The sequence below is a fragment of the Oncorhynchus kisutch genome, linkage group LG29, assembly GCF_002021735.2.
Source record: "Oncorhynchus kisutch isolate 150728-3 linkage group LG29, Okis_V2, whole genome shotgun sequence".
In the NCBI taxonomy this organism is placed as follows: Eukaryota; Metazoa; Chordata; class Actinopteri; order Salmoniformes; family Salmonidae; genus Oncorhynchus; species Oncorhynchus kisutch.
The window spans coordinates 27174714-27463071 of record NC_034202.2 but is presented as its reverse complement, the minus strand read 5'-3'; the positions used below and the strand labels follow the sequence as shown (position 1 = coordinate 27463071).

At 43.5% G+C, this 288358-nt stretch overlaps 10 protein-coding genes across 22 annotated transcripts; 6 read left to right on the top strand and 4 right to left on the bottom strand.

The window, feature by feature from the left end:
• Nucleotides 1-37099: 37099 nt before the first annotated feature.
• Nucleotides 37100-59781, bottom strand: LOC109873746 (serine/threonine-protein kinase 26). The gene is made up of 11 exons (XM_020465441.2): nt 59281-59781; nt 56744-56974; nt 42169-42225; nt 41978-42086; nt 40279-40436; nt 39752-39937; nt 39492-39640; nt 39249-39345; nt 39105-39167; nt 38884-39017; nt 37100-38743 (listed from the first exon to the last, which is right to left on the bottom strand). The coding sequence occupies exons 1-11, from the start codon at nt 59329-59331 to the stop codon at nt 38728-38730; spliced, it is 1251 nt and encodes a 416-aa protein (XP_020321030.1). The 5' UTR covers nt 59332-59781; the 3' UTR covers nt 37100-38727.
• Nucleotides 59782-59911: 130 nt separating this feature from the next.
• Nucleotides 59912-90242, bottom strand: LOC109874164 (mitogen-activated protein kinase kinase kinase kinase 2). Of its 2 annotated transcripts, XM_020465972.2 has the most exons (32): nt 89951-90239; nt 88257-88314; nt 87635-87725; nt 86950-87014; nt 86626-86681; nt 85368-85415; nt 85116-85158; nt 84907-84979; nt 84686-84817; nt 84453-84515; nt 84254-84335; nt 83989-84099; nt 83761-83839; nt 81657-81715; nt 81498-81544; nt 81363-81407; nt 80384-80417; nt 80079-80292; nt 79793-79899; nt 79653-79694; nt 67898-67982; nt 67725-67804; nt 67571-67631; nt 67368-67488; nt 66696-66754; nt 66474-66577; nt 61969-62143; nt 61756-61824; nt 61508-61594; nt 61202-61272; nt 61043-61098; nt 59912-60927 (listed from the first exon to the last, which is right to left on the bottom strand). In XM_020465972.2, the coding sequence occupies exons 1-32, from the start codon at nt 90041-90043 to the stop codon at nt 60840-60842; spliced, it is 2598 nt and encodes an 865-aa protein (XP_020321561.1). In that variant the 5' UTR covers nt 90044-90239; the 3' UTR covers nt 59912-60839. The 2 variants fall into 2 exon arrangements, 1 of the variants encoding a protein (XP_020321561.1); XR_004206103.1 differs by having other exon boundaries at nt 61202-61594; nt 81363-81401; nt 89951-90242.
• Nucleotides 90243-90464: 222 nt separating this feature from the next.
• LOC109874112 (reticulon-3) lies at nt 90465-99896 on the top strand. 2 transcript variants are annotated; one of them, XM_031809314.1, is made up of 8 exons: nt 90465-90767; nt 90871-90963; nt 96082-96289; nt 96436-96574; nt 97238-97307; nt 98375-98421; nt 98504-98562; nt 98759-99896. In XM_031809314.1, the coding sequence occupies exons 2-8, from the start codon at nt 90885-90887 to the stop codon at nt 98805-98807; spliced, it is 651 nt and encodes a 216-aa protein (XP_031665174.1). In that variant the 5' UTR covers nt 90465-90767; nt 90871-90884; the 3' UTR covers nt 98808-99896. The 2 variants fall into 2 exon arrangements, with proteins under 2 accessions (XP_031665174.1, XP_020321482.2); XM_020465893.2 differs by having other exon boundaries at nt 90476-90963.
• A 1793-nt stretch (nt 99897-101689) lies between these two features.
• oatx (organic anion transporter X) lies at nt 101690-107988 on the top strand. Its single transcript, XM_020466013.2, has 10 exons — nt 101690-102336; nt 102727-102830; nt 103508-103662; nt 104154-104322; nt 104478-104601; nt 104814-104929; nt 105035-105249; nt 105387-105495; nt 106951-107157; nt 107234-107988. Exons 1-10 carry the CDS (start codon nt 101917-101919, stop codon nt 107349-107351), a joined length of 1737 nt encoding a protein of 578 aa, XP_020321602.1. The 5' UTR covers nt 101690-101916; the 3' UTR covers nt 107352-107988.
• Nucleotides 107989-108055: 67 nt separating this feature from the next.
• On the top strand, nt 108056-130553 carry LOC109874203 (arf-GAP with Rho-GAP domain, ANK repeat and PH domain-containing protein 1). Of its 2 annotated transcripts, none has more exons than XM_031808757.1 (24): nt 108056-108419; nt 112089-112215; nt 112314-112357; nt 112835-113582; nt 113763-113864; nt 114550-114681; nt 114835-114895; nt 115036-115156; nt 115256-115416; nt 115534-115640; nt 115867-116066; nt 116144-116229; nt 117743-117925; nt 118773-118947; nt 119219-119287; nt 119382-119505; nt 119629-119728; nt 119905-120100; nt 120219-120264; nt 120402-120577; nt 120708-120917; nt 126668-126773; nt 126869-127016; nt 127125-130553. In XM_031808757.1, the coding sequence occupies exons 2-24, from the start codon at nt 112112-112114 to the stop codon at nt 127176-127178; spliced, it is 3453 nt and encodes a 1150-aa protein (XP_031664617.1). In that variant the 5' UTR covers nt 108056-108419; nt 112089-112111; the 3' UTR covers nt 127179-130553. The 2 variants fall into 2 exon arrangements, with proteins under 2 accessions (XP_031664617.1, XP_020321608.2); XM_020466019.2 differs by having other exon boundaries at nt 112112-112215; nt 127125-127340.
• Nucleotides 130554-138788, bottom strand: ik (IK cytokine). The gene is made up of 19 exons (XM_020465823.1): nt 138614-138788; nt 137997-138063; nt 137669-137767; nt 137471-137530; nt 137168-137335; nt 136955-137069; nt 136241-136311; nt 136067-136113; nt 135809-135972; nt 135611-135722; nt 135440-135488; nt 135112-135329; nt 134917-134992; nt 134653-134736; nt 134469-134526; nt 134232-134320; nt 133961-134069; nt 131186-131220; nt 130554-130825 (listed from the first exon to the last, which is right to left on the bottom strand). Exons 1-19 carry the CDS (start codon nt 138642-138644, stop codon nt 130798-130800), a joined length of 1680 nt encoding a protein of 559 aa, XP_020321412.1. The 5' UTR covers nt 138645-138788; the 3' UTR covers nt 130554-130797.
• Nucleotides 138789-138904: 116 nt separating this feature from the next.
• On the top strand, nt 138905-140097 carry LOC109874081 (NADH dehydrogenase [ubiquinone] 1 alpha subcomplex subunit 2-like). The gene is made up of 3 exons (XM_020465838.2): nt 138905-139037; nt 139381-139487; nt 139604-140097. Exons 1-3 carry the CDS (start codon nt 138934-138936, stop codon nt 139687-139689), a joined length of 297 nt encoding a protein of 98 aa, XP_020321427.1. The 5' UTR covers nt 138905-138933; the 3' UTR covers nt 139690-140097.
• LOC109874082 (nucleolar protein dao-5) lies at nt 140090-156169 on the bottom strand. 3 transcript variants are annotated; one of them, XM_031808755.1, is made up of 26 exons: nt 155759-156167; nt 155177-155232; nt 154718-154836; nt 154168-154241; nt 153611-153739; nt 153387-153497; nt 153180-153305; nt 152845-153030; nt 152210-152344; nt 151932-152123; nt 151627-151818; nt 150505-150696; nt 150199-150390; nt 149898-150086; nt 149305-149478; nt 149013-149204; nt 148661-148906; nt 148469-148561; nt 144745-144841; nt 144423-144617; nt 144001-144086; nt 142496-142742; nt 141362-141862; nt 141171-141271; nt 140994-141039; nt 140090-140910 (listed from the first exon to the last, which is right to left on the bottom strand). In XM_031808755.1, exons 1-25 carry the CDS (start codon nt 155873-155875, stop codon nt 141013-141015), a joined length of 3969 nt encoding a protein of 1322 aa, XP_031664615.1. In that variant the 5' UTR covers nt 155876-156167; the 3' UTR covers nt 140090-140910; nt 140994-141012. The 3 variants fall into 3 exon arrangements, with proteins under 3 accessions (XP_031664615.1, XP_031664616.1, XP_031664614.1); XM_031808756.1 differs by lacking the exon at nt 140994-141039 and having other exon boundaries at nt 144745-144838; nt 155759-156169; XM_031808754.1 differs by lacking the exon at nt 140994-141039 and having other exon boundaries at nt 155759-156168.
• A 3962-nt stretch (nt 156170-160131) lies between these two features.
• arsib (arylsulfatase family, member Ib) lies at nt 160132-169713 on the top strand. Its single transcript, XM_020466237.2, has 2 exons — nt 160132-160787; nt 165663-169713. Exons 1-2 carry the CDS (start codon nt 160480-160482, stop codon nt 167074-167076), a joined length of 1722 nt encoding a protein of 573 aa, XP_020321826.1. The 5' UTR covers nt 160132-160479; the 3' UTR covers nt 167077-169713.
• An 8406-nt stretch (nt 169714-178119) lies between these two features.
• camk2a (calcium/calmodulin-dependent protein kinase II alpha) lies at nt 178120-275015 on the top strand. 8 transcript variants are annotated; one of them, XM_031809320.1, is made up of 19 exons: nt 178120-178335; nt 184716-184810; nt 214119-214178; nt 227654-227708; nt 231615-231680; nt 234424-234496; nt 236430-236532; nt 244586-244669; nt 251356-251450; nt 252912-253034; nt 253163-253246; nt 258523-258565; nt 261853-261890; nt 264885-264917; nt 265405-265453; nt 268278-268353; nt 270397-270491; nt 271588-271816; nt 272806-275015. In XM_031809320.1, exons 1-19 carry the CDS (start codon nt 178274-178276, stop codon nt 272807-272809), a joined length of 1467 nt encoding a protein of 488 aa, XP_031665180.1. In that variant the 5' UTR covers nt 178120-178273; the 3' UTR covers nt 272810-275015. The 8 variants fall into 8 exon arrangements, with proteins under 8 accessions (XP_031665180.1, XP_031665175.1, XP_031665177.1 ...); XM_031809315.1 differs by having other exon boundaries at nt 272771-275015; XM_031809317.1 differs by having other exon boundaries at nt 271588-271829.
• The last annotated feature ends 13343 nt before the right edge of the window (nt 275016-288358 follow it).

Below are 288358 nucleotides of genomic sequence, written 5' to 3'. Positions count from 1 at the left end.
GCTCATCCCCTGTTCTGTCCCATACGGCTCATCCCCTGTTCCTCTCCATACGGCTCATCCCCTGTATCTCTCCATACGGCTCATCCCCTGTTCCTCTCCATATGGCTCATCCCCTGTTCCTCTCCATACGGCTCATCCCCTGTTCCTCTCCATACGGCTCATCCCCTGTTCCTCTCCATATGGCTCATCCCCTGTTCTGTACCATATGGCTCATCCCCTGTTCTGTACCATACGGCTCATCCCCTGTTCTGTCCCATACGGCTCATCCCCTGTTCCTCTCCATACGGCTCATCCCCTGTTCCTCTCCATACGGCTCATCCCCTGTTCTGTACCACACGGCTCATCCCCTGTTCTGTCCCATGCGGCTCATCCCCTGTTCCTCTCCATACGGATCATCCCCTGTTCTGTCCCATACCGCTCATCCCCTGTTCATCTCCACACGGCTCATCCCCTGTTCCTCTCCATATGGCTCATCCCCTGTTCCTTTCCATACGGCTCATCCCCTGTTCTGTCCCATACGGCTCATCCCCTGTTCCTCTCCATACGGCTCATCCCCTGTACCTCTCCACACGGCTCATCCCCTGTTCCTCTCCATACGGCTCATCCCCTGTTCCTCTCCATATGGCTCATCCCCTGTTCCTCTCCATACGGCTCATCCCCTGTTCCTCTCCATACGGCTCATCCCCTGTTCCTCTCCATACGGCTCATCCCCTGTTCCTCTCCATACGGCTCATCCCCTGTTCCTCTCCATATGGCTCATCCCCTGTTCTGTACCATATGGCTCATCCCCTGTTCTGTACCATACGGCTCATCCCCTGTTCCTCTCCATACGGCTCATCCCCTGTTCCTCTCCATACGGCTCATCCCCTGTTCATCTCCACACGGCTCATCCCCTGTTCCTCTCCATATGGCTCATCCCCTGTTCTGTACCATATGGCTCATCCCCTGTTCTGTACCATACGGCTCATCCCCTGTTCTGTCCCATATGGCTCATCCCCTGTTCCTCTACATACGGCTCATCCCCTGTTCTGTACCATACGGCTCATCCCCTGTTCTGTCCCATACGGCTCATCCCCTGTTCCTCTCCATACGGATCATCCCCTGTTCTGTCCCATACCGCTCATCCCCTGTTCATCTCCACACGGCTCATCCCCTGTTCCTCTCCATATGGCTCATCCCCTGTTCCTTTCCATACGGCTCATCCCCTGTTCTGTCCCATACGGCTCATCCCCTGTTCCTCTCCATACGGCTCATCCCCTGTACCTCTCCATACGGCTCATCCCCTGTTCCTCTCCATATGGCTCATCCCCTGTTCCTCTCCATACGGCTCATCCCCTGTTCCTCTCCATACGGCTCATCCCCTGTTCCTCTCCATACGGCTCATCCCCTGTTCCTCTCCATACGGCTCATCCCCTGTTCCTCTCCATACGGCTCATCCCCTGTTCCTCTCCATACGGCTCATCCCCTGTTCCTCTCCATACGGCTCATCCCCTGTTCCTCTCCATATGGCTCATCCCCTGTTCCTCTCCATACGGCTCATCCCCTGTTCTGTCCCATACCGCTCATCCCCTGTTCATCTCCACACGGCTCATCCCCTGTTCCTCTCCATATGGCTCATCCCCTGTTCCTCTCCATATGGCTCATCCCCTGTTCTGTACCATACGGCTCATCCCCTGTTCCGTCCCATACGGCTCATCCCCTGTTCCTCTCCATATGGCTCATCCCCTGTTCCTCTCCATACGGATCATCCCCTGTTCTGTCCCATACCGCTCATCCCCTGTTCATCTCCACACGGCTCATCCCCTGTTCCTCTCCATATGGCTCATCCCCTGTTCCTTTCCATACGGCTCATCCCCTGTTCTGTCCCATACGGCTCATCCCCTGTTCCTCTCCATACGGCTCATCCCCTGTTCCTTTCCATACGGCTCATCCCCTGTTCCTCTTGATACTGCACATCCCCTGTTCCTCTCCATACGGCTCATCCCCTGTTCCTCTCCATATGGCTCATCCCCTGTTCCTCTCCATACGGCTCATCCCCTGTTCCTCTCCATATGGCTCATCCCCTGTTCCTCTCCATACGGCTCATCCCCTGTTCCTCTCCATACGGCTCATCCCCTGTTCCTCTCCATATGGCTCATCCCCTGTCCTCTCCATACAGTCAAAGGGCACACACATACATTTCAATTCAGATATCCAGTGTGGCTTAGCGCTATTCCTGCCATGTCTGCACTTTAGCTCCTTGTGTTGTTTTGCATTACATTCTATTTTATGCTCTATCACATTTGTATAGATTTTTGGTCTGCGTCCAAGAACAACAAAACATCAGAGCTGATTTGAGAGATCATTACAGTAGTCCTGACATGCAGCTGTCTACCATGAAGACTTCAAATCCATTGTGAAAAAACTAACCAGTTCAATGAAAGCTCCCTAATGCTGTTTGTTGTGACTGGTTTGGAATTTGATTAAATAATCCTACCGGCTGGAGAATGGGAATTGACATGCTAGCATTAGGTACGCTAATTTGAGTGCCAGTCTTCAATATGAATATGAAAAACATGGAATAATGGTTTAGAACACGCTGAAAGAAATCTGATCAATCCAATTCCCTAAAGTGTCTGCATAAAGAGCATATATCCATAGAATTTTCATCCCTCTTCGTGACACAAGTTTGGTTTTCCAGCTGAAATCCATCTTTGAATATCACTCAGAAAGAAGACAGGGAAAACCGTGTGTAATTTCTGCTCATTAGTTAGTAGGGAGAAGATTAAATTAATTTCTGTGTCTTGACACAGTGTGGAAATGGAATATTACATGACTGTGTGACAAAACGGAATTAAATATTCACTCTCTTTTTAATTAGCTGTTGGATGGTCCTGTGGAATGACAGTGTGGACCCAGGCAGATACAAAGGGAGATTGGCCCTGCTCTCCCTCTATCCCCTGCTCTCTTCCAACATGGGATACACTGACTTTGCTTCCTTAAATTTGTCCACTTGATTAAAAAGGAGTGATCTCACTTCGGCCTCAGCCAGAAGGACATTATAATAACATCCAGGGGATTCATATAAAAGGATTACAGGGATCCATTACTTAGATCTGAAGTTTGGTAATAGGCTTTAGGATTGTCTGGCAGACTTCATCAGGTCTACGTGTGTAGGTGCTGTACTTCTCTCTGTCTGCCTGTCTGACTGTGACAAACTACCTGTCTATCAAACTACCTGTCTGTCTGACTGTCTGTCAGATGACCTGTCTGTCTGTCTGTCTGCCTGTCTGTCAAACTACCCGTCTGTCTGTCTGTCTGTCTGTCTGTCTGTCTGTCTGTCTGTCTCTGTCTGTCTGTCTGTCTAACTAATTGTCTGACTGTCTGTCTAACTAGCTGTCTGTCTAACTACCTGTTTGTCTGACTCTCTGTCTGACTGTATGTCTAACTACCTGTCTAACTACCTGTCTGTCAAGCTACCTGTCTGTCGAACTACCTGTCTATCTGTCAGTCTTTCTAACTACCTGTCTGTCTGTCAAACTACCTGTCTGTCTGTCAAACTACCTGTCTGTCTGAGTCTCTGTCTAACTAATTGTCTGACTGTTTGTCTAAGTACCTGTCTGTCAAACTACCCATCTGTCTGACTGTCTGTCAAACGACCTGTCTGTCTGACTGCCTGTCTAACTACCGGTCTGTCTGTCTGACTGCCTGTCTGTCTGTCAAACTACCTGTCTGTCTGACTGTCTGTATAACTACCTGTCTGTCAAGCTACCTGTCTAACTACCTATCTGTCTAACTACCTGTCTGTCGACCTACCTGTCTGTCGACCTACCTGTCTATCTGTCTGTCAGTCTTTCTAACTACCTGTCTGTCTGTCAAACTACATGGCTGTCTGACTGTCTGTCAAACTACCTGTCTGTCTGACTGTCTGTCTAACTACCTGTCTGTCAAGCTACCTGTCTAACTACCTGTCTGTCTAACTACTGAAGTTTATTTAGTGCTTTATCCAGGTAGCCGGAGAGTAGAGCATTGCAGTAGTCTAACCTAGAAGTAACAAAAGCATGGATTAATTTTTCTGCATCATTTTTGGACAGAAAGTTTCAGATTTTTGCAATGTTATGTAGATGGAAAAAAAAGCGGTCCTTGAAACAGTCTTGACATGGTCGTCAAAAGAGAGATCAGGGTCCAGAGTAACGCCGCGGTCCTTCACAGTTTTATTTGAGACGACTGTACAACCATCAAGATTAATTGTCAGATTCAACAGAATATCTTTGTTTCTTGGGACCTAGAACAAGCATCTCTGTTTTGTCTGAGTTTAAAAGTAAAAATATTGTAGCCATCCACTTCCTTATGTCTGAAACACAGTCTTCTAGCGAGGGCAATTTTGGGGCTTCACCATGTTTAATTGAAATGTACAGCTGTGTGTCATCCGCATAGCAGTGAAAGTTAACATTATGTTTTCGAATGACATCCCCAAGAGGTAAAATATATAGTGAAAACAATAGTGGTCCTAAAACGGAACCTTGAGGAACACCGAAATTTACAGTTGATTTGTCAGAGGACAAACCATTCACAGAGACAAACTGATATCTTTCCGACAGATAAGATCTAAACCAGGCCAGAATTGTCCGTGTAGACCAATTTGGGTTTCCAATCTCTCCAAAAGAATGTGGTGATCGATGGTATCAAAAGCAACACTAAGGTCTAGGAGCATGAGGACAGATGCAGAGCCTCGGTCTGAGGCCATTAAAAGGCAATTTACCACCTTCACAAGTGCAGTCTCAGTGCTATGATGGGGTCTAAAACCAGACTGAAGCATTTCGTATACATTGTTTGTCTTCAGGAAGGCAGTGAGTTGCTGCACAACAGCTTTTTCTAACATTTTTGAGAGGAATGGAAGATCCGATACTTTATTATATTTTCTGGTTCAAGGTTTGGCTTTTTGAAGAGAGGCTGTATTACTGCCACTTTTAGTGAGTTTGGTACACATCCGGTGGATAGAGAGCCGTTTATTATGTTCAACATAGGAGGGCCAAGCACAGGAAGCAGCTCTTTCAGAAGTGTAGTCGGAATAGGGTCCAGTATGTAGCTTGAAGGTTTAGAGGCCATGATTATTTTCATCATTTTGTCAAGAGATATAGTACTAAAACACTTGAGTGTCTCTCTTGATCCTAGGTCCTGGCAGAGTTGTGCAGACTCAGGACAACTGAGCTTTGGAGGAATACGCAGATTTAATTTTCCGTAATTTTCTTTCTAATAATCATGATCTTTTCCTCAAAGAAGTTCATGAATTTATTACTGCTGAAGTGAAAGCCATCCTCTCTTGGGGAATGATGCTTTTTAGTTAGCTTTGCGACAGTATCAAAAATACATTTCGGATTGTTCTTATTTTCCTCAATTAAGTTGGAAAAATAGGATGATCGAGCAGCAGTAAGGGCTCTTCGATACTGCACGGTACTGTCTTTCCAAGCTAGTCGGAAGACATCCAGTCTGGTGTGGCGCCATTTCCGTTCCAATTTTCTTGAAGCTTGCTTCAGAGCTCGGGTATTTTCTGTATACCAGGGAGCTAGTTTCTTATGACAAATGTTTATAGTTTTTAGGGGTGCAACTGCATCTAGGGTATTGCGCAAGGTTAAATTGAGTTCCTCGGTTAGGTGGTTAACTGATTTTTGTCCTCTGACGTCCTTGGGTAGGCAGAGGGAGTCTGGAAGGGCATCAAGGAATCTTTGTGTTGTCTGAGAATGTATAGCACGACTTTTGATGCTCCTTGGTTGGGGTCTGAGCAGATTATTTGTTGCGATTGCAAACGTAATAAAATGGTTGTCCGATAGTCCAGGATTATGAGGAAAAACATTAAGATCCACAACATTTATTCCATGGGACAAAACTAGGTCCAGAGTATGACTGTGACAGTGAGTAGGTCCAGAGACATGTTGGACAAAACCCACTGAGTCGATGATGGCTCCGAAAGCATTTTGGAGTGGTTCTGTGGACTTTTCCATGTGAATATTAAAGTCACCAAAAATGTGAATATTATCTGCTATGACTACAAGGTCCGATAGGAATTCAGGGAACTCAGTGAGGAACGCTGTATATGGCCCAGGAGGCCTGTAAACAGTAGCTATAAAAAGTGATTGAGTAGGCTGCATATATTTCATGACTAGAAGCTCAAAAGACGAAAACGTCGGGTTTTTTGTTGTAAATTGACATTTGCTATCGTAAATGTTAGCAACACCTCCGCCTTTGCGGGATGCATGGGGGATATGGTCACTAGTGTAACCAGGAGGTGAGGCCTCATTTAACACAGTAAATTCATCAGGCTTAAGCCATGTTTCAGTCAGGCCAATCACATCAAGATTATGATCAGTGATTAGTTCATTGACTATAATTAAGGCTAACAGCCTGCTGCCTGGCCTGCACCCTATCTACCTGTGGAGCTAGAGGAGTTAGAGCCACGTCTATGTTTGGTGGATAAGATGAGAGCACCCCTCCAGCTAGGATGGAGTCCGTCACTCCTCAGCAGGCCAGGCTTGGTCCTGTTTATGGGTGAGTCCCAGAAAGAGGGCCAATTATCTACAAATTCTATCTTTTGGGAGGGGCAGAAAACAGTTTTCAACCAGCGATTGAGTTGTGAGACTCTGCTGTAGCGCTCATCACTCCCCCTAACTGGGAGGGAGCCAGAGACAAATATTCGATGCCGACAAATCTTTTTAGCTGCTTTACACGCTGAAGCTATGTTGCGCTTGGTGACCTCTGACTGTTTCATACTAACATCATTGGTGCTGACGTGGATAACAATATCTCTTTACTCTCTACACTCGCTAGTTTTAGCTTTAGCCAGCACCATCTTCAGATTAGCCTTAACGTCGGTAGTCCTGCCCCCTGGTAAACAGTGTATGATCGCTGGATGATTCGTTTTAAGTCTAATACTGCGGGTAATGGAGTCGCCAATGACTAGGGTTTTCAATTTGTCAGAGCTAATGGTGGGAATCTTCGGCGTAGAGACCAGAGAAGCCTCAGACTCCGACTTGCTGCTTAATGGGGAAAACTGGTTGAAGTTTCTGTCGGCTGAATGAGCGACTCCGGTTGAGCATTCCTACAGCATTTCCCTCCAGAATCCATGAGAAAGTTGTCCAGCTGCGGGGACTGTGCGAGGGGATTTATACTAACTTACTATCTGTACTTACTGGTGGCACAGACGCTGTTTCATCCTTACTACTGAAATTACCCTTGCCTAGCGATTGCGTCTGAAGCTGGGCTTGCAGCACAGCTATCCTCGCCATAAGGCGATCATTCTCCTGTATATTATGAGTACAGTGACTGCAATTAGAAGGCATCATGTTAATGTTACTACTTGGCTTCGGCTGTTGGAGGTCTTGACGAACCACGTCCAGATAAAGCGTCCGGAGTAAAAAGTTTAATGAAAGTTGAGTGAAGGAAAAACTAAAAATATAAACGGTAATTAAAAAGTAAAAGCCGTAAAGTTGTCAGGTAGCAAAGTAAGGTTTTCCTGTCTGTCAAACTACCTGTCTGTCTGTCTGACTGTCTGTCAAACTACCGGTCTGTCTGACTGTCTGTCTAACTACCGACCTGCCTGCCTGCCTGCCTGTCTGTCTGACTACCTGGTCTGTCTGTCTGCCTGCCTGTGTGATTGTATGTCTCTGTCTGACTACCTGGTCTGTCTGACTGTCTGTCAAACTACCTGTCTGTCTGACTGTCTGTCTAACTACCGGTCTGTCTGACTGTCTGTCTACCTGTCTGTCTGTCTGACTGTCTGTCAAACTACCGGTCTGTCTGACTGTCTGTCTAACTACCGGCCTGCCTGCCTGCCTGTCTGTCTGACTACCTGGTCTGTCTGTCTGCCTGCCTGTATGTCTCTGTCTGTCTGTCTAACTACCAGGTCTGTCTGTCTGTCTGTCTGCCTGCCTGCCTGTCTGTCTGTCTGTCTGTCTGTCTGTCTGTCTGTCTGTCTGTCTGTCTGTCTGTCTGTCTGTCTGTCTGTCTGTCTGTCTGTCTGTCTGTCTGTCTGTCTGTCTGTCTGTCTGTCTGTCTGTCTGTCTGTCTGTCTGTCTAACTACCTGGTCTGTCTGACTGTCTGTCTATCTACCTGTCTCTCTAACTACCTGTCTGTCTGTCTGTCTAACTGCCTGCCTGCCTGTCTAACTGCCTGCCTGCCTGTCTATCTGTCTGCCTGACTGTCTAAATACCTGTCTGTCAGTCTGTCTAACTAGCTGTCTGTCTGCAGAACTACTTGTCTTGTCTGTCGAACTACTGTACCTGTCTGTCTGTCTCTGTCTCTCTCTGTCTCTGTCTGTCTGTGTACTATAGATCTCCCTGGTCACTGTGCCTCCCATGGAGCCTGGCGGTCCAGTGGTGCGCCTCAGAGCTCTGCTCTTCCACCATGACCTGTATGCCAGGCACCTGTGAGTCCAGCTGCACCTCGCCACCCACCGCCCAGGACAGTGGATAAGACGGAGAGTGGGGGTGAGGGGGTGGGATTGGTATTAGACAGAGCCATTTACATAGAGGACCGTTGTTTTAGAAATGTAATTCCATGATGCTTAGACGAGGCAGTGTTTCTGGCAGACCAGGTGACATCAGGGTTGTAAGGCAGACTAGAATTAATGGAAAAAATAAGACAGAAAACCAAGATTGAGGGAAGTAGGTCGTGTGAGTGAATGATAGTGTTCCTGAACCTTCCATCTCCTGTGTGTGTGTGTAGGGTTTTGGGTCAAACAATATATCCCCATTTTCCATTTGAATTGTGGCGACAGTGGCGACAGTGATGATGATGATTATATCGCTAACTGTATAGTTATTTATGAGTGTTATTGTTTTTAGCAATCCTGGTATTATTTCCCAGTCAGTCATCATACTTAGATAGATGAGCAATGGTGACGTTTGTCCATTGGCCATCTCCATGGGGTTGGGGGGAGGGGACTCCTCAGAACTCCTCCACTCCCTCACTCTGAGGAATTTGTGCGTGTGGTGTGTGTGTGTGTGTGTGTGTGATGGATAGCTGGAGCGTCCCTTAAGTAATGTAGTTCTACCTGAGTGGATCAGTTGCAATCATGAGATGATGATGAGCTTGACAGGCGTGCAATACACACACACACACACACACCCAAAAGTAGAGGGACATATTTTATATAACTAATCTGCATTGAACAATGCTTGCAGAGTTTACAGTTTATAGATTATCCATTTATACTGATGAATATATACCAGACCAATTTCATCTCCAAGATGACGTAGCAGTGCAGATGTGTTTTTGTTCGTCCTCTTGTGTACTTTTGTATTTTTCATAATTTTTTGTATATATTTCAAGTTTATTTTCAATCTCTTTTCCATTTTAAATGAAATATACCTTCCGGTAACTTGCCTCACCCAACGTGTTACGGAACCGCTATTTTTTTTAGACCTTGTAGCCAGAACTCCATCGGAAGCTAGCCATCAGGAGCTAACCAGCTAATTAGCTACTAGCTATTTATTAATTGTTAGCCACTGCTAGTGGCCTTTTCCTTCTGCACAGACACCAACCCTTTTTTTAGCCTGGATAATACTTGCCGGCCTTCCACTATCGGACTGTTTCTCCACTACAACGCTGTATTCCTGCCGTAAACCCTGGACCATTACACCTGATCTTCACAGCTAGCTAGCTGCCACTGAGTGACCCAGCCCTGCAGCTAGCCCTGAGCCAGGCCCACCTCCCGGCCTACTCAGTGTTCACCCGGACTCCACCCAAACACGGATAGAATACACTACTCCACCAGTTCCTTGCCGTAAGCTCTGGACACTGGCACCTCCTCATGCCTTACCTCCTCATGCCATTTGCACACACTGTATATAGACTTTCTTTTTTATATTGTGTTATTGAATGTACGCTTGTTTATTCCATGTGTAACTCTGTGTTGTTGTTTGTGTAGCACTGCTTTGCTTTATCTTGGCCAGGTCGCAGTTGTAAATGAGAACTTGTTCTCAACTAGCCTACCTGGCTAAATAAAGGTGAAATATATACTGTATATTTAAAAAAAGAAATCTGAGTGTCTTCCTCAATGGCACCTTGGCTTCCTAGGATTTGAACTAGCAACCCTATGAGAACAATGGTGTTGTGCCATTTCAAATAGAACAGGTAGCTATAGCTACCTACAGCAATAGCTGTCTTAACAGTAAAGAGTTCTCTCCCTGAGTACTTTAAAACGTAAAAGCCTGTAGACAACACATATGCACCAGATACTCCATCTCCTTCGGTCATTTTCCACAGAATAAGCATCAAGTGTCTCAGTCGACAGCCCTGTACAACAGAGTAGTGTATGTCCTCCCGACAGAGTAGTGTCTGTCCTCCCGACAGAGTAGTGTCTGTCCTCCCGACAGAGCAGTGTCTGTCCTCCCGACAGAGCAGTGTCTGTCCTCCCGACAGAGTAGTGTCTGTCCTCCCGACAGAGTAGTGTCTGTCCTTCTGATAGAATAGTGTCTGTCCTCCCAATAGAGTAGTGTCTGTCCCCCCAACAGAGTAGTGTCTGTTCTCTAGACAGAGTAGTGTCTGTCCTCCCGACAGAGTAGTGTCTGTCCTCCAGACAGAGTAGTGTCTATCCTCCAGACAGAGTAGTGTCTGTCCTCTTGATAGAGTAGAGTCTGTCCTCTTGATAGAGTAGAGTCTGTCCTCCCGATAGAGTAGTGTCTGTCTTCCCGATAGAGTAGTGTCTGTCTTCCAGACAGAGTAGTGTCTGTCCTCCCAATAGAGTGGTGTCTGTCCTCCAGACAGAGTAGTGTCTGTCCTCCCGATAGGGTAGTGTCTGTCCTCTAGACAGAGCAGTGTCTGTCCTCCCGATAGAGTAGTTAGTGTCTGTCCTCCCGACAGAGTTGTCTGTCCTCCTAATAAAGTAGTGTCTGTCCTCTAGACAGAGTAGTATCTGTCCTCTAGACAGAGTAGTGTCTGTCCTCATAATAGAGTAGTTTCTGTCCTCCTAATAGAGTAGTGTCTGTCCTCTAGACAGAGCAATGTCTGTCCTCCCGATAGAGTAGTTAGTGTCTGTCCTCCCGATAGAGTAGTTAGTGTCTGTCCTCCCGACAGAGTTGTCTGTCCTCCTAATAAAGTAGTGTCTGTCCTCCAGACAGAGTAGTGTCTGTCCTCCAGACAGAGTAGTGTCTGTCCTCCAGACAGAGTAGTGTCTGTCCTCCTAATAGAGTAGTGTCTGTCCTCCTAATAGAGTAGTGTCTGTCCTCCAGACAGAGTAGTGTCTGTCCTCCTAATAGAGTAGTTTCTGTCCTCCTAATAGAGTAGTTTCTGTCTTCCAGACAGAGTAGTGTCTTTTCCTCCAGACATAGTAGTGTCTGTCCTCTAGACAGAGTAGTGTCTGTCCTCCTAATAGAGTAGTTTCTGTCCTCCTAATAGAGTAGTGTCTGTCCTCCAGACAGAGTAGTGTCTGTCCTCCCGACAGAGTAGTGTCCCAGTGTGAGGAGAGTGTGACACGTCCTCTGAGCTGCATCTTGGAGCACTGACGTTCCCTATGTCCATGGACACTATGGCAATGACACACCGCGTATCCCACTGGGGAGGACCTGTATCTGCCACGCCCCCCCTCCCAGGCCAGCACGGGACAGTTAGGAGCTATCGGGTTCCCTTTCAATCTTCAAACCTGCCACCATTAACATGGTGTTCAGAGTACTGCCCTCCAGGAGGAGAGCTGAACCCCCTCTGAGGTCCAACATGCATCCAGAGCCCAGCTCCGTCCAACCCACCCTCTCTGGCCACCTTGTATGGAATAGTCCCTGCCATGCTGCAGAGGAGAAACTGAATCCCTACATCGGCAGTGTGTTATGGAACAGGTTGTTAGGAAACTGACTACGGAGGGTAATTACACAATGTTCCATATCTTTAGGGAAGGTTCATCTCACTCTCTACAAGACAGATGGAAAATGGGCTGATGTCGTCATGGAGAACATTTGCTAATGAGGAGACGATGGTATTCTGCTTGGCTAATAATACAGGGTGGTATGTGTGTGTACCTGACGTGTTCCTCCTGCTCTGCCTCTGCCCAAGAAGAGTGTGTCCTGTGGTATCCAGGCTGTTCTACACACCAGCTAGTCCTGGAGAGGAACCCACGGAAGATACACTAGGAAACTCTCATCTGACACCCCTTTTCACTGTCAAATATCTAACCTTACCTCTCTCTTGATTGATTTCCATATCCTCACCTTCACTGTCAATACTTGATACAAAATAATGTGCGTTTCTAAGTACCTCATAATATAATTTCTTAAAGAAGAGAGATCTGGCTGGTTTGTAGTTGGGTGAGGCGGCACTGACATTTATCAGGGTTGCATGGAGACATTATCAGTAATAACAATGATTGATATTGATGGCTGCGTGCCAGACTGGCATCAGGCTGTTGTCCCATTGATTCCCATTACCTTCTGTCAGGCTCTGCTTGGTTCCTTGATAGTAAGTTAGCACATGACCTCAGATGAAACCTCCTTATTACAAGAAATGATGGAAATACTGTTTCAACATGTCTCTGTGGAGATGTTTTTATAGACCTAACTATATCCTTCGGGGTTCATTCCTTGTTGTGAAGATGCATTGTTTTGGTCAACGTTGTCATTTTGTCCCCCTAGGTTTTGGAGCAGTTTAATTTCACCTACAGAACAGAGCAGAGCAGAAGGGTGAAGGTCCACATGTCACATCCATACAAGGAATTTGGTTCCAATGAGACACAATATTTCCTTAGCAAGAAATTCTATGGAAATCCATAACGTTTGATTAGCTCCAGGTCCTCAATTAGCCTGCACTCAAAATGTATGTTTCCATCACCTCATGGGGAACACATTTGCTTCTAGAAACCATAACTTTTGCCATATTGAATGTGTTTTGCTATTTTGGATATTCAACTTTTAATGTCTACATGCAGCTATATCTAATATATTGGAGTAGTCAGTTGTTTTACTGAGGCAGGGATCTGTTTGTCAGGTTAAGGCTTTTCTCAAGCCAGAGGCAGCTCCATTCTGACCCAAACCAACACAGAGGTCCACAATCGCCTGTTGAAGCAGTTTTACTACTGTTCCTTTCCAGCTGTGAGACGTCATCATGAAAGTGACAGACGTGATTGAGATCCCTTTCATTTTCTCCTCTTTCTCTTTACCCCACCACATCTCTTTTCCTGTCTTGTCTCTCTCCATCTTTATCTGACATATCTCTCTCTTTCACCCCGTGTGTGTGTGTGTGTGTGTGTGTGTGTGTGTGTGTGTGTGTGTGTGTGTGTGTGTGTGTGTGTGTGTGTGTGTGTGTGTGTGTGTGTGTGTGTGTGTGTTGGTAGACAAGGTGGTCAGGTAGTAGGCCAGTGTAGTGTGGGGCCGTGCTCTGTGACGCCACCCTTTTCATCACAGGAAGGAGGTAGTAGTATTTTAATTAAAATGTCAGGACAAATACTGTGAGAGTTATTGAGGATGAATCACTAGATAAGGAGAGCAGTGGGCCAGAACAGGTCAAAGAGACAAAGTCACCTGGCTGACTGGCTGAAGGCTCTTCATTCATCCACTGGGTAGGAGATGTGGTGGGGGATTGGAAAGGGACGGGGGGTGGGGCTCAGCAGAGGCTCTGGGGGGGTTGAGGGTGCTGGGCGTTAGGGGCTGGAGCAGTCAGTAAAAGGTCCACATATACACTACCGGTCAAAAGTTTTAGAACACCTACTCAAGGGTTTTTCTTGATTTTTACTATTTTCTATATTGAAGAATAATAGTGAAGTCATTGAAACAATGGAAAAACACATATGGAATCATGTTGTAACCAAAAAAGTGTTAAACAAATCAAAATATATTTTATATTTGAGATTCTTCAAATAGCCACCCTTTGCCTTGATGACATCTTTGCACACTTTTGGCATTCTCTCAACCGGATTCCCAAACCATCTCAACTGGGTTGAAGTCAGGGATTGTGGAGACAAGGTCATCTGATGCAGCACTCCATCACTCTCCTTCTTGGTCAAATAGCCCTTACACAGCCTGGAGGTGTGTTGGGTCATTGTCCTGTTGAAAAATAAATGATAGTCCCACTAAGCCCAAACCAGATGTGATGGTGTATCGCTGCAGAATGCTGTGGTAGCCATGGTGGTTAAGTGTGCCTTGAATTCTAAATAAATCACTGACAGTGTCACCAGCAAAGCACCCCCACACCATCACACCTCCTCCTCCATGCTTCATGGTGGGAAATACACATGCTGAGATCATCCGTTCACCTACTCTGCCTCTCACAAAGGCATGGCGGTTGGAACCAAAAATCTCAAATTTGGACTCCAGACCATCGGTCTAATGTCCATTGCTTGTGTTTCTTGGCCTAAGCAAGTCTTGTATTATTATTAGTGTCCTTTAGTAGTGGTTTCTTTGCAGAAATTCGACCATATAGGCCTGATTCACACTGTCTCCTCTTAACAGTTGATGTTGAGATGTGTCTGTTACTTTGTGAACTCTGAAGCATTTATTTGGGCTGCAGTTTCTGAGGCTGGTAACTCTAATGAACTTATCTTCTGCAGCAGAGGGAACTCTGGGTCTTCCATTCCTGTGGCGGTCCTCATGAGAGCCAGTTTCATCATAGTGCTTGATGGTTTTTGCGACTGCACTTGAAGAAACCTTAAAAGTTCTTGAACTGTTCCGTATTGACTGACCTTCATGTCTTCATGTCATTTCTCTTTGCTTATTTGAGCTGTTCTTGGCATAATATGGACTATTACCAAATAGGGCTATCCTCTTTATACCACCCCTACCTTGTCACAACACAACTGATCAAATCAAATCAAATCAAATTTATTTATATAGCCCTTCGTACATCAGCTGATATCTCAAAGTGCTGTACAGAAACCCAGCCTAAAACCCCAAACAGCAAGCAATGCAGGTGGAGAAGCACGGTGGCTAGGAAAAACTCCCTAGAAAGGCCAATACCTAGGAAGAAACCTAGAGAGGAACCAGGCTATGTGGGGTGGCCAGTCCTCTTCTGGCTGTGCCGGGTGGAGATTATAACAGAACATGGTCAAGATGTTCAATGTTCATAAATGACCAGCATGGTCGAATAATAATAAGGCAGAACAGTTGAAACTAGAGCAGCAGCACAGTCAGGTGGAAGTTGAAACTGGAGCAGCAGCATGGCCAGGTAGACTGGGGACAGCAAGGAGTCATCATGTCAGGTAGTCCTGGGGCATGGTCCTAGGGCTCAGGTCAGTTGAAACTGGAACAGCAGCATGATTGGCTCAAACGCATTAAGAAGGAAAGAAATTCCACAAATTAACTTTTAATAAGGCACACCTGTTACTTGAAAGGCATTCCAGGTGACTACCTCATAAAGCTGGTTGAGAGAATGCCAAGAGTGAGTGCGATTTGTTACTGTTTCAACTCCTGATTGCCACTTTAAGAATGATTGCCAGAAGAGAGTGTTGGTGTGTAGATGTGTGTTGTGGTGTAGGGTGGCAGGCCGCACAGGCAGAGAGCTGGCTGATATTTGGAGATGTGGAGCAAGAAGAAACAGATCAATGCTAATCTGATTTTTCTCACATCTGTGATGGGGCTGCGCATGTGTGTGTGAGTGAAAAACTAGACAATGATGTCTAACAAGGTGTGTATTTGGTGTCAGGTGTGTGTATCTGGTCTGGAGTGTGTCAGTGTGTATCTGGTCAGGAGTATGTTAGTGTCTATCTGGTCAGATGTGTGTGGGTGTGTATTTGGTCAGGTGTGTGTTGGTGTGTATCTGGTCAGGAGTGTGTATCTGGTCAGGAGTGTGTATCTGGTCAGGTGTGTGTTGGTGTGTATCTGGTCAGGAGTGTGTATCTGGTCAGGTGTGTATCTGGTCAGGTGTGTGTATCTGGTCAGGTGTGTGTATCTGGTCAGGTGTGTGTATCTGGTCAGGTGTGTGTATTTGGTCAGGTGTGTGTTGGTGTGTATCTGGTCAGGTGTGTGTTGGTGTGTATCTGGTCAGGTGTGTGTATCTGGTCAGGTGTGTGTTGGTGTGTATCTGGTCAGGTGTGTGTGGGTGTGTTTCTGGTCAGGTGTGTGTGGGTGTGTATCTGGTCAGGTGTGTGTTGGTGTGTCTCTGGTCAGGTGTGTGTTGGTGTGTCTCTGGTCAGGTGTGTGTATCTGGTCAGGTGTGTGTTGGTGTGTATATGGTCAGGTGTGTGTTGGTGTATCTCTGGTCAGGTGTGTGTTGGTGTGTATCTGGTCAGGTGTGTGTTGGTGTGTATCTGGTCAGGTGTGTGTTGGTGTGTATCTGGTCAGGTGTGTGTTGGTGTATCTCTGGTCAGGTGTGTGTTGGTGTGTCTCTGGTCAGGTGTGTGTTGGTGTGTCTCTGGTCAGGTGTGTGTTGGTGTATCTCTGGACAGGTGTGTGTTGGTGTGTATCTGGTCAGGTGTGTGTTGGTGTGTCTCTGGACAGGTGTGTGTTGGTGTGTCTCTGGTCAGGTGTGTGTTGGTGTGTCTCTGGTCAGGTGTGTGTTGGTGTATCTCTGGTCAGGTGTGTGTTGGTGTATCTCTGGTCAGGTGTGTGTTGGTGTGTCTCTGGACAGGTGTGTGTTGGTGTGTCTCTGGTCAGGTGTGTGTTGGTGTGTCTGGTCAGGTGTGTGTTGGTGTGTCTCTGGTCAGGTGTGTGTTGGTGTGTATCTGGTCAGGTGTGTGTTGGTGTGTCTCTGGTCAGGTGTGTGGTGGTGTGTCTCTGGTCAGGTGTGTGTTGGTGTGTCTCTGGTCAGGTGTGTGTTGGTGTATCTCTGGTCAGGTGTGTGTTGGTGTGTCTCTGGTCAGGTGTGTGTTGGTGTGTCTCTGGTCAGGTGTGTGTTGGTGTGTCTCTGGTCAGGTGTGTGTTGGTGTGTCTCTGGTCAGGTGTGTGTTGGTGTGTCTCTGGTCAGGTGTGTGTTGGTGTGTCTCTGGTCAGGTGTGTGTTGGTGTGTCTCTGGTCAGGTGTGTGTTGCTGTATCTCTGGACAGGTGTGTGTTGGTGTGTATCTGGTCAGGTGTGTGTTGGTGTGTATCTGGTCAGGTGTGTGTTGGTGTGTCTCTGGTCAGGTGTGTGTTGGTGTGTCTCTGGTCAGGTGTGTGTTGGTGTGTCTCTGGTCAGGTGTGTGTTGGTGTGTATCTGGTCAGGTGTGTGTTGGTGTGTATCTGGTCAGGTGTGTGTATCTGGTCAGGTGTGTGTTGGTGTGTCTCTGGTCAGGTGTGTGTTGGTGTGTCTCTGGTCAGGTGTGTGTTGGTGTGTCTCTGGTCAGGTGTGTGTTGGTGTATCTCTGGTCAGGTGTGTGTTGGTGTATCTCTGGTCAGGTGTGTGTTGGTGTGTATCTGGTCAGGTGTGTGTTGGTGTGTCTCTGGTCAGGTGTGTGTTGGTGTGTCTCTGGTCAGGTGTGTGTTGGTGTGTCTCTGGTCAGGTGTGTGTTGGTGTGTATCTGGTCAGGTGTGTGTTGGTGTGTATCTGGTCAGGTGTGTGTTGGTGTGTATCTGGTCAGGTGTGTGTATCTGGTCAGGTGTGTGTTGGTGTGTCTCTGGACAGGTGTGTGTTGGTGTGTCTCTGGTCAGGTGTGTGTTGGTGTGTCTCTGGTCAGGTGTGTGTTGGTGTGTCTCTGGTCAGGTGTGTGTTGGTGTGTCTCTGGTCAGGTGTGTGTTGGTGTATCTCTGGACAGGTGTGTGTTGGTGTGTATCTGGTCAGGTGTGTGTTGGTGTGTATCTGGTCAGGTGTGTGTTGGTGTGTCTCTGGTCAGGTGTGTGTTGGTGTGTCTCTGGTCAGGTGTGTGTTGGTGTGTCTCTGGTCAGGTGTGTGTTGGTGTGTCTCTGGTCAGGTGTGTGTTGGTGTGTCTCTGGTCAGGTGTGTGTTGGTGTGTATCTGGTCAGGTGTGTGTTGGTGTGTCTCTGGTCAGGTGTGTGTTGGTGTGTCTCTGGTCAGGTGTGTGTTGGTGTGTCTCTGGTCAGGTGTGTGTTGGTGTGTATCTGGTCAGGTGTGTGTTGGTGTGTCTCTGGTCAGGTGTGTGTTGGTGTGTCTCTGGTCAGGAGTGTGTTAGTGTCTATCTGGTCAGATGTGTGTGGGTGTGTATTTGGTCAGGTGTGTGTTGGTGTGTATCTGGTCAGGAGTGTGTATCTGGTCAGGAGTGTGTATCTGGTCAGGTGTGTGTTGGTGTGTATCTGGTCAGGAGTGTGTATCTGGTCAGGAGTGTGTATCTGGTCAGGTGTGTATCTGGTCAGGTGTGTGTATCTGGTCAGGTGTGTGTATCTGGTCAGGTGTGTGTATTTGGTCAGGTGTGTGTTGGTGTGTATCTGGTCAGGTGTGTGTTGGTGTGTATCTGGTCAGGTGTGTGTATCTGGTCAGGTGTGTGTTGGTGTGTATCTGGTCAGGTGTGTGTGGGTGTGTTTCTGGTCAGGTGTGTGTGGGTGTGTATCTGGTCAGGTGTGTGTTGGTGTGTCTCTGGTCAGGTGTGTGTTGGTGTGTCTCTGGTCAGGTGTGTGTATCTGGTCAGGTGTGTGTTGGTGTGTATATGGTCAGGTGTGTGTTGGTGTATCTCTGGTCAGGTGTGTGTTGGTGTGTATCTGGTCAGGTGTGTGTTGGTGTGTATCTGGTCAGGTGTGTGTTGGTGTGTATCTGGTCAGGTGTGTGTTGGTGTATCTCTGGTCAGGTGTGTGTTGGTGTGTCTCTGGTCAGGTGTGTGTTGGTGTGTCTCTGGTCAGGTGTGTGTTGGTGTATCTCTGGACAGGTGTGTGTTGGTGTGTCTCTGGACAGGTGTGTGTTGGTGTGTCTCTGGACAGGTGTGTGTTGGTGTGTCTCTGGTCAGGTGTGTGTTGGTGTGTCTCTGGTCAGGTGTGTGTTGGTGTGTCTCTGGTCAGGTGTGTGTTGGTGTATCTCTGGTCAGGTGTGTGTTGGTGTATCTCTGGTCAGGTGTGTGTTGGTGTGTCTCTGGACAGGTGTGTGTTGGTGTGTCTCTGGTCAGGTGTGTGTTGGTGTGTCTGGTCAGGTGTGTGTTGGTGTGTCTCTGGTCAGGTGTGTGTTGGTGTGTATCTGGTCAGGTGTGTGTTGGTGTGTCTCTGGTCAGGTGTGTGGTGGTGTGTCTCTGGTCAGGTGTGTGTTGGTGTGTCTCTGGTCAGGTGTGTGTTGGTGTATCTCTGGTCAGGTGTGTGTTGGTGTGTCTCTGGTCAGGTGTGTGTTGGTGTGTCTCTGGTCAGGTGTGTGTTGGTGTGTCTCTGGTCAGGTGTGTGTTGGTGTGTCTCTGGTCAGGTGTGTGTTGGTGTGTCTCTGGTCAGGTGTGTGTTGGTGTGTCTCTGGTCAGGTGTGTGTTGGTGTGTCTCTGGTCAGGTGTGTGTTGCTGTATCTCTGGACAGGTGTGTGTTGGTGTGTGTTGGTGTGTATCTGGTCAGGTGTGTGTTGGTGTGTCTCTGGTCAGGTGTGTGTTGGTGTGTCTCTGGTCAGGTGTGTGTTGGTGTGTCTCTGGTCAGGTGTGTGTTGGTGTGTATCTGGTCAGGTGTGTGTTGGTGTGTATCTGGTCAGGTGTGTGTATCTGGTCAGGTGTGTGTTGGTGTGTCTCTGGTCAGGTGAGTGTTGGTGTGTCTCTGGTCAGGTGTGTGTTGGTGTGTCTCTGGTCAGGTGTGTGTTGGTGTATCTCTGGTCAGGTGTGTGTTGGTGTATCTCTGGTCAGGTGTGTGTTGGTGTGTATCTGGTCAGGTGTGTGTTGGTGTGTCTCTGGTCAGGTGTGTGTTGGTGTGTCTCTGGTCAGGTGTGTGTTGGTGTGTCTCTGGTCAGGTGTGTGTTGGTGTGTATCTGGTCAGGTGTGTGTTGGTGTGTATCTGGTCAGGTGTGTGTTGGTGTGTATCTGGTCAGGTGTGTGTATCTGGTCAGGTGTGTGTTGGTGTGTCTCTGGACAGGTGTGTGTTGGTGTGTCTCTGGTCAGGTGTGTGTTGGTGTGTCTCTGGTCAGGTGTGTGTTGGTGTGTCTCTGGTCAGGTGTGTGTTGGTGTGTCTCTGGTCAGGTGTGTGTTGGTGTATCTCTGGACAGGTGTGTGTTGGTGTGTATCTGGTCAGGTGTGTGTTGGTGTGTATCTGGTCAGGTGTGTGTTGGTGTGTCTCTGGTCAGGTGTGTGTTGGTGTGTCTCTGGTCAGGTGTGTGTTGGTGTGTCTCTGGTCAGGTGTGTGTTGGTGTGTCTCTGGTCAGGTGTGTGTTGGTGTGTCTCTGGTCAGGTGTGTGTTGGTGTGTATCTGGTCAGGTGTGTGTTGGTGTGTCTCTGGTCAGGTGTGTGTTGGTGTGTCTCTGGTCAGGTGTGTGTTGGTGTGTCTCTGGTCAGGTGTGTGTTGGTGTGTCTCTGGTCAGGTGTGTGTTGGTGTATCTCTGATCAGGTGTGTGTTGGTGTATCTCTGGTCAGGTGTGTGTTGGTGTGTATCTGGTCAGGTGTGTGTTGGTGTGTCTCTGGTCAGGTGTGTGTTGGTGTGTCTCTGGTCAGGTGTGTGTTGGTGTGTCTCTGGTCAGGTGTGTGTTGGTGTGTCTCTGGTCAGGTGTGTGTTGGTGTGTATCTGGTCAGGTGTGTGTTGGTGTGTATCTGGTCAGGTGTGTGTTGGTGTGTATCTGGTCAGGTGTGTGTATCTGGTCAGGTGTGTGTTGGTGTGTATCTGGTCAGGTGTGTGTTGGTGTGTCTCTGGTCAGGTGTGTGTTGGTGTGTCTCTGGTCAGGTGTGTGTTGGTGTGTCTCTGGTCAGGTGTGTGTTGGTGTGTCTCTGGTCAGGTGTGTATCTGGTCAGGTGTGTGTTGGTGTGTATCTGGTCAGGTGTGTGTTGGTGTGTATCTGGTCAGGTGTGTGTTGGTGTGTATCTGGTCAGGTGTGTGTTGGTGTGTATCTGGTCAGGTGTGTGTATCTGGTCAGGTGTGTGTTGGTGTGTCTCTGGTCAGGTGTGTGTTGGTGTGTCTCTGGTCAGGTGTGTGTTGGTGTGTCTCTGGTCAGGTGTGTGTTGGTGTGTCTCTGGTCAGGTGTGTGTTGGTGTGTCTCTGGTCAGGTGTGTGTTGGTGTGTCTCTGGTCAGGTGTGTGTTGGTGTGTATCTGGTCAGGTGTGTGTTGGTGTGTCTCTGGTCAGGTGTTTGTTGGTGTGTCTCTGGTCAGGTGTGTGCATGTGTATGCGTGGACAGACAGAGGGGTGTAGAGGACAGTGTATTTTGAGGTTGGGAGATCTTTTGAAGCGACATCACGTTGATGGTATAACACCTCTGCTACTCTCCCATTGAACTAAATCACTCCGCTACCCACGACAGGAAAAGAACACCTATTATAATTGTTTGACATTTTGGTAATGACCAAACTGACATTTCAGACTGACACCTGTTTCTCTCTCTTTCTTTGGGTACCTTTTTTTGATCCCGAGCTTTTTAAAGGGTAATGATATAGACAGCTCCAAATCATCCTCTCTTGTTTTGTTTGACCGTTTTAAGTCTCACTCACGGACCGATCAAAGAGTGTCAAGAAACACTTTCCGTGTGCCATGGTCGGCAAACCAAAAGTCACCCCATTTACAGAAATCATAGTTCCTTGTGTTGAAAGGAGTCTGTGAAGTTCCTTTTCTCTCCTCCCACACTGACTAAAATATACTTACAAAACTAAATTGACACAATTATGGTATTTTTACATGAAATATGAATTGCATTAATGATTAAATTGTTTTATTTTTTAAATAAATTTGCAAAAGATTCTAAAAATCTGTTGTAGCTTTGTCATTTTAGGGTATTGTGTGTAGATTGCTGAGGATTTGTATTTATTCAATCCATTTTAGAATAAGTCTGTGATGTAACAAAATGTTGAAAAATTCAAGGGGTCTGAATACTTTCCGAAGGAACTTTAAATATACATCCAGTGTCTGTGTTCTTTTTCCCATCTTAATCTTTTCTTTTTATTGGCCAGTCTGAGATATGGCTTTTTCTTTGCAACTCTGCCTAGAAGGCCAGCATCCCGGAGTCGCCTCTTCACTGTTGATGTTGAGACTGGTGTTGTGTGGGTACTATTTAATGAAGCTGCCATTTGAGGACTTGTGAGGCATCTGTTTCTCAAACTAGACATTCTATTGTACTTGTCCTCTTGCTCAGTTGTGCACCGGGGCCTCCCACTCCTCTTTCTATTCTGGTTAGAGACAGTTGGTGCTGTTCTGTGAAGGGAGTAGTACACAGCGTTGTACGAGATCTTCAGTTTCTTGCCAATTTCTTGAATGGCCTTCATTTCTCAGAACAAGAATAGACTGACGAGTTTCAGAAGAAAGTTATTTGTTTCTGGCCATTTTGAGAATGTAATCGAACCCACAAATACTGATGCTCCAGATCTCAACTATTCTAGAGAAGGACAGTTTTATTGCTTCTTTAATCAGAAAACAACAGTTTTCAGCTGTGTTAACATAATTGCTAAAGAGTTTTCTAATGATCAATTAGCCTTTTAAAATGATAAACTTGGATTAGCTAACACAACGTGCCATTGGAACACAGGAGTGATGGTTGCTGATAATGGGCCTCTGTACGCCTATGTAGATATTCCATTCAAAATCAGCCATTTCCAGCTACAATGGTCATTTACAACATTAACAATGTCTACACTGTATTTCTGATCAATTTGATGTTATTTTAATGGACATAAAATGTGATTTTCTTTCAAAAATGTCTAAGTGAGCCCAAACGTTTGAACGGTAGTGTATATGTGTGTGTATATATGTATAATATATATGTAGATAGATACATACATACTGTCTGTACATTGGCATGCACAGCATATGAATGGAGTCTGGGCAGTATATAGGTAGAAGACTACTCGCTGTGTTTCTCCTCTCACCTGAGGTTGGTGTAAAGGTTCCAATGAGTGGGGGGATGGGGTTTCAGCTCTGCTTTGGGGATATGATTGGTTTTAATAGGTTCCGCCCCCTTTTCTTGACGTGTCTTTTATTTATATTTGTCCCAGTTTTGCCATCTGCTACTCATGACATCTGTTGTAGCAGCCTGTTCTTTGTAAAAGTCATTGCATTATGATAAATGTGTGTATATATGCTGAAGTGACTGAAGAAATCAATTGCCTTTTATTTTATGCACTGTGGATGTTGGTTTAGTTTGAGTTTTGCTCAGCCAGAGTGTCTGATGCTGTTTTGTTTCTCTCGTGTATATTTCTGGAATGGTTTTGGGAGTGTTTAGGGATTACAGTAACTCTTACAGGAACCATGAGGCACCTCATCCTCGATTTGAACCCCTCCCAAAACACTGGGACAGGGAAAGCCTCGCAATTCAACCTGCATGTTTTTTTTTACAACCTCTACTGTGTCATCAAAAACCCATGTCTGTTTTTAATATGTTTTAGTATTCTACCTCTGTTCTCTCATATTCTGTGTCACTATCTTTTTAGTAAGGTTGACAACATTAATGTGCTACTGGAAAACCTCTGTTTTTATTTTTTCATTTTACAACTGTAATTCACATTGAAATTGGAGATCAGTTTCCAACCGAAGTGGAAGAGGAGAATTCACAGAACAGAAGCAACCGCAGCAGAGAGAAAGCTCCAATGACACGCTCTGTGGCGTCGACAGGTGTGAATCAATTTCCATTGGAAAAATCAGATACAACTGTCACAATGTGTGGTGACAGCAGCTGTCGGCAGGGCACAGCACAGTCTCACATTAGCAAGGTGTTCCTGCTTCCAGAACAAACAAAGCTCCCAGTTTACCTGGAAAGAAAGGGAGGTGAGAACCAAGGGTTTGATGACATTTGTTTTGCGGTGGTGGGACGGAACAGATGGCTCATTACGCCTGTGAATGCACAGTCTCTCCTCGCTCTGCTCACAGGGCTTTGTTTTGCCATAATTTGATCTCCGCTCTGTTGAGAGTATTTACAGATTGAAGGGGGATGAATTACTATAAAACACATGGCTGGGTCATTAAGAACTGGCAAGGATAGGAGAGAATAAAACTCAACCACTTCATGGAGGGGTATCAAGCTACATATATACAGTAGTGGTATTTTTCCCATGGTAGATGTTCTGTTAAGGTTAGTTTAGTGTTGCATACAGTGCCAGTCAAAGGTTTGGACACACCTACTCATTTTTACTACTTGCACACTCTTGGCATTCTCTCAACCAGCTTCACCTGGAATGCTATTCCAACAGTCTTGAAAGAGTTCCCACATATGCTGAGCACTTGTTGGCTACTTTTCCTTCACTCTGTGATCCAACTCATTCCAAAACATCTCAATTGGGTTGAGGTCGGATGGTTGTGGAGGCCAGGTCATCTGATGCAGCACTCCATCACTATCCTTCATGGTCAAATAGCCCTTACACAGTCTGGAGGTGTGTTGAGTCATTGTCATGTTGAAAATAAATGATAGTCTTCCTTTCCTGTGGTGGTCCTCATGAGAGCCAGTTTCATCATAGCTCTTGATTGTTTTTGCGACTCCACTTGAAGAAGCCTTCAAAGTTCTTGAAATGTTCCTGATTGACTGACCTTCATGTCTTAAAGTATGGACTGATGGACTGTCGTTTCTCTTTGCTTATTTGAGCTAACACATCTGATTGGCTCGAATACATTAAGAAGGAAAGAAATTCCACAATTAACTTTTAACAAGGCACACCTGTTAATTGTAATGCATTCCATTTGACTACCTCATGAAGCTGGTTGAGAGAATGCCAAGAGTGTGCAAAACTGTCATCAAGGCAAAGGGTGGCTACTTTGAAGAATCTCTAATATAAAATATTTGTTTAGCATTTCTGTGATTACTACGTGATTCCATGTGTTATTTCATAGTTTTGATGATTTCACTATTTTTCTACACTGTAGAAAAAAGTACAAATAAAGAAAAACCCTTGAATGAGTAGGTGTGTCCAAACTTTTGACTGGTACTGTATATCTGACTATTCCTGGAGACAATTCATGGCTGTTGTGCTGGATGTCTGGGCCTGAAGGCTCCACTGTCTCAGTAACAAGCATTCTGTACTGCCAGACCCTCATCAGTTCAGCCAGTCACAGACCTTTGAGAGCGTTAAATCAACCTGACATATGTTTCCACTTCAATATCGCCTGTATTTCTTGGATATTTTCTTTATTTAGTGTCACTCAACATTTAGTGTTTGTTGAATCATTGTTCTTGTTTTTTTTGTTTTTTTCTCCACTGTGACCCAGTTTATCAATGGTATCATTGGAAATCCATTTTCTGCATGGAGTCGTGACATTAAAATGCAAAAGGGTAAAGAGAGCTACAGGCTAGACACCTAGTGGGTGATTTGACTCACCTAGCGGGGCAGATTTGACTCACCTAGTGGGGCAGATTTGACTCACCTAACAGGGCAGATTTCACTCACCTAGCGGGGTAGATTTGACTCACCTAGCGGGGCAGATTTGACTCACCTAGCGGGGCAGATTTGACTCACCTAGCGGGGCAGATTTGACTCACCTAGCGGGGCAGATTTGACTCACCTAGCGGGGCAGATTTGACTCACCTAGCGGGGTAGATTTGACTCGCCTAGCGGGGCAGATTTGACTCACCTAGCGGGGCAGATTTGACTCACCTAGCGGGGCAGATTTGACTCACCTAGCAGGGAAGATTTGACTCACCTAGCGGGGCAGATTTCACTCACCTAGCGGGGTAGATTTGACTCACCTAGCGGGGCAGATTTGACTCACCTAGCGGGGCAGATTTGACTCACCTAGCGGGGCAGATTTGACTCACCTAGCGGGGCAGATTTGTCTCACCTAGCGGGGCAGATTTGACTCACCTAGCGGGGCAGATTTGACTCACCTAGCGGGGCAGATTTGACTCACCTAGCGGGGCAGATTTCACTCACATAGCGGGGCAGATTTGACTCACCTAGCGGGGCAGATTTGACTCACCTAGCGGGGCAGATTTGACTCACCTAGCGGGGCAGATTTGACTCACCTAGCGGGGCAGATTTGACTCACCTAGCGGGGCAGATTTGACTCACCTAGCGGGGCAGATTTCACACACTCTGTGGGGGTCAGATTCGCAGACTGCAGAGAATGAGCTCGTATATGCACAGTAGATGCTTGTTACAGTCCAGGTTTTTCTGTAGATTTCTCCAGAGATTATCTCATTTACTTCAGGCATCCTTTTCAGTTGACTTCAGTATAAGAGTTCCCTAGTAATTCAAACATTGTAAACTTGTTGCAAACATGGCCATTACTGAACACTGAAATCAGTGAAATTACTAGATACAAGCCCTGTACAGTAAGTAATGAATTATCTTTCAATGGCTTATTCTTAACTATCTTATTTATATTGACCGATATGGTTCGAACAAGTGAATGATCTCATTTGAAATATTAAAACATCCTTGGCCATTCTGCCAATGGAAAATACAACAGGTTATATGCTACTTTCCAATAAAACTTTGTATTGAAGAGATGATAGCCCTTTCCAGCTCACTAGCATAAGTGAAGCTGGCAGTCATGTTGCATGCACTTGATGACATCTAGTGGCAGTCCACAGTACTGTTTATTTATTTTTCAAAATAGATGCCCATGATTTTACCATAGTGACAGCCTGACCTTGCATGCCTCAGCAATCACACCGTGTGTGTGTGTGTGTTTGCACAAACACGTTTAACGTGTGCCACCCGTTTCAACAGAAGCACAACTCGCATGACTCTTTCCTTGGATCCCTTTAACCCTTGTAGCATTCTATTTGGAGCTATAGCTGGAGATGTTAGTGGGAAAGGCTGTCATCCAAGGATAGAAAGGACCCCTCTTCACAGTGGCTTTTACAAGATGTTACTTGGACTATAGTGAGGATGTATCATTGAGGAGATGATGAAATCCACAGAAGAGAAAAAGGTTGGTAACACATTTTGTTGAATAGCTTGAGGGGAGTCCAAAAGGTTTCCATGATTCCATCCAACTTACATTTAAGGTATTCAGTCATATTTTGACACAACACAAAGATACTTTTATAATCTCCTTGGCAAAGTGTTTGTAAAAGGGGCCGGACTTTGAACATTTGAGCAGTTCTGCTATTTTGTGTCAATGTGTGGACATGAGCTGAACTGAACTCCAGCCAGAATGATCATTGCTGTGGTAGCCATGATGGTTAAGTGTGCCTTGAATTCTAAATAAATCACTGACAGTGTCACCAGCAAAGCACCCCCATACATCACACCTCCACCATGCTTCACAGTGGGAACCACACATGCGGAGATCACCTAGTCTGCATCTCACAAAGACACGGTGGTTGGAACCAAAAATCTCACATTTGGACTGATCAGACCAAAGGACAAATTTCACTCGTCTAATGTCCATTGCTTGTGTTTCTTGGCCCAAGCAAGTCTCTTCTTATTATTGGTGTCCTGTAGTAGTGGTTCCTTTGCAGCAAAACGACCCTGAAGGCCTGATTCACGCAGTCTCCTATGAATAGTTGATGTTGAGATGTGTCTGTTATTTGAACTCTGTGAAGCATTTATTTAATCTCTGCAGCAGAGGTAACTCTGGGTCTTCCCTTCCTGTAGTGGTCCTCATGAGAGACAGTTTCATCATAGTGCTTGATGGTCTTTGTGACTGCACTTGAAGAAACTTTCAAAATTCTTGAAATGTTCCTGATTGACTGACCTTCATGTCTTAAAGTAATGATGGACTGTCATTTCTCTTTGCTTATTTGAGCTTTTTCTTACCATAATATGGACTTGGTCTTTTACCAAATAGGGCTATCGTCTTGTGGACTTGGTCTTTTACCAAATAGGGCTATCGTCTTGTGGACTTGGTCTTTTACCAAATAGGGCTATCGTCTTGTGGACTTGGTCTTTTACCAAATAGGGCTATCGTCTTGTGGACTTCAATGAACAACACATCAGCTGTATGTGACCAGGTGAAAAAGCCTTTCCAAGCAAAGCCATGTCATAACCGCTACACACAGCCTACATCGTTGTCCCCATATTAGCTACAGTAACATCATAGTCAGCATAGCTAATAGAACTAACGTGTTAGTAAACCCGCTACAATCATGCAGTAATGTTATAGTGTACAGTCAGTAAGCAGTTTACACTTACAGTGGCAATAAATTTGTAAAACCAAAAGCTTACCTTGACTTGGAAGAATTCCAGTGTTGTGTTGGATCGCCATAGCCAGCTAGCTAACATAGCATCCTTCTGTTTGAGCCGGGTGTTTGAGTAACTGAACTAGCTAGCTGCACTTGCTAGCTAACATAGCATCCCTCTGTTTGAGCCGGGTGTTTGAGTAACTGAACTAGCTAGCTGCACTTGCTAGCTAAGTAAGTGAAACTGAAGGAAAAAAAATTGGACAGAAGCTAGCTGTCCTCCGGCTACACCATGGTGTTACCCTACTGTGTGCTGTTGAGGCTACTGTAGACCATTAGAAAACAGGTTATTGTAATCAATTATTTGTAGACTTGAATATATTTAGTATAGTTTTATCTAAAAAGGATAACTTTTTTGAATGTTTTACAATAAAAAAATAAAAAAATGAAATTCACTGAGGAGTATGTTCCTCCCCTCCTCTGAGGAGTCTCCAATGATTTACACATACAGTTGACCAAAAGGCGGAAATTGAACTTTATGTATTTGTAAACCTAAATGCCTCAGCTTATTGTAAACACAAGTATATTCAATGTTATCATTTTTGTTACAATTAAATGGGTTAGTCTTACTCCCACTGTATTCTGTTGGAAATGAATCTGCTGCCTTTTTAAGTCCCCATTATCCTTGTTGACCACATGCAGTATTTCTCCTTTCAAGACATGGGGCATTTCGTGCATATATGTGACGAGTGAAGGGACAATAAGTGAATAAAAAAAAAGAGGATGAGGCCTATAGAGGGACGAGAAGTATAGAGGGACGAGAATGACTGCATGGCTGCTTAGAGGAGACAGGGGTTTGAAGTATAGAGGGACCAGAATGACTGCATGGCTGCTTAGAGGAGACAGGGGTTTGAAGTATAGAGGGACCAGAATGACTGCATGGCTGCTTAGAGGAGACAGGGGTTTGAAGTATAGAGGGACCAGAATGACTGCAGGTCTGCTTAGAGGAGACAGGGGTTTGAAGTATAGAGGGACCAGAATGACTGCATGGCTGCTTAGAGGAGACAGGGGTTTGAAGTATAGAGGGACCAGAATGACTGCAGGTCTGCTTAGAGGAGACAGGGGTTTGAAGTATAGAGGGACCAGAATGACTGCAGGTCTGCTTAGAGGAGACAGGGGTTTGAAGTATAGAGGGACCAGAATGACTGCAGGTCTGCTTAGAGGAGACAGGGGTTTGAAGTATAGAGGGACCAGAATGACTGCAGGTCTGCTTAGAGGAGACAGGGGTTTGAAGTATAGAGGGACCAGAATGACTGCAGGTCTGCTTAGAGGAGACAGGGGTTTGAAGTATAGAGGGACCAGAATGACTGCAGGTCTGCTTAGAGGAGACAGGGGTTTGAAGTATAGAGGGACCAGAATGACTGCAGGTCTGCTTAGAGGAGACAGGGGTTTGAAGTATAGAGGGACCAGAATGACTGCAGGTCTGCTTAGAGGAGACAGGGGTTTGAAGTATAGAGGGACCAGAATGACTGCAGGTCTGCTTAGAGGAGACAGGGGTTTGAAGTATAGAGGGACCAGAATGACTGCAGGTCTGCTTAGAGGAGACAGGGGTTTGAAGTATAGAGGGTAGTTACCATCCTTGTTAGGTGTTTGTTGGTTACATCTGGTTTTATTCTAACATGCTGCTTTATTTCCTCAGATAATACCTGTATTATATATCTCTCTCTGTGTGTGTGTGTGTGTGTGTGTGTGTGTGTGTGTGTGTGTGTGTGTGTGTGTGTGTGTGTGTGTGTGTGTGTGTGTGTGTGTGTGTGTGTGTGTGTGTGTGTGTGTGTGTGTGTGTGTGTGCCTTGATGGGTGGCCAGGGCTAGCTCTAGAAGAGCCATGCCTTCTTCCATCTCTCTGAGGAGCCCAAGTCCTGACACAAGACCCTCCTCTACAGTAAAGGCATTAGACACAGGTCAGCATTACATACATAGGTATGTGGGAATTCACTCAACCTCGAAGAACCTGCCTTTTGAAATGTGACAACACTTATTGGTGCGGTTTCCCCAAACACAGAGTAAGCCTAGTCCTGGACTGAAAGGCAAGCTGAATGGAGAATCTCCACTGAAAATGCTTTTTAGTCCAGAAAAACAATTCTTAATCAATTCTGAGACCTACTTTGAAATAAATCTTTACATTGCTTGAATATGGTTAAACAAAGCAATAACCAAACCCTTCTAAACATCTACGTTCCAGGAAGTTGTACACAGCCCACTATGACAACAGGCAGCGCAGGTTGTCGTCCTCACTGATGTCTCCAAACAGGTACCTTCTGTTAGGAACCATGCTCACAGCCAAACCTGTAGATGCACAAGTACAATAGGAGATTTCCTGTGAGCCAATTCCAATGGCTCACTTCTGCATTTTTTTGGGTCAGTTTGTTTTGATAACGCAAGTTTGTAGTATGAGGTAAGGTTGCAGTATGACCACATATCCTAAGGCATACAATATGGAGATGAACAATGTCTGCACAGCCAGGTGTCAGACAGTTCAGTTTCTCCGGTTTTAAACCCCTTTAAACAGTTTAAACACAGTGCCAGTCTGTGTTCAAAAAGCATTCCTTTGCCTCTTAGGGTACATTTAAATCAGTTAAATGGACTCCTGTTCTTGCTGAGGCTGGATGCCCTTTAAAGTCATTGTACTTCTCGCTACCTACATTCTCTTCTATTGGCCTGCATCATGCCTTGTACTCTATATGTAGCATCAAGCAAACAGCACTTTGACAGTGTACTACACTTCTGAATGTCATTATCCATCTTGCCAATACAATCTTCTTCTGACAAATCATTGTTGACACTGCATGCCAGACATACGGGAGCCTACAGTAACACTGTTTCCCAGGTGTATGAACAGACTTCTTTCCCCATGATGCGGATGGGCACACCTCCTCCTCTGGGGCCAAGCAAGGGCCCACAGTGCTACAGGGGCCCAAGTGGGTCAATCGAAAGTGTGGGTTCACAGCTCCAATCCAGATGTGTTGGTCATTACTGAGACATGGTTAAGACAGAATGTTTTGAATACTAATGTTAACCTTTCTGGTTATAACCTTTTTCGGCAAGACAGATCAAAGGTGGGGGAGTGGCAATCTTTACCAAGGATCACCTTCAGTGCTCGGTTGTCTCCACCAAGTCTGTCCCCAAACAATTTGATTTGCTGGTTTTAAGCATTACACTTTCAAATAGCTCTTTGTTGATTGTTGCTGGGTCTTATCGTCCTCCATCAGCACCGGTCTGTACCCTACCTGCCCTAAGCTCTCTCCTGGTCCCTTACACTAAGTCTGAATTTGTCCTGCTAGGTGACCTGAACTGGGACATGCTTAAACCACCTGACCAAGTCCTAAAGCAAATGGGACTCCCTAAATCTTCCTCAGATTACTAACAATCCCACAAGGTATGACTCCAAACACCCAAAACAGGCTACTCTCCTCGATGTTATCCTCACAAATAATCCTGATAGGTACCCATCTGGTGTTTTCTGTAATGACCTTAGTGATCACTGTTTTACAGCCTGTGTTCGTAATGGCTGCTCAGTGAAACAACCTGCCCTGATTTGTCATAGACACTTACTAAACACCTTTAATGAGCAAGCCTTCCGTCATGACCTGGCCTCTGTAAATTGGTAGACAATCAGCTTGATCCCCTCTGTCGAAGACGCTTGGACCTTCTTTTTTGATATTTTCAGTGATTTGTTAAAACACGCTCCCATGAAGAAAATGAGAATTAAAAACAGGTTCAGCCCCTTGTTCAACCGTGATCTTGCAGAGTTACTCCACCTCAAGAATAGCATTTGGCGAAAGGCTCGGCACACACATACTCAGGCTGATTGGCTTTCGTTCAGGCAAATAAGAAATAAGTGCACTCAGGCTATCCGGAAGGCCAAAGTTAGTTACTTTAAGGAGCAGTTCTCTCTCTGTGGGTCTAAACCCAAGAAGTTCTGGAAAACGGTTAAAGACCTGGAGAATAAACCCTCCTCCTCCCAGCTGCCCATGTCACTTAAAGTTGATAATGTGGTTGTTACTGACAAGAAGCACATGGCTGAGCTTTTTAATCACTACTTCATTAAGTCAGGATTCCTATTTGACTCAGCCATGCCAACTTGTCCGTCCAACATTTCCTCATCTCCCACCCCTTCTAATGTGACTAGCCCCAATGCTCCTCCCTCTTTTTCCCCTGCCCAGCTACAAAGTTTCTCCCTGCAGGCAGTCACTAAGTCCGAGGTGCTAAAGGAGCTCCTGAAACTTGACCCCCAAAAAACATCTGTGTCAGATGGTTTAGACCCTTTATCTTTTAAGGTTGCTGCCCAAATCATCGCCACGCCTATCTCCAACCTTTTTAACCTGTCTCTTCTATCTGGGGAGGTTCCCATTGCTTGGAAAGCAGCCACGGTTCGTCCTTTATTTAAGGGGGAGATCAAGCTGATCCTAACTGTTATAGGTGTATTTCTATTTTGCCCTGTTTATCCAAAGTGTTGGTAAAACTTGTAAATAATCAACTGACTGGCTTTCTTGATGTCTATAATATTCTCTCTGGTTTGCAATCTGGTTTTCGCTCAGGTTATGGATGTGTCACTGCAACCTTAAAGGTCTTCAATGATGTCACCATTGCCCTTGATCTAAGCAATGTTGTCCTGCTATTTTTATTGACTTGGCCAAAGCTTTTGATACGGTAGACCGTTCCATTCTTGTGGACCGGTATAAAGAGTATTTGTGTCTCTTAGGGGTCTTTGGCCTGGTTTGCTAACTACACCTCTCAAAGAGTGCAGTGTATAAAAGCAGAACATCTGCTGTCTCAGCCACTGCCTGTCACCAAGGGTGTACCCCAAGACTCGATCCTAGGCCCTACGCTCTTCTCAATTTTCATCAACATCATAGCTGTGGCAGTAGGAAGCTCTCTCAGATGAAAGCTCTCTTAGATGATACATCCTTATAGTCAGCTGGCCCCTCCCTGGATTTTGTGTTAAAGGCTCTACAACAAAGCTTTCTTAGTGTCCAACAAGCTTTCTCTGCCCTTAACCTTGTTCTGAACACCTCCAAAACAAAGGTCATGTGGTTTGGTAAGAAGACTGCCCCTCTCCAACAGCTGTGATTACTACCTCTGAGGGTTTAGAGCTTGAGGTAGTCACCTCATACAAGTACTTGGGAGTATGGCTAGATGGTACACTGTCCTTCTCTCAGCACATATCAAAGCTACAGGCTAAAGTTAAATCAAGACTTGGTTTCCTCTATCGTAATCGCTCCTCTTTCACCCCTGCTGCCAAACTAACCCTGATTCAGATGACCATCCTAACCATGCTAGATAACACAGACATAATTTATAGATCAACAGGTAAGGGTGCTCTCGAGCGGCTAGATCATCGTTACCATTCGGCCATCAGATTTGCCACTAATGCTCCTTATAGGACACATCACTGCATTCTATACTCTTCTGTAAACTGGTCATCTCTGTATACCCGTCGCAAGATCAATTAGTTGATGCTTATTTATAAAACCCTCTAAGGCCTCACTCCTCCCTATCTGAGATATCTACTGCAGCCCTCATCCTCCACATACAACACCCGTTCTGCCAGTCACATTCTGTTCAAGGTCCCCAAAGCACACACATCCCTAGGTCTCTTGTCTTTTCAGTTCGCTGCAGCTAGCGACTGGAACGAGCTGCAACAAACACTCAAACTGGACAGTTCTACCAATAATGTTTGTACCATGTTGTGTTGCTGCCATGCTGTTGTCGTAGGTCTCTCTTTATGTAGTGTTGTGTCTCCTGTCGTGATGTGTTTTGTCCTATATTTTTATTTTATTTATAATCCCAGCCCCCGTCCCCGCAGGAGGCCTTTTGCCTTTTGGTAGGCCGTCATTGTAAATAAGAATTTGTTCTTAACTGACATGCCTAGTTTAAAAAAATATATAACTCCGGCCCAGACAGAGCTTCATCCGCAGCAGCAATGTGGCTGAGGGGCCGACTTATAGCCAACACACAGCAGCGGGTTCTGCTTTACCCCTGCCTGGAGGTGCACCCCGTCAAGGCCCTCTGCCCAGGCCGACATGTCCGGCTGCTCCTCTTTCTCCTTGGACCACTCTCCAGCCCCACTCCCTCTGTCTTACTACGCCGCCCGGCCCGCTCTCCATGTCACCCTCCTGGACGACTTCATCCACTCTTCCAGTTTCTCCAGCCTGTCCTCATTGACTCACTGTCTGAGGCACCAGCGCCATTGCTACAACGGGCCTCTGCTGCTTCCAGGCCTGGCCATTGCTCCGGGGCTGTATGCAGCCACTCTGGCTGGTCAGAGGGAGTTTGACAGAGAAGAGACGGCAGCCCACTTCAGTGATGACTCTAGCAACGAGACAGGCTTGCCCAAGCGCCCCTGGAGCCAGTCTGATATGAAGGTCCTCCGGCCCTCAACCAGCAGAGTTCCACCCTTTAGGTCACTAACCCCACCTATCACGACGCGCGCCTGCACACACAACACACCTCCCTTTTCCCTGGTCCTCCATGGATGAGCAGCCCACCTCCTTATGTGCGCTGGGGGCAGTGAGCAGGACAGAGAGTGGAGAGTTCCGCCTCAGTAACTAACATTGTTTCCATACTACTGCCCAGGCCTGGGGAATCTGGTGCGCTCCGGCGCCTTGGCTCAGATGTGTATTTCATCTGCTAGTCTGCAGCTGGATGAGGAAGACTCCTTCAACTTAAGTGACCCTGAAGGCATTGCATCTACAAAGCGGCCATGAGCCAATCAGAGTATCAGTACTCTAACTTGAACAACCCCCTTGTTATCCCTAGCCAATTTGTTGTATCCCTATGGGCTACTGTACAGGTCTAACCTCACTGACAGTCTTTTAGGGAATTAAATTGTTGGAATAATTCCTGATGGAGTTTCTGCATAGACGTTGGTTCCAAAAACTGCAAGGATTGTGGAAGAAACAAGGAATTATTTTTGTGAATTACTTAGCTGCACAGGAAAAGTGTACTGACTACAGATACAAACGTGAATACTAGACTTGTCCGCCATAGCTGTTGAATGTCAAAGACGCTGATGCAACAGCATGGGATATTAGGGGAGGACATCTCCAATAAGAATCCCTATTGTAAACAGACATAGTACATGTACATCAATACAAATAATAAAACCCAATGATTTCTCACAACCCACGTCCAAATTACTGGCAAGCTTGCTTACCCGTTGGCGCAAGTTGGAGCTAAAAAAATAAACAAGCACCCCACCGTTGTGGTTATATTACTTGTAGATATTTCCTCAGCAAAGTAAAGCAGTTCCGTGCAGGTGTCCTCACAAGATCCACAGCTATCAAGGCAGACAGTTCTCCTTAGCAGCAAGAGATATCCAATGGAAACAAAGTCGTTTATCTTCCACAAGCAATTCTCTCCAAGTCTCGCACGATGCTAGGCTAACCTCGAGCTGTCAAATACCTCCACGATGTGAGACGGTAGCTTCAGTCTCTATTTATTTATTTCACCTTTAACCAGGTAGGCAAGTTGAGAACAAGTTCTCATTTACAACTGCGACCTGGCCAAGATAAAGCAAAGCAGTTTGTTTTACTCCATGTGTAACAATGTTGTGTCAAACATACAGTCAATAATACAGTAGAAAAATAAGTCTATATACAATGTGAGCAAATGAGGTGAGATAAGGGAGGTAAAGGCAAAATAAAGGCCATGGTGGCAAAGTAAATACAATATAGCAATTAAAACCCTGGAATGGTAGATTTGCAGTGGAAGAATGTGCGAAGTAGAAATAATGGGGTGCAAAGGAGCAAAATAAATAAATACGGTAGGGGAAGCAGTAGTTGTTTGGGCTAAATTAAAGATGGGCTACGTACAAGTGCAGTAATCTGTGAGCTGCTCTGATAGGTGGTGCTTAAAGCTAGTGAGGGAGGTAAGAGTTTCCAGTTTGAGGTTTTGTAGTTCGTTCCAGTCATTGGCAGCAGAGAACTGGAAGGAGAGGCGGCCAAAGAATTAGTTTTGGGGGTGACCAGAGAGATATACCTGCTGGAGCGCGTGCTACAGGTGGGTGATGCTATGGTGACCAGCAAGCTGAGATAAGGGGGGACTTTACCTAGCAGGGTCTTGTAGCTGACCTGGAGCCAGTGGGTTTAGCAATGGACATGAAGGGAGGGCCAGCCAACAAGAGCATAGAGGTCACAGTGGTGGGTAGTATATAGGGCTTAGGTGACAAAACGGATGGCACTGATAGACTGCATCCAATTTATTGAGTAGGGTATTGGAGACTATTTTGTAAATGACATCGCCGAAGTCGAGGATTGGTAGGATAGTCCGTTTTCCAAGGGTGTTTGGCAGCATGAGTGAAGGATGCTTTGTTGTTGCGAAATAGGAAGCCAATTCCAGATTTAACTTTGGATTGGAGATGTTTGATGTGAATCTGGAAGGAGAGTTTACAGTCTAACCAGACACCTAGGTATTTGTAGTTGTCCACATATTAAGTCAGAACCGTCCAGAGTAGTGATGGTGGACGGGCGGGCAGGTGCAGGTAGCGATCGGTTGAAGAGCATGCATTTGGTCTTACTTGTATTTAAGAGCAGTTGGAGGCCACGGAAGGAGAGTTGTATGGCATTGACTCGTCTGGAGGGTTGTTAACAGTGTCCAAAGAAGGGCCAGAAGTATACAGAATGGTGTCGTCTGCATAGAGGAGGATCAGAGAATCACCAGCAGCAAGAGAGACATCATTGATGTATACAGAAGAGAGTCGGAGAAGTCTTATAAAAATAATACTGTCCTATACGATAAAATCAGTATTTCCCTTCGAAACTCGGTAGATATGGGTTTTGTTCTATTTTCATAGTTTTTCACCAACATTGATCTCTCCATATTTCTTCAACTTCTCTTTCCCAGGCCTCCTGTTATGCTGGGGCCAATGGGAGAGTTGACCTGGTTAACAAACTACCTTATTGTTCAAAACTTAAACCAACCTATTCACATGTACATTAAGGAAATATTTATTCAAAAGAAATGCATTAACGACATTACAGTTCAGAAGCAATTCAATCACCTTTTAAATCTAAAACAAATTATAACAAATAAAATTAATACTTGGTTTTAACAAGGGTATTACATCAATAAAACACAGGAATTCATAATTTAAATATTTATTTTTCAAGACCAAACCAAAATGAATAACGATTGAAGCAAAGACTATCCAATATGTACATTTGACAGCTTCCTGTAAAGCGAAGTCAACACGGTTTCCATTATAAAGTTCAGATACAGAAATATATAAACAAAAAAACTAAATAATCGTAGTTTTGCCATCTGAATGTCATTTGAGGAAATATAAAAATATGCAATGATCAAATACCTTATTGCTTTTAAAAACTTGAAACACTCTGGCAAAATGTATTATTACCATTTAATGCATTTGATGATACATGACCACAATTAAATAGAGAATATCACTGCAATTCTTAAGTTTAAATAGAGAATATCACTGCAATTCTTAAGTTTTAGGCACTGTTGGATGTTAAGTTGGCATACTTCCTCCAAAAGGGGCAGTGTCATCACCACACCAAAGATGGCACCCTTTTGTATGCATTTGAGCTTGGCTGATAAAATTCCCAATAAAGTCTTTATTTGGGATTTGTTCAAAGATACACGACTCCCCAGTAGAGAGAGTACTCAAGGACTCATACCAATGTTTCAAACATTACACGTCCACAATACCGACATTGCCATTTCACTTGAGCACTCAAGTATTTTTTTGGTAGAGGGAGAGTATATTGTCTTTAAGACAGAAAAGTACCCCGTCTCCCTTGAGATCTAGTCTGAAACAGGGAAATAACTAGCAAGTATATTTAGAAAAAGCTCCACCCCCTTCAAAGTGTGTGCAGTGCATATTTCCTTCAGAAGCAGATCTCTGAAGGTTCCAATAGGATTGCCCCTTACAGAGCTAAGATCCCATAAGATAGATATGATTTGTATCTTTTGGAATGAGAGGGTGTGATACATTTTTGCGCAGCAAAGTCCTCCACCCATTTCCTATACAATCTTTCCCCAATGCCCAAACAAGTGACCCGTTTCCAAATGGTCACAAACAGAAGTTTAGTTTCTATGGACATTCACTGGTATGAGTCTTTCCTCAACCATGGCTTGCTCTCAGCAGAGAGGTACTGAACTCCTGTGGTTTGACTAGATATGCAGTTCTCCAAACAGCAGGTTTCTAAATGCTACAAGTGACATGAAGATGGTAAGCTAGACATCAGAAACAAGTGCAGTACACTGAACATCTAAAATATAGCTACTTAAACATTTTTAGTAGCAGTAAAAAAAAATGAAATATCTTTAAGTAGCTATGTCTTATACTCAGCAGAAGATTGATGTTGCAACCTTAGAGTTTTTTGTTGTTGTCTCAGACTGAAAATATTACAAAACTAAAATACTATTGACTACCATAACAGTAACAGGCTCTGCTTTGGGCACTAGCTTGAGCCTACTTTTAAAGGGATTAAATAAAATAGAATAACAAAACATATTTCAACAAATATACATTTAAAATATCCTTTTGGTTATAAGATCAGTGAGTGTGCACAGCAGGAGTCCTCCCTCTTTCCCTGCATCCATTGGTCCTGGGGGAGCTGATCAGAGGAGAGGCATGGGGGATGATGGGAAAAGGAATGGGGGATGATGGGAAAAGGCATAGAGGCTGATGATGCACTCTGGAGGCGTGGTCCTCATCAAGCGTCTAAACCTGCCCTCCACATGCCACTAACTGACAGACAATCTGATGGGAAAGTCCACAGGAAGAACACAGTTGAAGGCCAACTGCTCCAAGTTATAACATGTCATCTGCACAGCTTCCAACCACTCCTAGTCTATGGCACTATTCTACAATGGCCGCAACCCTCCCGCCCCCTAACTCACCTCTGGAACTTGTCGACGATGCGGTTGACCATCTTGTCTGTGACTCCGGGGCAGATGTCCTCAGCCAGGTGGATGCTTTTCTCCAAGTCCTCCATCACTCCCTTCATCTCTCCATCCCTGCGCTGCAGCTTCAGCTAGGAGGGGTGGAAACAGACAACAGAGGATTTACTCATCGTTACAACTTATAAAAGAGTGTGGATGTAGAGTTCACCCTTCCCTACCTCAGTGAATACTGGGGCAATCAGCGTGGTCAAGCTGGTAGATTTCTTCAGGAGGTCTTGGTCCTGTCATCAAATGGTGAGCAGAGGTAAACATTATAGACACACAACATTCTCCTCATACTCCTCCTACAGAGGCAAACTCACCGTTCCATTGGAAACCTTCTTAGGGTCTTTCTTCTTGCGAACTGTAGTAAAGGACCAGCCTGGCTGGGAGGAGTTGTTCTCCTTGTTACTGGACTCCCTGGAAACATACCGACAGACACACACAGACAGACAGCAGGAAGGATCATCTAAAGGTTGAATTTTACTCTAGTTCAGACAGGGTCTTCGATCACATTTCTACCAACTGTCAGTCAGTGATACATTGTTAGAGCCTTCTCTACTCACGAGTCAGAGTCATCAGAGCTGGAGTCTCCATCACTGTGTCCCTCGGCCTTCCAGCGTTTCAACCGGTCTATCAGCTCAGTGAGGTAGGACGTCCTCTTGGCATTCTTCACTATGAACTTGTGCTTCAGAAGCTCCTTAGCTGTTGGCCTCTATACAGAGGGACAATCAGCCCACAATTAAAGGCAGGCTTACCAAGAAGAACCAAATGTACTACCACTCAATAACTCAAAATGGGGTGGGAGCTGGGGCATTTTACTTACAAATGAAGGGTCTTTGTTGAGGCAGGAGTCTATAAAGTCTTTGAAGGTCTTGGAGAAATCTCCACTGAGTGTGGGTGGAGTGTTCTTTGGTATGAGGAAGAGGACCCGCATAGGGTGCATGTCTGAGTTGGGAGGCTCACCCTTGGCCAGCTCAATGGCAGTGATGCCCAGAGACCAGATATCAGCCTGGAGGAGGGAGTGTGTGTTAGGTAGTCATTATGTGGGAGTAAGATTGCAGTATTTGGGCAACATCATTATGTTGTAGAAAAGTAAAGAGTTCAACTTAAGTGTCTTCCACTAAACACAAGCCCATTCTTCTCTTGTCCCCTGGATAAGCAGTTCCAGCCCCTCACGATGACCCCAATCGATTTCCTCTAATAGTATAACCAATGGTTAGCTTAGTGCATTATCAGGCCTTTATGAGCTTACAGCTGCGTTATGTTTCCAAGTCAATGTCTGTATGAATCACTTATATCTGTAGGACACTATTTAGGAAGAAACTAAAGAGAGAACAGAAAGCTGGTAACCTTGTGGTCGTAGGCAGACTGTTGGATGACCTCGGGGGCCATCCAGAAGGGCGTTCCCACAAACGTCTCCCGCTTGATCTGGGTGTCTGTCAGCTGGCCCGCCACGCCAAAGTCTGCCAGTTTCACCTCGCCACACTCTGACAGAAGAACGTTGGCCGCTACCAAAGCACACAGTCATGATGTCAAAAGCAATTACTGACATTAATACACAACACACTACTGGCACAAAAGGTGAGAGAACCTGATATATTAAAGCTGAGATCCAGGATTAGGTGAAACTGCACCACTGGTCGCCACAGGTGCATCTTATGGGTTTTTAAACTGGGCAGTTCGATTCTGAATCGTGGTAAAAAAAATGCTAAAAACCAGATGCTAATATATGCATATTATTATTAGTATTGAATAGAAAACTGTTTGAATGATGTCTGAGTATAACAGATCTCATATGGCAGGTGAAAACCTGAGAAAAAAAATCCAACCAGGAAGTGGGAAATCTGAGGTTTGTAGTTTTTCAACTCAGCCCCCATTGAAGATAGAGGGTGATATTAGTTATGTTTCACTTCAAGGCTTCCACTGGTTTTCAACAGTATTTAGAACCTTTGAGGATTCTACTCTAAAGGAGGGATTCATAAGGGCTCTTTGAGTGAGTGGTCTGGCAGAGTGCCACAGCCTCGGTCTGGCGCGCTCACGTGAAAGGTAGCTACGTTCCACTTCATTTGTACAGACAAAAGAACATTAAAAAGTTATGTTAAAAACATCCTAAATATTTATTCCATACTTAGTTTGGCATGTTTCTACAGGCTGTAAAGGAACTTTTCGTTCGGCGTGACCTGAACGTGCTTTTGGATTTGTATACCAAACGCCCTAACAAAAGAAGATATTTGGACATAACTGATGGACATTATCGAAACATTTATGGTGGAACTGGGATTCCTGGGAGTGCATTCCGGCGGGTATCTTTTAGGCTGCTTTGTTGTCTAAAGGCTGCACTCAGATTATTGCATGGTTTGCTTTCTCCGTAAAGTTAAAAAAAAATCCTACACAGCGGTTGCATTAAGAAGTTTATCTGAAGTTCCATGTGTAATAGTCGTATCTTTCTCAATGTTTATTATGAGTATTTCTGTAAATTGATGTGGCTCTCTGCAATATCACCGCATGTTTTAGAACTACTGAACTTAACACGCCAATGTAAACTCAGATTGTTTTTGATATAAATATGAACTTTATCAACAAAACATACATGTATTGTGTAACATGAAGTCCTATGAGTGTCATCTGATGAAGATCAAAGGTTAGTGATGAATTTTCTCTATTTCTGCTTTTTGTGACTCCTCTCTTTGGCTGGAAAAAATGGCTGTTTTTCTGTGACTTGGTGGTGACCTAACAATCGTTTGTGGTGGTTTCGCTGTAAATCCTTTTTGAAATCAGACACTTTGGCTGGATTAACAAGAATTGTATCTTTAAAATGGTGTAAAATACTTGTATGCTTGAGGAATTTTAACTATGAGATTTTTGTTTTGAATTTGCCACCCTGCACTTTCGCTGGCTGTTGCGGGGGGTTCCACAAGCGACAGTCCTAGACAGGTTAAGTCATGTCTGATGTTTCAATATGGAAAACGGACATGGCAGCTTTAACCCTGTACTGCTGCAGCTCGCCTCTGCCCGAGATATCCTACATGCTGGACGTGGTGACACGCACCTTTGATATCTCTGTGGATCTTCCTCTCGGAGTGGAGGTAGTCCAGGCCCTTCAAGATCTCCTTCAGCATGGTGGCAATCTGGAACTCATCGAAGGGCCCTGCTCGCAGCTACACACAAAACACAGTGAACACACCCAGTAGACAAATCCACCAACAGACATTGTTCATGTTGACATATTGTATCTCTTACCAGGTCCAGAGCTGAGCCACCACCAAGGTACTCCATAATGATCCATAGTTTACTGCCCTGTACAGAGAGAGAGAGAGAGACTCATTAGACATTCTAATATCAACCTCTTCTAGGGGATACACATGGCTGTAAACATGTAAGACATTCTGCATGGAACAACGTGGCTTAGGATGGTGTAGAGGTCTAGGCAGCAGCCTCTGGTACACAATGTACCGCTGCAGCGTGGGTTTGAATCCAGCCATCTCTACCTCTCTATTCAATAAACATAAAATGACTTAAAGGGACAAACCACCCACAGAAATAAAAATCATGAAACTTCTGTCAATTTGGTGAAAGCCTATCAGTGGGTAAAATAAAAATGACCATGTTTTTTTTTTAACTTTACCTTTATTTAACTAGGCAAGTCAGTTAAGAAAACAAATTCTTATTTTTCAATGACGGCCTAGGAACAGTGGGTTATGTGCCGACAGATTTTTATCTTGTCAGCTCGGGGTATCGATTTTGCAACCTTTCGGTTACTAGTCCAACGCTCTAACCACTAGGCTACCTGTCGCTAAGTGATCAGTCTGAAAATCAGGAAATTGTATAGGAACGTGTCATAGCCATATGATTCTCATCACTGGGCATAGTGTTGTATCCAATATCACATTTCATAATGTTTAAAACAATTACCTTCACTTCAGACCACCCTATTAGCCAATAACTTAGATGGTATGGGCACTGTTTAGAACACATCCACCCGTTTACGACCTGACAAAATATATTTTGTTGAGATGTGCTCAATCCAAACATTGTACCCAATTATTCAACTCAGTTTCTCCTTCCAAGTACCATGTCTCAATGAGCCCCGTGTGTCTATGGGAAACGTGGGAAAAGGGATGTAGTTGCCATAGCAACATACTCTGCACTGGCTCTGGGCCAATGACTGTATATACACATGAAGCTCTGGGCAGACAAACTGAAAGTTGAACTCTGAGATGACTCCTAAATTACTAGTGCAGTTTGTCTAGGTAGCTACTTCACATGCTGATGTTAACCATGGTATTGAGTGTAGCTACGTTACCTAGCCAGTCAGCCCAGAGAAAGCATTGCGGGTTTCGGAGTCGACTTGAGCTGCAACAGATTTTCATGTTGCTACTAACTTTGCTATAACAAAATAGTTCACCAAACTAGAAGTCTTCCGACTAGCTTGGAACGATAGTACCGTGCAGTATCTAAGAGCCCTCACTGCTGCTCGATCATCCTATTTTTTCCAACTTAATTGAGGAAAATAAGAACAGTCCAAAATTTATTTTTGATACTGTCACAAAGCTAACTAAAAATCAGCATTCCCCAAGAGAGGATGGCTTTCACTTCAGCAGTGATAAATGAAAGTACTACTTTGACAAAAAGATCAGAAAGCAAATTACGGACTCCTCTTTAAATCTGCGTATTCCTCCAAAGCTCAGTTGTCCCGAGTCTGCACAACTCTGCCAGGACCTAGGATCAAGGGAGACACTCAACTGTTTTAGTACTCTCTCTTGACACAATGATGAAAATAATCATGGCCTCTAAACCTTCAAGCTACATACTGGACACTATTCCGACTAAACTACTGAAAGAGCTGCTTCCTGTGCTTGGCCCTCCTATGTTGAACACAAACAGCTCCCTATACACTAAAAGTGGCAGTAATAAAGCCTCTTGAAAAAGCCAAACCCTGACCCAGAAAATATAAAAACTGTTGGCCTACATCGAATCCCCCATTACTCTCAAAAATGTTCTGAAGACAATGTATACAAAACGCTTCAGTCTGGTTTTAGACCCCATCATAGCACTGAGACTGCACTTGTGAAGGTGGTAAATGACCTTTTAAATGGCGTCAGACCGAGGCTCTGCATCTGTCCTCATGCTCCTAGACCTTAGTGTTGCTTTTGATACCATCGATCACCACATTCTTTTGGAGAGATTGGAAACCCAAATTGGTCTACACGGACAATTCTGGCCTGGTTTAGATCTTATCTGTCGGAAAGATAGCAGTTTGTCTCTGTGAATGGTTTGTCCTCTGACAAATCAACGGTAAATTTCGGTGTTCCTCAAGGTTCCCGTTTTAGGACCACTATTGTTTTCATTATATATTTTACCTCGTGGGGATGTCATTCGAAAACATAATGTTAACTTTCACTGCTATGCGGATGACACAGCTGTATATTTCGATGAAACATGGTGAAGCTCCAAAATTTCCCTCCCTGGAAGCCTGTGTTTCAGACATAAGGAAGAGGAAGGCGGCAAATGTTCTACTTTTAAACTAAGACAAAACAGAGATGCTTGTTTTAGTTCCCAAGAAACAAGCATATCTGCTGAATCTGACAATGAATCTTGATGGTCGTCTCAAATAAAACTGAAGGACCTCGGCGTTACTCTGGACCCTGATCGCTCTTTTGACGAACAAATCAAGACTGTTTCAAGGACCACTTTTTTCCCCCCATCTACGTAACATAGCAAAAATCAGAAATGTCAAAATGCTGCAGAAAAATGCACCCATGCTTTCTTTTGTTATTTCTAGGTCAGACTACTGCAATGCTCTACTTTCCGGCTACCAGGATAAAGCACTAAATAATCTTCAGTTAGTACTAAACACAGCTGCTAGAATCTTGACTAGAACCCCAAAATTGGATCATATTACTCCAGTGCTAGCCTCTACACTGGCTTCCTGTTAAGGCAAGGGCTGATTAAGGTTTTACTGCTAACCTACAAAGCATTACATGGGCTTGCTCCTTCCCGATTTGGTCCTGCGGTACATACCTACAGCTACGCTCACAAGACGCAGGCCTCCTTACTGTCCCTAGAAATTGTAAGCAAACAGCTGGAGGCAAGGCTTTCTCCTATAGAGCTCAATGTTTATGGAATGGTCTGCCTATCCATGTGAGAGACGCAGAATCGGTCTCAACCTTTAACTTTTTATGGCTGCAGGGGCAGTATTGAGTAGCTTGGATGAAAAGGTGCCCATTGTAAACGGCCAGCTCCTCAGTCTCAGTTGCTAATATATGCATATTATTATTATTATTAGTATTGGATAGAAAACACTAAAGTTTCCAAAACTGTCCAAATATTGTCTGTGAGTATAACATAACTGATATTGCAGGTGAAACCCTGAGGAAAATCAAAACAGGAAGTGGCTTCTATTTTGAAAACTCCATGTTCCATAGCCTCCCTTTGCTGGATTTAAAGGGATATGAACCAGATTCCTTCTCCTATCGCTTCCTCAAGGTGTCAGTCTTCAGACAGTTTCAGGCTTTTATTTTGAAAAATTAGCCAGAAAGAACATCGCGTCAAGTGGTCACATGAGTTTTGCTCACGCAACAGAGTTTGGATAGGTATGGCTTTTCCCTCTCCTACTGTGAAAGACATTTGCGGTTGATATATTATCAATTATATATTTTAAAAACAACCTGAGGATTGACAAAAAAAAAAAGTTGGACATGTTTCTGTGGACATTATGGAAACTATTTGGAATTTGTCTGAGTTGTCATGACCGCTCTTTCATGTGGATTTCTGAACATAACGTGCCAAACAAACTGAGGTATTTTTGATATAAAAATAATCTTTATGGAACAAAAGGAACATTTGTTGTGTAACTGGGAGTCTCGTGAGTGAAAACATCCGAAGATCAAAAGGTAAACGATTAATTTGATTGCTTTTCGTGACCGAGCTACTTGATGCTAAGTGTACTTAATGTTTTGTCGAGCGATCGATAAACCTACACAAACGCTTGGATTGCTTTCGCTGTAAAGCATAATTTCAACGACAGGTTGATTAAGAAAAGGCTAAGCTGTGTTCTCCTATATTGCACTTGTGATTTCATGAATGTAAATATTTTTTGTAATATTTATTGAATGTAGCACTATGCTATTCAGCGGTTGTTGATGACACTTATCCCGTTAGTGGGATAGCAGCCATAACAATTTAAGTCTTTATTGAAGACTCATCTCTTCAGTAGGTCCTATGATTGAGTGTAGTCTGGCCCAGGGGTGTGAAGGTGAATGGAAAGAAACTGGAGCAACGAACCACCCTTGCTGACTCTGCCTGGCCGGTTCCCCTCTCTCCACTGAGATTCTCTGCCTCTAACCCTATTCCAAGGGCTGAGTCACTGGCTTATTGGTGCTCTTCCATGCCATCCCTAGGAGGGGTGCGTCACTTGTGGGTTGAGTCACTGACGTGATCTTCCTGTCCGGGTTGGCGCCCAACCTTGGGTTGTGCTGTGGGGGAGGAGATCTTCGTGGGCTATACTCAGCCATGTCTCAGGATAGTAAGTTGGTGGTTGAAGATATCCCTCAAGGGGCTGTACTTTGGCAAAGTGGGTGGAGTTATATACTGCCTGTTTGGCCCTGTCCGGGGGTACCGTCGAAGGGGGCCACAGTGTCTCCTGACCCCTCCTGTCTCAGCCTCAGTGTTTATGCTGCAGTAGTTTGTGTCGGGAGGCTAGGGTCAGTCGGTTATATCTGGAGTATTTCTCCTGTCTTTTCCAGTGTCCTGTGTGAATTTAAGTATGCTCTCTCGAATTCTCTCTCGGAGGACATGAACCCTAAGACCACACCTCAGGACTACCTGGCCTGATGACTAATTGCTGTCCCCAGTCCACCTGGTCATGCTGCTGCTCAGTTTCAAACTGTTCTGCCTGCGGCTATGGAACCCTGACCTGTTCACCACACCTGCTGTTTTCAACTCTCTAGAGACAGCAGGAGCGGTAGAGTGTCTCTGAATGATCGGCTATGAAAAGCCAACGGACATTTACTCTTGAGATGCTGACCGGTTGCACCCTCGACAACCACTATGATGATTATTATTATTTTACCCTGCTAGTCATCTATGAACATTTGAACATCTTGGCCATGTTCTGTTATAATCTCCACCCAGCACAGTCAGAAGAGGACTGGCCACCCCTCATAGCCTGGTTCCTCTAGGTTTCTTCCTAGGTTTTGGCCTTTCTAGGGAGTTTTTCCTAGCCACCGTGCTTCTACACCTGTATTGCTTGCTGTTTGGGGTTTTAGGCTGGGTTTCTTTACAGCACTTTTATATAGGCTGACGTAAGAAGGGCTTCATAAATAAATTTGGATTGATTCAGTGTTATTTAACATCATTAAATCGTAGGAATAAGTGGTTTGGGGATGTTATTATTTATTCAGATTAGTTTACGTGCAAATAGAAAAAACCTGTGGCAACCACACCAATGCCCTCTACAGAAGCTCAGATACACAGAGTCCCTGCCATGGAACTGATAAAACCCCCTCCCAAAAACTATAAAAAGTAAGTTTGTTCTGAAGTGTCTGTCCTAAATCTGAAAGATCGGGAAACATTTGTTTATTTTTCAACATACATTTAACCCCATATGTTTTGGACCAGTCTCCGTATAAACAGTACCAATCAAGTTTGGACTTCTATTTTATTACTATTTTCTACATTGTAGAATAATAGTGAAGATATCAAAACTATGAAATAACACATTTGGAATCATGTAGTAACCCCCCCCAAAAAAGTGTTAAATCAAAAAGTATTTTCTTAGAGATTCCACCCTTTGCCTTGACTGCTTTGCACACTCTGCATTCTCTCAACCAGCTTCACCTGGAATGCTTTTCCAACAGTCTTGAAGGAGTTCACACATATGCCAAGTACTTGTTGGCTGCTTCTCCTTCACTTTGCTTTTCCTTCACTCATCCCAAACCATCTCAATAAGGTTGAGGTCGGGTGATTGTAGAGGCCAAGTCATCTGATGCGGCACACCATCACTCTTTGGTCAAATAGCCCTTCCACAGCCTGAAAGTGTGTTTTGGGTCATTGTCCTGTTGGGGGAAAAAATGATAGCCCTGCTAAGCGCAAACCAGATGGGATGGCGTATCGCTGCAGAATGCTGTGGTACCCATGCTGGTTACGTGTGCCTTCTAAATAAATCACTGACAGGGTCACCAACAAAGCACGCCCACACCACCTCCATGCTGCAGTAGCAACCACACATGCAGAGATCATCCGTTCACCTACTCCGCATCTCAAAGACAGCGGTTGGAACCAAAAATGTCACATTTGGACTCAGACCAAAAGGACAGATTTCCACCAGTCCATTGCTCATGTTTCTTGGCCCAAGCAAGTCTTCTTATTGGTGTCCTTTAGTAGTGGTTTCTTTGCAGAAATTCGACCATGAATGCCTGATTCACGCAGTGTCCTCTGAACAGTTGATGTTGAGATGTGTCTGTTACTTGAACTCAAGCATTTATTTGGGCTGCAATTTCTGAGTCTAGCAACTGAATGAACGTATCCTCTGCAGCAGAGGTAACTCTGGGTCTGGTGGTCTTCATGAGAGCCAGTTTCATCATAAAACTTGTTTTTTTGCGACTGCACCTGAAGAAATGTTTAAAGTTCTTGAAATTTTCCAGGTTGACTGACCATGTCTTAAAGTACTGATGTACTTTCATTTCTCTTTACTTATTTGAGCTGTTCTTGCCATAATATGGACTTTGTCTTTTACCAAATAGGGCTATCTTCTGTATACCACCACTATCTTGTGACAACAACTGATTGGCTCAAACGCATTAAGGAAAGCGCAGCGTAGCCTAGTGGTTAGAGCGTTGGACTAATAACCGGAAGGTTGCGAGTTCAAACCCCCGAGCTGACAAGGTACAAATCTGTCGTTCTGCCCCTGAACAGGCAGTTAACCCACTGTTCCCAGGCCGTCATTGAAAATAAGAATATGTTCTTAACTGACTTGCCTGGTAAAAAAAAGAAGAAATGCAACAAATGAACTTTTACGTCACACCTGTTAATTAAAATGTATTCCAGGTGACTACCCCCTGAAGCTGGTTGAGAGAATGCCAAGAGTGCGCAAAGCTGTCAGGGCAAAGGGTGGCTACTTTGAAGAATCGCAAATATATTTCGATTTGTTTAACACTTTTGTGGTTACTACATGATTCCATGCGATATTTCATAGTATTGATGTTTTCACTATTATTCTACAATTTAGAAAATAGTTTTAAATTTTTTTTTTAAATGGAATGAGTAGGTGTTCATACTTTTGACTGGTACTGTACATTCTAAGTGATTTCAATTCTGATTGTTTTATACTGTTCAATTCAACCCCCCCCCCCCAAAAAAAAAAAATCTGCATTTCTTGCACTAATTTGAGAATTTCCACACAGGGTTGCATGATATGGGTAAGGCCTAAGCCTTATTTTTAACCAAACACTGCAATCACGATTTGACTAGCGATTTAGAGAAACACACTTTGGTGAACTGTTGGAATCATGGAAATAGAATGATAAGTCGAATTCTATAGTTAGAGAATATAATAGTGGGCACTTTGAATACATTGTTTGACATGACAATGAATGAAAATGCCAGGGAAGAGTGTTGACAAGTGTTTTCTAGTGGACCCTATAATCTTTGGCTACATTGAATGTTCTCTTAGCTACTTCATGTAGCTAAGATATTCATTCTTTGCGTATTCTTCAGATTTAGAAAATAGTGTTGCACAAACTGATTTGCTGATTTATGTCTACACCATCACTGGTATTATAGGCTGTATAGCTAATTACTTTTGCTCTGACTCAGTACCTTTATTAGGTAGATAGCCAGCTAACTAGCGATTAGCATTAGAAGCTAACAAGATTTAGGTCCAACTTGCTAAGAAATTTTAAAAAAGATAGCTGTTTGCAGATGTAAAAAACACAAACAAAGTGTAATTAGTGGATTTATATTAAGCAAAAACAGGATAGTTTTCACCAACATTGTTGCATGTGCAGCATTGAGCATGCAGACTGAACGCAAGCAGTTCATGGCCGAGGAACAACAAGAGCAGGTCTGTCTTGCCGAGATTAAGCTTGTGGTTGGCCTACATCCAAGCGGAGATATATGCCAGGCACGCAGCAATGCGTGTCAGTTAGGGGGGTGGGGTGGGAGTGGTTGACTGTCATCGGCACAACAATGATAGGAGAGACCATGTGAGGATATGATGGAACCGAGTAACTTGGTGTATAGAGAGAAGATGGCCAAGAACTGAGCCCTGGGGGAACACCAGTAGTGAGAGTACATGGTGCAGACACAGATCCTCTCCACATGGAAGCAGCCTGCCAGGTAGGATGCAATCCAAGAGTGTGTAGTGCCTGAGACAACCAGCCCTGAGAGGGTGGAGCCGAGGATCTGATGGTTCGCGGTGTCAAAGGAAGCGACTCCATCTAGGAGGATGAGAACAGAGGAGAGAGAGTCAGCTTTGGTGCGGAGAGCCTCTGACACAGAGAAGAGCTGTCTGTGTTGAATGACCCGTCTTGAAGCCTGACTGGTTAGGGTCAAGAAGCTCATTCTGAGAGAGATAACGAGAGAGTTAAATCAGGAAAGAAAATGATACAGGTCTATAGTTTTTGACGTCAGATGAGTCGAGTTGGTTTCCGGAAGGGAGCGAGGGGATGCAGCCAGTGGTCAGGGATGAGTTAATGAGGAATGGGAAAAGGTCTCCTGAGATGGTCTGGAGAAGGCAGGAGGGGATGGGGTCGAGCGGGCAGGTTGTCGGGCTGCAGATCTCACTAGACGCAATAATTCATCTGGAGAGCGAGGGGAGAAAGAGGTCAAGGTGTAGAGTAGTTCTGTGTGAGAGTGGGACCAGTGCAGATCTTGGTGGTAATAGAAAATATTCAAACTGGGTGAATGAGGACCGGATGTCATCAACTTTTTAAAAGTGGTTGACAAAGTCGCCCGCAGAGGGAGGGAGAAGGTGGAACAGAATTTCCTAGGGTTAGATGCAGAAGCTTGAAATTTAGATTGATAGAAAGTAGTTTCAGAAGCTGATACAGAGGAAGAAAAGGTAGAAAGGTGTGAAAGGATGATAGGCTTACAAAAAGTTGTGTTTCCCTCAGTTTTCACTCAGCTGCCTGCAGTCCTGTTCTTTAAGCTTGCAATGAGTCATTCTGCCACAGTCCCGAGCTGGCTGGGAGGAAAGGGGACAGTGCGAGTGATAGGATGTGGAAAAGGAGGAGAGTAGGGTTGAAGAGACAGAATGAGGAGACAGGAAGGAAATTAGGATTTAGCAGAAGGGAGAAATGATAGGACATAAGAGGAGAAAGTAGATTGCGACGGCAGATGACCATCTGGGTAGGGTTGAGTGGTTAGAGTTGGAGGAAAAGGAGACAGAAAATGAAACAAAGTAGGGATCTAATATGTGGAGGGGGGTTGCAGTGAGATTAGTAGGTGAACAACCTCTAGCGTATTGCCTGCCTTGTGATTTGGAGGGGATTGGGAAAGGGTGAGGTCAAAAATAAATTAGTCGAAGGCAGACGTCTGGAGGTTGAAGTCGCTAAGTACAAAAAGTGATGAACCGTTGTCAAGAAATTAGCTCATCAAGGTGTCAAGCTTACCTGGTAGGTGAGACGACAATGTTAAGCTTGAGTGGACAAGTTACAATGGCAGTATGGAATTCAAATGAGGAGATGGACAGGTGAGAGGGAGAAATGAGTAGCCATGTACCACCACCGCAACAACCAGATGCTCTCGGACTGTGAGATAAAACATAGTCAGATGAAGAGAGAGCAGCAGTGTTCTCTGGGGTGATCCATGTCTCCCATCAGGGCCAAAAAAGTCAATGGACCGAAGGGCAGCATAGGCCGAGATGAACTCTGCGTTCTTTAGCGCAGATCGGCAGTTCCAAACGCTGCCAGAGACCCTTTATTCCACATGGGTTGTGTGCGGAGTACACTAAATTAGAAGGTTTACAGTCAAGGGGTGGGGAGCGTCTGTAAAGCCTACAGGGAGAGGAGTGAACTGGTATAGAAAACACACAGGTGTCAAAGCTGCAAAAGAGCAAAATGAGATCAGAAAATAGCTAGCTAAGATAATCAAGTGAGAGAGTGGTGTAGCGCCTTCCTCGTGTTCCTTCCTCAAACTACTCGGCAGAACCATCTTAGCTTTGCAGATGAGACCACCACTGACACGACTGGCGCTTACAGCTGCCGCTGAGAAACCAGGGTAGACTGAAGTAGAGAAGAAACCACTCCCCCTCCAATACAGCCACTGATTACCAAAATAAGTCACAAATTGCCTTGCCCCTTGATCTTGATTCATTTGTCAACAATCTGCAATTCATGAGCAGTCAACAGTTCACACACAGAGTAGGCTACTGGGAAGACAGGCAGCACTTAAAGTAAATGGCCCTAGCTAGAAAAAAAAACACTACTGAACAACAGATACATATCACTCCTGGAGATATCAGGAGTCCTCTAGCTATAGAATGAAACACACAGGGGTGAGTCACATCTCTCTCTCCTAGAAATACAGGTATTGTAACATTTCAAGGCCCTGGTGTATTTAACCAGGGGTGAGTCACATCTCCCTCTTCTAGAAATACAGGTGTGGCGGTCGGTGTTGTTTAAGATAAGGGAGGACGATTTACTTTTTGATGAGCATGGCCTTCTACTACAGTATGTTGGATGACTGTCATTCATTTTCCATACACCCAGCTCAATATAACATTGATAAGTTTAGGGTACTACATGAGTATCGAATTTCCCAACATCACCGCAATTGCCCTCAAAAAAATATCAAAAAGTGGCCGTTATGCCCTGGGGCTGAATATAATAATTATAATTCTCTTCTCCCCGCTGCCAATCGCTGTGCTCCGAAGCACCACCTCACACGGCTCTCTTAGATATCTCACTTCTTATTAGCCAATGCCAGTCACGTGATTAAGTTCTTCTTCTCACAGGCATTGCAACTCAAAAGCAGGTGACAAGTGAAGCCAAAGCAGGCGACAAGTGGAGCCGAAGCAGGCGACAAGTGGAGCCGAAGCAGGCGACAAGTGGAGCCGAAGCAGGCGACAAGTGGAGCCGAAGCAGGCGACAAGTGGAGCCGAAGCAGGCGACAAGTGGAGCCGAAGCAGGCGACAAGTGAAGCCAGACAATAGAGATACAAAGGCACGTGTCCTTCTAGATTTCAGATACGCATATTGAAGATGTTAGAAAAACTGTCCCATTACTCAACTAACAAGATGAGTAAAGAACAGCAAAAAGCACTAGCCTGTGTCAATCTACTATCCCGCATATTACAAAAAAAGAAACAGGTTCTACGGATCAGCTTGGGACAGTTGTGGGATGTGATAGATCCCTAATTAATACAGCCACTGTACATTAAAAAAAATACAATAAAAAAAGGCTGATGCAGTTCAATCTTGGTTTCATCAGATCAGAGACTCTTGTTTCTCTCATGGTCTGAGAGTCTTTAGGTGCCTTTTGACAAACTCCAAGCAGGCTGTCATGTGCCTTTTACTGAGGAGTGGCTTCCGTCTGGCCACTACCATAAAGGCCTAATTGGTAGAGTGCTGCAGAGATGGTTGTCCTTCTGGAAGGCTCTCCCATCTCCACAGAGGACTCCGGAGATCTGTCAAGAGTGACCATCGTGTTCTTGGGCCTTGGTCAGGGAGGTGACCTACTCCCCAGATTGCTCAGTTTGGCCGGGCAGCCAGCTCTAGAAAAAGCCTTAGTAGTTTCAAACTTCTTCCTTTTAAGAATGATGGAGGCCACTGTGTTTTTGGGGACCTTCAATGCTGCAGACATTTTTTGGTACCCTTCCTCAGATCTGTGCCTTGACACAATCCTGTCTCTGAGCTCTACGGACAATTCCTTCAACCTTATGGCTTGGTTATTCCTCTGACATGCACGGTCAACGTTGGGACCTTATATAAACAGGCGCGTGCCTCTCCAATCAATTGAATTTACCACAGGCGGACTCCAATCAAGCTGTAGAAACATCTCAAGGAGGATCAATGGATAAAGGATGCACCGGAGCTCAATTTCAAGTCAAGTTTTTTTATTTTCTTCTCCACCTGCAATGTTTGCTGTTTGGGGTTTTAGGCTGGGTTTCTGTACAGCACTTGCAATCAGGGGCCAGTGGAAATTTCCAGACATCAGCCATGCGCCTGATCGCGAACGTGCCTCTTTTTTCTCTTTTTCTATTGACGAAGCTTTTGTCCGGTTGAAATATGATTATTTATAACAAAAAAAACGGAAAATTGATTCTAAACATCGTTTGGCATGTTTCTACTAACTTTTATTGTACTTAAAAAAATAAAAAATAAAAAATAAACTTTGTCTGGACTTAGTGCACGCGCCTTGAGCATTCGGATTACTGGACAAAACGTGCAAACAAAAAGGAGGTTTTTGGTCATAAAGAGGGACATTATCGAACAAAACAAACATTTGTCTAACATGGAGACCTGGGAGTGCCACCAGATGAAGATCAAAGCTAAGTGATTAATTTTCATGCTATTTCTGACTTGAGAGCCCTCTCCTTGGCTGGAAAATGGCTGTATGGGTTTCTGTGGCTAGGTGCTGACCTAACAATCGCAAAGTGTGCTTTCGCAGTAAAGCCTTTTTGAAATCTGAGCGGTTGCATTAAGGAGAAGTTTATTTATTCGTATGTTTAACACTTGAATCGTTTATCAATGTTTATGATGAGTATTTCTGAAATTTGATGTGGCTCTCTGCACTTTCACTGGATGTTTGTTTGACAATGCATTCCTGAACATAAAGCGCCAATGTAAACAGATTTTTGGATACAAATATGAACTTTATCGAACAAAACATACATGTATTGTGTAACATGAAGTCCTATGAGTGCCATCTGATGAAGATCAAAGGTTAGTGATTCATTTCATCGCTATTTCTGACTTGTGAGCCCTCTCCTTGGCTGGAAAATGGCTGTGACTAGGTGCTGACATAATCGCACGGTGTGCTTTCGCAGAAAAGCCTTTTTGAAATCGGACACTGTGGTTGGATTTACAAGAAGTTTATCTATAAAATGGTGTACAGTACTTGTATGTTTGAGGAATTTTAATTATGGTATCTGTTGTTTTGAATTTGGCGCCCTGCAATTTCACTGGCTGTTGTCGAGGTGGGACGCTAGCATCCCACTTGTACCAGAGAGGTTAATGGCCTTGGTGCCCTAGCAGATGGGCACCTCCAGAAGGCCAAATCCCCCCCCCCCCCCCAAAACAAACACAAAAAAACACAAAATGCCAGGCCTGCCTATACACATGAGGGTGCTACAACCTAGCCTACAAATTAATGTTTATAAAAATAGGCCTCGAGACACAAATTGGAGTAATCAAGGTGACAGACATTGACACATTCAATACCACCTTGCACACTCTTGCCTGCATTTAGCAGATCTAGGATGTAATCATTAGTCCAAACAAGTTTATTTTGGACAAATTCAGGTAAATCCATTCCAATTTCATTGCATTCAAGAAATGTTTTGCAACAGAATTGGTGGAATACACCCAAAGTTCACTTTCATAGCAGTTATACAAACAGCATTGTCACATCTACCTGCTCTTCTCTCACATTTTTCCTTTGCACAACAGCTGTCTGTGACCAGGCGAACAAACATCTATAAGCCAAACCTTCATACCATAACCGCTACACAGCCTACATCGTCACCGTCATAGTCAAAATAGCTACTACAACTAACAAGTTAGTAAAGGAAGGCCTCCTTTGGCGAGGTGTTCAAGGGCATCGACAACCGCATAAGCTCCAATCCATGTGTACAATCACGCCGTAGTGTACAACAAGCAGTTACATAGGCGGGCCCTGGTGGCAATACATTTATAAATCCGAAAGCTTACATGGACTTAAGGATTTGGAAAAGTTGGTGTTGGATAGCATCAGCCAGCTAGCTAACAAATATCATTCCTCTGAGTCAGGTTGTTGTATAGGCTAAATTAGCTGCATTAGCTAGCACAGTGTGAAAATGAAACTCCTGCTGCTCCTCAATTTAAGTAATTTGTTAACTGTTCAACTATTGTCCGGCTCTCTCAGAGTCTACTACTCACCACATGTTATGCACTGCAGTAGCTAGGTGGAGCTTATGCTTTCAGTACTAGATTCATTCTCTGATCCTTTGATTGGATGGACAACATGTCAGTTCATGCTGCAAGAGCTCTGATAGGTTGGAGGACATCCACCGGAAGTTGTCATAATTAATGTGTAAGTCTATGGAAGGGGATGAGAACCATGAGCCTCCTAGGTTTTATATTGAAGTCTATGTACCCAGAGGAGGACGTAAAATAGCTGTCGTCCAGATACACCATTGCGCTACCCTACAGAGTGCTGTTGAGGATACTGTAGACCATTGTACAACAGTGTTTTAAAAGTTATTTGGTGACAATATATTTAGAATAGTTTTATATAAAAAATATTTTTATGAAAGCCTCCACTGAGTTATTGTAACATTTCAAGGCCCTGGTGTATTTAACCAGGGGTAAGTCACATCTGCCTCTTCTAGAAATACACGTATTGTAAAATAGGGTTCTTCTGATAAGTGACACTGTATTTCTATGGTACAGACTGATCCATTATCATTTTGAAGGAACAGGCGTTAACATCTCCTGTTGAATTGTAGCTGATTTACACTCCCAGCTGTGAGTGTAATATTGCCCGAGGTCTCCAAGTATGAGGTAACATTCCACCAAGCAACAGCAAGCTGTATGCTAGAGTGTGGGGCCTACGCTTTGTTAGATGTTTGTGTTCAGGCATTTGTCAATCAATTCCTAGTAAGCAGTGTGTGTTACCTTGAGGTAGGAGCCGTAGTACTTGGTGACGTAGGGGCTGTCACACTGGCTGAGCACGGTGATCTCCTGCTGGATGTCCTCCATCTCATCCTCAGCTTCCTCCAGGTCTATGGTCTTGATGGCCACCACTTTCTGGGTGCGGTTGTCGATGCCCTTGAACACCTCGCCAAAGGAGCCCTTCCCAATACGCTCAAGCTTGGTGAACAGCTCCTCAGGGTCCGTCCGGCTGTTCTGAAGGTCGAGAGACGAAGACATACAAGTTATGTAGCTAGTTTATACTGTTGGATCAGGTAAAAAAATAAAATACATTTTATTGATAGGCCATTGCATAAAACTGATGATCAACTATTTGATCAAAAACACCCAATTAGGAAAATCCATATAAATCTGCACTGTTGCTGCAATGTAGCCCATCCCTAAATATCCACAAGCATGTTTGCAAAAGGAAGCTGGAGGATCCAAATAAATGAAACACTTTCTTCTCTGTTAAGCTTATTATAAAAACTTTCCTTGTTCAAAATGTGGGACATTTCAAATTCAGCAAAGTTGAGAGTGCTGCCTTGAGAACACTGGGAAGCAGACGTGTTTTGATATCATCATGACCCCTCTGCCTCACCTGACACAGGAAGAATGAGGTTCCAGTTCCAGAAGGCATAGAGAGTGGTGTATAGAGAGTGGAAGAAATCAGAGGCATCAGCCCTGATCTCGCCCTGCCCTGACTATTAATAGCACTGCATGGCACAGAGGCAGGGCTAGAGGACTTCCTTGTCTTTCAACACCTTTGGACGTGTGGTGCTCCAGCACTACCTAGAATGGCACCAGTGTCCGTGTCTGGGTGAGCAGAGTGCGGCTCATGGCGTCACAGAGGGCCAGAGCAGCGATAGGAGGCTGTATCCTGCCTGCCCCCTTGTCTCACGCATGAAACTTTTTTATATTCAAAACTAAAAGCTGAAGAGAATAGGCCCCTATGCACATTGTGGAGAGAATATGCAGCATACTAAACATTTAGCCTAACATACACACGTGCACAAACAGTCCTAACGGGCCATTTCAATATTCCTGCACTGTTGACAACTAGCCTAGCTCCACCTCAGGAGTTACCCACAGGAAGCCAGAGTGATGACAAGAGGGTAAGGAATACTTCATCTCAGGCCACACCCTCTACAAGCTTACAGAACAACACTTCAACATGACCAATGCTACTGGTCATAGTTGGCAGTATCATACCAGTTTCACAAGACATTAAGGCTTGCGGCCTGATTTAGCGTCAGACTTTGGACTCCAGGTAGGCCTAATGACCAGGCTACATAAGAAAACAACAGGAAATAATAAGGGAGAGGGGAGCTGCTGATCTCCCTGGAGAGACAGTTGGATAGGAATTAATTGGCTGGTGTGGGGGCTGTGCTTTGGCAAAGTTGGCAGGGTTATATCCTGCCTGGTTGGCCCTGTCCCCCCCGGACAGGGTCACAGTGTGCCCTGACCCCTGTCTCCGCCTCCAGTATCTATGCTGCAATAGTCTATGTGCAGGGGGACTAGGGTCAGTCTGTCCTATCTGGTGAATTTCTCCTGTCTTATCTGGGCTCCTGTGTGAATTTTAATATGCTCCCTCTAACTCTCCCATCTCTCTCCCCTCCCAGAAAACCTGAACCCTAGGGCCATGCCTCAGGACTACCTGGCCTTCCCTGTCCCACCTGGTCGTGTTGCTGCTCCAGTTTCAACTGTTTAGCCATTGGCTATGGAACCCTGATATGATACCTTGTCATGCTGCTGCTCCAGTTTCAACTTATAGCTCCACACACACGTTCACATGGAGCAATCTTCCCTCTGGTGTTCACATCAATGACAGACGGGCCCCAATAATATCGCTAACGTTATTGCACTTAAAGGTTCTCACCCATGTCAGATTACAGGCTGTAAATGGAAAGCAGCAGTTGTAGCTAGTGGCTTAGGCCTATTTCAAGTCACAAATCTAGGGAACGGTGACCTTATGGCCGCCTAAACAATGACATGTAAGGCTAAATTTGCCACGGCAATGGATTCAACAAAATATAATTTCAGGCGACCAGATGTGAACACCTGTGCCTTTATGAAACGTCACCTACCAATTAGCCAATTAACCTTTCCTTGATTGCTAAGATGACCAACGCCACCCTCAAAATATATAGCTAGATAGTAAACAAGGCAAGCAGATAGCTTAGCTCGCGTGGACTAACGTTAGGTCATTTAGCTCACCTGTTACACAATGTCAGACATTTGTCATTCCTTCCACTGAACTGTCGTTGAATACCTGCGGTCATGAGTGCTAATAAAAAGGTAGCAAGCCGACTTTGATTTGTTAGTATCATAATGCCCCTCAAAAACGATCTTGCAATCCAACCACTGAGACAGCTAGTTACAAAATGTAACGTTAGTTCTAAAGTTACACACCATCTAACTAGCAACGCCTTGAAAGTTAGCTAACGTTTGCTAACTAGCTTCACAGCTAGCAAGCTAGCTAAATGGTTTCGTTGTAGAAAAAGTTGGAGGCCTCCACTTACCTGCATCCCAGGCACTTGCACCGCACCCGGTGACTGGGCCATCTTCCGCATCCAAAGGAACAGAAAGCCAACCAATTAAATAATAGTTTTAGCTAGCTAGACTAGCTAGTTAACGTAGTTTGCTTTTTGTTATTCGCTAGTTAGACGTAGCAACCTTTTTTCCTTTGGAAAAACAACGTAACCTCAGATAGGAGCTAGTTACCAGTATCTTGACTTAGCTAGCGAGCTAGCTGCTATTAAGTCGTCGTAGCTAGCTACTTCAAAACAACAGGCGACTAGTTCGTTCCATAATAACAATCGATCTAGATGTTAAAAATATATAATTAATAGTTGTAAAGCAATGTCTTAGATGTTACGACAGGCTATTCATCTGTGGATTTAGCGAGTACAAACGCTCTCCCAAAGGCAGAGCAGTCGACGACTTGTCAGAGTCAGACCTGCGTTGATGTGGCTGGCTGAAGTTATCAGCAGTTGGGTGGAGCCGAATACTGAATGTACAGAGACACATGCGTCACTGTTTCTGTCACCTTTTTTGGGGTTGTCAAAATAACTCAACTTCTCTTTCTACTGGACAAAACAATTGACTATATTTAAACATATGGACATAAAAGAAGAAACATATGGATATGAATGATTTGCTTCTGCTTGACAGGGAATATCCATCTGGTCAGTTTTTATTTTGAGTCTAGCAGCCAGCTTCACAGCACAACAAATCTAATAGGCCTCTATAAATCACATATTGTTGACATTTGATCCCGCTAATTAGAACACTGAAAAAACAATTGCTGTCACTTATGTTTTCCATATTTATTCTCTATCAGCCACAGGTTGGTGGAACCTTAATCTGGGAAAACGGGCTTGTGGTAATGACTGGAGCTGAATCAGTAGAATGGTATCAAATACATCAAACACATGGTTTCCAGGTGTTTAATGCCCTTCATTTGCTCTGTTCCGGCTACTATTATGAGACATTCTTCACTCAGCAGCCTACTATGCATCAACCCATGGTGAATAAGTGTTTTTCACTGCATATAACTTCTTCAGGTAGCCTACACACAGAGCTGCTACTACATGATACCATTGCTTTCCACCTCACACCATGGACACTGTGACCTCTACTTTTCTTCCCTTCAGTACTGACACCACAGCCCTATGGGAAGTATTGTCCAGACTGGTACTGGGTTACTGCAGACTTAGACAGTCTTGAGATACAGTTGGGGGGGAGGGGACTCTCCCAGTCACAACCAGTCAGATGAATGCACACAAGTGTGGTTTTAAATCCTTGCCAAGATCTTTATGTAGCCTAGACCAATGGTAATGTTAAGAACCACTGATATTCACAGGTTCATTTGGCACATGGATGTGAAGAGAGCCTGAGGAGACCCACTCCAATCACAGCTCAGACAGTTCCTGCAGTGTCTCTTCTGCAAACAACTCGCCATTGTAAGCAGCTTTGCTCCTTGTTCCATCCTAATTGACTTGGCGCTTGTCCTTTTAGGAGTAGCAGGAGACTGCTGTGTACTTCCTCGAGACAGAAGGTCCTCCATTCTCTGATTTCTTCAGTAGCTACTCTCATGACCTGTCAGGATGTACAAGTTGCTTAAGGCTGATGGATTGTCCGTGGGAGTACTCTGCAAGATAATGTCCCTGAGGAATGAAAGCATATGTTAATGTGCAACACATTTTTTATTTTGCTTCAATGATTTGACAGAAATGTTTTGTTATCAAATTGCTATCAAACTCCTATAATTAAGAGACATGCCTTGAGGTTCCCAAGACTCTGAATATTCGACTTTCATCCGTGATCTCTTGTGTAACCTATGAAAAACATCACAGATGTCACAACAGCATTTTATTGTCAATAGGAGAGTCTGACAACACTGAAAAGCTGGCCTGGCATGAAAAACTTGTTCTGCCTTACCTCATCACTATGTAGGCTTCTACCTTTAAGCCCATGCTTCCAGAAAGCCAGAACACTGTCCTGCAAACATACTGCAAAGAACAATTTATTCACCTCCTATCCAGTTGAGGCTGCTGAGGGGAGGACGGCTCATAGTAATGGCTGGAAAGGAGTCAATGGAATGGTCTCAACCACGTTTGATACCTTTCCATTGACTCCATTCCAGACATTATGAGCCCCCCCCCCCCCCCCGCCCAGCAGCCTCCTCTGCTCCAATCCAGAGACCAAGCTAAATTATTAGAAATCCGAACGCATCTATTCCCTTACCAAGAGTCTCAATGGAAAAGTCAAAGGTCAACTTTGAGGTCATCCCTTTGCTTGGGCTGCCATCCAGGTTCACAATGTTCACAGTATCTGCAAAGGTACAATGGAAAAACGGTCACAAATCAATCATTGCTTTTTTTCTTTCATTCAAGAGTCTTTATCGCTCTGAATAGAACACTAACACATCCAATGTTCCTGACCAAATGATACTGAAAGAAGACGATTGAAAAAAAGAAGAAGAATGAACTCACTCTCCAGACCGATCAGGACTGTGTCTCTGTCCAGCTGGGTTACCTGCATCACCTTCATAGATCGACTATCTGTGAAAACATCACAAACAATAGCATCACAGCTTGTACACTCTGCTGGTGTTTGTCTAGATTAAAACTACATGAAAATATCAAATTAATGATGGAGGGTGATTATCATAATAATAATAATGACATCGATTCCATCTACAGTACCTGACTGGGCTCTTGGTGTGTCATTCAGGTGGATGATGTCAAAGTGGACCCGCTCACAGGTCTTGACAGGGGTCTGTAGCCTACTCACACCTACACACACCTGTGGCAGCTCATCAGTCTCCAGGACAAGCAGCTCAAAGATAGGGAGGGTTTCTGGGAGACTCACAGCTATGTACTGAGAGGGGAAGGAGAGAGCGGGAGGACATCGTCGGAATTCTTTGCAATGCTTTTCTATATACAGTAACAGTCAAGAGTTTGGACACCCCTACTCATTCAAGGGTTTTTCTTTCTTTTTTCTACATTATAGAATAATAATGAAGACATCAAAACTTTGAAAAAACAAATGGAATCATGTAGTAACCAAAAAAAAAGTGTTAGCCACCCTTTGCTTGGATGAAAGGTTTACACACGGTTATGACGTGGCCCTTTTTGGGTGTAGATCGTGGCTCCCCCTCCCTCCCTCCTAAACCAGGATTAGTACCTCAGGTCATAAATATGGGGTAGAAACTGCCATGCAGTAGAGAGGGAGAGAGCATGGAGAGAACAACGACTTCACTTGGCCAAACTCCTAAATCTCCAAAATGGGAGAATTAAAACAATATTTCTACTTTTGAGAATGGTCTGTGGACGGTTAAGGGACAGTTATGATGAGTGTGTTTCATTTGGTGATCTCATGAAGGACAGGAAACACACATAACGGTATCTCCTAAAGTATACATGTCCCAGCTGTCAGGTTTAGATCTAAATATTGTGAAACGTATGTGATTAAACATGAAACTATGTAATGTGATATTAACCTTGAAAATGAGCGAATTTTCTTCCATGTAAAGTTGAACTTGTCAATGGCCACGCCCCCGTTAGGCCAGCCATTACATCTGGCATCATGGAACCGCCCTTTTCTACTGAAATGTATAAAACCACCTGTGGCAAAATGTACATTTCATGTCAAAGAGACCCACGGTAAGCTGGACGTCTTGAATGGTTAAGACCAAAACATCCCGGGTGACGCTGGTGTGTGAAGTGGTTTAAACTACAACTCTACCAAAGGACAAGACTATATCACGTGGAGTATTGGCTACACGGCCGGAAATGGTTAAACTATGAGACTATCAATCCCCACAGACTAAGAGCAAATCTTAGATAAATATTTACTAGTCTGCAGCTAGAAATTACGGAAACCTAGAACAAGATTACCGACAACCGCTGAAGTATCTACTCTATGAGAACATTTCCGAATGGTACTCTGAAGTATCCATCCTAACCACCTACAAACACAAAAGACTGAGTTCAATGAAAGTTAACCAGAGACTCTACAGGATGACCGAGGATTCCAACAGAGAAGACAACAACGACATACGGGCGCAAATATATATACATTTGAAGTTGGAAGTTTACAGGATTGAGATCGGGGCTTTGTGATAGCCACTCCCATACCTTGACTTTGTTGTCCTTAAGCCATTTTGACAAATTTGGAAGTTTGCTTGGGGTCATTGTCCATTTGGGAGACCCATTTGCAACCAAGCTTTAACTTCCTGACTGATGTCTTGAGATGTTGCGTCAATATATCCACACATTTTCCTCCCTCTTGATGCCATCTATTTTGTGAAGTGCACCAGTCCCTCCTGCAGCAACGCACCCCCACAACATGATGCTAACACCCCCGTGCTTCATGGTTGAGATGGTGTTCATCGGCTTGCAAGCCTTCCCCTTTTTCCTCCAAACATAACGAGGGTTGTTATGGCCAATGAGTTCTATTTTTGTTTTATCAGACCAGAAGACATTTCTCCAAAAAGTACGATCTTTGTCCCCATGTGCAGTTGCAAACCGTAGTCTGGCTTTTTTATGGCAGTTTTGGAGCAGTGGCTTCTTCCTTGCTAAAGCGGGCTTTCAGGTTATGTCGATATAGGACTCGTTTTACTGTGGATGTAGATACTTGTGTACCTGTTTCCTCCAGCATCTTCACAAGGTCCTTTGCTGTTGTTCTGGGATTGATTTGCACTTTTCGCACCAAAGTACGTTCATCTCTAGGAGACAGAACGCGTCTCCATCCTGAGCGGTATGATGCCTGCATGGTCCCATGGTGTTTATACTTGCGTACTATTGTTTGTACAGATGAATGTGGTACCTTCAGGCATTTGGAAATTGCTCTCAAGGATGAACCAGATTTGTGGAGGTCTACAATTTGTTTTCTGAGGTCTTGGCTGATTTAAAAAAAATGTTCCCATGATGTCAAGCAAGGAGGCACTGAGTTTGAAGGTAGGCCTTGAAATACATCCACAGGTACACCTCCAATTGACTCAAATGATGTCAATTAGTCTAACAGAAGCTTCTATAGCCATGACATAATTTTTTTCCAAGCTGTTTAAAGGCACAGTCAACTTAGTGTATGTAAACCTCTGACCCACTGGAATTGTGATACCATGAATTATAAGTGGAATAATCTGACTGTAAATAATTGTTGGAAAAATGAATTGTGTCATGCACAAAGTAGATGTCCTAACAGACCTGTCAAAACTATAGTTTGTTAACAAGAAATTTGTGGAGTGGTTGAAAAACAGTTTTAATGACGCCAACCTAAGTGTATGTAAACTTCCGACTTCAACTGTATATTGCAATTATTCTCGAATGAGCGGCCGTTCATGTACAAAGGATTAGCATTTCAATGAATATAATTATAGTCTGTGTGTAGTGAATCCATTTGTCTTTTCTGCTCTCTCAGTCCAACCCCTTTCTTTTTGTCTACCAAGCTGTCCTATCAGCTTAGCCCACTAGGGACCTTTTCATTGTATCATGTAGCAACCCAATGTATGAACTAATTGTGTGTGTTTTCATGTATTTCTGTGATTTGATTAGTTAGTTAGTAAATAAATAATTAAGCAGATTTGTACATCGCTGATTCATAATTTAAGCTTGGGTTCGTGCAGAAAACCAAGAATTTTACGACGTTTGGAATGAGACTAATGGAAGGTAAAGACTAACAATCATTAATAGAAGACTGTACTCGATTAGATATTAAAATATATGAAGAGTCGATTCGGGAAATAGAGACTACAAACATTTTCCAGTGGTGCCCCGACTTCCTAGTTAATTCAAGTTTACATGATTAGTTTCATCACATAATAACAATAATTATTATTATTACACAGAGAATTAATTTGATAAAATAACAGTCTTTACATTTAATGATAGTAAAGACACGACAACACTCTTGGCGTTCCCTCAACCAGCTTCACCTGGATTGCTTTTCCAACAGGCTTCAAGGAGTTCCCACATATGCTGAGCACTTGTTGGCTGCTTTTCCTTCACTCTGCGGTCCAACTCATCCCAAACCATCACAATTGGGTTGAGGTTGGGTTATTGTGGAGGCCATGTCATCTGATGCAGCACTCCATCACTCTCCTTCTTGGTCAAATAGCTGTTACAAAACCTGGAGGTGTGTTGGGTTATTGTTGAAAAACAAATGAAACTCCCACTAAGCGCAAACCAGATGGGATGGCGTTTTGCTGCAGAATGCTGTGGTAGCCAAAGGACAGTTTCCCACTGGTCTAATATACATTGCTTGTGTTTCTTAGCCCAAGCAAGTCTCTTCTTTTTATTGGTTTCCTGTAGTAGTGGTTTCTTTGCAGCAATTCAACCGTGCTTCTACACCTGCATTGCTTGCTGTTTGGGGTTTTAGGCTGGGTTTCTGTACAGCACTTTGAGATATTAGCTGATGTACGAAGGGCTAAATAAATAAATTTGATTCGATTTGATGAAGGCCTGATTCACATATTCTCCTCTGAACAGTTGCCGTTGAGATGTGTTTCTGTTACTTGAACCCTGTGAAGCATTTATTTGGGCTGCAATTTCTAAGGCTGGTAACTCTAATGAACTTATCCTCTGCAGCAGATGTAACTCTGGGTCTTCCTTTCCTGTGGTGGTCCTCATGAGAGCCAGTTTCATCATAGTGCTTGATGGTTTTTGCGAATGCACTTGAAGAAACTTTTAAAGTTCTTGAAATGTTCCTGATTGACTGAGCTTCATGTCTTAAAGTAATGATGGACTGTCGTTTCTCTTTGCTTATTTGAGCTGTTCTGGCCATAATATGGACTTGGTATTTGACCAAATAGGGCTATCTTCTGTATGCCACTCCTACCTTGCCATAACAAAACTGATTTGCATTAAGGAAAGAAATTCCACAAATTAACTTTTAAAAAGGCACACCTGTTAATTGAAATTCCAGGTGACTACCTCATGAAGCTGGTTGAGAGAATGCCAACAGTGTGCAAAAGCTGTCATCAAGGCAAAGGGTGTCTACTTCGAAGAATTTCAAATATAAAAAATGTTTTGATTTGTTTAACACTTTTTTGGTTACTACATGATTCCATATGTGTTATAGAAAATAGTAAAAAAAAGAAAAACCGTGGAATGTGTAGGTGTGTCAACTTTTGACTGGTACTGTATATATATATATATTTAAAAAAAGCTATGCTAGAATTGTATATATGTGCATTGGGATCACACACCTTGAGTTGCATGAACTTCTGAAGAGGCTCATACCATAAAAGTAGGACAAGGCCAGTTGGTACAACAGCACACAAAAATGTGCTGTCAGTGTACGGGTTATGCACTGAGAAGCATTGATAAGGCAGAAGGGAGACAGAAAGAAAGGGAGAGAGAGATGTCATCTTAGTCATAGATACTGTGCAGTACACCTCCATTTTAAACTAAAATAACATGTTTCTTACCAACACTGCAGCGTCGACAGCCTTTGGTGTCTGATATCTTCCCAGACACAGAAAACTTTCTAAAACAGAGAACACATTAACATGACATTTTTTTTGGTACAATTTCCAGGATGATTTCCCTTCCTCTCATGTTAGTATCAGTGCTCTGGTATTTTCCAATGATATATAGAAACCTTGGATTGCTGATGCTATGTATTGGCCATTGAGAGGATTTGAAGCCCCCTGTTGGCTATATTGGCACTTCCCAGTAGGAGCAGTCCTCTATAGGAATGAATGAAATTCTACTGTATTCCAATTAAATGTTTCAAGGTCCAAATTCCATGCATTTAGTATGTTATTGTTGTAGTGGGGGCAGTTACATTAATACATTTTTAAAAACTACACGAAGGAAAATGTTTGTATATATTTTTCATTTTCTATTTGTATGTTTAGCTCACATAATATAATGTCAAAGTATGCATTAAAGTGTCTGTAATGGAATAAATGTGGCAAACACAAATGTAGACATTAGTAAATGTATTTCTATAGTGTCCAAAATATTTTTGTGACCATTGGGAGAATGCCAAGATGGAGTCAGTGGCTTCAACACAGCACTAGTTATCTAGTGTATATATATAAACCATTGGTATTTTCACTACAGCCTCCTTCTGACCAGTGGTGGGGTGTCCCTACCTTGAGTTGATCCTCTCAGTGAGGCGGTGGGCGTTGATGTACAGGTGGCCCTGCCTCTTCTGCAGATGTCTACGGTCAAACAGGGTAGTCAGCCTCTGGGAGCACAGCTGGGATGATTTCCCTACGGAGCACAAAGACAGTCAACACACACATCTAGATAGAACATAAGTATTAGGGTGTGGTGGAGACACGGAGGGCCCTACCTGAGATAGACATTAGCACGTTGTTCATTACATACAGCCAGCTGCACCTCTGGGGTAATAACTGAAAAAATATATACATAATAATACATTACAACAAACAAATGACAGGTAGAGCAACACTGCTTTTTGTGTTAAACCAATTGATGGTAGCTACCTTCTCCATGGTGTCCTCATGGAGCTCGTTGAGGTTCAGGGTGTAAATGCCCTCCTCCGTCCCCAGGATGAGGTGTTGATCTGAGGGAGGAAAGTCAGACATTATCCCTGAGATCTGACTGGTTTGACAGAAGCTTAATTTACCAATTGTTTGTCTTTATAACCTGTGTGTACCTTTAGTCTTTGGCAGGACCCATGTGACAGCACAGTGAATCTTCAATGGACAGCCATTAAACACCTTGGAAAAACAGGCCCCCATCTGGAAAAGATTGTGTGGGTCAATATACACTGTACATCATTTCAGTCCCGCTATGACCTCCGCAGAGTTATCAAACAAGAAAAAGGCAATATAGGAATAAGGTGGAATCATACTACACACGCCGAATGTGGTAGGGGATACAGTCTATTACGGAATACAAAGGAAGACCCAACCGTGATCTGCCCAACAATGACACTCTACCAGACGAACTCAATGCATTTTATGCACGCTTTGACAACAACAACATTGTGCTGGGTGTGAGGGCCATCACCAACCCAGAGGATTGGGTGATCTCGCTCTCCAATGTCGATGTGAGAAAGGTCTTTAATCAGCTCAACACCCGCGGGTCCATAGGTTATTCCAGGGCACGTTCTCAGAGCATGCGCAGAACAGCTGGCAGGCATATTCACGGTCATTTTCAACCTCTCCTTGTCCCAGTCTGTAATCACCACATGTTTTAAGATGACCACCATCATTCCTGTCCTCAAGAACTCTAAGACTTCCTGCCACAATGACCACCGCCCTGTGGCACTCACTTCTGTGGTCATGAAGTGCTTTGAGAAGTTGGTTATGGCACACATTAACTCCACCATCCCAGACACCCTAGATACACTCAATGTGCATACTGCCCCAACAGATCCATAGGCGATGCAATCTCAATTGCTCTCCACATTGCCCTCACCCACCTAAACAAGAGGAAAACCTATATGAGAATGCTGTTCATTGACTACAGCTCAGCGTTATAAAACCCCAGTCACCTCCAAGCTCGTCACCAAGCTTAGGACTTTGGGTCTGAACAACCTCCCTCTGCAACTGGATCATCGACTTCCTGATGGGCCGACCATATGTGGTGACGGTAGGCAACATCACCTCCGCCACGTTGACCCTCAACACAGGGGCCCCACAGGGGTGTGTGCTTAGTCCCCTCCTTTACTGCCTGTTCACCCACGACTGCGTGGCCACGCTCGATTCTAACACCATCATCAAGTTTGCTGACGACATGACGGTAGTAGGCCTGAACACCAGCGACAATAAATCAGCCTACAGGGAGGTCGTCAGTGACCTGTCAGTGTGGTGCCAGAACAACAACCTCTCCCTCAAAATCAGGAAGACCAAGGAGCTGATCGTGGGCTGGCGAGCAGGCCCCCATCCACATCGATGGAGCTGCAGTGGAGCAGGTCGAGAGCTTCTAGTTCCTCGGCGTTCAAATCTCAAAAGATTTTAAATGGTCCAAAACACGCACAGAGTCATGAAGAACACGCAACAGCGTACCATTGAGAGCATCTTGACTGGCTGCATCACCACGTGGTATGGGAATAGCACTGCCCTCGATTACATGGCGCTACAGTGAGTGGTGCAAACAGCACAGTGCATCCCCGGGGCCGAACAAATTGAAAATTGTTAAAGATTCCAACCACCTAAGCCATAGACTATTCTCTCTGCTTCCGCATGGCAGGCGGTACCAGTGCATCAAGTCTGACACCAACAGGCTCTTGAACAACTTCTATCCCCAAGCAATAAGACTGATAAATAGCTACACAGACGGTCTCTATGCACACTAACAGGGCCCTACACACTCACACACTGTCACTCCAACACACACACGAACACTCACTCACAGATAATAAGCACAGACATTTATACTGACTCTAAACACCCACCCAGACGCAAGCTGCTGCTACTCTGTTTATCTTATATCCTGTTACCTAGTCCCCTTACCCCATATATATATTATATACACTGCTCAAAAAAATAAAGGGAACACAAAAAATAACACATCCTAGATCTGAATGAATGAAATATTCTTATTAAATACTTTTTTCTTTACATAGTTGAATGTGCTGACAACAAAATCACACAAAAATGATCAATGGAAATCAAATGTATCAACCCATGGAGGTCTGGATTTGGAGTCACACTCAAAATGAAAGTGGAAAACCACACTACAGGCTGATCCAACTTTGATGTAATGTCCTTAAAACAAGTCAAAATGAGGCTCAGTAGTGTGTGTGGACTCCACGTGCCTGTATGACCTCCCTACAATGCCTGGCATGCTCCTGATGAGGAGACAGTCTGGGGTGCAACGTGGCGTTGGTGGATGGAGCGAGACATGATGTCCCAGATGTGCTCAATTGGATTCAGGTCTGGGGAACGGGCGGGCCAGTCCATAGCATCAATGCCTTCCTCTTGCAGGAACTGCTGACACAGTAACAGCCAGAAGAGGTCTAGCATTGTCTTGCATTAGGAGGAACCCAGGGCCAACCGCATCAGAATATGGTCTCACAAGGGGTCTGAGGATCTCATCTCGGTACCTAATGACAGTCAGGCTACCTCTGGCAAGCACATGGAGGGCTGTGCGGCTCCCCAAAGAAATGCCGCCCCACACCATGACTGACGCACAGCCAAACCGGTCATGCTGGAGGATGTTGCAGGCAGCAGAACGTTCTCCATGGCGTCTCCAGACTCTGTCACGTCTGTCACATGTGCTCAGTGTGAACCTGCTTTCATCTGTGAAGAGCACAGGGCGCCAGTGGTGAATTTGCCAATCTTGGTGTTCTCTGGCAAATGCCAAACGTCCTGCACGGTGTTGGGCTGTAAGCACAACCCCCACCTGTGGACGTCGGGCCCTCATACCACCCTCATGGAATCTGTTTCTGACGGTTTGAGCAGACACATGCACATTTTTGGCCTGCTGGAGGTCATTTTGCAGGGCTCCTCCTGCTCCTCCTTGCACAAAGGCGGAGGTAGCGGTCCTGCTGCTGGGTTGTTGCCCTCCTACGGCCTCCTCCACATCTCCTGATGTACTGGCCTGTCTCCTGGTAGCGCCTCCATGGTCTGGACACTACGCTGACAGACACAGCAAACCTTCTTGCCACTGCTCACATTGATGTGCCATCATGGATGAGCTGCACTACCTGAGCCACTTGTGTGGGTTGTAGACTCCGTCTCATGCTACCACTAGAGTGAAAGCACCGCCAGCATTCAAAAGTGACCAAAACATCAGCCAGGAAGCATAGGAACAGAGAAGTGGTCTGTGGTTATCACCTGCAGAACCACTCCTTTATTGGGGGTGTCTTGCTAATTGCCTATAATTTCCAACTGTTGTCTATTCCATTTGCACAACAGCATGTGAAATTGAAATGTATTGTCAATCAGTGTTGCTTCCTAACTGGACAGTTTGATTTCACAGAAGTGTGATTGACTTGGAGTTACATTGTGTTGTTTAAGTGTTCTCTTTATTTTTTTGAGCAGTGTATATATATATATATATATATATATATATATATATATGTATTTATTATGGATCCCCATTCAGCTACTCTTCCTGGGTTCCGGCAGAATTAAGGCAGTTATTCACAACACACTAAGTATGTGCCCTCACGCCCATACTCCACTACCACATATCTACAACACAAAATCTATGTATACGTGTGTGCATAGTGTGTATGTTATTGTGTGTGTGTGCATGTGTCTGTGCCTCTGTGTTACTTCACAGTCCCTGCTGTTCTATTAGCTGTATTTCTACATGCTTTTTAAATCTGATTCTACTGCGGTTACCTGATGTGGAGTGTTCCATGTAGTCATGGCTCTATGTAGTACTGTGCACCTCCCATAGTCTGTTCTGGACTTGGGGACTGTGAAGAGACCTCTGGTGAAATGTCTTGTGGGGTATGCATGGGTCTCTGAGCTGTGTGCTATTAGTTTAAACAGACAGCTCGGTACCTTCAGCTTGTCAACACCTCTTACGAAAACAAGTAATGATGATGCAATCTCTCTTCCACTTTGAGCCATGGGAGATTGACATGCATGTCATTAATGTAGGCTCTCCGTGTACTTTTAAGGGCCAGCCGTTCTGCCCTGTTCTGAATCAACTGGAATCCAAGTCCTTCTTTGTGGCACCTGACCACATGACTGAACAGTAGTCCAGGTGTTACACAACTAGGGCCTTTAGGTCCTGCCTTGTTGATAGTGTTGTTAAGAATGCAGAGCATCACTTTATTATAGATATACTTCTCCCCATCTTAGCTACTGTTGTATCAATATGTTTTGACCATGACAGTTTACAATCCAGGGTAACTCCAAGCAGTTAGTCACCTCAACTTCCTCAATTTCCACATTATTCATTACAAAATGTAGTTGAGGTTTAGCGAATGATTTGTCCCAAATACAATGATTTCAGTTTTGGAAATATTTAGGACTAACTTATTCCTTGCTACCCATTCTGAAACTAACTGCAGCTCTTTGTTAAGTGTTGCAGTCATTTCAGTCGCTGTAGTAGCTGACGTGTATAGTGTTGAGTCATCCGCATACATAGGCACACTGACCTTACTCAAAGCCAGTGGCATGTTGTTAGTAAAAAGCAAGGTTCCTACCCTGGGGAATTCCTGCTTCTACCTGGATTATGTTTGAGAGGCTTCCATTAAAGAACCCCCCCTGTGTTCTGTTAGACAAGTAACTCTTTATCCACATTATAGCAGGGGGTATAAAGCCATAACACACCAGATTTGTCCAGCAGCAGACTATGATCAATAATGTCAAAAGCTGCACTGAAGTCTAACAAGACAGCCCCCACAATCATTTTATCATAAATTTCTCTCAGCCAATCATCAGTAATTTGTGTAAGTGCTGTGCTTGTTCAGTGCCCTTTATATGAGTGCTGAAAATCTGTTGTCAATTTGTTTACTGTGAAATAGCATTGTATCTGGTCAAACACATTTTTCCAGAAGTTTACTAAGGGTTGGTAACAGGCTGATTGGTCAGTTACTTGAGCCAGTAAATGGGGGTTTTACTATTCAAGGGTACCAGAATGACTTTAGCTTCCCCAGGGCCTGATGGCAGACACTTTCTATCAGGCTTAAATTGAAGATGTGGCAAATAGGAGTGACAATATCGTCCACTATTATCCTCAGTAATTTTCCATCCAGATTGTCAGACCCCAGTGGCTTGTCAATGTTGATAGACAATTTCTTCACCTCTTCCACACTGACTTTAATTCAAAGTACAATTCTTGTCTTTCATAATTTGGTCAGATATACTTGGACGTGTAGTGTGAGGGCTTTTTGCTGGCATGTCATCCCTAATTATTTCTTATCTTGCCAATGAAAAGGTAATTAAAGTAGTTGACAATATCAGTGGTTCTTGTGATAAATTAGCCATTTGATTCAATGAATGATGGAGCCGAGTTGGCTTTTTCCCCCAAAATGTAATGTAAGGTGCTCCAAAGCTTTTTACTATCATTCTTTATATAATTTATCATTGTATAGATTATTTTTGTTTAGCTTAGTCACGTGATTTTTTAATTTGTTAGTTTGCCAATCAGTTGGGCTGCCAGACTTATTTGCCTCATCCCTCTTAACCATACAATTTTTCAATTCCTCATCAATCCCTGCTCAATATGTCTTAACCAACCGTGTTGTTCCACCTCCTACACATGCGATGACATCACCTAGTTTAAACATCTCTAGAGACTTGATCTCTCATCATTTTTTTTATTTTAATTTTTATTTTACCTTTATTTAACCAGGTAGGCAAGTTGAGAACAAGTTCTCATTTACAATTGCGACCTGGCCAAGATAAAGCAAAGCAGTTCGACAGATAAAACGACACAGAGTTACACATGGAGTAAAAACAAACATACAGTCAATAATGCAGTATAAACAAGTCTATATACAATGTGAGCAAATGAGGTGAGAAGGGAGGTAAAGGCAAAAAAGGCCATGATGGCAAAGTAAATACAATATAGCAAGTAAAATACTGGAATGGTAGTTTTGCAATGGAAGAATGTGCAAAGTAGAAATAAAAAATAATGGGGTGCAAAGGAGCAAAATAAATAAATAAATAAAAATTAAATACAGTTGGGAAAGAGGTAGTTGTTTGGGCTAAATTATAGGTGGGCTATGTACAGGTGCAGTAATCTGTGAGCTGCTCTGACAGTTGGTGCTTAAAGCTAGTGAGGGAGATAAGTGTTTCCAGTTTCAGAGATTTTTGTAGTTCGTTCCAGTCATTGGCAGCAGAGAACTGGAAGGAGAGGCGGCCAAAGAAAGAATTGGTTTTGGGGGTGACTAGAGAGATATACCTGCTGGAGCGTGTGCTACAGGTGGGAGATGCTATGGTGACCAGCGAGCTGAGATAAGGGGGACTTTACCTAGCAGGGTCTTGTAGATGACATGGAGCCAGTGGGTTTGGCGACGAGTATGAAGCGAGGGCCAGCCAACGAGAGCGTACAGGTCGCAATGGTGGGTAGTATATGGGGCTTTGGTGATAAAACGGATTGCACTGTGATAGACTGCATCCAATTTGTTGAGTAGGGTATTGGAGGCTATTTTGTAAATGACATCGCCAAAGTCGAGGATTGGTAGGATGGTCAGTTTTACAAGGGTATGTTTGGCAGCATGAGTGAAGGATGCTTTGTTGCGAAATAGGAAGCCAATTCTAGATTTAACTTTGGATTGGAGATGTTTGATATGGGTCTGGAAGGAGAGTTTACAGTCTAACCAGACACCTAAGTATTTGTAGTTGTCCACGTATTCTAAGTCAGAGCCGTCCAGAGTAGTGATGTTGGACAGGCGGGTAGGTGCAGGTAGCGATCGGTTGAAGAGCATGCATTTAGTTTTACTTGTATTTAAGAGCAATTGGAGGCCACGGAAGGAGAGTTGTATGGCATTGAAGCTTGCCTGGAGGGTTGTTAACACAGTGTCCAAAGAAGGGCCGGAAGTATACAGAATGGTGTCGTCTGCGTAGAGGTGGATCAGGGACTCACCAGCAGCAAGAGCGACCTCATTGATGTATACAGAGAAGAGAGTCGGTCCAAGAATTGAACCCTGTGGCACCCCCATAGAGACTGCCAGAGGTCCGGACAGCAGACCCTCCGATTTGACACACTGAACTCTATCAGAGAAGTAGTTGGTGAACCAGGCAAGGCAATCATTTGAGAAACCAAGGCTGTCGAGTCTGCCGATGAGGATATGGTGATTGACAGAGTCGAAAGCCTTGGCCAGATCAATGAATACGGCTGCACAGTAATGTTTCTTATCGATGGCGGTTAAGATATCGTTTAGGACCTTGAGCGTGGCTGAGGTGCACCCATGACCAGCTCTGAAACCGGATTGCATAGCAGAGAAGGTATGGTGAGATTCGAAATGGTCGGTAATCTGTTTGTTGACTTGGCTTTCGAAGACCTTAGAAAGGCACGGTAGGATAGATATAGGTCTGTAGCAGTTTGGGTCAAGAGTGTCCCCCCCTTTGAAGAGGGGGATGACCGCAGCTGCTTTCCAATCTTTGGGAATCTCAGACGACACGAAAGAGAGGTTGAACAGGCTAGTAATAGGGGTGGCAACAATTTCGGCAGATAATTTTAGAAAGAAAGGGTCCAGATTGTCTAGCCCGGCTGATTTGTAGGGGGTATTACTCAATGCCTAGGTTTACCTAGGTTTACCTCCAATGTACTCACATCCTACTTTACCTTTGTCTACACACTCTGCCTTGAATATATGCTATCGTGCCCAATAACCTGCTCCTTTTACTCTGTTCCGAACTTGCTAGACGGCCAGTTCGTATAGCCCTTAGCCATACCCTTATCCTACTTCTCCTCTGTTCCTCTGGTGATGTAGAGGTTAATCCGGGTCCTGCAGTGCCTAGCTCCACTCCCACTCCCCAGGTGCTCTCATTTGTTGACTTGTGTAACAGTAAAAGCCTTGGTTTCATGCATGTTAACATTAGTAACCTCCTCCCTAAGTTTGTTTTACTCACTCCTTTAGCACTCTGCCAACCCGGGTGTCTTAGCCGTGTCTGAATCCTGGCTTAGGAAAACCACCAAAAACCCTGAAATCTCCATCCCTAACTATAACATTTTCCTCCAAGATAGAACTGCCAAAGGGGGCGGTGTTGCAATCTACTGCAAAGATAGTCTGCGGAGTTCTATATTACTATCCAAGTCTGTACCCAAACAATTAGAGCTTCTACAAAAAATTCACCTTTTCAGAAACAAGTCTCTCACCGTGGCCGCTTGCTATAGACCACCCTCAGCCCCCAGCTGTGCCCTCGACACCATATGTGAATTGATTGCCCCCCCATCTACCTTCAGAGCTTGTGCTGTTAGGTGACCTAAACTGAGACATGCTTAACACCCCGGCCAACCTACAATCTAAACTTGATGGCCTCAATCTCACACAAATTATCAATGAACCTACCAGGTACAAACCCAAATCCGTAAACACGGGCACCCTCATAGATATCATCCTAACTAACTCACCCTCCTAATACACCTCTGCTGTTTTCAATCAAGATCTCAGTGATCACTGCCTCATTGCCTGCATCCGTAATGGGTCTGCGATCAAACGACCACCCCTCATTACTGTCCAACGCTCCCTAAAACACTTCAGCGAGCAGGCCTTTCTATTCGACCTGGCCCGGGTATCCTGGAATGACATTGACCTCATCCCGTCAATAGAGGATGCCTGGTTATTTCTTTAAAAAGTTCCTTCGTCACCATCTTAAATAAGCATGCTCCATTCAAAAAATGTAGACATAGGAATAGATATAGTCCTTGGTTCACTCCAGACCTGTCTGCCCTTGACGAGCACAAAAACATCCTGTGGTGTTCTGCATTAGCATCGAACAGCCCCCGTGATATGCAACTTTTCAGGGAAGTTAGGAACAAATATACACAGGCAGTTAGCTTTCCTAAGGCTAGCTTTTTCAAACAGAAATGTGCATCCTGTAGTACAAACTCAAAAAAGTTCTGGGCCACTGTAAAGTCCATGGAGAATAAGAGCACCTCCTCCCAGCTGCCCACTGCTCTGAGGCTAGGAAACACTGTTTCCACCGATAAATCGACTATAATTGACAATTTCAATAAGCATTTCTCTACGGTTGGCCATGCTTTCCACCTGGCTACCCCTAACCCGCCCAAGCCCGCACCATATCTCCTTCACCCAAATCCAGATAGCTGATGTTCTGAAAGAGCTGCAAAATCTGGACCCCTACAAATAAGCCGGGCTAGACAATCTAGACCCTCTTTTATAAAATTACCTGCCGATTGTTGCAACCCCTATACAACCTCTCTTTCGTACCGTCTGAGATTCCCAAAGATTGGAAAGCTGCCGAGGTCATCCCCCTCTTCAAAGGGGGTGACACTCTAGACCCAAACTGCTACAAACCTATATATATCCTACCCTGTCTTTAAGGTCTTCGAGAGCCAAGTTAACAAACATATTACCGACCATTTCGAATCCCACCGTACCTTCTCCGCTATGCAATCTGGTTTCAGAGCTGGTCATGGGTCCATGGCCATGCCATGCTCAAGGTCCAAAACGATATCATAATCGATGAGACATTACTGTGCAGCCGTATTCATTGATCTGGCCAAGGCTTTCGACTCTGTCAATCACCACATTCTTATTGGCAGCCTTGGTTTCTCAAATGATTGCCTCGCCTGGTTTACCAACTACTTCTCTGATAGAGTTCAGTGTGTCAAATCGGAGGGCCTGTTGTCCGGACCTCTGGCAGTCTCTCTGGTCGTGCCAAAGGGTTTAATTCTCAGGCCGACTCTTTTCTCTGTATGCATCAATGATGAAACTTCTCTTGCTGCTGGTGATTCTCTGATCCACCTCTACGCAGACGACACCATCTTGTAAACTTCTGGCCCCTCTTTGGACACTGTGTTAACTAACCTCCAGACGAGCTTCAATGCCATACAACTCTCCTTCCGTGGCCTCCAACTGCTCTTAAATGCAAGTAAAACTAAATGCATGCTATTCAACCGATCATTGCCCGCACCTGCACGCTCATCCAGCATCACTACTCTGGACGGCTCTGACTTAGAATACGTGGACAACTACAAATACCTAGGTGTCTGACTGTAAACTCTCCTTCCAGACTCACATTAAGCATCTCCAATCCAAAATTAAATCTAGAATCGGCTTCCTATATCGCAACAAAGCATCCTTCACTTATGCTGCCAAACATACCCTCGTAAAACTGACCATCCTACCGATCCTCGACTTCGGCGATGTCATCTATAAAATAGCTTCCAACACTTTACTCAACAAATTGGATGCAGTCTATCACAGTTCCATCCATTTTGTCACCAAAGCCCCATACACTACCCACCACTGCGACCTGTACGCTCTCGTTGGTTGACCCTCGCTTCATACTCGTTGCCAAACCCACTGGCTACAGGTCATCTACAAGTCTCTGCTAGGTAAAGCCCCGCCTCATCTCAGCTCACTGGTCACCATAGCAGCACCCACTCGTAGCACGCACTCCAGCAGGTATATCTCACTGTTCACCCCCAAAGCCAATTCCTCCTTTGGTCGCCTTTCTTTCCAGTTCTCTGCTGCCAATGACTGGAACGAACTGCAAAAATCACTGAAGCTGGAGACTCATATCTCCCTTACTAGCTTTAAGCACCAGCTGTCAGAGCAGCTCACAGATCACTGCACCTGTACATAGCCCATCTGTAAATAGCCCATCTGTAAATAGCCCATCTATCTACCTACCTCATCCCCATACTATATTTATTTATCTTGTTCCTTTGCACCCCAGTATCTCTACTTGCACATTCATCTTCTGCACATCTACTATTCCAGTGTTTATTGCTATATTGTAATTACTTCGCCACCATGGCCTATTTATTGCCTTAACTCCCTCATATTACCTAATTTGCACTCACTGTATATAGACTTTTTGTTTAATTTTTTCTACAGTATTATTGAATGGATGTTTTGTTAATTCCATGTGTAACTCTGTTGTTGTATGTGTCGAATTGCTGTGCTTTATCTTGGCCAGATCGCAGTTGCAAATGAGAACTTGTTCTCAACTAGCCTACCTGGTTAAATAAAAAATAAAAAAATAAAAAAGGAGATTTAACCATTTTTAGTTATTGTCTTAATGGATACGTGTTTATTAGTAACTGGAATAAGCAATTTTATAAATGTATCAAGTGCAACGTCTAGTTGCTCCTCATACCAGCAAATATTCTTTACATCATCAACATATGACTCACTACAAAAAACGTATTGTACACAATATTAGGTCCAGGATCCCTGCACATTTTAAAAATGGTATTGGAACTGACCCTGTATATAGTATGCTTACCCCTATACATATCTACCTCCTACTGACCCTGTATATAGTCACCGTACCCCTATACATATATACCTCCATCACTCCAGTATCCCTGCGCATTGTAAATATGGAACTGACCCTGTATATATTATGCTTACACCTATACATATCTACCTCCTACTGACCCTGTATATAGTCACCGTACCCCTATACATATCTACCTCCATCCCTCCAGTATTCCTGCACATTGTAAATATGGAACTGACCCTGTATATAGTATGCTTACCCCTATACATATCAACCTCCATCCCTCCACATTGTAAATATGGAACTGACCCTGTATATAGTATGCTTACCCCTATACATATCTACCTCCATCCCTCCACATTGTAAATATGGAACTGACCCTGTATATAATGTGCTTACTTACTTATTGTGTTCTTATGTCTCGTGTTTTTTCCTAGTATTAAATTGTTATTGATTATTGCATTTGGGGGTTTTGAGTTTGCAAGAAAGGCGTTTCACTGTACTTTTGCACATGACATTAAAACTAAACACGTATTTTATTTTTTGGTGGCTGTATATCCAGACATCTTGACTTACATGGACTTTGGGCGTGGGTGGAAGTCCATGACAATCACCTCTCTGAAGAAAAAACAAATTCCAAATAGATCATCTGTCATCATGTGTGCACAAAATATGAATTGAAAAGTGCTGTCAGTGACTTGTTGATGGTGTCTCACCGAGTCCTCAGTTCTCCTCCTCAGTGTGCTCCATTCTGGAGACAGTGGGGGCCCCAGGGCCATGTAGGATGTCTCTCCAGGCCAACGTCCCTTTGACTCACTGCCCTCTGCAGGAACACACAGACCCATAAGTGCGGCATAGCGGCTCAGGATTATGGGTTTGAGACTGTTCTTAAATTGGTCATGCAGATAGTATACATGAAAAGCAGTTGATTTCACTACTTGTTACGCGATGATGTCATAGATTGTTTTAGCGTTCCTGGGTGTGTCGTGTGCGGTGCTGTACCTTCAAACGAGCAGTTGGAGGAAAGTGAGAGGTCTGAGAAGATAGTGGAGTTGAAGAGAGAGGGTTCAGCCAGGGCGGAGTCTGCGACTGGAGGTGTGACAGTGGGAGGAGTCGAGTCAGTGGATGGGGAGATGCTATGCCTTAAGGCAGGGCTGAGGAGCCCACTCCGCTTCACGGTACCACTTTTATCCATGTCCTCATCTTCAGGAGAGTGCTGCAACAGATGAACACAGACACTGGTGTTGGTCCAAAGAAACATTGTTGAGTGTCTGAGAGGCTGATGATAGTCTGTAGTTCTCTCTCACCTCAGCAGAGGGCGCTCTCTTTATGGTTAACCTCCTGCAAGGAATATCAAACAGACACAAATATACTATGTTATGGGAATTAAAAATGTCTAGTGGTGTGAATGTGCAGTATTGTTTTACTTGGTATGTTTGTTTGTTTGTAATGGAAATTATATTTTGTTCTTTTTTTCCCTTCGGTGTGTTATTGCCTTCCAGAAACAATACAGTAGGTAGGTAAGGTTGTTTTACCTTCCAGACACAATACAGTAGGTAGGTAAGGTTGTTTTACCTTCCAGACACAATACAGTAGGTAGGTAAGGTTGTTTTATCTTCCAGACGCAATACAGTAGGTAGGTAAGGTTGTTTTACCTTCCAGACGCAATACAGTAGGTAGGTAAGGTTGTTTTACCTTCCAGACGCAATACAGTAGGTAGGTAAGGTTGTTTTACCTTCCAGACACAATACAGTAGGTAGGCAAGGTTGTTTTACCTTCCAGACGCAATACAGTAGGTAGGTAAGGTTGTTTTACCTTCCAGACACAATACAGTAGGTAGGTAAGGTTGTTTTACCTTCCAGACACAATACAGTAGATAGGTAAGGTTGTTTTACCTTCCAGACGCAATACAGTAGGTAGGTAAGGTTGTTTTACCTTCCAGACACAATACAGTAGGTAGGTAAGGTTGTTTTACCTTCCAGACACAATACAGTAGGTAGGTAAGGTTGTTTTACCTTCCAGACGCAATACAGTAGGTAGGTAAGGTTGTTTTACCTTCCAGACGCAATACAGTAGGTAGGTAAGGTTGTTTTACCTTCCAGACACAATACAGTAGGTAGGTAAGGTTGTTTTACCTTCCAGACACAATACAGTAGGTAGGTAAGGTTGTTTTACCTTCCAGACACAATACAGTAGGTAGGTAAGGTTGTTTTACCTTCCAGACACAATACAGTAGGTAGGTAAGTGCTATAAATGAGATGTATATGGAATGTCTTATAGCCTCACCTTTCAAGTAAAGCTTCCTCAACACACTCCAGTAGACTTCTGCACCTCAAATGTAGAGTAGATTCAGTTATTGTTGCTTTCATTACCGATTTATTACGGCTGACGTCACATAGGAAGTGAGAAATAATAGCTTACGGTGAGTTCTTCTCATCTCCTGTAATGCTCCATTCGTCATATGATCCCTGTTGGGGAAAATATGTTCATGCACTGACAATTTGACAAATAAATCTATTGTTTTTCTATGTTCAACATGCTGTTTGTGGAACATAGAGGTTAGACACAGATAATCCTCACCAGGTCAGGAGAGAGCTCAGTCTCCTTCCTCATGGGAGGCCCAAATTTCAGCAGATCAACTGGAAAACACACATATACAATTATGATCCAGAATAACACCTTTAAATAAACTCAGCAAAAAAAAAGAACAAAAAGAAACGTGCCTTTTTCCGGACCCTGTCTTTCAAACAGAATTCTGAAAAATCCAAATGACTTCACAGATCTTCATTGTAAAGGGTTCAAACACTGTTTCCCATGCTTGTTCAGTGAACCATAAACAATTAATGAACATGCACCTGTGGAACGGTCGTTAAGACACTAACAGCTTACAGACGGTAAAGTCACAGTTATGAAAATTTAGGACACTAAAGAGGCCTTTCTACTGACAATGAAACACACCAAAAGAAAGATGCCCAGGGTCCCTGCTCATCTGTGTGAATGTGCCTTAGGCATACTGCAAGGAAGCATGAGGACAGCAGATGTGGCCAGGGCAATAAACTGCAATGTCTGTACTGTGAGACGCATATAAGACAGCGCTACAGGGAGATGGACGATCAGCTGTCCGTCCTCGCAGTGGCAGACCATGTGTAACAACACCTGCACAAGATCGGTACACCCGAACATCACACCTGTGGGACAGGTACAGGATGGCAACAACAACTGCCCGAGTTACACCAGGAACACACAATCCCCCCATCAGTGCTCAGACTGTTCGCAATAGGCTGAGAGGCTGGACTGAGGGCTTGTAGGCCTGTTGTAAGGCAGGTCCTCACCAGACATCACCGGCAACAACGTCGCCTATGGGCACAAACCCACCGTTGCTGGACCAGACAGGATTGGCAAAAAAGTGCTCTTCACTGACGAGTCGCGGTTTTGTCTCACCAGGGTTGATGGTCAGATTCGCATTTATCTTCAAAGGAATGAGCGTTACACTGAGGCCTGTACTCTGGAGCGGGATCAATTTTGAGGTGGAGGATCCGTCATGGTCTGGGGCAGTGTGTCACAGCATCATCGGACTGAGCTTGTTGTCATTGCAGGCAATCTCAACGCTGTGCGTTACAGGGAAGACATCCCCCTCCCTCATGTGGTACCCTTCCTGCAGGCTCATCCTGACATGACAATGCCACCAACCATACTGCTCGTTCTGTGCGTGATTTACTGCAAGACAGGAAATTCAGTATTCTGCCATAGCCTGCCCGGATCTCAATCCCATTGACCAAGTCTGGGACCTGTTGGATCAGAGGGTGAGGGCTAGGGCCATTCCTCCCCAGAAATGACTGGGACCTTGCAGGTGCCTTGGTGGAACATCTCCCAGCAAGAACTGGCAAATCTGGTGCAGTCCATTAGGAGGAGATGCATTGCAGTACTTAATGCAGCTGGTGGCCACACCAGATACTGCCTGTTACTTTTGGTTTTGACCCCCCTTTGTTCAGGAACACATTATTCCATTTCTGTTAGTCACATGTCTGTGGAACTTGTTCAGTTTATGTCTCTGTTGTTGAATCTTGTTATGTTCATACAAATATTTACAAATGTTAAGTTTGCTGAAAATAAACAGTTGACAGTGAGAGGACGTTTCTATTTTTGCTGAGTTTATGAAATAAACTCTGTAGTTGATAATCATCATAATCATATATTTTTGTTATGACAATGAGATACCAGTAAACAAAAACACACTTGTTCTCACACTACTCTCTTTCATTTTCTGTGAATAGATACCAGTGACTATCCCCTCGTGTCCTACTGACCTTGGCTGCTTGCCCCTGGATGCTGTAATGTAATGCTACATTGGCCATAACAATGGCTCATCAGTAACAGAGTCCTTGAGGAGCTTTGCTTAGAGGGCAAGGATCTGAGAGGCTATACAGATGCCGTATCTTAATTTGAGGAGGTGAGTTTGCTACTTCAGGAAAAAAATCCTGCAGCAACAGGATGTTAGTTATTATGTGGAATATAATTAAATATACATGTTTGTAGAGGTTGATACATTTTTCATGAGGGAAAATCAATTCTAAAATTTCTAAGTGCAAATTACAAACTTCAGAAGCCTTTATGAACCTCAAATACACTCCATGTTTCTGGAACAGGGTGATCAAATTAAGATCCTACATCTGTAGTTACTCACACTGCTCCTCAGACTGAGTCCTTTGGACCGGCAGGTGTTTCGCTAAGGAATGGATCTGATCAGGGAATGCACTGCATGTCTGCAAACCCACACAACAACAACATACACAGCACATACAGATCATTAGTGACATATTCATCTTAGTTGTATAGTAATCCACATCATATATTGTTGAGCCCAAGCATACATTTCAGGAAAGAGTAGGATAGGATAGGGGGACAAGCTCACATCAAGATCACTCTCATCCATAGTGTGTGTGGTTTGCAGAACAGGGTTGCTGGCCATGTCCAGCAGTTCAATGGCCAGAGTCCTGGTCAGCAGTTGACTCACAAAGGGGTGCTGAAGAGAAAACGTAGATAATGTGGAGAGTGTCTGTCACCCGAAGGACTACAGAACAGTTTTTCCACTAGGGACATGAATTCACCAGTTTTTTTATTAACGTTGATGCTATTTTGTTGCGCTCCTCTAAAAGGATGGAACTCTGAGGTAGTACCTGTAACAGTTTCTCCGAACTGGGCCTCTTGCGAGGGTTCTTGGTGAGGGATATTTTCACAAAGCTGTGAAAGTCTGCAGACCTAAACAGATAGTTATTGGTCATTACCACATGGGCTCCTAGACACTCACAGTAACATACAGTATATACTTTCAGTTCTGGAGCTCATATGACTTTTTAACTATAAAGTAACTTAAACCATTTGGCCTTGTCCTTTAGTTTGGGTGGCTGGAAGCTGCTCTTTGACATCATCATCAAGGCCCTGGGAAAAAAAAGAACAAAAAAAATCATATGTACTTAACCTGTTGATGAAACATGACGCAGTGTTAATTATCAAAATCTGATCTGTTAATATGACTGGATAGATGAAACTAGATTTAATCTGTATACTGATAATAATGAGAGGTGACATCCCAGCAACGGAGCCCTCACCTCATGGGGTGCAGGTCAAACATGGGAGGCTGAAGCTCTGCCAGCTCGATAGCGGTGATGCCCACTGCCCAGATGTCACATAGCTGGTTGTAGCCACCTTTCTTCTCCACTGCTGCCACCTCGGGTGCCATCCTACAAGAGCACAGCTGCCCGTGGATAACTATGCTAAACCATGATCAATGGCCTTGTTTTGGTACCATGGACGAACTTAGATCACTCACCAGTAAGGCGTGCCTATGAATGACTTCCTCTTGGCAACGGAGGCGTTGATCTCAGCTGCAACGCCAAAATCCGCTGGGGAAAAAAAGATGTTGTGAGAGAGTTGGAGAAAAAGTATTTTAGTAGATCTGTTTTTGAGTGCGTCTATGGGAGAGGCAGAGAGGATGTGTGAGAGTGAGTGACAGTGTGAGGGTGGTTGACAGTCACTGACCCAGTTTGACATCTCCTCGCTCTGTCAGAAGAACGTTTGCTCCCTGTGAAAAACCCACAGTGACACAATGAGTGCACCGTCTCATGCTCTCTCATGAGGACCGCCCACAGCTCCAATTACTCACACACACACTTAAATATTAAATTTCAGTAAGTATGAAGGAGTAGTTCCAACACGCCAGACCAAAATGATTCAATTCAGATGAGGGGTAGAGTAAACTATTTACATGTTTTATATCCAACAATACATTACCTTTATGTCTCTATGCATTTTCCCAGTCTCATGTAAGTGATGCAGTCCCTATAAACACAGAAAACCCAATAACACCACACTGAAAAAAATTAATGTTCTTAAATGGGGATAAAAGGAGAATTCTTGCCTGATAAAGAACCATTGATTTAAAAGGGGGGGGGGGGTAGTACCACTCACTGGTGTAAAATACATTCAGTGTTGGTGTTAATAACCAGAGTTTAACCAAAACCACACCCATAATTAATCTATTTCCCAGCATGCTCTATTGCAGGTTGGGTTTTAGAATTGTTTGTTTCAATATCTATGTTTTTGCATGCACATTGATTGATTAATTGAATCTCATGCTACTCAAATATATAACATACATTTTTCTAAACTATTCCAATCTGTTACTTGGACTTATTGCATCAGTTAGTGTTCCAGTTAAGATGTTTAAGGTCATCTCATACCTTAATCTTCTCAACCCTGGTAGTCATTCTGAATGCAGGTTGCATGTGAATAAAAGTTCCAAATGTTGGATATCCCCACTCAGGCTGGATTCCAATCGGAATTACACATCACTTTGCAAGCCAGCTTAATGTAATTTAAGAGGCCCTTAAAATAAGTCCTTATGAAATATGTATTGTTTTGTCACTTTGTGAAGGCCACATGACTGTAAATGAATGAATGCAACAACCATGTCTCTCTAAGTAGCAAACACAGTCATGGGTGGTACTGGTAACTCAAATTCATTCAAAAGGCACTGAGAAATATGCAAATAAGGCTTAAAACACTACAGCAGGGCTATTCAATTCCAGTCCTGGAAGGCCAAACACATTTCTGGTTTGGATTTTTGAATGGTTCTTCAGAGACCCTAAAATGGTTACCCTATGGCCCTCAAACTCAACTCTGAACCTCAAAGACAGTTCCAATGCTTTTTTTTCACTGTTCCCCTCTAATCAGGGACTGATTTAGTCCTGGGACACCAGGTGGGTGCAATTCATTATCAAGTAAAAACAGAAAACCAGCAGGCTCCGGACCTCGTAGGGTCAAAGTTGAATACCCATATGCCCTATGGTATTGCACTCAAGAACCTTATTTGGTTCCAACTTGCACCTTTATTTTTTAGAGTGTGGCACTGTACCCCAGAGCAACAGTCAAGCATGATGTTTATGAATTTATAATGTGAATAATGTTACATCCAAATAGAAAGTTTCACAGTAGAAAATGGTTGAACGCCTCAGCCAATGAATAAAGCTGCATATAATTTCATGCTTACCTGTAGTGTTTCCCTGCACACATATGCAATCTGCCTCTCATTCAGGGGGCCAGTAACTATGGAAACATAAAAATGAAGTATGTCAGGGCCATCATAAAAAAAAAATGAATGATGTACACAGTAGTAACTGATATCATTTATTTGATCATTTTTTTAAGGGATAGATCAGCTTTAATATTGCAGATTGATTGTGGATTCCATCAATGTAATTGTCTGCATCATTTCCAATCCCCCATATTTTGGGGAGTAAATATATACATTATATATATTTACTTGAACACTGAATGATGCCATTCATATACACCAGAGCCATGTATTAACTACCATGATAAATGTCCTGCAGGGAACCTCCTCCGCAGTACTCCATGCAAATCCACAGCTTGTTATTTCTATCAAAGGAAGAGGCATGCCGTTAAAGGACAGTGGTGTAAAGTACTTAAGTAAAAATACTTTAAAGTACTACTTAAGTAGTTTTTTGGGGTATTTTGTTTTACAACAATTACTTCACTACATTCATTAAGATAATAATGTATGTTTTACTCCATTCATTTTCCCTGGCACCCAAAAGTACATGTTACATTTTGAATGCTTAGCAGGACATGAAAATGGTCAAATTCACACACTTATCAAGAGAACAACCCTGGTCATCCTTACTGCCTCTGATTTGGCAGACTCACTAAACACAAATGCTTTGTTTGTAAATTATGTCTGAGTGTTTGAGTGTGCCCCTGGCTATCGATAAATAAACCGCATAGTTTGATTAATATAAGGAATTTGAAATGATTTATACTTTTACTTTTGATACTTAAGTATATTTAAAACCAAATACTTTGACTTTTACTCAAGTAGTATTTTACTGGGTGACTTTCACTTTTAATTGAGTCATTTTCTATTAAGGTACAGTACCTTTAAGGTATGACAACTGGGTACTTTTCCCACCACTATTAAATGGAATACCTCATTGCATTTCATATCAAGTTTCAACGTAATGTTTGATTGCAGACCAAACCTGAGGTAGCTGCCGAAATAGGCCACAATGTTCTTGTGAGTGCATTCTTTAATCATGGTAATCTCCTGCTGGATAGATAAGATGTCATCACCTGAAGAGAGAGATGAGAAAAGACTGGAATATCACGACTTCACCACAATGTGATTAAAGGTCCAATGCAGATATTTTTATCTCAATATCATATCATATCTGGGTAACAATTAAGTACCTTACTGTGATTTTTGACTATTTTAATTGAAAAACAATAACCAAAAATAGCTTCTTAGCAAAGATAATTTTTTAAGCAAGAATTTAGCTAGGACTGTCTGGGAGTGGTCTGAGTGGGGAAGGGAAAACTGAAAACTAGCTGTTATTGGCAGATGGGTTTGGAGCCCTCTTTCTTGTTGGTGTATTAACTAACGTATCGCCTGGTGATGTCACCAGGCAGGCCAAAACTCAATCCCATCAAAACAAGCAGACATTTCAGGCAGTCCTTTCAAACAACTCTATAAAAGGGCATAATCATAATTTTCACAATTTCGCACTATTATTCCAAACTCATAGTGTGTAAATATATATTAAACACAGGAGAATCACTGGGCCTTTAAGATAAACACAATCACATTTGGGATAAATATCCTACCAGGATCTAGTTTTACAACTTTGATTGCAGAGATCACGGATGTCTTGATGTTTCGTGCCTATAGAGAAGACAACGTACAATTTTTTTACAATTTTTATTCTGATCATATGACATTGTGGTTTCACTTCTTGCTGTGAACGTTATAGGTAGTGACATGACCTTTGAAGTCATGAGTGTCACAGCATCTCAGTGGGAAAAGGAATAGAAGCCTCACGCATCACTAGTTAAAATATTTCCAGATATATTATCCTATTTGTAGGCCTTGTGCTCACACTTTCTTTTTCTGAGAAAACTTGGGTGATGAAGAACACCCTCCCTGTATGGCTACAGCACAGGAGGTTGGTGGCACTTTAATTGGGGAGGACGGGCTTGTGGTAATGGCTGGAGCAGAATATGTGGAATGGTATCAAACACATGGTTTCTATGTGTTTGATGCCATTTCATTCGCTCTGTTCCAGCCATTATTATACACTGTCCTCTCCTATGCAGCTTCCACGGGTCTACAGATCATGATGCCATTCTATTAGCTTCGTTCAGACATTATTATACGCCGTCCTCTCCTATGCAGCTTCCATTGGTCTACAGATCATACAGACACCATGCTTCTGTTACCAAGCAAAGCAGCAAACGGCCACCAGGGAACAATGAGGCTCGTGTCACCAATAGAAGAACTGCTACCTTTGAAAAAAAGACATCTGTTACGGAACGGTACTCACTTCCTGTTTTGTTTCTGTAGTAAAAGATTTCCGGAGATGTAAGGCATGTATCTTATTGCAGCAGAACCTTTACCTCGCCTATTATTGCAAATGTCTGATCAAGATCACTTACCAAACAGGACCTAGGCGACCAATCGTTCCCTAATTTCATAATGATCTACTCATTTTATTTTTTCAATTAGAAAAAGTACATTCATTACAGAACTCTCTCCAATACTTTACAAGGATGTCTGGGGTGTCATGTGCTGTGACAGTGAAGCTGCAGTGAAAATACTATATTTGCTGGCCATTCCAAATATTATGCTATCGGTCAGGGTACTGGCTTCATGTGTACAGTCAGTTTCTCACAGATGACACTTCTTCCTTTCTCAACTCATTGTTAGTTTCCTGTTACCAACTGCTCCCTTCTAGTCACCATCTCAGCTAACCATATTGTAAGATTTAACAGTGGAGTGCATTTCATAATTTAGTGTGCTGGACCTTTTTCAACAAATGACCGGGTAGACCAAGAGAAAGGGGTTTTTCAGCATTTCAATGAGCCTTGTTTTGACATCAGCCATTCTGATGTTAAACTCTGTGCACATGTCAACCAAACATTCAATACAGTTATGGAGAGAGACCATGCAGCCTGCCTCCATGCACAAATTGATGACAGAACGGATGGTGAAATACCACTTTTCTGGCAAACATTATATCAGGAAAAAAAAAAAACATCACAAAACAATGTATATCACTCTTGATTAATAAAACCATCACATTCTGTTTTTAAACCTTGACTGCAACCCGTCAACATGGAACCGACTAGGGATATGAATAACCATTTAATCAAACAGGTGGGTCTGCTCAGGTATACCAATAAAGCCATATCAAAACAATCTTATAAATCGGGGGGTGGATACAAATCCTGTTCGAAAGAGACATCATTTTCACTAAAGGACTGCAAAATATCAGAGCATGGTTTATTTCAAATAGGCCTACCTTAAATACGTCTCCGTATGTACCACTACCGATCCGGTGAATCATCTCGTAGTCCTCCAATGGGTTCGAGTAGGAAACACCAATTGCATCCATCGCAGCACTGTATGTCTCGACTAGTGCTTTCTAGTCACTAATTATATGATTCCTATCCAGATGTCTGCACTTCCTCTGCAACAAACCATCAGAAGCAAAAGCTGAAATAAAAATGGCAGCTATACAGCCTTGTGATGCTCAGAGAACGGCAGCCTACCAGTGCCATGACATTTTTGTAAATAATAAGGCATTGTTGTTGCCCCTGAATGGGAAAACAGAATCTACATTCTGAGTTTTTCAGTGACACAAAGCCTTGTCAAAAAATATGGGTCCCCATTTCGGTTATTGTTTAAATTATATTTTATATTTTCCTTCTATTTCAGTAAAAATATTTGTGATAATAATCCCCTCTCGCACTCGCACGCACGCACGCGCACACACACACGCACACACAAAGGGGTAGGTAGTAAACCCTGTGAATAAACTTGGGAGAGCCCCTGGGGTTCTTGAGATGATTGGTTGATTGACTGGGTGATTATTAAGGTTATTTTATGGATATAGGAAAAATGAACTCAGGATTTTTTAAACAATTATTTATAAAAGAGTAGCATAAGTAAGCCACTGTATAAATATGCGGTATAAGGTAATGATACTGACTAGACCACACCATATTGAGACCACACCTTTAAAGCCAAGCCCCCCCTTCGTGGTGAAGGCACGTCCATCGTTGTGCTCCGAAACATCATTTTCAAGGCGTCAAACGGGCTTGAAGAGTCAATTTAGCGTCAGTCATCTATTAAAAATTGAAAAGAATTTGGAACAGAACATATTAGCTAGCTACGCACTTCGATTTTACGTTTATTTTGATTGTCTCGTTGTCTGGGTAGAAATCATCACAAAAATGGCAGATCCGATGACACAGTCTGGCCAGATCTCGTCCTCTCTGAACGCTTCATCGACAAAAGAATCCACATATTCCGGTAGGAAATTATTATTTTTTGAATTGTTTTATTTTGAATGCAAACATTTTGACCGTAATAGCTCGAGCTCAGCTCAACCACACTCGTATGCGAATCATGTTCAAACAATTGATGGCGTGTGGGGGGGGGTTATGTGTGAGTGAATGTTAACGGGTCATTTGGTAATTTGGTAGCTAGCAAAGGCCGAAGACCAGAGAAAGCCTTTTGTATTTTTGAGTAGCTCCGTAGCCCACAATAGTTCGTTTGTTCACCCAGTTGATCTCTGACCAATGTTATGTAGCTACGGTATTGTCAGTTTAGGGACATACCAAGGATCCCGGGTAGCAACGACCGCGAGCACATGGCCCTATTTGAAGGCTTTTAAAATGGTTCTAATCACCCTGACAAGGATTGGACCAAGGAAGGCATGGTTACCATCCCTTTGCTTTCATTAATCAAACCAACCTTGTCAGCTCAGTGGTTTCATCAAGGAAATGTAAGTGGTGAGCCAATACTCCTCGTCATGAAGGTGGCCAATGTCCTGCTTTTATCTCAATGTAAAACCTGAGTTTATGACTGAAATAAGATAGAGGCCTCTATGCCTCTCCTCTGATCAGCTCGAGTGCACCTGAAATATGCAGCATGCAATGTGACTTGTCTTGATCGTATGTAGAGGTAACTCTTGACCGCTCAGCCATTTTATTGAAAGCCAACCAGTGTTACAGGGGAGAGGCTATATGGACAGGCCTGGTGCCCAAATGGATGGCGTATGTCATGCGGCGTAGTGTGGCGACGAATGGATTCGGTTCAGTCAGTTGTTCTGATCAGCCCTTCCAGCTAGAAATGCTGGCTACTGGCAGCAGCATGGTACTAGTTACTTGTAAAAGTAAGTGATGTTTATTTTGATGGGCTACGGAGAAATACCTTGTATTGGTCACAATCTCAAATTTGTTCCATCCCACTTGATTTTATTTTTAGTAAGATGGCAGCCTATACGAGAAATAACTTGTAATATTGGTAGTAACCATCTGGATGTCACTGATAGTCTACTGCTCAATGGGGAGAGTATGCGCTGCAACAGATGCGGCACAGTGTCCTTCGCTCCGCATTAAGGAGAGGGAAGTAGCTAAGATGGTGAGGCCGATATCAGGCCAGGATGACGGCTAAAGCGGTTTTTGTGGTACATTAGGTGAAAATAACAACTACGGGTTTAACGTCTAGTTTAAACTATTATTCCTGTACAAAATGAATGATTCTGTACAGTCCTAACTTCGGCAGACAAGTTTCAAATTCACTCTGAAGTTTCTAGGCAAAGGTATAACTAACTAGCTGTGAAGGGGTCATCAGGAGGACTGACTAAACTGAACAGAATTCATTCTCCTCCACGCCACTCTTGCTACAAACGTCATCATTCTGGGCACCAGGCATGTCCATATCGTCTCTCCCATGTTAGTTTGACTAGCCTAGCCAGCTATTGTAAAAGTCAATTTGGCTGCTTCAGAAGCTAAAAACAGCTTGGCAAAATGTGCACAATGTACCTTACAGTAAGAAGGCCAGCTTTTTGATTTCCACTAACTATGACTGAGTGTGGGGCATGTGTTCCATAATGTATGTTTCATGCGTATACATTTAAACAAAGATATCACATTTTAGTGTTTCACCACTTATGGAGTACGGAGACAAATGGTAAATGTGTTGCTCAGTATTTGAAGGATAGTGTAAATATAGGTAGGTTACACTAAATATAGTGTAACCTACCAATCAATGGAGAGAGTGCTGTGGGGGTAGAAGTCATAGTGTTGCAGTCCGGAAATAAACGCTAAGCCATCAACGCATGCTTCAGAATTCAGGATGTATCACATCCGGCCGTGACTGGGAGTCCCATAGGGCGGCGCACAATTGGCCCCGCGTCGTCCAGGTTTGGCCGGGGTAGGCTGTCCATTGTAAATAAGAATTTGTTCTTAACTGACTGGCCTAGTTAAAGGTTACACACACCACACTGACCAAAAAGTTATTTTGTTGTCATTTATGTATGTCCCCATTATCAGTAAAACATAGTCAAAACCTATTTCTTTCACTTACTTGCTGTGCTGTTTTGTTCATTTGTTCAGTCGTTTCATTCTCAACCACGATTTCTCATACTATGGAATGCCGTTTGGGTCTTTGCGTATCAAATAACACTATTTGGCCTATCAGGACCTGAATATGACTGCACGTCACACAATAATTTAACACATTCATTCATGTTTTGCGTTTTTATTCAATTATCACTCGTATGTCATATGTCACAAGTCATCAATACTGATGCTATGATGCTGGTAAAGTTGTCTTGTGAACCTACAGTACTGGTCATAAAAAAGCTAGCTAGCTCATGGATGCAAACGATGTCTTCCCCAAAAACATTGCAAAACGACATCGGTTTCAGTAGCTATAGCTAGGTGTCATAAAAAAAGAATCCTCATTTATAAGACAGTTTTTATTTGATTAATGGTGGTCGGACCCATCTATGTGAAGCTAGCCACAATAAGGATCAGCCACAATAGTGGACTTTGCAGTTAGCCTTCAAAATAAAAGTACTCCATTGTCAGTGATGCAAATGAATACAAATAGTAGAATTATGCCATAATTGAATAGGTCATGCTAAATGAGGTTGGAATGTTATGTAAAACCAGCAAAAGACAATGTTGTTAATTTGACAAATCTATTGCAACCACACTGGATGTATTATACTTTAGAATTGCATTGGACATACTTATTTCACTGTACAGCCTTACCTATGGATTGTGGATCAATGACACCCAGAGAAGATTAGCGTCGTAGCTCTTATTGCGGGACTTGGAAACAACTGAATTGAGCCACATTTATTGTCAACCTGTGTATTGAACACTATTCCCAAGGAAAAACAATACTGGCTGGATGTTTTGGAGTCTAACTCTGAGAGGATGTTGGGGGAAAAAACATACCCCATTTCATTGATCCCTAGTCCTTAGTTAAAGCTGTACAGTGCAATTTGAATGTCAATACACAAAATAGGCTTACTGGGGAGGTGATTTCACAGTCAGTCCCGCGATAAGAGCTACAACGCTAATATTTGTGTAAACTCTGAACAATTGTGTTGTGGGTGTCGCCGAGCAACCTTAATTTAACATTAGTCTAAATATGGCATGAGTCCACCGATTGTAACCTGTATCACTTTCAAAGAGATCCTTTTATTTTGAAGGCAAACGGCAAATTCCACTTGTGCCTAATCCTTATTGTGGCTAGCTTCACAACGCATAACCCTGTCCGGTTGAGCCTCACTAGCCAGATGAAGCTTCACAACGCATAACCCTGTCCGGTTGAGCCTCACTAGCCAGATGAAGCTAGCTGGCTGCCTATACTGTTAGCTTCATGAACTGGAGTTCAATTTCAATAGGTCAACAACAAGTGGCTACCTAGCTAATACTTACTCACAAGGATTCCTAAATCATTGCTAAGAATAATGAAGATTACTGCAGTTTCTACTGGTCATTGTTTTCAGGCTAGTTGTATTGGTGCTAGCTAGGTACCAAACTTAAGCTAGCTACCCTGTGTCTATAAAAAATAAAAAATAATGCTAACTGTCATGCCTGCATGTCAGTTGCAAAATAACATTAACTACAACAAGATTATAGATTTCAGGCATTCAAAGCTAATATTTTTGAATAGATTTTCTTATTCTACAGTTAAATGAACCTTGCATTGTTATACATAGATTGCATTTTTTTTAAATTTGACATTCCATGAATAGATAAATAGTTAAGCAGTTACATTAAACAACTCCTTTTGTAAGAATTTTTTTCAAATTAAATGTATGGAAACGAGTGAATTAACAGTCCTCGGCAAGCAGGCTCAAGCAAGCTAAAAGCCACATTGGAGCGAAAACTAACTAGCAGGAATTGTTAACACGTTAGAATTGATTAAAACAAACTTAGCTGTACGCTACTATTATTCTAGTTAACAAAAAATCATGTGAGTCATATAAAATATATTCCCCCCACCCAGTATTGTAATATCAACTTACCAGAAAGCATGTAGTCCTTGGCTCAGACAGTGTAGTAGTGTGGGCTCAATAGCATCTCATTAGTGTGCAAGATCTTGAGAATCAGCTGTACATGTGATGGAAGAATACACTGCATGCAGAGGGTTGCAATTCCATCGAATTGGGGATATTTTAACTAAAAATTAGGCCACAAGACCTAGAATTGCCTTGTGTATCCCACAAAAAAGCTTCACTGTTATACGCTAACTTGTTTGATGAATTTAAGCAAAAGTTCAGAAATTCCAGGGATTCATTTACCAGAGTTTCTGACCCTTTGCCACCCTAGTGGAAACACACCCATGGTGGGACAATGTGTTTATTTTGTTAATGTGAATTTTAGAATATTCACATGGAATCCTAGCTATTGATGTAGCCTAGTGCTTCCTGAACTGGCATCAAGTTAACAGATGAGGGGACATTTGTGTCGAAGCGCATGTTTTTGGCACCATTCTAAACTACAAAAACCCTGGCTGCAGGCTACAGCCCATTTGGGATAGTGAACAACTCCTGAATTAGGACAACTATGAATGAAATGTAGGTCCCCACTGAATTTCACTAGATGAGACTGGATTACCAATTTTTCAGGATAATGATAACCATTTGCCACCAGTTGCGCTCACCTGAGAACTGAGGGGAAATTATTTTCCAGTGTTGATTGTGGACTGATGCCCTGGTGCTGTGGAGAATTAGACTAACATGACGTGACCAAATAACGGCGCACTGTCAATTGTTCCAGTTCCTCAAGGAGAAAAGGTGTTGACCATGTGTTCCATTCCATTATTTTGAACCCTGAGAAAATGCCTTTTAGATTTGGCTCTGTCTGAGATCTGTGTGTTGTAACATGGATAATCCTCACAGCCACGACTCATTCAACTAGAATGAACTGCATGTTGGCAGTGGCGTTATGGTCATACCTGAGATCATATGAGGGAAATTGGGAACTTTATGCTCTCAGGTTTCTCATCAAAACCTTTCTTCAGTATTAGGATTTATAAAGGACATCTGTGATCATCTGACAGTCAGGTTTGGCTTGAGAATTAACTCTCTCCCCTGTTCCACCCTGTTCATTCCTCATCCAGTGATGGAGCTGGTGTACTGGCGGGACCCCAAGAAGTCTGCGGTGGCCTTTGGCATGTCCCTGCTGGTCCTTCTGTCCCTGGCCATCTTCAGCATCATCAGTGTGTTGTCCTACCTGCTGCTTGCCCTGCTCTGTGTGACAATCACCTTCCGCATCTACAAGTCTGTCATTCAGGCAGTGCAGAAGTCTGGAGAGGGCCACCCCTTCAAGTATGACTGCTCAACTTGGGATATGTTGGAAAATGGGGAAACAAGGATGTATTATTAGAACCGAGTCTACTTGTATTGAACTTGACCCCTTGGAGTCATTGTCTGATTTGATTGTTAGGTGATGACTGATGTGTTTTCTCCCACAGGGGTCTGATGGAGCAGGACCTAACTGTTCAGCCTGAGACTTTCCGTAAATATGTGGATGTGTTTCTGACCTATGTGAACCGAGCCGTTAAACAGATCAAACACTTGCTGCTGGTGGAGGACCTGGTGGACTCACTGAAGGTAATGTTCATTAGGCTATAAGCTACTGCCGTCTTGGAGATTTCCAATGCTATGGTCTTCAATTGGATCTAAATGATTCATTCTAGAAGTTCTTGATGTAGAGTCTTCTGTCAGGCATGTATAGCAAGGGGAGTAGTTTTGTGAGTCTCACCAGTTTCATCTACTAGGCTGAAGGGTACTGCTCTTGGGACAAAATTAGGGTTTATGTTGACTGGATGGAAAATTGACTTACGGTGCTTAGAATTGTACAATTAAAAAGTAGTATTTTGCACACCTTAAGAGCTGTTGGTCTATTAACTGTGGTCAGTTGTCTTTGGAGAGATTGATGTATTGTTATGTATTGTTACGCCTGACTAAGAAAGCCTGAGAAGTTGTCATGTGGTGGCAGAGAAAGAAATGCCTGGCAGATGTTCAAATGAGGGATTAAGAGTTTATCAGATGAAGGAAGGAGTGGATTACAGCTAGTGTGTTTTTCCAACAGTAAGTTACTATAGAGGCTAAACATTGTGGGACGCTCATATCAAACACAGTCAATGTTTGAATAAGAGGATCATAATTAAATTGATCGATAGTGGCCAAGGAAAATGTGGTCCTTATTCTTGTCATGACATTTATCCATAAGGTGTGGTAGGTTTCTGAAATGTTCTGGTCCCTCTGTTGCAGCTGGCTGGTTTTATGTGGCTGATGACATATGTGGGAGCTGTCTTCAATGGTATCACAATCCTCATACTGGGTAAGAATCACACACGCCAGTCTTCCATTTGTCTAATGCTCACAAATAAGTGTTCTGCACCCGGTCACGTAGACACTTGATGTTCTAATAATGCGCAGGTGATTTTCTTTTTCTTTTTACGATCCTCTGGGAACCTAGACTTCTCATTACATGTTTGTTAATAACTAATGGGGCTCTGTAGGTCGTCCTGTGTCAGGGATGGGCAACTGGCTGCCCTCAGATTAATCAACAAAAAATTCACTTACCGTTTTTATTATTTACTCCGTCGGGGTTTCAACCTACTGTTGCAAGTTAGAATAGTAGAATACACAAGGTGGAAATGTGCGTGTGCACCTGCGGTGTTAGTCACTCAATTAGCCCATTGTCAGCTAAATATTTTTTAGATTGGTAAATTATTCTAGCGGTCAGCTATCTAAACTTGTTATCATGGTCTAATTACTGTCTGGGGGGCCCCCCCCATTTGATTTTGTTCGTCAGTCTCAGGTATCATATTTAAAAACTGCGATCATTTGTCTCCGCCCCATGGCAAAATACGTAGACTTGCAGGAAACTTGCTTTAAAATGGCAACATTCTCTTCACCCCATGGCAGAATGTGTAGAATTGCACAAAGTTAACTCAAACATTTCTCTCTGCTGTCAAGAGGGGGGGTTCCTAAAATGTTTCACTCGCAATGTGGGGGTGTATCCACATGTGGGTACTCAGACCCCCGAACAACACTGGCCCCTCATGAGTTCAGATTTTTTTGGGGCACCCCATCCAAGTTGCCCATCCCTGGTCTATGTTCTTGTATTGTACAGATCAGTACTTCTGCCTACATAATTGCGGGGAGCAATCAGACTTATATTTACTCTAAAGATGGGAGGGGACAAGGTCTGAATTATGTACAGTAGACATGGTTTAAATAGCCTTGAGAGGTACAGTAATATATTGTTCTTTTAACAGGTCCATAGTATTCAATGAATACTGTAGCTTTATTGAAATGGCATGTTAGAGGTGTCCCATGCGATCTGGAAACCTCCAGCGATACAAATGTGCCTAACCAGAGTCCACTGTTTCTCATTGACAGCGGATGTCATCTTATTCAGCACGCCTCCGGTTTATGACAAAAATAAAGTAAGAATGAAAGTTTGTTTTTACATACAATTACTAATGTTTGTTATGAACCTGTGTTGATTAACAATTTGTTCTCTTTCAGACCCAGATTGATAAATACATTGAACTGATTCGCACCAGAGTTGAAGTCACACTTGCAAGGTAAGGGCACACCTTTTTCTAACCATCAATATGTAGATGAGGTGAAATCACAGAACACCATGTTCTGTTTTTTGGTAATAGAATTTCTACATGGCATGCAGGACCACACCGCATCAGTAGCTTCTTCTTGGTTAAACCCTCCTAAAGGATTTGTCTTCCCAGGTGCAGTGTATATACATGATTTTCCCCTTTTCAGGCTTCAAGATAAACTTCCAGGGGCACTGAAGCGTACCAAAGCAGAGTGATTGTCCATGACCCCTATTCAACAACTGCGCTCTCCCTAATTCTGCAACTTCAGTCCTACCCTTTCAAATGCATTCCCAGCGTCAAACCTGTGGCCAAGTCATCGCTCAATATTCAATGTACCGTAACTAACTTGCATAGGGTGCAATGCTTGTATTTGTTGTTGGAGTCAGACGCATTCTGAATAACTCAATCTGTAGTTGTTACATCCATTTTGTGACTTATAAATTAATGATATGTACCCATTTAATTATTGAAGAATATAATGTATAAAATGCCTCATGAGCTTAGTTCAATTGTCGTACCCCATCAGAACCTGAAATATAAACTTGTTTTACTCCAATGTTTGTAAACAAAGTAAATGGAAACTAACACTATAGCCTCAAAGCATTGGTAGAACTATAATTTTGATATCATGGATTGTTTGTACTTGTAACCACTGTCAAAGTCATAGACAGCGATATGGATGCATTTCTCCAACCCCATATCTCATCTTTTCAACGAAACGGTGGAAAGCGCTTGGTTTCAACTACTGATTTGGGGCTTTAACAGATGATTCCTGATTGAGCCAGGGGGGTTTAAATCAGAACTTTTAATTATTTCAAGGATACATAATGGTGTATAGCGTTATTTTATTTTTTAAAGTAGATGTTTGTACACTAATCTGTTTGTTTTTTTAGGGAAAAGTAATTTGTTGGTGTGGTTTGTGAATTGGCATAAAATAAAGATTTTTTAATTTTTTTTTAAATTTTATTTATGAAAGAACTCAAAGCTGGGATCCAGATTAGGTGAGACTGCACCACTGGTTGCCCCAGGTGTCTCTGTTATGGATTTTTAAACTGGGCAGAGGAGCATTCTGAGTCGTGATAATAAAGAAAGTGACCCTCTGCTGTTCTATCATGTGTGCAATGATGTCTGATGGGGGGGGGGGGGGGGGGGATTAATTGTATGACTTAATGTCTTTGTTTGGAGGGGGCACTCAACCTTTTCAGCATCATCTCAGTTCATCCTAAAGACACTTGTTTGCTATCCGCACTGAGTATTTTGCAAGCAAGTCCTCAAACTTGAAATAAAAATGAAAGAAACCGTCACAAGCTGTCACGGCTCATTTATCCTGTTTTGTCAGTTTGTGAGCTGGTAAAATCAACAGAATTAGCGTCTCGGTGTAAAGGATCACACATGATGCAATAGGAGGATTAGATAAAAGGTTGCTTGTATAAGTAGGCTACATATTTGCCTCTGATTATTGAATGAGAAATCCCAAAGCATTTTTCCATGACTCAACCCTGAGAATATGGGGTTTAAGGAGTATGACGATGGCACTACATTACTCTAAGTAACACGGAGGATATAGTGCCATCTGGCTTGCACATACTGTATCAAGATCTTTTCAGTTAAGTGTACATTAACGTAATGTTAGGAGCTAGGGGAAAGAAACTAGTATGGACTGTACCGTTCCTCTAAGCCAACAACGAGACATGACCACCTAATGTCAAAGGAATGTGCTCATGTCACAGAATGTAATGTGTGTTTCGTACTGACAGTGAGTAATATTTTAAACCATGACATCCATTTTGCGGCACACAAAGGCCATGTATAACCAGGGAGTGACTCATCAGCCAGGTCTATTTTTGTTGTAATGAAAGATCCGCTGGATATAATTCTACATTTTTCCTTATGGCTAAAACAATAATTACATTCTAAAGCAAATTTCATGACATTCTACATATTTTTCCATAGTTTATGCCAGGTTCTTTACATAACATCAGTGGGGGGCTCCTGGGCATGTGCCTGATGGGTAATCCGACCCTGGATGATGAAGGGGTCAATCAGTGATGGTGGAGATGATATAACTCATAATTGGCCAATAGACAATCGGAGGGAAGGATCCAGATGTAGCTATAGGCCACAGAGTGTCTTCTCATGCTGCCAATGATTCCTCAGCCCTGTGAGCTTTTAACAGTCACAGGACCCCTGTTGTCAATATTTGATTGGCTAGTTAATGCAACAAAAAGTTTAATTTGGTGGGTGCTTATTTGTACTACTTCACACACGTGCAAGTGTGTACTAATAAGCATGTGTGAATTGGAAATGTATTTTTTCCATATGCCAACTCTCCATGAGAAACACTTGGAGAGTGAGGTCATGGCCAGGGTCTGCCATTATAGCAGCGACCCCGGAGTAATTAGGGTTAAGTATCTTGCTCAAGGGCGTCCTTTGTTTATGTGCACTTGGGTGCCACTTTATAGCTGTCTATGTACACAAGCAGTGGGTCTGTAGCATGGGTTGGCCCCCTTGGATATCTCAAATGAAGATACAGTATATGATGCCTGTGTGTACATATTCTAAAACCTTTCTATGAACTCGATGCCTGAATCTGAGGAATCCGTCATCTTAATGTTACACCAAGATTACCAATACGCTCATTTGAGATGAACTAGGGCTGAATTGAACACGTAACATGCTAAAACAACGCCTTTGAGTGGCATAGCTGGATTATTATGTCAATGAGTTTCTCTCAGCCCTTGCTGTGAAATTCCATTAAAAAGGCTTTGCTTTTGTGTTTGTTTTTAGTTTTTTTGCTTTTCTGTAACCCGATTACGTGGCTTTCATTCGTTTTGAAGGAGAGTCTAGGTTAGAACGCCAATTTGGGGATAATAATATTATTCAACATCACCGTTATTATTCACGTCTATGTCACACTGTTTCTATAGACCTATAGGCTTTTTGGGACACATTCAAATTCACAGAATCTCATGCAGTCACGTTCCCTCAAGGAATACAACTGACCTCAATCTGCTGTCTAACAACCATTAACACCTCAGTTAAGAATTGTGATGCTCCCGTAGTGTTGTAAAACGTGTGCAGGAGTAGCAGGTGAAACTTCAGAGGTATAAAATTAACTACTGCGCTGAGCAGCGGATTTGGAGCCGGTGGCCACCACTTCAGAATCACTTGGCCCTTTGGAGTAACGGCACTCAATAATTTCCCAATAACTGTTCGAAAAACTTTTTTTTGTTTTTTTGAAACTTTTGCAAGCCTTGTTCTTAGACTTTGCTGCAGTTTAAAGACTACTAACACTTGCCTACTGTTCCTCTCAGACTCACCGATATGGGTTTTGCGGACCTCTTGAATGACGTTGGCGGGTTCGGACGTTTCCAATGGATCCATGTTACCTTGTTATCTATCCCTGGTCTACTGATGGCAAGCCAGAATCTGTTGAATAATTTCACAGCTGGTATGCCTGGACATCACTGTACCATACCCAATAGGACTTCTATTGCCAGTAGTCAAAACATCTCTCAATCAGAAGTGGATGACAGAGAGCTCCTTCGCGCCTTTATCCCGATGGATGCCAGCGGGACCAAATTGTCCAAGTGTACGAGGTATGTCGAGCCGCAGTGGCATCTTCTTGAAAGCAACGTAAGCGTCATTGGACATCAGGCTAACTTTTCAGAGCTTGAGACAGAGATATGTCTGGATGGCTGGACCTATGACAAATCAGAATTTCTGTCCACTGTTGTCTCAGAGGTAAGTGGAGCTGTCCATGTGCTTCTCCACCTGCATTGCTTGCTGTTTGGGGTTTTAGGCTGGGTTTCTGTACAGCACTTTGAGATATCAGCTGATGTACGAAGGGCTATATAAATAAATTTGATTTGATTTGATTTGATTTGATGTTTTAAGTACTGGGTTATAAATTAGTAGGTGTAATAATATAAAATAATAGAAGTACATGTGCTTCTCCCGCGACACACATCATGATGCATGATTTATGAATAAACGTGTATATTATTATTAGTATCATTCAATAGGTCTAATAATTCACTAACAGTGGCCCTTATGACGATGCTGAATGCCAAGGCAAAGAATGTGATATTACAATCCTGCCTATAAGAAAAGGTTTGTGATCTTGTTTTCCAGTGGGACTTGGTCTGTACCCTCCGTCCTATGAAACAGATGAGCCAGACTATTTATATGGGTGGGGTCCTGGCAGGGGCTGTCATATTTGGAGGGCTGTCAGACAGGTGAGCGGAGTCCTGTCACAGACACGGAATACCTTATAGCGTCATTGTGTTCAACATTTTCATCACGGCAAAGGAATTCAACAATACAATCATCATATTGCCCTATAGAACATCACGTTATTGTTGTAGAGGTTGTACAGAGGAACTGTATTTACCCGATGAAGGATTGTGGTCAATGTGATACGAATGGATACAGGTATACTTTATGAATAGGTAACCTAGAGCTAAATCAGTACTGTAAATAGATGTCTGACATTACTAATTAAGATGTAGCCTACTGTATCCATTGCTAGGACATCATTGACTCTTTAACAGAAAAAACAAATGTTGGCTTGAACCCTGATCTTCTTTGTGCTTGGACAGAATAGAGCCCAGCTGGTTGAAAGTACAAGATTAACATTCGCCACATATCAGACTTTTATCTTATTTATTTTTACACACTTAGAACTTTTAGTAATTTCACAGAAGCAACGTTTTCCCTGTGTGTGTGTGCGCGCATTTGTGCACACCTGTGTGTCCATGTAATTTACTTCACAGTAGGGAACATTCCCTCCTCAATGATTTGGTAGGGCTTGTATTTTTGGTGCTTAGTTACCACCACCAACAACAATGCATTATGTTCTTGTGACTTTTGAGCAAGTGTTGCTGTGGTTTCCCCTATTTGTTTTCCCCTCTAGATTTGGGCGAAAGGCCTTGTTGATCTGGTCCTATTTTCAGCTAGCCACGCTGGGCACCTGTACAGCCTTCTCACCTTCCTTCATGACCTACTGTATCTTCCGCTTCATGACAGGCATGGCAGTATCTGGGGTGATCCTCAACACAGTCTCTCTCAGTGAGTCTCCCTACAACCCCACCTATAGCCCATACATCTAGAGACTTACATTTGAGTAATGTAGCAGATGCTCTTATCCCGAGCGACTTACAGGAGTAATTATGGTTAAGTGACTTGCTCAAGGGCACATTGGCAGATTTTTCACCATTCAAACCAGCGACCTTTCGGTTACTGTCCCAATGCTCTTAACCGCTAGCCTACCTGCTACTTAGATGCTCTACTCTTTTTTTTGTGTGATGTGTGAAAGTTGGCACACTATCAGGTCTTGCAGCATAAGGACATTGTTACTCTTTTAAGCATAAGGAAATTGTTACTGTCTTTTAAGTCTTTCAAGGGGGAAATTGATTACCTTTTGCAAGAGGTGGGTCCGGGAATGAAAACCCTGGGGAAATCCAGTTCAGATGAATCAGATGATTTTACATTGGAGAATTCCCATTTCCACCCACTGCCTGTCGCAAGACAACAGAGTCATAACAGACTTCTGTCCACAGAGGTGGAGTGGATTCCCACCATGTCTCGCACTCTAGTGGGCACCCTCTCGTCCTTCTTCTTCACCTTCGGCCAGATGGTCCTGGCGGGCATCGCCCACAGCCTCAGGGACTGGCGCAAGCTGCAGATGGCTGTCTGCGCTCCCTTCTTCCTCTTCTTCCTCTATAGCTGGTGAGCGTACCATTTTACTGCACCACTATACAGGTACTTATCCATATCATGAATGAACAATTCAGGATGTCTTACCTTTTGATTGATGGGTGAATGGCAGTCTTTGAAAGGTTTCCAGAGACAATGTCTCTTGTGTTTTCCTAACTGGTCCTAAGGTGGTACTCAGAGTCTGCCCGCTGGCTAGTGCTAAATCGCAGGTCTGACGAGGCCCTGAAACACATCCACCGTGTGGCCAGGATCAACCGCAAACCTGAGATGGTAGAGAAGATCACCATGGAGGTGAGAGAGCTGGCTGGGGTACAACGAAGGATACAGGCATATTGAGAGGTTCCTGGAAGGGTGAGGTGATTTTGGAGATCAGAGAAGGATTATGACCTGCTTGTGTGTCTGTGTCTGTTTGGGCATGTGTGCATGTGGCTATGTGTGTGTGTGTGGCTATGTGTGTGTGCATGTGTGTGCGTGTTTGTGCATGTGCATGTGTGTAATTATAGGTTCTGGAATGTCACATGCACAAAGAGGTCCAGTCGAGTAAGACCACCCACACAGCATACGACTTGATACGCACCACAGTGATGAGAAGAATATCTCTCTGTCTTATGGTTGTTTGGTAAGGTTCATTGTTTGGTAAGGTTCATTTGTCATTCCAGTTACCTTTGTGCCTATTCTTGTCTACAAAACCTTCCAGTGATCCGATTGACCTCTCACCCTACAGGTTCTCTACCAGTTTTGCCTACTACGGCCTAGCAATGGACCTGCAGAAGTTTGGGGTGAACATCTACCTGATCCAGATCATCTTTGGGCTGGTGGACTTCCCCGCCAAGCTGGTGGCTCTGGGGAGTCTTACCTTTCTGGGTCGGAGGATCACTCAGGGAACATGTCTCCTCATGTCTGCCTTGATGATATTCACCAACATCTTCGTCCCCACAGGTTAGATGGTCACACAATTTTGTGTTGGCTACTGTGCTCGCGTCTAATTAAATGCCATTGGTCTTGTCTTTGATAATCTAATTGAGAACAGTTATTGACAAGGATTGGCAATGACAACCCCTTTGATCCCAACACAGACATGCAGTCTATTAGGACTACTCTGGCTTGTCTGGGGAAGGCCTTCACCTCTGCATCCTTCACCTGTATTTATCTGTTTACTGGAGAGCTTTACCCCACCGTCATCAGGTACCACTTCATAAGACAACACCGTCATCAGGTACCACTTCATTAGACAACACCGTCATCAGGTACCACTTCATTAGACAACACCGTCATCAGGTACCACTTCATTAGACAACACCGTCATCAGGTACCACTTCATTAGACAACACCGTCATCAGGTACCACTTCATTAGACAACACCGTCATCAGGTACCACTTCATTAGACAACATCTCCATCAGGTACCACTTCATTAGACAACACCGTCATCAGGTACCACTTCATTAGACAACACCATCATCAGGTACCACTTCATTAGACAACACCGCCATCAGGTACCACTTCATTAGACAACACCGCCATCAGGTACCACTTCATTAGATAACACCGCCATCAGGTACCACTTCATTAGACAACACCGCCATCAGGTACCACTTCATTAGACAACACCGTCATCAGGTAACACTTCATTAGACAACACCGTCATCAGGTACCACTTCATTAGACAACACCGTCATCAGGTACCACTTCATTAGACAACACCGTCATCAGGTACCACTTCATTAGACAACAACGTCATCAGGTACCACTTCATTAGACAACACCTTCATTAGGTACCACTTCATTAAGGGATATTCAAGGCAGACATGAAATATCCCTTTGAGCATGATGAAGTTATTAAATACACTTTGGATGGTGTATTAATATACCCAGTCACTACAAAGATACAGGCGTCCTTCCTAACTCTGCAGAGAGAAAGGAAATCGCTCAGGGATTTCACCATGAGGCCAATGGTGACTTTAAAACAGTTACAGAGTTGAATGGCTGTGATAGGAGAAGACTGAGGATGGATCAACAACATTGTAGTTACTCCACAATACTAACCTAATTGACAAAGTGAAAAGAAGGAAGCCTGAACAGAATAACAAATATTCCAAAACAATCATTCTGTTTGCAACACCAAAGTACAGGCAAAATCCTAGAGGAAAACATTGATCAGTCTGCTTTCCACTAGACACAAGGAGATGAATTCACCTTTCAGCGGGACAATAACCTAAAACACAAGGCCACATCTACACTGGAGTTGCTTACCATGAAGACAGTGAATGTTCCTGAGTGGTCAAGTTACAATTTTGACTTAAATAGACTTGAAAATCTATGGCAAGACCTGAAAATGGTTGTCTAGCAATCATCAACAACCAATTCGACAGAGCTTAAATCATTTCAAAAATAACAAAAAAATGGGCAAACGTTGCACAATCCAGGTATGCAAAGCTCTTAGAGACTTACCCAGAAAGACTCACAGCTGTAATCGCTGCCAAATGTGATTCTAACATGTATTAGTGTGAAAACTTAGGTAAATGATGTATTTCTGTGTTTAATTTGCAATTTCCCTACTTCTCCTCCTCCTTCTCCGCATCCTCCTCCCCCACTCTCCTCCTCTACCTCCTCCCCCTCTCTCCTCCTCCTCCCCCTACAGACAGACAGGAATGGGATTTACCTCCACCATGAGCAGGGTGGGCTCCATGGCAGCGCCTGCTGTGCTGATCATGGAAGAGATGCTGCCCGCTCTGCCCAGTATGATCTATGGAGGTGCTGCTGTGGTGGCTGGCATCATCGCCTTCTTCCTCCCTGAAACCCTCAACATCCCTCTTCCTGACACCATCGAGGATGTGGAGGAGAAATGGTAAGGTTGTGAGGCTGTGACTCTGCATATCATTTACCTCTGACATGTTTTGAAATATGATGAAAATGCTTTCCAGGGCTAAAAAGAATCTGGGTGCAGAGGAACGGGCTGAAAAGGAGGCAGTGGCTCTTCGGGAGATGAAGAAGGGATCAGTTGAGGGGGATGGGGAAATCACGGGACTCAATGCTCTGTGAGAAACAATCTGATCAGAATAATGTAGAAGAGGTGGTATAATTTTACTGTGTCGGCAAATGCTAGCGTTACTGTATACGCTGGGTAGCAAATTAAAGACAGATGCATACAACTGTTTAGAGAACAATATTATTTAATTGAAACCAAAATGGAAACAGATTAGAACCGAAAAGTTGATTGTGGTATGCAGGAGATACTGGTGTTTCTTTGCTAAGCCATCATTGTTCAATTTGTGTTTGTCTGATTGATGTATGGTTTCTTTGGCACAAGGTTGAAATGATCAACAGTGATCCTGTTGACAACTGCTGCCTATCTCATATCATTTTACAGTTTGTCTCAATTGTAACCAAAACACTTGGAAACCTTCACTTGTATATTCACTGTATGTGTTTTTTTTTTGTTACCTACATTTTTTATTCAAAATGTAGATAGATAATAAATTAGACACTTTTACATGACATTTTATGACTTCAACATGCAGTTTATGGTGATTGTTTTTATGACATTTGCAACATTGTGGAACTATTTTTGATTGGTCATTATTGAACAAGATTTAGAACTTGAAATGTGTTGGCTGTCTAGGGGCGGTATTGTAGCTTAATCAAAAATAAACAGTAGGCCTGTGTGGTTCAGCAGTTGTTTCCTTGACATTTTGTTTTGTGCACTTCTTAGAAGGTAGAAGCCAGTAGTCCCCAAAGGACAATATTCCATATTCAATTAATGTGTTCGTGTGTGTCTGTTTGCGTGCGCACTGAACATGCTAAATAAGTATGGTTAATTGAGATATTTATTGACTCATGAATAAGTTACAATGATTGAACTTTGATGTTATCTATGTGCTAATACTCGTTTAGTAGCCCTGCCCAGCAGCTGACCTAGCTCAGCCGCTGAACAGGTAATACAGGTGAGACCGCGCTGTACAGATTTGACCCGCATAGGCTACACACTGTCGTCGTCGACAGAAAGCTAAACAGCCACCACAAACCTCGTCAGTATCAGGAGGGTAACCTTTCCAGATCTCTTTTGAACGGAACATCGCATTTGAACAAGAACAGAAGAGTAACGATAAGGTAAGATTTTAATTACGCCTACCAAATCATTTATGTAACATTTAATATAGGATTTTCTAAACACGGTTGAGTTACACAGAAATCTAGCCTTCACCGTCAGTCCTAGTTATGTCACGTGCTCGAAACAAGTGCGGTAGCCTACGGTGTTTGTCACCTTTGAACAGAACAGCATGAATGTACCCGTAACTGATCAGAGCTTATAAGCTTTAAACGACTGTAGTTGAGAGCAACATTTCCAACACGAACTATTAACCCATATTCACACAGTTTTCCCCCATCAAATAATCATAACAATATTTTAATGTATTTACAAAACTGGAACGCAAAGTTTTTGTAGGCCATGTGAAATGTTAAAATAAACAGCAACTATAGCCTCCCTATAAGCTTTGAGTAGAAAAAGACAATAAAATGACCTCCAGAATCTGTCTCGGTAGGCCTAAACGTCAATCTAAGACATTATTAAAAGTAATAACGACGTGATAATAGTTGCTGTAACATTTAGGAAGCATGCACTTTCAAATGAGTGGATTCGGCTATTTCAGCCACACCCGTTGGTGAAAGGTGTATACAATCGAGCACACAGCCATGCAATCGCCATAGACAAACATTGGCAGTAGAATGGCCTTACTGAAGAGCTCTGTGTCTTTCAATGTGGCACAATCATAGGATGCCACCTTTCCAACAAGTCAGTTCATCAAACTTCTGCCTTGCTAAAGCTGACCTGGTCAACTGTAAGTGCTGTTATTGAGCAGTGGAAACATCTAGAAAGCAACAACTCAGCCTATAAGTGATAGGCCACACAAGCGCACAGAGCGGGACCGCTGAAGTGTGTGAAATCATCTGTCCTCAATACTCACTACCGAGTTCCAAACAGCCTCTGAAAGCAATGTCAACAAAATAACTGTTCCTCAGGAGCTTCATGAAATGGGTTTCCATGGCCGAGCAGCCGCACACAAGCCTAAGATCACCAATCGCAATGCCAAGTGTCTGCTGGAGTAGCAATGTTCCAACATTTAGTGGAAAGCAGAAGAGTGGAGGCTGTTATAGCAGCAAAGGGGGATCAACTCCATATTAATGTCCATGACTTTGGAATGACATGTTTGACGAGTAGGTGCCCATATACTTTTGGTCATGTAGTGTATATAAACGAATGAGGGTCATGTAGTGTATATAAACGAATGAGGGTCATGTAGTGTATATAAACGAATGAGGGTCATGTAGTGTATATAAACGAATGAGGGTCATGTATTGTATATAAACGAATGAGGGTCATGTAGTGTATATAAACGAATGAGGGTCATGTACAGTGCATTCGGAAAGTATTCAGACCCCTTTTACTTTTTTCACTTTTTAAGTTATTCTAAAATAGATTTTTTTTTAAATCCCTTGTCAATCTGCACACAATACTCCTTAATGAGAAAGCAAAAACAGGATTACAAAAAATAACTGATATCATATTTACATAAGTATTCGGACCCTTTACTCAGTACTTTGTTGAAGCACCTTTAGCAGCGATTACAGCCTCAAGTGTTCTTGGGTATGACACTAAAGCTTGGCACACTTGTATTTGGGGAGTTTCTCCCATTCTTCTCTGCAGATCCTCTAAAGCTCTGTCAGGTTATATGGGGAGCGTCGCTGCACAGCTATTTTCCGGTCTCTCCAAAGATGTTCGATCGGGTTCAAGTCTTGGCACTAGTTGGGCCACTCAAGGACATTCAGAGACTTGACCCGAAGCCACTCCTGCGTTGTTTTGGCTGTGTGCTAAGGGTCGTTGTACAGTTGGAAGGGAACCTTTGCCCCAGTCTGAGGTCCTGAGCACTCTGGAGCAGGTATTCATCAAGGATCTCTCTGTACTTTGCTCAGTTCATCTTTCCCTCGATCCTGACTCGTCTCTCAGTCCCTTCCACTGAAAAACATCCCCATAGCATGATTCTGCTTCACCGTAGGGTAGGTGTCAGGTTTCCTCCAGACGTTGGCATTATGGCCAAAGATTTCAATCTTAGTTTCATCAGACAAGATAATCTTGTTTCTGATGGTATGAGAGTCTTTAGGTGTCTTTTGGCAAACTGTAAGTGGGCTGTCATGTGCCTTTTACTGAGGAGTGGCTTCCGTCTGGCCACTCTACCATAAAGGCCTAATTGGTGGAGTGCTGCATACATGGTTATACTTCTGGAAGGTTCTCCAATCCCCACAGACGAACTCTGGAGCTCTGTCAGAGTGACCATCGGGTTCTTGGTCGCCTCCCTGACCAAGGCCCTTCTCCCCCGATTGCTCAGTTCGGCCGGGTGGCCAGTTCTAGGAAGAGTCTTGGTGGTTCCAAACTTATTCTATTTAATAATGATGAAGGCCACTGGGGACCTTCAATGCTGCAGAACATTTTTAGTACCCTTCCCCAGATCTGTGCCTCGACACACTCCTGTCTCGGAGCTCTACGGATAATTCCTTCGACCTCATGGCTTGGTTTTTGCTCTGACATGCAGTGTCAAATGTGGGACCTTATAGACAGGTGTGTGCCTTCCCAAATCATGTCCAATCAATTGAATTTACCACAGGTGGACTCCAATCAAGTTGTAGAAACATCTCAAGGATGATCAATGGAAACACGATGTTCCTGAGCTTAATTTGGAGTCCCATAGCAAAGAGTCTGAATACTTATGTAAATAAGGTATTTCCGTTTTTTATTTTAATACATTTGCAAAATTTTCTAAACCTGTTTTTTGCTTTGTCATGGGGTATCAGTGGTGTAAAGTACTTAAGTAAAAATAAGTTCTACTTAAGTCGTTTCTTGGAGTATCTGTACTTCACTCTTTATATGTTTGACAACTTTTACTTTTAATTCACTATGTTTCTAAATCAAATATTGCACTTTTTACTCCATACATTTTCCCTGACACCCAAAGTAGTCATTATATTTTGAATGCTTAGCAGGACAGGAACATTTTCAAAGTCACTCACTTATCAAGAGAACACGTGGTCATTCATACGGCCTCTGATCTGGCGAACTCACTGAACACAATGCATCTTTTATAAATAATATCTGAGTGTTTGTAACGGTTTTCTTTAGGTGAAGTAGAGGCGGACCAAAATGCAGCGTGGTTGTTCATGTTCTTTAATTTATAAAGACACTACACATGAGATAACTAACAAAAACAACAAACGTGAGAACCTAAAACAGTCCTATCTGGTGCAAAACACAGAGCAGGAACAATCACCCACAAACACACAGTGAAACCCAGGCTACCTAAGTATGATTCTCAATCAGAGACAACTAATGACACCTGCCTCTGATTGAGAACCATACTAGGCCGAAACATAGAAATACCCAAAACCTAGAAAAACAAACATAGACTGCCCACCCAACTCACGCCCTGACCATACTAAATAAATACAAAACAAATGAAATAAAGGTCAGAACGTGACAGTGTTGGAGTGTGCCTCTGGCTATCCGGACATCAGACATTTTTAGAACAAGGCAAATGGTGCCGTCTTCTTTGCTTAATATGTAATTTTAAATGATTTTTTACTTTTGATACTTAAGTATATTTAAAACCATATACTTTAACTCAAGTAGTATTTTACTGTCTGACTTTTACTTTTAGTTGAGTAACTATCAAATCTACATGTCTGGGGGGAAAAAAGTAATTTCAGACATGTGTTTGTGACCTACAGTAAAATATCCTACTGTGAAATAGATGTCTGCCCCCCTCGGTCCAGACATGCCTGTGCCAGTACCTAAACCAAGGACTCGCTACAAGCGGGCTGGAGGGAGCCCACAGATCCAACTCTCTTGTGATCGGTGAGTGATCCTCGTGATGTCCACTTGTTTTACCAAACACCTGATATACGTTCTTGGGGATTGTTTTCTAATTCTTTGTTTTTACAATTGTCTTCAAGGGATTTGATACACGATACACCTGACACAGGAATTCATAGCAGAGGTAGGCCCTTGTGCTCATCATGATAAGTTACATATTTTATAATAATAAAGATAAGGATCAGATGAGTTTTGTTAGAACTATGACTGTACTTGTGTAATGACAGGCCATATTTGATTGGCTCAGACACAGTGTGCCAGTGAAACAGCTTACCTTTCAACATCTCACCAATTAACAATATTTTATCATGCTAAACAAGATTTGTTCCGTGCCATTCATTAAAGAGTTACTCAAGGTCAATGAGGTCAAGGAAGTGCATTCTATGTGATACTGAGCTTTAGTCCTAAATTCCAGTAAAGCACCCCTACAGCCAAACATAGCTGCAGTGTACTGTCACAATAGCAACACAAGAAAAAATGTTTTTTACTCCTAAACACAAACGCTTGTGATTCAGTGACAGACTTCTGAAATACTTCCTGCTTTCATTTGTCACCAAACACAGCATATTTTACTGTTCACCATTTTATCTTGGGTTCACAGGTATTCCACCCGCAAATGATTTGCTGGCAGAAAAGGAAGACAACCCTGCCATTATCCTAAATAAGCCTGCCATTACCAGCCCAGCGGAACAGAATCCAAGCCAGTGTAACTTCCTTCTCTTCAGATCTGATTCTGGAGTGACTCCAGTACTGGACAGTAATGGACTCTGTCCATCTGTCTGGTTGTCCTTCTCTCCACACAGTCCGGCTGCGGATACTGACCCCTACGTCAGTCTGGCTAAGGATACTGACCCCTACTTCAGTCCGGCTGTGGATACTGACCCCTACGTCAGTCCGGCTGCGGATCCTGACCGCTACGTTAGTCCGGCTGTGGATACTGACCCCTACGTCAGTCCGGCTGCGGATACTGACCCCTACGTCAGTCCGGCTGCGGATACTGATCCCTACGTCAGTCCAGCTGCGGATACTGACCCCTACGTCAGTCCGGCTGCGGATACTGACCCCTACGTCAGTCCAGCTGCGGATACTGACCCCTACGTCAGTCCGGCTGCGGATACTGACCCCTACGTCAGTCCGGCTGCGGATACTGACCCCTACGTCAGTCCGGCTGCGGATACTGACCCCTACGTCAGTCCGGCTGCGGATACTGACCCCTACGTCAGTCCGGCTGCGGATACTGACCCCTACGTCACTGACGTAGCTGACTGGGAAAAATGCCCTGGATCTGAATCGTCCAATGATGACGATGCCGTTACTGAAGAAATAAAGAACCCATCCCACATGAACAAGTGAGTATGAAATAAGAGGTGCAAAAGCATAGGCCACAAAACAGTATAGGCCATGGCTAAAGGCAGGGAAGAAAATGTATATCAATGTGTGTAACTACATGTAACAAGCTATAGGTCACACGAAACAAATTGGTGGTAGAAATGTTGAATGGCTTTGTCATTCTTCTATGCCTCTTCCAGTGTGGCGTCAGGGCATGTTTGTATTGGTGTTGTCCCCAGCGGGAAACCTCCTGTGGAAAAAGAGTCTATGCAGACCAGACCTCTCAAACAGAAGATCCCACGGTACGTCACAGCACCCCGTCACAGCAGACAGACAGGAAGTTAACAGATGGCCTTCATGGGGAGTTCAATTAGAGTAAAATGATACCTAATCAACTGAGATTTTAACATAGCCACTTACCAATATTGATACAATTTCAATGGGTTTTCAATATTATTACATGGTTTTAAGGGTGTGATAGAATTTAAAACCAGGTGGTCATTTCGGGTGTGGCTCACTTGCAACGCCAGGGTTGTGTGTTTGATTCCCACAGTGGGACCAGTATGTAAATGTATGCTCTCACTTACTGTAAGTCTCTCTGGATAAGAGCGTCTGCTAAATGACTGTAATGTAAATGTAAAAATGTGTTGCCGGATCAAACATGAAACAGTAGCTATTTGATTTTGAGGTTGATATACTTGTTTGTCTAATCACCTGTGAACTCTACAAGCCCCTTTGTTTACCTATTCAGATCACTGTATTACACATGCCTATACTTCCTGCTTCCTCCCCACTAAGAATGTTTTCACCTGTGTAGCAGTGCTCTGTGCAAGACATGTTATGCAATAGGTGTCTTGTAATTTACCCATGAGCTACTGTACAAGCAGTGGGTCTGTATTAATTGTATAGCATATTTGTTCAAGATAGCTGCCAGTTAATTAAATATTTGTCATGTTTCTTTGAGATAACTTCTCTCTTTGTCCACAGTGCGGCCACCATCCGTGTCAGCAGGAGAAAACAGGCAGCAGCGAGCGGTGGTGCTACCCAGGCAGCAGAGTCCTCTCGTAGGGAGAATGTGGTGTCCCGATCCAGCTGGCTAGATGTATGGAAGGGCCGCAGGTAATGTGGGCCACTGTGGGATATATGTACTGTTGCTATTCAACAACATCTTACTGAAATCACATTCTCTGATATGACATTTCAGATTATTTTCCAAATGTCATTGCCTAATTTCTATGTATTTGAAAATTGAGATACTTTTGGTTCCTGAAGGCACAATGTTCTGTGGGCCACGCTGGATGGACCGTTGGTATCATTTTGGAAGAAACGCACAGTGAGTGAACCACTAGCACCACCATGGTCCAATGGAGTCTTTCTTTTGACTAGAACTAAGGCATAACGTTGTTGTATCATTATTGTCTCTCCCAGGCTATGCCAGTATCTTACACTATCCCCTCTTTTTCTGGGCCGCAGGACAAGTTCACAGACCTAGTGTTCCATGTGTCAAGCATCACCAACGTCTGCAAGCAGGACAAAGGACGCTTCTCCCTTTACTTCTGCAAGAAACACTTTGAGTTCATGGCGCACAACAAAGGTGAGCTGCTGATGGATTTGAACTCCTCTTTCTGGTTCCTACTGTTTTTGTGCTTTGCCCTGTGCCTGAGCATCTCTCCACCCCTCTCCCCGGTCCCAGCGGTGCAGGAGGGCTGGGTGACGTCCCTCCTGGCCTCTCGTGGATGGGACCCCCCAGCCCCTCCGGAGCAGCATGGAGCCCTGACCATGAAGGACCCTCGCAGCAACAGAGTGTACGCGGCCATCTGTGGACACAACCTATGGATCTACAACAACAAAGAGGTGAGGAAGGGAACAGGGCTCTGCTGAGCTCCATCACTATATGATTGTTATGACAGTTCGGGAGGACATCTTGAGTGTATTTTGTGTCATTCAGTTCATGTTATTTGTGCCGTGCAGGACTTCCAGTTGGGGGTTGGGCTGACCTATGTGTCCATGAACGTGGCGTCAGTGAAGCAGACTGGCCGTCATAACTTCAGCCTCATCACACCGTACAAAACCTTCAAGTGAGTGTCCGTCTCTTTCTCTCTCACTGTCTCTGTCTGATCAGCCCCAGCCCACAGTGCTGCTCTCAACCAGCAGAGGACAGTGTAGTTCATCTGTTTTTTGTTAGGATCCCTTCCTAACTTGTGTTATTACACAATTGCTCTTCTATCAGATTATCCCAGTATCTGGCCCGTGTATTTGAGCGCCTTGCTTTACTACTGAGAAACACAGTCTTTGTATTTCTAGTTTCTCCACAGACTCATCGAGGGAGCTGGCGGTGTGGCTGGGGAGTCTGAACCAGGTCATTGTCAGTGCCCTGTCATGCAGTGAGGTGGCCCACCGACTCTGGGCCAGCCCATGGAACAAAGTGTGTGCCGACTGTGGCAGTGCCAACCCCGAGTGGGCCTCAGTTAACCTGCTGGTGGTCGTCTGTGAGGCCTGTGCAGGTGAGCTGGGACTGTGGTGATACTCAGGATGTGTACACACTGCTCTATATGACCTATGTCCCTATTGTTTCTCTAAGGTCAGCATCGCTCTTTGGGCATCCATGTCTCCAAAGTGAGAAGCCTGAAGTTGGACAGTAAAGTGTGGACTGAACCTTTGATTCTGGTGAGATGACATTCCCTGTAACAGTTCTGCAGAAACTATTCAGACCCCTTGAGTTTTCCACATTTTGTTACATTGCAGCCTTATTCTTCATAAATCTACACACAATACCCCATAATGACAAAGCAAAACATTTTGTTTTTTTAACATTTCTGCAAGTATCACATTTACATAAGAATTCAGACCTTTTACTCAGTACTTTGTTGAAGCACCTTTGGCAGCAATTACAGCCTCGTCTTCCAGAGATGTTTGATTGGGTTTAAGTCCGGGCTCTGGCTGGGCCACTCAAGGGCATTCAGAGACTTGTCCCAAAGCCACTCCTGTGTTGTCTTGGCTGTGTGCTTAGGGTCGTTGTCCTGTTGGAAGGTGAACCTTCTCCCCAGTTTGAGGTCCTGAGCACTCTGGAGCAGGTTTTCAGCAAGGATCTCTCTGTACTTTGCTCCGTTCATCTTTCCCTTGATCCTGACTAGTGTCCCAGTTCCTGCCGTTGAAACACTTCCCCACAGCATGATGCTGCCACCACCATGCTTCACCGTAGGGAGGGTGCCAGGTTTCCTCCAGACGTCACGCATTCAGGGCAAAGAGTTCAATCTTGGTTTCATCAGACCAGAGAATCTTGTTTTTCATGGTCTGAAAGTCAATTAGGTGCCTTTTGGCAAACTCCAAGCGGGCTGTCATGTGCCTTTTACTGAGGAATGGCTTTCGTCTGGCCACTCTACCATAAAGGCCTGATTGGTGGAGTGCTGCAGAGATGGTCTTTCTGGAGGTTTCTCCTATCTCCACAAATTAACTCTGGAGCTCTGTCAGAGTGACCATCGGGTTCTTGGTCACTTGCCTGACCAAGGCCCTTCTCCCCCAATTGCTCAGTTTGGGCAGGCTGCCAGATCTAGGAAGAGTCTTGGTGGTTCCAAACTTCTTCCATTTAATTATGATGGAGGCCACTGTGTTATTGGGGTCCTTCAATGCTGCATACATTTGTTGGTACCTTTCCCTAGATCTGTGCCTCGACACAATCCTGTCTCGGAGCTCTACGGACAATTTCTTCGACTTCATGCCTTGGTTTTTGCTCTGACATGCACTGTCAACTGTATGACCTTATAAAGACAGGTGTGTGCCTTTCCAAATCATGTCAAATCAGTTGAATTTACCACAGGTGGACTTCTACAACCAAGTTGTAGAAACATCTCAAGGATGATCAATGGAAACAGGATGCACCTGACCTCAATTTCAAGTCTCATAGCAAAAGGACTAAATACTTATGTAAATAATATAAATCTGTTTTGAATTTCAACAATTTATTATTACTATTTTTTTGCTTTGTCATTATGGGGTATTGTGTATAATGAGTGTGTGTAATGAGGGGAAAACATATTTAATCAATTTTAGAATAAGGCTGTAACATAACAAAATGTGGTAAAAGGGAACGTGTCTGAATACTCGTATGTATAACCAAATACAGAAGTAAAGTAATGTGAAAATAGGCACTGCTAATAACTGTGTTCTCTTTCCTCCTTAGCTATTTGTCTATTATGGGAACAAAGCAGCCAATGATGTATGGGGTCACAATGTGCCGGGTGCAGAGCAGATCCTGCCAGACTCCTCTGTGGATCAGAGGGGGGACTTCATCAGGGCCAAGTACACCAAGGGCCGATACAGATTCACCCATCCTCTAGCCTCCAGCCAGAGACTGCTCAACCAGGTCAGCCAACGCCCCAGTCCTAACCACAGCCCCAACCCCAGTCCTAACCACAGCCCTAACCCCAGGTCTCAGTCCCAGCCCCAACCCCAGCCCCAACCCCAGGTCTAAGTCCCAGCCCCAGGTCTCAGCCCCTGCCCCTGCCCCAGTCTCAGCCCCTGCCCCAACTTCAGCCCGAACCTCAACCTCAGCCCCAACCCCAGGTCTCAGCCCCAACCCCAGGTCTCAGCCCCAACCCCAGGTCTCAGCCCCAACCCCAGGTCTCAGCCCCAACCCCAGGTCTCAGCCCCAACCCCAGTCTCAGCTCCAACCTCAGCCCCAACCCCAGGTCTCAGCCCCAACCTCAGGTCTCATCCCCTGCCTCAGCACCAACCCCAGCCCCAAACTCAGCCCAAATCCCAGCCCCAAACCCAGTCTCAGCCCCAACCCCAGCCCCAAACCCAGCCTCAGCCCAAATCCCAGCCCCAACCCCAGCCTCAGCCCCAACCCCAGCCTCAGCCCCAAACCCAGCCTCAGCCCAAAACCCAGCCTCAGCCCCAGTCTCAGCCCCAACCCCAAATCCAGCCCCAAACCCAGCCTCAGACCAAATCCCAGCCCCAATCCCAGCTTCAGCCCCTTTCTCAGACTACACTGCTGCTCTCAACCAGCAGAGGACAGTGTAGTTCATCTGGTTTTTGTTCAGATGCCTTCCTAACTTGTTATTACATGTATGCATCCTATTCTGATTCCTATCAATCCTCAAAGATAGGAAATTACACATAAACTCCCAGGGTCTGTACAGGACAGACTGTGCTGAATGATATGTGTTATTGGTTGTTATGACATCCTCCCTTCACCCTGTGTCCTCCAGAGGCTGTGTGAGGTGGTGTGTGGCCCTAATGTCCCAGAGACCATGTCATTGTTGTGCTCGGGGGCCCGGGTCCTGTGCCACTCAGGGGACTCTCAGTGCCCCACGCCCATCTCCCTGGCAGAGCGGGCTGGACAGGCCATGCAGACGGAGCTGCTCAGACACAACGAGTACACAGGTACTAATATCAGGGGTCCTCTAAGATCCACAGATACTGACTTCAGAGGTCCAGGCTCTAAGATCCAAAATATCTGATCTGATTGGTCGAAATTTGTGAAAACATTATCTGAATTTGTCTGACTGTGTAATTGCAGCCTAAGATCCACAGCACTGCTGTTGTTTTGTCTTTGCTTAGTCTCAACCTATCACTTTCATGATATCAGTCAGTACATCAAAATGTCTGTCTTGTTCATCATGCTTTCAAATATGTTTGTTTTTCTCTTTTACAGATGCCCCTGCCTATGTTCATCAGGTCACAGGGTCTCTGCTGGGCACCTCTGACCCTCCTTCTGCTGCAGGTACCCATATACTATGGGCATATCACAATAGCCTAAAAGCCTATCGTTTGATATAAAAGGCGACTTCTTAATGGGTGTAAAACTGTGTGCGCAGGAGAGGAGGAGCTCCATGGGAAGTTGGAGGAGGACCGCTTCCTGTTCTCCCAGGAGAATGACTCTGCAGCCTGTGATGTTCTGGACCTGAGGGAGGTCATCTCCATTTTCCACAGCTCCAACGGGTACTGCAACCTTATGACGTTAACATTGTGGGAGACATTTCATATCCATTTTTAAGATGTTATATGTTTTAATACGGTTTATAACATATGAGTGGGATTTGTTGATTTCCTCCTCCCCCACAGATCGACTCATGAGTTTGAAATGGTGACTCTGACGGACGAGTTGGTATGCAATGCTGACACTGAAGAGGGTCTACTGAATCACCTGCTTCATATTCTCAGGGTAATACAATAACAGCTGTGTGTTTATCAATCTGGGAGTATTAAGGACTGTGTTCCATACGCTGGATGATAAGAGACCTTTGTGTCAACTTTCCTGAGCAGAGAGTAGGCCTACAGATAACACAGATAGATATAGTAATGTGTGTTAAAACTAATCATATGTTCTCCCCCTACCAGGTGGTGTTGCCCGGGCCCATAGATGAGGAGGAGCTGGATGGGGTGTTTGCTGTGTCCCGGGTGTCTCTGAGGGAGGGAGGAGGCCTGCAGCACACTGAGGTCTGGGCAGTGCTCCGTGGAGGTCAGGTCCTCGTCTATCCTACTGACCAGCAGCGCCACAGAGAGAGGCTAACACTCAACCCTAAGACTCAATACAGTGAGTCACACCTCATTGTCTGCATGTTTACACAACATGATTTTTCTCTACATGCCTTGTGTAGAGGAGCAGAAGTATCATGATAAGGTAATATGACGGTGTTCTTTTCTGCCCACAGAGATAGATTCCTCTGAGAACACCATAGAGCTGGTCACTGGAGAGAGGTCAGCACCACAGGAACACTTTGTTATAACAAGTTGCATTCCATTGTACTTGATGTCATAGCAATGGTTCCCAAATGTATTTCAGCATCTGTCATTCAAAGGATGGTCTCAATGCATCTATCTCTTCTTCCTGCTAGAACCATGTCCATGCAGTTTGAACGAGACCACAGCTGTCAGTCCTGGCACAGCCTACTGAAACGGGCAGTGACCACAAAGAGGAAGCAGCGCCCATCACTGTACGAGCTGCCACCCAACGCCATTGGCAATGTGCCCCCTGCCATTGAGAGGTGTATCTCACACATCACACAATATGGTGAGTGTCGGCTACAAGCCATTTGAGACTGGAACAAGTATTGTAGTGATCTGGATAACCAGTTTCAGGCAGGAACATGAATTCTCACAACTGGTTAATCTGCTCTGCTCCTCTTCTGTCTCCCTTCCAGGCCTGAAGGTGGATGGACTTTACCGGCGCTGTGGCTTGGCCACTAAGGTCAGCAGTCTGGTGGAAGCCCTCAGCAGATCACCTAAAACTGCCCCTCTGGAGAAAGATGAACAGGGTCTCCTGGATGCTGCAGGGGCCCTGAAGCAGTATGTCCGCCAGCAGGTGGTGCTCATCCCTCAGACACAAAGGGAACTGTGGGTCAAGGCTGCAGGTACTGTCCTTTGCATCTTAAACAACCCCAGAGAGAATGTATTTCCTTGATTCCTCGTGTCCTCTCTTCTCAAAACCCATTGGATGAGGTCGGAATTCCCTCCCCTCTGACCTTCTCATTCATATTTTGTATGTTGTATAATATTTATTTTCTTCAATTTTATTTGTTTTTTTTTACCAGTTACAAACATACACAGTTGAAGTACACAGTTGAAGTTTACATATACCTTAGCCAAATACATTTAAACTCAGTTTTCCACAATTCCTGACATTTAATCGTAGTAAAAATGCCCTGTCTTATGTCAGTTAAGATCACCACTTTATTTTAAGAATGTGAAATATCAGAATAATAGTAGAGAGAATTATTTCAGCTTTCATTTCTTTCATCACATTCCCAGTTGGTCAGAAGTTTACATACTCAATTAGTATTTGGTAGAATTGCCTTTTACATTGTTTAGCTTGGGTCAAACATTTTGGGTAGCCTTCCACAAGTGTTCCACAATAAGTTGGGTGAAATTTGGCCCATTCCTCCTGACAGAGCTGGTGTAACTGAGTCAGGTTTGTAGGCCTCCTTGCTCGCACACGCTTTTTCAGTTCTGCCCACCAATTTTATATAGGATTGAGGTCAGGGCTTTGTGATGGCCTCTCCAATACCTTGACTTTGTTGTCTTTAAGCCATTTTGCCACAACTTTGGAAGTATGCTTGGGGTAATTGTCCATTTGGAAGATCCATTTGTGACCAAGCTTTAACTTCCTGACAGATGTCTTGAGATGTTGCTTCAATATATCCACATAATTTTCCTCCCTCATGATGCCATCTATTTTGTGAAGTGCACCAGTCCCTCCTGCAGCAAAGCACCCCCACAACATGATTCTGCCACCCCCATGCTTCACAGTTGGGATGGTGTTCTTCGGCTTGCAAGCCTACCCCTTTTTCCTCCAAACATAACGATGGTCATTATGGCCAAACAGTTCTATTTTTGTTTCATCAGACCAGAGGACATTTATCCAAAGTACAATCTTTGTCCCCATGTGCAGTTGCAAACCGTAGTCTTTTTTTATGGCGGTTTTGGAGCAGTGGCTTCTTTCTTGCTGAGCGGCCTTTCAGGATATGGTGATATAGGACTCATTTTATTGTGGATATAGATACTTTTGTACATGTTTCCTCCAGCGTCTTCACAAGGTCCTTTGCTGCTGTTCTGGGATTGATTTGCACTTTTCGCACCAAAGTACGTTCATCTCTAGGAGACAGAACGCGTCTTCTTCCTGAGCGGTATGACGGCTGCGTGGTCCCATGGTGTTTATACTTGCGTACTATTGTTTGTACATATGAATGTGGAAATTGCTCCCAAGGATGAACCAGACTTGTGTAGGTCTACAATTTGTTTTCTGAGGTCTTGGCTGATTTCTTTTGATTCCCCCATGATGTCAAGCAAAGAGGCACTGGGTTTGAAGGTAGGCCTTGAAATACATCCACAGGTACACCTCCAATTGACTCAAATGATGTCAATTAGCCTATCAGAAGCTTCTAAAGCCATGACATCATTTTCTGGAATTTTCCAAGCTGTTTAAAGGCAGTCAACTTATTATATGTAAACCTCTGACCCAGTGGAATTGTGATACCGTGAATTATAAGTGAAATAATCTGTCTGTAAACAATTGTTGAAAAAATGACTTGTCATGCACAAAGTTGATGTCCTAACCGACTTGCCAAAACTATAGTTTATTAACACGAAATTTGTGGAGTGGTTGAAAAACGAGTTTTAATGACTCCAACCTAAGTGTATGTAAACTTCCGACTTCAACTGTACATCTGAACAACAACTTACAGACGTACACAAACAATGACTACATCTCACCTGCCCAGACCCATATGTTCACACATCCCTAGTGCCTTCATTATTGTTTGCCACCAGTGGAGGAAAGAGAGGACCGTCCTCCAGTGAAGGAAAGAGAGGACCGTCCTCCAGTGAATTTCATAATAATAAAAATTGTGAAACATTTAAAAAGTTATCCTTTTTAGATACAACTATACTAAATATATTCACATCATCAAATAATTTATTAAAACACACTGTTTTGCAATGATGGTCTACAGTAGCCTCAACAGCACTCTGTAGGGTAGCACCATGGGTTAGCCAGAGGACAGCTAGCTTCTGTTCTCCTCTGGGTACATTAACTTCAATACAAAACCTAGGAGTCTCGTGGTTCTTACCCCCTTCCACAGTAATTATGATCACTTCCAGAGGACGTCCTCCAACCTATCAGAGCTCTTTCAGCATGAACTGACATGTTGTCCATCCAATCAAAGGATCAGAGAAGGAATCTAGTATTGAAAGCATAAGCTACAGCTTGCTAACACTGCAGTGCATAAAATGTGATGAGTAGTTGACTCAAAGAGAGAGAAAGACATTAGTTTAACAAATTCATTTCTTCTGAGAGAGAGAGAGAGAGAGCAAGAGATCTAGTTATTTCTTTTTTTTCACTTGCACTTACTTAGCTAGCAAATAGAGCTAGCTAGTTTAGCCTACTCAAACAGAGGGATGCTATGTTAGCTAGCAGGCTATGATTATCCAACGCGACACTGGAACTCTTCCAAGTCAAGGTAAGCTTTTAGTTTTACAAATTTAATGCCACCGGGGCCCACCGGTGTAACTGCTAAACTTACTGACTGTACTGCATGATCGTAGCAGGTTTACTACATTACTTTAGCTAATATGGTGACAATGATATAGGGGTTAGTGTTTATGTTATGAAGGTTTGGCTTAAAGTTTTTTTTTGCCTGGTCAGACAGCTGATGTGTTGTGCATTGAAGTCCACAAATGAATGGTAAAGGAAGGGAGGAGAGTGCGTAGATGCAAGGAGAAAACAACGAGCTGAGAGAACTGTGTTTACCTGTGGTCAAGGGGTGTATTCATTCCACCGATTCTGTTGAAAAAGGTTGTTCATAAATGGAAGCAAACAGAACGAAGCGGAGATAAATACCTGAATTTGTCCAATAGAAACACTTGTTTGCAACTGTTGGACTAATGATTACACCCTAGATCAGCTAGATGCTGGCAAGAGTGTGCAAGGTGTTATTGAATGTGTCACTGTCTCCACGTGTCGTTGTCTGTCAATTCAAACTCTCTCGACCTGTGCACTTACGTTGTAAACTTTCATTCATAGGCTAGGTTGTAGCAACATCATGTTAATAAGGAAAATTTGAGAATCATGTAGGAGCCTAAACCTATTGACGTTAAGTCACGTAGAGTAGGCCAGAAGGCTAAACTGGAACACCTAACCTCTATCAAAATAAAAAGATGGCAGAGCTGCAAAAGTTATTCTGTGCTTCAGGGTGTTTATTTACAGAGTGATTCCGGAAGAAAAACAGTACTGCCATCAAATGTATACCTTATGGGCCAGCTAAAAACAATGCTTCCTCATCCACAGCTCAATCCAAAATGCCTCTCCATGAACTGAAAGAGAGGCTCCTTTTGTAGGGATAGCCCCTCCCCTCAGAACAATTAACAATAATTAATTAAGTAATTATCTATTCAAACCAACATTTTCCATTTAACTAAACATACTAAAGTATATACATTGCAACACGTTTTTTATGAAACAATATCACAATATAACATTTACCAAATTACATCTCTACTGACAGTATCTTTAAATATGCCCATTTACATTAATGAACCATTCGGGACAGGCACAACAAAGTCAGCCCAATTCCCTTAGCTCGGGTCCTTATCCAGCATACCCGGAAGCTACAGAGATGGAGAGAGAGGAACAGAACAAACAAACAACACGCTCATCCATAACATCGTTAGGTATAATAAATATTGCTTATATTCAATATGAACACTTGTCTGTTTATTTCTTTATCCCACAACCGGTTACTGACGTAAGTGTGAAATGTATGTACTAAGAGAAGTTAACTTGTGTGTCGACCCACATTGTTAACTTATCTGATAACGGATCAGGGAGGAGTGATGAATTTGTGCGTGCGTTACAGTACCAAATGCTGCCAGTGACGGACTTCTACGTCACACGTTGAATTGAACAGGGTGAATGGAATAGGAATGACAGTATATGCTGTAATAGAAATAAGGCCAAAAATCTTAAACAGCACCGAACACCACTGTTTGCCACATGGCCTTAAATGGTACCAGTTTGTTTTTCTCGGTCACCCATACTATTTCAATAATAAATCAATAGATTTTTCCATTGGGTTAATGATGGAAGATTAATAAATTTCCATGTTTTTAGTGTACATGTTTTCAAGATGAGTGATAAGAGAATCGTCCAGCCCATTGGGTATCTCACCACACCCCCATATGACATGTCTTGAAATATGCAGACAGACGTATTAAATGTATGTTTACATTGTAAAACTTCTGACAGACAACTTTCTAGCTCCGCCCATAATTTTTTGACTTTATAGGATTTCCAGAAAGCATGGATTATTGAGTCATTGTTAGTTTTACACTTAAGACATGACTCTGCCGTTGTGCTGTTGAATTTGTGAATTTTGTCTCTTCTAAAAATAGAGACCTTATCATTAAATGGGTTTTGAAAAAATGGCGAGGAGAGAAGGATGCAAGAATGGAAGTCAGTGTCAACATTGCAGCCGACTTTAAAGGCGAGTCGAGAATGACTGTTCTACAAATCAACTTGCGTCATAAATAATTACTCAATGTTATTTGTAGATCAGTCAGTTGGTCACAATTTACCCATGATACATCTCGGCTTTGATGCTCACGAACACAACCAATGGCACAGTTTAGGGTCACTATGGACCAATGGAGGCTGCTGAGGGGAGGACGGCTCATAATAATGGGTGGAATGGCATCAAACGCATTGAAACCGTGTGTTTGATGTATTTGTTACCATTCCACTCATTTCCGCTCCAGCCATTACCACGATACCGTCCTCCCAATTAAGGTGCAACCAACCTCCTGTGGTATGGGCATATTTCATATATGAAACTCAGTCAGGCTTTCAACTTACTGTTGAGATATTTAAAAATGTTCTACTGCATTGGAAGTTTCTCTTCTTATGTCAGTCACTGACAGCTATTCATAACCTGTCAGAAATGTCCAGTTGATCAACTATCCCATGTCAGCTAACATAGTTTAGGTTAATGAACTAGCTTTCTAAGCCTTGTTGTTATCGTGTCCGGAAAGCCTTTTAGTTATCATGTCCAGAAAGCCTTGTAGTTATCATGTCCAGAAAGCCTTGTAGTTATCATGTCCAGAAAGCCTTGTAGTTATCATGTCCAGAAAGCCTTGTAGTTATCATGTCCAGAAAGCCTTGTAGTTATCATGTCCAGAAAGCCTTGTAGTTATCATGTCCAGAAAGCCTTGTAGTTATCATGTCCAGAAAGCCTTGTAGTTATCATGTCCAGATTACATGCCAAGGTTTTTTAAATTACATTTTGAGGTAATGTTTGAGTCACTCAGATGTATGAACACGCAACATAAGACATGGCAAAATGTGTCGAATTTCAGGAAATTAGCTTCTAAGCTGCACTATTTTCTCTCCGCTAACAAGAGGGGTGTGAACAGTTTGGGATCACGAGGTAGGGGTTTGTTACTATGTCGATTTTAAATTACAATATCTATCCAGATCTTTGCCACCTAGGAAATTTGTGTGACCGGATCTTCTCAAATAGTATTGGAGTAGCCCTGATCTAGATTAACAAGTTGTTCAATACAAGCCGTACTTTGAGTAATGGGGTTCTCATTCATTCCTGTGTCACCATAGCCCACACAGAAGAGAACCTTAGACTGGCTACCTACCGCAGACTCCTGAAGAAGCTGCCCCCTGACAACAGAATCACACTCAACGCCCTGTGTGGACACTTCTACATGTAAGAACAACACATGATCAATGATTGTAAGATTTTAACAGGGCAACAAAATGATCCTGCATGACTAATGCTCATCGTTGCCAACCTCTTTCTAGAGTTCAGCTGTACAGTGTAGAGAACCGTATGACAGCTCAGAACCTGGCGCTGGTGTTTGTCCCAACACTGTTCCAGGAGCTGGCCATGAACACAAACATGGTGCGCCTCACCAGAGAACTCATCATACACCACACACTCATCTTCCTGGTAAGACACTAAACTTCATCTCTTCTGTTGGGTCATGGAACATATGAAGCAGTGGAAGGTGTATGAGACTAACCTTTTATGCCTAACACCATGTATTGTATTCTACAGGGTAAAGAACAAGAGTCTGACATGGAGAATGAAGAACTCATAACAAAATTATAGAAAAACACATGTATATATTTGGCTTTGGCTGTCAAAGAAAGCTTATCTGGGAAAGATATATTTGGTTACATAGTGCCCCTAGTTACATAGTGTAGTTTTCACAACTTCTTTGAACTACACATTTAGGCCATGGACTGGATTAAACTTCTTTTTTCTGATATATTCATTTGGGGATTATTGTAATTTAGGTGATGGTAAAATAATAACAAACCAAGCTCAAATTGTATGTTGTTAGTGCCTTCAGAAAGTTTTCACACCTTTTGACTTTTTCCACATTTTGTTGTTGCAGCCAGAATTGAAAATAGATTGAATTGAGATTTGTTGTCCACTTTGACATTTTTTTTTAAATGTGTAAAACATTTAATGCTGAAATGTCTTGAGTCAATAAGTATTCATCCCCTCAGTTATGGCAAGCCTAAATATACTGACCAAAACTATAAACGCAACATGCAACAATTTCAAAGTAAATCAGTCAATTGAAATGAATGAATTAGGCCATAATCTATGGATTTCACATGCCTGGGAATACAGACATGCATCAATTGATCACAGATACCTTAAAATAAAGGTAGAGGCGTGGATCAGAAAACCAGTCAGTATCTGGTGTGATCACCATTTGCCTCATGCAGCGCAACACATCTCCTTTGCATAGAGTTGATCAGGCTGTTGATTGTGGCCTGTGGAATGTTGTCCCACTCCTCTTCAATGGTTGTGCAAAGTTGCTGGATATTGAAGGGAACTGGAACACACTGTCATACATCGATCCAGAGCATCCAAAACATTCTCAATGGGTGACATGTCTGGTGAGGTATGTAGGCCATGGTAGAACTGGGACATGTTCAGCTTCCAGGAATTGTGTACAGATCCTTGTGACATGGTGCCTGCATTATTATGCTGATAACAAGCTGAGTTTTACAGAGAATGCAGACTGTATTTTTTTTTTTGAAAGCAAGCCAACACCTGTTCTTAATCAGGAAATTAAAAGGGTTTGGGGTCAGCCAGGATGTTCTGGAGAGGGTGTACAGCAGCTTGGTGGAGAGCATCCTCACGTTCAATATGACAGTCTGGTATGTTAATCTGAGTATGAGGAGCAAAAGCAAACTGACCAGAATAGTACACACAGTCAGCAAAGTAATTGGTCGACCACATGCACACTTGAGCATTCTATTCCACAAGGCAACCAAAAGGAAGACACTGGCTGTCGTTGGCGACCCCTCCCACCCTCAGGTGGCGACCCCTCCCACCCTCTACACCCTCAGGTGGCGACCCCTCCCACCCTCAGTTCAAGAGACTTCCCTCTGGCCGGCTCTTCAGAATGCCCATGGCCAAGAAGAACATGTTCAAACATTCATTCCTTCCTTGTGCTGTTGGACTACTAAATACAAAATGAAAGGTATCGGAATATGTACTTATCTATCTAGTGCAGTTGGGACAGTGGTCATTTGAGTGAATGTATTAATGTCCTCAATGTTGTTAGTGTATGCAACATGATGGACTGACTGGTTTAAATGTGTATGATGTGATTATTTTAATGGAAGGTGATGCCAAAGACAAATGTCAAAGTTTTATTCTATTCTAAACATGAGGTGATGGTGGCGGTTGAATGGCACAATGGATCTCGTCACGGTATTTCTGCTTTCAAATTGCCATCGATAAAATGCCATTGTGTTCATTATCCGTAGCTTATGCCTGCCCGTACCATAATCCCACCTCCACCATGGGGCACTGGGGTTCACTAAGTTGACATCAGCAAACCGCTCGCCCACATGACGCCATACAGTCTATGGTTGTGAGGCCGGTTGGGCATAATTCTTTAAAACGAAAATGGGGGCAGCTTAAGGTATAGACATGAACATTAAATTCTCTGGCAACAGCTCTGGTGGACATTCCTGTAGTCTGCATGCCCCCTCAAAGCATCTGTGGTATTGTGTTGTGACAAAACTGCACATTTTAGTGGCCTTTTTGTCCCCAGCACCTGTGTAATGATCATGCTGTTGAATCAGCTTCTTGGCATGCCACACCTGACCGGGAGATGGATTATCTTAGCAAAGTAGAAATGCTCACTAACAGGGATGTAAACAATTCTGTGTACAACATTTGAGAATAAGTATTCTGTGCATATGGAACATTATTTCAACTCATGAAACATGGGACCAACACTTTTTACATGTTGGGTTTATTTTTGTTCAGGAGTACAAATGTAGTTAACAAGTCATAAGTTGCATGGACTCTGTGCAATAGTGTTTAACACTGACTACCTCATACCCAGATAATCGTAAGGCCCCTCAGTCAAGCAGTGAATTTCATACACAGATTCAACCACAAAGACCAGGGAGATTTTCCAATTCCTTGCAAAGGACACCTATATGTATAAAAATGTAAAAAGCAGACATATCCTTTTGAGCACGGTGAAGTTATTTACACTTTGGATGGTGTATCAATACACTGTCACTACAAAGACACAGGCGTCCTTCATAACTCAGATGAAGGAAACCGCTCAGTGATTTCACCATGAGGCCAAATGGTGACTTTTTAAAACGGTTTACAATTAATGGCTGTGAAACTGATGGAGCAACAGCGCTGTAGTTACTCCACAATACTAACCCAACAGAAACAAAAGCCTGTACAGAATTAGAATATTCCTTTTTGCAACAAGGCAATAAATGTGGCAAAGAACAAGTGAATTTATGTTTGGGGCTAATCCAATACCTTACAGAGCATCTCACGCCATATTTTCAAGGATAGTGGTGGCTGCATCATGGTTATGGGTACGCTTGTAATAGTTAAGGACTGGGGAGTTTCAAGACACAAAAAGTAAACGGAATAGAGATAAGCACAAGCAAAATCCTAGAGGAAAACTTGGTTCAGTCTGCTTTCCACCAGACACTGGGAGATTAACCTTTCAGCAGGACAATAACCTAAAACAAAGCCAAATCTACACTGGAGTTGCTTACCAAGACAGTGAATGTCCCTGAGTGGCTGAAGTAGTTGACTTAAATCTGCTTGTAAGTGTGTGGGAAGACCTGAAAATGGTTGTCTAACAATGATCATCCACCAATTTGACAGCACTTAAAGAATACATTTTTTTGTAAAACGTTGGACAATCCAGGTGCAGAAAGTTCTTTAGAAACTTCCCAGAAAGACTCACAGCTGTAATCGCTGCCAAAGGTGATTCTAACATGTATTGACTCAGGTGGTTGAATATTTATCTAAATGTTTCAATTTTTTTTATACAAATGTTAGAATTTTTCTACTTTGACAGTAGATTGTGAACCAAAAAAATCTACACTGTGTAGATCTACACTAACAAAATGTGGGAAAAGTCAAGTGTTTGTCGTATGACATTTCTTAGAAATAAAATGTATGACAAAGCAATGAACTTTTTCATTCTTATTTATTGGATGTTACCTAAGAGACATTGACAGTTTGTAAAAGCTGCATAACATTGTGCTCCAATTTCTCATTCATGGTTACATTTCCATGGTTACATGTCCAAGACAAAAAGATAAAGTAATCATAATACACAATCTAGTATTCCACAAAATACAAACAGGATTTTTAGCATACAATATATTGCAAGATTTTCAACATGTTCCAAATTATGTAAGATGGGAGAACATTAATACTTTGGCCTCTTCGGTTTCTCCCTGAAATAAAAAGTAAAATTAATATAGAGCAGTGGGAATTTAACATCATAATTGACAATCTACCATTTATGTTTGAGAATATTTTAGGCAGCATCTTGCATGATGCAGTATTTCTGGAGTGGAGAGATGAGGCAGTTGTACTTGAGACGTTTTCCTCCTTTTGGAGTGTGAGCAAAATGCAGGTCACTACTGTACAGCACAGTGAGCGGCTCTGACAAGTCTCTCATACCACCACCTTCCTATCATATACTGTCTGCTCTCAGTCCTCTCCCACCACCATCTTACTGTCTGTCTGCGCTGAGTCATGTACATTAACTGTAGGATGTCAGAAGGAAAACAGACTGAAGGAAATGTACTCACCCATCTGCCTCAGCCTTCTTCCTCTTCTCAATGATCTGTGGCAGACAAAACACATGATTAATAAAACAACCTTTCCTGGTTTATGTCTCAGTATACCCTGATAACTGTCACAACCCTGTTAACAGAGACATCAAACCATCCACTCACAACCCTGTTAACTTCACTAGGGTAGGGGGCAGCATTTGGAATTTTGGATGAAAAGCGTGCCCAAATGAAACTGCCTGCATAGGATATGCATATAATTAATAGATTTGGATAGAAAACTCTAAAGTTCCCAAAACTGTTAAAATAATGTCTGAGTATAACAGAGTTGATATGGCAGGCGAAAACCTGAGGGAAATCCATCCAGGAAGTGGGAAATATGAGGTTTGTAGTTTTAAGTGATTGCCCATACAATTTACTGTCTATGGGGTCAGATTGCACTTCCTAAGGCTTCCACTAGATGTCAAAAGTCTTTAGAACGTTTCAGGCTTCTACTATGAAGGGGGGGGGGAGAATAAGAGCTGTTTGAATCAGGGGTCTGGTTGAAAGCCTTTAGTTAAGTCATGTATGCGGCTGTGAGCACGAGCTCCGTTCCTTTTAATTTCTAAAGACAAAGGAATTGTCTGGTTGGAATATTATTGAAGATTTATGATAAAAACATTGTTTGACATGTTTCTACAAACTATTGGAACCATTTGGACTTTTTGTCTGGACTTAGTGCCCACGCATTGTGCATTTGGATTACTGGACTAAACGCAAACAAAAAGGGGGTATTTGGACATAAAGATGAACTTTATCAAACAAAACAAACATTTATTGTCTAACATGGAGACCTGGGAGTGCCATCAGATGAAGATCAAAGGTAAGTGATTCATTTTAATGCAATTTCTGACTTGTGAGCCCTCTCCTTGGCTGGAAAATGGCTGTATTGGTTTTTGTGGCTAGGTGCTGACCTAACATTCGCAAAGTGTGCTTTTGCCGTAAAGCCTTTTTGAAATCTGACACTGTGGTTGGATTTACAAGACGTTTATCTTTAAAATGGTTTATGATACTTGTATGTATGAGGAATTTTAAATATGGGACTTCTGTTTTGAATTTGACGCCCTGCAATTTCACTGGCTGTCGAGGTGGGATGCTACCATCCCACTTGTACCAGAGAGGTTAAGAGCCATTAAACCATCCACTCACAACCCTGCTAAGAGCCATTAAACCGTCCACACACAACCCTGCTAAGAGCCATTAAACCGTCCACTCACAACCCTGCTAAGAGCCATTAAACCGCCCACTCACAACCCTGTTAACTTCTTGGTGACAGGGGGGCAGTATTGAGTAGCTTGGCTGAATAAGGTGCCCAGAGTAAACTGCCTGCTACTCTGTCCTAGATGCTAATATATGCATATTATTAGTAGTATTGGATAGAAAAAAAACTGACTGATGTCTGGTGAAAACATGAGAAAAATCCAACCATGAAGTAGGAAATCTGAGGCTTGTAGTTTAACGCAACCCCTATTGTAGATACAGTGGGATATTGGTTATGTTGCACTTCCTAAGGCTTCCACTAGATGTCAACATTCTTTAGAACTTTGAGGATTCTACTGTGAAGTGGGACCGAATGAGAGAGGAATGAGTCAGGTGTCAGGCAGATTGCCACAGGGTCTGAGGCGCGGGCACGAGAGAGTTAGCTCTTGTTTCATTGCTTTTCTACAGGCATAGGAATTCTCCTGTTGGAACATTATTGAAGTTTTATGATAACATCCTAAAGATTGATTCTATACTTAGTTTGACAAGTCTCTACGGGCTGTAACGGAACTTTTAGTCCGACGTTCGGCGGGATCTGGACAAGCTTTTGGATTTGTTTACCATCCGCCCTAACAAAAGAAGGTATTTGTACATAAATGATAAACATTATCGAACAAAACAAACATTTACTGTGGAACTGCGATTCCTGGGAGTGCATTCTGATGAAGATCAAAGGTAAGTGAATATTTAATGCCATTTCTGACTAATGTCGACCACCCAATATGGCGGATATCTTTTTGGCTGCTTTGTTGTCTGAACGCTAGACGACTCAGATTATTGCATGGTTTGCTTTTTCCGTAAAGTTTTTTTGAAATCTGACACAGCGGTTGCATTAAGGAGAAGTATCTCTCTAATTCCATTTATAACAGTTGTATTTTCATCAACATTTATAATGAGTATTTCTGTAAATAGATGTGGCTCTCTGCACAATCACCGCATGTTTTAGAACTACTGAACGTAACGCGCCAATGTAAAATTAGATTTGTATAAATATGCACTTTATCGAACAAAACATACATGTATTGTGTAACATGACGTCCTATGAGTGCCATCTCATGAAGATCAAAGGTTAGTGATTAATTTTACCTCTGTGCTTTTTGTGACTCCTCTCTTTGGCTGGAAAAATGGCTGTGTTTTTCTGTGAGTTGGTGGTGACCTAACAATCGTTTGTGGTGCTTTCGCTGTAAAGAATTTTTGAAATCAGACACTGTGGCTGGATTAACGAGAAGTATATCTTTAAAATGGTGTAAAATACTTGTATACTTAAGGAATTTTAATTATGAGATTTGTTGTTTTGAATTTTGCGCCCTGCATTTTCACTGGCGAGGTGGGACGCTACCGTCCCACATATCCCAGAGAGGTTGGCAGAGCCATTAAACCATCCACTCACAACCCTGCTAAGAGCCATTAAACCGTCCACTCACAACCCTGTTAAGAGCTATTAAAGCACCCACTCACAACCCTGTTAACAGAGCCATTAAACCATCCACTCACAGCACTGATCTTCTTCCACTGCCTGTCCAGCTCTGCCTTCTCATTGGTCTCCTTGAAGCGGCGAGTCTTCCTCCCCTCAGACATCTTGATGCCATACTGGAAAGCAGCCCTGAAAGGACAAACAGTTTGTCCGCAATTAATATTGAATTACCTGGCCCAATTAAAAGCCTTTCATAGAAATGCCAAGGAATCGAATGATGTGTGCTATAATGAACGTATGAAACAAGGGATTCCAGGTTCATTGTTGAGACAAAGCGCTAAGATAACCTACTTTGGCAGAGCCTCCTTGTTGTTCATGTATTCACTGTATTCATCCTGAGTGTCAAAGTCCCAGCGACCAAGAGGACCCTTCTTGTTACCCTATAGAGGTCAGAGACAAAAACGGAGGTCAAAAGTATGTCAACCACACCACAACTAACTGTCACATGACTAGAAAGACATGATGGCAGACTATCAACCCAAAGGTCTATCTAGGAGGGGACTAAGGATTAAAAGATGAAGCACCAACCTGGTCCATCTTGGTGTAGTCCACCTCTTCATCACTGTCCACAGCCAAGTCGTCCATACTGAGAACAGAGAGAGAACGCCCATATCACACAGGTACACACACTACAGCAAATTACCTGGTATATTAAGCCCAGTGTCCACCCTACTTAAGTACAGTGATGTGACGGATGAATCGGGGGACTCACGTAGCTGGGTAACACTCAGCATAGCTGTTGGACATGCCAAAGAAGTCTCCGAGCTTCTCCTCTTTACGGCCACGTGACCCAGCAGTAGCTCGCAGTTAAGGAGGCCAGCGGACAAAACATGTCCCCTCTATCCAGTCTAAATACTGGGAATGAAGACACATGTCCCCTCTATCCAGTCTAAATACTGGGAATGAAGACATTGTCAAGTCTAGATATGTAAGCCAAGATAATGTGGCTCTCTGGCCCAAACAGTGAAAAGGATATGTTTCTCCTGGCCACTGGGGAGTTGCTGCAAACTTCTCATTGATCAGCTTGATCTGGTCCTTCACTGATCCTGGACCTGTATGGTCCGAAGAGGATAGACAGGCCAGAGGTCAGAATGTGTAATTGGGTTGAATGGGGATCAATAATACATTTTAAAAAGAGCATGTTATTTGTATGATATGGTTGATGAATTACCTGTCTCAGTCTCCACGGTCTCATCGTCATCTGCTCTGGGCTTCTCGAAGTAGCTGTGGCGTCTCTTTTCTTCCTCCTTGTCTCTTTCTCTCTCCCTCTCCCGCTCCCTCTCTCTGTCCCGCTCCCGGTCCCTCTCTTTCTCCCGGTAGCGTTCCTTCTCCTTGTCCCGGATGGCCTTGGAGGTAGATGGGGCGTAGTCCCCGATGTCATCGAAGATGCTGTTAGGATGGAGAAAGGAATGGTTCAAGTTCAATGGGAACAACAGATCTCCAAAGAAACAGAAAGTGTTTAACTGAAAACTGCCTTTATGGAAAGCAATAACACTGACCTTACGTCTGCCTCTGGTCCTGGAACTTTCTTCTCATCAATTTTCACCCCTGTAAGAAGAAACCACTGGAAATCACTTAATTGTGAACTGTAGATAAACAAACGGATGCCATGAAAAAAGGGGTAGGTATCAGTATCCAGTTGTGAACCAATCAAAGTCATTAAGGCCAACCTCCTTTTTCCTTCTTCTTCATCTTCTTGTTGCGGGTCCCTTGTCGCAGGTAGGACAGGATCTGGGTCAGCTTGCTGATGACAATGTCGTTGGTGGTGAGAGTTGTCTGAGCCTGAAGAGAGAAAAGTTATGCATACCTCTATATAAACCATGACTAATAGACATTCTATGTTATTGTGGTCTGCAGTGCAGTCGGACCTCCATGGTGGGGCAGTCGGCCTTGCTGCGGATCAGTGTGGTGGGGATGTCGGTGTCTGCGTACTCATCCTCCAGGTCCACTACGTATGCCATACGGCCGGGCAGGAACAGCTCATTCCTCTCAAACTGGCGGCCCTTGAACATGATCCGGTAGATATTCCTTCCTGAGGGTGGAGCAGAAAGACAGTCAACACCACCAACCAACTGGAGTGATTTACCTTTACATGGGCTCAAATTCCAGTAGATAAGGACTATTACCTAGACGTGTCTTGAACTCTATTTTCTCCTCTGGTTCAATCTCTTTCCTGGAGGAAAGAATACAGGTTAATTTCTCTGGAATGAGGACACTGGAGAGCTCGTTCAGGATAAAAATAACGTTCTATGCTATGAGAAAATAATGATGAAGAGTGGGGAAAATATGAATACACATACTTGACTTCCTTTGTTACTTTTTCAATCATATCTTCCTCCTCCTTCTCCTTGCTGGTGATCTCAGCACGTACCTGCAAGTAGACAAGCATGATATCCATGTCAACTATTTCCTGTAGGTCGACACAGTCCCTTGCTTGTTCCATTATATGGCACAGCAGAGGATGTTTTCTTCACCTCTTGGTCTACACTGCAGGAGTGATAGAACAGGGTGACCTACTTTGCATTTTCACTCTTTTCAGCGAGGGAGAGAGCAATGACAGTGTGTCCCATTGGAACAGCCAAGGAATTAGCATCCCTTAGCTTCAGCATACTTCAAACCAGATATCTTCTACAATATAGATGGCATTCTACAACTACTACATGACTGTTACTGATCATCTGAGCTCAAGCATCTTCAGATTCGTTCATTTTAGGTTAAAATGCTATTCTTTTACCCCCCTTTTTTCTAAAACGTGACTCAAGTTTTATTGACAGGTCCAGGTTAAACATGTAGATAAGGGAGACAGTAAGAGGGATAAAGCTCAGGAAGTGACTGGTGGAAAGGGAATGAAATCACTGCCCTTAGGGGCATTTTGGTCAGGGGGCAGCAGAACTACCACTAGACCAGCTCCCCAGAACTTGAAACGCTATTCTAATGGCAAAGACCAAGAATCTGGGCAGGAAGCTTCTGTTTATTAATGAACCCTAGCATCATGAAAAGGACAATAGACTGACCTTCTGCAAAAGGGCAAAATCCAACCCTTTCACCAAGTGAGTGTGTTCCATGTCACCACCCAAGAACTTAGATTCTTGGATCATCTGCCGTCTCTTCTCAGCTGCTGAATTATCCCTGTCGACACAATACATCACCATGAACATTCATACAGAACACATCCATACACCATCACTCCCAGTGGGGAGTAGACCGTAGCATTATGGGAAACTCACGCCTCGGCTGTGGGCCCCACTGCTCTGTAATTGGCTGTTGTGCTGATGAGCTCTGTCTCCTCATAGTCCTTGTTGACGCCATCACGACGCTCCCGGGCACGGTCACGATACTTCTCAGCTAACTCCCGCTCCCTCTCCACTTCCTGCTGACGCAGCTTGGCGTAATAACTTATAGGGGTAGCAGAGGGCAAAGGTCAGTTGGTGACAGCTGAGAGACCTCTGGCAGTGTGACAACAAACATTCCGTTTAATCAAATTATAAGACAGTTATTATAGGCTCTGCCACCCTTAATGAAAGAATCACCTTTTCTTCTTCCGTCTACGGGCTGCAGGATCATCCTCTTCGCTGTAGTCCCGGGGCATCCTGTAAAAAAGCTCATTCAGTTCTAGAAGTGTTGATTCATAAGACTGTGTACTTGGACTTAATCCCCAAATCTGCCATTTCATTAATATATTTGTGATCCAACAGACTACTCTATGGCACTGTAAATCCATCACTCACTCATGATGTCTGGAGGATTTGGAGGATGGGGGAGCTGACGAGGGCGTGGCACGAGGGGTCATCAAAAGTTTACGGAAGTCCTCATTTGTCAGCTTGGACCTGAAAAAAAAGGCGAGGGGAGGTTAAGTCGCACAGTATGTGTAGTCTTGGAAGACTTTCAGCCCATTCGTACTCGTCCAAAATGTACGGCGAACCAATCAAAACATCTCAGACATATTCAATAAGTGTCATCACACTGGGTCCTCTGTTCTCATGACCCAAAGGCTGATGTGGTGACCAAATGTGTTGTCATGCAAATACTGTAAACGGCAACAAAAGCCTCACTTACTGAAGTGCTGACCGGTGGTCCTCCACCTCATGCCCATCCGGAGCCAGAGGGTTGGAGAACGACTCCGCTGTAAAATAAAGAAGTTAGTACCTGCGGACGCCATTTTCCCGGGGAGAACTGGCAACTGTGCCAATTGGAGCGCGCTTCACTTTGACTGCATCGAATGAGGTTAACTTGTACTAAATAATTAATACGTGGTTGACGCCACTGCAGTAAAACACCAATTAGCTAAGAGTTCACAAATGGCTATCAAAATAGACATATTGAGCAGTTATACATATAAAATGAGGTAATTGAGAGGTTACTTTTTCTTTGCACGATGGCCAAACAGTGGCTACTCAGACAGGCTATTTAACAGCAGCTAGTTAGTTAGCTACCTATCATAGCTTGCTAACTAACAAACACCCCTAGCTAGTTAGTTACGGTTGTCTTTTGAGTCTGGAAATATGAATCCATATAGCTATATACATTGCTAATGCAACGTGTAAACGTAATATTCAGTAACGTTAGCTGCACAGACAAATGGGGAAAGTTATCATTAGCGAACATCAGCTATCTTTGTTAGTTGGCTAGCTAGCTGACGTTAGCTCACACAATGCCAAATAAATTAAACTTACTCTCTCGTTCTCCTCGTTCTCGTTCCGGCATGTTGAAAGAAGTTGGTCTCACTCAAGTAAAACTAAAAGTTTGCGATCAACTATTGCTAGATTTATAACCTAACTATGTTGTTGATGGTGATGTGTGCTGCTGTGAAAACGGAAATGACAGTCAACCTTCGATTGGTATGGTCTTGATTTGCGGCGCAAACGTTACGTCAACCTTAAACGTGGAATGTAATTGGGTGAATTCTCGAATTTAGCAAAGCTTCTTGAATGTGATTTGTTGATATGGAGAGTGGGTGGGTTCAGCAACATTCATCTAAAGCTGGTGAACCATCATGGCCGCTTCCGTAGTAAGAGGTATTGGCTCTAACCTTGCTAAAAACCTTCGAGAGATTCGTCTACATTTGTGCCAGACATCGCCTGCGAGTCAAGGAGCAAGGTAATTTTATTAATTTGACAACAGTCATATTTTCGTGAAATCGAAATAGTTAGCTACTCTGTCCTCATAGCTAGCACAATATACTGCCAGGCATGCTACATGTAAACATACAGTAGTTAGCGAACAATCGCAATTTAATATAGAATAAACTCATCTGAAATAATTTGTAGATCATGCATATGTATCTAACTACAGCTCTACAACATCGTTTCTATTATGTATCTTAATATTCAACATTTACTATTAATATAAATAGAAAACCCTTGTTTATTAGCTAGCTATTTCAGTGTTATGAATTGTAAAAGTTATTTAACTTGATTATTTATTATTCCATGTTCTCCAGGGATTTTGTGGAACAGCACTATGTGGAACTGAAGAAGGCAAACCCCACATTCCCCATCCTCATCAGGGAGTGCTCAGGTGTTCAGCCTAAGCTTTGGGCAAGATCTGGTGAGAGCATTGTTTCAGTAGCTAGGCGACTCACATCTGTCACCGCTCTATGTCAAGTCAAATGCAATGTTTATGGCCATGCATTCATTTGGTTCGTTCATGTACCTGTATTGCAGATTTTGGTAAGGAAAGCAGTGTGGCCCTTGACAACATGAATGCTGACCAAGTGGCTAAGGTGCTGGAGACAGTTGTGACATCATAATTATGACCAGCTCCCCCAGGACACCTTTCCAACTGAGATGGAGTGTGGATTGTAAAGGACTTGTATCACATAAATCTCTATTGCTGTTCTAATAAATCTGAGGACTAACTTGTGACATTCTGCTGCATTGATATGTTTGTTAATTGTTTGTTCATATGAACTACATTCTATTCATAGGTATGTGCATATATTGCTAAATCAATTGTTAAAATGTTAAAAGATACTGTCAAACTCAAAGGCTAGCACTGTTCAATGCTCCCAATTATGGTCTGAGAGAATTGACTGCCCAGTCAGCTTTGGACTGAAAGGTTCATACACAAGTGGCTGGCAACAATATGATTTTATATTCATGCTATAGATATTCACTTTTTCATAAGCTTTTATGAATAAAGAAACCAGATTAAGAGATTAAACCATTTTTATTGATAATGAACAATCAGAAAATGACAAATGGAAGAAAAGTTTGTTTTCACAAGAATGTGACACAAATACTGATTTGTAAACATGGGAGTTCAGCAAATTCTCTGAGTCAGTCAGATCAGCTATCCTCCTCTGGTCCCCCAGAACCTTCCTCTGCATAGGTGTATGGGTCTAACATAAGTGCTAAAACACAAGGCTATGGGCTCAGCAATAGGATTCGTGAGGTGCATAGTACAGTATTTGGAGTGACATTTGCTACAAGTGTTCCCCATTTTGAGTCCTAACAATCCCTTACCTTATACACAATTATGTGGAAGTGTTCACAGCTTAAAGAACAAAAAGGAAAACCCACAACATGCAAGAGTACTACACCCTACAACATTATCAAGACAGCAATGCTAGACCAAGGACATATTAATACCTAATGATTGTTTTATCATGGGTTAGGACTTGGCAAATACACTGACGATGGGTTTACGTTCCATCAGGCTGTGCAAATGTGTTAGTTTCTGTGTCCCGTTTATTCAACATTTCAAATAGAATGGTATGATTATTTTGCCTTTTTCATGTCAATACATGCCTGGTTTAGCAAGCTTATAGAATATATGGTTAAAACATAGATTGTGTTGTTAGTAACACAATACAGATGTTCCCCTAAAATACATGTGTAGAACCTAAAGTACATGTACAGGCCAGAACTCCAGTTTCCCCTTCTTTTGGTTGAAACCTCAGGCACCAGGTGGTCTTCTGATTGACGTTGGCAGCTCCACTTCATTCCCTGGAGAAGATATCCACCATCTCCTGCAAAGTAACATTAAATTTGAGAAATGATGTAAGTCATTTTGGGCTCTGGGAAAATGACAGAATATATGATGTATATGTACCTCAAATTTCACCATTGGATTATTTCTTTTTGGAGGACTTATTGTTCTTAAGAAAAAGAAAAAAGTAAATATCAGTGCCATTATAACTATTTTATGCATCCAAATAACACTATTTGCATAATGCATAATTTTCTATTGATATGCACCTATGCCCCAGATAGTGTTTCTGTCCCATACCTTAGTCACTTCTGTGTTAGGCAAAAGTCCTGTTGAGGCTTTTACTGGTGTTTTCCATGCAGTTTTAATTTTCTCCTTTTTCTCTGTCAGCTTGTTTTTCTCTGTAGAACCCAATGATAATGGAAACACACAACAAATTAATTTAATACTTAGAGAAGCAACCTTTCTTGTTTGTCCCGCATTGCACTTACTCTTTTTGTTTTTGGGGGTCTCTGGTGTAAGGCTCGGTTCAGGAGTTGAGATTGCAGAGTCTTTCACAGTGTTTTCAGCTTTAGCAGCCTTCTTCTTTTTCTTCTTTGTTTCAATGCCTGGAGTTGTATTTTCCTTCACAGCGCTCCTTTTCTCTGCAACTTTCTTCTTCTTCTTCTTCTTCTTTTTGGGAGTCTCTAGCTCCTCCGGCTCAGGGGTGGGAGGAAGAGGCCTCTTAGCAGCTGTGGTCTTTGGAGTTTCCTTGGTCTGGTTGTTGGTTGGTGGTGTCAGGTTGGATGCTGTGTTTTTCTTGCTCTTTTTTATTTTTATTTTTTTTGGGACGAAGTCTGTTTTTTCGTCCTCTTCCGGTGACTCCCTCTCGGCCTTCGCACCTCTTCTTTTCTTCACCCTCTTTCTTTTCCTTTTCTTGAGTGACTTTGCTGACAGAACAAGAGTGGTGGAGCCAGACTCTGAAGCCGGGGTGGTATCCACCTTGGAATCGTCTGTAAAATGGAGAAAATCGATGTAACAGAAATGTTGACTATAGATGATGGTTACAGGTTACATTCAGTTATTTAGCAGGTAATAAAAGGCATCCCCTAGCCCTACCCTTTGCCTAGTAGTGGTTAAGGGTTGTTTATGGTCCAGGTATAATTATCATTAGCTTTCTCTTGTGCCTCTTTCTCTCAGGGCTCTCCAACTCTGTTCCTGAAGAGCTAATGTCCTGTAGGTTTTAACTCAAACTCTGTTCCTGAAGAGCTAATGTCCTGTAGGTTTTAACTCCAACCCTGTTCCTGGAGATCTACCCTCCTGTAGGTTTTAACTCAAACTCTGTTCCTGAAGAGCTAATGTCCTGTAGGTTTTAACTCCAACCCTGTTCCTGGAGATCTACCCTCCTGTAGGTTTTAACTCCAACCCTGTTCCTGGAGATCTACCCTCCTGTAGGTTTTAACTCCAACTCCAGTTGTAACTAACATAATTCAGCTTATCAACCAGCTAATGTTTTAGAATCAGGTGTGCTACATTGGGTTTGAGTTAAAACCTACAGGACACTAGCTTTCCAGGAACAGGGTTGAAGTTAACCTACAGGATGGTAGCTCTCTGGAAACAGGGTTAGAGAGCTCTGGATAGTATACCTGATGGAGTCAGCTCCAACCCCTTTGTGTCCAGACTGGACTCATCACCATCCTCCTCTACTGCAGGCTGCCCATTCTCTTCAACCTCCCCCTTCTTCTTCTTCTTCATCTTCTTCTTCTTGGGAGTTGCGTCCGTTGTCTCCTTACTCCTCTTCCTCTTTGATCCAGGTGTTGGGGTATCAGTGTTTGGCTCCTCTGTCTCTGTGGGGATTGTCTCAACAATTGTCTCAATGGTCACTTTTTCAGGCTACATGGTGATGAAAAACAGAGGGGCAACAACAATAGAATATTGTTTAGATCAAAGCAAAACTTTCAATCAAAGCATTTGGTCACTTTGATTTATTGTTTCATATCAGCCGTGCACAGGGTGTCTCACAGACACAGGGTGTCTCACAGACATAGGGTGTCTCACAGACACAGGGTGTCTCACAGACACAGGGTGTCTCACAGACACAGGGTGTCTCACAGACACAGGGTGTCTCACAGACATAGGGTGTCTCACAGACACAGGGTGTCTCACAGACACAGGGTGTCTCACAGACATAGGGTGTCTCACAGACACAGGGTGTCTCACAGACATAGGGTGTCTCACAGACACAGGGTGTCTCAGCAGACACAGGGTGTCTTCACAGACACAGGGCTCAGACACAGGGTGTCTTCACAGACACAGGGTGTCTTCTCAGACACAGGATGTCTTCTCAGACACAGGGTGTCTTCTCAGACACAGGATGTCTTCTCAGACACAGGGTGTCTTCACAGACACAGGGTGTCTTCACAGACACAGGGTGTCTTCTCAGACACAGGGTGTCTTCTCAGACACAGGGCTCAGACACAGGGTGTCTTCACAGACACAGGGTGTCTTCTCAGACACAGGATGTCTTCTCAGACACAGGGTGTCTTCTCAGACACAGGGTGTCTTCTCAGACACAGGGCTCAGACACAGGGTGTCTTCACAGACACAGGGTGTCTTCTCAGACACAGGATGTCTTCACAGACACAGGGTGTCTTCTCAGACACAGGGTGTCTTCTCAGACACAGGGCTCAGACACAGGGTGTCTTCACAGACACAGGGTGTCTTCTCAGACACAGGATGTCTTCTCAGACACAGGATGTCTTCTCAGACACAGGATGTCTTCTCAGACACAGGATGTCTTCTCAGACACAGGATGTCTTCTCAGACACAGGGTGTCTTCTCAGACACAGGATGTCTTCTCAGACACAGGATGTCTTCTCAGACACAGGGTGTCTTCTCAGACACAGGGTGTCTTCTCAAACACAGGGTGTCTTCACAGACACAGGGTGTCTTCTCAGACACAGGGTGTCTCAGACACAGGGTGTCTTCACAGACACAGGGTGTCTTCACAGACACAGGGTGTCTTCACAGACACAGGGTGTCTTCACAGACACAGGGTGTCTCAGACACAGGGTGTCTCAGACACAGGGTGTCTTCACAGACACAGGGTGTCTCACAGACAAAGGGTTACATCATTGATTACTTTACTTACCTCCAAGTCTTCAGATGCTGAATTGGTGATAACTGGGTCAACACACTCCTTTGACTCCTCTTCGAAAGCAGTTCTGATCTCAGCAGCTAAAGATACATTTAAAAATACATTTCATAAGACTGGTAATTTACTTGTTTGACTGTATTTTGCTTGTTTTTCTCCCTCTCAGTTATTTCATTGCAAGATGATGGCAAGTCATATCTTTTTTATTTCATCCCAAACTTTCTGAACAGTGTTTCTGTTGTGACTGTCCTCTCTCTGTGTTTCACTTTTGTTGAACACTCATTTTTACTTAGCTTATGTTCCTGTCATTTGTTAATTTAGATACTGCATTATGATGTGCATTATGATGTGATCCAAGTTGTCAGTGGAGTCCACGTATGGTTCTTCTAGACCAGGTGGGGAGAAATGGCTGGTCTTACCCGTAGCAGGGGCTTCTGATGGGAGTTCAGGGGTGTCACTCTTGTCCTCTGATGTTGTAGAGGTCACTATCTGATCCTCTGTCTTGGGCTTCTCTGACGAAGTGTCCGTCTTTAGGACCTTCTGGGGACTCTCTGGGTCCTCCTCCTCCTTTGCACTCTCTGGCCCAGAGGCAGGGGGTGTGTCTACCTCAGGGACTGTCATGGAAAGGAGGAGGTCATAGATAGCCACAGACACAGAACTAACCAAAATGCAACTACACCAAGCAAAATGGTCAACACCAAAAAACAACACATGACAGGAGTGAGGTCTGGGCTGGTGTACCTTCAGGAGGAGATCCTTCAATATCGGTTGGATCATCACTGCTGTTTTCCTCAGCTGCTGTTTCAGTTGTAGGTATGACTGGAACAGCTTCAACCTTCTGTCAAGGCATGAAGTGCAATATGAATAAGGAACCAATATGGTGTTGGTGGAAAAATGAACAATTAGCAGTCCAGAAAGAATGTCCATGACATCACTACATCTCCCGTACCGTACATACCTGTTGGACTGTGTTCCATGACATCACTACATCTCCCGTACCGTACATACCTGTTGGACTGTGTTCCATGACATCCCTACATCTCCCGTACCGTACATACCTGTTGGACTGTGTTCCATGACATCCCTACATCACCCGTACCGTACATACCTGTTGGACTGTGTTCCATGACATCCCTACATCACCCGTACCGTACATACCTGTTGGACTGTGTTCCATGACATCCCTACATCACCCGTACCGTACATACCTGTTGGACTGTGTTCCATGACATCCCTACATCACCCGTACCGTACATACCCGTTGGACTGTGTTCCATGACATCCCTACATCTCCCATACAGTACATACCTGTTGGACTGTGTTCCATGACATCCCTACATCACCCGTACCGTACATACCCGTTGGACTGTGTTCCATGACATCCCTACATCACCCGTACCGTACATACCTGTTGGACTGTGTTCCATGACATCCCTACATCTTCCGTACCGTACATACCCGTTGGACTGTGTTCCATGACATCCCTACATCTCCCGTACCGTACATACCTGTTGGACTGTGTTCCATGACATCACTACATCTCCCGTACAGTACATACCTGTTGGACTGTGTTCCATGACATCCCTACATCACCCGTACCGTACATACCCGTTGGACTGTGTTCCATGACATCCCTACATCACCCGTACCGTACATACCCATTGGACTGTGTTCCATGACATCCCTACATCGTCCATACCGTACAAACCTCTGCTGGACTGTAATTTAGGGCTGACCCCAATTAGTTGATTGGTCGATTGTTTGGCTGTTGGTCGACTGAGGTTGTATATATTTGTTACTGCTCGACTAAACAGTACCAGTTAAAGGTTTGGACACACCTACTCATTCCAGGGTTTTTCTTTATTTTGTACTATTTTCTACATTGTAGAAAAGTAGTGAAGACATCAAAAATATGAAATAACACATATGGAATCATGTAGTAAACAAAAGTGTCAAACAAATCAAAATATAATTTATATTTGAGATTCTTCAAAGTAGCCACCCTTTGCCTTGACGACAGCTTTGCACACTCTTTGCATTCTCTCAACCAACTTCATGTGGTAGTCACCTGGAATGCCTTTCAATTAACAAGTGTGCCTTGTTAAAAGTTCATTTGTGAAATTTCTTTCCTTCTTAATGCGTTTGAGCCAATCAGTTTTGTTGTGACAAGGTAGGGGTGGTATACAGAAGATAGCCATATTTGGTAAAAACCCAAGTCCATATTATGGCAAGAACAGCTCAAATAAGCAAAGAGAAACGACAGTCCATCATTACTTTAAGACATGAAGGTCAGTCAATCCAGAAAATTAAGAACTTTGAAAGTTTCTTCAAGTACAGTCGTAAAAAACAACCATGCTATGATGAAACTGGCTCTCATGAGGACCACCACAGGACAGGAAGACCCAGAGTTACCTCTGTTGCAGAGGATACGTTCATTCAGTTACCAGCCTGAGAAATTGCTGCCCAACTAAATGCTTCACAGAGTTCAAGTAACAGACACATCTCAACATCAAATGTTCAGAGGAGACTGCGTGAATCAGGCATTCATGGTCGAATTGCTGAAAAGAAACCACTACTAAAGGACACCAATAAGAGGAAGAGACTTAATTTGGCCAAGAATTACTAGCTATGGACATTAGAACGGTGGAAATCTGTCCTTTGAGATTTTTGGTTCCAACCGCCGTGTTTTTGTGAGATGCAGAGCAGGTGAACGTATGATCTCCGCATGTGTGGTTCCCACCGTGAAGCATGGAGGAGGAGGTGTGATGGTGTGGGGGTGCTTTGCTGGTGACACTGTAAGTGATTTATTTAGAATTTAAAGCACACTTAACCAGCATGGCTACCACAGCGTTCTGCTGCGATACACCATAACATCTGGTTTGCACTTAGTGGGACTATCATTTGTTTTTCAACGGGACAATGACCCAACACACCTCCAGGCTGTGTAAGGGCTATTTGACTAAAGAGAGTGATGGAGTGCTGCATCAGATGACCTGGCCTCCACAATCACCCGACCTCAACCCAATTGAGATGGTTTGGATGAGTTGGACCGCAGAGTGAAGCAAAAGCAGCCAACATGTGTTCAGCATATGTGGGAACTCCTTCAAGACTGTTGGAAAATTATTATAGGTGAAGCTGGTTGAGAGAATGCAACGAGTGTGCAAAGCTGTCATCAAGGCAAAGGGTGGCAACTTGAAGAATCTAACATCTATTTGGATTCGTTTAACTCTTTTTTGGTTACTACATGATTCCATAAGTGTTATTTCATAGTTTTGTCTTCACTACTATTCTTCAATGTAAAAATAAAGAAAAACCCTTGAATGAGTAGGTGTGTCCAAACTTTTGTCTGGTACTGTATATCACCAGTGGTACATTTACCTTTAATTCCTAGAATTTATAATCTACAATGTTTGTTACTCTGGTTATGTTAGTTATTTTAATGCATTAAATATTATTATTCCAGTCTTCCCCGTGTCATTGTCGGAGTGGACACATTATTAACAGAGCGCACAACCTATGCTACACTTGTGAGAAACTAGTTTTGGTTTATTTCATTTAATTTACGAGTTTGGTCAATTTAGTCATTGTCTTTTATTTGGAGCGCTCCTGTCCATGTTGAGTAAAGACGCGCACAAATAGAAGTAGGCCATAGGCTACCTGAAAAATCTCCCCAGCTCTCTCCCTTTTGATAACCACTTAGCATGAAAGCAAAACATGTCATGCTCTGAGCTAGTTGAAACATCATAAAATATGCCTACATGATTACTTCTCATCAGTGTTTGACTTGGACTGAAATATGTTCTGGTACTCATTTTGGGTGCTGGTACCATTTATATTTAGGTGGCCATGTGTAGCCAATGTAAATTATAGGATATTTATTTTATCAGGATACTTTCTACCTGCAAGCTGCAGTTTTTATTTGTTGGCTTTATGTAGACACATTTGACATAGTTGGTTACTTTTTCATTTAGATTTGGATAGAATTTGTATTAACCACATGACCATGATTTTCAGATATGAAGCCGTTATTATAAATTAAATTAAACTGTTTCATAAAAATGTGCATATGAACTGGCACACAGATGGGTAGGATTGGTAAGATAAATTTGCATTCCACATGAAACGTTTGCTAACTCCTCATGTAGCCTATTACTGGCAACTTCAGGAGAGTAATGGCAGAACCTGTGAAAGCCAGCAGGAGAGGGAGGAGAATAGTGGAGTCAGGTTCTCTTCTGGTTATCTAGATCTCTGGCGCCATCATGAGGCATTTGTCTTATTTCATCAAACCATAAGCTTTAAGCCTCAGACAAGCTCAATGCATAAAGTTATTTTTGTTAAAACACATAGGGTGTGTCTATATATGGAAAAATACTACTTTCTTTTTGGACCAGACGACTTTCGGTCGACAAAGATTTGTTTTAGTCCGGGACAGCCCTAGTTAAATTTGATGGGCTATGAGACTGACCGATGGTGTTTCTTCATCCTCACTGTCTGAGGAATCTTTGTCCTCCTCCTGTACTGGAGTTGAAGGTTTGGCTACGGAGGTAGCAGTGACCTTCTGTAGAAACAAAAACAAATAAACAGAATGTAGGTACAACTGCAGACGCCAAATCATCACCAAAAACACATTAGAACAGGTTAATAACATATGACTTACTTTAGCTGGCTTGCCCTCCTCAGTGTCAGACTCATCACTGTCCGAGCTGTCGGCCTTCTTAGCTGCAGCAGGGGCCTTGGGTGTGGTTTTAGCCGGGCTGGAAGTGGGCTTGGCAGGGGCCTGCCTGGCTGGAGCCTCATCCTCACTGTCAGAGGAATCTGAGCTGTCAGTCTCCATCTTAGCAGCTGCTGCTGGGGTCTTAGGAGAGGCTTTGGCCTTGCTTGGGGTTGAGACTGGGGTGGTTTTCTGCTTGGTAGTAGATTCAGGTTTAAGAAGGTTCTAGGATTATACACCAATTATCACAGGATTAACACCACTATCAAATCATATATTTCTGGCATATGATACAGACCTTTACAGGAGCCTCCTCTTCACTGTCTGAGTCGGAGCTGTCGCTGTCAGAGCTCTGTGTTTTCTTCCCTGCAGCAGGAGTCTTGGGAGCAACTGTAGCCTGACTGGGGGTGACTACACTGGGCTTTACTGGGGCTGCTGGGATCGCCTTGGCTGGTTTCACAGGAGCAGCTTTGGGTGTCTGTGCAGGTTTCTGGAACAAATAATTATTTCAGAAATAAAACAACTCAATATTTGTTTTTCTTATTGACAAGGGGAAGTGGTTTAATGACTATTTCTCAAGTGTGACATACTTTGACAGTAACCTCCTCTTCACTGTCTGAGGTGTCACTGTCTGAGGTCTCTGCTTTACTGGGAGCTGTAGGGGTGGCTGGAGTCTTACTGGGAGCTGAGGCCTTACTGGGAGCTGAGGCCTTACTGGGAGCTGAGGCCTTACTGGGAGCTGCCTCTATGACTGTAGCAGGAGTCTGAAACACAAATCCACACAGAGAAGTGTAAATAAACAACATTAAAGTTGTACATTTTCGAGACATGATTCCACAGAAAAAAAGCTGTTTGCGTGTTCTAATAGCGCAAATATTCTTTCATCTGCGTGAAAGGAATGTCCTCCTCACTGCTGTCACTGTCTGAGCTCTCTGCTGGTTTTGAGGGAGTGATAGCTAGTTTGCTGGACTTCACTGGTTCTGGTGATTTCACTGCTACAGCCTTGACTGGAGCAGCTTCCCCCAGCTTGGTCTTAGGGAGAGAGCAGATGCAGATCTGGAGACTATCACAGAAGTAATGACTTTTGGTGTTTATGGTCTACTGCACTTCCTATGACCTACAGTAGATCAAGTTGTGCGTTGTACAGTAAATGGAATCTATATAGTAGGATTATTTTACAAACCTTAGGAGCCTCCTCCTCACTGTCTGAGTCAGAGCTGTCGCTGTCAGAGCTCTGTGCTTTCTTCTCTGCAGCAGGAGTCTTGGGAGCAACTGTAGCCTGACTGGGGGTGACTTCACTGGGCTTCACTGGGGCTGCTGGGATCGCCTTGGCTGGTTTCACAGGAGCAGCTTTCAGGGTCTGTGTTGATTTCTGAAACAAAAAAATATCAAGGTATTATATCAGGAATAAAACAAACTCAATATTTGTTTTTATTAGTGACAAGGAGAAATGGTTAAATTACTATTTCTCAGGTGTGACTTACCTTTATAGTTAACTCATCTTCACTGTCTGAGTCAGAGCTGTCGCTGTCAGAGCTCCGTGCTTTCTTCCCTGCAGCAGGAGTCTTGGGAGCAGCTGTAGCCTGACTGGGGGTGACTATACTGGGCTTCACTGGGGCTGCTGGGATCGCCTTGGCTGGTTTCACAGGAGCAGCTTTCAGGGTCTGTGTTGATTTCTGAAACAAAAAATTATATCAAGGCATTATATCAGGAATAAAACCAACTCAATATTTGTTTTTATTAGTGACAAGGAGAAATGGTTAAATTACTATTTCTCAGGTGTGACTTACCTTTACAGTTAACTCATCTTCACTGTCTGAGTCAGAGCTGTCGCTGTCAGAGCTCCGTGCTTTCTTCCCTGCAGCAGGAGTCTTGGGAGCAGCTGTAGCCTGACTGGGGGTGACTATACTGGGCTTCACTGGGGCTGCTGGGATCGCCTTGGCTGGTTTCACAGGAGCAGCTTTCAGGGTCTGTGTTGATTTCTGAAACAAAAAATTATATCAAGGCATTATATCAGGAATAAAACCAACTCAATATTTGTTTTTATTAGTGACAAGAAATGGTTTAATTACTATACTGAACAAAAATATGAACGCAACATGCAACAATTTCAAAGATTTTACTGAGTTACACTTCATAAAAGGAAATCCATCAATTGAAATCAATTGATTAAACCCTAATCTATGGATTTAACATGACTGGGCAGTGGTGCAGCCATGGGTGGGCCTTGGAGGGCATGAGCCCATCCATTTGGCAGCCAGGCCCAACCACCGGGGAGCTAGGCCCAGCCAATCAGAATTAGTTTTTCAACACAAAAGGGCTTTTACAGACAGAAATACCCCTCAGCACCCCACCCTCCTCAGACAATCCGGCAGGTGAAGAAGCCGGTTGTGGAGGTCCTGGGCTGGCATGGTTACACATTGTCTGCCGCTGTGAGGCCGGTTGGATGTACTGCCAAATTCTCCAAAATGACGTTGGAGGCAGCTTATGGTAGAGAAATTAACATTAAATTCTATGGCAACAGCTCTGGTGAACATTCCTGCAATCAGCATACCAACTGCACGCTCCCTCAGAACTTGAGACATGTGTGGCATTGTTTTGTGTGACAAAACTGCACATTTTAAAGTGGCCTTTTATTGTCGCCAGCACAAGGTGCACCTGTGTAATAATCATGCTGTTTACCCAGAATCTTGATATGCCACACCAGTCAGGTGGGTGGATTATTCTGGCAAAGGAGAAATGCTCACTAACAGGGATGTAAACACATTTGTGCACAAAATTAGAGAGAAATAAGCTTTTAGTGCGTACGGAACATTACTGGGATCTTTTATTTCAAATCATGAAACATGGGACCCTCACTTTACATGTTGAATTTATATTTTTGTTCAGTGTATTTCTCAAGTGTGACTTACCTTTACAGTTAACTCATCTTCACTGTCTGAGTCAGAGCTGTCGCTGTCAGAGCTCTGTGCTTTCTTCTCTGCAGCAGGAGTATTGGCAGCAGCTTTAGCCTGACTGGGGGTGACTATACTGGGCTTCACTGGGGCTGCTGGGATCGCCTTGGCTGGTTTCACAGGAGCAGCTTTCAGGGTCTGTGTTGATTTCTGAAACAAAAAAATATATCAAGGTATTATATCAGGAATAAAACCAACTCAATATTTGTTTTTATTAGTGACAAGGAGAATGGTTAAATTACTATTTCTTAGGTGTGACTTACCTTTACAGTTAACTCATCTTCACTGTCTGAGTCAGAGCTGTCGCTGTCAGAGCTCCGTGCTTTCTTCCCTGCAGCAGGAGTCTTGGGAGCAGCTGTAGCCTGACTGGGGGTGACTATACTGGGCTTCACTGGGGCTGCTGGGCTCGCCTTTGCTGGTTTCACAGGAGCAGCTTTGGGTGTCAGTGCAGGATTCTGAAACAAATAATTATATCAAGCTCTTCAAGAAAATAAACTTGCTATAGGACAGGGTAGCATGATATTAGTCAGTTGTGACCTACTTTTACAGGAGCCTCCTCCTCAGTGTCATCACTGTCACTGTCTGAGCTGTTTTTTTTAATAGGGGTGGATTTCACTGCTTCTGCCTTGACCAGAGTTGCAGCCACAGGCTTGGCTTTGGGTGTCGCCACAGGTTTCTGGAACAGAGACAAATGAAACATGGCATGAGAACCATGTTTCCTGGTCGGTGTCACAGACAGTCACTCGAAGCTGAGCGCCATTATAGAGCTTGTCAGGCTAGAGCCAAGGGGATTGACCCTGTCCAAACAGAGTTACAGGACCATGGGTCACTGCTTCAACACAAAGACAGAGGAGCAGGACAGCCCTGCCAAATACAAACTGTCCACGGGGGTGTTAGCTGTGAATTTAGAGGACTATAATAATATCTATGCCAATGTTCACACACATCATTACAGTGACTGGACGACAGATATGGTTGTCTGTGTATCTCTACTGTTAAAGTTGATTCATAAAAAATACTGTACAATGGGTCAAAGGAAGTTCAGGAAGTCACCAATCATTGTGCTCCAAGTTTTTATTATATGACTTCCCAGCTTGTATGTCATAGAATATATTTCAGACTCAAGCTTAAATTTGTGTGAGAGCATTACTGTAGTCAGGTATCATTAGGATTCACCTTTTTAGGAGCCTCCTCCTCACTGTCTGAGTCAGAGCTGTCGCTGTCAGAGCTCTGTGTTTTCTTCCCTGCAGCAGGAGTCTTGGGAGCAACTGTAGCCTGACTGGGGGTGACTACACTGGGCTTTACTGGGGCTGCTGGGATCGCCTTGGCTGGTTTCATAAGAGCAGCCGTAGATGCTAGTTTCTAAAAACACAGAAGAGTGAAGATGGAAAGACAAATGCATGGCATTCAGGCGTTGTCGAATAACCATGCTATTACCTAGGAGTAACCATTACCAGTCCAATAATTTAGCTGAAATTAATTTAATTTACAACGATTCAGGTGTGACATACTTTGACAGTAACCTCCTCTTCACTGTCTGAACTCTCTGCTTTACTGGGAGCTGTGGGGATGGCTGGAGTCTTACTGGGAGCTGAGGCCTTACTGGGAGCTGAGGCCTTACTGGGAATGACAACAGTCTGAAATACACAGAGTAAACATTTCATAAATCTGAATTTTACAGAATGTAGTTATAACACAATTGTCGTAAGAGCCCTCACCTGTGATGGATGAATCTCATTCTCACTGTCTGATTCGCTGTTCCCGTCTACATGTTTTGAGGGCGTGGTGGTAGGGACAGCTGAAGAGGCCTTTGGGGTGACAGTATCTCCCTGGAAGAGAGGTAAGCATTCAGACACATGGGATACACAGTCAATTTCATATAATGTATATACCTCATTTATCAAGAAAGCCTTTATCCTCCAAATGGAACACCATGTTTCACCTGTGTGAGGGGAATCTCCTCCTTGCTCTCAGAGTCGCTGTCTGAGCTCACTGCTGGTTTTAAAGGGGTGACCGCTGGTACAGGGGCTGATGTTTCCACTGTCCCGTTACTGACTGGAGTAGATGACAACTTCGATAATGACACAGAAATCGGAATGTCAGTAGTCAGCAACTATATCAAATGGAGCTAAATAACTATAAATACAGTATTATATCTGTGTTATGATTGTTTTAAGCATCCTAGAAACATTTAACAATCTTCAATTTGCTAATCCAAACCTATTCAAGTCCCCAAAAGGCTGTATTGTCGTAACATAAATCTCTACACCACACACACACACACATATATATATATATATACACATACATATATACACACATACATATATATACACATACATATACATACATATATATACATACACACATATATATATATATATACAGACATATACACACACACATAAATATATATATATATATATACACATATATATATATATATAGCTCTGGTGCCAAGGCCCGACCCAAATCACAGCTCCTCCTCTATCTACCCACCTCATCCTGTGGGACCGGCTCCTCATTCTCTGGGGTTGCACCCTGGGGTGTGTGGGGGGCAGGAGGTAGAGAATCTGGAAAACAGCTGAGTAATGAGGAATGCTGAATTTACACTGTTGATCACGTGCAACTATGAATGCCAGATGGGGCGGTAGGTAAACCCAGCGGCTAAGGAGTTGGGCCTGTAGCTGAAGGGTGGCCAATTTGAATTCCGGGCCAGGGTGCTGGAAAAGGGGGGAATTGATCTGGCAACTGGAGGGCTGCTATGTTCACATCCTGAAAACATTCCCCTACCGTTGGGCAGCTTGACCCATGTAGCTTTACCATAGTGCTTGTCTCAATTATATGTGCCCTCTGAGAGGGAGGTTGAGAACGGAACAGAAGAAACATTTTCATTTTTCGCCGTAACATGGACAATAAAGTTTTATTGTATCAAGTCTATCTTCTCTGTGGAACAGTTTAATGCTGTTTTTTGGTTGATTAAGAGTTTGTGAATTTGATACACTGTGAACATTATATTTAATGTAGGGCAGGAGGTCTGGTAGCCTACCAATTGGTTTTGAGTCCACATCTTCTTCTTCTTTGGTTGATGGATCGGCCTTAATCTTCTTCAGGGTGGTGGAATCCACTTCAGGCTCTTGTTTTGGATTTTGTCCAATGTCCGAGACCCTGAAAATGTGTTATGGCAGCAGTACATAACAAATGATATACCTTAAGATGCCATGACATGTTTACATTTAAGTCATTTAGTAGATGCTCTTATCCAGAGTGTCTTACAGGAGCAACTATGGTTAAGTGCCTTGCTCAAGGGCACATTGGCAGATTTCTTTTCACCTAGTCAAGCTCAGGGTTCAAACCAGAGACCTTTCAGTTACTGGCCCAAAGCTCTTAACCAATGGGCTACCTCCCGCCCAAAGGTACATAGTACATTATGTTATATAGGCACTGCATAATGACAATATGTGCCTGAGGCAAACTAAACGAATATGACATATTATACTATACTTACTTGGTCCAACTTGTGTAGATGTCATGTAAAGAGGTGATCTCTTCTGGTGCTTCCATCTATAGGTCACCAAAAGCATAAATGCATGATGAATGATGTAGAGTATTTTATATTAAATACGTCTCTATACATTTTGGAAAAAGTATTAAAGACAACTGAATACATTTACAATTGCTGTAAATACATTTATTAATCTGAAAAACAAGTAGACGAAGATAATTTCGCAACAACGACAATGGTGCGCATTTCACAAAATGTACAGTGCCACCATTCATGGCCCCAACGTGTGTTCAACTGTTACATAATGTTCTACATCAGTTATGGCTGACTAAATCCAAGGTAGAGATTCAGAAAGACGCAACATTCAAAGGGAAAGTCAATTGCAAACATTTACATAAATGTAGGTTTATTCAGATACAAAATATTGAAAATAATTAAAGCAAATCTCACCTAATATTAAATTACACTACTTAAATCCTGGATAACCACACATATTTCAAAATGGTCAAATACACTATGTGCTAATATAGGTTTAATGAGAAGTTGAAACGGAAAAAAAGAGAGTTGGATAGTATCAAAACATACCTGAGTTACATGTTTTTTCAGCACGTTTGCAGCCTTCTGGTAACCATTCTCCTTTAAATGCTGATAAATCAAATAAAGCAAGGCACTATTTGACGCACTCGGGTCCTTTGAAGTCATCGTTTTAAGGTAGAACGAATAGCACAATCAAAATAATCAATTAAATGGCTTTAATCTACTGATTAAGAGCTCTTCATCCTCACTGTCTGCAGGAATTTGCCATGTACTTACAGCGACTACGCCCCCTTCGATGTGCATGATGGGACATGTAGTGAAGTGCACCTGAGTCTTTTAATTGGTCCAGCATTTCTCACTGACTTGACACTACCTTGTTGCTACTTAAAATGTGGTGTTATCATCTCACAATGATCTAACAATTCCATACATATAGAGACGTAACATATTATAAGCCTTATAATAGGATTATTATAAAGGCTCATGCATGCTTATAACAAGCCACAAAGCATTATACCCGCAGCGTCATCAATGATGTCAGGACCATGTGAGTGACATGTGTCCTGGGGATTTAGAACCATTGCATTTGAGAGTCAAATTCTTACACAATTATCAGCAATACATTACACAGTACACGATACAAGGGTGTGATCCCCTCTTAAATGTGTATAACAAACTAAACGTAGGTTTAGGTAAAAGGTAAAACCTTGTGGCATTTTTATGACCCACCAAATAGATACAATCCTTTTGATTTGTCCCAATCCACCTGTGGGTCTCAAACCATCGTTTGTAAACTCATGCCGCGTACAAAACAACTGGGAACTCTGAAAAATACGAGGTCAAATCATGACGTTAGTGATCTTTAGGTCGGAAAGTCGTAGCTCTAGAAAGAGGCCCAAGTTCCCGAGTTGGATGACCGTTCACATCGATTTTCCCATTCGGTGCTCGTTTTTTCCGAGTTCCCAGTTGTTTTGAACGCACCAAAATCGGAAGAGATTTCCGAGTTACCAGTTGTTTTGAACGTGGATCGTGGCAGAGTAACGTAGGACTGTGCCGTCATAAATGTATTTATTGGTTTTCAATTCATCAACATAACACACGATGGCGTCAAACACCCTGTAACTCTCCCAGAAATTAAACAACAAAAGGCTGTGCAAAGGAATATAGGACAATATCTGAAACAGATTATTCTACCAAAATGGCATTATGTTGGGTGTCAGTTAAAGTAGGAGAGGGGACAATTCAAAACGGGCTGCAGGTAGCCTAGTGGTTAGAGCGTTGGGCCAGAAACCGTAAAATTGCTGGATCTAATTCCTGAGTTGACAAGGTAAAAATCTGTCGTTCTGCCCCTGAACAGTTAACCCACTGTTCCCCGGTAGGCTGTCATTGAAAATAAGATTTTGTTCTTTATTGACTTGCCTAGTTAAATAAAATGGGCACAAGCCCGAACACATGACTGAAAATGACAGTTTCAAAAACTGAAACTGAGAAGATAATGTTACAGTACAAAGTGGCCTGTGGTATTTATCAGTATAATATTAAATCATTGTACTGCATTAACAAGAAACCCACACAGAAATCCATTCAGTTTGTGCTGAGGGAACCAACAAGAACAACTCGTCACAAAGTACACATTTTCTAATCTGATGTCATACCTCGCTCTGGTAGAGAATAGATATGGCCTAAATCACCCCAACCAAACAACAGACTCTTCCTGTTCAAACCATGGTTCATCCCAATGAGCACAAGACGTTGAAAATACGTATTGTGCTCACTGGGATGGGAGTAGTATCGATATTATCGATATCGATATTATCAGGGGCGCAATTTTAGAAATGTAGCCATTTTTGATCCAGTCGGATAACACTTCTAACAGCCAACCCTGACCGTTCGGAGGCGTTCGCATGCAATTGCAAAAAATGCAATTTTTGTGAAAGTTGCGCCCCTGGATATTATTGTCAATGCGCCACTAATATCATACTGGCTATTTTACTTCCTGTATGAATATCATGACCAAACTGTCAGATATGCTGGAACAGATGTGTGACTTCTAGTGAGTCGTTTAAGCATAAGAAATGTGATTGCTAACCACATGAGCATAGTCTTGTGATGGGACATGACATGTTTGCCTGTTGCCCTCCACCTCTAACCCTAACCCTTCCTCTGGCCTGACCACTTTAATAACAGATTTACTAAAAGTAGGAACATGTTCAAACATGAATTATAATTGACAGCCATTCACTAAGACATATATTGGATTTCAAAGACCTTTTGACTTATTTTTGCGTTCTTATCATTATTTCATACCCATTACTACCTCATAGGTCCAGCAGAAGGGACAGGTCAGAAGTCACGTATGTGGACCAGTTTAGGAGCGACACCAGACTGGAGTAGCAGGAGATTGTGACCGGCAGCTCTGGAAGACCCACCTTTCATCCCGTCAACACCAGACAATGACTACAGTGACAATTCCATTGAATTAGACTTGCGAAAAGCTAACTCTACATTTTTGTAACTTAGCAGATGCTCTTATCCAGAGTGACTTACAGGAGCAAATCAAAAGATTTTTCACCTAGTCAGCTCAAGGATTTGAACCATCTACCTTTCAGCTACTGGCTCAACACTCGTAATCACTAGGCTACCTGCCACCTAGCAAAGGGGAAATGAATGCCCATTGACAACTCTCCTGTTGGCTGTTATTTTGCGCCAAGGGATGAGAGAGAGGAGAAAGGAAGAAAATCTTTTCCCCCTGCAAAGACAATCTTACATGGGTTTACAGAGGAACTTCTGTCATTAAACCTGTTTCAATCAGTGTAGACGCAAGGTTCCATGGAAACCTTATTTAACGCCAGAACAAATCCTAGGAATGGTTTGGCATTATTGCAGTCTACTAAAGACTAACACCCTGCTAGCTTACTGCAAGCGTTACTAATACACCCCCTCTCAAAGCAGCTCTCCATTGAGGAAGTTTGCACATGCATCTACTGTCCATATTCTGTGGCCTGATACACCCCCACCACCACAGAGGACAATGAATCCATCAATTCAATAGAAAATGAATAAAGTTAACTCTCATCTCTCTGTTTTGTTGGAATTTCCCCCTTCACAAAGATGTACAGTTTCGAAGTTATTAACGCTGTCTCTTTATAAATACCTATTTCCTATGTAGTGTGGGAGGGTAGGACTTTCAAGGACAGAAGGCAAGCAGAAAGTTTCAATAACCTCAGTAACGGAACTATGAAAGGCAGCTCTTATGAACTGAGATTGAAGCACTTCCCTCTCCAGTAGACTGGAGAGAGAAAAGCAATGTTCAGTGGTGGAATGGTACAGAGTTGTATAACAACCTGCACTGTCCGTCTCCCAATGCCCAGGCGCACCAGAAATATCCAGCTGCACCTTCCTCTGCTCTGTGGCTTGTAACGAGGTTCTTCTAGTCTTGGCAAACAGGCGTTAATAAAGTAAACAGTTGCAGGCATAGATTTTAGTCAGGCAACATTGCTGGATTTTTGACACTGATACAAACCATTGTGCTAAGACCACTTTTTGGTGGTGGTATAGCAGTGAAACAGCAAAAGTATAAATTGCTGTGCGTGGAGAGAATAAACCTTTGGTACACTGTAGTTGCACTGTACTGTTCATATTGTGCCCAGGGGTATAGAGGGAAGAGCTTGTTAGGGTGTGTTTTTGATTTGACAGGGTGAAACGTTCCATGTGAACACACAAGTATGAAGAGTGCAGGTTCCTCTGAAGCAGACAGGTAAATCTGAATCTTCATCAACCTTATGTCTACCTTCTCTGTCAAGCCACACCCTATCCTAAGGCATGACTTCTATAATGGGATATATCAGGTATTGCTAGAGTACTGCACACATAGAATGATTATGAGGGGTCCATTGTTTCATGACTCTGCTCTCTAAGGGGTATGGTCCGTGATCTTGCAACCTTTAGAATGTAGCAGTAGCCACACCATAGACCTAATTGTAGGTTGACTGAAGCCTACTGTACATAGCTACTCCCATTCGAACTTTGATACTATAGTTATAAGCATGCCATTAAATATAGGATAACTCAGAATAATCATTCTATGAGTACACTAAAGGTTATGGTCTGCAAGGGGTATAAGGTCTTACAACCTTTGAAATGTAGAAGGGTTAGGGTTAGGGTTAGTATTGGCATACTTGAACACAACATAGGCCTAATTGTAGTAGGTCGACTTTGATAATAAAGTTTTTCTACCTATAATCTGAGATTTTAGATGTACGGTCTTTGCATGGTCCCTTGAATACATTTTTGCATAGTAAAATAAATGGGATGCTGTTTTTTCAATGCAATGGAGCCAACTTCCCTTGAGATGAGGAGCACGAGGCTTGCATTGTACCAGAGGCGGAGGGATGGGTCTATGAAGGGTCTTGTTTCAAATTCTGTGCTGAGACGCAGGCGGAGTAACAGCAACCACTGAGAAGGAGGATCGGTGGAAAATGTATAGATAGGCTAATTGTAACGTTCTAATGTGCAGGAGTAGCGTTCAAAATTTAGAGCCCAAGTTTACAGAACAGAAGCTTGGACATTGTAAGCGCTGGACGGTCATGACGAATGAGAATCTGTGGCGATAACAATGTTTCATCTTTTTCCACTCTGGATCCTTGGATACGTTACGCGCGTGTGTATTCGTTTAATTTCAAGAATGTGTGTGATACAGAGTGCGAGGAGTACTATAGTGCGAGGACCGTAACGACTCTAATGTCCAATTACAATCTAAAGTTGTAAAAATGCACGCAGCTACCAGCCTCTCAATGGTCAGTTTGCTAAGTTTTGGCTACCTATCCATGGAATGGATCAAGCCGAATAAAGTGGAGGAGCACACTCAAAACGATCCCTCTATTACGTTTGAGCCCAAACAACCACCACACATCATATTCATACTGACGGATGACCAAGGCTTCAATGACATAGGTTACCACAACCCGGACATTCGTACTCCAACTCTAGACAAACTGGCCTCCGAAGGGGTGAAGCTGGAGAATTATTACGTTCAACCTATCTGCACTCCGTCACGCAGTCAGCTGATCACGGGCAGGTAAACATAAACCTATACCTAACGTAGCAGACGTAAAAATAACCTAGCATAACCTCAGTTTGCGTCAGCATCTGGCTTCAATTTTTGAGCACTTCCTAAAGCCGACTTGTCGAAGACAATCTGTCGATATGCACTTGAGAAAGTCACTTAAACATCGTCGCTCTGGATAAGAGATTCTGCAGAATTAAGAAAATGTTAGTTTTTCTCTTGATCACACCGTTACACTAATTGTTTTATGAAGGCTACATTTTTATCTGTAATTACGGTGTACATCCAGGTGAGGAATTACAATGTAGTTTCCTAATTATACACCTATGTATTGATAAACTACATAAAGTTGTGATGCATCACATCATGATCAAGATGCGTTTAGAGATAAATATGCGCATGTTAAAATGCATTCTATTATTTATTTATTTTATATTTTACCTTTATTTAACCAGGTAGGCAAGTTGAGAACAAGTTCTCATTTACAATTGCGACCTGGCCAAGATAAAGCAAAGCAGTTCGACAGATACAACGACACAGAGTTACACATGGAGTAAAACAGACATACAGTCAATAATACAGTATAAACAAGTCTATATACAATGTGAGCAAATGAGGTGGGAAGGGAGGTAAAGGCATAAAGGCCATGGTGGCAAAGTAAATACAATATAGCAAGTAAAACACTGGAATGGTAGTTTTGCAATGGAAGAATGTGCAAAATAGAAATAAAAATAATGGGGTGCAAAGGAGCAAAATAAATAAATAAATACAATTAAATACAGTTGGGAAAGAGGTAGTTGTTTGGGCTAAATTATAGGTGGGCTATGTACAGGTGCAGTAATCTGTGAGCTGCTCTGACAGTTGGTGCTTAAAGCTAGGGAGGGAGATAAGTGTTTCCAGTTTCAGAGATTTTTGTAGTTCGTTCCAGTCATTGGCAGCAGAGAACTGGAAGGAGAGGCGGCCAAAGAAAGAATTGGTTCTGGGGGTGACTAGAGAGATATACCTGCTGGAGCGTGTGCCACAGGTGGGAGATGCTATGGTGACCAGCGAGCTGAGATAAGGGGGGACTTTGCCTAGCAGGGTCTTGTAGATGACATGGAGCCAGTGGGTTTGGCGACGAGTATGAAGCGAGGGCCAGCCAACGAGAGCGTACAGGTCGCAATGGTGGGTAGTATATGGGGCTTTGGTGACAAAACGGATTGCACTGTGATAGACTGCATCCAATTTGTTGAGTAGGGTATTGGAGGCTATTTTGTAAATGACATCGCCAAAGTCGAGGATTGGTAGGATGGTCAGTTTTACAAGGGTATGTTTGGCAGCATGAGTGAAGGATGCTTTGTTGCGAAATAGGAAGCCAATTCTAGATTTAACTTTGGATTGGAGATGTTTGATATGGGTCTGGAAGTAGAGTTTACAGTCTAACCAGACACCTAAGTATTTGTAGTTGTCCACGTTCTGCACTAATGAGCTGTCCATAGTGATCTTCATCCAGTGCAACACAGAACAACAGCAGCATTTACTGGAAGTTTTCCTGTTGGCAGCTATAGTCAGTCATAACAGATGAGTTAGTCTGAAGATCATTCATAAGTCAATAAGAATTGTCAGGAAATCTAAACAAAGTCGTTTTTGTTTTCCCATGGGAAACAGGGTAAACCCTGGCTGTCCTGTAAGTCTCAGAAAGCCATTGCACAGACATTGAACCAGATTTGAATACATATACAATAGAGGTGAGGGATACGTACATATTCCACATAGTCATGCACTTGGTGTACTTTACCAGGAAATAGCTGTAAATTGTTGGGGAAGATAAATGCTGTAGATAACTCACTTTCTACCCCAGGTACATGAGCAGAAACATCTGTTGTTGAGATGGACTGTGGAGGGTGAGAGGCCAGTATTGTGAAACAACAGTTGAGGGCTGCTTCATCTGCTCTAGCAAGCAGAGACCAGATAAACACAACCATATGAGCACCAGCGTAGGAAGATAACAACCATATGAGCGCCAGCGTAGGAAGATAACAACCATATGAGCGCCAGCGTAGGAAGATAACAACCATATGAGCACCAGCGTAGGAAGATAACAACCATATGAGCGCCAGCGTAGGAAGATAACAACCATATGAGCACCAGCGTAGGAAGATAACAACCATATGAGCACCAGCGTAGGAAGATAACAACCATATGAGCGCCAGCATAGGAAGATAACAACCATATGAGCACCAGCGTAGGAAGATAACAACCATATGAGCACCAGCGTAGGAAGATTACAACCATATGAGCACCAGCGTTGGAAGATAACAACCATATGAGCGCCAGCGTAGGAAGATTACAACCATATGAGCACCAGCGTAGGAAGATAACAACCATATGAGCGCCAGCGTAGGAAGATTACAACCATATGAGCACCAGCGTAGGAAGATAACAACCATATGAGCGCCAGCGTAGGAAGATTACAACCATATGAGCACCAGCGTAGGAAGATAACAACCATATGAGCACCAGCTTAGGAAGAGAATTGAAAATGAACGACACAACGCTTGGGTGGAGTCCTTGTCTCCTCAGAGTAATGTACCTAAAACACACATTTTGTTACCTCTATTGAAGTACTCAGAGAAGGTTGTACTTATTGATATGCCTTAACGTCTTTTAAAGTTGACAACTTGGGGAGGTCTTATCGAAAATGTAGGGTTGCTAAATATTTTTTGGTGAGAATGGATTACTAAGAATCTCAGTTGTGGCGTTTGCTTGAAGTACTTTTCAGGAGTGGTGATGTTGGCATATCACACAGCTGCTGCTGGGCTGCAGCCTGAACAACAACTGTGGGGCCATCAGAGCACTGTGTGTGTGTGTGTGTGTGTGTGTGTGTGTGTGTGTGTGTGTGTGTGTGTGTGTGTGTGTGTGTGTGTGTATGTGTGTGTGTTATGGGGTCGGTTGGAAGCCTGTCACTAGGGGAACAGTTCAACCTAGTTCTGGATCTTCAGAGCTTTTGAAAGGAGAGTGTAATTAGCTGTTGTCTCCCCGGCAACACTCAGGTAATGAACAAGAGCAAGAGGAGTTGATGAACAGACAGGAGCAACACACTTGTTTTTTAGGCTGAGGAGTGAGGACATGACACACGATCTTACTGAAAAAGAGTATAATAGCGTAATAGCCATCCACTCGACATCCAGAAACAGGCCCATTTACAGTTAGAGATGGGAGTGAGGGAGGTAGGTAGGGAGTTAAGGAGATAGGGAGGGAGGGAATAGAGCTGTGGAATGTTTATTTGTAGGTGTGTGTATATCTGCACTGCATCACCCTTTACATCAACTCTCAGTAGACCCTATCACCACATGCTCATTCAGACCCAGTGTGGGCCGTTAGATAAAGGGGCTCATTCAGACCAAGTGTGGGTCGTAGGAGGAAGGAGCTCATTCAGACCCAGTGTGGGCCGTTAGATAAAGGGGCTCATTCAGAATCACTGTGGGTCGTGGGCGGAAGTGGCTCATTCAGAATCACTGTGGGTCGTAGGAGGAAGGGGCTCATTCAGATCCAGTGTGGGTCATGTAGGAAGGCGCTCATTCATACTCAATTTGGGTAGTGAGAGGAAGGGGATGATTCAGACCCAGTGTGGGTCATAGGAGGAAGGGGCTCATTCAGATCCAGTGTGGGTTGGGTAGGAAGGGGATGATTCAGACTCAGTGTGGGTCGAAGGAGGAAGGGGCTCATTCAGACCCAGTGTGGGTCGTGTAGGAAGGCGGTCATTCATACTCAATTAGGGTTGTGAGAGGAAGGGGATGATTCAGACTCAGTGTGGATCGCAGGAGGAAGGGGATCATTCAGACTCAGTGTGGATTGCAGGAGGAAGGGGATCATTCAGACTCAGTGTGGATCGCAGGAGGAAGGGGATCATTCAGACTCAGTGTGGATCGCAGGAGGAAGGGGATCATTCAGTCTCAGTGTGGGACATGGGTGGAAGGGGCTCATTTGACTCAGTGCGGGTCGTATATGGGAAGGGGCTTGCCTGAAGGAAGTGGAGTGTGTCTGCATGCTTACTGCAGTGCAGACCACCCAAATATCAGACCATGCAAATAACCTGGGCGGCCAGTCAACAGTTATACAGGGACACGGTACAAGTGTTTTAACGTTGTATAAGGTAACTGAAGTACTACACGCTACTAAAAATAGGGAAATGTTCAAGGTTTATGAAAAATGCAATATTGTTTTTATGTAGAATGGTTTGGTATTTCTGTTAGTGGCATCAGCACAGACATCGTAGTGTTTATTATAGTTCAGTAGGGGGCTATACTTGTTCTTCATATTTCTGCAACATTCCTTTTCTCACCCGTAACACTCTTAGAAAAATCTAGAACCTAAAATGATTCTTTGACTGTACCCAGATGAGAATAATTTTTGGTTCCAGGTAGAACCCTTTTGGTTCCAGGTAGAACTCTTTTGGTTCCAGGTAGAACTCTTTTGGTTCCAGGTAGAACTCTTTTGGGTTCCATGCAGAATAATTAGCCTAATAATATTTTTGAACTCCTTTTTTTCAGTGTATCCTCACACAGTATGCCAGTAATACCCTTCTCCTTCCATTTAAGCAGACTCCTGGCAGAAAACAAACGCTTATGTTTACATGTGTGGTTCCTTAAAGACTAATTGACTTCATTAGTTGCCTTTTATGGCTTGAAAGCTGTAGTCAGGCTGTAAAACAAGCTTTGTCAACCAAACTGTAATTAAATGGTTGGTAGAGCACAAACTACTTATCTGTAATGACAGAGTATCTTCAGTAAGGCTGTTCTAAGCATCATGACTATATTTTGGAATCAGTTCCAGCTGAACGTGTTTTGTACATAATCAATGAGGATGATTAAGATTTGGTATTGGATATTATTTCTCTTTACACAGATACCAGATCCACACAGGCCTTCAGCATTCCATCATCCGGCCTCGACAGCCCAACTGCCTCCCCCTGGACATGACCACACTCCCACAGCGACTGCAGGAAGCAGGGTACGCTACTCACATGGTGGGCAAATGGCATCTTGGCTTCTACAGGAAGGAGTGTCTGCCCACACGCAGAGGCTTCCACAGCTACTTTGGCTCTCTGACGGGCAGTGTGGACTACTACACGTATGGTTCCTGTGACGGACCAGGCCTATGTGGCTACGATCTCCACGAGGGGGAGACCGTGGCCTGGGGCCGTGGAGGCAAGTTCTCCACCCACCTCTACACACAGAGGGTACGCAAGATCCTGTCCACTCATGACCCGTCCCGCCAGCCCCTCTTCATGTTCCTCTCCCTCCAGGCTGTCCACACGCCCCTTCAGTCACCCAAGGCCTACATCTACCCCTACCGCGGGATGGGGAACGTAGCCAGAAGGAAGTACGCAGCCTTGGTGTCCATCGTAGACGAGGCTGTACGCAATGTCACCTACGCTCTGCGCAAGTACGGCTACTACCGCAACAGTGTGCTCATCTTCTCCACTGACAACGGTGCCCAGCCGTTCACTGGGGGGAGTAACTGGCCCCTACGGGGACGTAAGGGGACCTACTGGGAGGGAGGTGTCCGTGGGGTGGGCTTCGTACACAGCCCACTGCTGCGTAACAAGCGGAGGGTCTCCAAGGCCCTCATGCACATCACTGACTGGTATCCAACCCTGGTGGGTCTGGCTGGGGGTAACGTGTCACTGACTGAGGGTCTGGATGGCTACAATGTGTGGCCAACCATCAGTGAAGGCAAAGAGTCTCCACGCCTGGAGATACTCCATAACATTGACCCGCTCCATCGGCGCACTGGCCTGCCCCCATCTGGTTCTGGGCAGGAGGCCCAGCATTTGTGGGACACCACGGTCCAGGCTGCCATCCGGGTGGGAGACTGGAAGCTGCTAACAGGGGACCCGGGCCATGGAGACTGGGTCCCACCACAGGTACTGGCCAACTTCCCCGGCAGCTGGTGGACCCTGGAGCGGAACACTGGAGGAACAGGGAAGTCTGTGTGGCTCTTTAACATCACAGGAGACCCCTATGAACGCAGTGACCTGGCGCTGCAGAGGCCTGATGTGGTCAAACAGCTGTTAGCACGTCTGGCCTACTACAACCGCACTGCCGTCCCGGTCCGGTTCCCAACTGACGACCCCCGGGCCAACCCAGACCGCAACGGGGGAGCCTGGGTACCCTGGGTCGGGGGGGACGAAGACGAGCAGAAATGGAACGGGGTCTACAAAAAGGGGAGGAATAAAAGGAAGAAGAAATGCAAGCTGGGTAAACTGAGATCCTTTTTCAAGAAACTGAATACAAGGATAATGTCCAATAGAATATGAGCTGGGAAAGTGAATGACACTCAGTCACATGTAGCCTTCGTCAGGGTTGGGTAGGTAACTTTCTAAATGTATTCTGTGACTCCCCAATCCTGACTATACATTTAACACTGCAACAATATTCTGAGCCAGCAATATCCGTTTTCACACCTGTGTGTGCTTGTGAAAAGGGAAAATGATATTTACTATTGTGCATCTCTTTGTCTGTGCCTTTAGATGTTTTTGGATGTAAGACTATTGTGTTCTATGGTATTTGTTAAATGTTCCACTACATCTATACGTAGTGTGTAGCTAAGTGAATTGAACATGCTGCATGTATACTTTGACCTACTCAATTGTGGGTTAATGGACTACTAATTAACTGACCTGTTATTAACTGACCTGTAATGTTTTTGAGAATGTCTAAGAAATGAAACAACTTGTTTTTTTGTTGTTGTTGATAACCACAGAAAGTAACGCCAGATTCTTTACTTCTTTGTGAAAACCAAAGAAACTACCCACTGGGAAAAAACTGGTTGAGGCAATGTTGTTTCCACATCATTTCAACCCCCCAAAAATCGATGTGATGATGTTGATTCAACGTAGAAAACTCATTGGATTCACAATAAATCATCAGCATAAGGGCATTTGGTCTTTTTTACACCCAACCTTTAACCTAAACCCAATGACACGGTGACATTTGTTGTTGAATTCACATTAGTTGACAACTCAACCAAGTATAAATCAAAGCTAGATGTTGAACTGACGTCTGTGCCCAGTGGGTAATACCATATTCCTCTATATGTCTTTGTGATAACCACAGAAACTAACATCATATGCCTCTTTATGTCTTTGTGATAACCACAGAAACTAACATCATATGCCTCTATATGTCTTTGTGATAACCACAGAAACTAACATCATATGCCTCTATATGTCTTTGTGATAACCACAGAAACTAACATCATATGCCTCTATATGTCTTTGTGATAACCACAGAAACTAACATCATATGCCTCTATATGTCTTTGTGATAACCACAGAAACTAACATCATATGCCTCTATATGTCTTTGTGATAACCACAGAAACTAACATCATATGCCTCTATATGTCTTTGTGATAACCACAGAAACTAACATCATATTCCTCTATATGTCTTTGTGATAACCACAGAAACTAACATCATATGCCTCTATATGTCTTTGTGATAACCACAGAAACTAACATCATATGCCTCTATATGTCTTTGTGATAACCACAGAAACTAACATCATATGCCTCTATATGTCTTTGTGATAACCACAGAAACGAACATCATATGCCTCTATATGTCTTTGTGATAACCACAGACATCCTCACCTTTTTACTTCTTTGTGACACCCCCATTTGACAACAGACAGACAGACCATTGGTGGATATGAAGGTATGTCACCCTACTTTAGTAGGCAACTGTGCACAACCTAATGGAAACTGAAAGGAAGAGTGTTAGTGAAATGATATGTCTTGAAGTTATTATCTTAAGACTGCTCTCTTCATGTCACAACAGTCTGTAGAAGGTTGTAAAAGGGCTGTGCTGATAGTGGATTTTCTCCAATGGAAACCATTCAACTCTGTAGTAAATGATTGATTCAGAAATCTACCAAGAATGTAATCAGGCCTCAGCAGGGAATTTAAATACAAAGGTCTGTCTGGCCTTCCTAAACACAGCTAGGGCCTACTCTAGGGTTCCCCAACTGGTGGCCCGCGGGCCGAATTTGGCCCGCATGTGATTTTATTTGGCAACCCAAGTATTCTGAGCCAAATTATTATTATTTTTTTTTAGAATTTTGTTATCTATATTGTTACATTTTCTTTTACTGTTGGACATAAAATACTGTAAAAACATCAGACAATCAGCTCGAAGTGGCTTTCATTATGGAAATCTGTTCCAAAGTATTCCAACGCATAATAGAGAGATATATGTGATTGTATATAAATGTAAGCAAGGTTTGAAATGTAAATTTTTTGTCAAATATTATATCTGTTTGGGCCGATTGCGGTCAATTTGCAGTCAAAAAATGATTTGTAATTATGTTCCAACCCCCTGGCCCTCCACTCAAGAACAAAATGTTCCCATGACTGAATCTAGTTGATTCAGTCTACTCCCACTACACACTGTAAATAATGTATTCACCAACACACCATAGTCTTAGACTCTGCTCTCCCTCTTCAGATGTCCCTCAACACTGCATGACACAAGCTTTCAGGAAGAACTCCAAGAAAACTACTATTGTTGTCAAAGTATTACAGTGTTACAGTGGCTTTCAAATACACTCAAGGTTGTAAGAGGACCAGCTGCAGAGAGACTCATCATCTCAGAAAATAGTTAATGATATCTCTGAATCTGAGGCATCCAAGAAAAACTAAATGTCCAGGAAAAATGCTTGGGCCATTATCTCTTAACTGTTCAGTAAAGCAGATGTTTGTCTCCATATGGGAACTATGGAGAGGGCAGACGTCTCCTGGAATAGAAGACGAAGAGATGACAGATGATCTCTGTCCAGCTGTGTGTGTGTGTGTGTGTTTGTGTGTGTCTGTGTGAGAGAGAGGGGGTAAAATTGGAGGGGGAGAGAGATATAGATAGGACAAGTGCATTTATTAAAGACCATAATGCATCTAAAGTGAACCAAGGCTGACTCACTGGCCATTACTACTGTCTGATTAATGACATGGACAGATCTTAATGCACATGATTTTGTCTTTTCACAGTAATGTGAATCTCATAGAGATGACTCTACATAGAGTTAATGGGAGATATTTCCATTTTAGGCCATTTACTCCCCATTCTACTTAGCCATGGAGTTTTTGTGCTACCTGAAGAGCTTTTACTATGTGATCTACAATCCTCCCGTGACCTTTACCAGTATGAAAAGGAGCATTGGCAAGTGTAAATGTACATTTTTTAAACTTGAGTTTATTTAGTAAATATTTTCTTAACTATTCTTTTTCTTAAAACTGCATTGTTGGTTAAGGGCTTGTAAGTAAGCATATCACATTAAGGTCTCCACCTGTTGTATTCGGCGCATGTGACAAATACAATTTCCTTTGGTTTGAATATAAAATACAGCTAAGAGAAATGTATGGATGTGGTAGAGGAGGATTTACAGAATGAATTTGTTTCTATTGTGAGCTCTCAGAAAAGAAGCTTGTCAGAGTTGACACAATGCAGTTTTTATGCAGCAGATGACTGTGTTGAGTGACTCATGATTTCTTTACATGTTATAAGGGCCGTTCTTATCACTGTGGTTCGCTCCTTATGACTGAGACACATTTTTGTCACACTTTATTATGCAAAACATTAGGAACACCTACCTAATATTGAATTGCCCCCCCCCCCCTTTTATTTTGTCCACAGAACCATCTCAATTCGTCAGGGCATGGATTACAAGGTGTCGAAAGCGTTCCACAGGGATGCTGGCCCATGTTGACTACAATGCTTCCCACAGTTGTGTCAAGTTGGCTGGATGTCCTTTGGGTGGGGGACCATTCTTGATACACACGGGAAAGTGTTGAGTGTGGAAAAACCCAGCAGTGTTGCAGTTCTGGACACAAACCAGTGCGCTTGGCACCTACTACCATACCCCCTTCAAAGGCACTTCAATATTTTGTCTTTCCCATTCACCCTCTGAATGGCACACAAACACAATACATGTCTCAAGTCTTAAAAATCCTTCTTTAACCTGTCTCCTCCCCTTCATCTACACTGATTGAAGTGGATTAACGAGTGACATCTATAAGGGATCATAGCTTTCGCCTGGATTCACCTGGTCAGTCTTTGTCTTGGAAAGAGCAGGTGTTCCTGTTGATAAGAAACTGCTTGCTAAGGTTAGGGTTAGGGTAGGGTTTAGAATAAGGGTTAGGGTTAAAGGTTAGGGCTAGGGGAAGGGTTAAAGGTTAGGGTTAAAAGGCCATTGCAGCTGTTTTTATATTGAATTGTAACTTGTACTCTGGGAGTCGGGAAGCAAGTTCAGGGGGTGTATTTAATAAATAAATGAACATAGAACAAAACAAGAAATACGGGTAGCTTACAGACATAAACACTGGAACAGAAACAATAACACATGGGGAAAGAACCAAAGGGAGTGACATAGGGAAGCTAATCAGGCAGGTGATGGAGTCCAGGTGAGTCTGATGAGCTGCTGATGCGCGTAACGATGGTGATAGATGTGCGTAATAATGAGCACTCTGATGACCTTGAGCGCCGGAGAGGGTGTACATTTGACGCAAATCATTTCTGGTTAACAATAACTACCTTACTGTAATAGTTGTACATTAAAATTGACACATAGCTATTCAGCTAAATACATTCTCAAGCAAGAATTTAGCTAGGACTGTCCGGTAATGGTCTGGGTTGGGAGGGGGAAACTGAATACTAGCTGTTATTGGCAGAAAGGGTTTGGAACTCTCTTTGTTATTGGTCTGTTAACCAATTCACCGACTGGTGATGTCCCCAGACAAGCCGAAACTCCCGTCCTTGTAAATCTGCTGATTAGATGGTCATGTGTAGATTGTATTTTCAACCAGCAGCTATCAGGAGATAACACTGATACAAAACGTTCATACTTTTACCATGTTAGTTTCATCAGCTGTGGTACAATATGATACAAAACACAGGCACATTTGAATTTTGACTACACTGGGCCTTTAAGTTTAGGGTTAGGATATATGTTAAGGTTAGGGCTAGGGTTAGTAGATAGTTGAAATGTTGACAGTTATTCACCATATACTGACCATCTAAATCATCTACTACATTAAACCGTCTACTATTTGGACTATCCAAATAAAGTGTTACCCAGATTTCTTTCAGATGTGAAATATTGTGTTAGCTAGCGACATTTCAGGCAACAACAGGTTTTTCACCCCCTAGCTTGACCTCTGAACTCCCTGCCAGTTCTCTTCCAGAGCTTGATTCTATGGTGCAGCTGCCTGTATCCCTGGCTGCACTCACGGACCCTGCAGACAAACTCAACCCAAAGTCTCCTAATCCCATCCATTACTCCGTATAGTACTGGCATGCCTCAGCCTCATCTCATGTTACCATGACTACTGCCAAAGAATGTTCTCTGCTCACTAGACTGAAGTCTGGGTTTGGACCATCAACGTCAGTCACATCAACCCCTGTTGATACCTGAACAAAGAATGTTCTCTGCTCACTAGACTGAAGTCTGGGTTTGGACCATCAATGTCAGTCACATCAACCCCTGTTGATACCTGAACTCTCTCTCTCTCTCTCTCTCTCTCTCTCTGATCCTGCAGGCCCAACCCCTAGCTTATTGAAGTGGTCTCTCATGCGCTAACAACATGCAATAGTTGGGGAACAAGGTTATGGCCCACTGCATGGTAGAAACATACATAGCTGAGGCTGTTCAAGTGATTTACACTCTTTAGCATCATTACATCGTGGAGCCTGGGGGATAGTCATATATCATGGAGCCTGGGGAATAGTCTTATCATGGAGCCTGGGGGTTAGTCATATATCATGGAGCCTGGGGGATAGTCATATCATGGAGTCTGGGGGATAGTCTTATCATGGAGCCTGGGGGATAGTCTTATCATGGAGCCTGGGGGATAGTCATATATCATGGAGCCTGGGGAATAGTCTTATCATGGAGCCTGGGGGATAGTCATATCATGGAGTCTGGGGGATAGTCTTATCATGGAGCCTGGGGGATAGTCATATATCATGGAGCCTGGGGAATAGTCTTATCATGGAGTCTGGGGGATAGTCTTATCATGGAGCCTGGGGGATAGTCATATATCATGGAGCCTGGGGAATAGTCTTATCATTGAACCTGGGGGATAGTCATATATCATGGAGCCTGGGGAATAGTCTTATCATGGAGCCTGGGGGATAGTCATATATCATGGAGCCTGGGGGATAGTCATATCATGGAGCCTGGGGGATAGTTATATCATGGAACCCGGGGGATAGTCATATATCATGGAACCTGGGGTATAGTCTTATCATGGAACCTGGGGTATAGTCTTATCATGGAGCCTGGGGGATAGTCATATATCATGGAACCTGGGGTATAGTCTTATCATGGAACCTGGGGTATAGTCTTATCATGGAGTCTGGGGGATAGTTATATATCATGGAACCTGGGGTATAGTCTTATCATGGAACCTGGGGTATAGTCTTATCATGGAGCCTGGGGTATAGTCTTATCATGGAACCTGGGGTATAGTCTTATCATGGAGTCTGGGGGATAGTTATATATCATGGAACCTGGGGTATAGTCTTATCATGGAACCTGGGATATAGTCTTATCATGGAGCCTGGGGTATAGTCTTATCATGGAGCCTGGGGTATAGTCTTATCATGGAACCTGGGGGATAGTCTTATCATGGAGCCTGGGGAATCATCAGACTTAGTTTTGACTCGCTCTCACACACCTCTATGTTTTCCTCTACACAATGCACAGCCTATCAATTGTAGTTAGATTGGAGGGAAAATATCTGCTCAGACTTGTTAGACCTCAGTTTGAATTCTATCTACAGAGCATCGTTCAGCAATAATAGTATAGTAAATGTAATGAATATCCACATATTTCTTTAAACTACAGTATATAATTCAATCTTAATCATTTGTATTTCCTAAGAGTTAGCAAAGCTTTTCTAATGTCTTCTAACATCTACTGTGCATCCACTGTCTCCATAGTGAGACAGCTCTCCCACTAAGTAGGCTGCAGGCATAGGGTCAATTCCATTTTAATTTCAGTCGATTCAGAAAGTAAACCAAATTCCAATTTGACATTTTCCCAATTGAAAAGCATTGATGAGACTGTCAACACTTCCAGAATTGACAGGTATTGAAATGGGAATTGACCCTAAACCTAGCATTGCATCCTGTCAGTCATGTAGTCAGGCAGCCAGTCAGGCAGGCAGACAAATAGTCAGGTAGTCAGGCTGCGATGCGAGTCAGGCAGAGGCACCACTGATGTTGATCCTGTCTGTCAGATAGCCAAATCCTACAGGAGCAGAACTGCAGGAAGGAGCCTCAGGAATCCCTGGGGATCTCATAGCATTCAGTAGAGACAAAACACTAGTTCTAAAAAGGTAAGCTAGGCCACTGAATGTCATTAGCGACAGATGAAGTATTTAGAACTAGTTTTGGAGTTTTGCTCTTGTTGCTGTGGAACTAGAAGACTGTTAAAGCAGGGAGAATAGTCATCTGTATAATCACTTCTACATTTGTCAAAATTCCCTTTGATCCCCTAGAATCACCACTGTATCTTGGCCTCCTACAGTGGAGGACATTAGAGTAGAGTGTCGTGGAAATGTCCTCTATTTACCAAATCATGGGAGCAAACCACACACAAGTCAGAGTTAGTTATCACAGTCCATCTTTAATTATATGAGCTCTATCACAGCCCTGTGCCTCTCAGATCAATTCAGTGTCTATCAATGAATTCTCTGAGAGTCCCTTACACATTGCAGCTGAGATCCTTTAATAGCAAAAAACACACATAGTCAGACAGCATAGACATAATAAATCGTTCAGCTTTGTCTCCTAAACTATGTTATTTTCTCAAACTCAGAACCATAAACCAATCCTCCATATCAACAGGCATATATCAAATCCATCTCCTTAAGAGAGACCAAACGAATTACATAGACATGCATCTTCATATCACTGATAAGTTGCAAGACCTTGGTTTGTTTATTCCTTCTAGGATGGTTATATGAGTCACCCTCAATGAGCACACACTCTTTGTAGCCCATGTCATCTCTTCTATCTTAACCTATCTGATTTTATTGCCAGCCCAACACTCTTAATAGCTAGGCTATCTGCCGCCCTGATCTGAGGACAATGCTTCATGTTGGCTCATGGAGGTTTATTGGCTTCAATTCATTACTCACGAAGACAATTTGAGGGAATATTGCCTTGCTCATACATTTCCATCATGTCATGCTATACATATGACACATACTGTTTCCCAGATAAATCTTGTGATCTTAAGGTGTTTCCATTTAAATTCCAATTTGTGATAAATTAATTAGGCCTAGGAAACCTGTGATCCAATTAGATGTGTGTGAATCATTCATTCTTCAGTGCCTCAGTATTTGCTGAACCGTTATTCAATGTAAATTCAACACATTGACGTGAGTGTCATACCACCTGTCAACACTTGGGGACAGTCATTATCCTGTGTCATATCCCACTCCATTTGTGCCTTGGCTCTTCAACAGGGGCAATTATAATGTTTGGTGACGTAATGCACCTTGGAAGCCCCTCTTTTCATCACATGTGGCAAATTAGCAGCTCTGTGAGATGCCTGAATAGATGTGTTCACATCACATCATAAAGAAACATAAACATGAGCAGGTTGTTCTGATTGAGGTGATAGAAACCAACAGGGGATTTCCAGATGAGGATCAACACTGACCAGCCGGTCTCTATCCATCTCTGGGTTAGCTCTGTCCCTGGCCGCAGAGATCTGGCCCATAGACTGGGTCTGACTTCATCCATTGAATGTGGCTCCTGTTGGCTCAGACTTCCCCAGGTATGTGTGTGTGTGTGTGTGTGTGTGTGTGTGTGTGTGTGTGTGTGTGTGTGTGTGTGTGTGTGTGTGTGTGTGTGTGTGTGTGTGTGTGTGTGTGTGTGTGTGTGTGTGTGTGTGTGTGTGTGTGTGTGTGTGTGTGTGTTTGTGTGTGTGTGTGTGTGTTATTCCAGGGAGACCTGCTGGACATTTTAGATGATATATATGTTGATTCAAACCCTTTCCATTCTCTACAGTTTTCAAATTTATTACTCAGTTTATTCAACATTGTTGTCCTAACCAACTCATTTTTGGTTTCAGTCAAGGAGGAGATTGATGCCTAAGATTCTGTTGTTGAGATTGTAAAGCATGATACTGTATTCCACCATCTTGTTCATTATTGAAATATAACGTTTTACTAATGATGCTCATGTCATGGACTGTAGTTGTTTCAGCTCCCAAGCAGGAAGGCACTTATGGAAGTCTCTCTAGATGGGAGCATTTGCTAATTGACTGAAATCTAAATGTATAGGGAAAGAAGGCCTATCCCCCCCCCCCAAGTCTATCACTCTCTGCTTTCTGAGGAGATGCACTCGCAGCCAGCAGACCGTGAAAGCTCAGCCTTGTCCTGGCTTGACAGCAACAAAGCCATGTGGCCAATATGCGGCCTGTTTTAGAAGTGAATCACAAAGTCCTGAGCCGGGCTGATACCCTTAAGGGTAGACCAGGCGGTCTGCTGGAGTGGCATTGAGTTACTGACTCAAAGCCACAAGAGGGTAGAACATATTTCCAACGTTGCTTGTTTAGCAGGAGCGTCAGTATACTGTATTTCTATTGGAAGTATGGAAGAGGGGGAAGGGCTGTGATGAAATCTTAATGAATCTCCCAACTCTGTCAGAGACATACTGTATACGTCAACAAGGAGGAATGACTTAGTCAAGCATTTAGTTTTTCCCAGTGGGGTGTACAGGTTCACAATGGGCTGAGTGGGTTAGTGGCTGAATGTGTTGTGATCGACAAAGGGCCTATGCAGAAATCAACAGTGACAAAGATCTTAAATATCTTCTTCATGAATAATTAGGATATATTCCCTTTAGGCTATATGTGACATGGTTTCCACTAGACTAGTATCTGGTCATTGACCATGGCGTGTAATGCATTAACCTGCAGGCTATACAGCCTGGTCTCATAGACTCCACGTAACATGGTACATGTAAAAACGGGACTCTCAAATTAATATGATATGATACGTTTGGTATGGTTACATAAGATAGAAGGTTAAGTCAAAAATGGAAGTAGGGTGGTTGGTTGGGGTGGATAGGTAGGCGTATAATGGGAACATCTAGCAACCCAAAGGTTGTGATTTCAAATCTCGTCACAGACTATTTTTGTTAATTAGCAACTTTTCAAATACTTACTACTTTTTAGTTACTTTTCAATTACTTAGCATGTTAGCTAACCATTCCCCTAACCCTAACTCTTTTAGCTAACCCTTTAACTTAACTCCTAAACTTAACCTTAACCCCTAGCCTAGCTAACGTTATCCAGATAGCTAACATTAGCACCTAGCTAGAATTCGTAACATATCATACGTTTTTCAAATTCGTAGTATATTGTAAATTTTTCAAATTCGGGAACATGTTGGACATCCACAAATTAATGCATACCATACGAAATGTAGCATATCATACTAAATGGTGTGTCTCAGATTTATGTACAGAATAATACAAAAATCTCTGAGACCAGGTTGGTCTATAAAGTGTTGTAGATGATTCCTCCATGAAGCAGAGCTGACTGTGATGATAACATGAGGAGTAGGTGGGTGAGTGTGGATTCTGACTTAACCTTCATTGTGAGGGCCTACAGTTGGTTGGTGTGTTATTTTCATAATAATAACATAATAGTACATCAGAGAAATATTTTCAGACCGAAGAAATTAGAGATATTAGTGATTCCTTAATCAAAAGTTAAATGACTGCTATTTTAATGTCTTTGGGGCTTGCTTGGTTGCTTGATTAGTTATATTAGTGGATTGAAGTGGATGTATATTTAATCTTTCACTTTGCTAAGTATGTGTGTATGCACATATGTTTACGTCTTTGTGCTCATGTATGTGCTTGTCCATATGTGTGCACTGTTTGAACTCCACCGTGTTAAGCTGCCTCCTCGTCTGTCTGTCTGTCTGTCTGTCTGTCTGTCTGTCTGTCTGTCTGTCTGTCTGTCTGTCTGTCTGCCTGCCTGCCTGCCTGCCTGCCTGCCTGCCTGCCTGCCTGCCTGCCTGCCTGCCTGTCTGTCTGTCTGCCTGTCTGCCTGTCTGTCTGTCTGTCTGCCTGTCTGTCTGCCTGCCTGTCTGCCTGTCTGCCTGTCTGTCTGTCTGCCTGTCTGCCTGCCTGTCTGCCTGTGAAGTGTGCGTTTGGAGAGGAGGGGGATGCAGTTGCCATGGCAATGGGGCTGTGTATTCAGGAGTGCAGGCAGAGCTGCGATTGGAGGAACCAGGCGAAGCGGGCGGGCAAAATGTTGGAGCAAAACTGACAGCCAGCATTGCCCCCCTTCACTTCCACTCCGTAGATCAGGATAGTGATAGAGAAGCTTGGCTCTCATCAAGGCTTCCAACCATCCTCTATCTATCGCTTCCAATTGCTTCCGCTCCAAAAAGCACTCGACTAAAGGTCCAGCTGAAACCCTCCACCTCAGATCATGACCACTACCATCTGCACCCGCTTCACTGAGGAATTCCAGATGTTTGAGGAACTGGGCAAGTAAGTTCCACAAGACATTTTTTTATTTTTTTTACTCATACAAAGGGGTATTTGGCATTGCATTTGGGGCCTGTGTGACAATGAAAGATTACCTCTTTGTTCAGTATGAGTCAGAGGCATTTGTTCACAGCAAGTGAGGGAGTATTGATGAAATATTTGGTGGCAGAACTGAATAACATTACTCTTCTAAAGAAATCCCTTTATGGCAGGAGACCGGAAAGGTGTTTTAGCTGAGGAAATATAACTTAGATGAGAGAAGGGAAGAGTAAAGAGAATGATCAGGTGTGAATGAACAGGTGGGATCAGGTGGGAATTAACAGGTGGGATCAGGTGGGAATTAACAGGTGGGAGTGCCAACTTATTTCTGAGATTTCTCGTCTGATAATTATTTCAGGAGTCTTGAGTCTCATAACATTTTCCTAAATGGAGTGCATTTTGAGAGAGTAGTACCATCACTTAGAAGACATAACTGATCTGCCGTAAGTGGCTACCTCTTCACACAGGAAGCTGGAGGATGTCTCTCAATGTCATATTGGACCCTAGGTCGAGACAGAGATTCAGCCTGGTGGAATAAAGCGAGAAAACTCGACTTTAATATTTGATATCGGTGCTCGGTGGTTCACATTCATCCTCTAGGTGGTAACACACATACACACACATACACAAAACACACACATACATTCACACAAAACACACACATGCCTGCCCACACAAAACACACACTGTCCTTCTTTTCCAATATCTTCTGGTAACTTGACAGCTCAATTATTTTGATTGTCTGACAGTTATCAAATATTTCACACCAGGTAAAATAATATTGAATGGTTCTCCACCAATCTACATAAATGGAAAAGAGGACATATTGAATTAGCTTACTATATATACATTCTGTTAATATATAATATGCAATTTAGCAGACGCTTTTATGCGTGGATACATTTTAGATATGGGTGGTCCTGGGAATCAAACCTGCTACACTGGCATTACAAGCACAACGCTCTACAAACTGAGCTACAAAGGACCAAAGTACCTGTTTATTGTTAGTTCACAATTTGAAAAAGTCCTCAGGGGTCTAGGAGTTTAACATTTTAAAGTATGTTGGATAGAAATATTTGATGGTGTTACATAAAATACTTGATGGTGCTACATTACATGTTTGATGGTGCAACGTGAAATGCTTGATGGTGCTTCATCGAACCCCTTGTTTATAGCATTATGCTGTATCTGGTTGTATGCAGTATGTTGTGTATGCAGAGGAACCTGGCTGTATAGTATGTATGCAGAGGAACCTGGCTGTATAGTATGTATGCAGAGGAACCTGGCTGTATAGTATGTATGCAGAGGAACCTGGCTGTATAGTATGTATGCAGAGGAACCTGGCTGTATAGTATGTATGCAGAGGAACCTGGCTGTATAGTATGTATGCAGAGGAACCTGGCTGTATAGTATGTATGCAGAGGAACCTGGCTGTATAGTATGTATGCAGAGGAACCTGGCTTTATAGTATGTATGCAGAGGAACCTGGCTGTATAGTATGTATGCAGAGGAACCTGGCTGTATAGTATGTATGCAGAGGAACCTGGCTGTATAGTATGTATGCAGAGGAACCTGGCTGTATAGTATGTATGCAGAGGAACCTGGCTGTATAGTATGCATGCAGAGGAACCTGGCTGTATAGTATGTATGCAGAGGAACCTGGCTGTATAGTATGTATGCAGAGGAACCTGGCTGTATAGTATGTATGCAGAGGAACCTGGCTGTATAGTATGTATGCAGAGGAACCTGGCTGTATAGTATGTATGCAGAGGAACCTGGCTGTATAGTATGTATGCAGAGGAACCTGGCTGTATAGTATGTATGCAGAGGAACCTGGCTGTATAGTATGTATGCAGAGGAACCTGGCTGTATAGTATGTATGCAGAGGAACCTGGCTGTATAGTATGCATGCAGAGGAACCTGGCTGTCTGCAGTATGTATGCTGAGGAACCTGGCTGTATAGTATGTATGCAGAGGAACCTGGATGTATAGTATGTATGCTGAGGAACCTGGCTGTATAGTATGTATGCTGAGGAACCTGGCTGTATAGTATGTATGCAGAGGAACCTGGCTGTATAGTATGTATGCAGAGGAACCTGGCTGTATAGTATGTATGCAGAGGAACCTGGCTGTATAGTATGTATGCAGAGGAACCTGGCTTTATAGTATGTATGCAGAGGAACCTGGCTGTATAGTATGTATGCAGAGGAACCTGGCTGTATAGTATGTATGCAGAGGAACCTGGCTGTATAGTATGTATGCAGAGGAACCTGGCTGTATAGTATGTATGCAGAGGAACCTGGCTGTATAGTATGCATGCAGAGGAACCTGGCTGTATAGTATGTATGCAGAGGAACCTGGCTGTATAGTATGTATGCAGAGGAACCTGGCTGTATAGTATGTATGCAGAGGAACCTGGCTGTATAGTATGTATGCAGAGGAACCTGGCTGTATAGTATGTATGCAGAGGAACCTGGCTGTATAGTATGTATGCAGAGGAACCTGGCTGTATAGTATGTATGCAGAGGAACCTGGCTGTATAGTATGTATGCAGAGGAACCTGGCTGTATAGTATGTATGCAGAGGAACCTGGCTGTATAGTATGCATGCAGAGGAACCTGGCTGTCTGCAGTATGTATGCTGAGGAACCTGGCTGTATAGTATGTATGCAGAGGAACCTGGATGTATAGTATGTATGCTGAGGAACCTGGCTGTATAGTATGTATGCTGAGGAACCTGGCTGTATAGTATGTATGCTGAGGAACCTGGCTGTATAGTATGTATGCTGAGGAACCTGGCTGAATGCTGTATGTATGCTGAGGAACCTGGCTGAATGCAGTATGTATGCTGAGAAACACATAATGCTCAACCATCTGAGAGTTGTGACACATCTAGAGTAAGGGTATCCAGAACCCCACTGGCCCCCACTCTCACAGCTTCTCTCTCTCTCTCTCTCACACACACACACACACACACACACACACACACACACACACACACACACACACACACACACACACACACACACACACACACACACACACACACACACACACACACACACACGTCAAGCAGCCAAAACCGCTTACATAATTTAATTTTGGGGGTGGCAATCCAATAGTTTGACATGGACACATTTCATAATGTCATATTTTTTCGAATGCTTTTCTCCCACAGTTGATGGTTGTACTGAGCTCACAACATGTCTGATGAATGACCAGAGCTGACATTTAGGATCAGAACAGAGATCTGTTAAGACAGTGACAATAATTATTAAGGCACTGGCAGATTATGAGAATCTTTTCAACTACGGCCTTGTCTTTTTTCACTGATGAGTACTGACAGTAGCACTGAGGAGATACATGATGCACGATGATACAGTGACCAGGGAGAAGTCCAATCTGAACCCATTGAGCAGCACACAATCAAGTTCATGTGTCATTTCAAGACTCACAAGTAATTCCTAGCGCAATAACTCAACTGTTGAATGAAAGAGGCGGCAGGTTTGGTTTGGAACAGAAGCTTGGGCTAGCACTGACCTCATGTCTCTGTGTTTAGTTTGAAATATGGTGTTCAGGCATCAAATCAAATCAAATCGCATTGATCACATACACATATTTAGCAGATGTTATTGCGGGTGTAGCAAAATGCTTGTGTTCCAAGCTCCAACAGTGCAGCAGTATCTAACAATTCACAACAATACACACACATCTAAAACAAAGAAAATGGAATTAAGAAATATATTAATATTTGGACGAGCAGTGTCCGAGTGGCATTGACTATAATACAGTAGAATAGAATACAGTATATATGACATGAGTAAAGCCATAATAAAAATTATTAAAGCTGTAGACCACACTATCTACCTAAATAGTTTTCATCTGTATTTTTTGTAGCTATTTACATAGCACCACAGTCAGAGTCTGTCACTAAGACAGCATTGAATGAGCTGTATTCTGCCATAATCAAACAAGAAAACGCTCACCCAGAGGCGGTGCTCCTAGAAGCAGGGGACTTTTATGCAGGGAAACTTAAATCCGTTTTTACCAAATTTCTTTCAGCATGTTAAATGTGCAACCAAAGGGAAAAAAACTCTGGACCACCTGTACTCCACACACAGATACGCAAACAAAGCTCTCTCTCGCCCTCCATTTGGCAAATCTGACCATAATTCTATCCTCCTGATCCTGCTTACAAGCAAAGATTTAAGCAGGAAGCAACAGTGACGAGATCAATAAAAAAGTGGTCAGATGAAGCAGATGCTAAGCTACAGGACTGTTATGACTGAATATGTTCCGGGATTCCTCCGATGGCATTGAGGAGTACACCACATCAGTCATCTGCTTCATCATAAGTGCATCGATGACGTTGTCCCCACAGTGACCATGTGTACATACCCCAACCAGAAGCCATGGATTACAGGCAACATCCGCACTTAACTAAAGGCTAGAGCTTCCGCTTTCAACTAACCCGGCAGCTTATAAGAAAACCCGCTTTGCCCTCCTATGAAATCCCGCTTTGCCCTCCCTTAGGAGACTGAAAAGATTTGGCATGGGTCCCCAGATCCTCAAAACGTTCTACAGCTGCACCATCGAGAGCATCCTGACTGGTTGCATCACTGCCTGGTATGGCAACTGCTCGGCCTCCGACCGCAAGGCACTACAGAGGTTAATGCGAACGGCCCAGTACATCACTGGGGCCAAGCTCCCTGCCATTCAGGACCTCTATACCATGCGGTGTCAGAGGAAGGCCCTAAAAATGGTCAAAGACTCCAGCCACCCTAGTCATAGATTGTTCTCTCTGCTACCGCAGGGCAAGCGGTACCGGAGCGCTAAGTCTAGGTCCAAGAGGCTTCTAAACAGCTTCTACGCCCAAGCCATAAGACTCCTGAACCCCTAATCAAATGGCTACCCAGACTATTTGTATTGCCCCCCCCCCTCTTTTACACTGCTGCTACTCTCTATTGTTATCATCTATGCATAGCCACTTTAATAACTCTACCCACATATACATATTACCAGTGCTAAACGGTGCCCCCGCAGATTGACTCTGTACCGGTACCCCCCTTTATATAGTCTCGCTATTGTTATTTTACTGCTGCTCTTTAATGACTTGTTATTTTTATTTCTTATCCATATATATATATTTAACTGCATTGTCGGTTAGATTTGATTTAGTGTTCCATTATTAAAGTGAGCAGTGAACAGACCGTGGCTCGGACAGACCGTGGCTCGGACAGACCGTGGCTCGGACAGACCGTGGCTCGAACAGACCGTGGCTCGAACAGGCCGTGGCTCGAGTGGTTGTTGTACGTGATGATCTTTTTGCACTTCATGTGACATCGGGTGCTGTTGGTGTCCTGGACGGCAGGCAGTTTGCCCCTGGTGATGCGTTGGGTATACCCGCACCACCCTCTGGAGAGCCTTGCTGTTGCTCCCGGTGCATCTGACGTACCAGGTGGTGATACAGCCCGTCAGGATGCTCTCAATTGTGCATCTGTAAAAGTTTGTGAGGGTCTTAGGGGCCAAGCCGAATGTCTTCAGCCTCCTGAGGTTGACCACACTGTCTTGTGGGCGGACCATTTCAGATCGTCAGTGATGTGTATGCCTGCATGGCAATGTTCTCAATCACAATGCCGAGTAAACTAGTCTCGGAAAACCCAGAACAAAAATATTGCATTATTGCATCAGATGCTTGATTAAACTCTGGGGGAGATGGGTTAGAAAATAATATTTTCTATCTAGACTAACACCATCTATACTAACCAGACTAGTGAAGTCTTCACCCCTCTGAACGTAATCTCTCAGCCAGTTTCAGGCAAGTCTTTAGAAGGGCCAAAAATCACCTTCTAAAGATGCGAGCACCTGTCCAGCGACGGAAAAAAATCAGCGTACCTGAACAAACTCCTCGTTAGTCAAGGCTTCCCACAGTCTGTCGACAGACGCTACTGACATTTATGTGACGTGCATCTGTTCACAAGAGACTCGTGACCAATCTATCAAGGATCAGGAGCTGTTCTTTAAATATGTCTTACTGTACTACTCAGAAGTGTTTCATGCGCAATTGCAAAACACCAGATCAGATATCAATCACAGTATTTGACACTTTTTCCTAAAAGATGCTCACTGTGCTATTGTTAGGGAATGGATTTAAGCTATTTATTTTTCAAAATAGACTGTCAACACTTGGTCAACACTTAGCTTGTAGTTTCATTTTGGTCATGAAATGAATGATGCATTAACCATTTTAGTATGAAAACATTACATTCAATTTTTGGAAATCAAAATGAATATTTACTATAACTATGCAGTTCAATATGCATTTTTGTCTCCTGCGCTTCCCAGGGGAGCTTTTTCAGTGGTGCGGCGGTGCCTGAAGGTCCTCTCAGGCCAAGAGTATGCTGCTAAGATCATCAACACCAAGAAGCTATCTGCCAGGGGTAAGTGACTTGCCTATCTCCCAACACCCCGCTTTAAATATTTTTTAACAGTCTATATGGTGGAGACAGTAGAAGTAGGATCCATAGAACAAGCCTCCCCATTCAAGTCAATTATGACCTAATGGGTGGATTCTATTTATTTGGTGCAGACAGTAGGGGTTTTGTTCATAAAGATTGTTATTGTATTGTCTTTTGTGAATCCCTCGGTACTCCTCCAAATGTTTCTTTAAGTAGAGCAGTGATATTTCTTCCTCAGTGTTGCCAGAACCCTTTGATGGTACTGACTGACCTGGAAAATGCTGCTGGCTCACAGTTTTGAAATGAAGGTTTGAACTGACTGTTGTTGGTCACAGTTTGATTGGCACATTCATTTTTCAGTCATAAAGACTTATTTTTCTTTTATTTCTCCTTTATTTAACCAGGTAGGCAAGTTGAGAACAAGTTCTCATTTACAATTGCGACCTGGCCAAGATAAAGCAAAGCAGTTTGACACATACAACGACACAGAGTTACACATGGAGTAAAACAAACATACAGTCAATAATACAGTAGAAACAAGTCTATATACGATGTGAGCAAATGAGGTGAGATAAGGGAGGTAAAGGCAAAAAAAAGGCCATGGTGGCAAAGTAAATACAATATAGCAAGTAAAACACTGGAATGGTAGATTTGCAGTGGAAGAATGTGCAAAGTAGAAATAAAAATAATGGGGTGCAAAGGAGCAAAATAAATAAATAAAATAAAATAAATTCAGTAGGGAAAGAGGTAGTTGTTTGGGCTAAATTATAGGTGGGCTATGTACAGGTGCAGTAATCTGTGAGCTGCTCTGACAGCTGGTGCTTAAAGCTAGTGAGGGAGATAAGTGTTTCCAGTTTCAGAGATTTTTGTAGTTCGTTCCAGTCATTGGCAGCAGAGAACTGGAAGGAGAGGCGACCAAAGAAATAATTGGTTTTGGGGGTGACCAGAGAGATATACCTGCTGGAGCGCGTGCTACAGGTGGGTGATGCTATGGTGACCAGCGGGCTGAGATAAGGGGGGACTTTACCTAGCAGGGTCTTGTAGATGACATGGAGCCAGTGCGACGAGTATGAAGCGAGGGCCAGCCAACGAGAGCTTACAGGTCGCAATGGTGGGTAGTATATGGGGCTTTGGTGACAAAATGGATGGCACTGTGATAGACTGCATCCAATTTGTTGAGTAGGGTATTGGAGGCTATTTTGTAAATGACATCGCCGAAGTCGAGGACTGGTAGGATGGTCAGTTTTACAAGGGTATGTTTGGCAGCATGAGTGAAGGATGCTTTGTTGCGAAATAGGAAGCCAATTCTAGATTGAACTTTGGATTGGAGATGTTTGATGTGGGTCTGGAAGGAGAGTTTACAGTCTAACCAGACAGCTAGGTATTTGTAGTTGTCCACGTATTCTAAGTCAGAGCCGTCTAGAGTAGTGATGTTGGACAGGCGGGCAGGTGCAGGCAGCGATCGGTTGAAGAGCATGCATTTAGTTTTACTTGTATTTAAGAGCAATTGGAGGCCACGGAAGGAGAGTTGTATGGCATTGAAGCTTGCCTGGAGGGTTGTTAACACAGTGTCCAAAGAATGGCCAGAAGTATACAGAATGGTGTCGTCTGCGTAGAGGTGGATCAGAGACTCACCAGCAGCAAGAGCGACATCATTGATGTATACACAGAAGAGAGTCGGTCCAAGAATTGAACCCTATGGCACCCCTATAGAGACTGCCGGAGGTCCGGACAGCAGACCCTCCGATTTGACACACTGAACTCTATCAGGGAAGTAGTTGGTGAACCAGGCGAGGCAATCATTTGAGAATCCAAGGCTGTCGAGTCTGCCGATGAGGATGTGGTGATTGACAGAGTCGAAAGCCTTGGCCAGATCAATGAATACGGCTGCACAGTAATGTTTTTTATCAATGACTTTTAAGATATCGTTTAGGACCTTGAGCGTGGCTGAGGTGCACCCATGACCAGCTCTGAAACCAGATTGCATAGCAGAGAGGGTATAGTGAGATTTGAAATGGTCGGTAATCTGTTTGTTGACTTGGCTTTTGAAGACCTTAGAAAGGCAGGGTAGGATAGATATAGGTCTGTAGCAGTGTGGGTCAAGAGTGTCCCCCCTTTGAAGAGGGGGATGACCGCAGCTGCTTTACAATCTTTGGGAATCTCAGACGACACGAAAGAGAGGTTGAACAGGCTAGTAATAGGGGTGGCAACAATTTCGGCAGATAATTTTAGAAAGAAAGGGTCCAGATTGTCTAGCCCGGCTAATTTGTAGGGGTCCAGATTTTGCAGCTCTTTCAGAACATCAGCTGACTGGATTTGGGAGAAGGAGAAATGGGGAAGGCTTGGGCGAGTTGCTGTGGGGGGTGCAGTGCTGTTGACTGGGGTAGGGGTAGCCAGGTGGAAAGCATGGCCAGCCGTAGAAAAATGCTTATTGAAATTCTCAATTTTAGTGGATTTATCAGTGGTGACAGTGTTTCCTATCTTCAGTGCAGTGGGCAGCTGGGAGGAGGTGTTCTTATTCTCCATGGACTTTACATTGTCCCAGAACTTTTTCGAGTTAGTGTTGCGGGAAGCATATTTCTGCTTGAAAAAGCTTTTCTTTTTTCTAACTGCCTGTGTGTAATGGTTTCTAGCTTCCCTGAAAAGCTGCATATCACGGGGGCTGTTCAATGCTAATGCAGAACGCCATAGGATGTTTTTGTGTTGGTTAAGGGCAGTCAGGTCTGGGGACAACCAAGGGCTATATATGTTCCTGGTTCTACATTTCTTGAATGGGGCATGCTTATTTAAGATGGTTAGGAGGCATTTAAAAAAAACAAAAAAAACAGGCATCCTCTACTGACGGGATGAGATCAATATCCTTCCAGGATACCCCGGCCAGGTCGATTAGAAAGGCATACTCGCTGAAGTGTTTCAGGGAGCGTTTGACAGTGATGAGTGGAGGTCATTTGACAGTTGACCCATTACGGATGCAGGCAATGAGGCAGTGATCGCTGAGATCTTGGTTGAAGACAGCAGAGATGTATTTAGAAGTTGGTTAGGATGATATCTACGAGGGTGCCCGTGTTTACGGCTTTGGGGAGGTACCTGGTAGGTTCATTGATAATTTGTGTGAGATTGAGGGCATCAAGTTTAGATTTTAGGATAGCTGGGGTGTTAAGCATGGTCCAGTTTAGGTCGCCTAGCAGCACGAGCTCTGAAGATAGATGGGGGGCAATAAGTTCACATATGGTGTCCAGAGCACAGCTGGAGGCAGAGGGTGGTCTATAGCAGGCGGCAACGGTGAGAGACTTGTTTTTAGAGAGGTGGATTTTTAAAAGTAGAAGTTCAAATTGTTTGGGTACAGACCTGGATAGTAGGACAGAACTCTGCAGGCTATCTTTGCAGTAGAAACCAAGGCTATTACGGTTACAGAAGTCATCAAAAGAGAGCGCATGGGGAATTGGAATGGAGCTAGGCACTGCAGGGCCTGGATTCACCTCTACATCACCAGAGGAAAAGAGGAGGAGTAGGATAAGGGCACGGCTAAAAGCAATGAGAATTGGTCTTCTAGAACGTCTGGAACAGAGAGTTAAAGGAGGTTTCTGGGGGCGATAAAATAGCTTCAAGGTATAATGTACAGACAAAGGTATGGTAGGATGTGAATACAGTGGAGGTAAACCTAGGTATTGAGTGATGATGAGAGAGATATTGTCTGTAGAAACATAATTGAAACCAGGAGATGTCATCACATGTGTGGGTGGTGGAACTAATAGGTTGAATAAGGTATAGTGGGCAGGACTAGAGGCTCTACAGTGAAATAAGCCAATAAACACTAACCAGAACAGCCATGGACAAGGCATATTGACATTAAGGAGAGGCATGCTTAGTCGAGTGATCAAAAAGGTCCAGTGATTAGTGAGGTTGGTTGGGGTCACGGCGATTCAGACAGCTAGCCGGACCATCGGTAGCAAGCTAGCATACGATGGAGGTCTGTTTTTAGCCACCTCGTGCGTTTCCGTCGGCAGGATTAGTGGGGTTCCGTGTGGTAGAGGGGATCAATCCAATTCGCAAAAAAAAAGATAAGCGGACCGCAGATGGGCGTTCAGGTAACGTCGCGACGGAGGAGATTGTAGCCCAGGAGTGAATGATGGAACTCTTCAGCTGGCTAGCTCCGGAGTAATTGATGTTTGCTCCGGAATCGACGTAAGCCGATAGTCACACGGATAGCAGCTAGCTAGCTGCGAGATCCAGGTATAAATGTCCAGAGCTTGCGGTTGAAATCCAAGGGACATGGAGAGAAAAATAGGTCTGGTATGTTCCGGTCTGAGCCGCGCCGTACAAAACTGCCGATAGATTTTCGAGCTAAAGGATAGCTGATGACCACAAACCGTGGTTAGCTGAATACAACCGATTAGCCAGTAAAGAAGCTTACTAGCTTCTGGCTTGCTTCTGATTAGCTTCTGGTTAGCTTCAGGCTAGCTTCTGGCTAGCTTCTGGTTAGCTTCTGGCTAGCTTCTGGCTAGCTCCTAGTTAGCTTCTGGTTAGCTCATATGGAGGATTACAGATTTGAGGTAAATAATACATTCTTTTTTTTAAATATAAATTGGTGAGGCGGGTTGCAGGAGAGTGTTTTGAAGATGAGTTTATGGAAAATAAAAAATATATATAAAAAGGTATGCAAAGAAAGTTGTAAATATATATATATATATATACGGGACACGACAAGACGAGGACAAAAGACGTCTGACTGCTATGCCATCTTGGTGACACAATGCTATTATGGTGATCTGCTAATTGAATTATAATCTTAACATTATATAAGGGGATGTAAACCCAGGTTTTTGAATAGATCCTTTGCTTGACAGCAGGTTTGGAGTAAAATGCTTCTCCAGAGACATCAAACTGCAAGAGCCGTTACTGGTAAATTGAAATGAGACAAACAAGACGTCTTGTAGTAGCAGTGAGTCTTATTGAATAATATTCAGTGGAGCTGAGGCGCCTTAATGCTTAATGAAAGGCTGACATACCAAGTCATTTTGAGGGACCACACACCAGCCAAAAGGTTTCCTCTCTTTTCACTTTTTGAAAATCGGATTTTCTGGTTCTGTGGAGAGATTAAAGACCTACTGTCTGGAGTGTGGGAGGAAGCAGAATGCCCTAAAAGTACAGTAGCAACTCACACCTCCTACACAATGTTCATGTGATATACTGTTCATCAACGTACGTATGTACTGTATCTTATGATATAAAACAGTATAAAAATCTCTATTTATCTTGTGACACTTAAAAAAACAAACACATGCATTGCCCACATGCACACATTCATTCAGCACTGAATTGCTGTCACGCAGTTGACGTCTCTCTGATGTCTGTCTGTCTGTGTGATGTCTGTCTGTCTGACATCCACTTGCATTCATTCTGCGTCATGCTGGCTGAGCTGAATTGGCCTTCAGGGGCAGCAGCAGAAACACGTTGCCGTGAGCGAAAAGTAGCCTAGTGGTTAAGAGTGTTGGACCAGCAACCAAAAGGTCGCTGGTTTGAATCCCTGAGCCTACTAGGTAAAAAGTCTGTTGATGAGTCATTGAGTAAGGCACTTAACCCTAATTACTCCTGTAAGTCGCTCTCGATAAGAGTGTCTAGTAACATGTTGATGTCTCTGCTACAGAGAGACTATCTAAGACTGAGGAAGTACAGGAACTATATTTTACGTAAATTACAAATGTACAGTGCCTTCGGAAAGTATTCAGACCCCTTGACTTTTTCCACATTTTGTTACGTACAGCCTTATTCTAAATTGTTTTTATTTTTTTATTATCCCATAATGTCAAAGCGAAAACAAGTTTTTAGAAATTTTTGCAAATGTCTTACAAGTAATAAATATAAATAACTTATTTACATAAGTATTCAGACCCTTGACTATGATACTCAAAATTGAGCTCAGTTGCATCCGGTTTCATTGATCATCCTTGAGATGTTTCTACAACTTGGAGTCCACCTGTGGTAAATTCAATTGATTGGACATGATTTGGAAAGACACACAGCTGTCTATATAAGGTCCCACAGTTGACAGTGCATGTCAGAGCAAAAACCAAGCCATGAGCTCGAAGGAATTGTCCGTAGAGCTCCGAAACAGGATTGTGTCGAGGCACAGATCTGTGTAAGAGTACCAAAAAATGTCTCCAGCATTGAAGGTCCCCAGGAACACAGTTGCCTCCATAACTCTTAAATGTAAGAAGTTTGGAACCACCAAGACACTTCCTAGAGCTGTTCTACCATAAAGGCCACTCTACCAATCAAGCGGCCAGGCGGAAGCCACTACTCAGTAAATTAGACTGTAAAAGAGTGGAAGCCTTGGTCAACACTTAGCTTGCATTTTCATTTTGACCATGAAATGAATGATGCATTAACCATTTTAGGTGCAAAAACATAAAATTCAAGTAAAAGGAACATGACAGCCCGCTTGGAGTTTGCCAAAATACACCTAAAGACTCTCAGACTGTGTGAAACAAGATTCTCTGGACTGATGAAACCAATATTGAAGTCTGGAGGAAATCTGGCACCATCCCTTCGGTGAAGCATGGTGGTGGCAGCATCATGCTGTGGGGAAGTTTTTCAGTGGGAAACAGAGAGAAAGATGAATGGAGCAAAGTACAGAGAGATCCTTGAAGAAAACCTGCTCCAGAGCGCTCAGGACCTCAGACTGGGGCGAAGGTTCACCTTCCAACAGGACAACAACCCTAAGCACACAGCCAAGACAACACAGGAGTGGCTTCGGGACAAGTCTCTGAATATCCTTGAGGGGCCCAGCCAGTGCCCAGACTTGAACCCGATCGAACATCTCTGGAGAGACCTTGAAATAGTGGTGCCGTAACGCTCCCCATCCAACCTGAGCTTGAGAGGATCTGCAGAGAAGAATGGGAGAAACTCCCCAAATACAGGTGTGCCAAGCCTGAGAGTCATACCCAAGAAGACTCAAGACTGTAATCGCTGCAAAAGGTGCTTCAACAAAGTCCTGAGTAAATGTGATATTTCAGTTTTTATTTTGTATAAATTCTGTTTTTGTTTTGTCATTATGGGGTATTGTGTGTAGATTGATGAGGGAAAAAAACTATTTAAGCAATGTTAGAATAAGGCTGTAACATAACAAAATGTGGAAAAAGTCAAGGGGTCTGAATAGTTTCCAAATGCACTGTACCTGATCTAACTGCCACCTATAGTTTTCTTTTTGTTGAATTTGACCCCCTTTTCTCCCCAATTTCGTGGTATCCAATTGTTAGTAGTTACTATCTTGTCTCATTGCTACAACGAAAGCCATGCATCCTCCGAAACACAACCCAACCAAGCCGCACTGCTTCTTAACACAGCGCGCATCCAACCCGGAAGCCAGCCACACCAATGTGTCGGAGGAAACACCGTGCACCTGGCGACCTGGTTAGCGTGCACTGCGCCCGGTTCGCCACAGGAGTCGCTAGTGCGCGATGAGACAAGGATATCCCTACCGGCCAAACCCTCCCTAACCCGGACGACGTTAGGCCAATTGTGCATTGCCCCACGGACCTCCTGGTTGTGGCCGGCTGCGACAGAGCCTGGGTGCGAACCCAGAGTCACAGCTAGCACTGCGATGCAGTGCCCTAGACCACTGCCGCACCCCACCTATAGTCTTTTGACCTGGAGTGCCAGGATTAGGGTTTATAATTCTAGTTGCATCATTAGCATTAGCATTCGCATTACTGAGGGAAATCCAGCCGGACCTACTGTATATTATCAAGCTCCATACAGTGGGCCATAGCTGCTAGGCTGCTCAATCAATTCAAAGGCAGTGTTGGGTCAAGTTGGGTCAAGTTGTGATTTGGGTCAATAATATAACTTTTACAAACACGTTACAGAGTGTGTAGGTGGTGGAGTGCAGGGAGTGTGACTCCTGATCTAACTAACAACATGTATCACAGAGCTGTATCACGGAGCTGTATCACGGAGTAGTGCACCGGAGTAGTGCACCAGAGAAAGAGACAAAAGATAAGCAGAGCATCAAATATTTCCTCTCCTCCCTCTCTGTCGGCCCATTAAAGGCCCAATGCAGCCGTTTTTTAAATATCAATATCAAATAATTGCTGGTTAACAATTAAAGAAATACCTTAGTAGCTATGTTTCCATCCAATTGGTGACAGATTTTCTCGTGAATATTCAAAAATCTGCATAAAGAACATCTGAATTCCCATTAGTGGTGTGTTTTCACCAAAATCAAATAAAATTTGATTTGTCACATGTGCCGAGTCCAATAGGTGTAAAATAACAATAATGAGGCTATACACAGGCGGTACTGGTACCGAGTCAATGTGCAGGGGTATATGTTAGTTGAGGTAATTTGTACATGTAGGTAGGGGTAAAGTGACTATGTATCATTAATAAACTGCGAGTAGCAGCGGGGGGTGTATCAATTGTTCAATTGATTAATTGTTCAGCAGTCTTATGGCTTGGAGGCAGAAGCTGTTAAGGAGCCTTTTAGACCTAGACTTGGCGCTCCAGTACTGCTTGCCGTTCGGTAGCAGAGAGAACAGTCTATGACTTGGGTGGCTGGAATCTTTGACAATGTTTTGGGCCTTCCTCTGAAACTGCCTAGTATATAGGTCCTGGATTGCAGGAAGCTTGGTCCCAGTGATGTACTGGGCCATACGCACTACCCTCTGTAGTGCCTTACGGTCAGATGCCGAGCAGTTACCATACCAGGCGGGGTTGCAACCGGTCAGGATGCTCTCGTTGGTGCAGCTGTAGAACTTTTTGAGGATCTGGGGACCCATGTCAAATCTTTCCAGTCTCCTGAGTGGGAAAAGGTGTTGTCGTGCCCTCTTAACAACTGTCTTGGTGTGTTTGGACCATGATAGTTCGTTGGTGATGTAGACACCAAGGAACTTGAAACTCTTGACCCACTCCACTACATCCCTGTTGTTGTTAATGGGGGTGTGTTCGGCCCTCCTTTTCCTGTAGTCCACGATAATCTTTTTTGTCTTGCTCATGTTGAGGAAGAGGTTGTTGTCCTAGCACCACACTGCCAGGTCTCTGACCTCCTCCCTATAGGCTATCTCATCGTTGTCGGTGATCAGGCCTACCACCGTTGTGTCGTCAGCAAACTTAATGATGGTCTTGGAGTCGTGTTTGGCCACGCAGTCGCTGGTAAACAGGGAGTACAGGAGGGGACTAAGCACGCACCCCTGAGGGGGTCCCCGTGTTGAGGATCAGACTGGCAGATGTGTTGTTGCCTACCCTTGGACTAGTTGCGGATAAAAGTCAGTGCGTGATGACGTAGATTTCATTTACCTAATAAAAGTTCATAGTGTTTCCATAGTATTTTCAACTCGACTCAACTTTTGTCACAAAAATTGTTCCGTTAAATAAGAACTGTGCCTACTCTGGTTTTGGCACGTATGCTCTAGCCAACAGCTCACAGGTACATTGTGCGTAGGTTTGTCTATAGGATGAGATTATTATGGATAAGAGTGAGAACATTTTTATTTTTCAAATGGTATTCAAGCATCGATCACAAGAATAAGACCCTCCATATTTATTGGAAAGCAGCACCAAGATCACTGTGCACTTTCACCACCTTGTGAAGTTCCTCATAATTTCATCTGTGGCCTAATAAACTGCATGGTTTCCCGAGTCGTAGTGAGAGGACCACACACCATATCATCGAGTGACTCGCAATTTACTTCAATACAATGGTTATTATATCAATATTTGTGCATAAAGGCGTTTCCACCACCATTTCCTGGATAATTCATTTTACTGACACAGAAAGATCCCACCATGTCGAATGAACCAATTATATCGCCATTTATAAAACTGCACCGAAACTACCTGTTTCCATCAAAACTGTCATGATTATTTTTTTATGAGGAAAACTGGATGGAAACGTGGTTACTGTAATAGATTTCCTTTAAATTGTTAAAAAGAGCTTTTTATCCCCAAAACACTCTGCTAGGACTGTCTGGGAGGGGGGAGGGGAGAACTGAAAACTAGCTGTTATTGGCAGAGGTTTGGAACTCTCTTTGTTATTGGTCTATTAACCAATTTTGGAGGTTGGTTCAGTTTTGGTTTATCACGTTTTCGATTTTGGGTTTAGAATTTTTTTGTTTGTTGATTAAATGCATTATGAAATAATGACATACAAATGATTGTTTAGCTTTTTAATGGAAATTCCAAAGGCAAAGATAGTGAACATTCAATTGCCAAAACATTAAAAAATATTCCATTGTCTCTGTCAGAGGTCCACATTGGGTAGACATCAATAGAAACATAGGAAATGACTATGGAATAATAAAACATTTCAGTTGGATATATTGATTTGTTTTTATTTCATGACATTATTATTTTTCATTCCATAAAGTCATCATCTCATCTCTACTCAGACAGTAGCACCCAGCCAAACAACCATAACGTTACCTCTGTGCTCCAATACTGTAGCGCTTTAGTCATCCTCTCTGGCTAGCCTGCCTGAGTATGCTGCACAGCTGTCTGACCAAAATCATTTTACTACTTCTTCAAACCCACTAGTTATTGTGTTATTTGCATTCCTCTCTCATTTGGTCTATGCTGTATGTGTGCATCCAGTCAAATGTAACAGATGTTAAAGTCAATGAATGTATATACTGTATGAAGGTAATAATACTCTTTCTAAATCCAGAGGCGCAACATCGCAGGAACACTTGAGAAACACACCAACAGACCAGGCTGGGGTTTGAGAAGCCAATGAGAGAAGTGATGAGTTCTTCCTTATTTCTTAATTTTCTTGAAATCTAAAAACGCAACCTAGACCACCGTCTTAAGGAGTTGAACATGTTATTATTCCAACCTCATGAAAGTGACAACCTGGCGTTTGAATTTCTCATTGAAAACAACTTCAATGAGTGCTTTTGATTTGATGGCCTTTACATGCGTATTTCGGACGACCGTTAGACCCGCTGACATATTTCTAAGTTTAGGGATTTCTATTGGAGAAGCAGTTTCTGGCTGCATTCCAAACACGTAAAAGACACACCCTCTCCCCACAGCCCTCAAATTAAGTGGACACTTCTAATGATGTATCATGGCATATGATGAGTTGACACTTGCAGGGCAAGGGGTGAGGGAAGAATTCATTCATTTTAAATGGACCACCCTTGTGTGATGTCAGGGAAAGTTGTATGCCCTATCTAACATTTCCAAAAGCTAACCAAACAAAAACATTATTACTTTTACATAATGCATTTTTGCATGGTAGACTTTACTGAGAATGACTGTGATGACTCAAACATTTGGATGCATTAATATTAATGAAGTAACAATTCCCGCCTTTTCTTCAGTCTGTTGTGATACAGCCCATGTAACAGCCAGCTGAGCTGCTGAAGGCAAGGCTCCTTGGCCAACTGACGGCTCAGGGAAAAACAACATCAACGCTAACATATTTTCTTAAAATGGGTGTACTGCACTCTTAGAAAACAGGTGCTATCTTGAACCTAAAAGGGTTCTTCGGCTGTCCCCATAGGAGAACCCTTTGAAGAACCCTTTTTGGTTCCAGATAGAACCCTTTTGGTTCATAGAACCCTTTTTGGTTCCATGTAGAAATCTTCCCACAGAGGGGTTCTACATGCAACCCAAAATAATTCTACCTGGAACCACAAAGGGTTCTCCTATGAGGACAGCTGAAGAACCCCTTTCAAACAATTTTTTCTAAGGGTGTAATATGACACTTTCCCACCTGGACAAAAGGAACACCTACATTAGAATAATATACTTTGACTAGAGCTCAGCATTCAACACCATAGTGCCCTCCAAATTCATCACTAAGCTAAGGACCCTGGGATTAAACACCTCCCTCTGCGATTGTATACTGGACTTTCTGATGGGCCGTCCCAAGGTGGTGAGGGTAGACAACAACACGGAGGCCCCTCAGGGGTGTGTGCCTAGCCCCCTGCTGTACTCCCTCTTCACCCACGACTGTAAAGTAGCACACGACTCCAACACCATCATTAAGGTTGTTGACAACACAACGGTGGTAGGCTTGATCACCGACAACGATGAGACAGACTATCGGGAGGAGTTCAGAGACCTGGCAGTGTGGTGCCAGGACAACAACCTCTCCCTCAACTTCAGCAAGACAAAGGAGCTGATCATGGACTACAGGAAACGGAGGGCCAAGCATGCCCCCATTCACATCGATGGGGCTGTGGTGGAGACTCTCAAGAGCTTTAAGTTCCTCTGTGTCCACATCACTAAGGACCTAGCAAGATCCAAACACACCAACACAGTCGTGAAGAGAGCACAACAACGCCTCTTCCCCTTCAGAAGACTAAAAAGATTTGGCATGCGCCATCAGAATCTCAAAAGGTTCCACAGCTGTACCATCGAGAGCATCTTGACCACTTGTTGCATCACCACTTGTTATGGCAACTGCTCAGCTTCCGACTGCAAGGCGCTATAGAGGGTAGTGCGTACGGCCCAGTACATCAATGGGGCAGAGCTCCCATCCAGGACCTCTATACCAGGCGGTGTCAGAGGAAGGCCCTAAAAATGGTCAAAGACTCCAGCCACCCAAGTCACAGTCTGTTCTCTCTGCTACCGTATGGCAAGCTGTACCGGAACGCCAAGTCTGGGAATAAAAGGCTCTTGAACAGCTTCTACCCCAAAGCCATAATTTTTTTTTATTTTTTTTTATTTAACCTTTATTTAACCAGGTAGGCTAGTTGAGAACAAGTTCTCATTTGCAACTGCGACCTGGCCAAGATAAAGCATAGCAGTGTGAGCATACAACAAAGAGTTACACATGGAGTAAACAATTAACAAGTCAATAACACAGTAGAAAACGAAGGGGGGGTCTATATACAATGTGTGCAAAAGGCATGAGGAGGTAGGCAAATAATTACAATTTTGCAGATTAACGCTGGAGTGATAAAAGATCAGATGGTCATGTACAGGTAGAGATATTGGTGTGCAGAAGAGCAGAAAAGTAAATAAATAAAAACAGTACGGGGATGAGGTAGGTGAAAAGGGTGGGCTATTTACCAATAGACTATGTACAGCTGCAGCGATCGGTTAGCTGCTCAGATAGCTGATGTTTGAAGTTGGTGAGGGAGATAAAAGTCTCCAACTTCAGCGATTTTTGCAATCCGTTCCAGTCACAGGCAGCAGAGTACTGGAACGAAAGGCGGCCAAATGAGGTGTTGGCTTTAGGGATGATCAGTGAGATACACCTGCTGGAGCGCGTGCTACGGATGGGTGTTGCCATCGTGACCAGTGAGCTGAGATAAGGCGGAGCTTTACCTAGCATAGACTTGTAGATGACCTGGAGCCAGTGGGTCTGGCGACGAATATGTAGCGAGGGCCAGCCGACTAGAGCATACAAGTCGCAGTGGTGGGTAGTATAAGGTGCTTTAGTGACAAAACGGATGGCACTGTGATAGACTGCATCCAGTTTGCTGAGTAGAGTGTTGGAAGCCATTTTGTAGATGACATCGCCGAAGTCGAGGATCGGTAGGATAGTCAGTTTTACTAGGGTAAGCTTGGCGGCTTGAGTGAAGGAGGCTTTGTTGCGGAATAGAAAGCCGACTCTTGATTTGATTTTCGATTGGAGATGTTTGATATGAGTCTGGAAGGAGAGTTTGCAGTCTAGCCAGACACCTAGGTACTTATAGACGTCCACATATTCTAGGTCGGAACCATCCAGGGTGGTGATGCTAGTCGGGCATGCAGGTGCAGGCAGCGACCGGTTGAAAAGCATGCATTTGGTTTTACTAGCGTTTAAGAGCAGTTGGAGGCCACGGAAGGAGTGTTGTATGGCATTGAAGCTTGTTTGGAGGTTAGATAGCACAGTGTCCAAAGACGGGCCGAAAGTATATAGAATGGTGTCGTCTGCGTAGAGGTGGATCAGGGAATCGCCCGCAGCAAGAGCAACATCATTGATATACACAGAGAAAAGAGTCGGCCCGAGAATTGAACCCTGTGGCACCCCCATAGAGACTGCCAGAGGACCGGACAGCATGCCCTCCGATTTGACACACTGAACTCTGTCTGCAAAGTAATTGGTGAACCAGGCAAGGCAGTCATCCGAAAAACCGAGGCTACTGAGTCTGCCGATAAGAATATGGTGATTGACAGAGTCGAAAGCCTTGGCAAGGTCGATGAAGACGGCTGCACAGTACTGTCTTTTATCGATGGCGGTTATGATGTCGTTTAGTACCTTGAGTGTGGCTGAGGTGCACCCATGACCGGCTCGGAAACCAGATTGCACAGCGGAGAAGGTACGGTGGGATTCGAGATGGTCAGTGACCTGTTTATTGACTTGGCTTTCGAAGACCTTAGATAGGCAGGGCAGGATGGATATAGGTCTAACAGTTTGGGTCCAGGGTGTCTCCCCCTTTGAAGAGGGGGATGACTGCGGCAGCTTTCCAATCCTTGGGGATCTCAGACGAGATGAAAGAGAGGTTGAACAGGCTGGTAATAGGGGTTGCGACAATGGTGGCAGATAGTTTCAGAAATAGAGGGTCCAGATTGTCAAGCCCAGCTGATTTGTACGGGTCCAGGTTTTGCAGCTCTTTCAGAACATCTGCTATCTGGATTTGGGTAAAGGAGAACCTGGAGAGGCTTGGGCGAGGAGCTGCGGGGGGGGCGGAGCTGTTGGCCGAGGTTGAAGTAGCCAGGCGGAAGGCATGGCCAGCCGTTGAGAAATGCTTATTGAAGTTTTCGATAATCATGGATTTATCAGTGGTGACCGTGTTACCTAGCCTCAGTGCAGTGGGCAGCTGGGAGGAGGTGCTCTTGTTCTCCATGGACTTCACAGTGTCCCAGAACTTTTTGGAGTTGGAGCTACAGGATGCAAACTTCTGCCTGAAGAAGCTGGCCTTAGCTTTCCTGACTGACTGCGTGTATTGGTTCCGGACTTCCCTGAACAGTTGCATATCACGGGGACTATTCGATGCTATTGCAGTCCGCCACAGGATGTTTTTGTGCTGGTCGAGGGCAGTCAGGTCTGGGGTGAACCAAGGGCTGTATCTGTTCTTAGTTCTGCATTTTTTGAATGGAGCATGCTTATCTAAAATGGTGAGGAAGTTACTTTTAAAGAATGACCAGGCATCCTCAACTGACGGGATGAGGTCAATGTCCTTCCAGGATACCCGGGCCAGGTCGATTAGAAAGGCCTGCTCACAGAAGTGTTTTAGGGAGCGTTTGACAGTGATGAGGGGTGGTCGTTTGACTGCGGCTCCGTAGCGGATACAGGCAATGAGGCAGTGATCGCTGAGATCCTGGTTGAAGACAGCGGAGCTGTATTTGGAGGGCCAGTTGGTCAGGATGACGTCTATGAGGGTGCCCTTGTTTACAGAGTTAGGGTTGTACCTGGTGGGTTCCTTGATGATTTGTGTGAGATTGAGGGCATCTAGCTTAGATTGTAGGACTGGCGGGGTGTTAAGCATATCCCAGTTTAGGTCACCTAACAGAACAAACTCTGAAGCTAGATGGGGGGCGATCAATTCACAAATGGTGTCCAGGGCACAGCTGGGAGCTGAGGGGGGTCGGTAGCAGGCGGCAACCGTGAGAGACTTATTTCTGGAGAGAGTAATTTTCAAAATTAGTAGTTCGAACTGTTTGGGTATGGACCTGGAAAGTATGACATTACTTTGCAGGCCATCTCTGCAGTAAACTGCAACTCCTCCCCCTTTGGCAGTTCTATCTTGACGGAAGATGTTATAGTTGGGTATGGAAATCTCTGAATTTTTGGTGGCCTTCCTGAGCCAGGATTCAGACACAGCAAGGACATCAGGGTTAGCAGAGTGTGCTAAAGCAGTGAGTAAGACAAACTTAGGGAGGAGGCTTCTGATGTTGACATGCATGAAACCAAGGCTTTTTCGAACACAGAAGTCAACAAATGAGGGTGCCTGGGGACATGCAGGGCCTGGGTTTACCTCCACATCACCCGCGGAACAGAGAAGGAGTAGTATGAGGGTGCGGCTAAAGGCTATCAAAACTGGTCGCCTAGAGCGTTGGGGACAGAGAATAAGAGGAGCAGGTTTCTGGGCATGGTAGAATATATTCAGGGCATAATGCGCAGACAGGGGTATGGTGGGGTGCGGGTACAGCGGAGGTAAGCCCAGGCACTGGGTGATGATGAGAGAGGTTGTATCTCTGGACATGCTGGTAGTAATGGGTGAGGTCACCGCATGTGTGGGAGGTGGGACAAAGGAGTTATCAGGGGTATGAAGAGTGGAACTAGGGGCTCCATTGTGAACTAAAACAATGATAACTAACCTGAACAACAGTATACAAGGCATATTGACATTTGAGAGAGACATACAGCGAGGCATACAGTAATCACAGGTGTTGAATTGGGAAAGCTAGCTAAAACAGTAGGTGAGACAACAGCTAATCAGCTAGCACAACAACAGCAGGTAAAATGGCGTAGACTAGGCAACGGGGCCAACAGATAAAACAAACAAGCAGAATGGAGTACCGTGATTTATGGACAGTCCAGCGTGCATCAGCTATGTAGCCAAGAGATCAGTGTCCAGGGGGCAGCGGTGGATGGGGAAGGGAAGCTGGACTGGCGAGTGTTATCCAGGTTAAAAAAACGAACAATGACTAAATAGCTTGTAGCTAGTTAGCTGGTTAGCTTCTGGAGGTTCTTGAGTGTGTTCTAAAAATAAATAAAAAATAATAGCGATTCCGTATCACATTGGGTGAGGCAGGTTTCCGGAAGGTATAAACAAATTAAAAGTCAAAAGTAAATATGGGTCCGGTGGGCGTTTGGGACGCGGCGATTCAGGCGGTTAGCAGGCCTGTGCTAACAAGCTAACAGTTTGTAGGCCCGGGCTAGACAAGGTAGCAGTTAGCGGACCGGAGCTGGACAAGCTAGCAGTTAGCAGGCCGAATTAGCAAGCAGGGAGATAGCGAGGGCTAGAGAGTTAGCCTTTGGGGGACGTCGCGATGGGGTGAGTCTGTTTATTCCTCTTCATGCGGTGACATCGATAGACCGGTCGTGGGCCCGGGTATTGTAGCTCAGGAGTATGCTACGGTGGTAGCGCAGGCCGGGCTAGCTTCAAGCTAAGTGGGTGGAAACGCTAGCCAGGGGTAATCATCCAGGGTTGCGGTTTAGCTAGATAGCTAGTTGTGAAGATCCAGCGTATTTGGAAGCTTAGGTTTAGCAAAATGTTTTTAAAGGGATAGCTATGTAAAAAACGAAAAATATGTAAAAAAACGAAAAATAAACAAAATATAAACAAAATATACAGGGACGACTTACTGCTACGCCATCTTGGATTCGGTCTTTATAAGACTGCTGAATAGTTAATTAAACGGCTGTCTGGACTCCCCCCCACCCCCTACCTACATGCACATAGCACTTCAATCAATCAATCAATCAATCACCTAAACAAACCTACATGTACATATTACCTCAATCACCCCAACTATACCCCATACCCCAGTACACTGACTCAGTACTGGTACTCCTTGTATATAGCCTGTATATAGCCTGTATATAGCCTCTATATAGCCTGTATATCGCCTGTATATAGCCTGTATATAGCCTGTATATAGCCTCTATATAGCCTGTATATAGCCTCTATATAGCCTGTATATAGCCTCTATATAGCCTGTATATAGCCTGTATATAGCCTGTATATAGCCTGTATATAGCCTGTATATAGCCTCTATATAGCCTGTATATAGCCTGTATATAGCCTCTATATAGCCTGTATATAGCCTGTATATAGCCTGTATATAGCCTGTATATAGCCTCTATATAGCCTGTATATAGCCTCTATATAGCCTGTATATAGCCTCTATATAGCCTCTATATAGCCTCTATATAGCCTGTATATAGCCTGTATATAGCCTCTATATAGCCTCTATATAGCCTGTATATAGCCTGTATATAGCCTGTATATAGCCTGTATATAGCCTGTATATAGCCTGTATATAGCCTGTATATAGCCTCTATATAGCCTGTATATAGCCTGTATATAGCCTGTATATAGCCTGTATATAGCCTGTATATAGCCTGTATATAGCCTGTATATAGCCTGTATATAGCCTCTATATAGCCTGTATATAGCCTCTATATAGCCTGTATATAGCCTCTATATAGCCTCTATATAGCCTCTATATAGCCTGTATATAGCCTGTATATAGCCTCTATATAGCCTCTATATAGCCTGTATATAGCCTGTATATAGCCTGTATATAGCCTGTATATAGCCTGTATATAGCCTGTATATAGCCTGTATATAGCCTGTATATAGCCTGTATATAGCCTCTATATAGCCTGTATATAGCCTGTATATAGCCTGTATATAGCCTGTATATAGCCTGTATATAGCCTGTATATAGCCTGTATATAGCCTGTATATAGCCTGTATATAGCCTGTATATAGCCTGTATATAGCCTGTATATAGCCTGTATATAGCCTGTATATAGCCTGTATATAGCCTGTATATAGCCTCTATATAGCCTGTATATAGCCTCTATATAGCCTGTATATAGCCTGTATATAGCCTGTATATAGCCTGTATATAGCCTGTATATAGCCTGTATATAGCCTCGCTAAAGTTATTTTATTTTGTTATTTTGTTATTTTATTTTGTTATTTTATTGTTACTATTTTAGTTTTATCCATTTGTTGAATGTCATACTTTTTAACTGCATTGTTGGTTAAGGGCTTGTAAGTAAGCATTTCACAGTAAGGTCTACACCTGTTGTATTCGGCACATGTGACAAATAACAATGTTTTTGATTTGATTTGACATGTTAACTGGTCTTTGACATTTCCAGGGCAATTTACCGTTTACCGCAATTACCATTCTAACTCAATTATGCCTAAACTGCTCCTTTCCCAGATAAACGCAATGTCATTTCAGGACATTATATATATTTTATTTTATTTTTATTTCACCTTTATTTAACCAGGTAGGCAAGTTGAGAACAAGTTCTCATTTACAATTGCGACCTGGCCAAGATAAAGCAAAGCAGTTCGACACATACAACGACACAGAGTTACACATGGAGTAAAACAAACATACAGTCAATAATACAGTAGAAACAAGTCTATATACGATGTGAGCAAATGAGGTGAGATAAGAGAGGTAAAGGCAAAAAAAAAGGCCATGGTGGCAAAGTAAATACAATATAGCAAGTAAAACACTGGATTGGTAGATTTGCAGTGGGTGAATGTGCAAAGTAGAAATTAAAATAATGGGGTGCAAAGGAGAAAAATAAATAAATTCATAAAATAAATTCAGTAGGGAAAGAGGTAGTTGTTTGGGCTAAATATATATATACATACTGCCAATTCTTGTTTGATATTTACAATGCTATATGGTGAGTTTCTATACGTATTGCTGTTGTGTATTGTATTGCAGTATCACCATTTCACAACCGTTCTATTGAGAACTACACTACATATCTATGTAGGGAGGAGGAAGGGGAGGGTAGGGAGGAGGAAGGGGAGGGTAGGGAGGAGGAAGGGGAGGGTAGGGAGGAGGAAAGGGAGGGTAGGTAGGGAGGAGGAAGGGGAGGGTAGGGAGGAGGAAGGGGAGGGTAGGGAGGAGGAAAGGGAGGGTAGGTAGGGAGGAGGAAGGGGAGGGTAGGTAGGGAGGAGGAAGGGGAGGGTAGGTAGGGAGGAGGAAGGGGAGTGTAGGGAGGAGGAAGGGGAGGGTAGGGAGGAGGAAAGGGAGAGTAGGTAGGGAGGAGGAAGGGGAGGGTAGGTAGGGAGGAGGAAGGGGAGGGTAGGTAGGGAGGAGGAAGGGGAGTGTAGGGAGGAGGAAGGGGAGGGTAGGGAGGAGGAAAGGGAGGGTAGGTAGGGAGGAGGAAGGGGAGGGTAGGTAGGGAGGAGGAAGGGGATGCTTCGCCATGTTGTGGCCACAGCTCCATAGCCATCCATACTAAATGGCTGGTTAGGGGTCTGGTAGAGAGGTGTGTTGTGGTCAGGCCTCCATACTGAATGGATGGCTAAGGGTCTTGTAGAGAGCTGTGTTGTGGTCAGGCCTCCATACAGAATGGATGGCTAAGGGTCTGGTAGAGAGGTGTGTTGTGGTCAGGCCTCCATACTGAATGGATGGCTAGGGGTCTGGTAGAGAGGTGTGTTGTGGTCAGGCCTCCATACTGAATGGATGGCTAGGGGTCTGGTAGAGAGGTGTGTTGTGGTCAGGCCTCCATACTGAATGGATGGCTAGGGGTCTGGTAGAGAGGTGTGTTGTCAGCTGGCATGCTGAGGTCTGAGAGGAGGCAGGATGTTTGGTATTCTGTGTATGAGAGAGTGTGTAGAGGGGAACCACAAACAGACAGCTCCCTGTTGGCCTGTGACTGACTGACAGACTACTCCTTAGTGAGCCCAGAAACCCCTGCTGCTTCTTGCCTGTTTATCCCATTCTCTCTTCCTTTGTTGTTTACTTTCGTTTCAGTGAGTGCCTATTTGTATTCATGTGACATGTGCTTCTAGGAGAGTACATACAGTGTTTTGTGGAGCACAGTGCAAATTATGTTGTCGTGGCTGTCGAACACTGTGCATGCAGGGGAGCACACATTGTATGTTGTTTGCATGTGATTTTGATTTCCCGTAAGTTACAGGTGTGTGTGCGTGCGTGTGTGCACGTTAGATAGAACCCTGGGAGGAAACAGTGATATCATTAAAAACCCTCAACCAGCTGCCTGCTTGGCCCTCTGCCAGGAGACTCTGCTGACACCATAACATGATTTATTGTAAATAAATATGCCCTAGCAATCCACCCTCCCTACATCCACACTAGAGGAGCTGAATGATCATTCAAACTGGATTCTCCTTTTCTCACCATGTTGTAGCCTGTTCCATTATATCCTGTGGGGTTGGTTGTTAGAGATGGTCTGACTTCAAGTAATTCATGGCGTTAATATGAGTTCCTAATGTGTAAAATCATAGTCAATGTCACAATAATACAAAGATGAGTTGGTGTGCCTCTGTAAATGACTATGGCAGACATTTCTCCTAGAGATCACAGATATGCAACTGCTTTGGTCCAAAAGGATTTGCTAGGATTTTACATTTACTCCCACGAAGCCTGCCTCTCTACTTGCTCTGTAGAGACTCATTCTACATGAAGCCTGCCTCTCTACTTGCTCTGTAGAGACTCCTTCTACACGAAGCCTGCCTCTCTACTTGCTCTGTAGAGGCTCATTCTACACAAAGCCTGCCTCTCTATTTGCTCTGTAGAGACTCATTCTACACGAAGCCTGCCTCTACTTGCTCTGTAGAGACTCATTCTACACGAAGCCTGCCTCTCTACTTGCTCTGTAGAGACTCATTCTACACGAAGCCTGCCTCTCTACTTGCTCTGTAGAGACTCATTCTACACGAAGCCTGCCTCTCTACTTGCTCTGTAGAGACTCATTCGACACGAAGCCTGCCTCTCTACTTGCTCTGTAGAGACTCATTCGACACAAAGCCTGCCTCTCTACTTGCTCTGTAGAGACTCCTTCTACACGAAGCCTGCCTCTCTACTTGCTCTGTAGAGACTCATTCTACACGAAGCCTGCCTCTCTACTTGCTCTGTAGAGACTCCTTCTACACGAAGCCTGCCTCTCTACTTGCTCTGTAGAGGCTCATTCTACACAAAGCCTGCCTCTCTATTTGCTCTGTAGAGACTCATTCTACACGAAGCCTGCCTCTACTTGCTCTGTAGAGACTCATTCTATACGAAGCCTGCCTCTCTACTTGCTCTGTAGAGACTCATTCTACACGAAGCCTGCCTCTCTACTTGCTCTGTAGAGACTCATTCTACACGAAGCCTGCCTCTCTACTTGCTCTGTAGAGACTCATTCGACACGAAGCCTGCCTCTCTACTTGCTCTGTAGAGACTCATTCGACACAAAGCCTGCCCCTCTACTTGCTCTGTAGAGACTCCTTCTACACGAAGCCTGCCTCTCTACTTGCTCTGTAGAGACTCATTCTACACGAAGCCTGCCTCTCTACTTGCTCTGTAGAGACCGACTGGCTGTCGGGTTGGGGACCCTCAGACGTAAGGCTCAGGTGTAATGGTGAGCAGGACAGATTGCATGGAGCAGGGAAAGACATCTGGCGGAGTAGTATTCTGATAATGGACAGCTGGACCAGGAGGAGTAGGGCAGATCATTTAACCCGAATCAGCTGTGAGTGAGTTGTTATTTAGATTATAAAGGCTTCACACCAAAACGTGTTGGCCTACTGGTGCTGGGAAAATCACTCAAGGTATTAAACTATCCAACTGTGGATTGATTGTCTGTCTACATTGAGACAAACTACGTAAATCGTCTTCAAGGGTCAGGCACATGTTCGTCTAGCTGCAGGTTATTGTGCATGCAGCAGGAGTGTAAAATAAGACCAGCAATTATCATGGTATCTGTGTCAATGTGTTAATCTACAGTATACTATACATGGCAATGTGTTAATCTCCACTATACTGTACATGTCTGTGTCAATGTGTTAATCTACAGTATACTATACATGGCAATGTGTTAATCTCCACTATACTGTACATGTCTGTGTCAATGTGTTAATCTACAGTATACTGTACATGTCAATGTGTTAATCTACAGTATACTGTACATGTCAATGTGTTAATCTACAGTATACTGTACATGTCTGTGTCAATGTGTTAATCTACAGTATACTATACATGGCAATGTGTTAATCTACAGTATACTGTACATGTCAATGTGTTAATCTACAGTATACTATACATGGCAATGTGTTAATCTCCACTATGCTGTACATGTCTGTGTCAATGTGTTAATCTACAGTATACTGTACATGTCAATGTGTTAATCTACAGTATACTATACATGTCAGTGTCAATGTGTTAATCTACAGTATACTATACATGTCAGTGTCAATATGTTAATCTACAGTATACTATACATGTCAATGTGTTAATCTACAGTATACTGTACATGGCAATGTGTTAATCTACAGTATACTGTCCATGTCAGTGTCAATGTGTTAATCTACAGTATATTATACATGTCAGTGTCAGTGTGTTAATCTATAGTATACTATACATGTCAGTGTGTTCATTTACAGTATACTATACATGTCAGTGTGTTAATCTACAGTATACTGTACATGGCAATGTGTTAATCTACAGTATACTGTCCATGTCAGTGTCAATGTGTTAATCTACAGTATACTATACATGTCAGTGTCAGTGTGTTAATCTATAGTATACTGTACATGTCAATGTGTTAATCTACAGTATACTGTACATGTCAGTGTCAATGTGTTAATCTACAGTATACTATACATGTCAGTGTGTTAATCTACAGTATACTGTACATGTCAGTGTGTTAATCTACAGTATACTATACATGTCAGTGTGTTAATCTACAGTATACTGTACATGTCAGTGTCAATGTGTTAATCTACAGTATACTATACATGTCAGTGTGTTAATCTACAGTATACTGTACATGTCAGTGTCAATGTGTTAATCTACAGTATACTATACATGTCAGTGTGTTAATCTACAGTATACTGTACATGTCTGTGTCAATGTGTTAATCTACAGTATACTGTACATGTCAGTGTCAATGTGTTAATCTACAGTATACTGTACATGTCTGTGTCAATGTGTTAATCTACAGTATACTGTACATGTCAGTGTCAATGTGTTAATCAACAGTATACTGTCTGTGTCAATGTGTTAATCTACAGTATACTGTCAGTGTCAATGTGTTAATCTACAGTATACTGTACATGTCAGTGTGTTAATCTACAGTATACTGTCAGTGTCAATGTGTTAATCTACAGTATACTATACATGTCAATGTGTTAATCTACAGTATACTGTACATGTCAGTGTCAATGTGTTAATCTACAGTATACTGTACATGTCAGTGTCAATGTGTTAATCTACAGTATACTGTACATGTCAGTGTCAGTGTGTTAATCTACAGTATACTGTACATGTCAGTGTGTTAATCTACAGTATACTATACATGGCAATGTGTTAATCTACAGTATACTATGCATGTCAGTGCCAGTGTGTTAATCTACAGTGTACTGTACATGTCAGTGTGTTAATCTAGAGTATACTATACATGTCAGTGTCAATGTGTTAATCTACAGTATACTGTACATGTCAATGTGTTAATCTACAGTATACTATACATGGCAATGTGTTAATCTCCACTATACTGTACATGTCTGTGTCAATGTGTTAATCTACAGTATACTATACATGTCAGTGTCAGTGTGTTAATCTATAGTATACTGTACATGTCAATGTGTTAATCTACAGTATATTGTACATGTCAGTGTCAGTGTGTTAATCTACAGTATACTATATATGTCAGTGTGTTAATCTACAGTATACTATACATGTCAGTGTCAATGCGTTAATCTACAGTATACTATACGTCAGTGTGTTAATCTACAGTATACTGTACATGTCAGTGTGTTAATCTACAGTATACTGTACATGTACGTGTGTTAATCCACAGTATACTGTACATGTACGTGTCAATGTGTTAATCTACAGGATACTATACATGTCAGTGTCAATGTGCTAATCTACTGTATACTGTACATGTCACTGTGTTAATCTACAGTATACTATACATGTCAGTGTCAATGTGTTAATCTACAGTATACTATACATGTCAGTGTGTTAATCTACAGTATACTGTACATGTCAGTGTGTTAATCTACAGTATACTATACATGTCAGTGTGTTAATCTACAGTATACTATACATGTCTGTGTCAGTGTGTTAATCTACAGTATACTGTACATGTCAGTGTGTTAATCTACAGTATACTGTACATGTCAGTGTCAATGTGTTAATCTACAGTATACTGTACATGTCAGTGTGTTAATCTACAGTATACTGTACATGTCAGTGTGTTAATCTACAGTATACTGTACATGTCAGTGTCAATGTGTTAATCTACAGTATACTGTACATGTCAGTGTGTTAATCTACAGTATACTGTACATGTCAGTGTGTTAATCTACAGTATACTGTACATGTCAGTGTGTTAATCTACAGTATACTATACATGTCAGTGTGTTAATCTACAGTATACTATACATGTCTGTGTCAGTGTGTTAATCTACAGTATACTGTACATGTCAGTGTGTTAATCTACAGTATACTATACATGTCAGTGTGTTAATCTACAGTATACTATACATGTCTGTGTCAGTGTGCTAATCTACAGTATACTGTACATGTCAGTGTGTTAATCTACAGTATACTATACATGTCAGTGTGTTAATTTACAGTATACTATACATGTCAGTGTGTTAATCTACAGTATACTATACATGTCTGTGTCAGTGTGCTAATCTACAGTATACTGTACATGTCAGTGTGTTAATCTACAGTATACTATACATGTCAGTGTGTTAATTTACAGTATACTGTACATGTCAGTGTGTTAATCTACAGTATACTATACATGTCAGTGTGTTAATTTACAGTATACTGTACATGTCAGTGTGTTAATCTACAGTATACTGTACATGTCTGTGTCAATGTGTTAATCTACAGTATACTATACATGTCAGTGTGTTAATCTACAGTATACTGTACATGTCAGTGTCAATGTGTTAATCTACAGTATACTGTACATGTCAGTGTCAATGTGTTAATCTACAGTATACTGTACATGTCAGTGTCAATGTGTTAATCTACAGTATACTGTACATGTCAGTGTCAATGTGTTAATCTACAGTATACTATACATGTCAGTGTGTTCATCTACAGTATACTGTACATGTCAGTGTGTTCATCTACAGTATACTGTACATGTACGTGTTTTAATCCACAGTATACTGTACATGTACGTGTCAATGTGTTAATCTACAGGATACTATACATGTCAGTGTCAATGTGCTAATCTACTGTATACTGTACATGTCACTGTGTTAATCTACAGTATACTATACATGTCAGTGTCAATGTGTTAATCTACAGTATACTATACATGTCAGTGTGTTAATCTACAGTATACTGTACATGTCAGTGTGTTAATCTACAGTATACTATACATGTCAGTGTGTTAATCTACAGTATACTATACATGTCTGTGTCAGTGTGTTAATCTACAGTATACTGTACATGTCAGTGTGTTAATCTACAGTATACTGTACATGTCAGTGTCAATGTGTTAATCTACAGTATACTGTACATGTCAGTGTGTTAATCTACAGTATACTGTACATGTCAGTGTGTTAATCTACAGTATACTGTACATGTCAGTGTCAATGTGTTAATCTACAGTATACTGTACATGTCAGTGTGTTAATCTACAGTATACTGTACATGTCAGTGTGTTAATCTACAGTATACTGTACATGTCAGTGTGTTAATCTACAGTATACTATACATGTCAGTGTGTTAATCTACAGTATACTATACATGTCTGTGTCAGTGTGTTAATCTACAGTATACTGTACATGTCAGTGTGTTAATCTACAGTATACTATACATGTCAGTGTGTTAATCTACAGTATACTATACATGTCTGTGTCAGTGTGCTAATCTACAGTATACTGTACATGTCAGTGTGTTAATCTACAGTATACTATACATGTCAGTGTGTTAATTTACAGTATACTATACATGTCAGTGTGTTAATCTACAGTATACTATACATGTCTGTGTCAGTGTGCTAATCTACAGTATACTGTACATGTCAGTGTGTTAATCTACAGTATACTATACATGTCAGTGTGTTAATTTACAGTATACTGTACATGTCAGTGTGTTAATCTACAGTATACTATACATGTCAGTGTGTTAATTTACAGTATACTGTACATGTCAGTGTGTTAATCTACAGTATACTGTACATGTCTGTGTCAATGTGTTAATCTACAGTATACTATACATGTCAGTGTGTTAATCTACAGTATACTGTACATGTCAGTGTCAATGTGTTAATCTACAGTATACTGTACATGTCAGTGTCAATGTGTTAATCTACAGTATACTGTACATGTCAGTGTCAATGTGTTAATCTACAGTATACTGTACATGTCAGTGTCAATGTGTTAATCTACAGTATACTATACATGTCAGTGTGTTCATCTACAGTATACTGTACATGTCAGTGTGTTCATCTACAGTATACTGTACATGTCTGTGTCAATGTGTTAATCTACAGTATACTATACATGTCAGTGTGTTAATCTACAGTATACTGTACATGTCAGTGTCAATGTGTTAATCTACAGTATACTGTACATGTCAGTGTCAATGTGTTAATCTACAGTATACTATACATGTCAGTGTGTTAATCTACAGTATACTGTACATGTCAGTGTCAATGTGTTAATCTACAGTATACTGTACATGTCAGTGTGTTAATCTACAGTATACTGTACATGTCTGTGTCAATGTGTTAATCAATGTACTAATACAGTGAGCATCAATGATTCTGTACAATGTTACACTAATACAATGTATTGGTCATTCACTATAATACATTTAAAAGCCATTTAAGGCTACAGACCTGTGTTTTATTATTGCATTGAAACGCAGAGGGGTCTATTATTCTACGGTGTATGTCATTTCCTGTTTGATTGGCATTGTGTAATATATGATTGGAACATGTTTTTGTAAGGCTCATTGTAGTATCACACTATCCTGGTGTATTGCCCTTGACTTGTGTTCTGTGCTCAGTGCTGTTGACGCTTAATTTGGCTTTCATTATACCCCTGTTGGAGGATTTACACAGGGCTGCATGAACTCCATTTCTCCCTCTGTATTTTTACTCAGCTATAGCTTATAATTCTAGTCCTAGTGTATTCCGCCGGGTTGCTTAGCAACACCATTTTTAAAGTCCAGAGCATATCTTTGCGTATAGATTACAGTGGATGGCGTACAGTACAGGAGGGCTGAAGGGACGGAGGAGGAGATTGGCACACGCTTAGAAGCTGGTATGACGGCAAATATTCTACAAGGAAAGAACGAGATTATATTTGTTTCATTTCTTATATGTGTAATGGTGCAGTGGAGGCTGGTGAGGGGAGGACGTGCTTCTACACCTGCATTGCTTGCTGTTTGGGGTTTTAGGCTGGGTTTCTGTACAGCACTTTGAGATATCAGCTGATGTACGAAGGGCTATATAAATAAATTTGATTTGATTTGATAATAATATCTGGAACGGAGCAAATGAAATGGCATCAAAAACATTGAAACTATGAGTTTGATGTATTTGATACCATTCCACCTATTCCACTCCAGCCATTACCACGATACCGTCCTCCCCAATTAAGGTGCCACCAGCCTCCTGTGGGATGGTGATACTGCCGAAACAGTACTTACTGATAATGATAAATGCTGCTGCTACACAGCAGATGGGTTTTTGTGAAGCTACTGCTCACACAAGAAAATCCTGGATGATGGAGGAGGCTTGGTTTATCTCATCTCCGATATAATCATGAACTTGATCAAGGGGCAATGGCTTTTTACTGTAAGACTGATACACTCCTCATGATTGGTGAAGGAGAATGAGAAAGCTGTACAGACTGAGCAGACAGTGAAAGAGATTGAGCTGTGCAGATTGAGCAGACAGTGAAGGAGTGTATGAACAGAGGGGTAGATATTAGGAGGAAAAAGGGGGTCTCCCCTGCCAATTTGGGTCACTCATTAATACTGCAGAAAGCCCTCTGTTCTCAGACAGAAAGAGAGCATTTATTTGGCAAAGCGGCATTGTTATCTTGCTGACTGCCCGCCATCTCACTTTCATTACTGGGGAGAGTAGCTTGTGTCAACGTGACCTCTCTCTCCTCCCAAACCTCCTCCCTCTGTACCATGCCCACCATCACCCTTTCACCTACAACCTTCCTTCCTTCCTTCCTTCCTTGGTATGAAAAATATATTCCAAAATCATTTGATGAATCAGTGAATTTGGCCTTTAATGCTATAGCCCATAGAAACGCATTGAATAACACATTCGTACATGGTATAACAGACAGTCAAAAAAAATATAGCATAAGGAATAAGGTTTTTAAGTATCGTTTTGAATTGTCATCCAATTCGGAATTCTAGGTCGGATACTCAGGCATCTTTCTAGAGCTATCTTAATTTGATCAATCTGTTGTCACAGGGAACTTTCCTGCACAGCATTAAATGCTAATTGGAGTGCACTCAATGTTTAGAAAGGCCCCAACAACCCCATACAAAAATGTCCAATAATAATAATAATTCACATTTCCTGTCACTGCAGAATTATTTTCCTGCTGTGAGAAGCAGGGTCAAATTAAGATAGCACACCTGTAATGTTTCCTGCGTCGTGAAACTATCTGTCTGCGTGTTTGGCTTTCAGATCACCAGAAGCTGGACAGAGAGGCCAGGATCTGCCGACTGCTGAAGCACTCCAATATCGGTGAGTTCTGTAGCAGACCGATCAGGTCATGCAGGCTTCCTCATCCTACTCCCACTCTTTCAGTATATATCATAAGCTCTATGGCAAATCCAGATTGGAAACACACAAAAAGTACTATGATCCATAAAAATGTGTTCTATTTCTTTTCATTATTGATTGGCTTGATTCCACAATATCAGTTTTCCTTTGTGTCACATTACACACATTCTTTCACACTACCTATGAAGTAGTTCGGATTGGGACACTTCAGAAATATACCTCACTAGCCTTGGGTCAGATTGTCTTGAGAGCATAGTAAACTTTCAGTTCACTATAGTACAGTATTGACGTCATCTGCTTCCATTGAGCTGAATCATGCACCCAGTGAAAGTGCAACAGTCATCCAGAGAGATAGAAAGCTAGCTCGTTATTGTGGTTCCTGAGTGTACAGCTGGCACCATCAGACCACAGTGTGTAATTTACTGATTAACAGGCTGAGAAGCACTTTTCTACTTTTCTTAGCCCCACACGTGTTTAATAATGCATCCCACTCGCTGCCACGGACAAGAGCAGCTGCATTATTAATCCAAAGATATTTTCATCTGTGTTTGAGATGAGAGAGGGAGAGCACGGCTCAACTGTATGTCTAAACCAGCCTCTGAGTGGTCAGAGAGAGAACTAATACAATTGTGACCTATGGATGCCCTCAGGGCAGGTTGTATGCTGCTTTGTGATCTGTCAGGGATAGAGAGTGGATAGAGAGAGCATAGAGAGAGGATAGAGAGATGTTATAGAGAGGGGGATATAGAGAGGACAGAGAGAGGGATAGAGATGATATAGAGGGGATGGAGATGATATAGAGGGGATAGAGAGAGGGATAGAGATGATATAGAGAGGATAGAGAGAGGGATAGAGACGATATAGAGGGGATAGAGATGATATAGAGGGGATAGAGAGAGGGATAGAGATGATATAGAGAGGATAGAGAGAGGATAGAGAGTGGATAGAGAGAGGGATATATCAAGAGGATATAGGGAGGAGGATAGAAAGAGGATAGAGAGTGGATAGAGAGAGGGATAGAGAGGATATAGAGAGGATAGAGAGAGGATATAGATAGGATAGAGAGAGGATAGAGAGAGGATAGAGAGTGGATAGAGAGAGGGATATAGATAGGATAGAGAGAGGATAGAGAGTGGATAGAGAGAGGGATAGAGAGGATATATGGAGAGGATAGAGAGAGGATATAGATAGGATAGAGAGAGGATTGAGAGAGGGTTAGAGATGACATAGAGAGGATAGATAGATATAAGATTGAGATAGGATAGGGAGAGGATATAAAGGGATAGAGAGAATAGAGAGAGGAAAGATGATAGAGAGAGGAGAGAGGATAGAGAGAAGATAGAGAGAGGATAACGCGAGGATATAGAGGATAGAGAGAGGATAGCGAGAGGATATAAAGGAATAGAGGGGATAGAGAGAGAATAGAGAGAGAATAAAGAGAAGATATAAAGAGGATTGAGAGAGGAGAGGATAAAGAGAAGATAGAGAGAGGATAGAGAGAGGATATAGAGAAGATTGAGAGAGGGATAGAGATGATATAGAGAGGAGAGAGAGGATATAGAGAAGGATAGAGAGAGGATAGAGTGAGGATAGAGAGTGGATAGATAGATGATTTAGAGGGGGATAGAGAGAGGGATAGAGAGAGGATAGAGAGAAGGATAGAGAGTGATAGAGATGATATAGAGAGGATAGAGAGTGGATAGAGAGTGATAGAGAGGATATAGAGAGGATAGAGAGAGGATAGAGAGTGATAGAGATGATATAGAGAGGATAGAGAGTGGATAGAGAGTGATAGAGAGGATATAGAGAGCATAGAGAGAGGGAAGAGATGATATAGAGAGGAAAGAGATGATATAGAGAGGATAGAGAGGATATAGAGAAGGATAGAGAGAGGATAAAGTGAGGATAGAGAGTGGATAGATAGATGATTTAGAGGGGGATTGAGAGAGGGATAGAGAGAGGATAGAGAGAAGGATAGAGAGTGATAGAGATTATATAGAGAGGATAGAGAGGATATAGAGAGCATAGAGAGAGGGAAGAGATGATATAGAGAGGATAGGTAGATTATATAGACAGGGGGATAGAGAGAGAGGATAGAGAGAGGATAGAGGATAGAGAGAGAGGGTTATAGAGAGGATAGAGAAATGATAGAGAGGATTAGGATAGGGAACCAACCATGCCCACACCCCATATAGGCCCCTTCAGATCAGATCTATGCACCCCCCCCCCCCCCCCCCCCCACAAAAAAATGGCCTCAACATGAGAGTCACACCTACGCTCAGGCTGTGAGAAGGCCTGAGGTCATCTGCCTTTGGCCTACAGAGCAGGAACCTGGACTGCACCACATAAATAAGAAATACAGACATTGTCATCCTACAAGAAACATGGTATAGAGGAAATGGACCCACTGGTTGCCCTCTAGGTTACAGAGAGATGGTAGTCCCATCCACCAAACTACCAGGTGTGAAACAGGGAAGAGACTCAGGGGGTATGCTAATTTGGTATAGAGCAGCCTTAACCCACTCTATTAAATGAGGAACATTTTAGGAACATTTTAGGAACATTTTACAATTGGCTAGAAATTCAAAAGGAAATGATCTCAACAGAGAAAAATGTCCTCCTGTGTGCTACCCATATCCCCCCACTAGAATCCCCATACTTTAATGAAGGTAACTTCTCCATCCTTGAGGGGAAAATCAATCATTTACAGGCCCAGGGACATGTCTGTGGCAACCTAAATTCCAGAACTGGACAAGAACCTGACACCCTCAGCACACAGGGGGACAAACACCTACCTGGAGGGCCTCCCGAGTGGTGCAGTGGTCTAAGGCACTGCAGTTGCTAGCTGTGCCTCTAGAGATCCTGGTTTGAGTCCAGGCTCTGTCACAGCCAGCCGCGACCGGTAGACCCAATGGCCGGTGCACAATTGGCCAAACGGCTTCCGGGTTTGGGGAGGGTCTGGCCGGCAGGGAGCAGGGATGTCCTTGTCCCATCGCGCTCTAGCGACACCTGTGGCAGGCCGGGCGCATGCGCGCTGACATGGTCGCCAGGTGTACGGTGTTTCCTCCGACACAATGGTGTGGTTGGCTTCCGGGTTAAGCGGGCATTGTGTCAAGAAGCAGTGTGGCGAGGTCAGTACAGGTGCATCAAAGCAGGGACCGAGAGACTGAAAACAGCTTCTCAAGGCTGTTAAACAGCCATCGCTAGCATTGAGTGGCTACTGCCAACATACTGACTCAACTCCAGCCACTTTAATAATATAAAAAGGATGTAAAAAATGTATCAATAGTCACTTTAAACAATGCCACTTTATATAATGTTTATATACCCTACATTACTCATCTCATATGTATATACTCTACTCTATACCATCTTGCCTATGCCGTACGGCCATCTCTCATATATTTATATGTACATATTCTTATTCATTCCTTTACACTTGTGTGTATAAGGTAGTTGTTGTGAAATTGTTAGATTACTTGTTAGATATTACTGTGCGGTCGGAACTAGAAGCACAAGCATTTCGCTATACTCACATTAACATCTGCTAACCATGTGTATGTGACCAGTAACATTTCATTTGATTTGGCTTGGTTGGTGATGTTTTGGAGGACACACGGCTCTCGACCTTTGCCTCTCCCGAGTCTGTACTGGAGTTGCAGCGATGAGACAAAACTAACTACCAATTGAATACCACGGAAATTGGGGAGAAAAGGGGCAAAAGTTAAAAAATAACAAGTAAAACACCTACCTGATGGTGACAGCATTCCCTCCCCCATATGGCCTCCTAGGCACAACTATGACAACATAACATAACAAAAACGGGTCACAACTTCTGCAGCTCTGTCGCACGCTGGGTCTGTACATAGTCAATGGTAGGCTTCGAGGGGACTCCTACGGTAGGTACACCTATAGCTCATCTCTTGGCAGTAGACTACTTTATCACTGACCTCAACCCAGAGTCTCTCAGAGCGTTCACAGTCAGCCCACAAACACCCTGATCAGATCACAGCAAAATCACAGTCTACTTGAACAGAGCAATACTCAATTATGAAGCATCAAAGCAAAAGGAACTGAATAATATTAAGAAATGCTATAAATGGAAGGAAAGTAGTGTGGAAATTTACCAAAAAAGAATAAGGCAACAACAAATTCAATCCCTTTTAGACATCTTCCTGGACAAAACGATTCACTGTAATAGTGAAGATGTAAAGTTGGCAGTAGAAAACCTAAACAGTATATTTGACCTCTCAGCTTTCCTATCAAATAAAAAAATGTTAGGCAGAACAATGACAAATCATTTGATGAAGAATGCAAAAACCTAAGAAAGAAATTGAGAAACCTATCCAACCACAAACATAGAGACCCAGAATACCTGAGCCTACGCCTTCACTATGGTGACTCACTAAAACCATACATCACGTCAGAAATCTGCTCAATGTAATTGAAGAATCCATAGATTCTAACCACTTCTGGGAAAATGTGAAAACACTAAACAAACAACAACACAAATCATTATTTATCTAAAACGGATAATAAGAAACAGCAAAAACATATACATGATCAAATACTGTAACAAATGTCGTCGGGAGAAGGAGGTGACGACCAAGGTGCAGCGTTGTATGTGTTTTTTTATGTCACGTGACAGTACACCCCCCCCCAAAGGTGCAGACTCCGGCCGCAAAACCTGAACCTATAGGGGAGGGTCTGGGTGGGCAATTCACCACGGTGGCGGCTCTGGTGTGGGACGTAGACCCCACTCAACCTTAGTCTTGGCCCACTTAGGTGGCGCCTCTGGAGTGGCGACCCTCGCCGCCGACCCCGAACTGGGAACCCTTACAGCGGGCCCCGCATAGGAGGGAGACTCTGGCGGCGCCGGACAGGTGGGAGACTCTGGTGGCTCCGGACTGACGGGCGGCTCTGGCGGGTCCGGACTGACGGGCGGCTCTGGGGGCTCCGGACTGACGGGCGGCTCTGGCGGCTCCGGACAGACGGGCGGCTCTGGTGGCTCCGGATAGGAGGGAGACTTGATTCTGGGAGCAGGCACAGGACTCACCAGGCTGGGGAGACCTACAGGCGGCCTCTTCCTTGGCCGAGGCACCGGATACACAGGGCCATGGAGGCGCACTGGAGGTCTTGAGCAACAAGCCTGCACAACCTGTCCTGGATGGATACCCCCTGTAGCCCGGCAAGTGCGGAGAGTTGGAATAGGCCGCACTGGGCTGTGCTGGCGAACCGGGAACACCGTGCGTAGGGCTGGTGCGGTATAACCCCGGCCGAGGAAACACACTGGAGACCAGATGCGTTGAGCCGGCATCATCCCTCCTGGCTCGATGCCCACTCTAGCCCGGCCGATTCAAGGAGCTGCGATGTAGCGCACCGGGCTATGCGTGCACACTGGGGACACAGTGAGCTTCACCGCATAATACGGTGCCTGCCTGGTCACTCTCTCGCCACAGTAAGCACGGGGAGCTGGCTCAGGTCTCCTACCTGACTTCGCCAATCTCCCTGTGTGCTCCCCCCCAAAACATTCTGGGGCTGCCTCTCGTGCACGTTACCTTGAGCCAATTCCTCGTAGTGTCGCCGCTCCGCTCTACAAAAACAGAAAACAACTGCCCACCAACACAGGTGGGAACAGGCTACCTAAGTATGGTTCTCAATCAGAGACAACAATTGACAGCTGCCAAGCACATAGAAATACAACACACAATACAAAACATAGAATGAAAAACATAGAATGCCCACCCCAACTCACGCCCTGACCAAACCAAAATAGAGACATAAAAAAGGAACTAAGGTCAGGACGTGACAAATACAAATCTTAGAATCAACTATTAAAGACTACCAAAACCCACTGTATTCTCCAATTACATTGAATGAACTACAGGACAAAATACAAATCCTCCTTCCCCAAAAGCCTGTGGTGTTGATTGTATCCTAAATTAAATGATAAAATAAACAGACCACAAATTCCAATTGGCTACACTTAAACACTTTAACATCATCCTTAGCTCTGGCATCTTCCCCAATATTTGGAACCAAGGACTGATCATGCCAAAATTTGACCCCTATAACAACCGTGGGATATGCATCAACAGCAACCTTGGGAAAATCATACATTTCCTCAGTGAAAACAATGTACTGAGCAAATGTCAAATTGGCTTTTTCTAAATTACCGTACAACAGACCACGTATTCATCCTGCACACCCAAATTGACAAAGAAACAAACCAAATTCTTAAGATTTTTGACTCAATTTGGCATGAGGGTCTGCTATACAAATTGATGGAAAGTGGTGTTGGGGGAAAAACATATGATATTATAAAATCTATGTACATCAACACCAAGTGTGTGGTTAAAATGGGCAAAAAACATTTCTTTCCACAAGGCCGTGGGATGAGACATGGATGCAGATTAAGCCCCACCCTCTTCAACATATATATCAACGAATTGGCGAGGGCAACAGTCTGGCCACCTGGCCACCTGGCCTCACCCTACTAGAGTCTGAAGTCCAATATCTACTGTTTACCAATGATCTGGTGCTTATGTCCCCAACCAAGGAGGAGGAGGGCCTACAGCAGCACTTAGATCTTCTACACAGATTCTGTCAGACCTGGGCCCTGACAGTAAATCTCAGTAAGACAAAAATAATGTTCCAAAAAAGGTCCAGTTGCAAGGACCACAAATACAAATTCCACCTAGACACCATTTCCCTAGAGCACACAAAAAACGATACATACCTCAGCCTAAACATCAGCGCCACAGGTAACTTCCACAAAGCTGTGAATGATCTGAGAGACATGGCAAGAAGGGCCTTCTATGCCATCAAAAGGAACATAAAATTTGACATACCAATTATGATCTGGCTAAAAATACTTGAATCAGTTATAGAACCCATTGCCCTTTATGGTTGTAAGGTCAGGGGTCCACTCACCAACAAAGAATTCACAAAATGGGACAAACACCAAATTGATTTATTTTCTATTTCACTTGCTTTGGCAATGTAAACATATGTTTCCCATGCCAATAGAGCCCTTAAATTGAATTGAAATTGAATTGATAGGGAGAGGGAGAGGGAGAGGGAGAGGGAGAGGGAGAGGGAGAGGGAGAGGGAGAGGGAGAGGGAGAGGGAGAGGAGATGAATAGAGAGAGGGATAGAGGGAGGATAGAGAGAGGATAGAGATAGGGAGAGGATGGGAGAGGGGATATAGATAGAATAGGGATAGAGAGAGGGACAGAAAGAGGAGAGAGGGATAGAGAGATGATAGGGAGAGGATGAGAGAGAGAGGAGAGGAATAAAGAGAGAGAGGGATAGAGAGAGGATAGAGAGAGAGAGAGAAAAGATAGAGAGAGGATAGAGATAGGGAGAGGAAGGAGAGAGGGATAGAGAGAGAATAGGGATAGAGAGAGCCATCTATCAGCCTTCTATCAGCACCAGCAGAATTATTCCTGCTCCCACACAGACAGACTGGGGGGAAAGGAATACATGATCTCGCTGACGATTTGCCCCTGTGGCTGTTGATACATTTTAAAGCCCTTGTGGGAAATTATCCTGCATAGACTACTACTCAATAGGACAAAGAGCATTGTGTCACGGTGTCAAGTTCTCCCCTGATAATGTAGAAGTTGAGACCCTGGTTCTGCCGAAGGGTGGTTGTTTTAGATGTACAGCATAGGTTCTGATATAAGATAGCTGGCTTTTCTCCCTCAAATCAGCTGGATGCATTGAGACTCACTGCTCTCATCCAGCGCTTTCTCTCCCTCAGCCTAACCTGCAGCCATCACAGGCTATTAAAGAGCAGACCCTTATCCAGCACTCTCTCTGTTCTCCTGTATCCACTATGTTGAGTGACACTGTGCAGAGCGGCAGTTAGATCCTCAGCCTCGTTTTGTTTATCGCCGCATTCTTTACATGGCAGCCTTCCTCTGCAGTAACTGGGGGCGGTTATTCGTCAACGAGCCAAAATCCACCCACGTACAGTGCATTCGGAAAGTATTCAGACCACTTGACTTTTTCCACATTTTGTTATGTTGCAGCCTTATTCTAAAATGGATTACATTGTTTTTCTCCCCCTTATCAATCTACACACAATACCCCATAGTGACAAAGCAATTTTCTTGTTCATAAAAATAAAAAACTGCAATTACACATTTACATAAGTATTCAGACCCTTTACTTAATACTGTGTTGAAGCAATTATGATTACAGCCTTGAGTCTTCTTGGGTATGACGCTACAAGTTTGACACACCTGTATTTGGGAAGTTTCTCCCATTCCTCTCTGCAGATCCTCTCAAGCTCTGTCAGGTTAGATGGGGAGCATCGCTGCACAGCTATTTTCAGGTCTCTCCCGAGATGTTTGACCGGGTTCAAGTCCAGGCTCTGGCTGGGGGACTCAAGGACATTCAGAGACTTGTTCTGAAGCCGCTCCTGTGTTGTCTTGGATGTGTGCTTAGGGTCATGGTCCTGTTGGAAGGTGAACCTTCGCCCCAGTCTGAGGTCCTGAGCACTCTGGCACAGGTTTTCATCAAAGATCTCTCTGTACTTTGCTCCATTCATCTTTCCTTCGATCCTGACTAGTCTCCCAGTCCCTGTCACTGAAAAACATCCCACAGCATGATGCTGGCACCACCATGCTTCACTGTAGGGATGGTGTCAGGTTTCCTCCAGAGATGACAATGTAATCCATTTTAGAATACATTTCTAAAAACCAATTTTTGCGTTTGTCATTATGTGGTATTGTGTGTAGATTGATGGGGGAATTTTAAAAAAAATCAATTTTAGAATAAGGCTGTAATGTAAGAAAATGTGGAAAAAGTCGAGGGGACAGAATACTTTCCGAATATACTGTATATAAATTCCAGTCATACTTTTTCAAAAGCCCTTTCAAGGTCAGCTATGAATACCAGGCCTGGTTTCCCAGATTGTTTAAAGTGTTCTATTGTTTCCAGTATTTGTCTTATATTACCTCCAATGTATCGTCCATGTAAAAAACCTGTCTGATTAGGATGAATAATGTCCGACAATACCTTTTTAATTCTATGCGCTAGTTATTTTGCTATAGCTTTTGCATCACAACACTAAGGGGCGTCCACGTTATTAAATGGACTTGATCTTTATATTTACCACTTGGGTCCTGTTTCAGTAATAATTAAATCAGATCTTCTTGTTGAGTCTTCTTATCTGATAATCTTCAATTGTTATAGGAGTGGTTAAAACATGCTAATAATCGTCCTCTGAGTACATCAAAAACAGATAAGTATACAAGTATACCTCAACTGGTATTCCATCCTGCTCTGGAGTTTTCCCAGATTTAAAGGCTTTAATTGCATCAAGAAGTTCCTCTTCTCCAATTTGTCCTTCACATTAGTCTTTCTGTACAGATGTTCATTTTATATTATAAATACATTACACAGTCATATTGCTTTGTGGGTGAGACAGAGGAGCCATCACATCTCTATTCAGCTAGGCACATCCCTACTAAGTTAGACACATCCCTATTCAGTTAGGCACATCCCTATTCAGTTAGACACATCCCTATTCAGTTAGACACATCCCTATTCAGTTAGACACATTCCTATTCAGTTAGACACATCCCTGTTCAGTTAGACACATATCTATTCAGTTAGACACATACCTATTCACCTAGGCACATCCCTATTCAGGTAGACACATATCTATTCAGTTAGGCACATCCCTATTCAGTTAGACACATCCCTATACAGTTAGACACATCCCTATTCAGTTAGACACATCCCTATTCAGTTAGACACATCCCTATTCAGTTAGACACATATCTATTCAGTTAGGCACATCCCTATTCAGTTAGACACATCCCTATTCAGTTACACACATATCTATTAAGTTCGACACATACAGTATCTATTCAGTTAGACACATCCCTATTCAGCTAGACACATCCCTATTCAGTTAGACACATCCCTATTCAGCTAGACACATCCCTATTCAGTTAGACATATCCCTATTCAGTTAGACACATCCCTATTCAGTTAGACACATCCCTATTCAGCTAGATACATCCCTATTCAGTTAGACACATCCCTATTCAGTTAGACACATCCCTATTCAGTTAGACACATCCCTATTCAGCTAGACACATCCCTATTCAGTTAGATACATCCCTATTCAGTTAGACACATCTCTAATCAGCTAGGCACATCCCTATTCAGTTAGGCACATCCCTATTCAGTTAGACACATCCCTATTCAGTTAGACACATCCCTACTCAGTTAGACACATCCCTATTCAGTTAGGCACATCCCTATTCAGTTAGACACATCCCTATTCAGTTAGACACATCCCTATTCAGTTAGACACATTTGTATTCAGTTAGACACATCCCTGTTCAGTTAGACACATATCTATTCAGTTAGACACATATCTATTCAGTTAGACACATACCTATTCACCTAGGCACTTCCCTATTCAGTTAGACACATCCCTATTCAGTTACACACATATCTATTAAGTTCGACACATACAGTATCTATTCAGTTAGACACATCCCTATTCAGCTAGACACATCCCTATTCAGTTAGACACATCCCTATTCAGCTAGACACATCTCTATTCAGTTAGACACATCCCTATTAAGTTAGACACATCCCTATTAAGTTAGACACATCCCTATTCAGCTAGATACATCCCTATTCAGTTAGATACATCCCTATTCAGTTAGATACATCCCTATTCAGTTAGACACATCTCTAATCAGCTAGGCACATCCCTATTCAGTTAGGCACATCCCTATTCAGTTAGACACATCCCTATTCAGTTAGACACATCCCTATTCAGTTAGACACATCCCTATTCAGTTAGGCACATCCCTATTCAGTTAGACACATCCCTATTCAGTTAGACACATCCCTATTCAGTTAGGCACATCCCTATTTAGTTAGACACATCCCTATTCAGCTAGGCACATCCCTATTCATTTAGACACATCCCTATTCAGTTAGACACATCCCTATTCAGTTAGACACATCCCTATTCAGTTAGACACATATCTATTCCGATAGACACATACAGTATCTATTCAGTTAGACACATCCCTATTCAGCTAGGCACATCCCTATTCAGTTAGACACATCCCTATTCAGCTAGACACATCCCTATTCAGTTAGGCACATCCCTGTTCAGTTAGACAGATCCCTATTCAGCTAGGCACATCCCTATTCAGTTAGACACATCCCCATTCAGCTAGACACATCCCTATTCAGTTAGACACATCCCTATTCAGTTAGACACATCCCTATTCAGCTAAATACATCCCTATTCAGTTAGACACATCCCTCTTCAGTTAGACACATCCCTATTCAGTTAGACACATATATATTCAGTTAGACACATATCTATGCAGTTAGACACATCCCTATTCAGGTAGGCACATCCATATTCAGTTAGACACATCCCTATTCAGCTAGGCACATCCCGATTCAGTTAGACACATCCCTATTCAGCTAGGCACATCCCGATTCAGTTAGACACATCCCTATTCAGCTACACACATCCCTATTCAGTTAGGCACATCCCTATTCAGTTAGACACATGCCTATTCAGCGAGGCACATCCCTATCCAGTTAGACACATCCCTATTCAGTTTACGTTTCCTGTAGGAATTCCTCAGATAGATGGTTGACAACAGCCTATACAAGTGATTGGTAAATTAAAGGAGTCTGGGATCAAAGGTTTCCATGAAAATTGATACTCTTTAGTGACTTAACCTAGTCACAACCCATAACAAAGGGACTGGAGTGTTCCTTTGACTGATAGGGAAAGCCTTGCCAAGGGAAACGAACACAGCCAGTGACAGGCCAAAATCACCATCAGTAACACCAGATTGGCCATTTCCTCTGGTAGATCCTCTCTGGCAGACTGGTTACCTGTCTGTTGAGCTCCAAGAAGTGGCAAGGTGTGGAATGCTAACCAGACCGGTACACAGACTACCTCTCTAGACAAAAAGCAGCTCAGGATCACACTACTTCCACGACCTTTGCTTTTTTGGCAAATTTGGGGAGAATTATCTGGGATTGCTGTTTCAGGCTTAGGTAATGGGGAGACTGTTGCTAAGCATTGGTGTTGGCAGGTGAAGGTATCTATGCTGGTGAAGGTATCTATACAGGTGAAGGTATCTATACAGGTGAAGATATCTATACTGGTGAAGGTATCTATACAGGTGAAGGTATCTATACAGGTGAAGGTATCTATACAGGTGAAGGCATCTATACTGGTGAAGGCATCTATACTGGTGAAGGCATCCATACAGGTGAATGCATCTATACTGGTGAAGGCATCTATACAGGTGAAGTTATCTATACAGGTGAAGGTATCTATACTGGTGAAGGTATCTATACAGGTGAAGGCATCTATGCTGGTGAAGGTAGTTATACTGGTGAATGTATTTATACTGGTGAATGTATTTATACTGGTGAATGTATATATACTGGTGAAGGCATCTATACTGGTGAAGGCATCTATACTGGTGAAGGCATCTATACAGGTGAATGCATCTATACTGGTGAAGGCATCTATACTGGTGAAGGCATCTATACAGGTGAAGGTATCTATATTGGTGAAGGCATCTATACAGGTGAAGGTATCTATACAGGTGAAGGTATCTATACTGGTGAAGGTATCTATACAGGTGAAGGCATCTATGCTGGTGAAGGTAGTTATACTGGTGAATGTATTTATACTGGTGAATGTATTTATACTGGTGAATGTATTTATACTGGTGAATGTATTTATACTGGTGAATGTATCTATACTGCAGTCTTCCTCTTGTTAGCCTTTCTATCTCGGCACCTACACACAAACACACATACACACACTCTAACGCACACCTGTCCTCTCGTCTCAGTACAAACACACCCACACACATGCACACAGAGCAGTATAACACACTGCCTGCTGGGAGAGGGAGAGGTAGGGGATGGGAGGGATGGGGAGGAGAGGGAGAGGTGGGGAGGGGTGGTGATTGGCACTGGTGAGGAGAACAATGCAACAGAAAGAGAGCAAGAGGGAGAGGAGAGAGGGAGAGGAGAGAGGGAGAGAGAAAGAGGGAGAGAGAAAGATGGAAAGGAGAGAGGGAGAGAGGGAGAGAGGGAGAGGGAGAGAGAAAGAGGGAGAAAGAGGGAGAGAGAGAGAAAGAGGGAGAGAGGGAGAGGGAGAGAGAAAGAGGGAGAGAGAAAGAGGGAGAGAGAAAGAGGGAGAGACCGAGAGGGAGAGAGAAAGAAGGAGAGGGAGAGAGAAAGAGGGAGAGAGAAAGAGGGAGAGGGAGAGGGAGAGAGTGTATACTCTTCTCTCCATCAGGGAGATAACATAACCACATCAATAGGACACCACAAACACTATCCAAGCTTCACTTAAGTAGTTTTAAAAACATCTTTACTTCCTTTCTCTCTTTTTTTCCATCCAGTGCGTCTCCATGACAGCATCTCGGAGGAAGGGCATCACTACCTGATCTTTGACCTGTGAGTAATGCACTGCATTGAATCTATTTATTTCATAATTCATCCACTCACACACACAGTGGGAATGATTGACATTAATGACAAAATTATTATTTTAAGGCTGAGAGGTGGCTTGATGTGAGTCTTGATGTGAGTTCTAATCACACTCGGCACAACAGCCTGTATGAGACACAACCACAGTAAATGAATATCTACCATTGAGCTATGCAGTGGTCCTGATTCAATAAGCTCCTCAGTAAGCTGTACACCAGGGACCCCAGCAACATTCAGCCACAGGCCAACAGGTCACTTAGAAATGAGTTAGAGGTCACTTAGAAATGTCCTTGTTTTTGAAAGAAAAGCAAGGCACACCTGTATTTGGGGAGTTTCTCCCGTTCTTCTCTGCAGATCCTCTCAAGCTCTATCAGGTTGGATAGGGAGCATTTCTGCACAGCTTTTTTCAGGGATGTTCGATCGGGTTCAAGTCCAGGCTCTGGCTGGGCCAATCAAGGACCTTCCCGAGACTTGTCCTGAAGCCACAGACTTGTCCCGAAGCCACTTAGCCCCAGTCTGAGGTTCCGAGTGCTCTGGAGCCGGTTTTCATCAAGTATCTCTCTGTATGGCCTCCTGAGTGGCGCAGCGGTCTAAGGTACTGAATCGCAGTGCTAGAGGCGTCACTACAGATCCGGGTTTGAACCCGGGCTGTGTCGTAGCCGGCCGTGACTGGGAGACCCATGAGGCGGCGCACAATTGGCCCAGCGTTGTCCAGATTAGGGGAGGGTTTGGCTAGACAGGATGTCCTTGTCCCATCACACTCTAGCGACTCCTGTGGTGGGCCGGGCGCATGCACACTGACACGGTCGCCAGTTGGACGGTGTTTCATCCGACGCATTGGTGCGGCTGGCTTCTGGGTTAAGTGAGCAGTGTGTCAAGAAGCAGTGCGGCTTGGCAGGGTCGTGTATTGAAGGATGCATGGCTCTCGACCATATCCTCTCCCAAGTCCGTACAGGAGTTGCAGCGATGGGACAATACCAATTGTATATCACGAAATTGGGGATAAAAAAAATGTCTCTCTACTTTGCTCTGTTTATCTTTGCCTCGATCCTGACTAGTCTCCCAGTCCCTGCTGCTGAAAAACACAGCATGATGCTGCCACCACCATGCTTCACTGTAGGGATGGTGCCAGATTTCCTCCAGACTTGACGCTTGGCATTCAGGATTCTTGGTTTCATCAGATTTCATCAGACCATCAGATCTTGTTTCTCATGGTCTAAGAGTCTTTAGGTGCCTTTTGGTAAACTCCAAGCAGGCTGTCATGTGCCTTTTACTGAGGAATGGCTTCCGCCTGGCCACTCTACCATAAAGACCTGATTGGTGGAGTGCTGCAGAGATGGTTGTTCTACTGGAAGGTTCCCACATCTCCACAGAGGAACTCTAGAGCTCTGTCAGAGTGGCCATCAGGTTCTTGGTCACCTTCCTGACCAAGGCCCTTCTCCCTCGATTGCTCAGCTTGTCCGGGCGGCCAGCTCTAGGAAATGTCTGGGTGGTTCCAAACATCTTCCATTTAAGAATATTGGAGGCAACAACTTCAATGCTGCAGAATGTTTTGGTATCCTTCCCCAGATCTGTGCCTCGACACAATCCTGTCTCAGAGCTCTTACAGACAATTCCTTCAACCTCATGGCTTGGTTTTTGCTTTGACATGCACTGTCAAGTGTGGGACCTTATGTAGACAGGTGTGTTCCTTTCCAAATCATGTCCAATCCATTTAATTTAAATTGAACATCTCAAGGATGATCAATGGAAACAGGATGCGGCTGAGCTCAATTTCGAGTCTCATAGCAAAAGGGCTGAATAGTTACATAAATAAGGTATTTCTGTTAATTATTTGTAATAAAATTTCAAACATTTCTGTTCCTACGTATTCCCACGCATAATAGAGATATACAGTATATGTGATTGAATACAAATGTAAGCAAGGTTTGACCGTTTTATGTTTAGTCAACTATTACATCAGTTTGGGCTTCTTATGGTCAATTTTCAGTCCACAAATTATTTGTAATTATTTTCCAGCCCCCTGACCATCTGCTCAAAAAAATTAATTGTCCCGCTGCTGAATCTAGTTGATGATCCCTGCCCTAGTCTATGGTTTGTATCTAACCACTAATTATGGCTAGAGAGACCTGTAGTGTTGAGGTTGCTGCGTAGTCTCTGAGTGCACCATAATATATTAGTTCTGTAAATATCACTATTATATGCATTTTAAACACTCAACTGTTGTAATATCTTTCAATGCCTTTCAAGGAACTGTTGATTTCAGTCTGCACAACAGTGATTACAGTCCCCTGGAGGTGTTGAATGCTTTTCATTACAGAAACTGTATTTATATTACAGGAACTGGGATTATATTACAGGAATTTGAATTATATTACATAAACTGTATTTATATTACAGGAACTGGAATTATATTACAGGAACTGAAATTATATTACAGGAACTGGAATTATATTACAGGAACTGGAATTATATTACAGGAACTGTATTTATATTACAGGAACTGTATTTATAGTACAGGAACTGGAATTATATTACAGGAATTGGAATTATATTACAGGAACTGGAATTATATTACAGGAACTGTCATTATATTGTACCTTCAAGAGAATTCTTCTTGCATCTGTTATGAGGCGTCTTCTCTTAGCTGCCTCTTCCCTGTTAATGTCTCTGAATGAATAAGAACAGCTTTGTAAGTGTGACAATGAGCAGCAGGACAAAGTGTTGCATAAGAAGATCTTGATGACAATGCAAGTTGTTCTTAACTCGTCTGAAACAGCAGGATGGTGTTTAGAAGCAGTCCCTTGCTATAGATTCTCTTTGATTAAGAAAGGAAAGGAACCTAGTCAATTGTACAACTGAATGCATTCAACTGAAATGTGTCTTCCTATAGTGCTCAAATCATAAAGATCACACTTACTTAATTCTTTGGGATAATACAGTTACGTAGCGAAAGTTCCGAAACGGACAAAAATGAGAGACTAAGAAAAACTAAATTCCCTTCTATATTCTTTAAATCTGACACATTTAGGAGAAAACTAGTTTGTCAGAGCCCAATCACTTTGTACTAGCAGGTTTATGAAATAAGCCTACAAATGTCAGACTTAATCTACTTATCATTCTATGTGTATATTTGTTTACGTCATTCGTACTGTATCTCTAGCGATACATGGTCAGTGTGTGCCAGTTTATGTGTTAATCCTGTGAAGGCATAACTGGTTAACATTTAGCTGTCTCCTAGTATCCTGTGAGGGCAGGACTGGGTAACATTTAGCTGTCTTCTAGTATCATGTGAAGGCATGACTGGTTAACATTTAACTGTCTCCTAGTATCCTGTGAGGGCAGGACTGGTTAACATTTAACTGTCTCCTAGTATCATGTGAAGGCAGGACTGGGAAACATTTAGCTGTCTCCTAGTATCCTGTGAGGGCAGGACTGGGTAACATTTAGCTGTCTCCTAGTATCATGTGAAGGCAGGACTGGGAAACATCTAGATGTTTCCTAGAATATCCTGTAGAAGATTCATACTCTCAAAGTCTGAACTTAGCAACAGTGAGACAACTGCTTGGGTTTTTCCTTTTCTCACATCAGAAATGTACATTTGAGGTGCCTGTTAGGTTCCATGTCAGCACACAGTTTTCTCCCAGTTTTTAAAAATATATTTACAAAAAAATATATGGGGGATTGGAAATGATTCAGACAATTACACTGATGGAAGCCACACTATTTGTGGTATTAAAGCTGATCTTTGTCAGTGTGTCTCAGTGGCTGATATGGGGGGGCATTGGGAAGAGAGTATTTCTCTCACACTGGCTCCATGCTCTGGTGGCCACCTTCATCCTCTTCAGCCTAACAATCCTCTCTGTTCCTCAGAGTGACGGGCGGCGAACTCTTCGAAGACATTGTTGCTCGAGAGTACTACAGTGAGGCTGACGCCAGGTCAGTGGAACCACCTCACAAAACACATGGAATAAACCCAAACACAGATACGTGACACGGCAAATTAATGAGTACAGCGTATGAATTTTCACTGTAATATGGATTCATTGACTTATACAGAGGTCCCAGCATTCCCAAACCAGGAGAGCATCTAAAGGCATATATATATATATTTATATATATAGAACCATGGTATACTGTATATCATCTACACCAGGGTGGGCAACTCCAGTCCTCGGGAGCCTGATTGATGTCACACTTTTTCTCCATCGCTAGCAAACACATCTGATTAATCAAATGTCATTCTAAACTGAAGATCATGATTAGTTGATTATTGGAGTCATGTGTGTTAGCTGGAGCTGGGGCAAAACTGTGACACCAATCAGGCCCCCGAGGACTGGAATTGCCCCTCCCTCCCCAGTCTATAGTGGCGGTCTTTGCCATTTAAGATGAGAGAGGATGATATTTTATTTTAATGAGCATGGCCTTATTTATTTGACAGAATATTGGATAACTGTCATTCATATTCCATTACCCCAGCTCAATGCAACATCAATAGCTTTAGGCTACTACATAATACTCACATTTTCACTATACCCATCATGAGGTTAATACAACCTAGCCTATGAGTGAAAGTTTATAACGTAGGTGCACAGGTATGTAGCTGATCTAGGACGCAATCATTAGGCCAACAGTTGCAAATTAGAGTTTCTAATGGACAAAATCCCCCACTTACATGTACAAATGACCTCAACTAACCTGCATCCCTGCACATTGACTCGGTACAGGTACCCCCTCTTGTATATAACCTCATTATTGTTATGTGTTATTTTTAATTAATTTTTTTAAAACTTTGGTTTATTTAGTAAATATTTTCTTAACTCTGTTTTTATAAAAACGGCATTGTTGGTTAAGGCGTTGTAAGTAAACATTTCACCTGTTGTATTCAGTGCATGTGACAAATACAATTGGATTGGATGTTCATCCCCGTTTCGTTTACATCCGTTTAAGATTTTTTTTTCAACAGAATCGGCAGTATGAATACACCCCTGATCACACGTAAACACAGTTCACTTTCATAGAAGCCACATACAAACAGCATGATCTCTTTGATTGTTGTATTTCTTCTTGCATCTGTACACTCTCCTCCTCTCACTTTTTTCATTCGCTTGTGGACTTCGCTTGTGGACTTGCAGAACATATCACCTTTCTGTGACCAGGAGAAAAAACGTATCCAAGCCAAACCTTCATATCATAACTGCTAACCGCTAAACAACATACATCGTTGTCACCATATTAATATCATAGTCAATATAGCTACTAGCAATATAGCTACAATATAACACATTAGTAAACACTCTACAATCATGCAGTACAGTGTACAGTCAGCAGAAAACTGATTAGCAGTTATACCGGCGGGCCTCGGTGGCAATATATTAATAAAACCAAAAGCTTACCTCGACTTGGAAGTTCCAGTGTTGGATAGCCATAGCCAGCTAGGTAACATAGCAGCCTTCTCTGTTTGAGTCGGGTGTTTGAGTAGGCTAAACCAGCATTCACTAGCTAAGTAAGTAAGTCTCTCTTGAAAAGTTAAAAACTTTTCAACTATTGTTTTTCTCTCTCTTTGCGTCAACTACTCACCACATTTTATGCACTTTAGTGCTACAGTAGCTAGGTGTAGCTTATGCTTTCAGTATTAGATTCATTCTCTGATACTTTGCTTGGGTGGACAACATGTCAGTTCATGCTGCAAGAGCTCTGATAGGTTGGAGGACGTCTTCCGGAAGTTTCCATAATTACTGTTTAAGTGTATGAAAGGGGGTGAGAACCATGAGCCTCCTAGGTTTTGTATTGAAGTCAATGTACCCAGAGGAGGACGGAAGCTAGCTGTCCTCTGGTTACACCATGGTGCTACCCTACAGAGTGCTGTTGAGGCTACTGTAGACCTTTATTGCAAAACAGTGTGTTTTAATCGATTATTTGGTCATGTGAATATATTTAGTATAGTTGTATCTAATGTTTCACTATTATTATGAAATTGATTGGGGAGGATGGTCATCCCCTTCCTCCTCTGAGGAGCCTCTACTGATTGTCTAAAGCCTTTCAGTTAAAACTTTGTTGCCATGTCGTCACAGTCAGAGGCCTTTGTTTTGTCTGCAGGTCTGTTATTGGACTGTTCATTTGGATTGAACAGCTTTACCTCCGTAAACCTATTCATGATAGAGTATCTCCCCAATTCACCCAACACCAGCTATGGACTGGGCCATTGCTTTGCAGTGACAAAGCAACAGGGCCACAAAACAAATTAATGAACAGAAACAAATGGAAGCAGATGGCTGTGGACGTATAGGGCGACCTCACATCAGTGTACACACTTCGCCCGGGTTTAGCGTGTCAGTCTCTCTATCTCTGCGGACCGGGTTCTCCCTGCTTCACTGCTCCACTGCTTGATTGACAGCTGAGTCTAGTTGCTAATTATCTTCCCACTGACTCCCAGCCAAACATACAAAAACTCATCAGGCTTTGGCCCGTGCTACTGTGTTGATCGACAGTTTAGGAAAATGAATGGCCAAATCTAACGCCTCGTGTGTCTTTGTATTATTTTGGAGGTGCATAAGCCATTTGATCCAAAATGCTGTGTGGATTAATGCTGAAGTGAAGCCCATTTTCAATAGCCTTCAATTTAGCCTCTCAAAACTCCCAGCTCACTCAGTCTTTCAGTTTTCTCTCTCTCTTTTCATAGCCATTGTATTCAGCAGATTCTGGAGGCAGTGCTTCATTGTCATCAGATGGGAGTCGTTCACAGAGACCTCAAGGTAAGATTTAATAACAAATAAATTAAAAGACAGACTGCTCCTCCACTGCAAGATATCACTTTGATCTGATTTTGATTTGATCAAAAATGGATTTGGATTTAAATAATCTGTACACTCTTAGAAAATAGGGTTCCTAAAGGGTTCTTCGGAGCAATGGCCCAGTCCATAGCTGTCCCCATAGGAGAACCCTTTTTTTGGTTCCAAGTAGAACCATTTTTGGTTTCAGGTAGAACTCTTTTGGGTTCCATGTGAACCCTCTGTGTAAAGGGTTCTACATGGAACTCAAAAGGGTTTTTACCTTGAACCAAATAGGGTTCTTCAAAGGGTTATCCTATGGGGACAGCCAAAGAATCCTTTTAGGTTCCAGAAAACAACTTTTCTTCTAAGAGTGTAGTCAGAAACTTCAGATCATACATTTGTTTTTATTTTTATTAATTTAAATACATTTAAAACATTCATTTTAGCCATCCAGGCTCTTTTTAATTTGAACCTTGAGGACACATCTATGTAATGTTTGCTCCTCAGGTAGCAGATAACAGGCCAACAGGCCATTCCTCTCTGCCTTGACTAAGGTTGCAAAATTCCACAAACTTTCAATACATTCCCTGGTTTCTCCAAAATCCCGGTTGGAGGATCCCAGAGTCAGGGGGCAATAAGCAGGAAATCTGGAATTCTCCATCCAGGATTTCTCGAAAACCAGGGAATTTATTTAAAGTTCCCAGAATTTTGCAACCCTGGCCATGACTTTCAGTGTGATTCACCTGTAGGTATGTGGACAGAATAACAAAAGCCCAATCAAACCAATCAGAGAATTCAGGGGACATGCTGCTAAATCCTCTTCTGTCATAAGTAATTTCCCCTGCACACAGTTTGATGATTATACAATAGGCATTCATTTACAGTGCAACCACCATCGATCCACTGTTCTGTTGCCAACTTGTCATGTACAGTACATGTACTCCATATCTCAACGTCAGCTCAAGGGAGTAAAAAACGGAAACAAGCCCTCTCACCATCTCCATCACGTCGGACAGCATTGGCGTGTGCTACAGTATGTCTGCCCTGTTGTAGTGTCAAAGAGGGGCAGATAAATCACAGGTTCCAGTACTGTTTCATTTATTAATACACGTATTCAAGTACCGACTATACACCTACGCATTCAAGGGTTTTTCTTTATTTGTACTATTTTCTACACTGTACAATAATAGTGAAGACATCAAAACCATGAAATAACACATATGGAATAATGTAGTAACCTAAAAAATTGTTCTGTTACCTCTATATATACCCACACTCTTTCAAAGGTACATTTTTGTTTATTACATCTTTTTCAAAATGTATTTTTTCAAATCTTTCTTATGGACTTCTTCAACACTCACACTGTGATTATCATGCACTAAGACATGCTGGTACAACGAGAGACCCTTCTGCCCAACAGATATATGTTCCATTCACATGGTTTCACATCTGCCTCCCAGCACCTGGGAACTGAGGGAAGATGAAGTGATAAAATGGATCTGTGTAGGCTGCGATTTTAGGTGTGTGTGTTTGTGTATGTGCGCCTGTGTGCATTTGTGCGTGTGGTGTGTGTCTGTGTTTATCAGGGGGTGGATAACATCTCATAGCAGCAGCAGTAGAGTGATTGGCGGCAGGAGGCGGGGTGTTCATTCCTCCGTCTGTGTGGGATAGAAGTGGCTTGGTGCTGTATTTATCAGAGCTCTGTCATGCTGCAACCACACAAAGTCATTAACACTATTCAATCTGGCCCAGCCTAGAGTCATGTCTGTCTGCCACCATATCCCTTCTTCTGCTCAGGCCTCCTGTCTCCTTTGGGTGACTGACTGTTGACTGAATGGCTGGTTAACTGGCTGACTAACTGACTGCTGACTGACTGAATGCTGACTTACTAGCTGACCTCTTTCTTTCTACGCAGCCGGAGAACCTTCTGCTGGCCTCCAAGTCCAAGGGAGCTGCAGTGAAGCTGGCCGACTTTGGCCTGGCCATCGAGGTGGAGGGGGACCAACAAGCCTGGTTCGGTAATGGCTGATATGAATCGTAATTACACACACACACGCACATACACACAATGGAATGCAAATAAAGACTGACCTCTAGAGCAGGCTGACGTATGCAAGATTTAGGATGTTTAATGTTAATATTTCCACCAGGGAAACAGAGCCTTCAGAGGGAAATCAATCATTCAAAGACTCCTATGGAATCCAATCAAACAAACGCTTTGCATCGAATGTCATCAAAAAAGGAACATTTCCTCTACAGCTATTCCGGAGAAATACCAAAACAAAAACAAAGTTTACATGAAAAAAAAGATAATCAAGGTAGGAATAACTAGTTTTGTAGCGCCATGACCACCACAGGGCAAAGAGAGCTGTTTACTGCTTGTTTTATTTATGAATTCCATTGCCACCAGAAATAGAAATACCACAGCCCCATCCAGCCTCATTAGTAGTGAGGCCTGCAGTGTAAAAACATCTTGTTTGAGCAGGTTCGACACAGCTCATTTTCCCTCACTCTGACTGCTCTAACTAACCTAACTGACTGACTGGTATAACTAACCTAAATGACTGGTCTAAATAACCAGTTAGACTGACTGGTCTAACTAACCTAACTGACCTACTGGTCTAACTAACCTAGCTGACTGACTGGTCTAACTAACCAGTCAGGCTGACTGGTCTAACTAACCTAACTGACTGACTGGTTTAACTAACCTAGTTGTGGTAGTAGTGGTCAATAGTTATGAGGTTCAGTAGTTGTGGTCAAAAGTTGTTTGGATATGGTTAGTAGTTAAATGTGTGATCAGAAGTTGTGTGGTCAGAAGTTGTGTTGTTGATGTATGTAATTGTGTGGTTGAGGTCAGGAGTTGTGTGGTTGTGGTCACTAGATGTGGTCAGAAGTTGTGTGGTTGAGGTCAGAAGTTGTGTGGTTGAGAACAGAAGTTGGTTCAATAGTTATGTGGTTCAGTAGTTGTGTGGTTGTGGTAAAAAAAAAGTTGTGTGGATATGGTAAGTAGTTAGATGTGCGATCAAAAGTTTTGTGGTCAGAAGTTCTGTGGTTGTGGTATGTAATTGTGTGGTTGTGGTCACTAGATATGGTCAGAAGTTGTGTGGTTGCGGTCAGAAGTTGTGCGGTTGAGGTCAGAAGTTGTGTGGTTGCTGTCAGAAGTTGTGCAGTTGAGGTCAGAAGTTGTGCGGTTGAGGTCAGAAGTTGTGTGGTTGCTGCCAGAAGTTGTGCAGTTGAGGTCAGAAGTTGTGCAGTTGAGGTCAGAAGTTGTACGGTTGAGGTCAGAAGTTGTGTGGTTGCTGTCAGAAGTTGTGCAGTTGAGGTCAGAAGTTGTGCGGTTGAGGTCAGAAGTTGTGTGGTTGCTGCCAGAAGTTATGTGGTTGAGGTCAGAAGTTGTGTGGTTGCTGTCAGAAGTTGTGTGGTTGCTGTCAGAAGTTGTACGGTTGTGGTATGTAATTGTGTGGTTGTTGTCACCGGAAAGGGTAAGCAGTTGTGTGGTTGCTGTCAGAAGATGTAAAGTTGTGGTATGTAATAGCGTTAGTGGTCAAAACGGCAGCTGTTTGAAAAACACGTGGTAATGCAGTTACAAAAACAGCTGTACTGTATGTTCCGTATGGAATATTTTGATTCCACACACAGCTATGAATAGCGGAGAAGTAGCTGAATATCCCATACGTTCTAACTTTTTGTCTAACTTGTTGCAGGAGTGGTCAAAACGGACGTTGATTGCCAAAATGTTACAGAAAATGATGTTGATGCGGTTACTTAAACTGCTGTAACTTTTGATGCAAATATTATTCGTCCAAACTCCAGATTTGAGTAGCAGTGAAGTATACGAAGCTGGTAAGACTGCAATATTTTGTCTAAGTGGTTGCAAAGTGTAATTATTAGCTGGTTTGCATAAAACGTTTCATGAGAAACTGAGAAGAAATGGAGAAGATTCAAATCTTGAGAAATTCCATGTGGGCGGATTTGGGCCCAAAAATGTCCGAAAAGTTTAATAACATAAAAAGTATAGCAGATATAAAAAAAATTGTATGCAATTTCATTTGTAAAATCCAGACCCTTCCGCACGTTCTGAAGTTGGAACAGCGTTTCTAGCATAAACGCTGTAGGAGGAGTAGGCGGCGGAATAATATTAATAAGAAGTATGTTGAATATCTAAGCTGCCGCTAGCCCCACCAACTAACCTAACTGACTGGTCTAAGTAACATAGCTGACTGGTGTAACTAACCTAACCGACCAACTGGTCTAACTAACCTAGCTGACCGACTGGTCTAACTAACCAGGCTGGTCCTGCCGTGTGATTGGTGCCCTTCGGTTAAGAAGGTCACAGGAAATCAATTACTTTTATCCAGCCAATCACATGAGCCCCTGGGATAGGAGCTCTACCGTAACCAGGAGGGAAGTCTCTCTTTGCTGTCCCAATCGCTCTGCTGTCCCAATCGCTCTGCTGGCCCAATCTCTCTGCTGGCCCAAGCAAAATGGAGCCAACAGAGATGGTCGCCTCGCTTCAGGTCCTTAGGAAACTATGCAGTTATTTGTTTTTTTTATGTATTATTTCCGACATTGTTAGCCCAGAAAATCTCAAGTGTTATTACATACAGCCGGGAAGAACTACTGGATATAAAAGCGATGTCAACTTACCAACATTACGACCAGGAATGCGTACTTCCTGAAGAGGATCCTTTGTTCCGACCTTCACCCCGGACATGGGATCTTATCCCAGAGGCCGACCCAAAACAACGCGGTCACCCCGGGAGTGGCAGAAGTAGTGGCCTACTGGTCAGACTCAGAAGGTGAGCACATCATCCACTGCTTCCGAGCATATTACTCGTCAATGTCCAATCTCTAGATAATAAGGTCGACGAAATTAGGGCATGAGTTGCCTTCCAGAGAGACATCAGAGATTGTAACATTCTCTGTTTCATGGAAACATGGCTCACTCGGGATATGTTGTCAGAACCTGTTTCTTCATGCATCGCGCCGACAGAAACAAACATCTCTCTGGTAAGAAGAAGGGTGTGGGGGTATATGCCTTATGATTAACAACTCATGGTGTAATCACAACAACATACAAGAACTCAGCTCCTTTTGTTCACCGGACCTAAAATTCCTTACAATCAAATGCCGACCGCATTATCTTCCAAGAGAATTCTCTTCGATTACAGTCACAGCCGTGTATATCCCCCCCTCAAGCAGATACCTCATCGGCCCTGAAAGAACTTCACTGGACTCTATGTAAACTGGAAACCATACATCCTGAGGCTGCATTTATTGTAGCTGGGGATTTTAACAAAGCTAACCTGAAAACAAGACTTCCTAATGTCGTGTCTTTGGCTATGCCAGATTACGTAATATGACATGTTATTCTATAAAATTGTTTCTCTGTAATTGATATTACCTGATTAAGATAATCAGGTGAATGTAATTAACTAGAAAGTCAGAGCACCATGGAAGAATGTTTATAGAGCTGTTATCTTCCGTATAAACTCTTAAAGACCTGATAATCGTTTACATGAATTCTATTTCTATCAGCATATTGAATGCGCGACACGAGCTGGTAGCATTCTGGATCATTGCTACTCTAACTTCCGCGATGCATACAAAGCCCTCCCCCACCCTGCCTTTGGGCAAATCTGACCATGACTCCATTTTGTTGCTCCCAGCCTATAGACAGAAACTAAAACAGGAAACGCCCGTGCTCAGGTCTATACAACTCTGGTCTGACCAATCGACGCTTCGAGATTGCTTCGATCACGTGGACTGGGATATGTTCTGGATAGCCTCAGACAATAACATTGATGTCTTCGGTGACTCTGTGAGCGAGTTTATTAGCAAGTGCATCGGAAATGTTGTACCCACTGTGACTATTTAAACCTTTCCTAACCAGAGAACGTGGATTGATGGCAGAATTCACGCAAAAATGAAGCACGAACCACCACTTTTAATCATGGGAAGACGACTGGAAACATGACCAAATACAAACAGTGCAGCTATTCTCTCTGCAAGGCAATCAAACAAGCAAAGCGTCAGTATAGAGACAAAGTAGAGTCTCAATTCAATGGCTCAAACACGAGACGTATGTGGCAGGGTCTACAGACAATCACGGATTACAAAAAGAAAACCAGCCCCGTTGCGAACATCAACGTCTTGCTCCCAGACGAATTAAACAACTTTACTCGTTTTGAGGACAATACAGTGACACTGACACGGCCTGCTACCAAAGCCTGCGGGACACGGCCTGCTACCAAAGCCTGCGGGCTCTCCTTCTCCATGGCCAATGTGAGTAAAATATTTAAACGTGTTAACCCTCGCAAGGCTGCTGGCTCAGATGGCATCCCTAGCCACGCTACCGGAGCATGCGCAGACCAGCTGGCTGGTGTGTTTACGGACATATTCAATCAATCCCTATCCCAGTCTGTTGTCCCCACATACTTCAAGATGGCCACCATTGTTCCTGTTCCTGAGAAAGCTAAGTTGACTGAACTAAATGACTATCGCCCCGTTGCCCTCACTTCTGTCATCATGAAGGGCTTTGAGAGACTAGTCGAGGATCATATTTTAATTTAATTTTTTTATTTCACCTTTATTAAACCAGGTAGGCTAGTTGAGAACAAGTTCTCATTTGCAACTGCGACCTGGCCAAGATAAAGCATAGCAGTTCGACACATACAACAACACAGAGTTACACATGGAATAAACAAAAATAGTCAATAATACAGTAGGAAAAAAAAGTATATATACAGTGAGTGCAAATGAGGTAAGATAAGGGAGTTAAGGCAATAAATAGGCCATGGTGGCGAAGTAATTACAATATAGCAATTATACACTGGAATGGTAGATGTGCAGAAGATGAATGTGCAAGTAGAGATACTGTGGTGCAAAGTAGCAAGGTAAATAAATAAATACAGTATGGGGATGAGGTAGTTGGATGGGGTGTTTACAAATTGTCTATGTACAGGTGCAGTGATCTGTGAGCTGCTCTGACAGCTGGTGCTTAAAGCTAGTGAGGGAGATATGAGTCTCCAGCTTCAGTAATTTTTGCAGTTCGTTCCAGTCATTGGCAGCAGAGAACTGGAAGGAAAGCTTTGGGGGTGACCAGTGAGATATACTTGCTGGAGCGCGTATCACCACAACCCTACCTGATACTCTAGACCCACTCCAATTTGCTTACCGCTGCAATAGGTCCACTGACGATGCAATCGTCATCACACTGCACACTGCCCTATCCCATCTGGACAAGAGGAATACCTATGTGAGAATGCTGTTCATTGACTACAATTCAGCATTTAACTCCATAGTACCCTCTAAACTCATCATTAAGCTCGAGACCCTGGGTCTCGACCCAGCCCTGTGCAACTGTGTCCTGGACTTTCTGACGGGCTGCTGCTGGGTGGTGAAGGTAGGAAACAACATCTCCACCCCGCTGATCCTCAACACTGGGGCCCCACAAGGGTGCGTTCTCAGCCCTCTACTGTACTCCCTGTTCACCTTTGACTGCGTGGCCATGCACGCTTCCAACTCAATCATCTATTTTGCAGATGACACGACAGTGATTGGCCCGATTACCAACAACGACGAGACGGCCTACAAGGAGGAGTTGAGGGCCATCTGAGTGTGGTGTCAGGAAAACAACCTCTCACTCAACATCAACAAAACAAAGGAGATGATTGTGGACTTCAGGAAACGATGTGGATGGGGGGAGCAGTAGTGGAGAACGTGAAAAGTTTTAAGTTCCTCGGCATACACATCACGGACAAACTGAAATGGTCCACCCACACAGATAGTGTGGTGAAGAACTGTACTCTTCACATGATGCTTTATCATTTCCTTAATGAAAATGAGTCTGGATATTTCAACCTGTCCTTTGTTCACAGTGCGTAAAACCCCAGGCTGGTTCCCTGGGTTTGGAGAATAAACCTCAGGAGGCTGAAGAAATTTGGCTTGTCACCTAAAACACTCACAAACTTTTACAGGTGCATAATCGAGAGCATGCTGTCGGGCTCTATCACCGCCTGGTACGGCAACTGCACCCTCCTCAACCGCAAGGCTCTCCAGAGGGTAGTGAGGTCTGCACAACGCATCACTGGGGAAAACTACTTGCCCTCCAGGACACCTACAGCACCCAATGTCACAGGAAGGCCAAAAAGATCATCAAGGACAACAACCACCCGAGCCACTGCCTGTTCACCCCGCTATCACCCATTAGGCGAGGTCAGTACAGGTGCATCAAAGCAGGGACCGAGAGACCGAAAAACAGCTTCTATCTCAAGGCCATCAGACTGTTAAACAGCCATCATTAACATAGAGAGGCTGCTGCCAACATACAGACTCAAATCTCTGGCCACTAATAATGCCACTTTAATCATGTTTACATATTATATTGCTCATCTCATATTTATACTGTATTCTATACCATCTACTGCATCTTTCCTGGCCATCGCATGGCCATCGCTCATCCATATATTTATATGTGCATATTCTTATTCATCCCTTCACATTTGTGTGTATAAGGTAGTTGTGAATTTGTTAGATTACTTGTTAGATATTACTGCATGGTCGGAACGAGAAGCACAAGCATTTCGCTACACTCGCATTAACACCTGCTAACCATGGGTATGTGACAAGTAAAATTTAGACATAGACAACAACCAAAGCTATATACAGGTGTCAACGGATCCAGAGGACATGAAAACAGAATTAACAGAGGAGTTGGAAAGCTTTTCTGAACAGCACAGTCTTGTCACCCATAGTTTTGAGTCTGTTGCGTGGCTCACAGTACCTTCGATGTTTCACCAGCCTGCCCTTTGGCTACGCTGAAAAACACATGGAGCTGAATCAAACATATGTTTTAAAACTAGGGAACTAGGAATGTCTTTTAGAATTCAGCTCCCTTTTAATGAGCCAGAGGACACGTATCCAATATCCACAGTTCATTTTTACAGACACCTCTCTTAGATCAGGATGATTTTTCTAAAGTGTTTTGGGGAACGCCTTGCTGGCTATTTTCTCTCAGGACAGCTGGTGTAGCTGTCACACCCAGCTCTGCTGGTCATTATAATTATACTGTACTCTTCACATGACACTTTATCATTCCTTAATGAAAATGAGTCTGGATTTTTCAACCTGTCCTTTGTTCACAGTGCGTAAAACCCCAGGCTGGTTCCCTGGGTCTGGAGAATAAATGGAACAATGCGTTCTTCTTCTTTGTCAGATGATTGATATATAATCCATTTGTCCACATAACAAGGCTGGAACATGAGAAGATGTGGTGAATCGTTGAAAACAACAGTAAAATAAAGTCTCATCACCCCTCAGAAAGACCAGACTTAGCACATTGACAGCCTGTCTGATCAGGGTAGGTAATAAGCATATGGACCTCACACCTCAAATGAAGCTCTATTGAGGGAAATGTGAGGCAGGCGGGACCAGGAACATGTGTATAATGTTATTACTCTCTACATTCCGGGGAATAGAATTATCAGAGCAGATCTCTCTAATACTTGTGACGGAATACAAAGTCAATTTGTTGTTCTCTTTTTTCCCCTTGTTATATTGCATTTAATAATTCAAAGCGACTGAACTCTCATCACTTTACTGTACTCTATCATAATATATAATGGATTTATATGGTTAGTGTCACTTCACACTTAAAAACAGCATGTGTCTTTGATCAAAGCCTATATCACTATGTATTGTATAGCATTACGCTTGTACCAGTATGTAGAACATTCTATAGATCTAAACTCTATCAACTTTATATTATATTACACTGAGAGTATCCCTTTTAGAGCTTTCTAAAATGGTAAGTTTGTATCCTGGATGATGATAGGTTGATAGTCGTTAGTTATTGAAGATAATCCAAAGGTAATGCCTGTTAACAGTTCCATTTGAATTATCTATGTACATCCACTGTCCTATAGCCCATCCAGGCAATTCATAAACTTGATCTCCACTGTGGAAAAATGCATCTAGACATTGTTTCCCATTGCTTGTTGCCTAGCATTTGATTTTCAATAGAGCTGTGTTATCTGTGACTCACTGCCTCTCTGTCTGGATGTGATGCAGGCTTTGCAGGGACACCTGGTTACCTGTCTCCTGAGGTCCTGAGGAAGGACCCATATGGCAAAGCTGTGGACCTGTGGGCTTGCGGTAAGCAGGATGACTTTCAGACATCCGCCTCCTTCCTTGTTTGTTTCTGTCTACATCTACTGTAAGTTGCTGCTGCCTAAAGAAAACATGATATAGACTTCACACCTGGTGTGATGCGTTTCCTAGTTTCTTCACCTCAAGCTATGTGTTTTCTCATTTGGCCAGACAGGGGATTGCTTCAGAGCCTAACCTACTAGAGTTGTGCTGACACAAAACCTGCCCGCCTCAATGTCACAGATGATTTAGTGCACCAGTTTATTTATGGGGTCTGTTTCATCCAAAGGTGCATAGATGAGCTCTCAGTCAGAGAAGACAAGGCAGCAGAGTGTCGATCTGATCATAGCTCTCTCTCTATGTCTATATACATACAGTACCATGGGCCTCAGTTCCACAGGCCTCAATACCACAGAGCTCAATGCCACTGGCCTCAGTACCACAGACCTCAATGCCACTGGCCTCAGTACCACAGGCCACAGTACCACAGGCCTCAGTACCACGGGCCTCATTACCACCGGCAACAGTACCACAGGCCTCAGTACCACAGGCCTCATTACCACAGGCCTCGGTACCACAGGCCTCAGTACCACGGGCCTCATTACTACAGGTCACAGTACCACAGGCCTCAGTACCACGGGCCTCAATATCACGGGCCTCAATATCACGGGCCACAGTACTATGCGCCTCAGTACCACAGGCCTCTGTGTCAACAAGGTGGCAGAATGAATCTGCTAGACATCCTCTTGCTAGTCTGATGCATGGACAACTCTTACCTAGAACATAGTATGTACAGTATATATAGTGTACATTATAGTATTGGAAAGAGTATGTGTTTTTAATGTTTTGTACGCTCAGTGTATATCTACATCATATGAATAATATATAAATCATCATATTGACAATATGTAGTAGTACAGCCTCTTTTCACATTGAGTTGAATAGCTGCTCTTCAGCTCGGCTGGATTCAGCCGATTAACCCGGTTTGGTTAGATTTCTTTTCAAACTTATTGACGTTTCAAGCTATCACTCTGTATACATTGGTCTTTGAAGCAGGAGAAGCTGATTGCTATGCACAGCTGTATTTCCCTGCCTTTTGATATTGGCTTTGTGCTGCTGCTCCCCTTGAGATGTGTGTGGGCTTCATGGCCGATGGGTCTGTGAGCCTGGCAGGCTTCACAGCAGTGAGATGAATTCACAAGAGACATAAGGTTGAGGGCTGAGGGGGGCGACAATGTGGGCAGGCGGGAGTGGGCAGGGGTTCATTCTCAGTCTTCTAACGTCCTGACATGGAGCTGGATCTGTATGTGCACATAACTGTGTTTATTGTTAACCCCACAGAGAGACCTTTCACCCAGAGAGAGGGAGTTCTCAGTGGTGGTAGTACATACAAGACACACACAAGCTAGCAAACACACACACACACACACACACACACACACACACACACACACACACACACACACACACACACACACACACACACACACACACAAACACACACACACACACACACACACTCAGACACACACACACACACACACACACACACAGATTCAGGACTATCAGGACTATCAATTACTGCAGCACCTTTTCTTTTTGTCAAAGATAGAGAGATTTTCATTATGTACTTTATGCTAGTTAATTCTTATGTAACTAGAGTGCTGTGTTGTGTTGCCAGGTGTGACAGCCTGCTATTGTATAGTGATGTATAACATCTGTGTTGCCAGGTGTGACAATCTTCTATTATATAGTGATGTATAACATCTGTGTTGCCAGGTGTGACAGTCTTCTATTGTATAGTGATGTATAACATCTGTGTTGCCAGGTGTGACAGCCTTCTATTGTATAGTGATGTATGACGTCTGTGTTGCCAGGTGTGACAGTCTTCTATTGTATAGTGATGTATAACATCTGTGTTGCCAGGTGTGACAGCCTTCTATTGTATAGTGATGTATAACATCTGTGTTGCCAGGTGTGACAGCCTTCTATTGTATAGTGATGTATAACATCTGTGTTGCCAGGTGTTACAGTCTTCTATTGTATAGTGATGTATAACATCTGTGTTGCCAGGTGTGACAGTCTTCTATTGTATAGTGATGCATAACATCTGTGTTGCCAGGTGTGACAGTCTTCTATTGTATAGTGATGTATAATGTACTGTATGTGTTGCCAGGTGTGACAGCCTTCTATTGTACAGTGATGTATAACATCTGTGTTGCCAGGTGTGACAGTCTTCTATTGTATAGTGATGTATAACATCTGTGTTGCCAGGTGTAACAGCCTTCTATTGTATAGTGATGTTTAACATCTGTGTTGCCAGGTGTTACAGTCTTCTATTGTATAGTGATGTATAACATCTGTGTTGCCAGGTGTGACAGTCTTCTATTGTATAGTGATGCATAACATCTGTGTTGCCAGGTGTGACAGTCTTCTATTGTATAGTGATGTATAATGTACTGTATGTGTTGCCAGGTGTGACAGCCTTCTATTGTACAGTGATGTATAACATCTGTGTTGCCAGGTGTGACAGTCTTCTATTGTATAGTGATGTATAACATCTGTGTTGCCAGGTGTAACAGCCTTCTATTGTATAGTGATGTTTAACATCTGTGTTGCCAGGTGTGACAGCCTTCTATTGTATAGTGATGTATAACATACTGTATGTGTTGCCAGGTGTGACAGTCTTCTATTTTATAGTGATGTATGACGTCTGTGTTGCCAGGTGTGACAGCCTTCTATTGTATAGTGATGTATGACGTCTGTGTTGCCAGGTGTGACAGCCTTCTATTGTATAGTGATGTATAACATCTGTGTTGCCAGGTGTGACAGTCTTCTATTGTATAGTGATGTATAACATACTGTATGTGTTGCCAGGTGTGACAGCCTTCTATTGTATAGTGATGTATAACATACTGTATGTGTTGCCAGGTGTGACAGTCTTCTATTATGTAGTGATGTATAAAATACTGTATGTGTTGCCAGGTGTGACAGCCTTCTATTGTATAGTGATGTATAACATACTGTATGTGTTGCCAGGTGAGACAGTCTTCTATTGTATAGTGATGTATAACCTACTGTATGTGTTGCCAGGTGTGACAGTCTTCTATTGTATAGTGATGTATAACATACTGTATGTGTTGCCAGGTGTGACAGTCTTCTATTGTATAGTGATGTATAACATACTGTATGTGTTGCCAGGTGTGACAGTCTTCTATTGTATAGTGATGTATAACATCTGTGTTGCCAGTTGTGACAGTCTTCTATTGTATAGTGATGTATAACATACTGTATGTGTTGCCAGGTGTAACAGTCTTCTATTGTATAGTGATGTATAACATCTGTGTTGCCAGGTGTGACAGTCGTCTTTTGTATAGTGATGTATAACATACTGTATGTGTTGCCAGGTGTGACAGTCTTCTATTGTATAGTGATGTATAACATACTGTATGTGTTGCCAGGTGTAACAGTCTTCTATTGTATAGTGATGTATAACATCTGTGTTGCCAGGTGTGACAGTCTTCTATTGTATAGTGATGTATGACGTCTGTGTTGGCAGGTGTGACAGTCTTCTATTGTATAGTGATGTATAACATACTGTATGTGTTGCCAGGTGTGACAGTCTTATATTGTATAGTGATGTATAACATACTGTATGTGTTGCCAGGTGTGACAGTCTTCTATTGTATAGTGATGTATGACGTCTCTGTTGCCAGGTGTGACAGTCTTCTATTTTATAGTGATGTATAACATACTGTATGTGTTGCCAGGTGTGACAGTCTTCTATTGTATAGTGATGTATGACGTCTGTGTTGCCAGTTGTGACAGTGTTCTATTGTATAGTGATGTATAACATCTGTGTTGCCAGGTGTGACAGCCTTCTATTGTATAGTGATGTATGACGTCTGTGTTGCCAGGTGTGACAGTCTTCTATTGTATAGTGATGTATAACATCTGTGTTGCCAGGTGTGACAGCCTTCTATTGTATAGTGATGTATAACATCTGTGTTGCCAGGTGTGACAGCCTTCTATTGTATAGTGATGTATAACATCTGTGTTGCCAGGTGTTACAGTCTTCTATTGTATAGTGATGTATAACATCTGTGTTGCCAGGTGTGACAGTCTTCTATTGTATAGTGATGCATAACATCTGTGTTGCCAGGTGTGACAGTCTTCTATTGTATAGTGATGTATAATGTACTGTATGTGTTGCCAGGTGTGACAGCCTTCTATTGTACAGTGATGTATAACATCTGTGTTGCCAGGTGTGACAGTCTTCTATTGTATAGTGATGTATAACATCTGTGTTGCCAGGTGTAACAGCCTTCTATTGTATAGTGATGTTTAACATCTGTGTTGCCAGGTGTGACAGCCTTCTATTGTATAGTGATGTATAACATACTGTATGTGTTGCCAGGTGTGACAGTCTTCTATTGTATAGTGATGTATGACGTCTGTGTTGCCAGGTGTGACAGCCTTCTATTGTATAGTGATGTATGACGTCTGTGTTGCCAGGTGTGACAGCCTTCTATTGTATAGTGATGTATAACATCTGTGTTGCCAGGTGTGACAGTCTTCTATTGTATAGTGATGTATAACATACTGTATGTGTTGCCAGGTGTGACAGCCTTCTATTGTATAGTGATGTATAACATACTGTATGTGTTGCCAGGTGTGACAGTCTTCTATTATGTAGTGATGTATAAAATACTGTATGTGTTGCCAGGTGTGACAGCCTTCTATTGTATAGTGATGTATAACATACTGTATGTGTTGCCAGGTGAGACAGTCTTCTATTGTATAGTGATGTATAACCTACTGTATGTGTTGCCAGGTGTGACAGTCTTCTATTGTATAGTGATGTATAACATACTGTATGTGTTGCCAGGTGTGACAGTCTTCTATTGTATAGTGATGTATAACATACTGTATGTGTTGCCAGGTGTGACAGTCTTCTATTGTATAGTGATGTATAACATCTGTGTTGCCAGTTGTGACAGTCTTCTATTGTATAGTGATGTATAACATACTGTATGTGTTGCCAGGTGTAACAGTCTTCTATTGTATAGTGATGTATAACATCTGTGTTGCCAGGTGTGACAGTCGTCTTTTGTATAGTGATGTATAACATACTGTATGTGTTGCCAGGTGTGACAGTCTTCTATTGTATAGTGATGTATAACATACTGTATGTGTTGCCAGGTGTAACAGTCTTCTATTGTATAGTGATGTATAACATCTGTGTTGCCAGGTGTGACAGTCTTCTATTGTATAGTGATGTATGACGTCTATGTTGGCAGGTGTGACAGTCTTCTATTGTATAGTGATGTATAACATCTGTGTTGCCAGGTGTGACAGTCTTCTATTGTATAGTGATGTATAACATACTGTATGTGTTGCCAGGTGTGACAGTCTTCTATTGTATAGTGATGTATAACATACTGTATGTGTTGCCAGGTGTACCAGTCTTCTATTGTATAGTGATGTATAACATCTGTGTTGCCAGGTGTGACAGTCTTCTATTGTATAGTGATGTATGACGTCTGTGTTGCCAGGTGTGACAGTCTTCTATTGTATAGTGATGTATAACATACTGTATGTGTTGCCAGGTGTGACAGTCTTATATTGTATAGTGATGTATAACATACTGTATGTGTTGCCAGGTGTGACAGTCTTCTATTGTATAGTGATGTATAACATACTGTATGTGTTTCCAGGTGTGACAGTCTTCTATTGTATAGTGATGTATGACGTCTGTGTTGCCAGTTGTGACAGTCTTCTATTGTATAGTGATGTATAACATCTGTGTTGCCAGGTGTGACAGTCTTCTATTGTATAGTGATGTATAACATACTGTATGTGTTGCCAGGTGTGACAGTCTTCTATTGTATAGTGATGTATAACATACTGTATGTGTTGCCAGGTGTGACAGTCTTCTATTGTATAGTGATGTATGACGTCTGTGTTGCCAGTTGTGACAGTGTTCTATTGTATAGTGATGTATAACATCTGTGTTGCCAGGTGTGACAGTCTTCTATTGTATAGTGATGTATAACATACTGTATGTGTTGCCAGGTGTGACAGTCTTCTATTGTATAGTGATGTATAACATACTGTATGTGTTGCCAGGTGTGCAGCCTTCTATTGTATAGTGATGTATGACGTCTGTGTTGCCAGGTGTGACAGCCTTCTATTGTATAGTGATGTATAACATACTGTATGTGTTGCCAGGTGTGACAGTCTTCTATTGTATAGTGATGTATAACATACTGTATGTGTTGCCAGGTGTGACAGTCTTCTATTGTATAGTGATGTATAACATACTGTATGTGTTGCCAGGTGTGACAGTCTTCTATTGTATAGTGATGTATGACATACTGTATGTGTTGCCAGGTGTGACAGTCTTCTATTGTATAGTGATGTATAACATACTGTATGTGTTGCCAGGTGTGACAGTCTTCTATTGTATAGTGATGTATGACGTCTGTGTTGCCAGGTGTGACAGCCTTCTATTGTATAGTGATGTATGACGTCTGTGTTGCCAGGTGTGACAGCCTTCTATTGTATAGTGATGTATGACGTCTGTGTTGCCAGGTGTGACAGCCTTCTATTGTATAGTGATTTATGACGTCTGTGTTGCCAGGTGTGACAACCTTCTATTGTATAGTAATGTATGACGTCTGTGTTGCCAGGTGTGATCCTGTACATCCTACTGGTGGGATATCCTCCATTCTGGGATGAGGACCAGCACAGACTGTACCAGCAGATCAAGGCTGGGGCCTACGATGTGAGTCAAATCAAATCAAACTTTATTTGTCACATGCGCCGAATATGTGAACATGTGTAGATCTTACCATGAAATGCGTACTTACAAGCCCTTAATCAACAGTGCAGTTAAAGAAAGAGTTAAGAAAATATTGACCAAATAAACAAAAATGAAAAAAGTAACACAATAAAATAACAATAACGAGGCTATATACCAGTTGAGGTAATTGGTACATGTAGGTAGGGGTGAAGAGTCACATCTATCCTAGCTCCTGTTCTTACTGTAACAATACCCCTCCATTCCATCCCTGGTCTCGGCTGCTGGGGAAAAGCACAGTGTCTCTTCAGGATTGTGTAACACACCAGTTTCCAAAGAGATTAATCATCCTGAATTCAGTGCCTGATAATGGTTTCTTTCTGCTGGGAGGAAAACACATATTCTACTTTTTCTTCTTCAATTGCAGTCATAACAGCCCATGGCTCTGTTCTTTAATACTCCTGTACTCTGTTCTTTAATATTTCTGTACTCTGTTCTTTAATATTTCTGTACTCTGATCTTTAATATTTCTGTACTCTGTTCTTTAATATTTCTGTACTCTGTACACCTTATCACATTTTAAGGTATGACCCAGATGCAGACAGTGTTGAAGAAACAATAGTTTATTCCTTAAACAGGGGCAGGCAAACGACAGGTCAAGGCAGGCAGGGGTCAATAATCCAGAGAGGGTGTAAAGGTAGAGGACAGCAGGCGGGCTCAGGGTCAGGGTCAGGGTCAAGGTCAGGGTCAGTCAGAACTGGGAAACTAAACAGGAGCAAGAAACAAACGGGAGCAGGGAAACAAAACGCTGGTAGGTTCTACAAACAAAATGAACTGACAACAGACAAACAGAGAACACAGGTATAAATACACAGGGGATAATGGGGAAGATGGGCGACACCTGGAGGGGGGTGGAGACAAGCACAAAGACAGGTGAAACAGATCAGGGCGTGACAGTCCTTTCATATTTTTCTACTCTGTTCTTTCATATTTCTCTACTCTGTTCTATCACATTCCTACCCTCAGCCTACAGAATGTTTACCCTCATATATCGTTTGGAAAATGTACTTTTAGGATTATTTTCACTCATTTAAAGATCGTCACCAGTTTGAATTCCCACAATTTATTTAAGTAATAAGGCCCGGGAGGGTGTGGTACATGGCCCATATACCACAGCTAAGTGCTGTTCTTACGCATGACGCAACGCGGAGTGCCTGGACACAGCCCTTAGCAGTGGTATATTGGCCATATACAACAAACCCCTGAGGTGCCTTATTGCTATTATAAACTGGTTACCAATGTAATTAGAGCAGTAAAAATAAATGTTTGCCATACCCGTGGTATACGGTCTGATATGCCACAGCTATCAGCCAATCAGCATTCAGGGCTCGAACCACCCAGTTTATAATTGTATGTTAATACCAAATACCTCCTCGTGTCCTGTAGTTCCCCTCACCAGAGTGGGACACTGTTACTCCAGAGGCCAAGGATCTCATCAACAAGATGTTGACCATCAACCCTGCCAAGCGCATCACAGCCTCGGAGGTTCTCAAACATCCCTGGATCTCAGTAAGTTCAGAGCATTCTCACAATGATCACCTTGTCCAGTAAGATCCGGCCCGGTGTCTAACCTGACATGTCTTTATTTTTTCATTTTCTTTCTCTCTCTCTCTCTCTCTCTCTCTCTCTCTCTACAGCACCGCTCCACTGTGGCCTCCTGCATGCACAGACAGGAGACGGTGGAGTGCCTGAAAAAGTTCAACGCCAGAAGGAAACTCAAGGTATAGTAAACTTCTGGGGCAAGATGAAATGTAGATATGATACTGGAACAGTCCATGTTACTCTCGTTTGACCAGGGTAGGAAAACAATATCACATTTTCTGGGTCACTAGTGATGGGAGTTTGAGTGACGTTGGAAATGTGATGTGTCAAGGCAAAATGTCTTTCGTTAAACGTGTCCATGCACGGTTCAAGATGAGAGGACATCTCTCTGTTTCATTTGTGTGACGTGAAAACTCTCATTCATTTCATTATGTAACTACAGCGTTTGTGTTTGAACTTTTATATGACCCCTTTTAGGCAGGTCCATTTAATTGTAATTCATTCAGGTTCCACTTTTCAGAGGAACAAATAATGACTTTGGAACCATCTGGATAGAGATCCCAAAAATTTACTACTTTTTAAAACTATTTGAATAGAAATCCCCAAAAAGTATTACTTTTGAAAACGATTTGAATAGAGATCCCCAAAAATGACGACTTCTTAAAACAATGGGAATACAGATCTTAGAAAGTGAATACTTTTTAAAACTATTTGAATACAGATTGTATAAAGCAACTAAGATTTCTCAGGAAGTGACTATTGGATTGGATTCCTTCAACTAATGGCAGGGCTGTATCTGGAACTGCATGTTGAAGATAGAAATATAATTAATAGAGCACACACAATCTCCTATACTATTCCAATCTATCTGACGGTCATATTTGATCTACACAATAAATGTACATCTGAGCATTCTGTAAATGTCCATTCCCCTGAATCAAATCAAATACAATTTTATTGGTCACATACACATGGTGAGCAGATATTATTACGAGTGCAGCGAAATGCTTATGTTTCTAGATACGCAGTATCTAACAGGTAATATCTAACAATTCTACAACAAATCCCAATATCTAACAAATTCCGCAACAAAACCTAATACACACAATCTAGTAAAGGAATGGGATAAGAATATATAAATATAAAATATATGGATGAGCAGTGACAGAGCGGCTAAGATGCAATAGATAGTATAGAATGATCATGTTTTAAGGTATGACCCAGGTGCAGACAATGTTGAAGAAACAAAAGTGTATTCTTTAAACAGGGGCAGGCAAACAACAGGTCAAGTCAGGCAGGGGTCAATGACCCAGAGAGGGTGTAATGCACCGGAACAGCAGGTGGGCTCAGGGTCAAGGCAGGCAGGGGTCAATGATCCAGAGAGGGTGTAATGCACCGGAACAGCAGGTGGGCTCAGGGTCAAGTCAGGCAGAGGTCAGTAATCCAGAGTAGAGGCAATGGTACAGGACGGCAGGCAGGCTCAGGGTCAGGGCTGGCAGGAAAGGTCAAAACCGGGAAACTAGAAAACAGACTATAGCAAAGACAGGAGCAAGGTAAAATGCTGGTAGAACAAAGCGAACTGGCCCAGACAGACAGAATCTTAGAGATTGCACAGACAGGCATTGGAACTCATAGATGAGGCCTGGTTCCATGATGTCCCTAGCAGAGACCAAGCACCTCTCCTCCGGGTCATAACCCTCCCAATCAACCAGGTCCTGGAATGTCCTGCCCCGAGGTCGAACCTTCAGGAGACGTCTCACCCTGTATGCCGGTTGGCTGTTGATGAGATGGGGGAGAGGGGTGGCCCTGGAAAAAGGAGACAAAGGGCTGTGAGAAATGGTTTTAATTCTAGACAGGTAGGAAGTATACAGAGGTTACGGGGCAACAGAGGACGAACAGGGGCTAATGATCTTGTAGTGGGGGGGAAATTTCTCGGCTTCAAGGGGTGTGGCCGCAGGGCTATAGCGGCGTGCCAGCGCATCTGGCTTGATCTTCTTGGATACCGGTCAGTGCTGCGGAAGCGAAGTGGCCCGGGACTTACTGAACCCCTCCCGGAGGTCCTGGTACTCCGCGGGGCAGGCGGAGAGGTCCGGGGCAATTTCCAATCCCTCAGGAAGACATCCCGGGGCAGGCAGAGCTGACTTCAGGCAATGAGTGTGGCAGAACGGGCTCCAGCCTACGATGAAACCAGTAGACCTGTCAATCGAGGGATGGAGCCAAGAGAATCCCAATACCACAGGAACCTGAGGAGACTCAATTAGCAGGAATTGGATTGTCTTGCTGTGGTTCTCCGACACTCGTATGTTGATGGGGGTGGTATGGTGGGTGACTCGCCTATAGAGCACCCTTCCAGCGCTCTAACATCCATGGGAATGAAGAGGGGTTGAGTGGGGATGCCCAGCTCAGATGCCAGGGTAATGTCCATAAGACTCATATCGGCCCCCGAGTCGATTAGTTTCTGTAGAGACTGTAGAGACATGCCACCCCACAGCGGGGTGGCATGGAGAGGGGGGAGAGTAAGGGAGAAGGGCAAAATTGTCCTTAAGACCCACCAGAGTACTCATTCCTACCATTGACCTAGCATCTTGAAGGGATAGGTAGACACATAATGACCGGCAGTACCGCAATACAGACAACTCAAGGTGTTAAGTCTGCATACGCCTTCGGTTAGAGACAGCCTAGCCCTGCCAAGCTGCATCGGCTCGGGAAGAGGTAAATCGGAAGTCTTTAGAGGCTCTTGGAGGAACTCGAGTAAACTCGGATTCTCTCGGGACCTTCAGAGTTCATTAGATGCAAGGTGGGATCTTGAGTGAGCAATTGGGACCGCAATCAGACCTCTTCTCCCTCCTACGTTCCCGGAGCCATCCATCGATCTGGATGGTTAAGGCGACGATTGAGTCAAGATCTGTCGGTAGTTTCCTGGCTGCAAGCTCGTCCTTTACTTCCTCCGATAATCCATGCAGGAACGTGTCGAACAGTGCTTCTGGGTTCCAGGCACGCTCTGCTGCTAGCATGTGAAAATCCACCGCATAGTCTGCCACACTGAGGGAGTCCTGCCGAAGCTGGAGTAACTTCCATGAAGCCCCTCGACACCGGAGACTCAAAAAAATGTCCCAAATGGCTGTAACCCAGGCGAGGGCCCTCCCAGACATCAGCGTGATGAGGTACACTGTCTTAGAGTGGTCCGAGGGGAAGCAGGACGGCTGCAGCTCCATGACGAGGGAACACTGAGCGAGAAATGCCAGATAGGTGCCCGACTCTCCATCAAAACGCTCCGGGAGAGGTAAGCGAGGTTCCCGGGAAACCAAGGTGATGGCGCTGCTACCAGCTACTGGGGGGCTGGGAGGTTACCGTCGTGGTAGGCTGCTTATTAGACAGCTCACGGAATTGCTCCCGCATTGTATCCAATGCTAGGACTTGACGTTCGGCCACGGCCTGGAACTCTTCCATCAGACCGCGAAGCAACTCCTCTTGCCTACCAATGGTTGCTCCTTGGGAGGAGGTGGCATTGCAGAGCTGGTCCAAGTCTGCTAGGTCAGTGATGGCCAGTTCGTACTATCACCTTTTAAGGTATGACCCAGGTGCAGACAGTGTTGAAGAAACAGAAGTGAATTATTTAAACAGGGGCAGGCAAATGACAGGTCAAAGCAGGCAGGCTCAGGGTCAGGTCAGGCAGAGCTCAATGACCCAGAGAAGGTGTAAGGCTACGGAACAGCAGGCAGGCTCAGGATCAGGTCAGGCAGAGCTCAATGACCCAGAGAAGGTGTAAGGCTACGGAACAGCAGGCAGGCTCAGGATCAGGTCAGGCAGGGGTCAATGACCCAGAGAGGGTGTAAGGCAGTAGAACAGCAGGCAGGCTCAGGGTCAGGTCAGGCAGAGCTCAATGACCCAGAGAAGGTGTAAGGCTACGGAACAGCAGGCAGGCTCAGGATCAGGTCAGGCAGAGCTCAATGACCCAGAGAAGGTGTAAGGCTACGGAACAGCAGGCAGGCTCAGGATCAGGTCAGGCAGAGCTCAATGACCCAGAGAAGGTGTAAGGCTCCGGAACAGCAGGCAGGCTCAGGATCAGGTCAGGCAGAGCTCAATGACCCAGAGAAGGTGTAAGGCTCCGGAACAGCAGGCAGGCTCAGGATCAGGTCAGGCAGAGCTCAATGACCCAGAGAAGGTGTAAGGCTACGGAACAGCAGGCAGGCTCAGGATCAGGTCAGGCAGAGCTCAATGACCCAGAGAAGGTGTAAGGCTCCGGAACAGCAGGCAGGCTCAGGATCAGGTCAGGCAGAGGTCAATGACCCAGAGAAGGTGTAAGGCTACGGAACAGCAGGCAGGCTCAGGATCAGGTCAGGCAGAGCTCAATGACCCAGAGAGGGTGTAAGGCTCCGGAACAGCAGGCAGGCTCAGGGTCAGGTCAGGCAGAGCTCAATGACCCAGAGAAGGTGTAAGGCTACGGAACAGCAGGCAGGCTCAGGATCAGGTCAGGCAGAGCTCAATGACCCAGAGAAGGTGTAAGGCTCCAGAACAGCAGGCAGGCTCAGGATCAGGTCAGGCAGAGCTCAATGACCCAGAGAAGGTGTAAGGCTACGGAACAGCAGGCAGGCTCAGGATCAGGTCAGGCAGAGCTCAATGACCCAGAGAAGGTGTAAGGCTCCGGAACAGCAGGCAGGCTCAGGATCAGGTCAGGCAGAGCTCAATGACCCAGAGAAGGTGTAAGGCTCCGGAACAGCAGGCAGGCTCAGGATCAGGTCAGGCAGAGCTCAATGACCCAGAGAAGGTGCAAGGCTCCGGAACAGCAGGCAGGCTCAGGATCAGGTCAGGCAGAGCTCAATGACCCAGAGAAGGTGTAAGGCTACGGAACAGCAGGCAGGCTCAGGATCAGGTCAGGCAGAGCTCAATGACCCAGAGAAGGTGTAAGGCTCCGGAACAGCAGGCAGGCTCAGGATCAGGTCAGGCAGAGGTTGGTAATCCAGAGTAGAAGCAAAGGTACAGGACTGGAGGGAGGCTCAGGGTCAGAGCAAGCAGGAACGGTCAAAACCGGGAAACAAGAAAAGAGGGACTATAACAAATAAACTACAAAATAAAATACAAAATACAAATAAACTACAAAATACAACTATGTTCTGCACAGGTCTGATCTACACACTCAATGGCAGTGTGACATTGTTCATGCAGTAATACCAAATACTTTTTAAATTGAGTTTTGCCAATTATTTGCCAATGCAAACATTTTTATTTGGTGCTGGTAAGACATAGCAACTGTGACAGTACTCTAGGTTATTCCCTTGACAGTAAGCAGCAATCCAAACTGTTGATATTACATGTAAGCAAGCTAATCAAGCTGTTGATAATATATTCCAGCCAAGCTTGGTTGCCAAGAACACTGTGGCATAATAAAATGTACTTTTTAATGAATCCTTTTGTTTTTTTATTTCTTATGTAACGATCCATCTCTTCTTATCAGGGTGCCATTCTCACCACCATGTTGGCGACTCGGAACTTCTCAGGTAAGTCCTGTAGAGGTGCCTTGTCAGAACGGTTCTCCTCTCCCTTCTGGAGTGTGAGTGGGCTTATTAATACTAATTATATATGACATTTGTCAGACTTTCTATCCAAAGAGACTTACAGTCATGGATGCATAACATTTCTACATACGGGTGATCCCAGGAATGGAACCCACTATCCTGACGTTGCAAGCTCCATGCATGCTCCATACCAACAGAGCTATAGACTAGAGAACTGCTTAACAGTGTCCCTAGGGAGGTCACTATTCTAGAGGAGTGACATGGGCTCAGGAGGCTGGCCCTAGACTGGGGGCTCCAAGCCCATGGATCAGGGAGGAGGCTGTCCCTAGAATGGAGGGCTCCAAGCCCATGGATCAGGGTGGAGGCTGGCCCTAGACTGGGGGGCTCCAAGCCCATGGATCAGGGAGGAGGCTGGCCCTAGACTGGGGGGCTCCAAGCCCATGGATGAGGGAGGAGGCTGGCCCTAGACTGGTGGGCTCCAAGCCCATAGATCAGGGAGGAGGATGGCCCTAGACTGGGGGCTCCAAGCCCATGGATCAGGGAGGCTGGCTCTAGACTGGGACGCTCCAAGCCCATGGAGCAGGGAGGCTGGCTCTAGACTGGGACGCTCCAACCGACACTCCGATCGTTACAACACACTAATTCACTGTCACAAGTTAGAATGATGTCTGGGATGTTTGTTTAAAACTGACACAAGATGGACAAGTTGTGCTTCGACTGTAAATCAATAGCTGAACGGTGATAGGGACGATGGAATAGCCTGGCCATCTGCTTACAAACACTAGTTATCACAATGTACATTTGCTGCTTGACAAATGTGCATGTGTTATTATCATTACAGCCCACTTACTGTGGCTGAGCCATCTGCTATTGGGTCCTCAGTCCCTCCATGACTTCACTCAGATGGGCAGTGGAATCCACCACTGCAGGTGGAACATACAGTATTATGTATGTCACTATGTTGCTGTTATCTGAAATGTTTTGTCAAAATCCTCTACATTCTTATACTCCCCTTGGCTGCAAGGAAGGGCCAGCTGAGATGAAGGAGTCACAGTGGAACGTTGTTAGAAAATAAAGAGGATGGAGTTCCCTCTGGCGTGTAGCCTTGTGTGTCTTTGGCAGGCTCCCGTTACACCATAAGGTCACACAAGCACAGAATCAATGTAGGCACTCTCACAGACTCAGAGATGGAGGGATCCCCTTCAAAGCCCACAGTTTACACATCCCTACCAATCTCCAACCAGTGTAAAATAATTGTTCTCCTCTCAGAACTCATATAAAATGTGTGGACCAGAAATGGACAAGGAAAATAATAGCAGTAAGGGTTCATCTTTAAATGGGTAGGCATTCTCATATCAATCAGGAATAGACCCCCCACCCCATATCCCCACCTGCCAGGGAATCTGGTCCGAAAGCCAAGCCCCATAAGACTAACCCTGAAGGATCGTAAAACCATCTCAGCACCTCTAAGCACCACCATTCATCTTTCATTTTCCGCTCTCCACTCTTGGTCTTTCTTTACCCTTCAGATATCCATGGAAAACCACAGTCCGCAGATATACAGCAAGGTTACAGCCTTATGCCTATTTATAAAGTCCTCACTGTTCAGATAGTATGGCTGGAGCCAAATCTGCCCTTTCAGCTTTTAATGGTTGTTTTCCTAATCCGATTGACTCCTATTATGCTTGGGTGTGTCAGAAGAGCTGTGTACCTGCTGGTTCAGGGCCATATTCGCTTTTAAAATGATTAGAGTAGAGAAAGATGATCCCAAGCCAGGGCAGACCATGGGGACCCCCCATCGGCATATAGCCACAGTCCCAGCAGCAGGGGAGAGTGGGGTCACGGAGCCAGGGGTCTGGGGGGCCAGGGGGGCTAGGAATCAGGTTACACCCCAGCAGGCAAGAGGCCATGCTCCACACGGCCCCCTGTCCCCACAAGGGCGAAAATTAGTCGTCATGTTGAAGAAAATAAAGTGGGTGGTTCAACTCTCAGAGAGAGGACAGAACACGATTCCAGCTTAGAGACCAGGAGGAAGAGAAGACGTGAAGATGATAGGTAGAAGGATGGGTAACAAACTCTAGGGGAACAACATGACGTGGTGTACTGTACGGGTCATAGCCAAACTTTATAGAGTGATTGAGCAGGGTTGGAATGTGCCCATTCTTTCTCCCTAACTCAAAGTGCTCCTCTATCTGGGATCCCTCTCACCCACCGGCAAGCCTCTGTAGCAGAGCCCAGTCTGGACCTCTCTCACCCACCGGCCAGCCTCTGTAGCAGAGCCCAGTCTGGACCTCTCTCTCTCACCCACCGCCAGCCCCCGTAGCAGAGCAGTCTGAACCTCTCTCACCCACCGGCCAGCCTCTGTAGCAGAGCAGTCTGGACCTCTCTCACCCACCGAACCATTGGGAATTTGAATTGTTCTTATTTTATGGTGCTTAATTTCCCTAAAAACTCTTGTTTGACCAGTTGAATGACCTGAGAGAATCTTCAACAAGCCACTGGGTTTGGATACTCCTAGTGACTCTTCGGCAATATGACCGTCTCATTGAGTTTTTGATCAGTGGAGAACAGGAAGAGGGCTTGATTTGAATACAAAATGATATTTTGTTTCCCAGGAGACTTATGGATCAGGTTTTCTAAAATGTTCTTCTACCTCTTTTCATTTGACTGAGACTGTTGGCCATGCCCTTTGCCCTCCTCTTTTCATTTGACTGAGACTGTTGGCCTTCACCCTCCTCTTTCCATTTGACTGAGACTGTTGGCCATGCCCTTTGCACTCCTCTTTTCATTTGACTGAGACTGTTGGCCATGCCCTTTGCCCTCCTCTTTTCATTTGACTGAGACTGTTGGCCATGCCCTTCGCCCTCCTCTTTTCATTTGACTGAGACTGTTGGCCATGCCCTTCGCCCCCCTCTTTCCATTTGACTGAGACTGTTGCCCTTTGCCCCCCTCTTTCCATTTGACTGAGACTGTTGCCCTTTGCCCCCCTCTTTCCATTTGACTGAGACTGTTGGCCTTCGCCCCCCTCTTTCCATTTGACTGAGACTGTTGCCCTTTGCCCCCCTCTTTCCATTTGACTGAGACTGTTGCCCTTTGCCCTCCTCCTTTCATTTGACTGAGATTGTTGGCCTCTTTTCATTTGACTGAGACTGTTGCCCTTTGCCCTCCTCCTTTCATTTGACTGAGACGGTTGGCCATGCCCTTCGCCCTCGTCTTTTGGGCGTTAGTGCCCTTTTTCATCATCCTGTTTCTCTTTGTGTCCCGTGCAGGAGGTAACAAGGCCAACAAGAAGACTGATGGTGTGAAGGTAGGGCTCCAGCTCCACAGGGTTGTCTTCTCACCGTGGAGTAAGCCTGGCCTGGAGGAGGACTCCATAAAACATTATTTAAAAATGTGGCCGTTATTCAACATCTTGTGAAAGTTGAAAGCTATTTTCACCTTCTCTGCAAAACTGAATAAATCAAACATGCTCTTTGAAAAGGTAACATCACAGATCCAAGTAGTCAATGGGATTGTGGGAGTTTCAATGTCTGCTCCATTCTCTCTGAACACACCGGCTGGCCCCACCCAAAGCGTGTCCTCCAGTCCAGTCCAGTCCCAGGACAGCACTATGAGATATGTATCTAATGGGATTAGTGCTTTGACAGTTCATCTGTATCTAAGCCAGTAGGAGAGTCTGTCTGTTTATTTGTGTTGTTTGTGAGTGTTCCACTATTATAAGTGTGTTTCTGTAAGTTAGTCTGTGTGAGTTACTACATACATGTATCAGGGATAGGCTCCACTGGTGGTACTCCCCCAGTTCCCGCTGGGGCCTTAAGGAGCAGCCGGTCCAGTCCAGGGTGTCTGATACTGAGATTAGTGGGGCATGCTGCTGACCATACAGCCCTGCCAGCTCTGCCTTATCAAAGACATTCCTCCCTGACCACAGCCTTGCCAGCTCTGCCTTATCAAAGACATTCCTCCCTGACCACAGCCCTGCCAGCTCTGCCTTATCAAAGACATTCCTCCCTGACCACAGCCCTGCCAGCTCTGCCTTATCAAAGACATTCCTCCCTGACCACAGCCCTGCCAGCTCTGCCTTATCAAAGACATTCCGCCCTGACCACAGCCCTGCCAGCTCTGCCTTATCAAAGACATTCCCCCCTGACCACAGCCCTGCCAGCTCTGCCTTATCAAAGACATTCCTCCCTGACCACAGCCCAGCCGGGCCCAGAGGTTTCCTACACTACACACCGCCACACCGCCACATCGCCACAACCGCCACACCACCACAACCGCCACACCACCACAACCACTGCCACAAGGGCCACACCGCCACAACCGCTACAAGGGCCAGACCTCCACAACTGTCATACCACCACAACCGCCACACCGCCACAACCGTCACACCACCACAACTGCTACAATTACCACACCGCCACAACCGTCACACCACCACAACTGCTACAATTACCACACCGCCACAACCACCACAACCGTCACAAGGGCCACACTGCCACAACTGTCACACCACCACAAGGCCACACCGCCACAACCGTCACACTGCCACAACCGTCACACCGCCACACCGTCACACCGCCACAACCGTCACACCGTCACACCGCCACAACCGTCACACCACCACCCCAGCCACAAACGCAAAACCGCCAAAACTGTCACACCGCCACAACCGCCACACCGCCACAACCACCACAAGCATCACACCACCATAACCGTCACACCACCACAACTGCCACACCGCCACAACCGCCACAACCGCCACAAGGGCCACACCGCCACAACTGTCACACCACCACAAGGCCACACCGCCACAACCGTCACACTGCCACAACCGTCACACCGCCACACCGTCACACCGCCACAACCGTCACACCGTCACACCGCCACAACCGTCACACCACCACCCCAGCCACAACCGCCAAACCGCCAAAACCGTCACACCGCCACAACCGCCACACCGCCACAACCACCACAAGCATCACACCACCACAACCGTCACACCACCACAACTGCCACACCGCCACAACCGCCACAACCGTCACACCACCACAACAAGGGCCACACCGCCACAACCGCCACAACCGTCACACCGCCACAACCGCCACAACCGTCACACTACCACAACCTCCACAACTGCCACTAGGGCCACACCGCCACAACCGCCACAACCGCCACACCGCTCGCCAACCAGACTGCTCACAGAGGTGTCCTGGGGAGATGACAAAGGCAGCGTTAGCAACACGAACCCCAAACACACACACACACACATCCTGAGCCTCAAACCCACATACATGTCCTCCCTCCGCAGCATGGAGGTGTCCCTCTCCTCCCTCCCCAGCATGGAGGCGTCCCTCTCCTCCCTCCGCAGCATGGAGGTGTCCCTCTCCTCCCTCCGCAGCATGGAGGCGTCCCTCTCCTCCCTCCGTAGCATGGAGGTGTCCCTCTCCTCCCTCCGCAGCATGGAGGCGTCCCTCTCCTCCCTCCGTAGCATGGAGGTGTCCCTCTCCTCCCTCCGTAGCATGGAGGTGTCCCTCTCCTCCCTCCGCAGCATAGAGGTGTCCCTCTCCTCCCTCCGCAGCATAGAGGTGTCCCTCTCCTCCCTCCGCAGCATGGAGGTGTCCCTCTCCTCCCTCCGCAGCATGGAGGTGTCCCTCTCCTCCCTCCGCAGCATAGAGGTGTCCCTCTCCTCCCTCCGTAGCATGGAGGTGTCCCTCTCCTCCCTCCACAGCATAGAGGTGTCCCTCTCCTCCCTCCGCAGCATGGAGGTGTCCCTCTCCTCTCTCCGCAGCATAGAGGTGTCCCTCTCCTCCCTCCGCAGCATAGAGGTGTCCCTCTCCTCCCTCCGCAGCATAGAGGTGTCCCTCTCCTCCCTCCGCAGCATAGAGGTGTCCCTCTCCTCCCTCCGCAGCATGGAGGTGTCCCTCTCCTCCCTCCGCAGCATGGAGGTGTCCCTCTCCTCCCTCCGCAGCATAGAGGTGTCCCTCTCCTCCCTCCGCAGCATGGAGGTGTCCCTCTCCTCCCTCCGCAGCATGGAGGTGTCCCTCTCCTCCCTCCGCAGCATGGAGGTGTCCCTCTCCTCCCTCCGCAGCATGGAGGTGTCCCTCTCCTCCCTCCGCAGCATAGAGGTGTCCCTCTCCTCCCTCCGCAGCATGGAGGTGTCCCTCTCCTCCCTCCGCAGCATGGAGGTGTCCCTCTCCTCCCTCCGCAGCATGGAGGTGTCCCTCTTCTCCCTCTGTTGCTCCCTGGCGTCTCCATCTCATCCTGTGTGTTCCTGTCTAACCTCTTCTCATTTCTCTTCCAGAAAAGGAAGTCCAGTTCCAGCGTCCAGCTGATGGTGAGTGTGATATTCCCCACCCTCTTGACCACGCCTCTCGGCCACGCCTCTCGGCTTTCCACCTAACAGGGAAAGTGATAATAGCTTTAAAAAATCCAAACGAACCAATGAACAAGCGAATAAAGCTGTGATTCAAAATGGAGCTGGACTTTCTTTTTGTTTTTGTGTGTGACCATCCCATCTCTAATGTTGCCTAATCCCGATGCTTTTTGATATGCTCTTGGGGGTTCATTGTGGGGGTAACACATCTCTCCTTCTCTAGGTGTTTCCCTCCCTCCCATATCTCACTCCTAACCAGCTAGACCTCAGAAATAACCAAACAGCCCGTTCTCTCTCTGTTAAAGGTGCAGACAGGAAGGCAGCTGTCTGTCTGTTGGAGGTGTGTGTTGTGTTGACCCGGCTCTTCCACTTCCTGGTGTGGAGAGAGAATACCACTTTCTATGATTGAGTGTGAATCTCTGAACCCGTCTGTGTGTGTCGTTTCTAGGAATCCTCTGAAAGCACCAACACCACTATTGAGGACGAAGACACCAGAGGTAAGGTTCTCCCCTCCTCTCACCTCTCATCGCCTCACCACTAGCAGTCTGAACATGTTAATAGGACAGGGCTGTCAGGGGGAATAGAGCTCTGCTAAACTAAACAGAGGTCATATATGTTGCACACACTCACATATTAAGCTGTTGAGATGTGGCTTTCTCTGGCTCAGGAAGTGATACTCGATAATGCTAAAAAATAACCCTAAAACCAGCACAACACTGCTGTGGATAGGTTCACTCTTACTTCAGTTACAGTCCATTTACATGACTGACAACCTAACAGAGGGGGAGAACAGATTGACAATCTCTGCCGTATGTTTTTCGAGAAGGGTCTACCATGACGATTGGTTACTGTGAAAACATTTCAGTTAATAAAGCAATAGCTGCTGTATGGAATTGTATTTAATAGCTTGACTGAGGCAGTACTCTCATGAATGAATACGAGTAAGTCAGTTCTATAACGGCTGGTGGTGGAGTTGCATTGCTGTTGCTTATGCCAGTCTGAGCATCCGTGTTCTATGGAATGGGAATAAATAGATAGAAAGCCTGTCTTTTCTCTGTCAGTAAACCTTACACCTCTTACTAAGAGACAGGCCTGCTGTGAGGTTTAATGCTCCTCTTTGACTACAGCAGCTCATTGATTTTTAGGAAACACATGGATACATTTCAATACTTGATCTCCTCCTACCAGAGTGGTTCGAGAAAATGTCATTGTGATTTCTCCAGACAGGAGGGAGATGCATGTGGCAGAGCTGCAATTAGGGCGATGCGGAGACACTGTGTAGGTGGAGAGTGGGCGATGAGGAGAAACTGTGTAGGTGGAGGGTGGGCGATGAGGAGAAACTGTGTAGGTGGAGAGTGGGTGATGCAGAGACACTGTGTAGGTGGAGAGTGGGCGATGCAGAGAAACTGTGTAGGTGGAGAGTGGGCGATGCAGAGACACTGTGTAGGTGGAGAGTGGGCGATGCAGAGACACTGTGTAGGTGGAGAGTGGGCGATGCAGAGACACTGTGTAGGTGGAGAGTGGGCGATGCAGAGACGCTGTGTAGGTGGAGAGTGGGCGATGCAGAGAAACTGTGTAGGTGGAGAGTGGGCGATGAGGAGAAACTGTGTAGGTGGAGAGTGGGCGATGCAGAGAAACTGTGTAGGTGGAGAGTGGGCGATGCAGAGAAACTGTGTAGGTGGAGAGTGGGCGATGCAGAGACACTGTGTAGGTGGAGAGTGGGCGATGCAGAGACACTGTGTAGGTGGAGAGTGGGTGATGCAGAGAAACTGTGTAGGTGGAGATTGGGCGATGCAGAGACACTGTGTAGGTGGAGTGTGGGCGATGCAGAGACGCTGTGTAGGTGGAGAGTGGGCGATGCAGAGAAACTGTGTAGGTGGAGAGTGGGCGATGCAGAGAAACTGTGTAGGTGGAGAGTGGGCGAGACTACAGATACAACAATGATCCCTGCAGTGGTTGAAGGTGTTGGGAGGGGGGTTGAAGGAAAGTTAGAGAGAGAGAGAGAGAGAGAGAGAGAGAGCGATATGAAAGATGAAAGACTTCCTAAAGTGCATGACAAGGGATATAAACATGTGTACTAGATCATTTGCTATCTTTGACAGTCAATCACTGGCATAGTCTCTAATAGCTACTGTATGTCAAATATCATCTGCATTCTACTGATTTCTAGGTAGTTCGAATTCTCTCAGTTCTGTATTTACTGAAGAGAAAGAGGGAGTTAGGAGGACAAACTGTGAGGATGTAACCCTCTGTGAGCGTCCCCTCTTCACCATATGCAAGGCACGACCTTGCTTTCCCAACTATGAGCTGCAACCCAGAGCTGGTGGGAGTGAAGCTCTCTCTGCTGGCACAGTGCATCTCTCAGCGTGGGCAGAGAACAGCCCCCTCACACTCAACAAAGCACTGAGAGGCAGCAGGCAGACACACACACACACAAACAGACAACACACACACATGCACACATCCCAGGTCTGTACAAAAGGTCTACAAAGCTAAATATAAACTGTTGCTATACAGCAGGAACAACTCATTTATTTATTCCAGTGCCAGGAATACTGCAGTCCTACAGTCCTACAGTCCTAGTCCTACAGTCCTACAGTCCTACAGTCCTAGTCCTACAGTCCTACAGTCCTACAGTCCTAGTCCTACAGTCCTACAGTCCTACAGTCCTACAGTCCTAGTCCTACAGTCCTACAGTCCTATTCATCATGGTGCTTGTTGTCAGCAGTTCTCAGTATAGAGCTGCGTGCCAGAACGGTGTGTCAGAATGGTGTCAGAATGGTGTGTCAGAGCTGTGTGTCAGAATGGCGTCAGAGCTGTGTGCCAGAATGGTGTCAGAGCTGTGTGCCAGAACGGTGTGTCAGAACGGTGTGTCGGTGTTGTGTGTCAGAATGGTGTCAAAGCTGTGTGCCAGAACGGTGTGTCAGAACGGTGTGTCAGTGCTGTGTGTCAGAACGGTGTGTCAGAGCTGTGTGTCAGAACGATGTGACAGAGCTGTGTGCCAGAACGGTGTGTCAGAACGGTGTGTCAGTGTTGTGTGTCAGAACGGTTTCAGAATGGTGTGTCAGTGCTGTGTGTCAGAACGGTGTGTCAGAGCTGTGTGTCAGAACGGTGTGTCAGAACGGTGTGACAGAGCTGTGTGTCAGAACGGTGTGACAGAACGGTGTGACAGAGCTGTGTGTCAGAACGGTGTGTCAGAGCTGTGTGTCAGAGCTGTGTGTCAGAACGGTGTGTCAGAACGGTATGTCAGAACGGTGTCAGAACGGTGTGTCGGTGTTGTGTGTCAGAACGGTTTCAGAACGGTGTGTCTATGTTTCACAGTGAGGAAACAGGAGATCATCAAGGTAACAGAGCAGCTCATAGAAGCCATCAGCAATGGAGACTTTGAGAGCTACACGTAAGTAAACAGACCACATACTGCACCCATTCACTCACTGTTCACTCACTGTTCACTCACTGTTCACTCACAGTTGAAGACATGTTGAATAATGACTATATAAAAGATCATGCACTATATAGTCAAAATGTGTCAAATATGTACATTGGAAACACAATGTTAAAAGCACTCTGTGTGTGTAACTAGTTCCACCGCCTTTTTTCGGGGTAATAATAATTCGTAGTTTTTAATAATTTTTAATATACAGTATTTTTGCCTATGTTTTCTCATGTTGGAGTTAAGTTTGGCTCAACTAAAAATCTTAAGTTCAGGTAACAAAAGTTGAGTAAACAAAAAAAAAGTCTGTGGAACCAGTTACTTAATAATAATAAGCAACTAGATGGGTGTTTAAAAAAACAAGTGTTAGCTATTCAAAATGCTCAGTCCTATAAGGCCATATCAAGGCTGAGAAAATATCTGTCTTATTGAGAACCTACCTCACACATTTATGGGAGCCTAGTATTTTTTATTGGAGGTGAAGTGCGACATGTAAAGGGCCTATACTCATTGATGCCAATTACAACAATGTTGACAATCAACACTCCAAACATATTGAGCAACACTGGATATTTTTTTGTGTGTTACTATTACTCGTTACTGCAGCCTATGCTATTAAACTGTAGAATCAATCCACAATGGACTAGGACTAGAACATTCCGTGCCCCCAGCTGAATTGGAGTTGATGACAACGCAAAGATCGTCAATAACCTACAGAGCTGGAGACAAGCACATCCATGGAATGCCTTGAATGGCCAGTGAGTGGCCAAGCCCTCGTCACACGTACAACTTGTTTATTCATCAAAACCCAGCACTTTCACGGCACCGCCAGCTATTGCACTCATAATAACGGCTGTGAAAATAGCTAAAATATTTCGGACACACCCCTGGACCTATAGCACTACCTCCAGTGCTTAGATTTACCGTAAGTTATGTTTGTTAAAATAGATCCCTCTGTGTGAACCATATGAATAACAAGGCCATTGTATTTCATTCAACTCTAGCTGATGCAGCTCTGAGTAAACAGTAAATGTCTATATCCCAATACCCTATCTGAAGTGTTTGAGTAGTGTGACCCTCCCACAAGCCCACTACACCGTGACAGATATAGTCCTATTCAGCAGCAGTTTGCCTCCAGACTTAGCATCCTGAGGGGAGTAACAACACCCCAGCCTGTCCGTCACTTGTCTGTCACATCTTGGAGCATCTGTTCAAATCCAAGGGAGTAAAATTCCCATCCAGGGCAGGAGGGATCGTTTTTGCTGTGGTTGTTATTGTTCCACAGTCATGATAACGCTGTCTGCCAATTACAAAGGCCTGGAAATAATCTGCTCCCTGCACGCTCAACCCTTTTACAACCATTCAGCGATCTGCCATGGACACACAAAACACTGACATTTTTCCACAGTACCAAAATACTACGTGAGCAGTAATACTGCATGGAGGGTCAGCCTCGTTGCTTCACTGAAGCATTCCAAAGAGCAGTAACACTGCATGGAGGGTCAGCCTCGTTGCTTCACTGAAGCATTCCAAAGAGCAGTAATACTGCATGGAGGGTCAGCCTCGTCGCTTCACTGAAACATTCCAAAGAGCAGTAACACTGCATGGAGGGTCAGCCTCGTCGCTTCACTGAAGCATTCCAAAGAGCAGTAATACTGCATGGAGGGTCAGCCTCGTCGCTTCACTGAAGCATTCCAAAGAGCAGTAACACTGCATGGAGGGTCAGCCTCGTTGCTTCACTGAAGCATTCCAAAGAGCAGTAATACTGCATGGAGGGTCAGCCTCGTCGCTTCACTGAAGCATTCCAAAGAGCAGTAATACAGCATGGAGGGTCAGCCTCGTCGCTTCACTGAAACATTCCAAAGAGCAGTAACACTGCATGGAGGGTCAGCCTCGTCAACCCATGCTCTTTTTCTCTCCTGTTGTCTCACTGTCTCCATCCCTGACTCATATCTGTCTGCTTCTCTCTCTCTCTCTCTCTCTCTCTCTCCCCCCCACCCCCTATAGTAAGATGTGTGACCCCAGTGTGACAGCGTTTGAGCCAGAAGCTCTGGGTAATCTGGTGGAAGGCCTGGACTTCCATCGCTTCTACTTTGAGAACTGTAAGTTGCATTGCTCTCTCCTTGCCTCCCTCCCTCCTACTATATCAATTTCAAAATTCAAATTTTACATTATACACAGACCGTTTCAAGCTACAGGAAACCTGTGTTGAATTGTTTGGGATATATCATCAAATCCCAGAGCTGTACACAGACAGGAGGGCTGCAAAACTCTTGCTATACAGCACTAACAACTCATTTACACTCCCAGTGAAGGGGGAGTATACATATTATACACACTATAGTATAATTAAGCAATAAGGCATGAGGGGGTGTGGTATATGGACAACATACCACGGCTAAGGGCTGTTCTTCCTGGATACAGCCCTTAGCCGTGCTATATTGGCCATATACCACAAACCCCCCAGAGATGCCATATTGCTATGATAAACTGGTTACCAATGTAAGTAAGACAGTAAAAATAAATGTTTTGTCATACCCGTGGTATACGGTCTGACATACCACAGCTGTCAGCCAATCAGCATTCAGTGCTTGAACCACCCAGTTTATAATATATTTTTTGGAATATGCTTTAATAGTCCTATATATGTGCTCATAAGCTCTAGCTTATGATTTCCATAATAGGTGACAAAATGTAATTTCTATTTCATGAGATGTGGTTAGGATTTACAGGAAGTTGTGGAGAACAGAACCTTGGGGCCATTATCTGTAAGTGAATGTAATGTTCATTATCTCCTACAGTGGCTGCAGACTGAATGCTTTTGGCTCATTGTGATGAGTAATGGATGAAACCTGCTCCACTCTAATCCTCTCTTATCAGCCACTGTTCTCCCAGCGAGAGGAAACAGCTCCAATGGGCCTGATTGGACTGATTGGGAAAATGACAGAGCAAGGAAGAGAGAAAGAGAGGAAGAGAGAAATTAAAGAAGAGAGAAATGGAGAGAAACATAACAAGAGTGAAATTAATTAACCCTCTCAAATATTAATTCTGTAAAGCATTGGTAAAGGAACAGCGTCATCATCAGTGAGAGAGACTATGGCATACCTAGTCATAAACCAGTGTGATAACTCCTGCAGTCATAGAATGACTGATTCATTGACTGACTATTGTCTTGTGTGTATGTTACTCCTCCCCCAGTGTGGTCTAAGAACAGTAAGCCTGTCCACACCACCATCCTGAACCCCCACATCCACCTTATCGGGGAGGAAGCTGCCTGCATCGCCTACATCCGCATCACCCAGTACATCGACACCAACGGCATGCCCCGCACCGCCCAGTCTGAGGAGACACGCATCTGGCACCGCCGTGACGGCAAGTGGCAGATAGTCCACTTCCACCGCTCTGGATCACCCTCCGCCATCACCAAGTAAGCCAGTGTGGTGAGTGGATCCTCACCTCTCCTCTACTGTCTATACTGGAAACACTCAGCTGGTGGGAGATGTATCTATTTAATATAGGCCTGACATCTGGTGGGAGATGTAGCTATTTAATATAGGCCTGCTATCTGGTGGGAGATGTAGCTATTCAATATAGGCCTGCTATCTGGTGGGAGATGTATCTATTTAATATAGGCCTGACATCTGGTGGGAGATGTAGCTATTCAATATAGGCCTGCTATCTGGTGGGAGATGTAGCTATTCAATATAGGCCTGCCATCTAGTGGGAGATGTAGCTATTTAATATAGGCCTGCTATCTGGTGGGAGATGTATCTATTTAATATAGGCCTGCTATCTGGCGGGAGATGTAGCTATTTAATATAGGCCTGCTATCTGGTGGGAGATGTATCCATTTAATATAGGCCTGACATCTGGTGGGAGATGTAGCTATTTAATATAGGCCTGCTATCTGGTGGGAGATGTAGCTATTCAATATAGGCCTGCTATCTGGTGGGAGATGTAGCTATTTAATATAGGCCTGCTATCTGGTGGGAGATGTAGCTATTTAATATAGGCCTGCTATCTAGTGGGAGATGTAGCTATTCAATATAGGCCTGCTATCTGGTGGGAGATGTAGCTATTTAATATAGGCCTGCTATCTGGTGGGAGATGTAGCTATTTAATATAGGCCTGCTATCTAGTGGGAGATGTAGCTATTCAATATAGGCCTGCCATCTGGTGGGAGATGTAGCTATTTAATATAGGCCTGCTATCTAGTGGGAGATGTAGCTATTTAATATAGGCCTGCTATCTGGTGGGAGATGTAGCTATTTCACGGAGGCCTGCTTGTACTCAATGCCAGAGATTCTGTAGCTGTACAGGCATGGGCTTCTTTAATAAGGGTCAGTTTTCTCTTATTCCCTACTATTTGTTGTTGAATGAGGTCAGGCAATCTCTCGTCTTCCCCTCTGACCCCAGCTGAGCTCTAGAGCAGGAGGGTTTGAGTGAGACGTCTGTCTGAGTGACACCGGTGGGTTACCAGCCAGCTTCATGGGGACACAGAGGGACTCCCACCGACCGGCCTGAGGAACCACGAGCCCGCCCGCACGCACGCCACATCTCATCTCTTTACTTGAAATCAGTTTATGTCTCCTCTCATATCCGTCACAAGCAAATCAGATTAGCGTCACACTATGTCACGCTCTCATGTATTTATTGGATATGCTGTGTGTGTCAGGAACATTTTAGCCTTGTTATGCTGTCTCTCCGCTTGTTCTTCTCTGACCTTCTTGGTTCTTGTCATACTACAGTACTTGGCAGAGTCACAATTAGTACAAATGGATCTATGAGTAGGATTCAATCTGTAAAATATAGCCAAGGGAAGTAGGGATACTGAGTGTGCTGATTTATTATAATCCCCACAAAATTTGTGAACTAGGCCTTTATTACTCCTGTTTGCAGAGCAGAGAAATCCCCCTTTCCTCAATAAAAATGATCCTCACCCACCCCCCTAAACATCTTCCCGCGGCTCTAAAGCGCTCGCAGTAATCGGCACCTACAGTTTTCCTTACACTTAAATGTTTTTATTCAACAATGCTCCCTCAACAATGCTCCCTCAACAATGCTCCCTCAACAATGCTCCCTCAACAATGTTCCCTCAACAATGCTCCCTCAACAATGCTCCCTCAACAATGCTCCCTCAACAATGCTCCCTCAACAATGTTCCCTCAACAATGCTCCCTCAACAATGCTCCCTCAACAATGCTCCCTCAACAATGCTCCCTCAACAATGTTCCCTCAACAATGCTCCCTCAACAATGCTCCCTCAACAATGCTCCCTCAACAATGCTCCCTCAACAATGCTCCCTCAACAATGTTCCCTCAACAATGCTCCCTCAACAATGCTCCCTCAACAATGCTCCCTCAACAATGCAGTATATTAATATTTAATAATAACATTAAAAGTCCAGTCAGAAATAACAAGTAATAGTAATAGTAAGATAAATATGTACATAATAGAACATAATACTGTACAAAGGAGAGCATCATAGCACTTCTTTAGGTTCTTCCAATGAGGACTGAGGGTATATACCATATATCTTCCTCACTTTTTATTGTTGTCAATACAAACCCCCTCTCGCTTGTTAGAGCAGTTGAACTTACTTGCAGCGGACAGTGTAAACTACAGTATTCTGCCTACTTCAGAGTAAGAAGCAATTTAAAAAAGACCACTAACACTGCCCCAGGATTTTCTGCAATAAGTTAGATTGGTGTTTTTATACTAAATAGTGTGTTCTTCTGATAAAGATTTGTTGTGGATTTAAAAATGACAATTCATTTTAGAGACTTTGTTTTATTGATGTCCCATTCCCTCTATTTCGTCACTCTCCAGTGTTAATATCACTGTTTATTGCATGCAAGTATATACATGAGCTTAGGATCTCTCTGCTTGTGTTTCTAGTTCTCAAATCTGTCAAATGTGATATTTCAGATGTACTCTCAGAGATGTATAAATACTTGTATCTTTTTACCGTTCAAAGGATGTCAAAACGGGACAAAAAAGAACATGACATTGCCTCTTAACCGCAGTATGTGTTTCCCTGTGTGTTAACAATAAATGCCTCACAGAATATTTGATTGTGCGTTGAAAAACTGCCAGATATGAATTTGATTGAAACAAAACGTGTTTACTATTGGCAGTTCAACACAGATTTATATCAAACTTTGTACTGTAAAGCAATTTGTGAAAAATCTGCTGAATACGACAAACAAATGTTTTCCTCAAAATATTTGATAGAAAAGGATAAAAGAAGAACCACAACAGCCAAATCCTCTGTGTATGCTTTCTAGAACTGATTCAACAGATTGTATACTTGTTTTATACAGTAGTTTAGTATTTTAGTGTGAATGGCCAGGCCTACAGCCTACTGCTTTAAAACAGCATAAGAACTTCCATCACACTGCTGCTCTGATGTTGCTGTTTCTTTCCTGGCACCATTGAACGGAGCACATTGAGGACCTTATGGTACTGTATAGGAGTTATTGTAGGATTTATGTTATTCTGGATATGAGACGCTTACTTTATATTATTCTGGATATGAGACGCTTTCTTTATATTATTCTGGATATGTGGCTCTTTATTTCTTTATATTATTCTGGATATGTGGCTCTTTATTTCTTTATATTATTCTGGATATGTGGCTCTTTATTTCTTTATATTATTCTGGATATGTGGCTCTTTATTTCTTTATATTATTCTGGATATGTGGCTCTTTATTTCTTGATATTATTCTGGTCATGTGAAGCTTTCTTTCCTTTGAAGCATGCGAGTCTGTAATGTGTTCGAAGTTAGTGTGTCTGTTTTTGAAAATTATTTTCTGAAGGGTCAAAGTCATCATTTGCAATTGTTATATAATATACTGTGAATGTGGGTCTGTAAATAAAAACATTAGAATGATAAGGTATTCCACATTTTTTTGTAATATTTTTCTGTATTTTTTATCAATCTCTGGGGATTTCAAACGATGCGAAAGAAAGGTTGAAGAGGCTAGTAAATAGGGGTTGCAACGATTTCAGCTGATAATTTTAGAAAAGAGGGTCCAGATTGTCTAGCCCTGCTGATTTGTAGGGTTCCAGATTTTGCAGCTATTTCGAACACCAGCTATCTGAATTTGGGTGAAGGAGAAATGGGGAGGCTTGGGCAAGTTGCTGTAGGGGGTATAAGACTGTTGGCCAGGGTAGGGGTGGCCAGGTGGAAAGCATGGCCAGCCATAGAAAAATGCTTATCGAAATTCTCAATGATTGTGGATTTATCAGTGGTGTCAGTGTTTCCTAGCCTCAGTGCAGTGGGCAGCTAGGAGGAGGTGCTCTTATTCTCCATGGACTTTACAGTGTCCCAGAACTTTTTGGCGTTTGTGCTGCAGGATGCAAATTTCTGTTTGAAGAAGTTAGCCTTTGCTTTCCTAACTGCTTGTGTATATAGTTTCCTATCTTCCCCGAAAAGTTGCATATCGCAGGGGCTATTTGATGCTAATGCCGTACACCACTGGATGTTTTTGTGCTGGTCAAGGGCAGATCAGGTCTGGAGTGAACCACGGGCTATATCTGTTCCTGGTACTACATTTTTTGAATGGGGCATGCTTATTTAAGATGGCGAGGAAAGCCCTTTCAAAGAATAACCAGGCATCTTGTACTGACGGAGTGAGGTCAATATCCTTCTAGGATACCAGTGCCAGGTCAATTAGAAAGGCCTGCTCGCTGAAGTGTTTTAGGGAGTGTTTGACTGTGATGAGGGTTGGTCGTTTGACCGCAGACCCATTGCGGACGCAAGCAATGAGGCAGTGATCGCTGAGATCCTGGTTGAAGACAGCAGAGGTGTATTTGAGGGCAGGTTGGTTAGGATGATATCTATGAGGGTGCCTGTGTTGACGGATTTGCACAAAGTAGATGTCCTAACCGCCTTGACAAAACTATAGTTTGTTAACAAGAATTTTCAAACGAGTTGTAATGACTCCAACCTAAGTGTATGTAAACTTCCGACTTCAACTGTATATCATGAGATAGAAGATTATGGATATTAGGCTATATTCTGACATTATTATATAAGGGCATTGAAGATAAATCACAATCAGTAAAACAAATTATAGAGCTAGTTAACCAGCAGTTTTACATACATTTTTAACATCAATGATCAGCTAATGGTCTACCCTCTTTTCCTGATGTCAATCATGTCTTTAGGAGGCACTGTAACTAGTAGGCTACCCTCTTTTCCTGATGTCAATCACATCTTTAGGAGGCACTGTAACTAGCTTGCTTACAATGTATGATGGACACGGCCCTGCAGAGAGACAACAGTTCAGAAGAGCTCTGCATCATCTAAACTCATTTCTTTCCAAATGGACAATTATGCCTCTGGACTTCCCTACTGGTGTTAAGTGTGTCTTTGACAACATAAGTGGACTTGTAACCGGTTAGGGTTCAATTGATGTATATTTAATCTGTACATGTCATAGGATCTTATTACTAAGGTACATGCTTATACATACTTATTTCACTGTATATACTGTATGCTAGGAATTCATGACTGGGTACTAGCCATTTTACTTACTCCTGTTTATCTGGTCTTCATGTCATCGTTTATGTGTGTTTTAGCTATTCAGGCCATGAAGTAAAATCTCTCCCCTTTAGTTACTCTGGGTCAAGATGGCTGCCATCCAGTCATTGATCATCATGTCCAGGTCATCATGTCCCGGTCACTTGCTAGCTACATCCAAAATGTTGTGGGGGGAACAGGCGAGGGTAGTACGTTTTTCCCTGGTTTTACATTCACTCTTTCGCAGGTTTTACTGTATACTTTCTTCAATCCAAGCAAGAATTCCTCATCTGCTCGCATGTTCCTGTCAGCAGAGACTACTTGAAGATATTGTGTACTGTATCACACAACCATACCAGCAGACAGTCAAAGAGAGACCATAATAGTGAAATGATTGACCGTAGAGTGTACTTACTTTGCATAAAACTAATGTGACGGTTCATGCCCTTTTTGATGACATCATCCAAACAAACATTCAAAGTCGTCCTAAGGAAACATAACTAGGAAGACACTGATGTGTAGGAATAGTAACATTATGGGCATTCAGGTTAAAACGTGTGTTTATACTGTGAGTCTAATTATTGACCTTTCTGTTGTTGTCTGGAAGCTATAAATGAAAGGTGTGTCAGCCGACCTCCACATGTCTTAAGATATATTGTGGTCACTGTGCGGAGGTCAAACTAACATCACAAACTGTAGTTCAAACTGTTTTCATATTGTAAAAGAGAGGATTTATGATAGGTATGAGGAGAGCATATAATTTCTGAAAAAACATCAGTCAACGTTGACATTTTCACATTGGTCAGTGAATTTCGTCAGTATTTTGAATGCATTAAGACGTGTTCTACCAAATGAATGTGTAATTAGATGATTGAATGTGATGACCCACATCAGATGTTGATATTTGTGGAATATGATTGATCTTTCTAAAATCATACACTTATAGTGCACTAGGAAAAGTATTCTGATTCCTTGACTTTTTCCACATTTTGTTATGTTATGTCCCCATTTAATATAGGCCTGCTATCTGGTGGGAGATGTAGCTATTTAATATAGGCCTGCTATCTGGTGGGAGATGTAGCTATTTAATATAGGCCTGCTATCTGGTGGGAGATGTAGCTATTTAATATAGGCCTGCTATCTAGTGGGCGATGTAGCTATTTAATATAGGCCTGCTATCTGGTGGGAGATGTAGCTATTTAATATAGGCCTGCTATCTGGTGGGAGATGTAGCTATTTAATATAGGCCTGCTATCTGGTGGGAGATGTAGCTATTTAATATAGGCCTGCTATCTGGTGGGAGATGTAGCTATTTAATATAGGCCTGCTATCTGGTGGGAGATGTAGCTATTTAATATAGGCCTGCTATCTAGTGGGCGATGAAGCAATTTAATATAGGCCTGCTATCTGGTGGGAGATGTAGCTATTTAATATAGGCCTGCTATCTAGTGGGCGATGTAGCTATTTAATATAGGCCTGCTATCTAGTGGGAGATGTAGCTATTTAATATAGGCCTGCTATCTGGTGGGAGATGTAGCTATTTAATATAGGCCTGCTATCTGGTGGGAGATGTAGCTATTTAATATAGGCCTGCTATCTAGTGGGAGATGTAGCTATTTAATATAGGCCTGCTATCTGGTGGGAGATGTAGCTATTTAATATAGGCCTGCTATCTAGTGGGCGATGTAGCTATTTAATATAGGCCTGCTATCTGGTGGGAGATGTAGCTATTTAATATAGGCCTGCTATCTAGTGGGCGATGTAGCTATTTAATATAGGCCTGCTATCTGGTGGGAGATGTAGCTATTTAATATAGGCCTGCTATCTGGTGGGAGATGTAGCTATTTAATATAGGCCTGCTATCTAGTGGGCGATGTAGCTATTTAATATAGGCCTGCTATCTAGTGGGCGATGTAGCTATTTAATATAGGCCTGCTATCTAGTGGGAGATGTAGCTATTTAATATAGGCCTGCTATCTGGTGGGAGATGTAGCTATTTAATATAGGCCTGCTATCTAGTGGGCGATGTAGCTATTTAATATAGGCCTGCTATCTGGTGGGAGATGTAGCTATTTAATATAGGCCTGCTATCTAGTGGGCGATGTAGCTATTTAATATAGGCCTGCTATCTGGTGGGAGATGTAGCTATTTAATATAGGCCTGCTATCTGGTGGGAGATGTAGCTATTTAATATAGGCCTGCTATCTGGTGGGAGATGTAGCTATTTAATATAGGCCTGCTATCTAGTGGGAGATGTAGCTATTTAATATAGGCCTGCTATCTGGTGGGAGATGTAGCTATTTAATATAGGCCTGCCATCTAGTGGGAGATGTAGCTATTTAATATAGGCCTGCTATCTGGTGGGAGATGTAGCTATTTAATATAGGCCTGCTATCTAGTGGGAGATGTAGCTATTTAATATAGGCCTGCTATCTGGTGGGAGATGTAGCTATTTAATATAGGCCTGCTATCTAGTGGGCGATGTAGCTATTTAATATAGGCCTGCTATCTAGTGGGCGATGTAGCTATTTAATATAGGCCTGCTATCTAGTGGGCGATGTAGCTATTTAATATAGGCCTGCTATCTGGTGGGAGATGTAGCTATTTAATATAGGCCTGCTATCTGGTGGGAGATGTAGCTATTTAATATAGGCCTGCTATCTGGTGGGAGATGTAGCTATTTAATATAGGCCTGCTATCTAGTGGGAGATGTAGCTATTTAATATAGGCCTGCTATCTGGTTGGAGATGTAGCTATTTAATATAGGCCTGCCATCTAGTGGGAGATGTAGCTATTTAATATAGGCCTGCTATCTGGTGGGAGATGTAGCTATTTAATATAGGCCTGCTATCTAGTGGGAGATGTAGCTATTTAATATAGGCCTGCTATCTGGTGGGAGATGTAGCTATTTAATATAGGCCTGCTATCTAGTGGGCGATGTAGCTATTTAATATAGGCCTGCTATCTAGTGGGCGATGTAGCTATTTAATATAGGCCTGCTATCTGGTGGGAGATGTAGCTATTTAATATAGGCCTGCTATCTGGTGGGAGATGTAGCTATTTAATATAGGCCTGCTATCTAGTGGGAGATGTAGCTATTTAATATAGGCCTGCTATCTGGTGGGAGATGTAGCTATTTAATATAGGCCTGCTATCTGGTGGGAGATGTAGCTATTTAATATAGGCCTGCTATCTGGTGGGAGATGTAGCTATTTAATATAGGCCTGCTATCTAGTGGGAGATGTAGCTATTTAATATAGGCCTGCTATCTAGTGGGCGATGTAGCTATTTAATATAGGCCTGACATCTGGTGGGAGATGTAGCTATTTAATATAGGCCTGCTATCTAGTGGGCGATGTAGCTATTTAATATAGGCCTGCTATCTGGTGGGAGATGTAGCTATTTAATATAGGCCTGCTATCTAGTGGGCGATGTAGCTATTTAATATAGGCCTGCTATCTGGTGGGAGATGTAGCTATTTAATATAGGCCTGCTATCTGGTGGGAGATGTAGCTATTTAATATAGGCCTGCTATCTGGTGGGAGATGTAGCTATTTAATATAGGCCTGCTATCTAGTGGGAGATGTAGCTATTTAATATAGGCCTGCTATCTGGTGGGAGATGTAGCTATTTAATATAGGCCTGCTATCTAGTGGGCGATGTAGCTATTTAATATAGGCCTGCTATCTGGTGGGAGATGTAGCTATTTAATATAGGCCTGCTATCTAGTGGGCGATGTAGCTATTTAATATAGGCCTGCTATCTGGTGGGAGATGTAGCTATTTAATATAGGCCTGCTATCTGGTGGGAGATGTAGCTATTTAATATAGGCCTGCTATCTGGTGGGAGATGTAGCTATTTAATATAGGCCTGCTATCTAGTGGGAGATGTAGCTATTTAATATAGGCCTGCTATCTGGTGGGAGATGTAGCTATTTAATATAGGCCTGCTATCTGGTGGGAGATGTAGCTCTTTAATATAGGCCTGCTATCTAGTGGGAGATGTAGCTATTTAATATAGGCCTGCTATCTAGTGGGAGATGTAGCTATTTAATATAGGCCTGCTATCTGGTGGGAGATGTAGCTATTTAATATAGGCCTGCTATCTAGTGGGCGATGTAGCTATTTAATATAGGCCTGCTATCTGGTGGGAGATGTAGCTATTTAATATAGGCCTGCTATCTGGTGGGAGATGTAGCTATTTAATATAGGCCTGTGAATTAGACATTATAGAAGCAGTAATCAAAGCTGTGAATCCAGTGCTTAAGATGAAGAGTTATCTGGAAAATATTGATATTAAAACCAGAGATGAGAGTGCATCTCCAGAATATGAACACCAGAGATGAACTGTTGATTGAGAAAATGCAATTTGCCCAGGACAATGAAAGCAAACAGATGCAAAAGGCCAGGATTTTACGTAAGTTCACACCCACACGAGTGAACCCAGTACAGAGTTAGGATAATGGGGGTAGCGGAGAGGAATGTGCACAGACAGCGCCCCCACAGACCACAGCAAAAACAAAATAAATACAACCCCTCCTGAGTAAAATTGATGCGAGCAATGAAGCAATCAAAGAAGTGACCTGTCAGGTAGCATCGTTAGTACAGCCAGTGCAGGGCCAAAGTGACAGTTAGGAATCAACCAACAGAAAACCAAATACAACCAATAGAGATAAAAGAAAATGCAAAAGATGTTATGAGACTGGTCGGCAGCAGGATATAGGATCATGGGCAACGCACAGCCATCGTGAAACGCCCGGTGGTCACAACCATGGAACGGGGAGTGACCTCAGATACATCTAGTTCCATCCAGTGTTGCAGCGGCTACAGTGCAAAGGGAGAAAGAACTTCAGAGTTGAAGTTGTATTCATTGTGTATTGTATTCATAATAGATGCCTATTATTCCAGTGTGCCAACAGGATCATTGGAAACAGCACCAACCTACATGTAAGACTGCCTGCAAAATGAAAGTCGACAATTCACCTTGTCTGACGACACAGAGAGAGTGGGGGCCAACTAATCAAATCAAATCAAATTTTATTTGTCACATACACATGGTTAGCAGATGTTAGTGCGAGTGTAGCGAAATGCTTGTGCTTCTAGTTCCGACAATGCAGTAATAAGCAACAAGTAATCTAGCTAACAATTCCAAAACTACTACCTTATAGACAAGTGTAAGGGGATAAAGAATATGTACATAAAGATATATGAATGAGTGATGGTACAGAGCGGCATAGGCAAGATACAGTAGATGGTATTGAGTGCAGTATATACTGTACATATGAGATGAGTATGTAAACAAAGTGGCATAGTTTAAGTGGCTAGTGATACATGTATTACATAAGGATGCAGTAGATGATATAGAGTACAGTATATACGTATACATGTGAGATGAATAATGTAGGGTATGTAAACATTATATTAGGTAGCATTGTTTAAAGTGGCTAGTGATATATTTTACATCAATTCCCATCAATTCCCATTATTAAAGTGGCTGGAGTTGAGTCAGTGTGTTGGCAGCAGCCACTCAATGTTAGTGGTGGCTGTTTAACAGTCTGATGGCCTTGAGATAGAAGCTGTTTTTCAGTCTCTCGGTCCCAGCTTTGATGCACCTGTACTGACCTCGCCTTCTGGATGATAGCGGGGTGAACAGGCAGTGGCTCGGGTGGTTGCTGTCCTTGATGATCTTTATGGCCTTCCTGTGACATCGGGTGGTGTAGGTATCCTGGAGGGCAGGTAGTTTGCCCCCGGTGATGCGTTGTGCAGACCTCACTACCCTCTGGAGAGCCTTACGGTTGTGGGCGGAGCAGTTGCCGTACCAGGCGTTGATACAGCCCGACAGGATGCTCTTGATTGTGCATCTGTAGAAGTTTGTGAGTGCTTTTGGTGACAAGCCGAATTTCTTCAGCCTCCTGAGGTTGAAGAGGCGCTGCTGCGCCTCCTGAGGTTGAAGAGGCGCTGCTGCGCCTTCTTCACGATGCTGTCTGTGTGGGTGGACCAATTCAGTTTGTCTGTGATGTGTACGCCGAGGAACTTAAAACTTACTACCCTCTCCACTACTGTTCCATCGATGTGGATAGGGGGGTGTTCCCTCTGCTACTCCAGCTACCTCAGGACATGGTAACGTAGCACAGCTTATTGGAAAGAATTGTCACGTGTGGTGAAATTTGCAGGGCGTAAAGACACGAGCACTATGAGACACAGGAGCTCAGGTATCCATCATAACTGAGGAATGGAGAAGACAAGCACTATGGGACACAGGGGCTCAGGTATCCAATATAACTGAGGAATACAGAAGACGGCATTTGCAACACAAATTAAACCACCGGCAGAAATCATGGGCAATACAGAGAAACTGGATCTGAGGGCAGCCAATGGTACTGAAACTCCCTATCTGGGTTTGATAGACATTTGTTTAAGTTGCCTTGATCCCAAAGCTGATGTCATTGCAGGAACATAATGAGGGTTCCTATATTAGTTACAAATGAAAGACTGGAGAAACCAATCATTGTGTTTAATGTAATTGAAGTAATAGTAAAAACCAAAAGTAACAATTAGCCCTCAGATGCTGGACCTGGACATGGACATGGACCTACAAAGTCAGGTTGTGAAAATGCCCACCTCAAAAAGTTGACATTTGACACACGTGCCCAAAGATGACACACGTGCCCAGACTGAACTGCATCCTACTCTGTCCCAGATGCTAATATATGCATATTATTATTAGTATTGTATAGAAAACACTCTGAAGCTTCTAAAAGTGTTTGAATGATGTATGTGAGTATAACAGAACTCATATGGCAGGCACAAACCTGAGAAAGAATCCAAACAGCAAGTGAGAAATCGATTTTCAAAACAGTGCCTATTGAAATTCCAGTGAGATATGAATGAGGATGCACTTCCTAGGGCTTCCACTAGAAGTCCCCGTCTTTAGAAACTGGTTTGAGGATTCTACTATAAAGGAGGGGCTCATAATAGCTCTTCTGATGAAGATCATCAAAGGTAAGTGAATATTTATAGTGCTTTTTCTAGCTTCTGTTGACGCCAAAATGGCAGATATTCCACTGGCTGTTTTGGGTTCTGAGCACCGTTTTCAGATTTTGAAATCTGACACAGCTGTTGAATAGAGGTTAACCTGTTGAATCTAGGGGTCTTTTTTTTGGGGGGGGGGGGGGGGATAATGTTCCCAAAGTAAACGGGCTATTTTTCAGGACCAGAAAATAGAATATGCATATAATTGACAGCTTAGGATAGAAAACACTCTGAAGTGTCCAAAACTGTAAAGATATTGTGAGTATAACAGAACTGATATTGCAGGCAAAAGAATGAGAAAAATCTAATCAGGAACGCAGCTGTTTCTAAATAAGAGTCCCTTCCTATGCTTCCCTATTGAGCAGTGAATGGGATATCAACGGGATTCCATTTTCTATGGCTTCCTTAATGTGTCTAGTATCACAAGACATAGTTTCAGGCTTTTATTTTGAAAAATGAGCCTGAGCGACAACATTGCGTCAGTGTCCACCTGATGGCTCTCTGTGTATTTCTCGTGCAAAAGACAGAGGTAGCCATTTTTCCACCCAGTCTTACTGAAAAAAGCTCTGTCCCTAGTTGATATATTATCGAATAGATATTTGAAAAACACCTCGAGGATGAATTATAAACAACGTTTGCCATGTTTCTGTCGATATTATGCAGCTAATTTGGAATATTTGTCGACGTTGTCTTGACCGCAATTTCCGGTTGTTTTCTCAGCCAAATGTGAAGAACTATTTTTGGCTACAAAAATTTTTTTTATGGAAAAAAGGAACATTTGCTATCTAACTGGGATGCCTTCACTAGTATTCTAGAACGTAGAAAATAGTACAACTAAAGAAAACATTTGAATGAGTGTTAAGGTTTGCTTCTGGTGAAAGAGAGGCGGACCAAAACGCAGCGTGGTTATTTATAAACATCTTTAATAAAGATGATAACGTGAACAATATACTTATACAAAACAAGAAAACGTGGAAAACAGTCCTAACTGGTGCAAAACACAGAGACAGGAACAATCACCCACGAAATACCCAAAGAATATGGCTGCCTAAATATGGTTCCCAATCAGAGACAACGATAAACACCTGCCTCTGATTGAGAACCACTCTAGGCAACCATAGACTTTCCTAGACTATTAACTAAACACAATCCCATAAACTACAAAACCCCTAGACAAAACAAACCACATAAATCACCCATGTCACACCCTGGCCTAACCACAATAATAAAAAGAACACAAAATACTAAGGCCAGGGCGTGACAATGAGTAAGAGTGTTCAAACTTTTGACTGCTACTGTATATACATTTGCAAACATTTCTAAAAACTTGTTTTCGCTTTGTCATTATGGGGTATTGTGTGTAGATTGATGAGGATATATCAAATCAAATTAAAATACATTTTAGAGTAAGGCTTTACAGTACTAAATGGCTGTACCTATTTAGGTACACATTTACAAAATGTGGAAAAGGTCTTTCTGAAAGCACTATATACATAGAAGCATATATGCATACAATCATATCTGCATAGAAACATATAAACAATATATAGTTGTTACCTACAGTATACTCACTGGCCTATTTATTAGGTACACCCATTTAGTACAGAGTTGGACCCCCCTTTGTCTCCAAAACAACCTGAATTCTTTGGGCATTCTTCAAGTTGTCTGAGACGTTCCACAGAGATGTTGGTCCACTCTGACGAGATGGCATCAATGTGAGTTGGAAGGAGAGGATGAGATTGACCCTCAGCCAGCCCAAAGACCAGCCCGTCAGCAGCCAGCCCCAGAACCAGCCCATAAGCAACCAGCTCATTAGCAGCCTACAGGAGGAGAAATATGGATGAAAAGAATTGTGAAATTGAATGGTCTTCTTGCCCAAGGAATGAGCCACACCACATGACTGCCAATGTGATAAGGATGCAACCAGGGCCGACGCGGATGGTTATTACTCATGTGCAGGACATCAAGTATTTTTTTTAACATGTTCATACCAGACACCATCCAGAAAATCATTCTGGACTGCACCAATTTGGAGGGAAGACACGTTTTTGGAAAGAGATGGAAGGGGATGGACCAAACTCATTTACATGCATAATTTGGGGATCTTATCCTTGCTGGTGTTTTCAGATCCAATTGGGAATCTACAGAATCCCTGTGGGATGCAGAAACTGGCAGATAACTTTTCTGTGCAACAATGTCTCTGGAAAGCTTCCACATTATTTTGAGGATTATGTGCTTCGAGAACCGAGACACCAGACCAGCACGGCGACAGAGAGACAAGCTAGCTGCGATCAGGTCAGTGTGGGACAAGTGGGTGGACCGCCTTGCCCTGTTTTATGATCCTGGGCCCAACGTTACCGTTGATAAGCAGCTTATACCATTTAGGGGCCGCTGCCCCTTCAGGCAGTACATACAGTCTAACAGTCAACCAGCAAAATATGGAATCTAGATCTGGGCTGCCTGTGATGCTGCTTCATCATATGCATGGAGCTTGCAAGTGTATACGGGGAAGCCAGAGGGAGGAGCCCCTGAGAAGAACCAAGGGATGTGGGTTGTTCTGGACATGACACAGGGACTCCATGGCCACAACATCACGTGATAACTTTTTTACTTTGCACAAGCTGGGACAGGAGCTCATCAAGAGGAAGCTGACGATGGTAGGAACAATATGAAAATAGAAGCCATAGCTCCCACTTCATCTGTTAAATACACGGAACAGACCCATCAATTCTTCTAAGTTTGTGTTCATGGCTGCACTCTTTGAGAGAGGAAGTTAGCAAACCAGGCCAAAGTCCCCTAAGAGAAACCAATATTCCTTAGCCGGCCGTCAAGAATGGAATGATCTATCGTATCAAGAGCTTTGGACAAGTCAATAAAAATAGCAGCACAACATTGCTTAGAATCAAGTGCAATGGTGACATCATTGAGGACCTTTAAGTTTGTAGTGACACATCTATAACCTGAGCGGAAACCAGATTGCATACCAGAGAGAATACCATAGACATCAAGAAAGCCAGTCAGTTGATTATTAACAACTTCAAAGAGCTCAGCCACGTGCTTCTTGCCAGTAACAACCACATCATCACCATTAAGTGACATGGGCAGCTGTGAGGAGGAGGGTTTATTCTCCAGGTCTTTAATCGACTTCCAGAACTTCTTGGGGTTAGACCCACAGAGAGAGAACTGCTCCTTAAAGTAACTAACTTTGGCCTTCCGGATAGCCTGGGTGCACTTATTTCTCATTTGCCTGAACGAGAGCCAACCAGCCTGATTATTCGTGTGCCGAGCCTTTTGCCAAATGCAGTTCTTGAGGTGGAGTAACACTGCAAGATCACGATCGAACCAGGGTCTGAACCTGTTTTTAATTCTAATTTTCTTTATTGGTGCGTGTTTGTTAACAATACCACTGAAAATATCAAAAAAGAAGGTCCAAGCGTCTTCAACAGAGGGGATCAAGCTGATTCTATACCATTTTGTAGAGGCCAGTTCATGAAGGAAGGCTTGCTCATTAAAGTTTTTTAGCAAGCAACTATGACAAATCAGGACAGGTTGTTTCACTGAGCAGCCATTACGAACACAGGCTGTAAAACAGTAATCACTAAGGTCATTACAGAAAACAGCAGACTGATACCTATCATGATTATATGTGAGGATAACTTCAAGGCTTGTGCCCCATTCGCCTGACCCACAGAACCAACAGCTCCAATACCAGAAGTAAGCGTGAGTGATGTTGTTGCATGTGTGTGTCTGACTCTCCTACCTTGGTCAGCTGTAAATATACATGTGAGTGAGATGTTAGTAAAATTCCTGATCTAAGTGATTTCATCATTCTAGATTGCACCCGGAAGCAACAAAAAGAAGCATTGCGATGTGTTTGGACCCAAGAAGGACAGGAAGACACAGTACACATGCATCAATTGCAAGAAATAAATTTGCAACACACACACAGTAAAACTCTGTCCTTCATGTGGTGTGTAGACTGCCCGTAATTTGTGTTCAATGGGGCTCGTTTATTATTAGATTAAAATACTGTATGTAAAATGTGTCCTTCCAATTTGTTCAGTTCAAAGCAATAAACATCAATAGTGATGAAAACCTTGTTTCATGTATATTTCTTCAAGATAAACATAATTTATTCCACCCATGTCTTGATTATAATAGATATACTTGTTTTAACGAATAGTGCTTTTATTGATAAATGTGATCTATCAGAGGTAAATGACAAATATTAACCATGTATAATGTCCATATTGCTTGTAATTGATATAAATCAACATCTAAGTATTTTTACGTAAATTATTATGGCTGTATTGTTTTAAAAACCCAATAATGCTGTGGGTCCATCAGACCAGCGAACATTGGGTGAATAACAAACAAACAAACAACACCCCACAAGGTTTAAGTAATA

Excerpts from the sequence above, each read along its gene's own strand:
- LOC109874082 (XM_031808754.1), bottom strand. The coding sequence starts at position 155,875 with ATGACTTCAAAGGACCCGAGTGCGTCAAATAGTGCCTTGCTTTATTTG. Across the intron at positions 154,242-154,717 it reads TGTGGACTCAAAACCAATTG|ATTCTCTACCTCCTGCCCCC; the intron begins GTAGGCTACCAG and ends GCTGTTTTCCAG. Across the intron at positions 141,863-142,495 it reads GTTGGAGCTGACTCCATCAG|ACGATTCCAAGGTGGATACC; the intron begins GTATACTATCCA and ends TCCATTTTACAG.
- LOC109874112 (XM_020465893.2), top strand. The coding sequence starts at position 90,615 with ATGCGGTATAAGGTAATGATACTGACTAGACCACACCATATTGAGACC. Across the intron at positions 90,964-96,081 it reads AAAAGAATCCACATATTCCG|TGATGGAGCTGGTGTACTGG; the intron begins GTAGGAAATTAT and ends TTCCTCATCCAG. Across the intron at positions 98,422-98,503 it reads CGGTTTATGACAAAAATAAA|ACCCAGATTGATAAATACAT; the intron begins GTAAGAATGAAA and ends GTTCTCTTTCAG.
- LOC109873746 (XM_020465441.2), bottom strand. The coding sequence starts at position 59,331 with ATGCGGAAGATGGCCCAGTCACCGGGTGCGGTGCAAGTGCCTGGGATG. Across the intron at positions 39,168-39,248 it reads AGAAGGTTTCCAATGGAACG|GACCAAGACCTCCTGAAGAA; the intron begins GTGAGTTTGCCT and ends ATTTGATGACAG. Across the intron at positions 39,018-39,104 it reads TTGCCCCAGTATTCACTGAG|CTGAAGCTGCAGCGCAGGGA; the intron begins GTAGGGAAGGGT and ends CACCCCTCCTAG.
- LOC109874164 (XM_020465972.2), bottom strand. The coding sequence starts at position 90,043 with ATGGATGCAATTGGTGTTTCCTACTCGAACCCATTGGAGGACTACGAG. Across the intron at positions 88,315-89,950 it reads CATACGGAGACGTATTTAAG|GCACGAAACATCAAGACATC; the intron begins GTAGGCCTATTT and ends TCTTCTCTATAG. Across the intron at positions 66,755-67,367 it reads ACTGAGAGGATCAACTCAAG|AAAGTTTTCTGTGTCTGGGA; the intron begins GTAGGGACACCC and ends TCTCTGTTTTAG.
- ik (XM_020465823.1), bottom strand. The coding sequence starts at position 138,644 with ATGCCGGAACGAGAACGAGGAGAACGAGAGA. Across the intron at positions 134,070-134,231 it reads AACAAGGAGGCTCTGCCAAA|GGCTGCTTTCCAGTATGGCA; the intron begins GTAGGTTATCTT and ends TTGTCCTTTCAG. Across the intron at positions 131,221-133,960 it reads AGTGGAAGAAGATCAGTGCT|ATCATTGAGAAGAGGAAGAA; the intron begins GTGAGTGGATGG and ends TGTCTGCCACAG.
- LOC109874081 (XM_020465838.2), top strand. The coding sequence starts at position 138,934 with ATGGCCGCTTCCGTAGTAAGAGGTATTGGCTCTAACCTTGCTAAAAAC. Across the intron at positions 139,038-139,380 it reads CCTGCGAGTCAAGGAGCAAG|GGATTTTGTGGAACAGCACT; the intron begins GTAATTTTATTA and ends CATGTTCTCCAG. Across the intron at positions 139,488-139,603 it reads TAAGCTTTGGGCAAGATCTG|ATTTTGGTAAGGAAAGCAGT; the intron begins GTGAGAGCATTG and ends CCTGTATTGCAG.
- camk2a (XM_031809315.1), top strand. The coding sequence starts at position 178,274 with ATGACCACTACCATCTGCACCCGCTTCACTGAGGAATTCCAGATGTTT. Across the intron at positions 258,566-261,852 it reads GGCGACTCGGAACTTCTCAG|GAGGTAACAAGGCCAACAAG; the intron begins GTAAGTCCTGTA and ends TGTCCCGTGCAG. Across the intron at positions 271,817-272,770 it reads TCACCCTCCGCCATCACCAA|GTCAGGCAATCTCTCGTCTT; the intron begins GTAAGCCAGTGT and ends TTGTTGAATGAG.
- LOC109874203 (XM_031808757.1), top strand. The coding sequence starts at position 112,112 with ATGTCTGCCCCCCTCGGTCCAGACATGCCTGTGCCAGTACCTAAACCA. Across the intron at positions 116,067-116,143 it reads CGTCTGTGAGGCCTGTGCAG|GTCAGCATCGCTCTTTGGGC; the intron begins GTGAGCTGGGAC and ends TGTTTCTCTAAG. Across the intron at positions 126,774-126,868 it reads CTGTGTGGACACTTCTACAT|AGTTCAGCTGTACAGTGTAG; the intron begins GTAAGAACAACA and ends ACCTCTTTCTAG.
- oatx (XM_020466013.2), top strand. The coding sequence starts at position 101,917 with ATGGGTTTTGCGGACCTCTTGAATGACGTTGGCGGGTTCGGACGTTTC. Across the intron at positions 103,663-104,153 it reads CCTCAACACAGTCTCTCTCA|AGGTGGAGTGGATTCCCACC; the intron begins GTGAGTCTCCCT and ends TTCTGTCCACAG. Across the intron at positions 104,930-105,034 it reads CTCTGTCTTATGGTTGTTTG|GTTCTCTACCAGTTTTGCCT; the intron begins GTAAGGTTCATT and ends CTCACCCTACAG.
- arsib (XM_020466237.2), top strand. The coding sequence starts at position 160,480 with ATGCACGCAGCTACCAGCCTCTCAATGGTCAGTTTGCTAAGTTTTGGC. Across the intron at positions 160,788-165,662 it reads AGTCAGCTGATCACGGGCAG|ATACCAGATCCACACAGGCC; the intron begins GTAAACATAAAC and ends CTCTTTACACAG.